This window comes from Anopheles marshallii, chromosome 2 (assembly GCF_943734725.1).
Source record: "Anopheles marshallii chromosome 2, idAnoMarsDA_429_01, whole genome shotgun sequence".
Classification (NCBI taxonomy): Eukaryota; Metazoa; Arthropoda; class Insecta; order Diptera; family Culicidae; genus Anopheles; species Anopheles marshallii.
In genome coordinates, this window is record NC_071326.1 from 3943189 (window position 1) to 4227862 (window position 284674).

General features: G+C 45.5%; 24 protein-coding genes across 29 annotated transcripts; 14 read left to right on the forward strand and 10 right to left on the reverse strand.

The window, feature by feature from the left end:
• The first annotated feature begins 8232 nt into the window (after window positions 1-8232).
• LOC128709557 (hormone-sensitive lipase) lies at window positions 8233-11994 on the forward strand. The gene is made up of 6 exons (XM_053804563.1): window positions 8233-9975; window positions 10648-10925; window positions 10997-11134; window positions 11201-11438; window positions 11689-11814; window positions 11884-11994. The coding sequence occupies exons 1-6, from the start codon at window positions 8233-8235 to the stop codon at window positions 11992-11994; spliced, it is 2634 nt and encodes an 877-aa protein (XP_053660538.1).
• A 2344-nt stretch (window positions 11995-14338) lies between these two features.
• LOC128709561 (probable N-acetyltransferase san) lies at window positions 14339-15182 on the reverse strand. The gene is made up of 2 exons (XM_053804568.1): window positions 15175-15182; window positions 14339-15047 (listed from the first exon to the last, which is right to left on the reverse strand). The coding sequence occupies exons 1-2, from the start codon at window positions 15180-15182 to the stop codon at window positions 14339-14341; spliced, it is 717 nt and encodes a 238-aa protein (XP_053660543.1).
• A 583-nt stretch (window positions 15183-15765) lies between these two features.
• On the forward strand, window positions 15766-17665 carry LOC128718981 (serine incorporator 1). Of its 4 annotated transcripts, none has more exons than XM_053812598.1 (4): window positions 15766-15801; window positions 16061-17081; window positions 17291-17456; window positions 17527-17665. In XM_053812598.1, the coding sequence occupies exons 1-4, from the start codon at window positions 15766-15768 to the stop codon at window positions 17663-17665; spliced, it is 1362 nt and encodes a 453-aa protein (XP_053668573.1). The 4 variants fall into 4 exon arrangements, with proteins under 4 accessions (XP_053668573.1, XP_053668574.1, XP_053668576.1 ...); XM_053812599.1 differs by having other exon boundaries at window positions 17300-17456; XM_053812601.1 differs by having other exon boundaries at window positions 17321-17456.
• A 489-nt stretch (window positions 17666-18154) lies between these two features.
• LOC128707837 (probable glutamate--tRNA ligase, mitochondrial) lies at window positions 18155-19904 on the reverse strand. Its single transcript, XM_053802796.1, has 3 exons — window positions 19706-19904; window positions 18461-19645; window positions 18155-18405 (listed from the first exon to the last, which is right to left on the reverse strand). Exons 1-3 carry the CDS (start codon window positions 19902-19904, stop codon window positions 18155-18157), a joined length of 1635 nt encoding a protein of 544 aa, XP_053658771.1.
• A 597-nt stretch (window positions 19905-20501) lies between these two features.
• LOC128719402 (DNA topoisomerase 3-beta) lies at window positions 20502-23586 on the forward strand. Its single transcript, XM_053813027.1, has 8 exons — window positions 20502-20592; window positions 20682-21429; window positions 21504-21632; window positions 21709-21780; window positions 21849-22443; window positions 22518-23175; window positions 23233-23360; window positions 23431-23586. The coding sequence occupies exons 1-8, from the start codon at window positions 20502-20504 to the stop codon at window positions 23584-23586; spliced, it is 2577 nt and encodes an 858-aa protein (XP_053669002.1).
• An 11248-nt stretch (window positions 23587-34834) lies between these two features.
• LOC128710209 (tyrosine-protein kinase Fer-like) lies at window positions 34835-64799 on the forward strand. Of its 2 annotated transcripts, XM_053805253.1 has the most exons (10): window positions 34835-35030; window positions 37924-38114; window positions 54980-55073; window positions 55241-55436; window positions 56193-56642; window positions 56720-56894; window positions 57205-59490; window positions 63495-63692; window positions 63779-64388; window positions 64471-64799. In XM_053805253.1, the coding sequence occupies exons 1-10, from the start codon at window positions 34835-34837 to the stop codon at window positions 64797-64799; spliced, it is 4725 nt and encodes a 1574-aa protein (XP_053661228.1). The 2 variants fall into 2 exon arrangements, with proteins under 2 accessions (XP_053661228.1, XP_053661229.1); XM_053805254.1 differs by lacking the exon at window positions 57205-59490 and having other exon boundaries at window positions 54980-55103.
• A 1787-nt stretch (window positions 64800-66586) lies between these two features.
• LOC128719572 (translation initiation factor eIF-2B subunit alpha) lies at window positions 66587-67861 on the reverse strand. Its single transcript, XM_053813198.1, has 6 exons — window positions 67837-67861; window positions 67658-67759; window positions 67340-67596; window positions 67133-67245; window positions 66802-67072; window positions 66587-66733 (listed from the first exon to the last, which is right to left on the reverse strand). Exons 1-6 carry the CDS (start codon window positions 67859-67861, stop codon window positions 66587-66589), a joined length of 915 nt encoding a protein of 304 aa, XP_053669173.1.
• A 27365-nt stretch (window positions 67862-95226) lies between these two features.
• On the forward strand, window positions 95227-97153 carry LOC128710435 (AN1-type zinc finger protein 6). The gene is made up of 4 exons (XM_053805488.1): window positions 95227-95343; window positions 95421-95729; window positions 96681-96828; window positions 96969-97153. Exons 1-4 carry the CDS (start codon window positions 95245-95247, stop codon window positions 97115-97117), a joined length of 705 nt encoding a protein of 234 aa, XP_053661463.1. The 5' UTR covers window positions 95227-95244; the 3' UTR covers window positions 97118-97153.
• Window positions 97154-104573: 7420 nt separating this feature from the next.
• Window positions 104574-108272, forward strand: LOC128715198 (DNA-directed RNA polymerase II subunit RPB2). Its single transcript, XM_053810084.1, has 3 exons — window positions 104574-104592; window positions 104690-108108; window positions 108183-108272. Exons 1-3 carry the CDS (start codon window positions 104574-104576, stop codon window positions 108270-108272), a joined length of 3528 nt encoding a protein of 1175 aa, XP_053666059.1.
• A 715-nt stretch (window positions 108273-108987) lies between these two features.
• Window positions 108988-112411, forward strand: LOC128706784 (ER membrane protein complex subunit 1). The gene is made up of 6 exons (XM_053801725.1): window positions 108988-109094; window positions 109163-110283; window positions 110418-110438; window positions 110747-111562; window positions 111631-111783; window positions 111846-112411. Exons 1-6 carry the CDS (start codon window positions 108988-108990, stop codon window positions 112409-112411), a joined length of 2784 nt encoding a protein of 927 aa, XP_053657700.1.
• A 1139-nt stretch (window positions 112412-113550) lies between these two features.
• Window positions 113551-114855, reverse strand: LOC128709566 (uncharacterized). Its single transcript, XM_053804573.1, has 3 exons — window positions 114703-114855; window positions 113700-114618; window positions 113551-113627 (listed from the first exon to the last, which is right to left on the reverse strand). The coding sequence occupies exons 1-3, from the start codon at window positions 114853-114855 to the stop codon at window positions 113551-113553; spliced, it is 1149 nt and encodes a 382-aa protein (XP_053660548.1).
• A 14562-nt stretch (window positions 114856-129417) lies between these two features.
• On the forward strand, window positions 129418-134893 carry LOC128710498 (kelch-like ECH-associated protein 1B). Its single transcript, XM_053805553.1, has 4 exons — window positions 129418-129495; window positions 131780-132541; window positions 132626-133308; window positions 133384-134893. The coding sequence occupies exons 1-4, from the start codon at window positions 129418-129420 to the stop codon at window positions 134891-134893; spliced, it is 3033 nt and encodes a 1010-aa protein (XP_053661528.1).
• A 1257-nt stretch (window positions 134894-136150) lies between these two features.
• On the reverse strand, window positions 136151-136901 carry LOC128719574 (28S ribosomal protein S11, mitochondrial). Its single transcript, XM_053813199.1, has 3 exons — window positions 136708-136901; window positions 136343-136640; window positions 136151-136258 (listed from the first exon to the last, which is right to left on the reverse strand). Exons 1-3 carry the CDS (start codon window positions 136899-136901, stop codon window positions 136151-136153), a joined length of 600 nt encoding a protein of 199 aa, XP_053669174.1.
• A 2374-nt stretch (window positions 136902-139275) lies between these two features.
• LOC128709585 (ubiquitin carboxyl-terminal hydrolase puf) lies at window positions 139276-154497 on the reverse strand. The gene is made up of 17 exons (XM_053804591.1): window positions 154455-154497; window positions 152437-154266; window positions 152297-152354; window positions 151259-152222; window positions 147044-151165; window positions 145880-146815; window positions 144273-145786; window positions 144075-144198; window positions 143796-143983; window positions 143454-143724; window positions 142523-143380; window positions 142268-142458; window positions 141223-142186; window positions 140921-141135; window positions 140713-140836; window positions 140432-140639; window positions 139276-140360 (listed from the first exon to the last, which is right to left on the reverse strand). Exons 1-17 carry the CDS (start codon window positions 154495-154497, stop codon window positions 139276-139278), a joined length of 13695 nt encoding a protein of 4564 aa, XP_053660566.1.
• A 1502-nt stretch (window positions 154498-155999) lies between these two features.
• On the forward strand, window positions 156000-159634 carry LOC128719831 (alpha-mannosidase 2). The gene is made up of 4 exons (XM_053813469.1): window positions 156000-156104; window positions 156177-158260; window positions 158333-159419; window positions 159488-159634. The coding sequence occupies exons 1-4, from the start codon at window positions 156000-156002 to the stop codon at window positions 159632-159634; spliced, it is 3423 nt and encodes a 1140-aa protein (XP_053669444.1).
• Window positions 159635-160731: 1097 nt separating this feature from the next.
• LOC128709588 (ionotropic receptor 40a) lies at window positions 160732-163363 on the forward strand. Its single transcript, XM_053804594.1, has 6 exons — window positions 160732-160804; window positions 160882-161480; window positions 161555-162308; window positions 162376-162871; window positions 162943-163199; window positions 163269-163363. The coding sequence occupies exons 1-6, from the start codon at window positions 160732-160734 to the stop codon at window positions 163361-163363; spliced, it is 2274 nt and encodes a 757-aa protein (XP_053660569.1).
• A 286-nt stretch (window positions 163364-163649) lies between these two features.
• LOC128708594 (HSPB1-associated protein 1) lies at window positions 163650-164998 on the forward strand. Its single transcript, XM_053803572.1, has 3 exons — window positions 163650-164381; window positions 164442-164552; window positions 164615-164998. Exons 1-3 carry the CDS (start codon window positions 163683-163685, stop codon window positions 164996-164998), a joined length of 1194 nt encoding a protein of 397 aa, XP_053659547.1. The 5' UTR covers window positions 163650-163682.
• Window positions 164999-166074: 1076 nt separating this feature from the next.
• Window positions 166075-168090, forward strand: LOC128708591 (cysteine protease ATG4C). Its single transcript, XM_053803570.1, has 4 exons — window positions 166075-167083; window positions 167148-167477; window positions 167543-167739; window positions 167821-168090. The coding sequence occupies exons 1-4, from the start codon at window positions 166075-166077 to the stop codon at window positions 168088-168090; spliced, it is 1806 nt and encodes a 601-aa protein (XP_053659545.1).
• A 967-nt stretch (window positions 168091-169057) lies between these two features.
• LOC128709592 (RNA helicase aquarius) lies at window positions 169058-208410 on the forward strand. Its single transcript, XM_053804597.1, has 5 exons — window positions 169058-169150; window positions 169233-170051; window positions 203954-204494; window positions 205221-207997; window positions 208069-208410. The coding sequence occupies exons 1-5, from the start codon at window positions 169058-169060 to the stop codon at window positions 208408-208410; spliced, it is 4572 nt and encodes a 1523-aa protein (XP_053660572.1).
• On the reverse strand, window positions 171285-174769 carry LOC128708593 (probable G-protein coupled receptor Mth-like 5). Its single transcript, XM_053803571.1, has 3 exons — window positions 174601-174769; window positions 172531-172658; window positions 171285-172448 (listed from the first exon to the last, which is right to left on the reverse strand). Exons 1-3 carry the CDS (start codon window positions 174767-174769, stop codon window positions 171285-171287), a joined length of 1461 nt encoding a protein of 486 aa, XP_053659546.1.
• A 250-nt stretch (window positions 208411-208660) lies between the features above and the next one.
• On the reverse strand, window positions 208661-209422 carry LOC128708008 (DNA excision repair protein ERCC-1). Its single transcript, XM_053802963.1, has one exon. The coding sequence runs from the start codon at window positions 209417-209419 to the stop codon at window positions 208661-208663; it is 759 nt and encodes a 252-aa protein (XP_053658938.1). The 5' UTR covers window positions 209420-209422.
• A 537-nt stretch (window positions 209423-209959) lies between these two features.
• On the forward strand, window positions 209960-210862 carry LOC128708246 (putative inner dynein arm light chain, axonemal). Its single transcript, XM_053803207.1, has 2 exons — window positions 209960-210679; window positions 210827-210862. The coding sequence occupies exons 1-2, from the start codon at window positions 209960-209962 to the stop codon at window positions 210860-210862; spliced, it is 756 nt and encodes a 251-aa protein (XP_053659182.1).
• Window positions 210863-211147: 285 nt separating this feature from the next.
• LOC128719503 (electron transfer flavoprotein subunit alpha, mitochondrial) lies at window positions 211148-212365 on the reverse strand. Of its 2 annotated transcripts, none has more exons than XM_053813129.1 (2): window positions 212327-212365; window positions 211148-212101 (listed from the first exon to the last, which is right to left on the reverse strand). In XM_053813129.1, exons 1-2 carry the CDS (start codon window positions 212363-212365, stop codon window positions 211148-211150), a joined length of 993 nt encoding a protein of 330 aa, XP_053669104.1. The 2 variants fall into 2 exon arrangements, with proteins under 2 accessions (XP_053669104.1, XP_053669103.1); XM_053813128.1 differs by having other exon boundaries at window positions 212321-212365.
• Window positions 212366-215390: 3025 nt separating this feature from the next.
• Window positions 215391-236277, reverse strand: LOC128718972 (alpha-mannosidase 2). Its single transcript, XM_053812589.1, has 6 exons — window positions 236081-236277; window positions 222990-223308; window positions 219510-219602; window positions 219169-219363; window positions 218299-218410; window positions 215391-218236 (listed from the first exon to the last, which is right to left on the reverse strand). Exons 1-6 carry the CDS (start codon window positions 236275-236277, stop codon window positions 215391-215393), a joined length of 3762 nt encoding a protein of 1253 aa, XP_053668564.1.
• Window positions 236278-284674: the final 48397 nt, after the last annotated feature.

Consider the following 284674-nt stretch of genomic DNA (forward strand, 5'->3'; position numbering starts at 1 on the left):
GCAAACAACACAACATGGCTTCTGCGGTAAGAACGGTGTGCGCATAAATATCGAACGATCGCTCGCAACGAAATACCCGAAGATCCGGCCCGGTACCGTACGAGGCATAAGCAAATAGATTTCTTCTTAATTTCCTCCCGAGATTCATCCGGTTTTGCCGCTGCTAGTGCCGATGCACGTGTGGCGCCATGGTGGTTTTGGGTTCCGATGTGATAGAATCAAACTTCACCGTAGTCTGGAGCTTTCTTCAACATTGTTGATGGAGCCCGTGCTTGGGCCAAAGTTTTCGGGAAGTTTGATTGGATCATTTTTCGTGTTGCGCACAGCAGGAAATCAATTGCTACTGAGTAATAAAATTCATGTTTTGTTGTGAATGAAAGTTACATTGATTTATTCTCGAAGCGATACGGTAGCAACTATATTAATGTTGGATGTTGTTAGATGAAGTTAATGTTTTAGAGCAATGTAAAAATTAAAATATATTCTTTTCAATTTGTATTCTATCGTTGAGTTATAACTTAATTTTGATTCACACATCTCCTTACGAAAGGATTATTGGGGTTTGCGACAGAGCCAAGGGAAATGTGTATCCTTCAACTATTAGTTGCATAACTTTAGGCGCAATAAATAAAATGCAGGATTATGCAAGTATGTATTCATTCATGAAAGAATTTTTAGTTATGTTTTAAATTTTGCTCTTACCAATTATTTAAAATCTTTATGAAATTGCATTAAAACAAGATTTCCACCAACTATTTTCATTTTCTCCAACTAAGCATCTTCTCTATTGACACGCCAGGTTTCATGCATTATGCACTAATTTGAATAATTGACAACGTAACTGATGATACTCTACCTGTTGAAACGTTCGATACTTCTAAAGACCCTTCGGTAACGTGCATTTCTTATCGAGGAAAACTAATAGCATTTCTAATGCCCAGATCATACCCCTTTGTGATGCATCTCAGAAGGGAACGACCCCATTGTTCACTGTAGAATGTTTAACCAACAACCTCTAACAATTCAATTTCCCATCCACCATCATGGTGGTGTGTAACCACCATCATAAGCGCCTGCTGCACCGAGGGATAAAGAGGCCAGCAACAGGATCCACTCATAAAGCGGCACAGATGCATCCCCGGACCGACACCGGACACAGCATAAATCAACAGAAAACATTGAAAACTTACCGCCTACGCCATGGTGCCGGCATGTCACAGAAAACCCTTTCCCAACCGAGCACAACGGGGATGCCTTTTGTGTCGCCTTGGTCGGAATGGAAATAATCAGCACGCAAGATGGTTTGTGTCCGACGTTGGTCAAGAGCGGAGGGTTTGGATTGTTCAATCAATTGGTAATGCCGTTCGTCCGTGTGTAGCCACACATATCACCATTTTAATGATGGTTCAATGGGCAGAACTCACCGTACCTCATGCATACGGTCTCATGGAGTGGTTACCTTCTGTAACACCGAGAACGCTCGTCTTCGCTTGACAAACGTCCAGTGTTGCATTAAAAAGCCGGTCCGCTTACACTCCCAGCATGGCCATAGATTATTCATCCGCCAAGACAGTGTTTTACGATGAAAACCACGAACCACCAGGCGTCTCCATCTGGTGGTGCGATGGAGCTGATGGTATCCTTTTTCGCTGCTATTGGCCACCAGCGCTCTGAACACGGACACGTACACTCACACACCGGCGAACCGTTGCGTAGTGCATCGGTTATGCTAAACGAGCGCCTTTATCGCACCGCGGTTCGACAATAGACAAACCGTTTTGCATATAAACACTGTAAACCGGCTGACCTTCGAAAGCTGCCCGGTAATGGGTGGCAAATCTTGTCCAGCTGATCCGTACGGACGTGACCTGTTTATGGTGGCGCGTTGGGTGGTGCAATTTGAGTGTTCAATTAAGCGTTCACGTTACGTGAGATACTAAAAAACAACCCCACCCCACCTGTGAGACACTCGCTGTGACACAATGTTTATTGGTGGGTCCTGGTGGGTAAAGTTCTGCTACAAGTTCCGTGGGCCCCTTTGTTTGCAGAGGACGTTGCCAAACACCTTGCCGCCTCCGGACACGGGAAAGTGTAATCTATCTGTACTGCCCATTAAAAGGTTATTATACCGAAGTGCAGCGTCTGGGAGGCTGACGATCCCGGTGAATAAAGCACAACCGGAGCGTGTAACTTCGCCACGGAGAAGAATCTCCTGTTGCCATGGTCAAGGCGTCGGTTTAGTCCGTGCAGGAGAAATTGACTCGTTTGCCGGGCATCTTGGGTTGCCTTGGGGCCATAAAAATCGATCCTTTTTCACTAACGCTTTTAATCGAATGATGGCGCAGGTAATAAAGTGCGCCGTTGTAAATCTGGACGGGTTCGGTTTAATTTTCGACCGGGAAGATTACAATTACGGCCCAGCAGGCATTTTACTTATGGTCTAATTTGGCTTAAAAAACATAACCTCAAAAGTTTACTGCAACTTGCCATGCTGCGTACGGCTTAATATATTTTTACCGCCAGCAAGCATGCAAAAGTCATACGCGGGCGATGGTTCCAAGAAAATCCGTCCAATTCCACAGCAGTACAAAACCGAATTTATGAAGAAGAGCCGTACCAGCAATCAAAATCTAATTTAATTCCATACGTAAACTCAATTCAATTTCTCAAAATACGCCGCGTGGCGTTTAGCGTGGTTAAACAGTTGAAAAAAACGACGGCACAATTCATGATGAGCTTTTCTTCCCAAACTCCCCAGCCTAATCCGTCATCAGGTATACCTTATAAATACCCTGCATAACAGACTCTGGTCTGACGTCTGCCTCCCTTACCAATACATTAGTGCACGTATACAAATGTGTATAATATTAATTATTCATCCAATCGACTTGCTATTGTGGAAGAATGTTGAGGCATTCCACGAATGCATGGCAATCAGGCAGTGTCTGTGAAGTTTTTCCTCCCATAATGCCCAATTCCAATCTCGACGGTAATGGATAATGTGACCAGCGATGTGATACTTCAATGCAATTCGTCCCCGTTTCATGCCAGAGCATCAGTCTCCGTCACCTTTCGAACAAATTTCGACACACTTCGCCTCTATTTGATAAACTTTCTAATTTACGCTTCGCCCTATGCTGTGCCTTATCTTCACCCCGGACCAATCTTATCACCGCCAGACTTCGATGTTCGCCGGTCGTTGTGTGACAAAATCTCTAACGAATCTGCACCCAACCGTTGAAGATGTGCTGCATCTGACGCTGATCTAACATCGGTGCAGCGATAAGCTACCACTGGAAAGGCCACACGTACACGACGGTCCAACGCTGGAAGTTTTCCGCGCCCGAAGACAAACTTTCTGCTCTTGCGAACTTGGCAACCAGGACTAACTTTGTCCGAGATTTATCCCTCCAGAAGCATCCGTTCGTAAACAGTGTACCGAATGATGGGAATTGTCCATCCCCAGCATTCCCCTTCTTACTTCTTCCAGTTGTCCAAGTTGCCGCGCCATCTTTTCAGATTACTTCTCTTCGTATGTTTGCCCGAAGATACTGCACTACCAGACGCCATGCGGGTACACGGCCATGTGTGTTAATGTTGCTGATACCTCCACACGTACCACTCCGCCAGTCTCCTGGAAGTACTCGCCGGAGGCACGCGCTTTTTGACGCTCGTAAAACGCTACCGGAGCGATAATTTGGTTTGACGTTGTATCGAGGAAGTTTACAGTCTTATCTTCACCGTCGGTTTGCATCACCAGCATACAACGACGGTATGCTCGGGGAAACCCAACACAACAATCTTCCGTACGGCCACGTACCGGCACAGAAGTTTGTTCGAGGCGGAACGTTTGGCGATGCAGCGTATTAAGGTTTTCCAATCCGGACGGCTTCCGCCGCTAAAGCATACAGGCTGCAGAAAGCATAATTATGATGCAAAGTTGTTGGCGTAATTATTAGCACTCAGTAGCATTGCATACGATTCAGTTAGACAAACAGTAAGTGCTCAGTGAAGTAATTAAGTTAATCTGTAATAAAGTTTAGTGTTTCGTTTAGTGGTTCACTAGTAACACCGTTTGAGTCGTTGATCTTGATGGGTTAAAGCTGAAGCGATCTAAAATAAGACTTGGAGTAACATGAAATATCTACAGTGGGAGATTTATTTATAAAAAGAAACAATGAAAGAAATTACTACGTAATATAGTCTATAAATTAATGTCTTGACGAATATCATATTTTCTATTGTAAAAAGACTTTACTAATTTAACTAATTACAAAACTGTACCAGTCCCATTTACATTTCAAGGAAACATCCAAAAAACGCCTTAAAGTATGCAATCGTTTATTCATATCGTAGTTTATAAGATTTCAGGATACAGTTTTATAAAATTCGACGCAATAATGGTCTGAAAGTTTGCATATCAGTTTGAAAAAATATATATTAATTAAAATGACATACATCACAAGAATACTTTAATTTCAATCTTAAACAAAATCCTGTGCTCTCTGAAACAAAATTTTCCATTTATTGAAAACCATTTTGGCAATCACCCCGGCAGTCTGGTAGTGTATTTAGTAGCGGCGCGGGTCTTCACACGACAGGACCGATCCAAAATCCCATCTGTACCAATCCCCCGTGCGCAGAATTTATTATTCCGATATGGTGAAATAAAGCTAAAGAAAGCCAAAAAATAGCAGGCCTTACACCTCTTGAGGTTGTTGTGCTGCTAAAGAAGCAGAAGAAACTCCTTCTTCCACTCAATTAAAAGCTTAATTTGCTTTGCACTACACTCACTGTTTGACTCATACATTGATTCATTCATGTGTCGATGTTCGTAGAAAATTGTAAATGTTTCTTGGAAGTTCAAAGAGCTGTAGTACAGCTTCCAGATACGTTACATCCGGTAGAAGCTATTCTTGAAGCGAGAAATTCATCAAAATTCAAACAACCCATCATAACTGCTCTTTCACAACTATTACCCATGTCATACGGGCCTAACAATTACATTCCCCAAGTACTATACTACCGTCCATTGCCTTCGAGCACGTGTAACAATGGCTTTTAGGGAAACCCTCATCATCATCATTATCTACAGGCCATGCCAAGGTACCCAGCGCTTTGTTTGATTAGAGAAAATTCTTCTACTATAAATGTTGCCCTAATCTGCAGAAAATGCTGGTACCAAGGTACTGTATGTAAATGTTACACCGGTGAAAAGCGGTACAGGGAAGCGACTGGACAATCGTTGCCCGGTGACTGCCATAAATCATACTGCTAGGCCTCTTACCCATTCTGCCAGGCAATTGCCATAAAATACATCACCATGGAATTCACGATAGAGATCACACAAAAGGTGGGAATCGTTTTCTGGCATACATTTTTCTACCGATTGGCTCGTATGCCTCGTTCCGTACGTGAAAGCATTTTGCAGCTCCTTCTACTTGGACGCATCCGAATGCCTTGAGGCACAGCACGGCAAGGCACATTTCCAGGCATTGCCCGGTGTCTGCAAACGGTTTATGGAGAGCAAAACAAATCAGTGCCCCAGCGTAGTTGGATCATGCACAAGACTGAGTTTTTGGGATGTGAAAATTCCTACCACGCAACCATTTGCGACGAGATCACTCCCCGGTGAATAGACGTTAAGGGTTCATGTTGTGCGAGAAATGCATCACAGCTGAGGAGAGGAACGAAATGCTCCACCGAATGCATGACTGACAGAGGGCTTTGATTGGCTTTGCTGGTGTTTTCTGTCTGCACCTACGAAAAAACCTTCCGTTTCGATATAATTAAAACACGCATAATGAATTATCGGGGCTCATATTCACGATAAACTCCATGAGCGGTGAAGTTTATTACGGACCCACAATCGGTTCTTTGTTCCAAAAATAAAACTCAGATTGTATCGCCACTACCTGGCGCCATCTCAATCATAACTCGAGGCTTGCGACCGTCCAGTTACGAAGGGCAGTCGTTTTGCATTGATTTTTTGTTAAATGCTATGGAAGGAGCCGAAAACGGATGTAACGTGCAAAGCAATATACAGTATTTTATTGACAAAAAGAAAATGTATCCCCAGTGCCGGTCGATGCGACCCGGCATCGGCAAAACGTGGCCGGATGAAAATCGATGACAAAGTTGGCATTGTTCGAGGACACCGGAAAACCCGTCCAAAACTTTCCCCACCGCAATGCTTTTGTTGATGCGAGGCTCCAAGGCAGGATCTGCTCGAGGAGCAAGCACATACTAAAAAAAAGAAGATGTACGCTCAAAATTCACATTAAATGGTGCGACTAGGATGGCGATAGTGAACGAGACATGCGAACTAGTCAGACCGAACAGACCACGTTTACTGGGCGGTGGGAAAGAGAGCACATTGGAGCAGAATATTTTGGGTGCCGCACAGCTGTTTTTGGAGTTTGCCCATTTGTCCACCCAAGAAACGAAAGTATTCCATAGAAAGCACGGCACACACGCGCACACACTGGAGCAACAAAAATAACACAATATCGGACGAATAATACTGCCGTAAATCACGACATAAACCAATCGCTTAAAGCTTTCGAGATTTTATTTCCAGTCTGTGTTTTTTCCCCCAACCGTTCGATGGACTGTTTAAGTCTTGGGCCGAACTTGGAATATGAACAGCTTTCCTGCTTGGAACGCTTACCTGCTGGCTGTTGCTGCGGTTTTATGGGGGATATATTTTTGGAATCTCGGACGAACCTCACTCAAAAACTATTAAAAATAATTCTTACTTACTCTCAGGTGAAGAACGGGAATGGGGTTACCCATCTGGCCTGTAATAGAGCTTGTCGTACGAAGAACTATCGCTATTATAGACAATAAATCGTTTGTGATTTCTTAAAATAACAACACGGGACGTCATAGCTTAAAGACACGAGAACACAGAATGCGGCAGTCAAAATCAATATCAGTTCTTTAATAGGATAGCATTTATCAAAAGATTGTGATGAAGGTTCCACGACAGAAATCAGTAGTCATTAACAAAATTAAGGTGGAGGCAGTTTGTAGACACCTAGATCTCAATACGAATCCTTATTCACTGTCCAAAGTTTAGTGATCCTTACTAACCTGACAATTTTTTTCTCCGAATCTTTCAACACGGTGAAATGTTATATTTTAATCAACCAATTAGAAAAGCAACCGAAGTTGGCATTTTTTAAAATAAATTATGAGATATTAAAGCACTATTTGCTTCATTTTGTACCCTAAATAAATGAATATCCTCAAACATAATTATTGAGCATAATAATCCCTTCGTTAACTTTCCGTAACGTATTTTTCAAATTGTCTCGTTGTATTTCGAACTTCGCATTTTCATTTCGAATTATCTCTCTCTCTCGCTCGTGCGCGGTTCGAACAATTTGACAGCTACTGCAGCGTGTTTGTGTTGTTGCTCTTGTTCTTGTTACCGTGGATGCAAATGAAAACATTTTCACGGCTGTCCGCTTTCTTGCTCCTTCGCTTTGTAATGTGTTTTGCTGGTGAGCGTTTGTATTTAATCGCATTCCTTAACATTAACTGTGAATAGATTCTTCCTGAAAGTGATGAAATCTGTGTAACGTCTTGTGATAGCATTAGGATTTGTGTGTTTACTGTAGATAGCTCGTTTGCTGTGATCACCGTGTCGCAATCGTAAAAAGGCAAAACCTTGAAAGAAGAACACGTTCGAAGGTGCAGTTTGGCGTGTGCATGTTCTTATCGCACCTTCATCCTTCGTGTCTCGTGAGCGTTGAGGCGGAAAACGTGACGTGTTTTGCCCACGTACATACACTGGGACCCATCGCAAGCGCGGCGCAAGGCTAGTGTTGGAATGCAAGGTGCAGTACAGGTGTTTTCGTCACTGATGCAACAGCGCTCCGTGTTCGGGGAGTTTGTGTATCCGTGTGTGTGTCAGCAGTTTAATCGAACCATCGTCATCGGGCAAGTTCCTCCACAGTAGACGGAGTCGGGGAATTGCCTTCATCCGGGTAGGCAAAGTCCAACAGCGCACTGAACCTTTAAAAAAATAATAACGGGAATGACTGACTGAATGACCCCCCAAGCAGCCGCCTCCACCACCGTCGTACTGTCGTAAAGCAACACAATAATGATAAGCCGCAGTGCGGACCGAGCCAGGAATTGTATTTGCTTTCAGTCGTGTGCCAGCCGCGTGTAGGGACAGATTACGCGCTCGTCATCCATCCATCGTCATCCACACCACACAGAATGGAGCAACAGCAGGAAGCAGATTACACCATTCCGCTGACTACGGGAGACACCACCACAACAGAGGAGCAACAGAGCTTGATGCTGTTCGATACGCTGATCGATCTGTGCCGCAACAACATCAGCTTCTTCGAGTGTGATGAAACGGAAACCGGTTTACGGCTGCATGGCGCTTTCGTTGGATTAATCGATCACATCGAGATGGCAAAACCACTCGTCCGAACGGTGCAGAGCTTCATGAACGAGTATGATTTCGATCCAACCGTGCCGGGCAATGGGTTCCGCAGCTTCCTGTCCGTCGTCGAGTGTTGCGTGAAGACGTCCCTCAAACTGGCACGTTATGTGATGGAAAATCGTAGCACGATCCTGTTCCGGAAGGCACTGTACGTGAAGGAGGTCGAAGCGTACAACCATCTGATGGCAAGTCTCTGCACCTGTCTGCAGCACGCGCAAACCCTGCGCGAATGGACCCGCGAATCGGGCGATCTGTTCCCGGACGAATCGCGCTCGGTGGAGGAACTGTTTGCCCACGGTGGCATCATCAATCAGTACTGCTTCTACGGGCGCTGTCTTGGGTTTCAGTTTTGCGATTCGATTAAACCGCTGCTGAAGTTCATATCGATCGGAATGGCTGGATTTTCCGAGGGTTACTACTCGGAGGGTGGTCGAATATCGAAAGCCACCAGCTTGATGTACACGAGCACCAAGTACATGCTCGATCCGGAACTGCGCGCTCGGAGAATCGTGAACATTTCCCAAAACTCAAACGTTGACTTCTGCAAGGCGTTTTGGTTTTTGGCCGAATCGGAGATGATGCACTCGCTGCCATCGTTCGTGGGCTTTAAGGTGAAGGTAAACCGGGTAATAACGATCCCACCGGAACCGATACAGCTGAAACTGAGCACCGGTGGAACGGAGCAACGGAACGGATCACCTTCGAGTGCAAAGGAGGACATCTTTGTGGACATCCCCATACCGAAAAGTCACGGCGGGGCGGCACCGATCAAGGCACGCCTTATATCGGCCGTCAAGCGGAAGGGCATGATCGGCGAGCGAAGCAACTCACAGCGCAGCACCATCTACCCGGCATCCCGTGGGCTACTGTTCCACTGTCACGGTGGTGGCTTCGTGGCACAGAGCTCCAAATCTCACGAATCGTACCTGCGCGAATGGGCCGTCACACTGAACGTGCCCATCCTGTCGATCGATTACAGTCTAGCACCGGAGGCTCCGTTCCCGCGCGCACTGGAGGAAGTGTTTTACGCGTACTGTTGGGCATTGCGTAACTGCGAGCTACTGGGCACGACCGGTGAACGGATTATTCTGGCCGGAGATTCAGCCGGCGCCAACCTCAATTTGGGCTGTGCGATGAAAGCGATCGAGCTTGGCATTCGGCGTCCGGATGGGATCTTTATCGCGTACTGTCCGGTACTGATCAGCTTCGTACCGAGCCCGGCACGGATGCTTTGCCTGATGGATCCGTTGCTTCCGTTCGGGTTCATGATGCGCTGTCTGAAAGCATACGCCTGTCCGAGCTTGGAAGTGTTGGAAGAAAATCGGAAACGTCACGAACAGCGGCAAGCGATCATAAATGCTGGACAGCAGATGCGCAACAACAATGTGCCTGTGATGGTGCCAACCGGTAGCGAGAGGAAGGACGAACAGGATAAAACACCAGACCGGTCCGATTCCGGAGATGATAATTCGATGTGGGAACAGCTAAACAGTGCCAACATTGTACAGGTGAGTGCTCGTGCAAAAATTCATTTCACTGTAAAGTTAAGCTCACATTACTAGACCCCATACAAATACTCCTTGTAAGATCCTCTTTTGTTAACCTTTAAGGTCAGTTGAACCACCGATAATAGCATACTAATCTCAATGAATTCTTCCTGAAGCTTTGACCTACGTTCTTTTCCTTTGCCTGATAAGTCCCTTGTTATTAAACTCCACTCTTGGGACAGAGAGGTGGAATTTGCAAGCAGCTACACCAACATAACCTCGAGCAAAGTTCCCATTATTCCCATCTTCCAGCTGATAAGTTGAGGTTGTGAAGTGTGATTGAATCATCCGAGTGTTGTAACGCCGAACGGTGCTGAATCACTTAATGTTGCTGTACATTGCTTGACGCTTTGTGACGTCAAATATCCTGCACCGGATGGGCTTAGATGGGTACGGCAATTCGATGTTATTTTTGGGTACATACCGATAGGAATAAATCAATAAATCGTCCCGCGCACTTGACAGTGATGTAACAATCCCATTTCTGTTACATCTGTTTGGATTTTGTGAGATGAAGAACGCGCCTTCCGTAATCATTTCATTATCACTCACTTGTCCTTGGCTATTGCGCCAAAAAAAACCACATTGTGCAGGATTAATGAGAATTTGCTTCACACTCGACGTTCGTTTCAGCTTCAGAATCAACATCTTAGCCCCGTAAGCGATACGGCTAGCGATACGCTGGCGCTGAAAAGTCAATCCCTCGGAAATACTATCGACATCATCAGTCCTGACGAGAGCAACACCATCACATCGCTGGAGGAAGACTCGCAGCCCATCACATTGCAGCAGGTCAATTTGAACACGGAACGGAGCAATGTGACCGTGGTGGATGATTTAGACATGGATATGCCGAGCGACATTAGCTCGGAGCAAAACACAAACCAGAACGTGTCGAACTTCATCAATAGGTTCGTTACGCGGCGGTTGTTCGGGAAGGGTTATGGAAAGGCCAATGAACAATCTCTCTACCTCTTTTTAGCTACGTCCTCGACACGACCACCAATGCCGCCGGAGAGCTGGAACCGATCCTGCGTCCGGTGTCTCGTTCGCAGTCGGAAGAAAACATCGTGCTGGATATTGGTAGGGAAGCGATTAGCGTACAGAATCTACAGGAACGGTAAGATGTGCAAAAATGACCTGATTGTTTAGCGTAGCACTAATTTCTATTATCTTTTTCTTGCAGTGTGACCACGGCAGCTAGTAACTTTGTGAGCAAGGTGTCAAACACGTTGACTAGCATAACAGCCTCGAAGCCAATCGCTGCCAGTGGCTCACAGAACGAGCTGCAGTCGAATCTAGATTCGTTGATCGCTCGCAGCCCGTCCGATGAGTTTATCTTTCACGTTCCGAAAGATTCCCACCTTTCGCCGTACTGGGCTACCGATGAAGTTTTGAGTCAATTTCCACCAACAAAGATTTTAGTACGTATCTATTCGGGTGTTTAATTCTCAAAGATACATGAATTTTATGACATCTCCGAAGAATCATGAATCTTCCGGGACCTCCGAAGATTTGTGAATGTTCTGGGATCTTCGAAGATGGAATCTTTGAAGATTTATGAATATTTTGAGAGCCGACTCATGATTTCCATGAATATTGAAGTTCCATATGACTCCACTCCCAAGATTCATTAAACGCGACTTAACTGGTTAAAAACATCTTCGCCCACAGACCGTCGTTCTGGATCCCTGTCTAGATGACTGTGTGATGTTTGCCAAAAGACTGAAGAGCTTAAACCGATCCGTTTCGCTTGATATTCTACCCGGGTTGCCACATGGCTTCTTGAATTTCGCCACTGTAAGTATGACTTTGTTTGAGTTACCGTTGAAACTTGTTAAACTTATCCCTTTGCCCACCCTTTTGTAGATCTCCAAAGAGGCACACGAAGGTTCGAAGCAGTGCGTGCAACGCATTGCCGAGCTGCTGGAAATTCCGACCACGCTAGACGATCCGGGCACCAAGCAGGGTTGCTGTTAGCGTAAATGTTGGTAACGCCGCTGCTGTTAAGAAAACATGTTCGTTTCGCAGGTAGTGGCTAGCGATAGCGTGTGTTGACTGATACCATTCTGCTCAGCCAAATTTGGAACAAACCAAGCAAAAAAAAAACAAAGCATCACAGCTCAAGAAGAGGCTCGAGATATTATCACAAGTAAACGCGGCAGAAATGCCCAAAACGTCCAGTCAGTAGCCATCGGAATCGAGTGGACCCAAAACGTAACTGTGAAGGAATACCAAGTAAATCTACACGTGAACAAACTATTAGCCGTTAAAAACAGCGTCCTTTTTGAAGCTTTTTTGTAGCGAAAAAGCAAACCGATTGGCCTTTTTGTCCCACGTTGCATTGTGTTTTACTGCGATGCGCGGCCATTATCAGTGCACCTTGTTGCATAATCAGCACCACGCTGAACCGATATTGAACCACTTTAAGCCCAAAACAGAGGCCGTCTTAATCGCGCTGAATTTATTATCTGCCTTGTCTTTGCGCTTTAAGGAAATTTTTGCTCGATATTTCGTACAAAACAAAAACGCATGCCATCTATTTGCCGCTTATTACATGGATGCGTACGATTGATATTATACAGTTGTTTTGTAGCTATAACATCACACGGTTGTAGAAGGGCATAAGTTAAAAGAACCAAAAAGAACCACCGATCCTGGTGCTTGGGTAGGTTTAAGATCAAATCTGTTCTGTATTGCATTAAGAATCTCGTTTTCGTTATTACTGCACTATTATACTACTCACCGCATGCAGAAACGAATTTCTCGATCGTTTGATCATAATTATCGTAACAAAAGCAAAGAAATAGCCCCCAAAACAAAATACTTTAACGTGTTAGGATAGAGCATAAGCATAAACCAGTACGCAAACACCCGTGTGTGCGAAAATTCACCCGTTATCTTGTTGTTACCAAGTTGAAAAAGTTAGTAATCGCATAGTACAGTATTGCAGGGCAGAATCCGCAAGAACCGAAAACACAGTCAATCATCATATCCATCATATTCGTTTCGTTTCTTCTTACACGATCATGAGAAAGCAATAGGTTTTGTTCCAAAGACTGGATTTTTCCGTGTTACCCCGTACCTTGCGTATATGAATGGATATTCACATTAAACAATCACTTTTTTGCTCTTATTAAGATAAGGAAGCGGAAAGTCGTTCAGTTCCCCTGTGTGAACATTCTACGCGCGCAATCACACAACACGCGAAGATCGTCAAGCTGCTGGAAGCTAGGAATTCTTGTGCGACCGTACGTAAAGTGATGTGTTACTATTAATCTACTACTTATAAAAAAACTTTTTTCTTCTATAAACATGATGTGCAATTCAAATATTTTCAATTTTATACCATTTCTCGGGTGTAGGAGGATCACAGAAACACAACTGTTATAAAAAAGGCAAAATGTCTCAATATAAACGGATTGTATGGAAAAGGTACCTACATTTTGTGCGAAATATATACATAAATATATTTAATGTATTTTCCTAACGGCAAAGCAGCGAATGGTTAATGCACATTGTTTTGTTAAGGGAAAAGACCGGGAGAAAAGACCTGCACCTTACCTTTCAGGATTATATCACCGAGTATTATCATGTTCGCATGAACCTCGAGAGTGTAATCGAAATAGAAGATCTATTTTTGGTATTTAATTTGGCAAACAGAAACAAACAATAGAAAAAAAGAACAAAACTATCATTCGCTACGATCGCTTACGTTATCATGATAAACTTTATTCGTCCTAGGTAAGGTTTTTAGATGTTTCGTTCACTTTGTGTTAGCGATTCCGGGCCATACAATCGCGCCGTTCGTACGTTACTATTTTCGCTTAACTATGGATGAGATGCTACAACAGAAACACAAACAATTTGGGATGGGCGGGCGGTTTATCAGACTAAGAACACATATTTCGCTCACAATATTTGCACAACTTTCAACACGAAAAAAGAATAGACAGGGTAGGGGAAACACAAAATATAATGTAACAAGACGAATGATTGGATTGGGATGCAGGGGAGGAGATGATTCGTCGATCCAGAAGCAAAGATCACCATCATAGGATGTACAATTTAACAAATAGAACGATTCCGCTATCCGGTGCAGCGGGACAACTCACCATCGGTCGACCAGCGCACGAAAGGACATTCCATTGGTGCTGCCACACACACGCACAAAATGGCTTTACAGAACGATTCTTCCCACCGACACAAATCCCATCCGTATCGTATTTGCTGTTTGCGGTGGCTAGTTGTAGGACACGGCTTTTTGTTTTGTTCTCTCTCGTAGACGGGGTCGCGCAAATGTTGCTCGAGGGCTCCCCACGGTTTATCGGTTCTTTTCCGCGGCTTGCGGCGTTTGTTGCGAGGTCGAGTTTTGAATGCTCGAATGATTGTTAACGTTCTCGTTGGCCGGTGCTTCCTGGGCAGCTTCACCGGCTCCCGGTACCTCGTGACTATCCCCATTAGCCACCTGCAGATGGTGTTCGTCCGATTCCGTGCTGTGATGATGCGAGGGATTGCTGTTCGCTGCCGCGGCCGCCACTGCTGCCTTTTTCGTAAGCGTTTTCTGCAGCACGTGTGCGTCCGCCGGTTCGATCCGTTTGTAATAGTGCTGTTTCGTTTCCACTATTTCAAACCCAAACCGTTTGTAGAACTCGATCGCTCCCTTGTTGTCTACCTTCACGTGTAGGAATATGCTGTCGAAGTTGCCATCCCGTTCGACGCAGTTCAGAATGTGCTGTACCATCACGGTGCCGATGCCAAGCCTCCGGTACGGATAGAGACAGCCGAGTGTCATGATGTACAGTCGGCGCATATTTTCCGATGTATCGATACGGGAACACACTGCACCGACCACAACATCGTTGTAGTACGCCAGCTTAGCCAGCTCGCCCGATTCTAACACGTCCAGATAGAATTTATCATTGTACGATACCGGCAGCACGACCGTGTTGATTTTCTTCAACTGCTTCAGATTGTGGTGCGTTACGTCGCCCAGTTCAATGTTGGCCCGGGCCGGAGCTTCGCGCATTAGCCTGGGAAAGTAACAAACAATCGAGTTGGATCGAAACGAATTGAGCACCCCACGATGATTGAGGTTAGATGTAGTGGAGCGGCCTGACCCAGACCGAGCAATATGCACCCCACATTTTGCGTATTTACCGAGTCATAGTAGAGCTTGCGATGGAGACCTAGCGGGCAGACGTGTGCCTCGGACGCAACAAACAATCCTGAAAGGATACGACAGTGAAGATTTAGAGCCAACAATTGGCACGAACTTTTGCCTTTTTTATTTGCTAAGAACCGATTAGCAAAAAAGCAAATTTGGGTGCTTGTCAAATCGACTGACGTTTCTGCACAATTGTCAAAACGACGTCAGAGTTGATAGCTTGTGGTTAAACGGTTGTAATTTTTTGTTACTATTCTCGTCTCCGAAAAAGGTAATTTTGAGCAAAACTATTAGCTAAAGCTTTGTTAATGACTTTTTTGTATTACAAATGCAATAGCTAAAATCTTTTTCATTACAGAAATTGAACAACTATTCGCGATTTTCATTCCGGCTGCAATTTAGCTTAACTCCTACGTAATAGCTGTCACCTCTCTTTGTTATTCTGAAGCCAACTCCGAGGCGAAATAGAGTTTGTTTGTTTGGTGCTTAAATATAACATCGTAATTTCTGCGTTCGGTGCACCTTAAACCCAAGAAAGAAGAGCCTCTATTGCATTGAAAGTGTAAAAAGATTCACGCTTCAAAATGGGAGCCGTTTTGGGACTAGTTTCAGCGGCCAATGTAAGTATGAGTAATCACGCACTGTGGAGGTACGATGCTTCCATATTGATTTTCTGTGTTTTTGCTATTGGTCCAAGGCCGAGCAGAAGCAAAAAAAAATTCTTTTTGGAAAATTGTCCTGTGCTATGACTGTCTCCGTAATTTGATTAGAGTGTCTGCGAAATGGTTGCAAAATCATCTTTGTCTGTTTCACAGACGACCAATCTGGTCGTTGTTCCAAACCATAAAAAATGTTTGTTTTTCTTACTTTGTTTTTCAGTTGGCTTGCTGCTGCACAGGAACGGCCTGTTCATTGTGTTGCTCCCTTTGCCCGTCATCGTTCAAGTCCAATTCGACCGCTACCCGTTTCATGTACGCACTCATGCTGGTCCTCGGAGCCATTGTGGGGGCTATCATGTTAGCACCGGGGTTGCAAGATTTCCTACAGAAAGTTCCATTCTGTGCAAACTCCACATCGACCGCTTCGAATATTATACCGGGTGGTGAAACTATCGATTGTAGCCATGCCGTGGGATATCTGGCCGTTTATCGTATCTGCTTCGCGCTGGTTTGCTTCTTCACCCTGTGGGCACTGATGATGATACGAGTGCGCTCGTCGAAGGATCCGCGGGCAGCTCTTCAGAATGGGTTCTGGGGTATCAAGTTTATGATCGTTATCTGCATTGCCATCGGTGCGTTCTTCATCCCGGAGACAGGTTTCGGTCCGGCCTGGATGTGGGTGGGTATGATTGGAGGGTTCGCCTTCATCTTGGTACAGCTCGTGTACATCATTGACTTTGCGCACAGCTGGGCCGAAGCTTGGGTGAGCAACTACGAGGAGGACGAATCACGCGGTTGGTTTGCTGCGCTTTGCTGTGCGACCGGCATCCAGTACGTGCTGTCATTGACCGGGGTGGTACTTTTGTTTGTGTACTACACCCAATCGGAGGATTGCGCGCTGAACAAGTTCTTCATTATATTTAATCTGATTCTTTGCTTCGGTGTGAGCATCCTCTCGATCGCACCACCCGTACAAGAACTTCAGCCAAAATCGGGTCTGCTGCAGAGCTCGATGGTGACCCTTTACACGATCTATCTGACTTGGTCCGCTATTGCTAACAATCCGGACGCTGAATGTAATCCCGGATTCTTGGGCATCATTGGGGAAAAGTCGAACAAAGTGCATTTCGATAAGACAAGCATCGTGGGACTGATCATCTGGCTGCTGTGCATCCTCTACTCGTCCATGCGCTCGGCCAGCAACGTTTCGCAGTTCTCCGATCCGGAAAAGCAAGGTAAGCGTTTAATCAAATTTTAAATTACGCTCCAAAAATTCTTCGCTTTTTCCGTCGCATCAGTTAGCTATTGCTGTTGGAACAAACTAACACCGAGCATTTCCAACTCTTCTGTCTTTTATGCTTCTTTGTGGACGTTTATGCACTACCACGTTGCCTGTGTGATACTTATCGTTATACATTGTCGTGTCGCTTAACTTAACTAATCGATCAAGATCTTACAGCTTCCCTTAGCGATGACGCAGCGAGCGGCAGCGGTTCTCGCGGTAATGAAATTCGAGACAATGAGGAGGAAGGTGTTGCTTACAGCTGGTCTCTGTTCCATGTTGTATTTATAACGGCGACACTGTACGTCATGATGACGCTTACCAACTGGTATCAGTAAGTATTATTGAAGCTGATGTTTATAATTCCTTATCTGCAGCTATTAACGCACTTCGTTCTTCCTTAGGCCAAATTCGTCACTAGATACACTCAATGCAAATGCTGCTTCCATGTGGGTAAAGATGGTTTCCAGCTGGATGTGCGTTGCACTGTACGGATGGACGATGGTCGCCCCGATGGTACTTACCGATCGTGAATTCAACTAAAATAATCAATTCGCTACGCTTCTTCCAAATTTGATTACTCAGCAAAAACTACATTTTTTTAGTAGAAAATAAGACAATTTTAGTTCTTTTTTTGTTTTGCATGGATTACACAAATGTGATATGAATAACCTTTGGGGACGACCGATGATGGTAGGAATAGGAAAGCATTAGGCACGGTGCAAAAAGTAGCAATAGGTGCGAAAAGAATGTGCAGAACAAAATGTCATCGGGCAATCTTTCAACTAACATTAATTCTATATTTGTTTTTGCAACAATTTGGTTTAAACGTTTTACATTCATCCATGTACATGGCATATGTACCGAAGCGTGTGTGTGTATGTTTGCGGAGTGTATGATACATTCATCAAAACGATGCTACAACCCGGAACAACCAGCTATGAAGCTACATGGGTGTGAACTTTAACCATCAATAAACTAGTGACTCGTTGGAAAACCAAAAAACGCCGTGTCTTATCCGCATGCTACTGTCTATTTCTGTCTTCCAGCTGCCAGCTCGATCCTTTCGACCGTTTTCTCACGGCCGAGTATTTCCATCATTTCCGGCACGGACGGACCTTCCTGCAGGCCGCTCAAACCCGATCGTAATGCTTTCATGAGCTTTTCAAATGCAAGATGGTTCCGTTCGGCAAAGGCCTTTATAAATCGGCTCAGTTCCGATTTGTTAAACTCCGGTACGTCCGCTTCGGTGGCCAAGTTCTTGGCCAGTACGGCTAAAATATCTGCAGGAAACGAAAACTCTCAGCACAATGAAGAAAGATGAGCGGATAAACTTACCTGAATCGACGATTTTATCCTTGGTAGGATTAGGCAACACCCACAGAAAGGAAAGTTTGCTTTTTACGAGATCTTGCAATGAATCTATCCGGGGCAGAGACCAATTCAACACATCCCGTACATGTTCCGGGCTAAGTTGTAGGTTTTTCACATCTTTTGCGAACTCCTTGCGTACCATTTCCGTCACCTCTCGGACGATCTGTTCGGCTGCCGCACTATCGTTTTCCAGCTTGTACCTAATTTCGGCCCGATTGAAATGCTTCAATAGTTCCGGATTCAGACGACTAGAGTTGGCGTTAATTTTCTTCAGATCAAACTGTCGTATTAGATCGGTCAACTGTGGTGCCTCGATATCGAGCAGTTCCCTCCCGAATCCACCCCCACTCTGGGTTATGTAGTTTAGTAGGGCCTGTGGAAAGACACCATTGTTTCGGTAGTGTTCCAGCTGTACGTCGCCTTGCCGTTTGCTTAGCTTCGATCCGTTCGGGTTCATTATCAGTGGCAGATGGGCGTACTGTGGCGGTCGCCAACCGAATGCATGAAACAGCTGTATGTGTTTCGGTGTCGATATCTGCCATTCGACGCCCCGCAGAACGTGCGTAATCCTCATGTAGTGATCATCGACCACGTTCGCAAAGTGGTACGTTGGATAACCGTCCGATTTGATGATCACTGGGTCTCCTTCCTGCTGTGCTATGAAATATACGATCTTACCGTATATTAGATCATTAAATTCGTCCCCCTTCGAGTGCAACCGGAAGCGAATGCAAAACTTATCATTCTTAGCTAACCGTTCCGCAATCTGGCCCGGCGTTAAATGGCGACACTTGTTATCGTACTTAGGCACCTGACGTAACCGAAGTGCTTCCTTGCGCAGCAGCTCCAACCGGCGCTCGGTACAGAAGCAATAGTAAGCTCGACCATCTTCCATGATCTTTTTCACTTCACGCTTGTAGATTTCATACCGTTGGCTTTGCGTGTACGGACCGTTTGGTCCCCCCTTGTACGGGTCTTCGTCCGGCTCGATTCCGGCCCATTTCAAATCGGTATACAGTTTCTCCGCAGCACCCTCCACGAACCGTTCCTGGTCGGTGTCTTCGATGCGCAATACGAACTTTCCACCGTGTGCTTTCGCGTAGAGATAATTGTACAATGCTGTGCGTAATCCTCCCAGGTGCATATACCCTACAAGGAGATACGTGTTTTAAAATGTCCACCTATTAACGCATATTGCACAAAGCATACCTGTTGGACTAGGTGCGAAACGCACTCGCACTTCCTGCCCATTGCTATCCTTTCCATCGTCCGGAGGTTTCGATGCCGAACCTCCGCGTGACGGTTTATCACAATAAAATCGAATACATGCTACCGACGATGTCCTAAGGGCCGAAAACAATCCTACTGGAAGACTTGTTCTCCTCCACGAACCGCGAATTACATTCATATCGATACTACACAATCATACCGTTGTCGGGTTTGCGGGATGGTGAAATAACTTGTTTTGGTTTTGCAGGTTCCCTGTCTGACAATTTGCGAAACAAACAACCAACCAAGGATAGTAATGCAAAGGTGATACAACAGCTGCTTTCGCAATCTTGAGCTACATTTGACGGTGTCCTTTATTCGTCCTTTTAGTACGTGCTAATTGACGGTTGATAATTATTTGCTGTGAAAATTTTTCATTTGATCATTTCATGGTTTCTGGTGGTAGTTATTCGAAACACAAATTTTGTATTTTTTGTCCTGGATCACACAAATGTTATTTTTCATTCGTCCCATGGCTCTGCTCGTTCGTAAAATAAACATGACGAATTGTCCCCGGGAACGTACCACCGTGTAACCAAACGCTGCCAAAACGAATGTCAAAATGTAAAAACCGAGAAAACGCCGCTTTGGACTTGTATTTATTTGTTCGCAGCATATTTGCAGTAAAAGTAAATAGGCGGCTTTCGGATAATTTAGTTATTTATTCACAAGATAGCATCCACAAACGTTGAACGTGCACTGCTTCTGCTGAAACGCATCAAACGCTACGCTCACAATGAAGGTTGCGCTAATGGTGGCCGAGAAGCCATCGCTAGCAGCATCGCTAGCGAGCATTCTAAGCAACGGGAAGTGCTCGGTGCGAAAAGGTACTACTTCTGCTGCCAGGCGTTGCCCACCCGGTGCATGAAATGTTAAACATTGGTACGATCTGTTAATTATGTTGCTCCATCCGTAGGTTCTAACGGTGCCTGCTCAGTACATGAGTGGGTAGGCCAGTTCCGTGGTGAAACAATCCGATTCAAAATGACGTCCGTGTGTGGCCACATCATGGGGTTGGACTTTGTCGGCAAATACAACTCGTGGGACCGTGTCGATCCGACTGAACTGTTCACCTGTCCGACGGAAAAGAATGAATCCACACCCAAACTACGCATGCCATACTTTCTGTCCCAGGAAGCACGCGGTTGCGACTACCTCATCCTGTGGCTCGATTGCGACAAGGAGGGTGAAAACATATGCTATGAAGTGATGGCAGCCGTATCCGACTCGATACACAATGTCCATTCGAACCGGGTGACGTATCGCGCCAAATTCTCTGCCATTACCGAAAAGGACATTAAGTACGCGATGGACAATTTGATCCATCCGAACGAGAATGAAGCGAAATCGGTCGACGCACGACAGGAACTTGATCTGCGCATCGGTTGTGCGTTTACCCGATTTCAGACCAAGTTCTTCCAGGGCAAGTACGCGGATCTGGACGCATCGCTCATATCGTACGGCCCTTGTCAAACGCCAACGCTGGGATTTTGCGTACAGCGGCACGACGAAATCCAGACGTTTAAGCCAGAAACATTCTGGTACGTGCAGGTTTCCGTTGGCGAAAGTCCAGAAATCAAGCTGGAATGGCATCGTGTCCGGGTGTTCGAAAAAGAGATAGCGTGCATATATCTGAACAAGGTTAAAGATCATAAGGAGGCCACGTAAGTAGAATAGGCATCGGAACACTGTTAAAAAGAGGGGGTTCGAATGCTTTCGTTTCTTTTTACATGGACAGCGTTGAAGCAGTAAGTTCGAAGGAACAGGTACGCGGACGTCCTCAAGCGTTAAACACCGTCGAACTGATGCGTGCAGCCAGTGCAGGCCTGGGCATTGGCCCTCACACGGCGATGCAAATTGCCGAAAAGTATGTCCCTCCAAATGAGAACTCAACAATTGGCCAAAATTATACAATTAACCTTCTATTATTTCTCCCACTTCAGATTGTACACCCGTGGATACATCAGTTACCCACGAACAGAAACCACTCAGTATCCTACAAACTTTGACCTTAAGTATGCCTTTATCCACCAATATCCTGCACATGGAACGCTTTTAACAATTTCGTTCCATCCGTTTTCAGTGGAGTCGTACGACTGTTACAACCTTCATCGGAGTTTGGTGAGGAAGCGAAAGCGATCGCCCGCGATATGACCCATCCACGCAAGGGTAACGATGCCGGTGACCATCCCCCCATAACGCCAATGAAGCTGGCCTCCCGCAACGAACTGGACGGTGATAGCTGGCGGGTGTACGATTACATCTGTCGTCACTTTCTCGGTACCATTTCGCGCGATCTCAAGTATCGCACACACACTACCAAGTTCCGGATCGGTGGGGAACTGTTTACGGCCACCACGAGCGCACTGATCGATCCCGGCTTTACCAAGGTAATGACATGGCAAGCATTTGGGAAAAACGAGCTGGTACATCAGTTTGCGGTAAACGATAAGGTGAAGATAAGCGACGTACGGTTAGTGGAAAGCCAAACCGGTCCGCCAGACTATCTGACCGAGTCGGAGCTGATTTCGCTGATGGAAAAGCATGGTATCGGGACGGATGCTTCGATTCCGGTGCATATAAATAACATCTGTCAGCGTAACTATGTGGCGATTGGAAACGGTCGTACCCTAACACCGACTAACCTTGGCATTGTGCTTGTGCACGGATACCAAAAGGTGAGTTACATGTAGGGTTCTTCACTCGATGCTAAATGTAGAGCTGATGTTAATATTAAATCTCTTGTTATAAGATCGATCCGGAGCTGGTTCTTCCAACGATGCGATCCGCCGTTGAACAGCAGCTGAATCTCATCGCCCACGGGTCCGCCGACTTCCGCTCAGTATTGAAGCATGCCGTCGAAATTTTTCGCCTCAAATTTCTATACTTTGTGCAAAACATCAGCAACATGGACATACTGTTTGAATCCACCTTTTCGTCGCTCAGTTCGTCGGGTAAATCGTTGTCGCGGTGTGGCAAATGTCGACGATACATGAAGTACATCCAATCGAAACCCGCTCGACTTCACTGTCCAACGTGCGATGAAACGTACACGCTCCCAGTGAAGGGTTCGATTCGTGTGTACCGCGAGCTTAAATGTCCGCTCGATGATTTCGAGCTCGTCGCCTGGACGAACGGTGCGATGGGCAAAGCGTTCCCGCTCTGCCCTTACTGCTACAATCATCCGCCGTTCAGGGACATGGTAAAGAACTCCGGTTGCAACAACTGTCCGCATCCAACGTGCGCCCATTCCCTCTCACTGCTGGGCGTTTCGAGCTGCATGGAATGTGAACGGGGCGTACTGGTGCTAGACTGTACGATGACTCCGAAAACGTGGCGCTTGGTGTGTAACGGTCTGTGCGATGTCATCGTCAATTGCTTCGCGGATGCGGTGAAAGTGACTGTAGAAGGTAAGCAGTAAGGCTTTCTTAAGAGTTGGTTATAAAATATATGCATCTTTCTTCCAGCCGAATCTTGCGAGGAGTGTGGCGCCCAGCAGGTGACGGCCGTATATAAACAGGAAAAGTCTCCGTTCAAGGACGAGGTAACGGAGAAAAAGGGATGCATTTTTTGCTTTGCCGACTTCATGCCACTGGTAAGGGATCGAGTGGTAGAACCGCTGGACATTGGCTGATTATTAAAACCATTTCTTTTCGTTATTAAAGGTTGAGAAGCATAAGGCGGTCGAAATGCGTCGAAATCATGCCGGTGGCCGTGGTGGACGGGGTCGAGGTTTCCGCGGCAGAGGTGGCAAAGGTGGGCGTGGACGCAACAAAGCACCGAAGGATAAGATGACACAGCTGGCAAACTATTTTGTGTAGCTTCTTTCGTAGCCTAACCATTGCCATTGAGCCGTATTCGAATACTGAACCTCCTCCGAATTGAACAACAATCAGTCGTCTGCAACGGAATTGCAACTTTCAACTACAACAAAAAACCTCGATCCTTCCGAGGTGATACACACTGATCAGTGTGTTCAGCGTATGTTTTGATTTGAAAAATCATCCATCTTTTGCAAAGCCTAGTACTGCACCAGGACAATTGAGGTGTGGTCATTACGTTTCGATTAGAAAACACACACACACACATACAATCTTATTCCGAAAAGAAATAATAAAATCTCTACAGAAAATGTTAACATTATTCGAAAGTAAAGAGATTTGCTATTGCATTTCGTTGAAATCGTTGTAGCGAGAACTAGTTGTAACGTTGTAACGAGAAATCGCAAGGTTTTGTTTTATTTTACCTGTTTGTTAAGTATTTTCACACTCAAAAGTTAACGTGTGCGCGATCCTTAATCATACTGGATTTGATATTGAACAAGCACTCTTACGATATACTATGACTATGACTATGTGTAATACTATCTAATACCACAGTGAAATCTTCAACGAAAAAGTGACGTTCAATTCAACTTAAGCAACGCGTCGAATGGTTGTCGTTTTCAACAGCTGCAAATGCCATTAGTATTCGATTGGCGTACCATTCCCACCGCTGGACAACCAAAGTTGATCGATCAACCGTGTGAGCGGATGTTTGCAGGAGAGCCGCAATAGAGAGGCAGTAAAGAAGTACGTCAACCCGAGTTCATCATCCAGCTGATGGCGAACCAGTGCTTCCGTTTCGCGACGATTCAAGTACAACCGCCTGCCATCGTAGACAACGTGTTGTTGTGACGTCGCTCCACGCACGATGTCCATCGAGACAAGAATTGGATTGGAAGTGTCACACGTAACGTTTTGTCCCGGATCGCTGGCCACCGGAGTGCAGAGAATAAATCCTTTCATCGGTAAGACCCGTTCGATTGCTCTCAGTAGCAGCCGGGTATTTACGAACACAGTTTCGTTGACGAATAACACGTACCGTGCGTTGGTTGCAACGATTCCACGATGCTGTAAACTTCCCAGCCAACTCGTAAAATCATCCACTTCAGTATGCCGGGATTTCGAATGGATGTTTACAGAACGCAACAGAAATCTATGCATCACACGATGATCCTCCCGGGCCCAGGTCCGCCGGATAGTTCGTCGCAGCGCGTTGTTTTCTTTCGACGATCGGATGATCATTGCCAGCAGTGGACCATGGTTCAAACCAGCCGAATCGGAAGACAAATCCGCTAGGTTCCGCAGTGCAGCTATCTTTTGCAACAGTTCACTATTGTCTCGGTTGACGCCATCTTCCAGCCGGTGCATTAATTGCACCGAAGCTACCAGCAGCACCGAAATCGACGTGATCACAACCACCACACAGAACAGAGTGAACTTTTCAAACCAACCCATCAGCGACAGTGAAACAGCATTGCTACGTGCGATCAGTACGAGCGATCTGTATCGACAACGCCAACGTTTCACGTTCGAATTGTAACTAAACGTTCACACGTTCACCTTCCGTGTTTGTGGATCCACGAGTGTTAGTGACATAGCAATGCGACGGTCAATAAAGATACGCGCAAAGCAAAAAAAAAGAAAATAGCATCAGCGCTTATCGCACCAAACAATGCCAATCTTCACCAATTATCCACTGATTCGTCGTCGGACACTTGTGATTAGCGATCATGTCTAGTGAATGCCGGGGCTCCTATGATAGTGCGGAGGGCTTTTCCCAGTTGGCATCTTTCGCTACTTACACATCATCAAAGCATCATTCGTAATTGTGTGTGTTGCTATGGCAACTATGCGCTTTGTGCATGATCGCATTAGAACAGGCAAAGGTGTAATCGCCCATCGCAATCTCCCATACCTGGTAAAGGCTTATCAATTTATATGTAATATAACAACAAATCTCGACTTACGCAGGGGTGGCATACAGAGAGGTGAACGCACTTTGGAAGTCATCCAAAATTTCATCTATCATGAATCAAAGCACCGACAACAACAGTGATGCATTAGGGTGTTAGCTGCCAATCGTTCCTTCCCCGGTAACTTCTCTACTCAAAAATTCATGTCGAAGCCGGGACTGTATAGAACGTATACAGTGTAGGTACTTACTTACGCCTGTGAGATATGCACTTCATCCAAAACCAGACTCTCTTGATCGCGTTCGAGACGAATATATTCTGAGGGAGTTTTGGCCTCGTATGTGTGGAAGGACATTGAAGGAGCTGTACAAGCTGTACGAGTAACTCACTATCGTACAGGTTTTGGTGGGCTGCTCATGTCATTAGAATAGCACCGGACAATTCAGCTCGTTCAGTCCTTTTAGGTCGTCCACATGGACAAACCATGTTTGTGGTAGGCCCCAAACAGGATGATTAAGTAGCTGACAACAATACTCGACCGTGAGCAGTTTAGAGAACTACTCCATCAGATGACAAATTTACCTTAATTTACCTTATAAGAGAAAACAGCACATTACATTAAAATCACGTGTTGCGGTCCTTCTTTGAAATCAAATCCGATTTACCGCCGTCGACTCGGTGAGCAACAAACGTTCTCACCAGTGAGCAATACCTTCTCTCCACAGCTGTTGATACGCAACGGACTTGCTCTAGCAACCGAGGATTCGATGTGCCTTCTCGTACTGGCAGATACACCAAAAGCAAACAATGATTTGAACGAAAGTTTAACGAACGGTGTATCACGATGATGATGCACAGTGGGCGATGGTTCAAGATTATTACCACTCATCTTAAAAGAAGGATAACTTTTAGCTTATTTTCTTTTTTCATGCTTTTATTTGTAGAGTTTTGAAGCTTTTTCAAATTATTTCGCTTAATTACATCACTTACCGTCGCAGCTGTTTAAGTTAAAATTTTTTTTTTAATTAAAGAGTATCAACAATATTTTATAATATTTGTAAGGATATTGCTATACAAATATCCTTCCTCTTCTAGCGTTTCTTGTGATAATTATTCAAAAACAATCCTTAATTTCAAAAATATATTTTTATCCCAGCATTTTCATGACCGTCACCCACTGTGTGGTTGTGTTTCGTAGTCCGACTGGTCGCCACTGCTCTGCTCTCTCTCTGGGCCGAGCATTTCATTCATTCAAAAAGCAACCGCGCGCGGACGTTGTACGTGATCGTCGCTTCTTTCTCTAAATGCCGGCGCGGCATTTCTGTCGTCCCACACACATACACAAGCGCAGGTGTGAAGCGTGAGGTGCGTTCTTTAGCTTTGTGTGCTGTACGGTAAGGCTTTCTTTTTCCCGACTTGGTGCGTACGGGCGTGTATGCGTGTGTGAGTGGGTTCGCGTGTAAATTTCCTCTTCATCCCCCTCGACGATCGGCGCTGGGGTTACGTTCACCCGTACCTGTTGTGTTTGTTTGTCTCCTATCCTTCTGCTGCAGTGCGTTACCTGAGTGTGAGATTTAAACAGGGGCGCAGCAGAAGGCAAATGGTGTTTGCACAGCCGTGTTCTATGGAAGTGCATTTTCCACACCAAACCTCCCCGTCCCCGTGGCTGTGTTGACCCCGTGCAGTGTGCTGCTGGTGCGATAAATTGCCAAAATAACCCCCCACCCAGCGCCCACTGTGATATGGGTGTGTGTTGTGCTGTGTGATCGAGCGCATGCGATACAGCGGAAGCGTTTATCACCACGTTCTTTCTTGGTGTGTGGTGGCTGAAGATCGTGTATTTCCCTCCCAAACCAGCCCGCTTTCCGCGCATCAACCTGCAGCATAAACCTGTTTCGATTTCGATAAACATTCAAAAGGTGAGTGAAATAATTTAATTTGCCTACACTGTTCCCCTCGTGACCCACGGGACCGAAACTCCGGGGGTTGTGTTGCATGCACACCAGTTTAAATCAACGCTAGAAACGTTGTTGTTTTTTTGCGACCCTTCCCTATTCCTTCTACGCGTGTTTGGGCTAGTTGTTTTCGTTGCATCGCCCATTCCGGTTTTTTTTTCAAACAAAAAAACAAACAACGACGCAACATCAACTTCCACCTTTTCGGTTTGCGAGACAAGCAGCAGCAAACCAACCAACAACAACAAAAAACACCACCCAAAACGGCGTTGATCGAAACGCAGGGAAAAAAACAACAACAGCAACCAACAAAGCAATCTCTCCTGCGCCGTCGTTTTGCTTATGAAGGAGGCTGGCCATAATACCACACATAGAAGGAGAAACCAAAATCTTGGCTCTTGGGCAGCAGCAGCAGCAGCACCAAACCAACCAAAGCAACAACAACAACAAAAAAAGACGAAGAGAACGAAATCCAGGTGAAGAAGAAAGCGCAAAACATCGGAAAACCTGTTTGGCTCCGCCGCGCCTTTTGCATGTGTGTGCGTGCGCGCGTGTGTGTGTTGTGTTGAAGAACAGAAGCACCCCCCTATGCCCCCTTCCTACATGGGGTCCCCGCCCAAACCACACGCGACGTGCTGGAACATGTTCTCGCGTCCGCTTCGGTTGTGGCTTGCACGTTTCACATTGTGTTTCCCTTTTTTTATGTACAAAAAATATAAAATCATTATGCTGCGCCTGCTTGGATCAAACAGATCAATTCTGATCGATCAATTTCTGAGCATGCTTCATGCTGTCCAACGCTCAACGGCTCAAATGAGCTTGGGAATCGGGAATTATGTTGCTATTGTATAGAAAATCATGTTTAAATGTGTCTTGACGCTGGGATTAAATGCCTTAATTTCAACACAGATCAAGTGTGATTTTTGAACGAATTACGGAGAACTTCCATACACGTATTGGAGTGTAAACATCGACGTTGTGCAGACCTCACATCTTGAATCATGAATCAATTCAAAGTTTTTGTTGATTTATACGAGCATTTTAGCGCCATCTCTTTTATTCATTTTGTCCATCTTGATCAAGTGTTTTCATAGTGCTCTTGAAGTTATTGTTTTGCTGACAATAGAAGTATATCTGCTCCACTGGATTTTGATTGTTTGAAAATCGTAACGCTTGGTACATGGTTTTGAGAATACCTACAATCTTCCAGATCATTGAGTGCACTTCGCACATTCGTTTACTCATGCGACTTCCCTTGGTCATCTTGATCGATTTGATCTCAGAGCATCCCAATGTTGGAAAAGCTAGCTAAACTTCACTCTTTCAGCGGGGTTATCAGATAAAAGCGTACGACAAGTACTTGTCAATTGTGTGAAGAATGTCTGATGAAAGTTTGAAGTCAATCGGTCTCCCAGGGATTCTGGGTACCGACTGTTGGACATTAACATAAATTACATTCACATATACACATATGCTTCAACTGTTTGGGGTATAACTTCGTATAACTACTCTTATTGGCATATTAGTTGGTATATTTTACCAGATATTTTTGGAACCTCAAGCTTCGAGTAAGTGCAATATCACATCGTACGATTTACTTGAACAAACTGACTTTAGAATATCTGATTGAGCGAACTTCAGACTTTACTTCTTCGTTAATTAATATTCTCAAAGGTTGGAAGAGCCTTCAATCGCCATTTACTGAGCTAATAATACTTTAAGCTGATTCCTTTCGTCACATCACATCAACTTTTAGAGAACCTTCAGTTGAAAATCTTTTACCAAACAGAACGGTTCACAATTATCATTAACACCCATTCCCAACCGCTTCTAACGTGGGGAAGACTCGAGGAGCACTGAAACGAATTAGAATTAGGTCCATTTTTTTCACTTTCAACGCTTGTACCCCTTGTGTCGGTTCCACCGGTTGGAGAGGAGTCGTACGAATGCGTTAGAGTATGCATTTTCTCGGGTTCGAATTTCCTCCCGGTTGAGTACCACGACCACGACGGATGCATCCAAGACCAACACGGCGCTCCAACAACACGGTCGTGTCGTTGTCATCACCATCATCATCGTCGTCGTCGTCGTCGTCGTGACGTTGGCCACCCTGTTTGGCTCAACCGGTTTTCTGTGCCTATTTGTTTTGGGGAGAGGGGAGGTGGAGGGCATCTTAAGGGAATGGTGGAGAAGGGGGCGACGACAGCAGCGAACATAACACAAACAACACACATAATAAAAATAAAATAAAAAAAAAACTACATAACAATGGACGTGGACGTGGCCACACGCGCGCGCCTGTGTGTGTGTGTGAGACGGAGTGAAAAAAGTGCAACTTTAGCACATCATCGATCCACGCACCTCGCGCGCACGAGTTTTGTGAAGTCAATCTCAGACTTCGGTGTGCCGTTGTGCGTGGAATCGGTAGAAAGTCGGCGAAGTCCGCGGGAAGGAACGGCGTCAAACGGGACGTTGAAGTGGAAGCTATTCCGCCGCGGTGTGTCTCTCCGGTCGGTCGGTCAAAAAGTTATCACACCAGCCGCCACACGTACACAGATGCAGTGCCCGGATGGCAAAACGTGATCGGTGTCATCCTGCCTGTGCTCAGTAGCAGCCGCCAGCGATCGGCCCCGTTTGGGCCGTGCGACCACAGTGTGTGCGTGCACTGTAATGCTGGAAGTAGGCTGGATGGACGCAAAAAAATCATACAAATTCACTACCAATGTGAAAGTATAGGTATTTACGCTATATTTACACACCCTATCTCTGGAAGGGTGGTGTGATAATAGCTGGACAGCGGTTTTTTTTTATTCATCCACTTTGAAACATATCGCGTTTCACTCATTTAGTTGCGTAAGTTTTTGTGTGATTTTGATCCTGTCGTACAAGCAAAATGGCCCAAATAAGAAAATTTTGCTTACGCTGGATAGAAAAAATAAAACCAGTTTCGTTATTCAAATAGATCCGATGGAGATAATTAATCTATCAAGCTTCATTAGCACAAGATGCACTACAAGATGCAGTCTTCGCATTAACGCCATCGTACCCATCGGCTGCATCCTAACGGTGCATTCTCGCTCCGCTGGTCTGCAGCTGTATGGGTGCGCTTATCGCGAAACCCTTCAACATGCTACGCGGAATCGAAACCGATTCCGCGACGATTGGTTTGAATCTACGGGCACTGATGCACATATCGACTCTGCAAGGTCTTAAAAGCTTTCCCTTATCGGGAAACGCCTGGACGTTATCGAAACCTTCGGCGACAGCTGTCCAAATGTGTAATGGTTGTGTTTGCAAGCAGAACACGCAAAACCCCTACCGGATTATCGGAACTTGATCGATCGAGGGCGGAAGGCAGGGTGACAGAATGCCCTCCGGCCGGGCTGACCATGTAAACCTGTTTCTGCTGTCAATAATTACACATGAACGCATAAAACATGATGATGGTCCCGCTCCCAGCACGATTACAATTGGCTGGTGTGTCTCTTCATTTTCTGGTCCGGGCTGTTTGTTGAAGTCGTTGTACCTCTTCTCGCACTTCTGTTTTTTTTTACCGTTCCATTCGAAAACCGGCTGGCCTGGGGATTGGGTTCGTTTGATGTGACCCGGTGGTAAGATGAGCCTGAAGCGCGTCAACAGGTAGCGTCGAGCGTCGAGTGCAAACTTTATTCCAACAAGCAGCCAATAAGCCAACCAGTGGGGGAAAGGGGAAGGGGGGGAGGGAGGGGGAGGGGGTGAGGAGTGTGTTGAGAACCTTCATCTTGACGACTCCGTTAGCACTTGACGGATTGATGACTTCTGCTTAGAAGCGGCTCCTAAGAGGAAGGCTTTCTCTAGAAGTGTGAAGCACTCTTTTGCTCACTTAACGAAAACTTCCCAAAAACTACCGTCTGTAACAAAACTATATCATATGCGCTCTGCTGGCGTGGCCAGTCCACTGAGCCGAGTTCGAGCATGATGTAGCATTCTCGTAACTCTCGCACTTACCATCGACGCAGTAGCACATGCAATGCGGACCATCAATCCTGCACCAATGAACATCAGCATGGCTTGCTATGGTCAAGCCTGTACTGGTCTCGGGTGTTTACCCCGTTTCTAGTGGGGAAACATATTTTATGGTCTGCTTTGTTTTAACGCTACGATCCGATGCAAGTGTTCAAGCACACCTTCGATCGTTCGTTGTTCCCGGCGCGGTACTGGTTAGAACTTGCAGAGCGAGATTGAATCTTGAAGTTTACTTGAGCTAAAGCGCACTCAGGGATGAACGGGCATCGTTTAAAACGGCAAAGAAGAACCGTGGAACTGGAAGTGAATCGTACCATGGTGAGACAGATAGATTTCGGACATAGAAGATAATAGTATAAAACATCTCAAAAGTTACTCTCCTCTGGTTAAACCTTACTTAGGAATGTGACATCGTGCGTAAAATCCATAGTATAAATCTCAATACTCTTGATTTTTTTTAGTTTCGAACATTAAGAAGTGACCCTTTTTATGAAGTGACTTTGTTAAGTCCGTTTTATCTAGTGTTGTGTTTAATGAAACTTTTGCGAAGAGTCATTCATATGAATTATGTATAAGTATTCATAATTCTCGAATTGGATAAGTGGAATAGAGTTTCAGATTAATTCATTCAGTTTAAAGATTCCTTCAGATTCATAAATCTGAATCTGAATTACCCAATCCTCTTTACGATCGTTTTATCGCTCTCACACGATCGTGGCCGGATACGATCTCGTTCATTCTTCCTTATTTAACAGTGCATCCGATCCGCAAAACGATCCTTGAGGATATTCTTCATTTGTAGTCGACCTGCAGAGACTTTGCGACTTTTGTCAGCATTCGTGTCTTATAAAGTTCTAAAAAGATAAATGAGGTTACTTTGCGACTTTCGACAGTATTCGTCTGTTACCCTGGAGGGTAGATGAAGTTTCGCAATTTCTCCGCGTACGAACTGCTACCTCATTCGAATCTTTTTCCGCATCCTTTCCAATGAACAACAATGATGATGGGGCAAAGTTCAGTAAAACTGAAAATAATAATAAAACAAGATGCTCTCAACAACACAAGACATAATAATGTGAAAGAACAAAACACAACTTGTTTACCACGCATAATACCCTTCAATTATTGATGCAATCCGTTCGATCCGTAAACGGACCAACGGGCAGGGAAGATGTTACAATTTATGCACGGCACAAAACCGTTCCGTGCGGGGAATTGGTGTTAACCGGTTTCCCGCCTGCGCCAGATGATGATGTATTCCATTATGATCGATAACCAGTTTGGTGATTTTGCGTGCATTGCCATTGGTGGTCGCTAATGAAGCATATCCGCCTGATCCAGTTTTGCCAAGCCATGCCACAAGTTGCAGTCGAAGATGCAAACAAAGCAGGATTGTTTTTTTTTGTTCCTACTATTTTGTGTGTTTTTGCTTCTTCATTTACACGAGGTATGTGAAGGGATCGTATTTTTGTATTGCTCTTGCTGTGAGTGTTTTTTTTAATTTGTGCGTAATGTTAGTAAAATTTGATTATACCCTTAAGCGATACTGGCTTTCTTCTTATTTTTATGTATTTTTAAAGTCTTACTTATCGATTATTATTAACTTGTAAGTGATAGCTAGTGGCTACTTTTTCGTTCTTGAATTTGAATTTATTATCGAAAATGTTCAACAAGATTCATCGCTAAAATAAAACATAGAACTCCTTTCAATTGGCACGAAAATCGTAGCGAAATGCCCTCGATATTCATCCTTCATCTACTTCCCTCGTGAACTGTGAATGGTTTTAAACGAGCGGAGATAGAGTTTCAATTGACCATGATTGATTTTAACTGACGCGCAATCGTATTTATTGCCGCTTGTTTGTTTGGCCTCCTTTGTTAGTTAAAATCGTGGTATAATTCATGCTATTAGTGTTATCAAGTTTAATTTTGTACACTTTAATGCATCGACGCTCTGTTGGCAGCTGTTGGCAGAACCTTTGCAAAAGTCACCTAAAACATAAATGTTAGCATTTGGTTGTCACTTGGCCTTGGCGATCACCGGTCTATCTGGCTGTCTAGGCTACTTGACCTGTAATAGTTCTGTCCTTCGCATTCTGAGTAGGAGATCCTTGGTGAAAATGTTATCCTTAACCAGTTGAAATGAATTTCATGCATCAGAACCTTTAGTTCCTGACGATCCTGGTTGTCTTAACCTCTACATTGAACGCAGAGGTCCTGCTAGGCCGTCTATATTTGAAGTATTTCTTCTTCATCGGCACAACAACCTCAAGAGGTCTAAGCCTGCCATTTCTGGCTTTCTTTTACTTTATTTACCCGTAGCCGAATAAGTCAGTCTTGCGATTGAGATGAGATGTTGAACCGGTCCTGTCGTATGAAGACCGACTTCTCTACCAATACTACTACTACTACACCACCGGGCCGGTCCATATTTGAAGTACCTCACAATTGTAAAACTTCTTGAGTACTAAAGAGTACTACAGAATTCGATCAATGCTTTGACATCACTTGCCTTGTTATGTTGAATTTGTAACATTTTATATGTACACATGAAATATTTTATATGTAATAGCCACAAAAGACCAACCAGTGTTATGTTGGCAATTATTTATCATTATCCTGTTTGATATATGATTTTGTTAAAGATGATTCCACTAACTTTTGCTTTCTTTGTTTCTTTTCAGATCACAATTCTTTCGTAAAATATCAATGGACGGAAATATGAAACAACTAGAGATGATTCAGTTATTCATGATTGCATAGACAAAGAAAGCTCTAAAATTGCATAAAAAGTGTTCTAATTCCTTGTGAAACAGCATTAATAACATAAGTAGAAAGCTGGCCGACCAAGCTGACGAATCCCATCTTAGACGATCTTTGTAAATCGTCTAAAATTCCATTCTAATGTGGTGATCTATTCTTGTGACGAAATTATTTACTAGTGACAAAAAGTGTGTGTTGGAAAATCCGTAGAAAGTGTAAAGTGAACACATTTATTTAAATGATTCAACTTCACCATTAAAATTATCTTTATGTTTTAATTAATTGAATCCGTACTTGTAGCAGTTTTTTTAGCATATTTCCTTATAACACAATTTGTTTTGATTATTTTGTTACCGGCGTACAGTTTAAATCTTACCAATTAAATGCAGTGCAGTTTGCATACGACTGGCGGCCATTGAATCAAACCTCCCCCCAGTTGGCAGCCGTTTGTGCGTGGCAAAGTGTTAGTGTGGTGCGGTTGATGTGCATGGTGTGACATTTGCGTGTGGCAGCAAAGCAAACGGCATACGCACCCGATCGGTCGAAACGCACCTTCCGGGGGTTTTTCCGAACAAACTTCGGTACCCCAACGGGGGCACTACCACCGTCATGGGGTTTTCGACCGCACTGCAGGGTCGGGCGGCGCATGACGCGCTGCTCAACCGGCAGGAGGCCGAGCTGAAGCTGCTCGAAACGATGAAGCGCTGCCTGGTGCAGAAGGCCAAATGCGACCGGGAGTATGCCGTGTCGCTGGCAGCGGTCACTCAGCAAGGACTCAAAATCGATCGTTCGGATGATCTGCAAGGTAAGTTTGATAAGGGTGTGTGTGAGTGTGTGTGTGTGAGCGGTTTATGAGGAATGATAAGATTGACAAGGGAGTGATTGAGTAATATACTGGGCGCCTCCATATTGTTAGATTGATTTTGTTAAATTAAGCAATATGGCAATATGGCCTTTCTACATGCTGCATATTTTTATGGCACTTTAACCAATACGAATAATGCTTATTTATGCTCGATGGCAAAATTTAACCGATGATGCTCCACATAAACAATTTAATCACGCGGAATCTGTCCATAATAGGAAAGGGATGTGACCATTATTCATTGGAATCGTTTGGCATTGATCAATCAGACATGAATTGTCCCGGAAATGGGTGCTTAACACACCATCGCCCGTACTCAATCTTCCATCTCACTACACAAGTTCCCACGTCCCAAAACTGACAACGCAGTCGCGCAGCTTTTACTAATACGCCACACACTTTCCTTCCTGCCGGTGGTGGTGGTTTATTTACTTCTCCAACGCTTACGGTCGCTCCTCAGAGTTCGCTCGACCAACCCAACCTGCCGAGGGTCTTTTCGGGTTTTATTTCGCTCTTTGTTTTTTTTTTTTTTTATAGCGACGCTTCCATCACGCACCATTGCGTGGAATTCATTTTAAACTATCATCGACACTCGCACCAGCGAAATGTGTTTCCGATGCGTGCCGCCCATGCTGTTGCGTCTTTTCGCTTACCTTTTGTGCCTGTTGAAGATGAAACCGAACGGGATGTGCAACGTGCGGGAAGCAGCTCGGCGAACGAAACCGAAATTGAGCTGAGGAAGCGTGAGGAGGAATCGTTTGTTTTGGGGTGGAAAACTTTCGATCGTTCCACATGTTTTTTTTGTGCACTCAATCTCTTTAACGGATTGAGTGTGTAACAGATTCTTCGGGTTAGAATGTTTTGCTAGCCAGGTTTGCGCTTTGTTTGCGCTTCGAACGAGGCGCAACTTTGCGAAGAGTTTCTTGTCCGTGTTTTTACCTTCTATTTAATCTTTGTTTTGCTTTGTTATGTATCTCCCCGCATTATTCCTTTCCCTTTTTGTGTGTTTAATACGTACGGCTTCATCCACGCTCGCAGACGCAGTTAGCATCAGTTATCGCTCAACGAAATTCCATGCCATTGCTTTGGGTCTTTTAGGTCCCGAGGCGCTCTGCGCCGATGATCACGTTATTTTTGGGTGTATTTTGTGCTGGTGTGCGTGCGTGCGTGTGTGTGTGTGTACGTGTAATTATAGAAATTTGCGGAAATCGAAATTACAACAGCTCCCTCTATTGGGTGGAGTTCGTTACTCGGTGGGGTGGGAGTTTGGTGTGGCTTTTCCTGTTTTATGTTTGTTTCCAATTTATAGCACAGTATTTGCTGCGTTGAATTGTTTGTTTGTTCGGAAATACATTCGAACTTGATGTTGTTCGGGAAAGATGGAATCAAACGGCGGAGATTGATAAATATAAAAACAAAACCTTTTTTAGCTGTTTTGAAATTCTGAAGCAATAAACAATTCCTTGGAATTCTTTATAAAATAACAATCAATTAATATTCTACTTTTTTTCACCAACGTTCAAACAAATGCTTGACATGAAGAAAATTAGCAAAAGGGGAAAAACCCCTAAAAAAAAACAAGATGGCGTTTGCCTCCCCAACTAAACAATTGTATCATTTGGGTTTGACTACATTGTCCGTGTTGAAGGTTTTTTTTTTTAATACAGACCCGCTGATCTGAAGCGCGTTACCTCTAACAGGGTTTTGTTTGTGAATAGTTAATGTATGCTTAACGGCCTAATCAAACGTGTTCTACGTGCACACAAAAATCGCAAACTACAGCGCCCCTCTGCCCAATTGAAGGTAAAGTCAGGGGCGCGCAACAATGTCGAATGGGGAGCATAAATTTACGCAACCTATTCAATTAAAATATGCAAAAAATAAACGAAACTTTGTTTAGTGAGGGAGTTGTTTTGATGCGTTCGACAAAGAATAAGCCTGCAAACACGTACGTTGGATCACTAACGTTGTTAGATTTTGTTAAATAATTTTACCACAATTTCGAAGCCCTAGAATAGAAAGTTTTCTGAAGTTTTTTATATTGAAAATGTATGTAAAATTGATGTTGCGTTACAATTGGTTGTCCTCAAAAATTAATCTGCTGAAGACAAAAGCGTTCCAGTCCAAAATGTCCGGTTCGGGCAATCTAGTTTTAAAATCGTGTTACGTGGAGTTCGAAGAATTTACTTGAATTTGAGCTCTATTTACTTACTTACTTATCCGGCGCTACAACCGCTTCGCGGTTTTGGCCTGCTGCAGAAGTCCTCAGAAGTTGATGCGGACGCATCAACGACATCACTCCATCTCAACTTGGGCCTACCACGCCTCCTCTGTCCCTATGAACGACCTAAAAGGACTTTACGGGCTGGGTCGTCCGGTGTCATTCTCATGACGTGACCAGCCCAACAGTGCCTGGTCTGTCTAATCCGCTGTACGGCAGTAAGTTCGCGCCACAGCTCATAGAGCTCGTCATTGTAACGGTTCCTCCATTGTCCTTCCACACACAAGGGGCCATCTCAATCCTTCTGAGCATCTTCCTCTCGCACGCGACTAAGAGGGTTTCGTCAGTTTTGGACAAAGTCCATGTCTCAGAGGCGTATGTGAGTACTGGAACTATATAGTTTCTATGCAAAGTTAGTTTGTCCAACCAAATGGGAAACCCTGTAAACTCTACCGTTTGATAGATCACATTCAAAGATCGTGCAATTGGTAATTGTTTCGAAAGTTAAACATTTTCTCGTAGTCATAGTGATCATTATAAAATGTATCAAGTAGTATTCGACTTTATCCTTCAGTAATGTGACGCATCGTACCCTTGTTGAACATTCCACAGGAAGTCACATAATGCGTGCGTGGCGAAGCTTCATGGAGGAATTGGAACATACGGCCAAACAAATTCGCACCAACGCGGAACAGCTGGAAACGGTCTGTCACGAGAAGCTGGCCAGCTTGTACCAGGAAAAGCGACGCGTCAGAAAGCAGTACCAGGAGGAACACACCAAAATAGCCACCCAGTTCAGCCATGTAAGTATGAAAACAGAGCGGAAATATTTTGCTAGTTGTCAATATTTTTTCGAAGCTGTTATTCCATTCGTGACTTAGTCAATATTGCACAGACAAACAAATTAATAATTCGTGTGCAACACATGTTGACCGTTTTATGCCACTGCGAATGATGCTCTGTCAGGTCAACATGGTTGTACTATCATGTCGAAATGGGTCTGAAGCATGCTGCGGGCGGGATCGGCAGCTTAGGTGGACGATCGATGCAGGATAAAAATTGGGTCAGTTCTAGGCCACTATGTGGCCGAACTCTGTTTGCAAACTATGACATGTTCAGAATTAACTAGTTTATTAACTTGTTTCTCTATTTCTACCACCCGCTTCTCAAACAACAGAACGTCAAATTAAACTTTCTCCTTGTGTAAACATGTTTTGTACCAGCCAAGGGATAAAATTAGAAATTCTATCGCACAGTACTGTACGATGCAGCAGGATGACTATTATCAACGCTAACATTCATTTTCCACATTGTACACAGCAATGGTTCCTACGTACACACCAGTTGACCTGGCAGTGTGTCTGTGGAAATAGGGCGTTGTGTCATTGCACAAGTATGTCCGACAAACCGAACGAACAGACCAACGACAGACGGACGACGGTCGGTCGGACTGTGGCCCCGGTGGGGTTGCGAAAATGTTGTTAAATTGTGGTAGCGTTGTCTGGTCACACACACGTACACTCACACAATGTCTCATACAGATGACTGAGCCATGTAGAACACGGCCCACTACCATCATTCTGGTGGTGGTTTAGGAAACAAAAACAAACTCGATGATACTATTGGTGTCCGTTCGCCGTTTCCTCACACATGCCAAAAGTCCAATGATTTGTTATGGATCTCGCAAACAGATTTTAATTGTCATACAAGTGCTCTAAATGGAAGTTAAGCTTTCAACACTGGCTTTTACTGAGTTTTAGCCTATTTTTGTAAACACAGATTGACACAATTCGTGTTGTTAAGTATTATTTTCAAATACAAATGATTCAACCACAGCCAATGGTTGTTTATGCACTAACGAGTTCTGGGATTTTCATTTGGGTTTGCTTGAATGCGAATCCGATTTTAGCAAAACTCCCTGATATTTAATTCCAGTAAAATTGATTGCAACCACAACATAAGCATGCAAACTTCCAAAATTCTCCGTACTTTAGTCCGACAGCAGTACCAGCGTTAATGTTTGTGATGCGAGCGTAACTGAAGAAGGTATTTTTAAATAAAATAACATGTTTACATTATAAACTTTGATCATGATATGATAATCTCGGTGATTTACCTTAATATGTGTGCAAAGTATTAACCTTCGCTACTGCAAACATAATGTACACGAAAGATGCCTTATCTGCTACAGCGACATTTGCTACTTACTCGCAGAAAATTAAACAATTTAACCCCAAATAAAGATCTGCCGCTGATACAATGTACGGTGGCGCAACGTTTTTCCGCAGCCAATTCATCTGACGTGTGGCACGCATCTTCGCCGTTGCATTGCCACCAGGTACTTCCCCGTTTTGTCGAAATCAATTGTGCACGGGGCCAAAAGTCAAGAAAGTTAGCGTTCGGTCCGCGCGATCGCCCACTTTGTGCAGTTGTGTGCACGGTGCTATCGTAGTTTGTTTGGCCTGTTTTGTTTGGCTTCGAGTTAGAACGAGCCAGCAAACGAATGCATAAATCGTACATCGTAACAGCTGCAAGTCAAACGACAGCGTCTGTTCGTCATCTTGTCGTCTAATTTAAAACAAACCACCCGCCCGTCGATGTTCATGCTATTTGGACACGAATCACGCGAAACAGGGCACGAATCAGGGAGCTAATCATCGAATCAATTAATCCAACACTGACATCGACCAGCTCGGGTGAAGTAGGGCGACTTAAGAGACACTCTGGTGGCTGGTGAAGAGTAGGTGAGTTTTAGGCTTCTTTTGCAAAGGTGAACCTTAAATGCTGTACATGAGTTGAATAAACATGTTTATTCTTCTGAGTTTCGACCACAAAAATATACTTTACCCACATGGGGGCAACTCCCACCTGACGACAACCTGCTATACGGCGAACATTATAGAGATCGTAGCGTGAAAAACTGGAAGAAAATCCTTTGACGAATGCTCAATAAATATACCAAAAACGTATGTAGGATGCCTTAGAAAGGTAATACTAGAAAGCGGTTTGATAAAACAGATATGATTTTCACCTCAAAAATGGACAAATATCTTTGCTTCCGAGAACCGATTTCTTAACACCTAAGTAAGATGATAGAACAAAATATATAGAGTTCCAAAATGTTAACTAAATTACCATAAATTGAATTGTTTTTTAGTTAAGATGCCCGTCAAATTGAAAAACTTCGATAAACTTTGGACAACATTTATGACAAAGCAAAACAAAATTGGACCATCTGTTGAACCCCTGCGGAGTGTCTCCCTGAAATCAGTGCCTTAGTTACGTTTAACTGAACACTAACTGATCGTTTGCATTGCAATTGGTCAAATTTTTAAGTTAAGTTTTCAATGCATCTTCAAAATAATAACTGATTAAAGGCAACGCTCCAAGCCAAGCCACGACGCTGCGCGTTCAAATTTATTAGCGCCAATTATAGGTCAGCCGGAGCTGTCCGCGAGGGTGGCCCCACGGTATATGGTGGTCGTGATAGTGTAGTGTTGCCGCCAGTTGCGGACGCACACCAACGCAGCGTGTGTCCGTTCGCTAGCGCCACCTTTCCCACCCTGCGGTGTCCATTTTTTTTGTAATGTTTTGCCTATGCCACCCCCTCCCGCTTGGTGGTGGACAATCGTTCATGGTTGGGGCGATTTTTTTTTTGCGTGCTTCGTCCGATATCTTAACCGGTTTGTCGAACGGGGCAAGCAAATCGAATCTTTGCTTCCTGAGAGACAAACCATCGCTCGTTTGCGCAAGACAACCGATGGAGCGCCCTGCGCACGGTTTCCCACGCCCGCCCCGGGCCAGTACGCTGCGTTGGAACATGGCCAAATTTGAAACGGAGAAAGAGACTTCACCCGTTGTATTTGTGTGACGAACATGCGACCATGCTCGTGCGTCCATGGGTGGGAGTTCAGTGAATTAAATGAACAAAATCGGCCACCACCAGCAGCTGACTGTACAAACAAACAAAAAACCGCGCCACAGGTTGGCAGGGTACGGTTTGCGTACATTGTATTGCTGCAAGACACACACACGGTTCAAAGCGGAGTAACACGTGTCAGTTTTAGTGAATGAAAATAAAAGGAAGAAAATCCGGTTCCGGTTGATGAAATTTCCCGAAAAGCAGAACGATCACCCACGGGTACGGTCCGATACGGAGGTGCTATTAGAGATCAATGTGGTGTGTTCTGTATGAGGAGGAATATTTGAAGGTTGATTGGAGTTGGAGCTATAAGTGTGAAGTTTTCCTATATTTTCACTTTTCTTCAGCACTCTCTGGTCGGAGATGTTGCTCGATGTCTCTTGATGGGCTCTTCATGACCCTTGAATAGATGATACCTTACCTTAGTACGCGGTAGTATCGGATAGTTCGCTTGGAAGCATCATCCATTGTCGGCAATGTAATGAACCGAATTACCCCCCAAAGTGGCAACATGGACTGCGTGCCACCCTTAATGTACCATCGAAACAAATAGGGCCATACTGTTATGGCACTTGCCTGATGGAAGCACTCAGAGTGCAGATACGAACATAAAAGGGCTTTTAAGCTAGGAAACATATTGGTGATCTTTATTGTATTAGGTTTGGTGGTGTAGCGATAGCGCCAAATTAGGGCACAATGGAATACATTCAAAGGCATCCACTCGAAGATGGTTGCGGAGAATGATAGAACAAATGTGTCTATTTGACGATGATCTCATCTTTTATATCTCCCCAACTGCAAAAACCCGGTATTTAGCACGAAACTACACAAACAAGTGTTGTGTTCTGCTTTCCAACCTTCAATTACACGGGATTTGCTTTAGATGAAGAAACATTGCAAGCTTTCGGATGGGCGAACCGGACCATCCTTGCCCATTTGGGCGCCGTGTACAGCAATTGCATTGATGTTGCTCCACAGCCGAACATCCACGTTCCATTGATGGCATACCGGTTGCCGTCGGTCAATGCGGTGTTCGGCCCTCATCCTCAGCCAATTTCTGGCAGTTGCAAGACGGAAGAGTTGGGGAACTGTTGGGACGACCATGACGCCCAGACGGAATGCTCCAGAACAACAATTGCCATCAATTATCGCAGAATTGATATTAATTGGATTTTAGTGGACTCGTTTGTTCGACCCGGGGACTGTTGGTTGGATCGCATTGCACTCTCGGTTGACCGAGCTGGGTACCAGACCGAGCGCTGTGATAGAATGAGGTGAGTATGGGTATTGGATCGACAATGGATCCGACACCTGGGTTTTCCAATATCCACCACAAAACCAAATAATCACAATGGACGTCCGAAAAGAAAACGAACCAATAGTTAAGTCCCCCGACCAAAAAAAAAGGAAGTTTCAAACTAGTTATGTGCATTATGAACTAGGCCAACCATCAAATAAACGTTTACAAAACGGAAAGGTTTTCCTCCAATTCCAAACGTATCTAAACACCGCTCTTCTCTCCCGTGCGCGCTTGCATTTGCGTGGTTTTATCTCGCATCTCGCGCGCCTGACAGCTGGAAAACCAGATGCTACTAAACGCCATTTGTAACTTCCAATCGGAAACCGCTCACAGGAGTGGGTCAAAATTAGAGCAGCGCCAGAAACACCGCGCCCCAGCCTTTCGTCATCGGTATCGTGGAGGATCCGAAATAGTTTCCCGCCTTGCTCCACATTTTCGCCTTGTTTTTTCTCCGATTTTCCCGCTTCAACTAGCCTAGGCCGGTGTGGTAAATCGGACCAGTCAGTGCACACAAACAGATAATGCACTTTGGAAAAGGGGTCATTAAGACGATTGGAGGGATTTGTTTCTTTTAAAGCACTCTTCAATTTCTGGGGAGGTTTTTTTTTGTCTGAAAAGATAAACTGCTCACTATCGCGTAGGGAGGCGATACAATAGTGATGCTGGGGGAAGTGTTTGTATGAAGGGCCCAGATGCTGTTTTGGTTGATCGACGCACTTATGCGTTTCTTGCCCACAATGATGAAGATGAGGTTTGATAGTCTAACTCATGGAAGGCTCATGAAAAACCACTTCAAAATTTTCTATCCTTGGGGACTAGTCATTTTAACTGATACTCTTCGTCTTAAGCACCCCAATCTTTGGGGTTAAGCAAGTTCTATCGTTGAAATACCGTAAATGTATGACTTTTTCATATTTATTTTAACCAAAAGAACCAGTTTTTCGAAAATATTCCAAGTTCTAGTGTTAAATATTTATATTAATAGAGTCAATAATTCTTGATCTCTCTATAGTTTCCGGAACAAATTCGATGGAATATATGCAAAGACATTTTCGCACGCCATCCAAAGAATCATTTTGTGCTGCTGTTACTGCTGTGACCTGCCACTGCAGCATGATTCTATTAGAGAAAAATGGACAAAAGCATGTGAAATGTTGCATTTTTTCCACACTCATACTCACCCTGTGGTCAGTGGGCCGTTGGACAGGCATCAGATAACAACGGTCAACATTAAACGGTGTAATAAAACGCTACAACAGCATGGTCACATTAATGATCGTTTAATTTCCAGCACTTAATTAAAACCAAAGCACAAACTTCAGTTTCCACGTGCCTGGCCTGTTGGGGAGCACTTTTCCGCCTCGATGACTGTGCGAAGAAGTGAGTGCCGAAAGAAAAGCGTGAAAAGTGCATACATTTCACTGGGGGGGGCGGTGTTACACGTTGTGTTAAAGTGGCTGTATCGCACCAACGACAGCACACGGTGGTTAACTGCAGTTGTGCTATGGAGGCAGCGCAAGAGCAATTGACGTTTGACGTGCCGACAGCCGACCAAGCACGAGCCAAATTAAACAAATACAGCCGCCGGTGATGATCTTTCGATTGGGATTGTGAGTTAATTGTTGATGATGGTGGAAACGTTGAAGATGTACCCCTGGGGACAGAAGGTGACGAAGGTGATTTAATAATTCGCCCCAAAACCCCGTCGGACAAATTAACCACCGACAGTGGCTTCACCGTTTACTCCACAAAATCTTCCAACCATTTCCTTCCCGTCGCCCGTCGGTAGTGGTCGGATCAATTTAGTCAATTTTATTCAATTATTCGCCTACAGAAGTGTGCGCCGCGGTGGGAAGAACCGAGGCGTTTTAAATGGAATGGGTTTTCCGCCGTCAGTGGCAAACAGTAGCGAAGGACAGGAGCAGGAAAACTGTGGGCTATCTGTCTCGCCCGGCTTTTGGCTTTTTTTACATGGCTTCCTCGTATCCACCGGGCTTAACATCTGCTTTTGACAAATTTTCCTTCCACACCAAGCCGCCAAGTCGTCAGCTGTCTACATAAATTGAGCTAAGGCAAGCAGCCACCGAGCAGCTCGTTGGATAATTCGTCTGGGAAATTGTTTTTCCTCCCTGGCGGGAGCAGCCACTCGTCGGAGATGGGGAGGGCTAATTTTTGTGAAGCCTTCACGCTGTACGATAAACAGTTTCTCACTTTTTCAACTACGCTTTACAAGGCTTGGCGTCATGCTGGGGCATGAAACGACAGCGTTAATTGATCCATGAAACAAGAATCCGCCCTCTGCAGCGGCCGACAAGCTCTGGCAAGGAGTTAATTGTAGGGTGAAGTTATTGTTATTCTACTTTAACGTAGCATAACACCCTAGTGTGTAAATATAAATTAAGCTTTTAGAGGGCGAATGTTTATGTAAATTGTGTAATCCATTATTACGTTTTGTGTGTGATATGAGCTGTTATCAAGAAGAGGCCTTTTTGTAAGGTTCTCCTTTTAATCCTACTGAATGGTGGACTCTTTTCTAGATGCTTTCTACCTTTCTCAAGATGAACTCAATTCTTTGCTAAGCTTGCTCAACTTACTCACTTGGAAGCTGGTTAATAATCAAGTTTTTTTTTTCTCGAATTCCAATCGTAAATCTTCCAGTCGTCGAAGGCGTGCTACATGAACCTTAACAAATTCTTGTTTAACCTGGAAAGGAGCCAGAAAAGACCATCATTTTACTACTCCATCACTTGATCTTGAAAGTTTGGCGAATTTGAACTTGTTTTCTGTTCCCGCTTGGTGGTCTGTCATTCTTCCATTTCCTTCACTTCAATAACTCAACTAAAGACACTCTTCTGGAGATTAATGAAGTCGTATAATCCACAGATTAATTGACGAATGTTGATGAATGTGTCAATTCGCATTTCAAAATTACTACACTTAAATATTAATGGATCTTTTCCTCCAATATCCAACTTCTGGTTGGATTTCTTCATTTCTGTTGAGTGTATCCCGAGTGGTTATGACCGCTGCTGCAATAATATTACTCTCACCAAACACCCTACACAAACCAAAAGGATTGGAAATGGAAATGCACATTCAACCTCAATACCAATGGAATTGCAGATTAGATGACCCGAATATTTCGTCCAGCAGCCGGGGGACGCTCTATTATTTCCCCGTCTCGCAAGAACCGGTCAATTGCCTTTGGGTACTCAGCCATGGTTAGGGGCAGCATCCGACGGGCTTTGATCTTCACCTTGCATCCAGCAGGATTGCGTGTGAGGCAGGTCAGTGCATCGCAAGGCGCACACTCCCTTGGAGGCACCTTGCACGATGCAAGGTTTGCCGTTTTCTTTTTTTCGCACAAACCAGTTCTGCCGTCCGTCCCGGTGCAATGTCATTCATTCGGCTGCACCGCCAACGTGATGTACCGCTACGTTCCGTACATTCACGCAGACAGGTTATGTAGGATCGGGATCGCAACGGTTGACCAGCGGCTGAGGTTGCAAGGGTTCTCCTTGTGAGCTCATTTTAATCCCAAATGTATTCCGAAGCGAAAATTCCGCACGAATGTTGTCCAAACTCCCGCGTGTGCGTGCGTAGCGCGTAGGAACATGAAAACCTGCAAGCATAGATTTATCGTTCTGTTTTTCTTCTTTTGCTAACAATTTGTTTAAATAGAGCGGGAGACTTTTCTTTTTCTACCTTACAGATGTTTTCAAGCTGCTGAGTGTAAAGAACTTAACGAAAACAGTTTCATAAGTATAACACCGGCACAGCCATTCGTACGAAGATTGAAACATGCTGTAAACTTTATACAAATACCAACATCTCCTCAGCCCCGGTGGTCGATGTTGTCACAGAATTTTATGCAAAAACTTTCCATTGTCTACCGTTTCCTAGTGGTAAAATTTCGATTCTCCACCCAGAAGGGCTGGAAATTATTCTTCCACCAGTTGGTGTTTCATTGCACGGAAGTAACCATAAAGTTAGCATTATGCGTCAACATAAAAGTAACAACCCGTCCGGTTCACCGGTGCAAACATGCTACAGTACACTCATCCAGGAAGCTTCGTACGTGTGGGGCCCTTTTTTTTCGAGTGCAACAATGTGTTCCAGTGCCCAGTGCCGAATGGTGGCGTTTCGGAATGGGAGGAACGGTGTGTGCATTAATGTGTAATGTGTTTCATTTACTGTACGAAGAAGGATATTTATTCTCAACAACGATTGAATATTTAAACAGTTGCACGCGCAAATGTTTCCATCCTGCACGATTGAACGCCAAAGTCAGGCGTCAATAACAATATTGAAGCTGCATTATTTATTGCGAGGATCAAATTGTTTGAGAAATTTCCAACAAGCAACATCAGACCACCGAATCCACTCATACAGGGCTATGCAGGAGGAAAACTTTCGCGAAAAGTGGAAATTTTCTAAAGCTTAAAAAAGTACAACTGAAACTGCACAGATGCATTTCCTGGTTTGGGGAACTCTTTGTGCTCCATGGTTGTGGCAACTGATTTATGGAGTTTGTTCCACGTATGAATTTCACCTTACAACACCTCTGGGGGCACTCGTTCATCTTCATTGTCTCTCGCTGTAGCAAACTTTCTGTTGTAATGAGCATTCTTAACTACTTATTCTACTGATCAACAATCCGCAGCTTTGACTGCCTCCCGCAATGAGTATCGTGCCAACTTGACCTGGACTCACTGATGATTCAGAACCTTTAAAACCAGTTAAACAAGCAGTTTAATGTCGGATAAAGTGATAGCAAATTCGTAATCCATTTCCTAAGCTCCACTACACCCGAATTATTAATAAGCGTTACGAGGTTGAATCATAAAAGTTTTGTAGTTTCTGAATAATGTTTCACCGAATCCGAACAACCGGGATGTACGATACGGTTTGGTGGTCGCGGTGGTTTTAACCGATGATTCACGCAGGTTGTTTGATGCTGGCAGTTTCCTCCCGGTGGCTTACTCATCGCCGCCAATTATCGGTGGTATGTAGCGGTGGCCAAATTGAAGCATGTGCAAAAGACCCACCAGTGCCACCGGACACCTTAACTTAACTTCTGCCTCGTTCTGCAATAACGCCGGATGACGCATGATGAGGTTGCTTATTATTTCGATTGTTTTCTATTGTTTGCCAAAGAAGTGAGCACATCGGGGAAATAAATTGCACAACTTTTGGTTTAATTTATTTCACGCAACAATTTGCCTTCTAACGGAGCAACTTCTATCCAAACATGTCTCGCATCTTCCCTAAAATGGGACAAAAGTGAGTGCAGCGGGGCCATGGTTTGCACTGCAGCAAAACTGCATTCCTTGTGATATGTCTCACCATCGGCCTAACCCGACAAACCGGAACCGAGCCTGCCACCACAAAAAGGGGGTTTGTGTAGCGTCCCATATGTTTGTGCATTTCTTTCCACCATGTTTCAATCGCGTGGCAAGGGACTTTTCTTTCTACAACAAATTGATTTGTTGTGCAAACGGCGGGTTTCCCCCTGCGCCGGTTTGAAGTTGTTTTCTTTCGTTCGTCCCGAATGCATTGGCATTGTGTCAGTTCGAATCACATCTAAAACATAATCCTATCTCGAAGCAACGTAATGGAAACCGTAGCTTGATTAAGACCGTCGGCGAGCTTCCGTCTTTTTCGCTTGTAACGACGATAAAATGTTGCCGTGCTTTCAGGAAATATGCGACAAGGATGCAATTTTCAGCTGAATCGAAGGAAGATAGGAAAAAAATCCGTCGGTCCCGATTTCTTCGTGTGCCAGTTTGCGAGAAAAGCTCACGCGAGATAGGATGGGAAAATGGGAATGGGAATGGTGGGATTGAAAATCGAGCTTCACCCTAGGTGTGCTGGATCCTTTCCGAAACTATTACTTGCTCCCTACAAAAACCTAGCACCAAGCAGCTAGCCCATCCATAAAACAAATCCTTCCGTTCCACCATTCCCGCCACTTCTTGGGTGCAGTGTGTTTCGTAGCACAATTTTTGTTTTGTATCCAATTTTTTTTTTTTGCTGACCATCGTCGTCGTTTTATCGGAGCTTTTATTTGCTACTAAATTTTCCTCTGCTTGTGCCGCACCCGGGCACGATTATAGCGCGAGCAGCCGGAAAATGAAAACTCAACGGCACGGAAGTGTGGAAATTGTCGCTTCTCGCTTTTGAGAAACTTCAATTCACACCACATTCGCCCTTTGGGTTTTGTTCCAGTGCGCGAGAGAGAGATCTCTCTCTCTCTCTATCGATGGTGGAAAAAGGTCCTGATAGGGTGATCCCGTCGTTTGGACAGTGAAGCAACAACTTTAATAGTTAAACTTCCACGTGAAGCACTTTTGATTGTGTTTTTCCTCCCTGGGTTGCATTTGCGTTCTTTTCGTGCGGAGAATGAAGGAAAGGAAGTTTGAATGAAAATGAAACAAGTTGGCGAACAGATTCGGTAAGTTAAGTTTGTTCCGAAACATTCGGATTGTTTTTATTATGCGCTATCAGCATTCAGTTGCGGCAGGTTAGTGACTTTTACTTACCGGCAGAAGAGGATTCATCTGGGGAAGCAGTTTGTTTTACATTACGCAAAGTTGCACAGTTGAGTAGAAGGGATGTTTTAGTACGGTTGGTTTTCGAGACAAACAATGTGAGGGCGACAAACATCGGGCGAATCTTTACAATTCGAATTCATAATCACCATTTCGATCCATCGTTCTAACTTATAGGTATATAGTTATCTTACATATGTGACCTTAGATACAATAAAAAGAAACGTTCTTTATTATCGTCCTATGCTCTATACGTGAATGAGATAAAAATACTGAAATACCAAAATACTCAATGAATGTCTTTCTTAATTTAATAATTATCCAGCAACAACCAGATTTTAAGTTTCACTAACACAGTACCAACATTGTCCACGTTGACTGATTGCCACGCCAGCAAACCGCTCCCAGATGCGCACGAAAACAAGTGCATCTCAGTGCCAAAAGCGCTCCGTGACTTCGTTTGACTTCACTGGTGCACTCGCGAAAGGAAAATCACCTTCTTTCTAGACTGAAGAAAAACCAGCGAGAGGTGTCCGCGCATGAACGTGACCGTGCGCCAGGATGCGAACACGCGAACAAACGAGCTCCACCAGCGGCAGGATGCCTTCGCTTCCGGAATAATGATCTTTCGCCCACCCCACCGTGTCGTCTGCCGGCGAGTGGCATTATCCTTGCACAGCGGGTAACCTGCTCACCGTGGGTGGAATTACGAAAGGCGGCGGTACGGCACGATGCAAGTGGTACGCGACGGGGCAAAACCGAACGAAGATTTCTTCGAACTTTTGCCAGACGTCTGGAGCAAGATGAATGACGGCGATAGAAGAAATTCCTGGCTCTCTGCGCACAATGCATTGCATCTGTACTTCCTCTTGGTTGTTGGTTGTTATCTTCTTTTTTTTGCTATTTTATGCCACCATGCCACCCACAGCATCATTTGATCAAGTGGCCGACGACGCGGTCTAATCGATTTTGCCGTCCAGAAGGACTCCCGCAGCAGACATGCGAGTTTCATTCGGCAATTCGGACGATGCACTTCCCATACCACCCCACTCGTAAGGACATTCTTCGTCTGGCGGGCACGAATGGCGGTGGTGCAATGGCGGAGCAAGTTGCATCTTCGCTTATGCTGGATGTTGATAGAAAAGCATGTTCTTGTATGTGTGACAAGTGGTGGAGCAGCAAAGAGCTAAATCATCCTTGTAATATGTTCAACTTCAACTTCAAAATGGCACCGAATTCGCGAATTGAACACGAAACCCCCCTTTATAAATCCCGCAAAACCTCACGATTTGACACAAAGAGTCAAGAATGTTACGCGAGAACAGAAAACGGCTACAAATCACTAATGACAATTGAGGTACAAAACAGCCAAGCATCCGTCTCGCCGTGTGCCAAATCGTGTTACTTTAATTATCCCACCAAAGAACCATCTATTTCCAAGCGGAGGGTAAAGTCGTCAGCTTGAAACCTTCACTCAACTGCAATCGATCGTTCTTCCCCCCTGCTTGGGCGTCATTTATCTTACCTCATACAATGTGTGGAAACGGTTAGGAAGTGTATCGATTATGGGAACACTGTCGTCCGTACGAAGTGTGGAAGGAAGTGGAATTTTAAATTCCTCATCAATCGCTGCCTCGTAACAGTTCGTGATCGATGTCTAGCAGGTATGGAAGGAGGAAGGCGTACAACGTTTTTAACACCAGTTCGATCCTCAATTTGACGATGATTGGCCGTTAAACGTTAAATGGAGAAACATTTGCAAGGGTTTCGAGTTCGAGTGGTATTGTAGAATTCATTTCCCGATTCGTTTCAAGTTGAGCTGGACAACAGTGAAGGAATCTGTTGAGTTTTGGAGAACACCCTGCATATTTGAATGATCATGTATCCAGAAATGGTTCCAACTTTACCACTTGAACTCGAAAACCCTGCAAAATCTTAAATATCTGTGGGAATTCTATTTCTGTTACAATGAAAGCTATAACATATAGTTATTCCCAAATTGCTAACGACCTACTAGAACAAGCGTGGCTTTCCTCCTGGCCTACTAGACTTGGATATTGGACCAGTCCTGTCGTGTGAAGATCGGCTCCACTACCAATATACCATCAGGGAATATATCCAGTTTCATAATAAAAAACCTCAATATGCGAGAATTGTTGAGCATCGAGTTGTGTCCATTAAAATTTGTCGCCCTACGCTAGCATTTAATGTATTTTACGTGGCATGAATGCGTATACAACGCGCAATATACCCTTCAATACAGCTGACCGGCCGATGTAGCGTGTTGGTTTTAATTGATGGTAGAATTAAATTTAATTACAACTCCCCCTGTTCCACGTATTCTATCGTAAACTTTCAATATTGTACGTAATCTTAAAAGCCCACAATCTGCTGCCCGTGTTCGGTTCATCTCCCGGTGGGAAACAAGAACATCGTATCCATAAAATATTATGCGACGTAACATGGGAGCCTAGCCTCAATGCTTATGCTAGCCGACCCGAGGACAATACGCTCGTTTAATGCACGGCAATGCACATGTACGCACAGTTAAATGCTGGTGAAACGTTTGTTAACAATCACCTTCAAGATGTGTCAGTAGAACTTCGGTCACCGAATGCTGGTGCATTATGTCACGCAGTACGTGTGCGTGTGTCTCGGTATGTGCCCTTTTTTCCTTCGGTTACATCGCTCCCCCGTACAATGGGTGCATGCAAGATGCATTCCGATGTAGGCTGCATCATTGGTTTAGCTTTAGCGATGAAAGATGAAAAACGCAAACGTGTGTGTGTGTGTGTGTGGTTGCATGGAAAACATTCCCTTCTCGGTGGCGCATCGCTCTTCTATGTCGGCCCGGCAGTGTAGATAATTATTATGCATGTTTGGTGCTTATCGCGGTGTTATGGCCGATGCATCTCCCTTGTGCATTACGCCGAGCAGAGGCTGAGAAAATGTTGCGCTGCAGGCGCGCATTCAGGCACAAAATTAAATACAACAAAACAACATTGGGGGGCGCCACCGATCGCAGCAAAACAAGATCAACCCGAAAAGATGCATTACGCGACCCAGTTTAAACCGGGCCTAACTCACATCGGACGATGCTGTGTGAACTGTAATCTGTATGTTAATGTAGCTTCTCCTTTCTACCGGTGCTCCGGAAAGCCATCCCAGATAAACCGCTGGGCCGCTGGGGAGAAAACGCACCGGCAAAACATAATCTGTGTCAGAATTGCATCCAGTGCAAGTGCATTTAAAATGTGTGTAGTTGCATGTAGTTTGTATGTTGTTGCTGTTGTTTTTTCCCCCCCCCCCCCCCCCCCCCCCCCCCGGTATTATTTCGCCTTTGTGCTTTCCGATCGGATTGTTATGCGTATTGCTGCACCGCTACTGCTGACATATTTTAGCCGGCCAGGTTCACAGCGCACCACCGGACACGCGAGGAGTGATATTTATTCTGGCCGCACTAGAACACCGGCGATGCGAAACCTCACCGATGGTGAGAAACAGGCCACACTTTTCTCTTTTGATCCACTTTTGGGTTTCGTTTTTTTTTTTTGACTTGTCTAGTGAGAGTTTTATTATGCTGTGAAAGTGATTTACACTTAAGTAAATACAATTAATTATTTTGTGAGCAATTCGTGTGTTTTTCATTTCGCACTGTAAAACGAATTAGAGCTTAACAATATTCGCAATATTACAGCATGGAAAGAATGAAATCACTGTGAGAAGCTTTTAAAGCGTAAAGAGCATTATAACATTATGGTCGGAACGGCCAAACGCGGCAGGGGAGGGGGACCCACATAACATCCCAACCGAATGGATGGAGGAGGTCACACCGAACTCCGCAGCCTTTTGTGTGCTCGCTTTGGTGTGCAGCGTAATGCAATTTGTAATCAGCTGGCAAAGAAGATTGGCTAGCTGCACCGCACGGCATCCAATTGCGGGCGCATGGCAGTGGGATTCATCGGGCTACACGCGCCTTCGCCCACAGGTGACTGTGGCGCACAGTCCCGAAACTCTTCCCGCACGAACCGGCTAATGAGCAAAAGTAATTAAAACCCGCGTCTTTGGCGCATTTCATCAGAACAACGTAATCAGCAGCAGTGATTTTATCATTTATGTAATGTTTATTGGCGTGGTTCGGGTGGTTCTATGTGCGATGGCATGGGATTTTGATATAAATTAATCGATAATAATATTTTTCTATATATCACGGTCCTGTGGAACATTTCGGTAAAGGTCTTGTACACTTGGTGCTTCAATATTCTTATATTTTGATGATAATTTTCGAGAATTGTTATAAAAAGTGATACAAACAGTTTAATACAACAACCAAAAAGTGACAAACGAAACCAACCGTACCAAACATATTTTTCACTTCTTGACACTCTAGGGCGTTACTAATGCAAAAGCTGGCAGAGTGCCAAAACATGGTAACCCCATTCTGGCACGATTGCTTTCGATAAGAGCTTTAAATATCCAACTAAAAGTTCCCCGGTAGAGTTGGGCCACAGGAAACTAAACCTGTACAGTTCGTTCAGTTATTTTAAGTGAGCGAACGAACTGCGCGTTCGTTAGATTATGTGGTCAGCAGTTCGCAAATAGTCCCCGCAGGGTGAACTATCTACATAAACAGGTCGGGTGAATTGTGCCGGTTGTAATGTGATAGCAATTATATGAGTTGAGATGCAGGTTGCCCGTAACGCCCGTAACGCAGGTTGAACGGAATGTAACGTAGATGAAGCGAACTGGAACGGCAGGTTCTAACTATATGAACGACACAAAAGAACGAAAGATCTGTACCGTTCCATCAGCTCCTCGCAAAGAACGAACTGGTTCGCTCCGCCTTCATACAAAACTAATGATTTACCCATCGCTAATCCACGGTGATCGCAGAGTTATATCCCTCTGAACAAACCGGAAAACGATATCGAAGTTTTAAAACAAAAAGATTCTTAATCAGTCGACTGCCATTGTTTCCGTAGAAAGGTTGCACTTTTCAATGTTTCAAAAAAAAAGTTCCATGAATGGAAATATCCGGGCAGTGTAATTTTGGACCGCACCAGTGCTCCAAGTTGCTCCAGCGTCGCATCATCAATCTTCGTCGCAAGTAACGTGTTGAAAAGCGCTGGCGTTGTTTCATTCCTCCAACTCTGCGCGATATCATTGAACGAATAAAAAACAAAAATCCATTTCAATCACCCGTGCATCACCCCAATGCTGTGGGCTATCGGGGTGGCTAGTGAGTACCCTCCTGCACCAGAACGTGGCGCCGATCCGGGTTGACCACAAACCGTGCTCACTTTCAAAAATTTCTATCGAACGCTTTCCCACAACTGCGATCGGTTCCGTGGTATCCTTCAAACTAGGAGGGTGGGTTGGGTGGTAGAGCAGCCCCCTCCCCCTGCAAAACTGCATTTGGAAATTGCATTCAAATGGATCCCAATCACGCACACACCAAATTGATAGTCCGGACTGTGTGTCCGTGTGTGTGTGTGTGGGCAACAAAACAAAAGCGAAAAAAAGCTCATACGCAAACCGACCATTTCCGGAACAAAGGGTAAAGGTCTGGGGGTGAATTCGGGGCAGGGAAAAGGTTAAATCAAATCTCCTTTACGTGACATCAGCACGAGGGCGAGGTTTTGCACTATGATTTATGGCACACCAGGGACAGTTTATTGTACGGCAGTACGAACCCGTAGCTGGCTGCATTGTTCGGAACGGCAAGAACCGTGCATAGAATTTGCATAAACCAGAACGATTTGAATATCGCAGAATTCGTTAGAAAAGGAACAAATGTAGACACTTTTTATAATTTAAAATGTAAGTTTCAGTAAGTTATCGTTTGAAATACGCCATGACGTTACATGTCCATCTTCTCCTCCTCCATCCTTGCAGCTCACAGAAGACGTCGCACGGAAGAAAAGCGAGTACCAGAAGCATTTAGACTACTACAAACTGCTGCGGGGTCGGTTCGAGGAACACATCAAATGTAAGTCAGTAATGCTCTATCTACGTGTGTGTGTGTGTGTGTGTTGGACACGGTCACTTGCAGGCATGCTTGACGCTGTCCTAGCGCACCGTGTCCCCGTAACACTGTTTGTTTATTGTTAAAGTTGAAATCACCTCCCCGCATTGTAAATGTTCGCTCCATTTCAGCCGGCCGGTCCGGACGGAAGCTGGACGATGTCATCGACAAGTACCAGAAGGCCTGCCGGAAGCTGCACCAAGCGCATAACGAGTACGTCCTGCTCATCACCGAGGCGGTCGAGGTGGAAAAGGACTTTCGGACGATACTGCAACCCGGGCTGCTCGAGCACCAGCAATCCCTTCAGGAAGGTTTCATTCAGGCGTGGTAAGTAATGGGCATGGACCATCCGACGGTGGTCCATTAAATGCAGACACGACCCACGCTCCTGCACGGTTGGGTAGTCGACCGGAATTAGTCAGCAAAATTATGCGCTCCTCACGCGCGCCATCGGCACACCGTCCGGCGAGACCGGCGGCATAGCCCGGGAGTAATTTGGAATGGGATTGCCTGGAATTAATTTGATTAACATCCGGTCAAAGGTGGATGATGCGGTGTGTGTGAGAGAGAGAGAACTGGAAGTCCAAAGCCCAATCGCTAAAGTCGGTGCTGTCGGTATCCCTGTCATGTTTACTTCCTGGCCACTTCCATCCACAATCCAGTCAAATCATGCAAGCAATCTAATTTATGAAAGTCATGCCGGCCTGCCGGTTAGGTCCTTGGTGGATGAGCCACGCTGTGCTTATCTCGCAAATGCTTCATCGACAATTGAAGAACTTGAATAATGTTGCTCACATTTCATCGATCGTTATGATCACGAACATGATTTGTTGGATCCTAAATTTGGTATCCCATCCGGACCACTCCCCCGTACGCAGGACTTAACTATTCAGCTACGGGCAAACAAAGTCACAGAAAGTCGGAAAAGTCCAAGGCCTCTTGAGGTTGTTGTACTGATGAAGAAGAATAAGTTTGATATCGACGAAGGATAGGATTTCACTAAACTTCCCAGAATTCCCTCGATCTCCAGTGTCCTGTCAAGACTTCTTGTTCCAATTTTCATTCCACTTCTTCCACTTCCAGGAGCAACCTGCTACAAGAGATTGCAAAGCTGAGTGACATGACGTCGGAAAAGTTCGTCGATATACAGCAGCGCATAGAGTCGAGCATAGCGGGAATCAACTCCACCGAGGAGTATCGCGAATTTACGGAGAAGCACAAAACCTCACCGACCGCACCGGTCATTTTCCAGTTCGACGAGAGCCTCGTCGAGGACAGTCTCGGTAAGCTGCAGGCAAACACGCTGACCGTGGACAACCTTACCGTGGATTGGTTGCGGGGCCGGCAAACGGAGCTCGAGGGCACGATCAAGGATCTGCAGGAGCGGCAAAACAAACTGTGCGGTGATACGAACGGTACGAATGGTGCTGCCGGCAGCAGTCCAGTTAGTACGCCCGGTACGAAACCATCCACACCCATACTGAACGGCTCGAACAGCAACGGTGCGCTAGGCAAAGATCATGCGGTTAACAAGTAAGTGGGGACGTGAAAGACAGCCCCACTACAGGGGCAATATAACTCCCATGCTAACGTTATTCCCTTCCCGACAGATCGTCCAAGGAGCTGAACACACTACGCTGCCAAGAACGGCAAACGCTCAAGCTGGTTGACATGATCCGTTCGGCGCTAAATGAAGTTGGCTGTGAGGAGCTGCCATCCGGTTGCGATGACCTGTCCGTGGAGCATCTGATCGAGAACAAAAAGTCTGTCAGCCAGGATCTTTCGGTAAGTGTGTGCCCGAATCAGGAATCGAAAATAGGTTTTTTTTTGGTAACATGCGTGAATCGTCAGCGAAAGGTGTAGCTCCCATTACTCCCATCTGTATTTTCCCATCATAATGCAACGTTTGGTAAGGGTGATGGTTTAATTTGGTGATTTTGTGTTCGATTTGGAACTAACGTGAGGCCACCCTGGTTTTCTGTTTCTCCTCCACTTCTATTCTCATCCCAACCATTCAATATCTTCACGGTTTTTCCTGTTGGTGCTTTTGATATCTACCATCTATCATCATTTTATGTGCGGGGTTAATGTTTAGGTGGACTCACTACAACATACCTCCACCGCGTTGGGTCTCTTCTCCTTGCGCACTGGTGGTGGTGGCGGCAGCGGTGGTGGTGTGATGTCGATGCTAATGGAACAACTAAGGCGCAAATCGGGGCCGCCAACCGTTTCAGGATCGAGCACCGCCGGTAAGACACCACGGTCCGGACCAACGCCGGTGCAGACCCCCAAGCCGGGCCATCGAGGAACAACGGTAACTAGCGCTGACAGTGAGCCTTTGTGTGCGACCGTTGCGTGTGTTCGTGTTGCTTCCGGGGGTGATCTTTCACGGCCCCCCTCTAACCCGCCTGCCCGGTCGGATGGGACCGATGCGGACACGTACACGGAACTCCTTCCCGACGGAAACGATTCCGACCATCGACTGTCGAACGTTTACGTCGACATGGAGGCGTGCCTGTTGCAGGCGCTCGATGTGGAACGGTCGTTTGAGTATACTAACATTAGTAGCTGCAGCCGCAAGCAATCGCTGCTCGCATCCGCAGCGCAGGATAGCTTTGGCGAACCCGAACTACCTAACCCCACTAACACGGAACAGCGCCATGCGCCGCGGTACAGACGTTTGCGCACGCAAGCTAGCAGCGAGGATAGTGAAATGCATTTGCTTAACCACCGGTACCATAGCCGGGCACCGGATGAGCACGACGACGACGATGAAGGTGGCAGTGGCACCACAGCGGATGACTTGAACGATTCCAAAAACAATCTGCTGCGGGACGAAAGTTTCGACGACAGCCACAGGCAGGAAGCGTCACCATTTCACGGCATTGTCGATTGTTCGTGGGCGCGGGGTTCTGCAGAGGAGCTGGATGCCGATGCAAACAAGTATCTCACGATGAGAAAGGAAGGATCCGTACCCACCGTTGAAGCGAGTCCGTCGAAAACGCTTGAGGATCAGTGGAAATCGTCGATTGAACGACATCTGGACAATATCGATGCGCTCAACCAGAAGCTAGACGAACACCAACGGTTGGCAGCCCGGCTGTCCGAGGAGTATGAGTACGTTCGCGTCCAAACACTACGACCCGGTGCCTCGCTACAGCAACCGAACCATTCCAACCCATCCAAACCACCGGTGACGTTCGAGAAGATGCACAGCTTCCGGGAGAAGATCAAGCGTCGAATCAAGGGATCGAAGGCGGAAGGTGATAAGGCAGATCGTTCCGTGTCTCCCGATACGCCCGATCAAGGGGAAAGCTTTTCGGGTCGATTGAGAAACCGCATCACTGCCCACCATACGCAGCGACAGTTTCGCCTCATGAAGGACACGGACTCGGCGAGCCCATCGACCGATCGGTCGCTCGCGGAACGAGTTCCAAACGGTGCGTCCTCTAACGGTCGCAAAAAGAAGAAACGTAAGGCATCGAAAGCGAACCGAACCGCACAGCAAAGACAGCAGAGCCGCCTCGGCTCGGCTGATGCACTGCAACGTCAGCAACCGTGCCATCCGCAGCAATCGGAAGATGAACTTTTGGCCGAAGAAAATCTTGGACTTTCGCCCGAGCACACTGGTCCAAAGGCTGGTGGTATATCTTTTTCGCAAACTGTCCGCGCAACCTGGCGAGAACTGATGCACTCCACCAACAAGGTGAAGGACTCTTCCCTAAATCTTACCCTCCGATCGGATAGACCAGAAGAAAAGCTCGATCTGATAGCGGATCAGGATCGGCAAGGGTTGCTCTCGATCCGGTTCACATTTTCCGACGGTGAACGAAAGCAAGAGCTAGTGGAGGGAGCACCAGATTTGAACGCCACCGGAGACTACTGCGTCCCGTTGCTTGTGTCCCGAAGCGAAGACAATAAGTTGCAAGACGTTGCGCCGGAGACATCCCAACCGGACCCGGTGGCAGCTGCAACACAACGCGGAAATAAAGCGGGACCCAATAGCTTGAAGAGTAATCTCCGAGACAAACTGACCAAGCTGGTGCACAAAAAAACCACCAGCAATTCATCACTGTCGGCAGGCCGATGGACGACGACCTCGCCGCAAGTTTGTCGTACGTGTTCCAAAAGGATTGTGCCTCGCTCGGGCGATGGGGGCGGTATGCATCCAAGTCGCACGGTGTTGGATTTTAGGAAAGAATTCCCCGATATTGACATCTGCGAAGGGGACTGCGGCGGTTGGGCAGGGGATGGCGTTAAAGGTGATGCCCAACGGTGGCCACTTTCGGAGATGATCAATCTCGAGTACGAAGATATCGATGTGCTAACGATCAAACCCCATAAATTAATCGATCCCTCCGAGGGTGGCGTCGGTGTGAGTGTGAGTATTGGTAGTCTTGTGCCGCTAGTGATTGCATGGGAATTGCATTGCTTCTTCATTTGCTAGTTGTATGTTTGTATGTTTAGTGTTGTGCTTCTTGAAGTATATTTATGTAATAGTTGTACAGTTAATATTAATTCTTTTACTTTGCATGCTTTCCTGTTACACATTGTACACTGTTATTCCTCTCTCAACACCTTGCTTTAATTAAGTTCTTTATTTATTTTTTAGTTTTATTGAACGTTTACGAATCAGTGAGCAGCCTTGTCGGTGGATACAAAGCAATAACTCATCCTTTCTCCTCACATACCATCCACCTCATCACGGCTGATGTCTGTCTTTGACCCAAATAGCGAAAGGATCACAACGCGTCGTCATTGCACTTTCCCTTTGCGGTACATCACCGCCATCGGCGAGAAATTGGTCCCGATTGCACAATTTCATCCATTCCGACAAGACACGTTATTTGTGGTCCACCACCCGATTGCACAACCATGCCAACCCTGTTAGAACGACGACGCTGTCGCGTTTTGTCGCCTTCTCGCGTTCTCACCGCCTACTTATCAACCGATCAACCAATCACTTCGAATTCGTTCCGCAGTGACCTTTCGCAGCGGTACACAATCACCACGTTGACATTCACAGATGACGGTTTTTTTTCTTCTATTTATCGCGCTCTCTTCCCAAAGCCCTTTTCACCATCGGTTTTCGATCTGAAGGGCAGGTTCAAAACATTCTCAATTTGCGATCGACGCATTTAGAATCGCCACCGTCGTCATGGCGTGGCGTGGCGGGAGTGATTGGAAAAGGGTGGGAGGGGAGTGGGAAATTGCCGCGAGACGGCAGTAAATCAGACAAACATGTGCTGGGCGCATTTGAAACAACGCGCACCGGATGAACAGAACTCCCCTATCCTGCAATGATTTAATTTTATTTTTAATATGTTTACCCGTAGAGTAAAAAAAACCAGCAGCAGAGTCTCGTCTCGACACACACACACACCAAACGCTTCAACGCGCGATGAAATCTGTGATGGAGACACAGCATCAGCGGCACGACATTAGCATGCCATCACAGTGTGCAAAACGTGTTTGATGGCAATCCCATGCGACGAACCTACAAACGTGCCGGCAGCGACTGACAAATTCTGCAAAGAAGGGCTTGGTGTTTTTTATTTAACTACCAACACATCTTCGTACGAGTGGAATGTGACGCTGTTCTTGGTGATTATCGTAATCATCACTCACAAACCATCGAAAAGCGCTCTTTACCAGCGACTAGACACACATACGCAGCGCACTGTGTGGCGAATTTTCACGATCACGTATGAAAACTCACGTTTTTTTTTTTCGTGTCGCATCCTGCCTGTGACCGACGTCTCCGTATGCTTTTTCCACCCATTGCATCGCACTTTTTTCGAAAACCACCACTTGAGATCGCGCACGATCGCCGCCCAGTAGATGGCAAGGCAGCTCTTTGTTTGACACAAAACGCTCTTTCACTCTCGCTCGATCATTTTTCCCGTCCATCCAGAGTAAAGTGGGAGTGAAAAAATGCGCTCGTTCTGTGCCCCCGGTTATGATGGTCAGTGAAAAATTAGCTACCACCATGACCAGAGGTGCGCTTATGTCGGTTGTTAGCGTAGCGCGCGGTGTGTACTAAAGTGGGGCCTGAGTTTTGAGAAGAGAAAATGCAGTCAAGGTACCTCATAGCTAAACGATTGTAAACTTTCTTTGGCTAATTGTGTAGAATGATCTGATCTGAATGATCCTGCTATCATTGAAATTACGGGGAAAAGTGACCACATAATCAGCGGGAGGCGGGTCTGTGTGCGGATTGTGTGTAAGTGTCCATTACACCCATACGGGTCAAAAGTGAGTGTCGGGTAGTGTCGGGTTGCGGAAAACAATTTCCCCGAATAAAGTATTCCCCCAAATTGCGAAAAATGAGCAGCACAGAGATCAGCACAACGGCATCGACATCGTCCTCGTACGAAACCGATAGCGTCTATCACAACTTCCTGTTCCCGCCGCGGCCACCGGTGCGCAAGAAACGCATCCGAACGCTGCTGATGGTAAACATGGTTTTTATTTTCGCATGCAGCACAAAATCACCCATTTGTGGCCGACCATGTGGTGATGCAACTTTAAACCTGCCCCTTGAAGGGATTGCTCCCACTTGACAGAACGACACACAAATCGTTACCACTTCGCATACATCAGTAAAATCCTTAACATCTTTCCCCCCCCCCCCCCCAAATGCTCCTTATTCTCAATCTCTTTTTTACTTTCGTCCTACTGCACCTCCAAAAATATGCCATTTCGTTCGCCCATAACGTTCGTCACCGATGGTCGTCAATGTGTTTGAACGGTGGAAAAATACGTCACGCGCCGGCACCGTACGTAAAACCGCTGGGATCTTATGGCTGCTTATGGCTGTACTTTTTGGGGCGCATCGTACACCGACACCCGAAACATGGTGTTCCATGGTGTTGTTGCCGTGCCGCGGTTTTGCTTCCTCTCTCTCTCTCTCACACTCGCTCTCGCTCTCTTCGGTATTGTGCGCGTGGGTGTTGGTCTTGTAGAAACTGGGCGAAGTTACTAAGGCGATGGTAAGCGGTTCCATTTGATATAAGTGTTGACGTTGGTCTTCAGCCATCATCTGTACTTCGCACAGAAGCGAAAAAGAAGCAAAAGCCGAAAATAAAATTCATCTCATGCTCATCTGCCGCGACACAAGCATACATCTTTTTTGTTTTGGGGAGTGGATGCTATAACAATTTCATATTAATCGTTTGTTATCATTTTATGAGCTTATCAGGACTTTTGATAACAATGTGATCCATGAAAATTCACTCTTTCTACTGAGGACATTGGGGAGGATGTGTGAGATAGCTTGTCAAAAGTCTGCAAACCACTTTAAAGCAACCCACTTCGGTATCCTTATGCTTTCCCCCAACTCGTCCAACAAAGAATTTACGCTTGTGTTCCGCGCTGACTGCTCCCTGTCCTTGACATTAGACATACAAGCTTTTCCAGCGTATTCTCGAATCTCGTTCCGCATTCCGCTCGCACCGTGCACCCGAGCGATTACATTAAAGATTTAAATTCAATTAAGCATTGACCCGAATTCCTTTCTGCAACCGTCACCAACAACCAACGCCATCGTACCGTTGCTTTTGAATGAAAAAACTGATGGAAAATGTTTCGATTTCGATGTCTTTAATCATGCTAGACGCAACGAAAACACTAACATCCATCATAGACGTTCGAGTATCATGTTCTGTTTGCCAACTTGGCATCGTTTTCAACAGGGGACTCGTCTCGTCTTACTGCCGTGTATGATCCGTGTATCTCAATGGCGTACATGATCATGCTAATAGGTGATTTATTTCACGATCACGATTCTTGGCGCTGACGTGACCGACGAGCTAGACGTTAATTGATGACCCTTCAGTGTCGGTCGGTTCTCCAACGTTTCATCTACATCTGCAATGGGAATAATTTCCACGATGGAAGCTTATTTTGATGCGGATATTAGGGCGAGAAAATGAGAGTTGTTGTTCGCTTGAGGCAAGGAAAAGTCTGACCAGGTCAGGAGGGGACATCCATTTTTTAATGCAATTCTAGTGTGAATTTAAACGTTTCAAGGTCTGGTGGCATGTGAGGTGGCTGAGTTGACCTTATAAGAATTTTAAGGACTCTATCGCACGGTGTCATTTCTCATGACGTGACTGAAAGCTTCTCGAACATCTTGCACTACACAGTCCTTCAGTGTTTGACAACTTGTAATTTGTAGAAGCAATTATTGCAACCTTAAAAGGGGTCACGTGTCCATTCATTCCAATGCATCTTCAGTTCGGAGCCTTCATTTTCACCGTTTGCTTTCGCTATCCACCAACAACTGCTATATCTGTATCCGTAGATAGACACCCCGGGCAAGGTCTGTTTCTCACGAATCTCATTTGTACGTAACTCTTCCACATGCAACTGCCCTCCTCACAGATGACTTTATCGACAAACCGTCCGCTGCACGAGGAAGAATGGTTCCACGGTGTGCTGCCCCGGGAGGAAGTTGTACGATTGCTGCGCAACGAGGGCGACTTCCTGGTGCGCGAAACGACCCGCAACGACGAGAGTCAAACCGTGCTAAGTGTCTGCTGGAACGGACACAAGCACTTTATCGTGCAAACGACGGCTGAGGTAAGTGTGAGCGCGAGAAGAATCAGCTCAACCACCTTTCGCTCAATCGTACCGTTTCTAACATTGGCTCACCTTTCACCTTTCAGGGTCATTATCGGTTCGAAGGGCCGGCCTTCCCGAGCATACAGGAGCTGATCGTGCATCAGTACCAGTCCGAGCTGCCAGTCACGGGACGTTCCGGGGCGGTACTGCGCAAACCCGTGCTGCGCGAACGCTGGGAACTCAGCAACGACGATGTGATTCTGCTGGACAAGATTGGCCGTGGCAATTTCGGCGATGTGTACAAGGCGAAGCTGAAATCGTCCAAAAACACGCTCGTAGCCGTTAAGACCTGCAGGATGACGCTGCCCGAGGAGCAGAAGCGCAAGTTTCTCCAGGAAGGCCGCATCCTGAAGCAGTACGATCATCCGAACATTGTCAAGCTTATCGGTATCTGTGTGCAGAAGCAACCGATCATGATCGTGATGGAGCTGGTGGCCGGCGGTTCGTTGCTAATGTTTCTGCGCAAAAACGCCTCCACGCTGGGACAGCGGCAGATGATGGGCATGTGTCGGGATGCGGCGGCCGGTATGCGCTACCTGGAATCGAAGAACTGCATCCATCGGGATCTTGCCGCCCGCAACTGTTTGATCGGGAATGAAAACATTGTAAAAATCTCCGACTTTGGAATGTCCCGCGAGGAGGAAGAGTATATAGGTAAGTGTGGAGTGGCGTCCAGCATAAATCGCGTTGAGGAGTCGAGGGGCGGTCTATGACTAACGATTGTACTCTGTTCTAGTTTCTGGCGGCATGAAACAGATCCCGATCAAATGGACCGCACCGGAAGCGTTGAACTTTGGCAAATACACATCACTTTGTGACGTCTGGTCGTACGGTATATTGGTGTGGGAAATTTTTAGCAGAGGCGATACACCGTACTCCGGCATGAGCAACTCGATGGCACGCGAACGGATAGACGAGGGCTATCGCATGCCGACACCGGAAGGTGCCCCACCCGAGATGTACCGACTTATGCTCAAGTGTTGGTCATACGAACCGGAAAGCCGACCACACTTTGATGAGATTTACAGTGTCGTTGACGCACTGTTGCTCTGCACCAAGGACTGACGGCTGGCGGACACCGGGATGAGCATAGCGAAAGCGAAGGATGTCATCGCTGGATGGCCAGCTGCCCGTGGGCTGTGGAGTGAAGGGTTGACAATGTTACAGCGATTGATTAATGCTTCGAATGGAGTTTAGCATGGGAACACTACTCCATCGGGGAAGGATGTTTCGACATGTCGACCGTCTCTCGAATATTTTCCCCATAATACTCCAGCTGATGCTTACGGCTTTTGTTCAGCTTTACATTACTATACATGGCGACGAACGATTGGCACTGGAGAGCGAGTTTGCAAACATTTAAATTGTAAGAACAAGGTGCTTTCTGTAGGGAAACGGGATTAGAACGGATGCAGTGAACGGAAAATGAAAATTGTAGGCACGTAGATAGGTGAGAGCATAACAACAAAATGACAGACAACAAAATAGGTGGAAACAGGAGACGATTATTAGGTTTAGTTCGCTGGCCGCATCTTTTCTGTGTACAGGCTCTTTGAAAGGTTGGGCTAAACGTTAGGTAGATGGTACGGTAGGTTGAGTTGAGTTTATCAAAGGAAGGATAACAACGAAACACGACGCAACACAAATAGGGTAAGGTCTTTAGAAAATGTGTAGGAAAACTGGTGTGTTTGTGGGCAGGAGAATGTGGGATGCGTATTTTAATCGAATGTATATTGTAGACGTATGCAACTGTGGTCAAAATTTAGGCAAAGGTAAGTATTTGTGTGAGGACGCGTAAATGCGTGCGGTTTGAGGTGTGAATGATCGAGTGAATGATCAGGGAAACGCCTTCGGCGGGTACACAACATGGTATGGAATGCGAGAAATGTGAGCAATGCTTGCAACGATGTGTGATAGTTGTTTAGAGATGCGAGCGAGATGATTTATAGAGCTAAAAGTGAAGCAAACCGAGGGGGGGGGGGGAGTTTTAGAGCAACAAAACTGGGTTAATTGTAGAGTGTAAACAGAAAAAAAAACAACATCTTTGGCCTGAAAAGCTGGAAGTGAGTGTGTTCCAAAAGTGCTTGTATTTATTACTCAGTACTCATTACAACCGTTTCATAGCAATAGCGTATACTAAAACACCGCACAAAACATATTAGCTTGAGCATGATATACAAATACAAATGCAAGCGCAAGATATACAAATAACTGAGATTAAGCTTCTCGTAGGAGATGAATGTTCAGAAGGACATCCACGAAATCGAGCAACAACAGCAAAAAATACTCGCAAAAGCATTTAAAGAAATGCATCCAACAGTAACAACCGAGATGGTAGGCATCATTAGGCAAAAATATCAGATACGTATATTCGTAACTGGAACGAACGGTTTCTACCAACCTTCAACTATTACTCACATCAACAAAGCACAACGTTTAGCGTGGCGTAATTTTTAAGCGCCGATCGTCACCCATATGCATGCATATTTTTCACTACGGGCACTGTGGAACACGGAAGTCACGAACTACTGACGCTATCAACTTACTTGCATAAAGACTCATTTCAGGAATATGTTACATTTAGTCGTTTCTCGAACGGTAGGCCACTTCCTTTTCTCTTTTCTCGTTAACTCATGTCTACTCACTTACCCGGTGCGTGTTTGCGCCGGCTAAGCTAAATATCGCGATATTTACATAAATTAAACGTATAAGTTAAACATTATCCTTACGTTGTTCGGATCATTATGTGAAAGAAATATTTAATCAAAGTTTTCCTACCTTCAACAAAGCCCTTTTGGCGTCCATGTATTAGCAAACCTGTGCAAAATTGTCACTCTTCTATAGAGCAATTCCTACAGATACAATTTGATTAGCTCATCACTAACAGCACTAGGTGCCAGAATGCCGAGGTCAGTAAACAGTAAAGTGATGTATCCGGGCGGTGTATAATCAACCATCGGGTGTACCTTTGCCGTATCCTTGAGATTTTTCTTGTTGTACTACAAAAGAAATGCGATGTCGAGTTAATATAAGTTCTTTTTTGCGAATCAAGCTAATAAACACATACCTTGTACTCATTCGGTAGATCCCGCTGGTTTAGTGGATACAGTCGACAGAATTTAAAACTTTCCACCAACGCGTAGAACGGTTTCTTCATCTCCCTGGCACAGATCGCCATCGTGACAGTACCGATACGATTGATAATGCCACCGCTTTCGACAACGCCTTCAGCACCGACCAGCACCATATCCACCGTTTCCATCACATACCCAATGGCCGTGTCGAGTATTAGCGTACAGTCGATTCCTGCATTTTCTAGCTCTCTCACCATTTGCTCGCTGGTAAAATAAATCGAAAATATACATCTCCATGATTGATTCGTTATTCTTTCTGCTTACCCATGATGATCTGGCGCACTGTGCGTCACAAATACGTGGAATCGTTTGTTGTTTTGAGCCGCCAGTATCAGTGCCTCTCGAACAGTTCGTGATCGTGCGTGTGTAAGAATGCGCTGTTAGAGGAATGTTAGAGGAATAAGCAAAAAAACACATCACAATCTAATTCCATTTTTCCTGTTTGCTGAACGTCTTTTATCCAACACATACGCATCCTTCGGTGATGAAAGTAATGGCCTGCTTGGCAATCACGTTCCTGCTTTCCAGCAACTTTTCCAGAAACATTTTTCCCCTATTCAGCATAATGTTTCGCACTTCGTCCATGGTGTTGTCGTCGATCTTCGCCAACGTAATGAATCGAGTGAAAAGCTCCGTCCCGGAGACGACCGATGTCATCGGTTTGTCCGTTTTACGCATAGCTCCCACAGCTGCCTGGAGAGTCGAATGAAACTCCTGCACCGTATCAACTGCAATGGATGGAAATCGGTGCACTAGCGCATATGGAATCTATAGATTGGCGAATCTTACATTTAGTTTTTTCCAGTACCATTAGAAGCGTTTTTATGGCTGCTATACCCGGAGATAAATTATCGTCCTTTTCAAGAATGCTAACAAAATGGGACGCCACATCTGAAGTATAAAGACATTCGATAAAAGTTCATGCTATTTCGATTTGGGTGAACCGGTGTTAACGCCGTTTTACTTACCAAACTGTTGGGTTTCTTCCTTCATTTTAAGATGAGCAAGGTGCAATTTCACCGTGGCAGGGCAAGTTGATCCTTTGAACGGAGAACTCAGGGCACGAAGATAATCGCAGACACCGAAAAGCGCAAAGTATCGAAATTATTGTGCAGAATGAGGCAAAATTGCCGTGCTGTTTGATTTTTGACAGCGGTTTGTATTTGTTATTATTTCGGCTGCGATTCGGCTGTGGTCGCGACGTTTCTTTGAGCATGACGTTACGGCATGCTTGCTCACATGTCCAATAGGTGACGCTACTGTGCTACGGTAACCGTTCTGATCAAAAATTACCAAGTCAATTTCACTGTGTTTCCAACGAAAATTATGTTTACATATTTGATGCGGGTGCAGAAATACGCTTGCGGATTCATCAAGAGCACCAATGAAAAGTGTATATTCAATCCAAAAGAATTTGAACAGCGAAAGAAATGAGCGTGATGGCTGCACAAACGTCACGCTGCACAAGTACGTTGACAGCCACCAAATGACACCCCATTGTTGCTTGGGAATCAGCAACAGAGGAGTTACGAGGCGTTACACTATTGCTTGGCTGGATGAGTGGCTGTCACACTGCGAGCATCGAGTTTACCCAAATTTTGACAGTGTTCGTGGACGGAAGGTTTCGTGCTCGGGTTTGCCGTGTCATCAAATAAATTGCGTTTTGGATCGTATGCTGATATCAATTCCCCATTTCCACAAACAGCAAAGGTACGTAGCATCTTGCAGGAATTGGGGTCAACGCAGCTGCACCGTCCTAAATCGTGGCCCCCGAAGAAAACTCCTCACCAGGCCATCCATTTTGTGGGTCGAATATGTATGTGAGGTAGATTTCAACATGGCGGCTGTGGCTCACGATCGAAGGCGTATACATTTTCTATTACTCAAGGACGAAACGGACGGCCTTGGTTTCACGACTTTTCGCCACTGTGGGCTGTGGAGTTACAATTGTGCAATTGGTAGCAAAACTGCGATGCTTCCAGAGCGCACCTTGAAGATATTGCAATATTGTTTGTGGTTTTGCACAACATCCTCCCGTAAGCAAGACAATTCGTCATCCTCTCTCTGTGCCCCGTTTCTATTTGATGGCTACTTCCCAGCATGGGAGCGAAAGAGCGAGAACATGACGGGCGAATGACGGTTGTGCTGCTTTATCGCATTGCGTGTTGCGGACAGTAATCGAATATGCTGGTCTTTTTGTGTGCTTTTTTCTCCTCTTATGGCCCACAAGAAAAACAACATCCACAGTTGTATGGTGTGGCAAGCCAAGTTTTCGCGATAGCTTGTTTTTTCTTTATATTTAGTATTTCAGTGCCAAACATTAACGAGTTTAGAAATCGATAACGAACAGTTAAAATTTGTGTTGCTATGGTTTTTTTTATGGCAATTGGTGGCTTGACGATTTGAGCAATAGCTGTAAAACTGTATGCCCTATATTTACTATCCTGAACCCGGGTTTGCCTTTTGTTAATTTTCTTTTCTCTCTGTTTCTCCACAGGTAATACACATCGTTTGATAGAAAGCCTGTAAGGATTCTGGCGTTTTAGAATTAAATACTGGATGCAGTCGGTATTTTATGGTTGCAACGACTTCTGCAGGTGCAAGTGATTGTGTAAAGGATTAGAATAACGCGTCGACAGAGCTTAAGCTGCCACTCATGATGATGGGGGTGCACTATTTGTTCATTGCTCATTCCGCGAGTTGCAATACAAACAAATTACCACTACACCCACACATCCACAAATTGTGCAACTGATTCTTCCTGTCTCTTGGCATCAATTTGTAAATGCTTTGTTGAAGGCAACAGTACGCGTGCGTTTAGCCCCCTCTGGTGTGCTGTGTTCGACTGTGCCCGCTTGTATATGAACTCGTTAACTGTGTACGCACTGTACTACACTACTGCTACTACTACTACTACCATCACTCATATGCTTCCTTATCGTGTAAGTGTTCGTATGCTTCTGCCGTAACGATAGAGAGAGAAACAGTGTGTCAGTGCGTGCGTCCGTGTGGTTGTATGTGTAGAGACAGTGACTGTGTTTATGAGAATGGTCGCAAAAATTACGAGTGAAAATTCCACATTCTTGTAGAAAGTGTTTTTCATTCGCTAAAAGAAAAAGGGAAATCACTCGGTGACTCACAATTCCCAATTTTCTCCAGGACTGTACATGAATTTATGGACGGGAAAACCACAGCCTGTTACAGTGTTTCTGGTTTGTGACATTTAGATGAGTACATCCGCTTTAAGAGCTATGGTTGCAAAGCAACGGAACAACCAGCCAACTCCGCAGGACTGTTAGCATCACAAGCAGTAAAAATGGATAGGAAACGTGTATGTAACCTATTAAAGTATTGGAAAACCCATGTCTTGCTTCATCGTAGGAAGCAAAACGCAGCAACGAAGAAAAATTCTGCTTGAAAGGAAAAACTCCTCGAAACAAAACGACAACAACGTGTGTATGTGTGTTCTGCTGGCGAACAGCGCTTAAGGCTGTGGTGGGACATGCGCGCCACTTGACACCGTTTTTCGTTATCTGATTTAATAGCGTTCGACGGTGAAATGCGTCCATCGTAAGGGTCGGACGATGTTGAAGCGAAACGTGGAAAAAGTCAAAATACGGAGCAGCAGCACATCATCATCCTCCAGCAGGCCATGAGAGCATAAGTTGGGTTCAATATTTATGATGGTGGTCCCTGCCTTGCCTACTCCCGAATCTGTCGTACGTGATAAAGCAACAAAACGGTAGCATTGTTTTCATACGACTGACATTCACAGCTTTCAGGTCGTAGAATCTGTTTTTCGTGTAATTGTTAGCTGTTGGCGTTGGATACTTCTGTAAAATGGATACTCCCTCAAGCGACTAGGAAGCGAGTAAATCCAACTCGGGGACAGCACCTAATCCTCACCCTTATCACATCGCTAGCTGTTGATGTGTTTGTTTGAACTCCGTGGGCCACTATGCTGCGTCATTGGCCAATGGGTTAAAACCAGGGCCGTTGGAGTGATTTATTGTACTTTAATTTCGTTGGGTTTTGAGCAAGACGCAAAAATTCGACGAATAGTCGCATAGAGGGCAGCACATTGATAAGGTTGATACTGCGAAATTGCTAGCACGTTTCAGTTGGTATCTGATTAGGTTAGGCAACAAACCAGACTGCAATTGATACCTGTGTTCCGTCTGCTGCACCTGTCATTTAGCACACATCTCGCCTACATGTGATTGCACATCGCCAATGCGCGTCGCCTCTGGTTGGGGCCTCGTCTAGATCACGTGGTAAAATCCCACTCTGCAGCACCGTCTGTTGCTGCTGAGTTTGTATGCCATCAGGTATATTGCGATTTGACAATATCTGGCCATGTAGGCAGGAGGCAAAATTGCATTAATTGGCAACGTGAATTGTTTTGTCTAATTAGAAAGATGGTACAATGTTACAGCTTGTTATAAAATTTGCTTAATGACAAAAAAGAAATACTCTCCATTACCCCGACATAAAATGTCAAACCATACGCACGTGGCCCCACGCACAACCGATGAATGGGGTTGACACGTGCAAATGAACGCGCACGGCGGGTGTGCGGATACAAATAAGCGAACTTATCTTGAAGTTCAGGAAGAAAAAATGTTGTGTTGTAAATATTCCATTTCTTCGACAATCACGTGCCATCGCTTCGTGACATATCATTGCGTAGGACAAAACCGTACACAATTAAAACCAGCAAAACAATTGTTTGGCATTACTTCTTGGGGTCTCTTTGTGAACTCTTTCAATGAACAACCACGTTTAGCATCTGTGGTTTAAGAGCATGGTTTAATTGTTTTTTTTTGCTTCTTTTGCAATGGGCGGTTTACGTTTATGCGATAAAGTCACCATCACACAAACGTGTGCACTTGTTTCGTCTTCGAACTCCTCGAACGAACAAAATTCTCCTCATCTTCGCAGTATATGCGCAGCAGATGTGGCAGAGGATCTGGCGATGAAAGAAACACGCAAAACAATGTTTCTGACATCGCACTAAAACAGGTTCTGCTTGCTTTTTCCTCCTGCCCGGCACCATCGAAACGCTTCCTAACGCGACGACGACCACCCTTGCCACACGATCAATGATCCTATGATCCTGCAACAGCGCGAAATGGGAAGATGAGAGAGAATGTGCCATACTATAATAGCCAACCTTAATCATCATGCTCCCTCGCACGTTAATCGTCGGCCACAAACACACACTCCACGCTGAAACAGGATGCGCCGCCTTCGCGAAAATGCAGTTTTTCATAAGCCTCTCGCACAATGTTTGCCTGGCGAGAGTGTGGCGAGTGTCTGCTGCGCTTTGGTTCTTGGTGCACCCGTAAGAAATCACAACGACACCGCCCGCCAAAGAAAAGCTAGCTGGATGTGGAACGAAACATAATTTGTAGCAGTAGAGCGACCCGTGAGCATATAAACGAATCCAGAAGATCCACCATCAGTCAACCGTGGAATGTATCTGTGGGCTGCACGAGGGATAACGATAGGAGGGATGAGATGTAATAAAATAATTTCACTACATCCACGTCCAAAGTTCAAGGTTTTTCCGCACACAGCAAAAAAAAAACGATAGAGATGCGGAAGATGCACAGGAAATGGAACGAACAATGCTCGAAGAGAAATTCGAGATCAGTCGAAAAGCTTTTTTGAAAAACAGTATGGAAGTTTGGAACATTTCATCATGGTTACTACAACTTCTTATCGCATGTGTGCGGTGGTTAAGATTATGTATCAAAACACAGCAAAGTCGTTGGAAGTCTAGAAAATTCTATAGGGAAGATGGCATTGATTTAAAGTCTACAAACCATACACCAATGTGTGGCAATATTCAATTCCTTGATGAAACCTTTCTTCCTGGTGCACTGATGTACCCTGACTGTACCATCAAACATTCAATATCTAACCTTGAGAGCTTTTGCTGACTCAGCAGTTTCCTGTTATTTTTCGGTTCGTTTCACGATAATCATTACTCAGTGATCAGTCTTTTCAAGATAATATGAAGAAATAAAGTTTCCTTCCTAACACATGAGATTGCTCTTCTACTGTTGTGCTGATATAATTTATCAAATTTATATATTTTTTTGTAGAAGTAAAAGAACTGGTCTAGTATTTCTCTAGTTTGGTGTGGTGCGGGGCCGGTGGTGTATTGGTAGGAGCCCCGGTCTTCACACGACAGGACCAGTTCAAAATCCCATCCGGACCAATCTCCCGTACGTAGCACTGACTATCCCGCTACGGGTAATAAAAGCCAACGAAAACCAGAAATGCCAGTCCTAGACCTCGTGAGGATGTTGTGCCGATAAAGAAGAAATAGTTTTATTGAAAAACAAATACTTGCAAATGACACAGTTGGAAGTTAGCATGGACTTTATTCGAAGAATTCGTTTTATCGTGAATATCAACGAACAAAGGCAGGGGAACATATTGAGCGGAATGCTTGTTTCAATGTTGTTCACCTAATGTTCCTTTCAAATCGTAACAGAATGTGTGTTTATCGTGTGGAAGTTTTCGAACTCTCTGCCCGTATCTACGTAGAACAGAAACTTGTGAAGTTAGTTCCCGTTGCCACGCGGTATACACGCCGCACACAAATACATCCCGCTTATGCTAAGCAATCGCACCCCTGCCCCAAGCCATTGTTAGGCGTGTGGGATTATCCATACACTCACAAATAACCTCAGAATGTGGTTTACCTCCTCTGCGTGTAAAGACGGAAAGGACGTTATTTAGACTGTGTGTGTTTTTTTTTCGTGGTTGTACAGATTCACGCATCGCGCTAACGAAAAGAATTCAACGAACTCTGAAGGTCTTTTTCATTTATTATAGCCCCCGAAAAAAAACGAGAGCTGACACACGAAGGAACCGGCACCGGACTGTCGGACTTTTTTTTATAGTTGTGCTTTTCTAACAACCGATTGATACGGAGCGGTGCGTTCGTAAGTCATAAGTAAAACAAATCCAGCACTATCAAGAAGCTGTGGCAATCGTAAGTTGTTTGTTAAGCTACGAAGGAAAGAGGTTCTCAAAATCATTCCACGCGAATACGATGCAGTCTGCCTGTCAGAATGTGCAAATGTTTGCCCACTGACGGACGTGGACGATCTTGAACCTGCCGGATAAACAAACGATGTGGTTCAGTTAATCATTAGGAACAAAAAAAAACCTAACCTGGCCCACCACCACCACCACCATTCAACGGATGCAGTGCCCACCAACTCGGACAAAGCGAAACGAACCGTCGCGGTTCGGTTCCGGGAGGTTAGGATACGACCGGGCATGAAAAAGGTGTGAATTTGCAAAATACATGTACCCGTTGCGCTGAAACGTACAACTGCGTGCAGATCGTGCAAAGCTGCGTTCTGTGCAGTGAAAGATTCATTCCCGCTTGCTTCCTTTTCCACGTTCGCCAGCTATTAGACCTTGAATTGTCACTCTTTTAGTGGTATTTAACACAGGCGAGCGTGCTTTGTTCTGGTTTCCGTTACGTCCAGGAACTGTATTTGCATTTCATCGCGTAAATTACCGCTCTCAGCAGAAGCTAACATTAAGGAGTCCATATTTGTATCTTTCGATTATTAATCCGTGTGTGGGGCCATCCAACACAAGCGAACACGAGGCACGATCCGTTCGTCGTCGACACGAAGGCAAACCGTTCCGTTTGTCACGAATCATGTGTTCAATTCATGTTTATGTATTATCTGGTTAGCTTCCGCATGCTCAAGGAACCAAAAATGTAGAATATTAGTGTTATTGTTAGCTACGTTAGTACGTTCATTCTAAACGGTACTCCAAAGTTAGCTATTAATATGCTATATTTCTCCAATTAGTTATTTGTGTAACACGATTTAGAATGTTTATTTTAAGTTCGTGTTGGTGCTTTGGACACAATTTCTATCGGATAATCGCTAGAAACCAAACCGTGGTTTGGAGGCGAAGGAAACCACCAAACGTCACACTATTTCCAAAAAGTTTACATTTGACTAAGGTCAGTGGTGGTAAAGGAGTATGTGTGTGTGTGTGTGTCCGCATGAGGAATTTCTGTTGGTTAATTAACATTCTGCTTTACAATTATTATTTTTTTATCTTATTTTGACTCTTCACAACCTCTGCTCAGTTTTGGTCTGTCTTTAATGTAATGGTTGAATTGTTAAGTTCCTCGTTGTGTATGTGGATAAACTCATTCCTGTCAAGTCTTCAAGACCTAAACTTGTTGTATCATGCCTATATTGGAGAATTTTTCGTGTAAAAGTAAACCTAAATTTGATGAGAATTTTATTCCTATTTGAGGAAGTCGAAACATTGAAGAAATTTTGGTTATTGAATGTTCAGAAGATGCTCTAATCGAAGCCTCGAGAGAACCAGCCGGTGATGAGTTCAGTTAGTTAATCATTGGCCAGTAGTTTAGGATTGTATAGGAGTACTTAAGCTTCTGTTGGAACACAAGGAATTCCCAGCTCCCGATGAGCTCAACAAGGAAAAAGATTCTGCAGCCAACTCCACGATCAACCGAAGATATTCTGAAGATATTTGTTTTACTCTAATTAAAAATTAATTTAGAGATAAAGCGTGCTGCTCTTATTTAGCTCTTTTTCCTTCTAACAATGTTCAAAATTGTCTAAATATGTTCGTTTGATTTGGTCTCTTCTTCTTTTTTTTTTAGATTCATTTACGCACCCCGATTGACATTTCTATACGGTAAGCTTGACACACCATATAAGGCAGCCTAACCGACAAGTTAAATTGAAACAATCCTAACGGACTGACCCAAATGCGGAGCTACATTCTTTTGGTGGGCCCCCAGCTATACACAGGCTCTCGTGTTGTAGAATTGTCGTTCTTATTCCGGAAGGCAAACGAAACGACTCCACGATCTCCTGCCTGCGTCGTGTGGTTTTGTGGTCTCTCGGGTGTCTAAAGCAGCTTGTTTGCTGCGCTGGTCTAACGGCTTTTGCTATGTTGAACTCGCTCTCGCCCTGGATGGCGCAAGGTCGATCGAAGGAATTTTCTTCAATATCGCGCAAACTGGACTAGGAAGACTTGCCGTCACCCCACCACACCCCACCCCGTCCAAAGCTCAGACAGAGACGGTAGCTTTTCTACACCTCACGCACGTTCCATCGTGTTGGGAGAGAGAGATGATATGTGTAAGATGGACTAGGAAAATGAATGTTTGTGGAGAAAAACAACTCGAAAACCACACACAACAGCAGAATTCAGGCCGTCTTAAATAATGCTCTATACATGGAAACACAACGACATACGTGCTGGTTGCACCACAACTCATGCTGCTCTTATCGCGGGATCCCTTCCTTCGATGATGTTCCCTTATCTGTCCCTGCACATCGCAAGAAAAACACGCATCGCGATCACGAAGGAATTGCTTCGCTCATTTTTAATGTTTTTTTTTCGGGCCATCGGGAGAGAAAATAGTGGCCATTGTAGAAGATGCAATAATTTCTAGAATGTCCATAGCCAGAGCCGAGGAGCAGCATTATTGTAGCGTAAAGGGTGGCATTACTCGCGATTACTTCTCCCTTTGCCCTATGTAAAGGCACTGAAACTGAGGTGTTGTTTGCTTGTTCACTTTGAGTTAGTATTCACGGTTGGTGTGTACACCTTCTTCTCACTTTAAGGTCATCTTGTCACCGTCGGTCTGTGTGGTGGTAGTAGTAGCCGTCCCCGTATCAATCTTCTTGCGTATTTGTTTCATTGGACCTGGATAGGGGGCAAAAAGGTAGATGAGGCAAACGCCGTACACATACCGCTGTGTGTCGCGCGGTGCTTCACAGCCATATCCCAGTCGGAACTCGTACCAATCGTCATCCCACCGTCAGCTGGTTTTTGTACAAGGGAATTCAACAAACGTCGCAGTATCCTTTGTGGAACGCGATGGCCCCGGGAACGTCGGCAGCACAGCGGACGTTACACAGAAACATCGCATAAAAAATGCAAAACTAAATAGTTCCCCGACTGTGTGTGTGCGTGTGGTGGGGGATGGGGTCGCCCGATGTGCACGTCAGGTCCGTATCCATTTGTGTACACACCCCGCCACACACCAACGAAACGCTGCCTCTGTCTATTTACGGTTCGGGCCCGCGATCCACGATCACCATTGCCCAACGCATCCGATCGCGAACCGTGGCGCGGTGTGTTATTGCGCGACGGAAGTTCGATCGGTTGGATTGCTTCTTGCGATGATCCGTCAGTTTAATCGAGAACCCCACGTCAGATTCGTTTTGTAGTCTCTTTGTTCCACAACAGCACTAGCTCGTTCCTTGTTCGATCGATCATGCCGTGCGCTGTTGTGACCATATTTGTGGCCTGCAATAACACAATACCAATAGTTTAATGTCATTAGTTGGGCTTGCGGAGTGCGTTGCACATTTTATCGTGCTTTTGATTGATGTAAATTGGTGGTCTTTGTTCGATTCAGTGCAGCTGTTCTGTTCGTCCATTCCTAACCGCTTGATACTGTTTTTTGCACTAAAAGGATTAAACGTATAAATTGCTTTGGTTCCGTTGGTGTCGGTTGCCGGTTTCATTATGCTGCATAGAAATATAGCACAAATTATTATTGTAAAGTACCTCCTGTTAAAATTTACATGCAATGAAGCTCAATAAATACCCTACAGAACACAAACTTCGACCAGTTTGACGAATTCTCGAACTTATTGTCCCGTATTGCATTGTTGTTGATGCCAGCAATACGGTCGCATGTACAATATTATCTCCAACGAATGTTAATGTGGCGGTAGAAGCATTACCGGAAGAGCGAATATCTTTCCTTGTCCTTCAAGGAAAATGTTCCCTTTTGGGGTGTGCCCACGTGTCTAACCATGACCTGCGACAAAGAAAATTAAACGTATCTGGTCCCCATTGTCGGGTGGTGTTAAGGTTTTAGTTGCTTTGCTTTCTGCAGTTGCCCTGTGCAGACAAGAAAGACACCCATCCTCTCGCGCGATGGGTTTAGGTGCCGGGGAGGTAGGTGGAAAACTTATACCGGTGAAAAACGCATAAAGAACCGTCGTTTTGTGGAGCTTTTGTAGACGGAAGCTACACTGCTCTCCTCTGTCTATCGCACTCGAACAAGGAAACTCAAGAAAAGGATCCTTCCGCGCACGTTACGACGCTCCTTTAAACGATGAAGGGAAGGGTAGCGCCGTTTTGTGTGTCCACTGCTCGCACCGCAATAGTAAGATCCTCGATTTTCATTTCCCAAAAGTAAGACAACAAAGTGCATTATCTGCTTCCACCAGCTGGTAATGAGGTGAGTCGAATAAATGAATTTCCCAAGCTTTTCACTCACTTCCCTGCCGTTGGCTCTCTGTTGTCCGCATGAACGCTGTTGTAAGGTTTCGTTTTGCAAGTGTTTTTGCTTCCGGATTGGTCGGGAGGGAAGAGGTGTCGTCTGGTTAACTCTCGGTGGACTGTATATACCCTGGCGGTTGACATGAAAATGGATGTGTGGGACGAAGATTCCTTATTCAGCTCTGCTTAACAACCAACGCGCAACAAAGGCTCTAGTGCTTGCCTTTGTGAATCACTTGAGCAACATTTTTCACTCGTTAACTGTGCGTTAGCTGCCTTCGCCGCGAGAAGTGTTATTGAGGTTTTTAGCTCACTTTAAATTCGTGTTTGCAGCTGGCGTGCAATTTGCGCGAACTGTAAAACCATTTTGAGAGGTTTTAGTTTAAAAATATAGATTCATGGTTGAGACAAAAATACGATGGACTCTTACCAATTGTTTCTCCAATTCTTCTAATGTCCTAAGCAACTGTCAACTGTCTTTATCAACTGTCTCTACGATAAGCTTGTGGAGGAAATGATTATTTCGGTTAGCAAACCCACCAAAAGAAAGATAAGCAATGATGCGTTATCGTACGGTGGGATGGTTGGATGGATGGTGGATGGTGGGATGGACGGTGGGAAGCTTAGCTTATCTTATCATCATGGGTTCACACACCGGAGAGACCCAAGTCTATCAAATCCCAATGAATCATAGCTTCTGGTAACAAGTCACGCCCTGTGCACTACAAGTTTTTGCGTTGTCTGGATTCGGAGCAGTCGTTCGTCAAGTATTCCGTTTTGTGCAATTTCATTAACTACTTCACATTTAGAAACCTTCTCGTTTAGTTGTTACATTGCTAATCTTGTCATATGAAAAGGGTTAGTTCTGAACATGCTACACGGTGCAATAATACCTATCGCGGGCTTGTGCCTTACTCTGCATTAAACAAACGGGCGGGCAGTAAAATGTGTTTTAATGTTTTAGTAGTCTCCGTTTACCCTGTGTGTGAGGTATGCCGACTGTTTCTCTCCTAAGCCTGACGAAGGCACACGCAGTTCAGTCTCACGCTGAACGCTTTATGCGTCACAACCTGTTTGTGTGTGTCGTTGATGTTGTCCGCCTGCGTATTCCCTCCGGAGCAGCAGTACGGGACCGTTTCATCTATTTTTCTTTGTTTTTATTGACTATTTTCTCTGATAAGGTGCCTCCCCCTTGTCCGCGTCGTTCGTCCCTGGGTAGGCGATTAACCGGAACTGACGCCATTTAACGGTCACAAAGCGATGAACCAACAACATTCACTGAATTCGTGATGTTGAAACGTAAGGCTTCGTCGTCGCCATGAACAAATAGAAAGGGGTACAACACAACACTGTTTGATAAAAAAAAGTAGTCTCTATAATGAATGGCCATGTGTGAGTGCGTGTTTTTATTTGATGTTCATTGCGTGTAGGACCTGCACGAGAAAAGCGAAGCATCTTTATCATTTTGGCAGGTTTTCGGTTTTGCCAACACTTATCACGCCAACATATTTTGAAGGATTGTTATCATCAAATTTATCATGCCTATCGCATGAAAGTTTTCGTTTTTTTTATTGATTGTCTTTTTTTGTTACGTTTTCGACAATTAACTACGCTTTAAAAAAATATTACTTTTTTTGCTTTATTCAATTTTAAATTCCATTTCTTTTTCATTGCTTTTTACGTAGCATCAAGTTCTTCGTGCTCTTTGTTCATTACGCACTCCGGTCAGGGATGATTATTACGCCTTTTTTATATTTGTTGCAAAATTGCGTTTCTGTGTAGCCGTTTACTTGTTGTACTTTGGTAACAGCGGCACGCGGTGTCAGCTTTAATCTTGGTACTACGCGTCGCGCCCGCTGTATATTGCATTGCAGGGCGCAACAACGCGCAGCGAACAGCAGCGCTCACTTCAAGTTTGAATGGCACCCGTATACGGGGCTTCCGAACGGTGTTTGTGTGTGTGGACGCCTGTACCGTGACGTAGTGGAAAATCAAGTTACTCTTCACCCGGAAAAGGTGAGGCCTGAAGACACTGTAGAAGAAGCAGGGGCGCCCACGCATACCTTCCTCTCAGGCCCGTTCTTCTACCATCCCGGTGGTACAATGCGGATCAGGGGCGATCAAAATAAGCAGCAACAGCAGAAGAAGAGAAGAAGAAAGCATACCGTCTGCACACAACAAACACACAAAGGTGATGGAACAAGCTTTGAACGGGGGAAATCCATACCAGTGCAAGAACGAGCACAAAGAAGATTACGCGGAGTATGAGAGAGGGAGAGAGAGCACTTTCCTGCTCTGATAAAAACACACGCTTTTTACGAGCGATCCATCCATGTGCGGTCTATCTCCTTCACTCGTATTTTACCCACGATGAGTGAGTAAAATATTTGCTGAGTAATTCTGTCTGGTGAGGAGTCGACAAAGCGAGACGGGAATACGCTACCGCGAGATGAGATAATGTAGCGGTGCGCACGGTTGTTAGAGCAGGTAGGAAGAGTGAGATCGGTCGCTCGCTCGCTCGCTCGCCAACAAAAAACCGTTCGGTTGGTTCGGAGCACTGTCGAACAGCGTAGACCGTCAGTTCGAGCCAAGTTGTGAAATCGTTCGGATCGTTCGGGAAGTGAGACCGCGCCTGTCGTTTTGCTCGTCGTTTTTGCTGTCCCCGTTGCGTTGGTCGCAGTTTTTTTTTCGGTGTGTGCTGTGCAGTGTTGCCCCTGTTCAACCTTGGATGCACTGCGGATATATAGGTGTGTGCTATAGAGCGTCGCCGCCCCGGGTCGTGCCTGCAGAGATCTTGTTTTCTTGGTGCGTGGTGCCGTCACGTAAATTGATGGTTATAAATCCCTTCCCTCTGTGCTGCAAACATGCGGAGAGGATGATCCTCTAAAAGCGCCTTTGTACGTTTCATTGGGTGTGTGTGTGTGTGTGTATGCGCGAGTGTGTGGTTGCAAGAGAATGTGTGGTTTAGGCTTAGGTGGTGGCAAGTGAAGCGCACAGCGGTACGTCTCGTCGTCATCATCGTCATTCGCTCATTCCATCAATTCCATCCATCAGTCATGTGCTTTTTTGTGTGAGTGCCGTTGTATTGGAGCAGTTCGTGGAAGGTTTTGTCATTGCACCCATCCTCGCTTTGTCCCCTTGTTTTGCTGCTGGTCAACCTGTTCGGTGTATGGTAGCATGTGTGGAGTGTGTCGGAAGGGGTGAGGTAGGGTGGGTGTAAAGGGGGAGGAAATTCACTGCCCATTGCGATGTTCTGGCAAATGTCATCTTAAGCATGCGTGTGTGCGTCCATGTGTTGCGTGAGTGTGTGATGTATGTTTGCAAGCATATGCGAATGATTGGCACGTAAATGGAAGGTATCTGATACTTCCGGGATGTGTAATTGTGTATGTGTGTGTGTGTGAGCGTACAATGGGTGAAACAGTTTTTTATTGCAATTTAACTACCCAGCCTGCTTTGATCAAGAATCAAACATTACTCCCGCATGAAAGAGTCGTTATGTTGATGTTGCAAAACAAGCCACAAAACCGTATGTGTGTAGCAAGAGTGTGTGTGTGTGTGTTGGATAAAATTATCCTACATTTTGTCGATCGGCTGTTAAACGGTTGTTTTTCTTCTTTCCCTTATTGCGCACATATAGTTCATATCCGTTTGCGCAATTCGCGCAGGGAGAGAAACCACCAGAAGAAGTCCCCCCCCCCCCCTTCTCACGTTTTTGCAGCGAGATCCAATTAAGAAAATACATTGCTCGAAAACGGAAAGATCAAGTGGGGTGTGGGCCTTCCGCGAGATATCAGGGGGAGGTGGGAGTTTTTTTTTGCCTTTTCTTTCGCCCAATATAAGCCTCGTGTCGTGTTTGGTTATGTCCCGCCCGTGCAATTGCTACTCTAGCGTATTCAATATTTTGCGTCGCAGCCCCTGCCCGAAGTTGTACCCACTGTGACGGCGGGCGCGCACACACTGTGCTGTGAGTGTGTTTGTGGTGAAACGGGGAGTTCGTCTCGCCGTCACAATGAAGTGAAACTCACCATTAAACGAGTGAGCGCGGTACATGTGTTTGTTTTGTGATCGTGTTGTGCGCGGAAGTGTGTAGTTGTAAAAATGAGTGCGGTGTGTGCCATCCCACACATCCGTGTGTTTTCGCCTAGCAAATCACCTCCCACCCCCCGCATCCATGCACGAATCCTGTCGGAAAACAAACACGCTTCTTCATGTGGAAGCAGGTTGAAAAATTGCTTCTTTTGCTGCATGGGAGTTATATCCGTTTGTTTTTTCGTGTATTCCGTTAATCCGATGAATTTTGGCGAAGCACTCGTTTAGCTCAGTGTGGGTGTATGCGTGTGTTGTGTATAATGGGAGCTATTTATTATAAGTGTACTGAGAAAAGGAAATGTCGTTAATGCAGACCCCGTCGGATGATAAAGGAATGCAAAGAAAAACGTTGAAGCTGCCAAGATCGGTTTGTGGGCGTGTGCGGTGCAAATGCTCTTCGTTCCTGTTCACGTTTGCCGCTTTTGTTTGATATTGTTTGCCTTTTTGTAAGAAAAACATTCTCGTAAATGCTAATGCTGTGTACTGGTGCAAAACGATAAAATATGCTTGCCCTTCTATACACATCCGTGAGCGAAATGACTTCTCAGTTTGCGATAAAAATAATCATCTTCAGTACGTAGAGAAAGAGAGAGAGAGAGAGAGAGAAAGATTAGCAAAATGAGTGAGAGGCAAGGCTCGGTCGTATCATGTGACAGGTCGTGCGCGGTGTGCTGGTGTGTGATGTAGGATGCAATAGACACATTCTCCAATTAACACCACCACAAAATTGTGTTATCGTCCCACCGTTGTTGGGTAAATAACGTGAGCGGCGACGTAATAGAACACAAAAATGGCATATTCATATGCCCGTGCTATTCATAAAGACGTCATCAGCTGGTAATTGTCTATCAACTCCACCCATTTGTGCGTCCTTCCATTCCCAACATCTTCGTTGCGTGTTGCTGTCTGCCGTTCAAAATTGACGTCGTTGCCATCGCAGCAGTCGCCTTGCTGCTAATCTTCCATTGCTATAGCGTCGTCTCCGCTGCTGTCATAACCCACCAATACTACCGAAAAACGGTTCGCGACCGGAACGATGCATGTGTGCGTGGTGTGTACGATGGGCGCGCGTGTGCATGTGTGTGTATTTTTATTTGTTTTGATGTGCGAACGCGCGTATGAAACAACGTCTGTGTGCTCTGCTCCTAAATGGGCTCACCAAGTCTCGTCTCCTATTGCGTGTTTTCCTTCGCAACCATATCTTTGTATTATTGACCAACGCACACGCATCCTTCGGTAGACAAACAGATTGTGAACGGGTGAAGGGAGATGTTGTAGGACCAACGGGGAGGTAATGAGTGTTGTGCCATTTTTCACAACTCCAATGCACGCGCGACGGCCCCCGTGTTGGCCTTGTGACGTAGCTTCTTTATTTTGCCATTCTTTATCACCATGTATGCGGCCCGATTACGTAGTGAGGACACGGGTGCGAGAAAGGCACGTGTCGTTTGTTTGGACTAGACCTTGCAACAAAAGGTTCAGTGTTGTGTTCTTGTGTTTTTCAAGTTGCTATTTTTCTTATTGATGTCGCTGTATAACAATCATAAAGTTATAGTAACTGTGGTAAATACTATAAACTACCTAAATGCTAGGGAACTGATTTGTGTGAGGCAATGTTATCAACCCGTAATCGATCTTCGTACGCCTACGTTGCTTGGGAAAGCAATTTCTTGCCAACAAACACACGAGCGCTTATCGTGTGTGTACTTTTTGCGCAAACGTTTGTTGTTGCTTAGATCTATGTTTAGCGTTCAACCCACACTAAGCCCCCAGAGCTGCAGTGACACACACGTCAGCCGTAAGCTAAATAATCGCGAACACGCGAGAACAACGACGAACCCAATAACTCAAGACAGCCAAGTAGTGCGTCAACGGAAGTCCCCCCCTGCTGTTGAAGGAATTTGCTAAGCGTTTTGTTTAGTATTTCTAAAACATCTAATGCACAGATATACCAACGTTTTGAAAGAATTGTAATAAATGTGGTACATATTCTGTGTTGTCTTAAGTTAATGTAATTATATTCCAAATTGGGTGTGGAGGTGTACATTAAAGATTTAGAAGCTCAGAAAAACAGTACGATATTCAATGAAAAACGATATTCAATGAGTCACGTTCTCTTATTCATCTACTCTAAACATATTCGATTCGACTTACGTGGATTTCTCCCGGGTATCTAGCGTATCTCGGAGACCGCCTGTACATGAAGATCTTGAGGAATCTTGAGAGATATACGATTCTTTTGAGAGTCGGTTTGCAAATCAAAAGACTCTTGGATGATCAGCACTAATTACTTATATGTTAAATTTGGATTGTTTTTCTAATAAGCTAATAATGACCAGCTATGATGCTTCAAGTTGACAAACCCCAAAACAAGACTCTTTAACTTGAAACATCCATTCCTGCTTGTTAAATCATTTTCGAAGAACAAATTATAACGTTGCGCAATGAAATTTACTGCCTGTGTGTTCATTTCATATTTTACTATCAAAATACCCCCCATGGGCTAGAAATTTGTATGTCACGGGAGGTCGTCTGAGTGTCCGTCGGTACAAAGTGTACTGCAGTAGTTCACAGGGGAGTTACCTCCACTGAATGTCCCGAAATCGAAACTTTCCCAATTTCAACCTAGCGAAACACCACGACCACACCACTGTGCGCTGCTTTTCATCCAATCCCCAAGCCAAGCCAGCAACCTCCCGCGGCGTGGTGGAAAATGGATCGCTACAGCTACAGAAAAGCTACAGCGTGTGCGTAGCTTCACAGCAACATCCATCACCCGAATGATCCCAACGAAATCCCGCGGGACTCAAAGAGGGAAGGGTTGTGTTGGGAAAAACGGCTTCAACGGCATATATATGTGCTCACTTTGTACTGTGTCTTCCATCCATCCACACGGCGGCTCACCTTCGCAACGTTGTTCTGCTTTGATGTTCGTTCCCTGTGCGAGTGGTGTGGTTTTTGTTTCGGTTGTTCGCGCACTGCCTTGGGGTCCTTGGCCATTTTCAATGCTATAACCTCTGGGCGAACAGGAAACGACGAGAATTATAGAATACACACGGCCCGTATACAGGCGCACGTAACGTAACGTGTAGGCCAACAACGGAGAACGTACAGCGCACATATACATACGCACTTCTGTTGTTTTTTTTTTACATACATATGTGGGTCGTTTGAATGAACATGCTACCCTGCTGCTTGCGTGTGCATGAACTCAAGAATGCCAGGAGAGGATTAACGACACATTTTAATGATTTTCCTACGCCATCAAGTTAAATCGTACCCACACACACACACACACACACACATGGTTGTAGTTGTATTGCGAAGTAGAGGAAACAGAGGGACAAACAACATGACGACAACCGCACACCAGCTGGCCATCGGCGAATAACCCGTCGTTTTGAACGGAAGCACGCTCCTAGTAGCGCAGCGGAAGGTAGCCTGAACCATCCATCCAACACCTTGTATTCGGAAGCACCACCACAAGGAGAATGGAACAACGAACGGTGTGCGCGTGTGTGTGTGTTGTTATATTGCCCCCACCGGGTGACGTACGGCACACAATCCTAGTTGCGAATTCCGATGCATTCTGGCAAAATTCAAATTCCTATGTCCTATTGTTTCTTTTTGCGGGCGTTTTTGTGTTGTAACTTTCATAAGGTTTTTGAATATTAGAAATCAGATCTAAACTTAATAATAAATTATGGTTCTTTCTTAGATAAGAGAGAAATCATCTCTTATTTAATCTTAAAGGGAATTGTGTATTTTAGTTGTGCTCACTTTTACAGGGTTTCTCAATACACATTAAAGTTAGATATTGATTTACGTGCACAGTTTAGTGACGCGTTATATATCGGTGGGTCGAAGAGTTGAAATTCAACCAACATTGGTGTCGTGTATACATCGGTGGGCTCAACACTTGAGTTATGAAACCAAATTTTCATAGGAAACTGTAAGCAAATGTTATTCAAAATAACTTTTGTTGTGTTCATTATCTATTGTTGCAATTAGGAGATTCGCTTGCGCTAATTTAGTACAGAGTGTTCATTCTAATCCCTTCTTCTCTTCGTTCTTTTCTATTCAATGCGAAACCCCTGTACAACGTTGTACGAACTGCCTTCCGCGGTGTGTTGTAGCCTTTTTTTTTGTTATCCCTTCTGGTTCCGATTTCTGAATGCGGACGATGTTTCGCATCATACACAAACGTGTCCATCGTGCGTAGTTGTGTTGTGCGGGATCATCCCTACTCATTCATCATGCGTGTGTTGTCTCCCGGGGGTGTAGGAAGAATAAATAAAGGTCTCTCCCGCCGCTGTTGCTAAAGCAGAACTACTCTCGAGTATGTATGTATCGCAAATGGTCCGCGTCCAGCCAGCACAACACAAACAAACGCATACGCACCGAGTTCATCTGTGTAGTTGAATGACCTCAAACGGTCGCCGCCACCCCATCGTCTCGGTGTTCTGCACACACACATACGCAGCACGCAGACATTACAAGAAACCGTGTGCCGCCCGTATGGGGTATTACGGTTGGGTTAGGTTCAACGGGAGAGGGCCGGCTGGTGTTGTAGCCCTTCGACTCGATCGTTTCGGGCTAGTTCCCGGTCCGTTCCGTTGCGGTGTAACTGCTGCATGGCTTGCCAAAGCTAAAGGCCTGGTGCTTTTTATCCCTTTTAACTACTGCCTTCGACTACTTTATCTGTTTCGTTCTCCATGCCGTATCCATTTTCACATCTGTTCTCTTTCGCTCTCGCGTGTCACCCGTTTCGTTGATTCGTTTTTGTTCGTTGGTTTCGGTTTTTTACGCTGTGAAGACACCAACGTGGTGTGGTAGCACGGTGCGGGGGTGGCCAAACCTACCATCAACTACTAGCATATTACCACCTGCTTCTGTCTTTCTGTCCTGGTTGCTGTTTCGCCCCATGATTCAGCTATCACAAACATGACATTCTTTCCATTTTTCGATGAAAGAGCACTGGTTGCTTCACTTTCGAAATCCGACACGCATTTTCCTCCGATTGATCTTAGCGAGGCAGAATTTCCTAACCCCTTTTGTGACACCGTGTCGTGCTGCCCATGTGTTGCCGCTTTGCATCTTTCCGTCTCGATTTATTTGGAAGTTGATGGATGTTATTTGGCGATCCGTTTTGGTTCACGTTTGAAATGGTTTTGCTTCACACAATTGGTTTATACTTCGCAGTTATATTAAATGTTTCATGCTTATACTGGCGGATTGCCACGTTCCGGTTATTGTTGGTCAAGTGCTGATGAAAAGTGATCGTAGTGAAAGATCGTAGTTTTTACATAGTTCTGTGATCGTGATTCTCGTCGATCTTTCATGCACTTTGTTTCTTTGATCTCGGTTCTACACAACATCTATGTGATCACTACCGCTTACGATCGGAGGATTCGTAGCACACAATATGGCAGAGCTGTAGAACAAAAAAGTGTCTCACGTAAATTACAGGGTTTTCGCTTTGGTTTGGTAAAGTCGCAGTCATTCCGGCCATATATCTATTCAAATAAAGCAGGTATATCGCGACAGATCTGCAATTCTTTGAGCTTAAGATTGTCAATCGAGCTCTAAACTTTCATTTGCGCTAGATTCGGCTAGTGATCACTCCAGATTACACGTCCCACGGTTCAACTTGTAACACTGCAATGAAGCTCTGACTCTGCCAGTTAATTTCGAAAACCCCTGAATATATTCCCAATACCGGAAATGCTGACTTGTAGTTTCCGCAAAGTGATCTTTCGTAGCAATGCATTGGTGCGGTTGTTATTTCATGTAACACGCTTACATTTCACGCATGAATACTTATTTCGTCATCCAGCGTGATGTGTTTGATACAGCTACTGGCTCATCTTTCATATCGATTTACTGATTGGTGTACACTAACATGATCGTCACAATCAGAAATTGTAATTGAATGATCAATTTTTGTTGTAGAATAACCCTAAATGATTGTGTGCATTGTAAAGATACTTAAAAAATAAGTTGATCTCTTCAAAATGCGATAAAACAGTAACCATCAATACAAGTTTAAACGGTGAAACTTACTAAAAATAAGTTCAAATGATGCAATCGGTCGCTTTCAACACGTGCAGAACATCAAAAAGCGCACTATTGCAGAGCCCCATCGTATTTTAAGGTTGTGATCATCAAGAAGCAGCATTATCAAAGAAACAACAACTCGCCCCTCAAGGTTATTGGCCTTGAAGTTGCTTGGTGCAGTGCATGGTGTGTAGGGCGAAACAAGAAGGAAAAATGCGATAGGTCACTTGGCGTTCACCACATTTCCATGCCTCGCCGCCGTCGCTCCCCCGGACGCTGCTCGAAAAACGCCGTGGTCAGCAAAGCACCCGTTTTGGTCGCGTTTGGTTGTCGTAGACGTAGAATTAGCCATTTGGGTGTGTTGGTAGTGTTGAAGCTTTTTTTTTAAGTATAGAAGAAACACCTCGCTCTCCGTCCGGTTTGGTGTGCGATGGTCAGAGAAATTAGAATTCCGAAGATGGTACACCACCACATCTCCCCGGGGCTGCAAAAAAAAGCCCGCTGAAGAAACAACAAAATTGGCCCTCGGAAAAGGGCACGGTACCACCTACCCCCTCCCAGAGTTCAAGGTGTTGTTTTGTGTTCGATATGGTTCCGCAGAAAAGCAGCACCAAGCGGGGGTCCGCAAGAAATGGCTTCAAAGTTCTTGCACGCGCGCGCACTGTGTGTCTTTGTGTTGTTGGGCTGCGCGCACCTTCTGCATGCACGGTGCATAGTTGCAATTTGCTTTAGCCAACGATAGGAGTGCTGTATTAGCGAGGGGCGGTGTTAAAGTGTGGGGAAGCACAGACCCAGGCTAGGTTGTAATGGCGTTCATTTATTATGCATCCGTTTTATGTGGTTGCTTGTGGGTGGTGAGGTGGGGGGAAGGGGGAGAGGAAGAGAGTTTGCGGTCGGCAAATGTATTCGGGAAACCGTGTTTTGGCTCGATGTTCTATACTTGGAGATTTTATTTTAATACACAAAGAGCTAGAGAGAGAGAGAGAAAGAGAGAGCGAGCGCTCCGCTATGCTGAGCTGAGAAAAGTTGTGCAGTGCAGTTTTATTTTTGTTATGGTCTTGCGAAGGTGGGAAGATACAAAAAGGAAACAAAAAAAAACCAACCCTATATTGATGGCAGTATCAAACGACTTTAGAGCTTGTTCTAAAAACAATCGTGCTCGGTTTGCTGTTGCATGTTGCATAACTCGCTCAAGGGAAACGATCATGTGTCCAAAAGTTTTACTATTCTAAGGGAGTAATACACACACCGGTGGAAAAAAAATGTGTGGGGGGGGGGGGGGGGGGTCAGCTTTGAGAGACATAAAATGTATTGAAAATGAAGGGACTGTCAAAAATGTTCATCTTAGGGAGACTTGTTATCTTTGAGAGATACTACCTTAGAGAGACATGACTGTATATATGAAGATTTTCATCTTTGCATCGTGCGACTCTGATCCTGAGGATAGGAGGATTTTTCGTTATCCTACGTAGGGTTACGTCGAAAATGAAGAATTGAAATTGTTCATTTATTTTCTATTTGTTCTTTTTTTTTACTTGAATCGTCTATTTAGATGATCCAAACTTTATTTCGATGACTCAAAAAAGATGAGAATAATTCAAATATTCTGATCGCGCGACCTTAACGAACATCATAATCATCTCCGAAGGCAAGGTTTCGAGATAATTGCGCTTGAATCATCCTTCAAAGCGTTGCGATGCTGCTTGGCGTTTTTCTCTTTAACATTGTTATTTTGGTATCTCATGAACTTTACATAAATTTTAGGACAAAGTAGATACTCCAAAAATTGAAAAAAGTCCTCTTTAATAAGCAACGGTGTACTATCAGAAATAAAAAGCTCAATTATGTTACGTTGTCTGATTTAAGTTAGTGACTTATCTCTTTTCTGCTATTATACTAAATTTAAAAAGCTGATTTTGGCATTAAAAATTAATCATTTTCAATTGGTGTTACACCTGTTCCATAGCTTTTGCTCTTCATTTACTGTTGTTTCCTCGCAAAAGCACGGGTTTGAGTAACAAAACAATTTCCCGGCTGACTTTCGCAACAAGAGTACTGATGCCGTCAGCTGGTGACTACCACAGAGGGGGTCGCTACTTACTACCAAAAAGAGGCAACAATACAATATACAACAAATAGACCCCACGACACGACAACAATTCCCAATCTCGGTTCACAACAAGCGGCTATTGTTAACGGCTTTTACTCTCCTTTTCTCACGTCCGTTGATGGTCGCGACACGAGAGCTTCCTCACTGGTGGACGGTCCGCTGTATCCGCTGAACAAGAAAAAGCAAAAGACAAAAGATTGTTTACACTCTCCCACACTAAAAGTAGGTTATCAGGCGGGAGTTGGGGGCTTCGGACGGGGTGCAAACTGCGTCGTCTAGAGAGTAGAGTAGCGTGAACTGTAGTAGAAAGAAGGTCGTGCGACGTCATAATAAATGTAAACAAAAAAAAGGGAATCCACCACCACCGAGATCTTTTAACGGACTTAGACTTGGTACACTGAAAATACACTTTCATTAATGAGTGGTACCTCTACAAACGAAAGTAATTCCTGCCAAGGGAAGCGTAAGGCAAAAAGAAAAGTGGTCAATATTTTGTATAAACCTAATAGAAACATTGCCGAAGAAACATAAAAATGTAGCATAAATCATCATGCTCCCAGCGGAGAAGATCTTGCTTAACGTGACGTATTTAGTTCGTTAAAAGCTTTTTAATGGGAATTCTATTGCAATTTCTGAGCGTTCTTAGCAATAGTAGACACCCCATATCCTCCAACAAAACGCCAAAATAACGCTCCCCAGACGCCGCAAATGTTTCTTTTTAATTTTTCTTCTGTTCTCTTTGAATTTTTTGTTCATTAGTATGTAGTTGTGTGTTGCTTTGCAACTCGGACCACGACGTCTGACGTATGGATCCTTCGGCCAATTCGACTTTACTTATATGCTTCTAAAATTTCACCATTTGGGCTGTCTGTCCCTCTTCTATTCCGTTTTACCACTTCATAAATTCCGCCATAGCGCTGTACCCTTGACCGCAGGCGTATATTTCCGGCATACACACGCTTTCGGGTTTGAGCCGCGCACATGCTCTTAATCCTCGGGCAAAGGCTGTATTTCATCCAAAGGCGAAGAGTAGAAGAAAAAAAAACCCGGGAGATTGCTATCGTCGATTAATGCCATACCCAAACCAGGAGAATGTGTGTATGTGTGTGTGTGTCGGTATTTGGTTTTGGCTCGTCGTAGGCCGCGTTGAATTGGGTGTCTGGTTGGAGGTTTTCCGACGTTCGGCTCCTTGCAGTTCGGTCGCTACACACGCACACCAGTGGGAAAACCATTAGACGTATTATTATGGATTATAAATCATCGACGCCAAAGGGCAAAAATAAGGAATGGTTTTCTAAGCGAGAGCATATTCTTCGGCACACACAACAACATCATTCTAGGGACCACCACCATGATCATTAATTGGTGCATTTTCACTTCCTGTCGCGGGATCTCCTATATACATGTAAAAATGTGGCTTAAATCGATTACTTTGCCAATTTTTTTTTCTTTGTGCCACGTCGTCCAGATTAGCTCCGGTGCACCATCTATCGATCCCGGGATTGATTTCACGTTTGGATTCGTCAGTCGTTTCCCCCATGAGTCACGGAAACTGTGAATGATTCATCCGCCGATATTCAATCGTCCAATGAACTGTGTTAATGTTTTGCAATGTTGCTCCACCCGTGGCCCATCAGATACGAATGAATGTGTGAGCATGGCGTGAGTCATAGTGTATGTTACAAGAATTGCCCATTACACCTATGTTTATTTTCATGCAAAATATAGCATACCTTTTTGAAATACTTGTTTGACATTTGTTTGATCCAGCTTTTTGGACGTCGATCATTCGTTAAACTAGTTGAACGTTCGTATTGTCAATTGTGGATGTATAAACTTTTTATTGCCATTAAATAGTTAAATCATTGAACCGAGAAAGCATGAAACAACAACAGCAAACAAAAATGTCGGAACTGAGAATTTAACGGTATTACGCATAGCATAGAAAACGCAAATGGCTTACGATTGAAAGCATATAGCGTGTTTGGTTGCGGAAAAAAAAGAATATGGCAATGTCTGAAAACAAATCACTTTCAACGCGTCCGAAAGAAAAAGAAAGGAATGCTCGGAGAAGAGGTGGATTATGAGTGTGTTTTTTTTATTGTTCTTCGTATTGTTAGTAACAGACGGAAGTTCCACTTTTCTGTACCAACCGACACAACCGTTTTCTTCCTTATGAATGCTCGTGCGTGCGTGAAAATGCATTATTATGAGAAAACGCACAGCATAACTGCTTCTCCTCTGGCTGTGTCTAATGCCTCTGTCTGCAGAGGAAGTGGCGTAGTAGTTGCAGTAGTAGTAGTAGTAGTAGTAGTGGTACGGTTACGTAAACGATTTCTCCCTCTGTTGATTTTGTGATGTTGTATTTCGCGGTTAGTTAGTCGGCTTTATTTATGATTTTTCCCATTTTTCTTGACGTCGTTTTTTTTTCGTTATTTTTAGCTTTGTTATAATGCTGCATAATGAAGAGTTTACTGTTTCAACTTGTTAGATCGTTTACCACATACAGTGCAATAAAGAAATGCAATGAATCCAATTAAAACAGGTTTATATTTGTTACATTAAATCATAGTTAGATAAAATTCAGTATACAAAAAAGATACCCATTTAGATTTCAACTTCTTAACTCTTAGCCTATCAAGCGTGTTTATTGATAAACAATTAAGCCCTAAAATTAGTTTGATTTGATGTAAAGCTTACAAATCTCATCCAATAGTTCTAGTATGTTTAAGAAAACTCCCAATAACCATGGTTGCAAACTATATTTTCTTTCGGTTACCGGAAGAAGGAAAAAGGTTTCCCATGATGAGGTGGTGCAATGCATGCGAAACGGAATTCAACTAATTTCCCATTCATGTGAAGGGTGCACATGGTGCATGTTAAACAATAAATTTTCTTCCTCTTTCGTTACTTTCTACTTAGTCGAACTGAACATTAGAAATATACGTACAGGAAAAGGAGGAAGCTCATTTATCTGTTTTCCATTTTAGTTCTTCCGCTATCACACGATTTGGGTATGTTGGTTCCGTTGTGTCATCGTTCGCTGTGTGTTGTTGTGAAAATGAATGTTGTAAGGAAGAAAATCAACATTTAGTATTACTATTTATTTATTGCGCAAGTATCAGCCCGTTCGAATACATTCCCATTCGTTGTTTAGCATTATTTATGTCGAAGTGAGTGATATGTTTCATAATTCAATTTTTGAATGAGAACAGTTGATAAAAGCGCTTAACAACAACGTACAATAGAATGGATGTATTGTAACTGTAACTAGAGTTGCGCACGGAATCAAAGTTCATTTAAAAACGAGCACAAGATGATAATTATGACCAAAAATGAGACACTGCAGACGCTTTTGCTCAATCTGCTCTGAAATGAGAAAAGTAGCTCAGAAAAAAATAGCGAACCCATCAAAGTAGGTTATGCGCGTATTTTTCATTCGTCCGTTTTCCTGACCTCGTTCGGTTTCGATGTTGCGGCTCTCGCGTTCCGGCGACCGTACGCTCAGCACTATTTTATCACCAACATTAGGAAACATGCATTCACCTTCTGCTTCACCTATGCTTCAACTCCCACGAGAAAACATATTTGCCTGTGTGTACGTGTATTGCATAGTAGAAATTACTTGGGAGAGGGGGATGGGTGTTACTTTGCTGAAAAAGTTTGGTCTAGTGAAGCTGTGGAACACATAGTACTTCTATATTAGCGCGTTACTTTACCAATACAATTGTAGCGAAATAAACAGTGAAAACAAAATAAACTTACATTTTCTTCCTCCTTTCTGTTTTACTCTACAGATCCATAAACAACCAATTCAACCGTGACACGACCAAACTCGAGACTTAACACTTTCGTCAATATCCCTTGGATACTTTGCGACATAAAAGTAAGTAAACGATGACAGTGCCACACCAGCACACAAACACCTACCAGCAACTTGCCAAAATTCTTGTCTAATTTCGTTTTTGTCTTGTTCAAATTGCAGACACCTTCGAAAAGAAGGCACACGCAACAGCGCCTACTACTCTAAAGGTTTGAAAAAGGTTGCCAACCAACGGCCAAAAACACGTATTACTCTCAGTTTCCACAAAGCGGAGAAGGGGTGCGCGCAAAGGAAATCCCCTCTATGTGTGCTTTAGCGAGTGATCAAGGGAGCCACCGTCGCAAACAGCTGTATTAGCTTAACGACAGCGCAAAATACGTCGCCTGGACACACGAATATCGTGCGATCTTTATTTTAAGTGCGTATTACTTTCTACTTGTTTCATTGTTGACCCACCACCACTACCGTGGCGAACTCGTTTGGTGCGGCGGCTTAAAATCGATTGATTCGAAATTCATCAGCAGTAATAACGAAGTGTGTATTGGATTGGAGAAGCCATACCTAACCAAGTGGGCTGACCTCTAGAAGTAGCAGCAAAAGCATTCTCAAATTCGAACACATTCGGTTTGGGGAGAGAATTCAATGCATGTTACATCGAAGTAACCATATTTCACATAGCGAGTGAAAAGAAATTTAAAGTGAACAAAAATTCTGATTGAAGAGCGTGTGTTCCCTCCGGTGGTCGGTGTGTGCTGTGCGTTTACTACTCCACGAGCCGTGACAACGGTGTTGAGGTCAAAATTACGCTTTAATATCGTTAGCGTTTAGACGGAGGCGTAGCTGTTAGCGGGCGCGAGAGTGTACGAGACAGTGTGAGGCCACACACAGGAACTGTACTGAAGTTACGAAAAGAGTGTGCGTGGAGAGAGAGGGCCACGAAACTGTTGGTGCGGACAGGGGAGGATGGAGCGCGAATCAAATGCAATGCAGCCGATGTGTAGATCTGGATGTGGGTTCTACGGTAATCCGGCACAGGATGGATTATGTTCAGTTTGCTATAAAGTAAGTAGTACTAAAGGGACGTGTGTGCGAACCAACATTGACAACATCCCATTTCTTCTGGTACTTGTGTTGAACAGGATTTGCTCAGAAAGAAGCAACAACCACCGGTTAGCAGTACGCCTTCCAGCAACAATGCACCTCAACAACCTGCATCTGGCCAGTCGGTAACAGCGTCCTCAATTAGTATCCGTCCCGCCGTGACGCCGCAAAGCTACACCAGCAGCATTGGTAGTAGCAGCACAACAACCACATCAGCCTCTGCATCTGCATCGGTCGCGTCGCCATCGGCGTCGTCCTGTGCCGCTTCCGCCAACAATCCGGTAGTCTCCGCTACCTATACAGCACAACCGACCGTGCACAGTGCCCTATTCTGCTCGGACAAGGACGTGAGTATTGCGAACCTGTGTCGCATAAATCTTAAATCGGTGCCAGTATATTCGTTTTACATTGCATCTAGTTTCGTTTGTCATCAAAGGACCAAAATAAATCATCCGCACAAAGTGAAGAGGTTGACGAGGATCATGATGAGGATGAATTTTATTTGGAAATTGAATTGGAAAACGAATCTGATTCATTTGTGGGAGAAGTTGTTTTAGGTAAACAGCAGATGGTGGATGACGAGGAGTATAATTTATTTTTTGTCATCGAAGCTCTTAGCGATGAAGATGCATCTCAATCAGATACTTGTTGCAATGTTTCGCTTGTTAATGAATCAACTGAGGAAGCCGGACATTCGAACGGCATGCAAGAATTTAACAATGAAGAAGCACCTGTACAGAACACGAAACCAATCGGGCCTGTGGTTAGTGGGGCGAGACTTAGAAAGCGGGTAAATTAGAAAAAACTCATTAGTTAATTTTATGATGTTTGAGGCGATTGGATTATAATTTTTCTTCAAGTTGGTTCCAAAATGGCTTACAAATGAATGTCGTTTTGATCTAATCTAAGTTTAATCCTGTGACAAGAACAAACTGTTCACACATATCATTATAATGGTGCTAAATCAGACAGCATTTGATTCCGAAGTTGAAATTGTTTTGCTATTGTTGTGTAGGTCACACTTACCTCTGGGGTAGGTTCGATCCATAGCTACAAGTAGCTTCAGTAAGTTCAACGATATCATTAGGTAGAAGGAAGCGTAAGCGACTTTGACTAATTGGTACTGCGCGTTCGGTTCGGAATGGAATCCAAGTAGTTCCAATAGGTACAAGAAAGCACGAGTGATTTAGCAACCGTCAACTAAAACAGAAGCCACATTGTTATACCATTGTTCATATCTTTGAAAAGTTTAAAAAAATTGTGACTCATGCTTATGTTTTGCTTGTTTTTATTTTCAGAAAATTAACACTGAGGACAGTGGTAGCCTTGGAGGACATAGTAATAACAGTTCCATAGCTGATAACGAAGACAAAGATGGTGATAAGGATGATGCCAAGAAGAAGAAAAACCGTTGTGCAACTTGCCGTAAGAAAGTAGGACTAACCGGTAAGTATGCGTATCTTAGTTTTTCCCTTTGAAAGGGAAAACAGAACTTTTCTTTTGCACAGCTTTTTGTTTGCATATTGCACTTACTCTTGCCGAATGTTGCCTGCAATTGCTAATTCTGGATTTTTTTTTTGGCCCAGGATTCGAGTGCCGGTGTGGTGGACTGTTCTGCGCGATACATCGATACAGCGACAAGCATGAATGCTCGTTCGATTACCGGGAACTCGGTGCTGCAGAAATTAGGCGTAATAATCCCGTCGTGGTTGGCGAAAAGATTCAGAAAATTTGAACACCCATCGTGCCATCGTATCGTAATAGTTCGTCACAAACACAGTTCAGCGGCGGCATTCATCGTGCGGCAGCGGCACTGCTCACCAACATCGTTACAGTCACACCACCACCACTATAAGCATATGCCGTCATATGTCTCGTTAAATTCGTAGCATTTTCTTCTCGATTCCGTCGTGTTTCCCACATGTGTAGTATTGGAAGCGGGGTCGGGGAGATGGAATATGGAAGAGCAAGAGGACACAGAGAAAAGGTGTGGAAATTCTTATGTAAAAGAAAACATTCCGTCAACTCCTATCTGGTGTCTCTCCATTGTTCAATGCGAAATTTGCATCCTCCGTACGCGCTACTTCCTTAGTCCGTTTGCTTGTTGCTTTGCCCTGTGTAGCGCGCTGTTCCCGAGCATATTTCATACTTGAGAATCACTGACGAGCGTAACTGGCGATCAAACTACCAGCGCAAACACGAATAAGAAAGCGAGCAACAGTCGAGCCAACCACCTGCGCAGGAAGATGATAAACACTTGTGGGCGAAGGACGCTACCGTAAACTTGCGTCTCCCGTGTGCATAGTTAACAATGTGCCCAATGGGGGGAGGAGGGAAGAAGGCTAAAAAGGAGGCATCAAATGGCGCGCCAAATTTTAGTTACTAGAAAATGGCGAAAACACCGACATTGCTGGCAAACAAAGGAAAAACCCACACAAATATGGCAAAACGATTCAGCTAGAATACAACTCATCTGAGCACGCGGGTGTGTATTTTCGTTAAGGAAAAATAATTATGAAGGTAGAATTATTTTACAAGATTACACACACACACGCGCGTATATACGGATACACAGCACAACACACAACACGCTACAACTTTACGCTCGAAAGAGTAATGAAATAAGACACAATAAACAAGCAAATACACACTGTGAAAGCTATAACGCGCACACACACCCATACACGAGCACGTACAATGCTATACGCGTGAAACACATCCATGCACTCGCGGGGTATGGTAGACTGAAAGGCGGAACGTTCAACTAGAATCACTTGCGTTGATCTAGTAGCCCTTACCTAATGGATAACCCAACTGAGCTTTACGGAGCAAAGAAAGCATACAAACAAGGATAAGGGATATAAGTGCTTATGCAAATGTTTGTCATTTGCTGCGCGCCTACCTTCAGTAGTCCTTCGCGTGTATGCGTATGTATGTGCATGTGTAAGTTGATAGTAGAACCTCCTAAACAATCAAATCCTAAAGATTTTATTTCCATTATGAATGCAAATCAATCTTAGCAACAAGTGCAAGTGTGTAGGCATAGAGTGCGTGTGCGCACACTCACACGATATCTGAAACGAATGTAGATTGGCGAAGGAGCAGGAATTGCTATGGATGATGAGGTTTTTCATACACACATTTGGTTCGTTTTCCTTTGTTATCCAATCCTTAAATCCCCCCTGGTAGTAGAAACATTATCACGCTTATTATGTTTTTCTTTTACACAAATGTATGATAGCAGTAGCAAAGTAAGTCAGTAATACACGTATTGATGATAAAGCAAATATTGGTTTGATGAGGAGAGAAAAACAATACACGTTCGATTGTTTTTTAACTCCTTTTTCTTCGCTTTTACTGTTTGTGTGAGTGTGTGTGCAAAGGGAAAATAAACAAAACACGTCTGATCAGCTTTTTTTCATTAGCAGCTAGTTAGTACTGTTATTGCGGTAAATCTCTAAATAGTCGTCTGGTTGGTGCGATCAAAGCAGTCATCAACCGTGCGTTGCATATTGAGAGTATTAAGTGGTTTTCTTCGTGAGAAAATGTAGATCTGCATGCTTTGCTGGGTCTCTTCATACTTCAGACACCCAAAAAACACTTGTTCTGAACCATTAAATTCTAGTTTTATCGATGTGTACATAGGAAGTATATATATAACGCTTTTGGTTTTCCTTTTCGCCTGATCCAATTCTGCGTTTGTGTTGGAACTGATTCGAATCAGTTGTTTTTATTCGGGGACCTTTTTTCGTTTTAAATCGTTTTATCAGCGCTTTGTTTTGTCTTTTCCGTTTTATTCGCTAGAGTTTTGCTGAAATCGAATTTCATTTTTAATGCCTTTTCTTGTTCTATACACAATTGACTACTTTTTGTCTGTTTCATCGTGTTGTTGTCTTGTTAGTCTATTTTTTTTTCATTTTCTTTCGTGTTTAAGTGCTCCGGCGTGTGGTGGCACTATCTCTTTACATTATAGCACAATTCCTTATTGTTACCTAAGCGTTGCGCGCAAATGAAATTGCTTGCGTGTTGAACTTTATCGAAATTTAAAACTTTTATTCTGTTAATTGGAGTCAGAAATGTAAAACAAAACACAATGTAAAAATATAATCAGCTCCTGTTTTCCCTTTTCCTTCTGTCGCCATCGAAGGGAATGTGTAAAAATGCAATAACCTGAAATGAAACATCATTAATTTTAATGCTTTTCTTTGCAACCACACACTCTCGAGCGTGCGAAATAAACTCCGTTCTCCGTAACGATGCAGAATATGCAAATGCATTGATTAGTCCACACGAATGGATATGCAACAATAAGTTAAAACTATTTTAAAAAACGATGTGCAGTCCACGAGAAGAATAGTGTTTCTGTATCAATATCGTGACAGTGTAGCAGAGAGCAGAGGATCGTGTAGGTCAAACCGATATAGATACACACAAACACATACACTCACAACCAGCCAGCCAATTATTAAAAAAGGATCACCACACATCTTCCAAAACAAACAAGTATAAATAAAAAGGGTAACATTTAAATGCAATTCTTCTTCTTGTGTGCGAATTGAGCCGTGTACGTGTTACGTGTGCGTGAAGTGTGTGCGTGTTGTGTAATTTGTTTATTACTTTCCTTATTTTTTTTTTGGTTCTGCTTGAACTTAGTTGTAGGGGCGTGCGGTGGATTGGCGGAAACACGAATTAGATAATGGAACAGATGAAACAAAAGGGATGAAATATGAATGGATAAGAAAAAAAAACAGAAATCTAATTCGTATATAAATATACATATACAATATAAAAATATAAAAAAGTACTATACATATTTGCATATATATATATTTTACTAACAAAAAGTGGAAAGAAAATATGAACAAAAAAACATAAAACAAAACAACAATGCTTATTACATCGGAACGAAAAGTCAACCTAAAAAGAAAACTAGAAAGAGAGAGAACAGCGTTTAAAGAAAAACTAAGCGAATAAAACTACTGAAACTTTAATTGTTTAAGTAAAATGCGACCACAACACACGTGTGTGGTGGAGGTCGTCCTAGAGCGAATGCAAGCGAATGGGAAACAAGTGGAACGCGAATGAATGAGATATATTAATGAAAAAAGAACCGAGAAAAGGGGGAAAGGAAATGCGCATACAAGCAAAGAACAGAAATATTATGATAAGAGGCAAATAGAGTTGTGTCGCTCTCCGTACATGACCACACCTTTGATAGCCACACACACACACCCTTTATCGATTGTAATATAGACTAGTAGACTTGTATCTGTAAAAACAAACGGCGCAACTAAGAAAGATACTATCCGATATAATGCTATAGCGAAAATGCGCTGATCCATCGGTAGAAAGCATCAACGTTCGACAGCGCTGATTGGAATGACGACACATCGTCAAGAACGAGTTCGGAACTAGGCCCAAATAGCGTTTAGAAGAGTGTACGAGTAAATTGTCGAACAGTAACCACTACTATTACTACTGCTATTACCACTGGCCGGTCAGAAACTTGAAAGGCTCCATGAAGCTATTGACGATCGTAATCCAGCTTCTGGCCACAGCTGCCAAAAAGAAAAGCAAACACATCATCAATTAATTCCCAATATTGTTTAAAAAGCCTTCATCCTTCTTAGTACGACAAGCGTGCATAATGTTCGAATAGTGGTAAACGTACACTCATAATGTACACCTTATCAAGAAAGGGAGAACCAGCCCGCGCAAGGTAGAGATGGCAAAGGATATGTTTTTGGGCAAATCGATTTGCTACTAACCATGCAATTTTAGTTCGGTTGAAACGAAAAGAAAAAAAAAGCTAATTGCACTACACTTGAGATTAGGTTTTTATCGAATTACACGTATGTACGTAGCTATCGAATGCGATACATGCCCTCGGTTTGCAAAGGCCACGGCACACAACGGGGAACAAGAGCGTTCTATTCGATTTAAAACATTTGATTGTAGCGCTTGGAGAGTTACTGAAAAGCAATGCGTTTTATTAGAATATTTCCTATACAAAAATATGTGGAACCGCCGATGAAGTGATAGAGCGAGCGCGTTCGGTCTCAAATCGCGATCCCCTTACGCACACTTTCGCTTGTCTATCCTGTGTGTGGAATGCAAACGGCAAGGTGTAAATTCTGTGGCGTGTTGTACAAAACGAGGTTCGGTCAGTCAGAGGAGGTTCCTTCAGAGAATACTTCATTCGGATCCATTACCGTGCGGTGTGTTTTGGGTTTGGTGAAACACACGGGACACGGGCAGACCTTCAGCCCGCTCCATTTAACCCCCGATTGTGTTTGATTTTGGTTACGTTCGGTCCTTAGCATTTAGCGTTCCATACATGCGTATGATTTATTTCGACTCTTCCTTCGTACTTTATCAAGCCGCACGAAGTATGATTGTGGAAACAGAAGCGATAGATTTTTTAGCGTTAAGGCCAACCACTAGACAAATTGATACATGTTGTGTTATTATTAGTAGAAATGCCCGTAAGAAAAATTTTACCTGATCTATATAATCGTTTCGTTTTTCATTTTATTTGTCTTTCCGCATTCACTTTCTCTTCGCACTATTGTTGTTTCATCTGTACACCGGTTTGTGGTCATTCAATTCATGGTTTATTCGTCATTTTGTCATCTCTTTTAACACTGGTAGTGTGTCTGTATTGTATTTGACTCATAGCATACCCATGTTTTGCTCTTATTTTATAGTTCTTCTGCTATTTTGGCATGGTTCTATTGTGTTCCCTGTGCACGTGGAAAGAAATTTAGCTGGTTCAATATTAGCACGCTGCTTCGTAGTTAACTATTCTGCTGCATTCGTTTTCCTCGCTTGTTTGGCATCTTGCTGTCCCATTTACTTGCCACCTTTTCTCACATCCGTATCCTTCCAGTTATCCGAGCGCGCTGTATACATACATCCATATGCATATACATATATTAATGTGTATAAAATGTAGGCTTAAGATGGAACTCCCCTTTACATACTTATTCGCAGTGAGGCAGTGTGTAATTCATCACTTTTTATTACTGTTTCGGGCGGAATGTGAAACAACCAGGGATAGTAGCATTGGCAAAAACCGGGGTCGGATGGCGTATTTTTAGACACATTAAGAAGGAACCGCCATTACGGACATGCAATTTAGAAAGAAATCAAACAGAAAACGTAAACAAAACTAATTAAAGAACAAAAACACATCTCGCTTTAGAGCTTTTGCGCGCGGTGTGAAGAAGTACATAACACTTTGCAATAGACGAAAGGAGTAAAACAAAGGTGATAAACTAGTAGAGATGATGGTACTGAATGGGTGGGTAATGTACGTCTCCATTCTTGTTTCGGTTTTTTATCCTACACGGAAAACCCCCACAAGCTCAAGTGAATAACCATTACTAAAGAGATGAATAGATTTTATGTTTTAGCACCCATGTTTGTCAGTAAGGGTGGAGCCGCCATCATACGAAAGTCCTGTAGGCATGTTGAAGCACAATGAAAGGACGCTTATGGTTTCAATACTTTTCATCAATTTTATGCAATCGATATCGGTTTGTAGTTGGCTTCCGTGTTTTCAAAACTAATAATTTGTCTGAGAGAAAGGCTTTCTAATTAAACGATGTAGCGGGAACACACCAAAAGCAGCCACGACGCGGGCCTACATTCTCCTACAGATGTGCCGGTGGTGTGACGACGGGCAATCAGTGCGTGTATATGTATCCGGCTGTAAACTGAAACCAACCAACAAACCATAACACAATCCAAAATGTTGGAATGGAAGAAAACTATCAGAGTAAAGCAACTTATTACTTCGATGCTAGCAAATTGATGTGAGTGACCACCATGCGTATAAACGTGCACATATATAAAACCCAACATATTGGGGACGCGTGTATGTAGGCCATTATCGAATGCGCTGAGAATGACTAGCGAGGACAGAAACCAACCTCTCCCCTAGTTCGCTATCCAAAACGTGATCGATGCGCGATCGCAAACTTGGGAGGTGGGTAGTTGGACGATCAGAGCGAAACACAGGGATTCAGAATACATGGGGAGGACATCCAACTAAATTGAATGTGTGTGCACACCTTATGAGAGAACAATAGAATGAGTTTGAAGCGGATGAAACACACATGAACGTGTGTATGTGTGTGTGTGTGTGGTGTAGATCGTCCATCGTGCGTGATGTTGGTGATCTAGGAACGAAGTAGAGAACTTCACACCGTGACAATGTTGTGCAACCGGTGTAGGATATACAACTTCGGAAGGGTAAAAACAACAATAAACTGTGAAAAAAAAAACGTAAATTCGTTGCTGTTTTGTTTTTTTTTTGCTGTAGTTGAGAAAACATTGAATGGTCCTGATAATCCTAAAAAAAAAAAAAATTTTTCTGGCTTCTCTTCTGGCGCAGTCGTTATCGACGGTTTTTGAGCCAAATCGGATATGCGTATCATAAAAAATAAGACTATTCCCTAAAATCTAAAAACCACTAAGCATTAATCATGATATAGCTAACTATAAGAACGCGGAAAACTCCACAATCACCTGCGTACCAAGGTGTGTTTTTAACTTAACACGAACGATATGCAGTTCGATAATTTTACTCATTGAAGTCCCCCTTCAGAAGCTCCGGAAATGGTCATGTTTATCATTTCAGATATCAAGTGGTGATCCGTAGAGAATACAACACCGTGTGCTGTCGAAAATTCGTCACGTTATTGATAGTTAACCATGATGAATTTATGTATTTCTTGCCCGCAAAATGGCTTCGACCTTGATTTGGGAATCTTGTGATATTACGTTATGTTCACATGTTCGTAACATTTATGAACTAAAACCATTGTTTGTTTGCACATGGGCAAGACAATAACTTCGCAATGATATTATAAATAAAGAAAAGCTTAATTGTTTAACAAACGGTTAGTTTGAATTTGGTTGTCATATTTGGGAAATCCAAAACAGTCACAATTTGGCTGCGTCCGTTGTTTGTTTGTGTTAAGGAAGTAATCAACCCGATTAAATAAACCAACCGATTTTGACAGAAAGCATACACAACAATCAAACGAAGAAGAAGGCATTTTTTGCCGACGCCATTAGCCAATCGTGAGGTGTAGTGAAGCGACGGGCAAAAGTAAAGTTGTGCTGTTTTTTCCGCAAACAATAGTAAATACATATACAAATAATAATCCCGATATCGTTTAACAATGTACGAAAATGAAGAAGGTAAGTTGATTGGGTGGTATTGAAGGCTGCTTTCTTCTACGCATCATCAGTACTACCACAACTGCAATTTCACAACTTTCTTTCCGCGGCCGTGTAGATCATTTCGAGGAGGAAGATCCAGAGGAGATTTCGCACGAACTGTGGCAGGAAGCATGTTGGATCGTCATAAACGCGTACTTCGACGAGAAGGGTCTCGTGCGGCAGCAGTTGGACAGCTTCGATGAGTTTATTCAAATGTCGGTACAGCGTATCGTGGAGGATTCACCGGCCATTGAGCTGACAGCCGAAGCGCAACACTCGTCCGGCGAAATTGAAAATCCTACCCGATACCTGCTAAAGTTCGACCAGATCTATCTGTCGAAACCGACGCATTGGGAAAAGGATGGTTCCCCTTCGCCGATGATGCCGAACGAGGCGCGTCTACGCAATCTGACGTACTCCGCTCCGCTGTACGTCGACATTACTAAGACGAAGCTGGTCGAGGGCCAGGACCCGGTTGAGACGCAGCATCAGAAAACGTTCATCGGCAAGATTCCGATCATGTTGCGTTCCACGTACTGCCTGCTCTCACAGCTAACAGATCGCGATTTGACTGAGCTGAACGAGTGTCCGCTCGATCCGGGCGGTTACTTCATCATCAACGGTTCGGAAAAAGTATTGATCGCTCAGGAGAAGATGGCCACTAACACGGTGTACGTGTTTAGCATGAAGGACGGCAAGTATGCGTACAAGACGGAAATCCGTTCCTGTCTGGAGCACAGCTCACGGCCTACCTCTACGCTGTGGGTGAACATGATGGCAAGAGGCGGACAGAGCATAAAAAAATCTGCCATCGGACAGCGTGTAATAGCGATCCTGCCATACGTGAAGCAGGAAATTCCGATCATGATCGTGTTCCGTGCGCTCGGGTTCGTTGCTGATCGGGACATCCTCGAGCACATCATCTACGATTTTGACGATCCGGAAATGATGGAGATGGTAAAGCCATCGTTGGATGAAGCGTTTGTTGTGCAGGAGCAAAATGTGGCACTTAATTTCATCGGAGCTCGTGGGGCGCGGCCGGGCGTTACGAAGGACAAGCGTATCAAGTACGCGAAAGAAATTCTGCAGAAGGAAATGTTGCCTCACGTTGGTGTGTCGGATTTTTGCGAAACCAAGAAAGCTTACTTCCTCGGATATATGGTGCATCGGTTGCTGCTGGCTGCGCTCGGCCGACGCGAATTGGACGATCGTGATCACTACGGTAACAAGCGGTTGGATCTGGCTGGTCCGTTGCTGGCGTTTCTGTTCCGCGGGCTGTTTAAAAACCTGATGAAGGAGGTACGGATGTACGCCCAGAAGTTCATTGATCGTGGAAAGGACTTTAACCTAGAATTGGCCATCAAGACGAAGATTATTACGGATGGTTTGCGCTATTCGTTGGCCACGGGTAATTGGGGTGACCAGAAGAAAGCGCATCAGGCTCGCGCCGGTGTGTCGCAGGTGTTGAACCGTCTGACGTTTGCCTCCACGTTGAGCCATTTGCGGCGCGTGAATTCTCCGATTGGACGTGACGGCAAATTAGCGAAACCTCGACAACTCCACAACACACTTTGGGGCATGATTTGCCCGGCCGAAACACCGGAAGGTGCTGCGGTCGGATTGGTAAAGAATCTGGCCCTTATGGCATACATTTCCGTCGGTTCACAGCCATCTCCCATTCTCGAGTTCTTGGAAGAGTGGTCGATGGAAAATTTGGAAGAAATCGCTCCGTCCGCAATTGCTGATGCGACCAAGATCTTCGTCAACGGTTGCTGGGTGGGCATTCATCGCGATCCGGAACAACTGATGGCAACCCTCAGGAAATTGCGCCGTCAGATGGATATTATCGTGTCTGAAGTGTCGATGATTCGGGACATTCGCGACCGCGAGATTCGCATCTACACAGACGCCGGTCGTATCTGTCGACCGCTACTGATCGTGGAAAATGGGTCGCTACTGTTGCGCAAAAACCACATCGACATGCTGAAGGATCGTGATTACAACAACTATGGTTGGCAGGTGCTGGTAGCGTCCGGTGTGGTAGAATACATCGACACGCTCGAGGAAGAAACGGTCATGATCGCGATGACACCGTACGATCTGAAGCAGGATAAGGAGTATGCTTACTGTACGACGTACACACACTGTGAGATTCATCCTGCTATGATATTGGGCGTTTGTGCATCGATTATTCCGTTCCCGGATCACAATCAGAGCCCGCGTAACACTTACCAGAGCGCTATGGGTAAGCAGGCGATGGGTGTCTACATCACCAACTTCCACGTGCGGATGGACACACTCGCGCACGTGCTTTACTATCCGATGAAACCGCTCGTAACGACACGCTCGATGGAGTACCTTCGGTTCCGCGAGTTGCCAGCCGGGATCAACTCGATCGTAGCCATTCTTTGCTACACTGGCTACAACCAAGAGGACAGCGTTATCCTGAACGCTTCGGCCGTAGAGCGCGGGTTCTTCCGCTCAGTGTTCTATCGATCGTACAAAGATTCCGAAAGCAAGCGCATTGGTGACCAGGAAGAACAATTCGAGAAACCCAACCGCCAGACGTGTCAGGGCATGCGGAATGCACTGTACGATAAGCTAGACGAAGATGGTATTATTGCGCCCGGGTTGCGTGTTTCCGGGGATGATGTTGTGATTGGCAAGACGATCACACTGCCCGAAACGGATGATGATCTGGACGGTACCACGAAACGGTACACCAAGCGTGATGGATCGACGTTTTTGCGAAACTCCGAAACCGGTATCGTTGATCAGGTGATGCTGACACTCAACAGCGAAGGTTACAAGTTCTGCAAGATCCGTGTGCGATCGGTACGTATCCCACAGATCGGAGATAAGTTCGCTTCACGTCACGGACAGAAAGGTACCTGCGGTATCCAGTACCGCCAGGAGGATATGCCGTTTACGTGCGAAGGCATTACGCCGGACATTATCATCAACCCACATGCCATCCCGTCGCGTATGACCATTGGGCATTTGATCGAATGCATCCAGGGAAAGTTGGGCTCGAATAAGGGTGAAATTGGTGACGCAACACCGTTCAACGATGCGGTAAACGTACAAAAGATTTCCACCTTCCTACAGGAGTACGGCTATCATCTGCGTGGCAACGAGGTGATGTACAATGGGCACACGGGGCGCAAGATTAACGCACAGGTTTTTCTCGGCCCGACCTACTACCAGCGTCTAAAGCATATGGTGGACGACAAGATACACTCGCGAGCTCGCGGTCCGGTGCAGATACTTGTACGGCAACCGATGGAAGGTCGTGCTAGAGACGGTGGATTACGTTTCGGCGAGATGGAACGCGATTGTCAAATATCCCACGGAGCGGCACAATTCTTGCGCGAACGTCTGTTCGAAGTGTCCGATCCGTACCGGATTCACGTGTGTAACTTCTGCGGGCTGATCGCGATCGCCAACCTGCGCAACAACACGTTCGAGTGCAAGGGTTGCAAAAACAAGACACAGGTAATGATGGCGTTTTGTCGAAAAATCTAAACGGTGTGGATCTAATGAGTTCATTTTTGTGTTGTATTTTGCAGATATCTCAGGTGAAACTTCCTTACGCTGCAAAACTCTTATTCCAGGAACTGATGGCAATGAACATTGCACCTCGCTTGATGGTACTGTAAAGAAAATCCCTACCGGACATAGCACGCTGATAATATCCGATCAGTTTCGGTTCAGTTGTTTGCTGCACACCGTGTATTGTGTTTTTACTTTTGTATGGAATAAAAAAGCTTTTTATTTAAGTAAACAACTTTGAGGCATTGTAGAAGAAAGATTTGAAATCATGAAACAAAATTGATAGCGGGATAGATTCCGGAACCTCTTAGGCTCTCCTATTTAACACCTTTTCCGACACGTCCTCTCAAGTTTGTACACACGCCACAAGGGAAAATTCCTTGGGCCGATGGTTGAGCATGCTAAATCATGGGATTCGTATTAGAAGTAAACGGGGAAGCTAAAAAATAGTAGTAAATACAGAACAACCATAGTAGTAAATGTATCAAATACTTCATGACAATTCATTTTTGCTGTTTAGAATGTTTTGCCCAGTTATTCAGATAATTTGAAAATCATCCGACAAATACCTACAAAAAAACCATCAGTCCCTTAAGGGATATCTCACACAATTTGTCTGGTTGGGTGCCCGGTTGACAGCTCTGGTGTCAAACTACTGTCAGCAAGAAAAGTCCAAATCAGCCGACAGGCGAAAAAATAACCAATCAACCGCGTTTGTCGTATTTGCTCGGAAGTAAATTTCACATCGTTTTGAATAAAATACAACCTCCCGTAAGGATTTTGCGGCAGGTGTTGGTAACACGGACGGGCGCGAGTTACAAAATGAGGTACAGCGCCGGAAATGTCTGGCGCCGTGGGTTAGCACTGCTGGTAGTCCTGTTATCGAGCTGCAGTGGATTATACGAGGACCAGATAGGGAAATTTGATTGGTAAGTTTCGAACTAGCTGCTGCATGCCTAATCGGTACGGCTAATTGCATTACATGGCTACATTGCAGGCGACAACAGTACGTCGGAAAGATAGTTGATGGTGCCTTCGATACCTCATCAGTTGATCGGATCATTGTTGCGACTGAGAGCAACGTGCTTGCGGCAATTAGCGCCAAAACTGGTGATATTCTCTGGCGCCAGGTGCTTGAAAATGGTCCCCGTGGCACGATAAAACTACTGCACGTCACCAGTCCCTCAGCAACTGGGGCGAGATTGAACAGAGGTAGTACTGGCTATGATGTTATTACCGTCACCGGCAGTAATCCGGCCCTAGTACGCGGATGGAACTCCAACCTGGGTACGCTGGAATGGGAATGGTCGCTGCTGCCATCGGTTGCGGAAGAGTCTGCATTGGCAGCGGTTTGGTTTGAGCACGATGGACTCCTGTATCACGTCGTGCCTGTTTGGGGATCGCATCTTGAAGTGACACCGTATCAAGCGGTTTCCGGGCAACAAGCACGCACAACAACAAGCCGCATTGCAGCTGGTTGGATTGCAAAGGACCGTTGTACGCTGGCCGGTACATTTTTCGCTTGCGGCATCAAGGAACAGATGCTCGCTTTGGATCTTGCCGCGGATGCTAGCAGCACGGTCGTGTCGAAGCCACTCGGTGCCGAAGCTATTGGACGTCCCAGAGCAGTACGTGGAGAACCGGCTGTCATCCAAAACGGACGGTACTATTCGTTGCGCTCCGATCAAAAACTTACCTTTGGGTCGAGCGATGCTGCACTGGTAGATCGTATGGTGCAAGAAGGTGAACCGATTCTTCTTCAAGGTATGATCGATCGAGCGACCAACAAGCTTACAGTCAATGCGCATAGGTTGCGTGATTTTGTGCGCTTCGAACCGATCGAATTCAGCACGGAATTTAGTGAAACGTTGGGCGATCCGGAATTGGTGGCGATTCGTTGCAAACAATCGTCCGGTGGTGGTTCATCGAGAGTCGCCACTGGACTTGCGTGCCGCGTACTACTGTCCACCGAGGATGGTGCCATCGTGCTAGTGCAGCAAGGAAAAATTAAATGGGTGCGTGAGGAAGCACTGGCCGAGGTGGAAACGGCCGATTTCCTTGACCTGACGCTTTCCGATGCCGAGGGCGCGATTGAGGAGGAACTTAACAACAAAAATGGTAAGACATTGTTTCGACGGTTCATCTTTTTCAATCAAAGCAACACACTGTTGGATGTCGAACTTTAAATGTATCTAACTCACCGTTTTTACTACTTCCCATCGTCGTTCACAACATTTGCCGGAATTGTAAAGCAGAAGAAAATGGGCTGGAATGTGAGTGCAATTGCTTTGTTGGAGTATTACTGGCCCGTTTAACAGCCAGAATATATTAGTTTCTTCAGTTCTCCCCGTGTGTGTGTGTGTGTGTGTTTTACGCTAGCATAGTAAGCCGTATTGCCATGACTATCGACTGAAATCGATCAGTAATCTTAGCTTATTTGTGTTTTCTTTTGTTTCCTTATTTCTTTCATTTCATGTAAGACATGTGTTGTTATTCTATTCGGATTGCTTATTTTTTGTTGATAATTATTCAATTTTACTGCTTTGATTAATATAATTTCTTCATTGAAACTCTCCCGCAGGGGATGTTTTTGGAGCGTTCCAGCGTCGCATCACGGCCCAATTGTCACACGTGAAAAATTTAATCCTACACGTCCTAGGCGTTGGACCGGCCCCTTCCAAAGCCCAACGAGCTGGACTAGTAAGAGATGATTTTGGTCTGCACAAGATGCTAATAGTGGTCACATCCAGCGGGAAAATATTTGGCATCGATAATGTATCGGGCAAACATCACTGGGTACGTTATCTGCCCACCTTTACCGGGTTCGGCAATGAACAGCCAATGAAACTGTTAGTTCAACGCACGTCACGCTTCTACCCATTGCCGGCCCAATGTGTCATACTTGGGCGGGAAAAGAGCGACACAAAAAAGGCACTCCTGTACGTGTTCAATCCCATCACAGGCCAACCGGTTGCCGGTGGTGGTTTAATCGAGTTGCCTTACCGCGTACAGCAGGTTGCTTTGTTGCATCAAACGGGTGCCGATTTTCTGAAAGGCATCCTGCTGCTGGACTACGACAACAAAGCACACGTGGTGCCGGAATCATTGGCAGTACATGCGCACAATTTCTATCTCTTCACCACTTACCAGCGGATGGCACAGATGCGTGGCTTTCTGGTGCAGTACCGTGCCGGAAAGCTGGAAACCCTTCCGACCTGGCAGATCGATCTGAGTGGAGCAAGCAAAAGCCAGCAAATTATCGCATGCGAAGGTAAAAGTCCTATCGAGCATGTGCACTCGCAGGGTCGCGTCATGGCCGACCGGTCGGTACTGTACAAGTACATCAATCCGAATCTCGTAGCCGTTGCTACGAACGGACCGGATAATATTCATAAATGTAAGTATAGGAACGTGTTGTAGCGGGGAATAGGGAATGTGTGACGTGTGTTTTTTTTTCTTTTGCAGACATTTTGAACGTCCATCTGGTGGACGTTGTGTCCGGTTCGATTGTGTTTTCAATGTCGCATAAGCGAATTCGTCCTCCGCTACACATGGTACATTCGGAAAACTGGTTAGTTTATTCGTACTACAACGATAAAGCACGTCGAACGGAGATCAGTAAGTATGGTTTGAAATTTGTTACTCATCCTATTGTAACACATATTTATTCCTCTTTCCAGCCTCGATCGAACTGTACGAGGGTAAAACACAAACAAACAGCACCGTCTGGAGTTCGCTCGATGCACCGCCGCTTCCGATGGTGGAACGACAATCTTACATCCTACCGATGGCGGTTGCCGCACTGAAGGAAACCATCACCGAGAAAGGCATCACCAGCAAACACATTCTGATCGGGCTCACGACCGGGGCCGTGGCCGAAATGTCCTGGGCACTGTTGGATCCACGCCGACCGGTCACCTCGCCAGAGAAGGCACGCGAAGAGGGCATCGTACCGTACATGCCGGAACTTCCGCTACCGCACGAAATTCTGATCAACTACAACCAGACGGTGGCACACATTCGCGACATACATACCGCACCGTCCGGTTTGGAGAGCACCTGTCTGGTACTGGTGCACGGACTCGATCTGTTCGTGACACGCGTTTCCCCCTCGAAAACTTTCGACCTGCTGAAGGAAGACTTTGACTACTTCCTCATCACGGTTGTGCTTGTTGTGTTAACCACCACGTCCTTCGTCGTGAAGCAACTCGCATCGAAAAAGCTCATCAAGCAGGCGTGGAAGTGATCACAACGAGCAATTGCGTAATTTATGTGTATGTGTGCGCGCGTATGTATGTTTGGCAAGGATGTGGTGGTGGCGTGTGGTGCACACCATTCGTTCGTATTGTACAACCAAAAAGACATTTAAATGCGTTTTCACTTCCAAATCACAAGTTTTGTTGATACAACGGAACCTCTATTCCTTTGCGTTAGGTAGCGGTCTAATGTTGTCGCGGGCAACATGTTGCTGGTGAAATGTGTGAATTCGGCTGTTCCTCTCCAAAAGTTGTTGCTGAACCAAACAGCTTCAGCAACCTACACGTTGATATAACGTTAGAGAATATCAACAGTGCCGGTACAAGGATGCCTTCTTCCATTGATGATATGTAATTAATATTACAAAGGATTAGTGGGAGAACTTCGAAACCATAGCAAATTATGATATTTATTCGTTTATTTCGGTGTAAAACGTTTACAAACGTACCGTTATGACCAAAAACAACGATATTTGTCGTCAAATTTTTAAATGTTCCTAGCAATTTTCATAGGTCATCTTATGTTGCCCGTAACAACAATTGACCGAGTGGTTCTGGGCCGGTCTTAGTTTCATTTACAATTAAAATATATATTATTTTACGACGGTTTTATCCGCTTAACAGGTGGGCGTGGGCAGAAATGTACATCTTTTGCCTGATCGTATATATCGTTCACCAACAATTGGCAACTATTTTAATTTTGTTTTCCTCCAGTGCACTATGTAGGTCGATTATGATAAAATTGTGTTTTAAATTTGTGGCATCCATCGGTAGCTGGGCGTGTATTTGAATTACCTTATCGTACGTTTCTTCTGTAGTTTTATTTTCTAGACCAAAATAAAGAAATGGCGGTGCATCTTCCGCCCAACGTGTGGACTGCGTAAGTCTTGTTGGTAGTTTCTTTCATGATAGCGAAAGAAATGCGGTGATGTTAAGGTGTGTAAGAACACAATACAACGACAGACATTTTTATTGCAAAACGTTGCATTATACTGCACACGCAGTCATGAACAATTTTCGTTAGCTATTATTGTTTTATTACTGTTTAGTTAACGCATGAGAACAAACAAAATATTATAACTATAACACATTAAAAAACGCAAATGGAAAAAGAAAACTATATCAATCCTTATCCTCCGTTCAAACGGGGCAGTCGTACTTCCACGCTCCGGGACGATTGTACTTCCTTGGGCGAAGGATTGACGGCTGTGAAGAACAAATGAAACGCGATTAATTTGTGGCTAGCTTCAGGTGTTGCGGTAGAAATAGGATGCTTACGAGTGGAGTAAATTCGGCGCCGCTTCGGTATTGGAAATGTTGTCGTTTCCTCACGTTGCCGTTGCAAACCACTTGGTCCAGCTACCTGTGAGCTACTGTATCCCCGCAACTCTTTACTGCTGGGTGCCACCAGTACTGAGGAGATAGAGGACAATTCGCCGCTGCTTGGTGTTACATTAAGTACCGGCAACTCATCCACATTCCGAATATCCTGCGAACTTATGTCGATCGCTACACCTCGCACCCGCTGCGATTGGAGGCCATCAAACTCGGAGTTCGTTGCACTCGGCACTACCGTGAGCTGCAATGCTGAGTTTTGCGAATTGTCAACCAGCAATTCCGAGCTGATTTCCATTGATACAGCATTGCTAGTGACAACCGCTTCATCCGAGTCTCCAGTCCGCAATTGTTGCGAGTCCGATGGGAAGGTGTCCAAATCTGTTGCATTCTGCGAACGATCTCGCGTCTGTTGTGTTTGGAGCGGTGTACGTTCAATCATCAGGTCGAAGTTGTCGAAGAATTCCTGTGGTAGTTCCATTTCGTGGTAGGTGCTCGAAATTTCCCGGTATTTCTGCCGCAGTTCATCGTACATTTCTACCAGCGTGCCATATTTTTTACAACTCAACTGATGCACCGGCAGGAACAATTTATAAATTTTCTCCAACTTTGCTTCCGTAGGCATCGGCTTACGGAGCATTTTCTTAAAGCTTTGGTGTATTTTTGATTCCTCCGTTATGATTAGACGATTTTTTCCCGCATACCGTTGGTAGTATGGGTTGTAATATTTAAAACCTACAAACAGCCGCAGGAACTGTTCATTTCTTAAAAGGCTGCCTTGAGCGTACATTGAACTAGCGTCACTAGCGTCGTTGGAGGCTGGCTTCGGTAAACATTCTACGCAGAAATAATTATATTTGGGCTGTGTGCATCAAAACAGGAACGGATTATTGAGGACTCTCGTTGATCTGATTAGTCGCTTTGCCAAATTGTTTCCAATACTTACATGCATTCTTGCTGCTGCTAGCGCTGCCCTGGACGTGATATAGAATATAAAAGGCGTGTAACCCCCACATGCACAACACCGCAGAAAACTGCCGGCGTCTTTTCCATTGTACTTGAAGTCCTTTTCTTTAATTATTCCGCTTGGCGTTTCCATATTTTCCAAAGTGAATTCTGTTTCACCTGGAGTAGGCTTTGGCGTCCTGTGACTTGTTTTGACCGGGAAAATCATTTGAATGTGACATTTCGTATTCGTACTGTACGGCGCACACTGGTAGAGGACTGGACTTGAATTATGAGTTTAGTCGCTGATCTACAGCCAATATAAATATTCAACAAACGTTCAATAGTTTCATCTGAGAAATGACAACCGATTTTTTACGTTGACTGAAAAATGCTATCAGCGAAAATTTTTCCTGCGATCCCCAGCGGTGGAGAAAAAACGATTGAAATATTACAACCCATACTACCAACGGTATGCGGGAAAAAATCGCTTTATCATAACGGAGGAATCGAAAATACTCCAAAGCTTTAAGAAAATGCTCCGTAAGCCGATGCACTGCACTGCACCTGTGGAGATTTTGAAACGGGCTCAACAACGTGCTAGCACACAGTGGACGCAGACCACTCAAACTCCGGGGTAAAAATTGGATATCGTAGGTTGTTTCTACACACATCACAGCAACATTCATAGCCAACCTCATGTTTCCCGTAACAACAATTGACCGAGTGGTTCTTGGCCGGTCTTGGTTTTATTTACAATTAGAATATATACTATTTTACGACGTTTGTATCCGCTGTATCCACCTCTTTTGCCTGAAAGCAACTATTTTAATTTTGTTTTCCTCCAGTGCACCATGCAGGTCGATTATGATAAAATTGTGTTTTAAATTTGTGGCTTCAATCGGTAGCTGGGCGTGTATTCGAATTACCTTATCGTACGTTTCTTCTGTAGTTTTATTTTCTAGACCAAAATAAAGAAATGGCGGTGCATCTTCCGCCCAACGTGTGGACTGCGTAAGTTTTGTTGGTAGTTTCTTTCCTGATGGCGAAAGAAATTCGGTGATGTTAAGGTGTGTAAGAACACAATACAACGACAGACATTTTTATTGCAAAACGTTGCATTATACTGCACACGCAGTCATGAACAATTTTCGTTAGCTATTATTGTTTAGTTAACGCATGAGAACAAACAAAATATTATAACTATAACTAAGAAAAAAACGTAAATGGAAAAAGAAAACTATATCAATCCTTATCCTCCGTTCAAACGGGGCAGTCGTACTTCCACGCTCCGGGACGATTGTACTTCCTTGGGCGAAGGATTGACGGCTGTGAAGAACAAAAGAAACGCGATTAATTTGTGGCTAGCCTCAGGTGTTGCGGTAGAAATAGGATGCTTACGAGTGGAGTAAATTCGGCGCCGCTTCGGTATTGGAAATGATGTCGTTTCCTCACGTTGCCGTTGCAAACCACTTGGTCCAGCTACCTGTGAGCTACTGTATCCCCGCAGCTCTTTACTGCTGGGTGCCACCAGTACTGAGGAGATAGAGGACAATTCGCCGCTGCTTGGTGTTACATTAAGTACCGGCAACTCATCCACATTCCGAATATCCTGCGAACTTATGTCGATCGCTACACCTCGTACCTCCTGCGATTGGAGGCCATCTAACTCGATTCCTCCGTTATGATTAGGCGATTTTTTCCCGCATACCGTTGGTAGTATGGGTTGTAATATTTCAATCGTTTTTTCTCCACCGCTGGGGATCGCAGGAGAAATTTTCGCTGATAGCATTTTTCAGTCAGCGTAAAAAATCGGTTGTCATTTCTCAGATGAAACTATTGAACGTTTGTTGAATATTTATATTGGCTGTAGATCAGCGACTAAAACTCATAATTCAAGTCCAGTCCTCTACCAGTGTGCGCCGTACAGTACGAATACGAAATGTCACATTGAAAAGATTATTCCGAGTAAAAAGAAACGAGTCACACGGCAAAGCCCATTTCAGGTGAAACAGAGTTCACTTTGGAAAATATGGAAACGCCAAGCGGAATAATTAAAGAAAAGGACTTCAAGTACAATGGAAAAGACGCCGGCAGTTTTCTGCGGTGTTGTGCATGTGGGGGTTACACGCCTTTTATATTCTATATCACGTCCAGGGCAGCGCTAGCAGCAGCAAGCATGCATGTAAGTATTGGAAACAATTTGGCAAAGCGACTAATCAGATCAACGAGAGTCCTCAATAATCCGTTCCTGTTTTGATGCACACAGCCCAAATATAATTATTTCTGCGTAGAATGTTTACCGAAGCCAGCCTCCAACGACGCTAGTGACGCTAGTTCAATGTACGCTCAAGGCAGCCTTTTAAGAAATGAACAGTTCCTGCGGCTGTTTGTAGGTTTTAAATATTACAACCCATACTACCAACGGTATGCGGGAAAAAATCGCCTAATCATAACGGAGGAATCGAAAATACACCAAAGCTTTAAGAAAATGGTCCCTAAGCCGATGCCTACGGAAGCAAAATTGAAGAAAATTTATAAATTGTTCCTGCCGGTGCATCAGTTGAGTTGTAAAAAATATGGCACGCTGGTAGAAATGTACGATGAACTGCGGCAGAAATACCGGGAAATTTCGAACACCTACCACGAAATGGAACTACCACAGGAATACTTCGATAACTTCGACCTGATGATTGAACGTACACCGCTACAAACACAACAGACGCGAGATCGTTCGCAGAATGCAACAAATTTGGACACCTTCCCATCGGACTCGCAACAATTGCGGACTGGAGACTCGGATGAAGCGGTTGTCACTAGCAATGCTGTATCAATGGAAATCAGCTCGGAATTGCTGGTTGACAATTCGCAAAACTCAGCATTGCAGCTCACGGTAGTGCCGAGTGCAACGAACTCCGAGTTTGATGGCCTCCAATCGCAGGAGGTACGAGGTGTAGCGATCGACATAAGTTCGCAGGATATTCGGAATGTGGATGAGTTGCCGGTACTTAATGTAACACCAAGCAGCGGCGAATTGTCCTCTATCTCCTCAGTACTGGTGGCACCCAGCAGTAAAGAGCTGCGGGGATACAGTAGCTCACAGGTAGCTGGACCAAGTGGTTTGCAACGGCAACGTGAGGAAACGACATCATTTCCAATACCGAAGCGGCGCCGAATTTACTCCACTCGTAAGCATCCTATTTCTACCGCAACACCTGAGGCTAGCCACAAATTAATCGCGTTTCATTTGTTCTTCACAGCCGTCAATCCTTCGCCCAAGGAAGTACAATCGTCCCGGAGCGTGGAAGTACGACTGCCCCGTTTGAACGGAGGATAAGGATTGATATAGTTTTCTTTTTCCATTTACGTTTTTTTCTTAGTTATAGTTATAATATTTTGTTTGTTCTCATGCGTTAACTAAACAGTAATAAAACAATAATAGCTAACGAAAATTGTTCATGACTGCGTGTGCAGTATAATGCAACGTTTTGCAATAAAAATGTCTGTCGTTGTATTGTGTTCTTACACACCTTAACATCACCGCATTTCTTTCGCCATCATGAAAGAAACTACCAACAAAACTTACGCAGTCCACACGTTGGGCGGAAGATGCACCGCCATTTCTTTATTTTGGTCTAGAAAATAAAACTACAGAAGAAACGTACGATAAGGTAATTCAAATACACGCCCAGCTACCGATGGATGCCACAAATTTAAAACACAATTTTATCATAATCGACCTACATAGTGCACTGGAGGAAAACAAAATTAAAATAGTTGCTTTCAGGCAAAAGAGGTGGATACAGCGGATACAAACGTCGTAAAATAGTATATATTCTAATTGTAAATAAAACCAAGACCGGCCAAGAACCACTCGGTCAATTGTTGTTACGGGAAACATGAGGTTGGCTATGAATGTTGCTGTGATGTGTGTAGAAACAACCTACGATATCCAATTTTTACCCCGGAGTTTGAGTGGTCTGCGTCCACTGTGTGCTAGCACGTTGTTGAGCCCGTTTCAAAATCTCCACAGGTGCAGTGCAGTGCATCGGCTTACGGAGCATTTTCTTAAAGCTTTGGAGTATTTTCGATTCCTCCGTTATGATAAAGCGATTTTTTCCCGCATACCGTTGGTAGTATGGGTTGTAATATTTCAATCGTTTTTTCTCCACCGCTGGGGATCGCAGGAGAAATTTTCGCTGATAGCATTTTTCAGTCAGCGTAAGAAATCGGTTGTCATTTCTCAGATGAAACTATTGAACGTTTGTTGAATATTTATATTGGCTGTAGATCAGTGACTAAAACTCATAATTCAAGTCCAGTCCTCTACCAGTGTGCGCCGTACAGTACGAATACGAAATGTCACATTGAAAAGATTATTCCGAGTAAAAAGAAACGAGTCACACGGCAAAGCCCATTTCAGGTGAAACAGAGTTCACTTTGGAAAATATGGAAACGCCAAGCGGAATAATTAAAGAAAAGGACTTCAAGTACAATGGAAAAGACGCCGGCAGTTTTCTGCGGTGTTGTGCATGTGGGGGTTACACGCTTTTTATATTCTATATCACGTCCAGGGCAGCGCTAGCAACAGCAAGCATGCATGTAAGTATTGGAAACAATTTGGCAAAGCGACTAATCAGATCAACGAGAGTCCTCAATAATCCATTCCTGTTTTGATGCACACAGCCCAAATATAATTATTTCTGCGTAGAATGTTTACCGAAGCCAGCCTCCAACGACGCTAGTGACGCTAGTTCAATGTACGCTCAAGGCAGCCTTTTAAGAAATGAACAGTTCCTGCAGCTGTTTGTAGGTTTTAAATATTACAACCCATACTACCAACGGTATGCGGGAAAAAATCGCCTAATCATAACGGAGGAATCGAAAATACACCAAAGCTTTAAGAAAATGGTCCGTAAGCCGATGCCTACGGAAGCAAAATTGAAGAAAATTTATAAATTGTTCCTGCCGGTGCATCAGTTGAGTTGTAAAAAATATGGCACGCTGGTAGAAATGTACGATGAACTGCGGCAGAAATACCGGGAAATTTCGAGCACCTACCACGAAATGGAACTACAGGAATACTTCGATAACTTCGACCTGATGATTGAACGCACACCGCTACAAACACAACAGACGCGAGATCGTTCGCAGAATGCAACAGATTTGGACACCTTCCCATCGGACTCGCAACAATTGCGGACTGGAGACTCGGATGAAGCGGTTGTCACTAGCAATGCTGTATCAATGGAAATCAGCTCGGAATTGCTGGTTGACAATTCGCAAAACTCAGCATTGCAGCTCACGGTAGTGCCGAGTGCAACGAACTCCGAGTTTGATGGCCTCCAATCGCAGCGGGTGCGAGGTGTAGCGATCGACATAAGTTCGCAGGATATTCGGAATGTGGATGAGTTGCCGGTACTTAATGTAACACCAAGCAGCGGCGAATTGTCCTCTATCTCCTCAGTACTGGTGGCACCCAGCAGTAAAGAGTTGCGGGGATACAGTAGCTCACAGGTAGCTGGACCAAGTGGTTTGCAACGGCAACGTGAGGAAACGACAACATTTCCAATACCGAAGCGGCGCCGAATTTACTCCACTCGTAAGCATCCATTTCTACCGCAACACCTGAGGCTAGCCACAAATTAATCGCGTTTCATTTGTTCTTCACAGCCGTCAATCCTTCGCCCAAGGAAGTACAATCGTCCCGGAGCGTGGAAGTACGACTGCCCCGTTTGAACGGAGGATAAGGATTGATATAGTTTTCTTTTTCCATTTACGTTTTTTTCTTAGTTATAGTTATAATATTTTGTTTGTTCTCATGCGTTAACTAAACAATAATAGCTAACGAAAATTGTTCATGACTGCGTGTGCAGTATAATGCAACGTTTTGCAATAAAAATGTCTGTCGTTGTATTGTGTTCTTACACACCTTAACATCACCGAATTTCTTTCGCCATCAGGAAAGAAACTACCAACAAAACTTACGCAGTCCACACGTTGGGCGGAAGATGCACCGCCATTTCTTTATTTTGGTCTAGAAAATAAAACTACAGAAGAAACGTACGATAAGGTAATTCAAATACACGCCCAGCTACCGATGGATGCCACAAATTTAAAACACAATTTTATCATAATCGACCTGCATGGTGCACTGGAGGAAAACAAAATTAAAATAGTTGCTTTCAGGCAAAAGAGGTGGATACAGCGGATACAAACGTCGTAAAATAGTATATATTCTAATTGTAAATAAAACCAAGACCGGCCAAGAACCACTCGGTCAATTGTTGTTACGGGAAACATGAGGTTGGCTATGAATGTTGCTGTGATGTGTGTAGAAACAACCTACGATATCCAATTTTTACCCCGGAGTTTGAGTGGTCTGCGTCCACTGTGTGCTAGCACGTTGTTAAGCCCGTTTCAAAATCTCCACAGGTGCAGTGCTTGATCACCAGTCATAAACTTGCCCAGCTGTCGCACCGATGTTAAAAAAAACCATTCCTTGATGCAGGGGTTTCAGAGATATGTGTCGTGAACATCTTTTGTTTAACATGTTTTTTACGCTATGTTTACGGCTCTAAGTTCTCCAAATTACGGTTATGAAGACAATTTAATGATTAATTATTCGTTTTTCACACTTATTTTATTGAATGAAAACGAAGTTGTTGAATCATGAATGAGTCGGTTCTATCGCACCTGTTCCAGCCCTGCAAATATTCATTGCTCTTACCTAGTACACACAAAACACCAATCCATGCACACATATTGGCCATGTGTGAGTGCAATCAGAGCTGTCACTTTTATTATTCATTATTCTTTTCTGTTGCTGTCTAGTTGTACGGTCGTTTTACGGGGCTCCAATTCTATCCTGAGTTTGAAGTGTAATCATTGCGTTAACGTAAAGTGGCCTTTCCTTATATGCCCATAACGCACTCGTGCGTGCGTCTGTTCGTGAAGTGTGTGTGTGTGTGTGGCGATTCTCTTCCCAATTCCACTGTTTGTAGGGCCACCGTACAGAGCACCCGCTGCACCAAGAACAACAGTGTTATGTGAAGCATTTAGCGAGTGCCAAAAAATGGTTGTGAAGTGATGTAGTGAGCTGTAACAGTGTGGTCAGCATACGAAGAAGCAAAAGGAATAAGTGATGGTCAATAGGTGAACCGGGTGGGAACGGGTGACGAGAGAATCGATTGTGCATTGTGCCTGTCTGCTCGTTGGTGTGATATTTCATTGTATTTCCCCGTGCCAATTGTGATTGCTTACTGCTGCCGCTGTGTGCGTGCGTGTGGACCAAGGGGAGCAGAGCTCAGGACATTCCGACGTCGGCCAGCATTCGAAGGCGATAAGAAAACGTACGTTGTACGCAACACCCTAGACCATTGTCCTTCGGGCATCTCTGTCGCATCTAATCCAGCAGTAAGTAGTTCAAATGTAGTTTATCGAGTCACCGTTTGCAGTAAATACGTTGTAAAGCAGCTCCACGTTCCCTCGCGAGTGTTATGTAAAGGCGGAAATTAAAGTCAATGCACAGCTGGTAGACTCCACTCGTAAAAGGCAGCAGGTTGCGTCTGACCGATCGAATCGCCTCAACCCGCAGTAGGCCGCGTACTGATTCTTGAAATGCATTTGTGTACTGTCATGCTGCTCACGCACGTTCCGCACTACTTGGATGTCATTTTTGCATGCGCACAAAAACAAACGGCAACGAAAAAAAGTGTGCGCGTTGCGTGCGTTATGATAAGCTGTGTGAATGAATGTGTGCGAGTGCGGGATCGTCTCATTCACGCCACACCTAACCCGAGGCGCTTTACGATTTGATCTCCGGATAGCGCACGGTGACAAACAAGCGACGACGTACTGCGAGTTCATTGTCGATTCGATTTATTCCATGCCGTGATTGTGTGCAAAATCATAAGCCTCGACAACGAGCGAGCATCATCATCCCATCGTAGGACGTTGTTTGTTACTCAGCTGTGAGCAATGAGCGACTCACCACGAGCGGGCTTTACGTAGTTGAGCAATGAATCAGCACGATTAGGTCGCACTGGTGTGTGTTGGTGCTATTCTAGTTGTTCTGGTTCTTTTTCTTCGATCGGTTACCGTTCTTGTGGTGACTGCAATACGCAGACAAGTATCGGAATACGGGGTTGCACATGTTTTTTGGGGGGGTTCCCGGTGGCACGTGTTTATTGTTATGCGTGCGCAGACTGTCTCATTGTACCACGTGCTCGACGTGATTTATTGGTGCAATGCGGGGAAGGCGGTACGGTATGATCACTCTCATTAGTAAAAAGTATCGCATTCCGCAAATTGGCATCCGTGCCCAACTGTGATCTATTGCGAATGGAGCAAAAGGAAGCATCACTGTTGAATCATTTCGTTTGCAAATTACATTGGAACCTCGAATTACGAATTCAATTCGTGCCGTAACCTGGCTAGAATGTGCATTTGCTCGTATCTCAAAGCATTTTTGCTTTGAAATTCATTGGAAAGCTATTAGCCCGTACCAACTCCCAATACGCCACCTCAACTGAAGAAAAAAACAAACTTACAAGAAGACATTTTTATTTACGAACAACAAATGCGCATTCTTAAAAAAAGAGATAATTAATGCATAGGATCTTCGCTCTTGTGGAAATAGACGTATTTCGTTAAATATCTTCAATGCACGACCTGTTGTAACTGTGTGTTTTTATGCACGAACTCCACTAAAACACCCTCAACTTCCCGATGTGTTTCTGCAACATCCCCAACATCTCCCTTATATCTCCTATAGAAATAATCTGCTCCATCAAAAGCACTTCTTCAATTATCTGTTGCTTCGAATGGACATTGTGTAACTCTTCGGTTGTCTGCTCCTGAGAAACCTCTTCAATGATATCGAGCATATCTCTCTCACCTATCTCGAGACCTATGAATTTTCTCCGAGAAAAAAAACCTTTTCTTTTTTCTGATCCTAGTAGTTATGGTTAAAATTCTCTAACAGCCGGTAGAGGTCCGATCATTAATCTATGGCATATCATTATCTTAAAACGGCGTAAAAACGAATGAAACAAGCACTCAGACGCCAGGGCCACACTAAGGTAAGGGAAATTATAGGAAGACAGTCACAAGCAAACGGAGAGCAAGTTTTGCATCTCAAAGCAAAATATCCCGCACTCACCGGTTTGTACCCCAGGGCCCTCGAGTAATGTATCTCGAGGTAATACTGTATTTCATTCACTTCATTTCGTTCAGTTTCCGAATTGGTTTTTGTGGATCTTTTCAATTTCTCCCTGTAAATACTGGCAGGAATTGCATTTAATGGATAACTGCAATTTGTCAACCACAGACCAAAGCACTGCAATGGTAGTTCAGGTTGGTCACCGTTCCCCGTACCTTATCTTATCAGCGAAAGAGACTGATTAGAAACGGCCACAGCAAGCAAACAATAAATATTTCATAGTCACCAATTTTGCATTCCCCACTGATACGCCACTGGGCCCGGGAAAGGCAACAAGATAACTTTCTCTTTCTAGAACAGTTTATTTGCACGTGCTACTTCGATCATGGTCTACTGTTTGTTGCTCAGTTGAGTTATCGCTCGCTCTCTCGCACTCTTTTTCTCGGTGGCTTGGATGTTTGATTAAAACTCGATCGTGATCGCGACCCGTCCAGAAGCATCAGCTATTGATCGATCAAACACCATTGACGGGCGAGCGAAAGATCACTCGCGCACACCCACTCATAATCTTCACCGAATCGTCAAAACGAAAGAGCAGCGCCTGGTGTAGACCTCGCGGAGTTTTTTGTGCAGGAAGGGGCTAGAAAATCTCGGCAAGTTCTACAAATAGTAGAGTCAAAGCAAGAACGCGCGTGTGGTTTCTGGTGGTGGCAGAGTGTACAATTTTGCGCAATCGGCTGTGTGTTGCGATAAGTATCAAAGACACGCGGGACGAGAGCGCTAGGCTATCTCACCCGCCTGCGGTCGCTGAGCCGCGCTCAATGTTGGCGATGACCGCGCGTGTATCGCCGTGCCGTCGTTGCGTGTGTGTAGTACGGGTGCCCCCATAAACATGCACACACATGCGCCGCCTCGGGAACCCCCCTCCCCCTTGTTGCCGTGCTGGTGCCGCTGTGTTGTCTGTTGTCAGCATGATTCGGCAGAAACCGGCAGCAAAGAGACACCCTTTCGTCGCTTCCACCCCAACACCCGCGATCTTCTCCGCGGAAGTCGTCTAACCAAACGATCGTTGCCCGGTTTTGACGATGATAGTGGGTTGTGTGCGTGGTTGGGAGATGTTGCCTTGTTCATACATTCTTGGCCCAACCGATAAAGCGGGAGCATTCTTGAAGAAATTGAAGCGCTTTTCTCTTTTTTGTTTAGCTTCATCAGTTCGGTTTACCGAACGGTGGACAAGAAGTTGTTTAAACAAAGCATCTCCAGAAAAGTAGAGAAAAAAACACGAAAGAACCATAGACATTTCCTGCAAACACACCCCCGGACTTGCTTTGGTTAGCGTAAGAAATTACTCGCTGATGGAATCGACGATTACGCACGATGACGACAGGACCTCGCACAAGAAGTTAGACATAAAACCAGCCCCCCCCCCCCTGGTGGAACGATTTCTTGCCGAATGACCGATCACCGTGACCATGAGCAGGCAAAGATGACGGAAACGGGACGGATTATCATTGGACTTGTTTGCATACGCAATCATCTTTCTGGTGACCATGGGCAGTTTGCCGACGGCGCTTGTCCCCAAAAATGCCCGCCCATCCAAACGCATCACGTGTTAACTATTAAACCATGGCGCGTTAATGTGTGGCAGTGTTTTTGCAGTAGGTAGGCAGATTGTGAATTTCAATTACTACCATCTTGTTTATACATTTACGTACAACAGTGTTGTTCTTGTTGGTGGAAGCCGTTCATTGCGTGATCAATGTTGTGTGTGTTTGAGAATTTTGTCTGTGCAAAGTTCTGGTAAAGTTTGCAAAAGAAAATAATTTAACGTGGGCTCTAGATCGGAGTCTGGAGTTCGGATCGGACCCCAGGAGTTGAATTCGGCAGTATTGTGCTTAATGAATCTTTTGAGTGGAGTCATTTATATGAATCTTTAGTGAGGATTCAGGGTGGAATCTTAGAGGAGAGGCGCATTATTACAATGAAAGAATCCACTCCGTCGCTAAAAACTTAGATACGACTCTAAATCAATCCGGCATCCGTAGTCGAGAATGAAGTCGTATCTGGAGCTAAATTTAAAATTCAATGCGAAAATTTATCCTCCAGCATTTGGCAGCATTCTTGAACCCAATACGAATAAGCCAAGCATCTCAAATGCATAGTCTATGACGGTTTGGTAAGGATAGTCCCCGAACGCGGACACACCCGCTTTTACACTTAGTTTTAGTGCAGGTTGTAGCCCAACTCGGAAGCAGAGTATTAGTTGACGGCGACGATCTCGAGATAGTAGTGGAGTTCTGCTACCTTGGTACGATCGTAACTTCGGACAACAACCTACGCAGCGTAATCCAAAAGCGCATTGTTCAGGGAAATCCTGTCTACTTCTCGGGTTCCTCAAACTCCTACGATCCAGAAGATTCCAACAGCACACATTTATACGTCCGGTAGTTCTCTACGGATACGAGTCCTGGACTATGCTGGCCGAGGACGCCAATGCGCCTCGCTATTTTCAAACGGCGGCTGCTACGTGTTTTGCGCGCAGGGCGTGTGGAGGAGAAGAATAAACCCACGAGCTCGCTGAGCTGTTTGGCGGAGCTGATATCCCGAGCTGATATAGTCAAAGCCGGAAGGATACGATGGTTGGGATGCACGTGATGAAGATGCCGGTGTCATGCCCTACCAGAAAGGTGCTGCGAGCACAGCGAGTTCTTAGGTTGGATCAGGTGGAGTCGTACATGTCGGAGATTGATTGCAACCCTCCAGCCCGAGTTTCGTGTATCTGTTAGCGGATGTCTACATGACGTGCTTAGCCATGAGCAGGCCAAGAAGAAGAAGAAGAAGACGAAGACACATAACTTCGAAATGAAATTGTATTCGAACTTATTGATCTCAGTGTAATGGGCAGATTGTCTTCCTTTAAATGACAGACAATCATTACCTCACAGTGGTAGATGTTCACTGATATCCAGCAGTAATATCATGTGTTGAGAAGTGTCATTTAAAGGAATATTAAGTGAAGAGTCATGAGTTGACTCAATTCTTCAATTCGCAAAATGTCGTATCTCGTGAAAATTCAAACCTATGGTGCAGATTCATGGATCTTCATACATTCAGAAAAAAAACACTTATTTTAAAGATGCTTTAAAGAGCTTCACGAATCGCAAATCAGCTCCAGCATCCAGCAGTAGGAAAATATAGCTTATGTAACATGAAAACAACGGCCGGAAAATTTTACCCCACATTTTCTAACACAATGTTGCTTTCCGCTGTTTTATTCATCATGACGTCCAGTGACGTCCATCGCCGAGATTTTGTTCGGGCAATCTTAGCGAACGAACGGTCCTTTCGCCCATCCGTTATTTTTAGCACACTCAGGAAGATTATCGAGCAATTATTACACCATCCGTCTATAAAGTGAGAAGAGCACACTGCTCGGACCGTTGGAAGTGTTGCGTTCCTTCACTGGGGGGCAAGCAAAAGAAAAAGGAAAAACGAGACGATAGACGGACAGACCAACCGATTATGTGAAGTTAGATTGCTAGGGGTTAGACGAATGACATACTTCACTGCAAATCACCTTTGCTACAAGAACGCTGCGCTGATGGTTCTTGCTAGCACTATTAAACACACGTTTCAAACCAGTCCAGTTCAGGCGTACGGCGGTGTAGTATTACTACAGAACCATATCTGTCACAAACGATCACAGTTGCGATCTTTTGCAACAGAAATTTAAATTCAGCATGACTTGCGTTAATAATTGGCCTCGCGGACGCGTTAGCGGGAGGATGCAAAGGAAAGGATGGTGCAATGAAGCTGCTTGAAGATAAACATTGTTCTCGCCTTTTTGTGTTGGATCTTATCGCGTACCAGTGTCCTTCAGCACATGTTCCTCTGCCTCTGGTTGTTGTTAAACTGCAGACTACGCATGTTGCAGTATGCGAATGGAAGGTGACCTAAACGACACCCAAGTGCCACAGCTTGGCCTATTTTAATCCACGTCTAACCCATATTTAATTTCATGCAATGAAATATTGCACTCGTGTAGCATCGTTCGGCACTCATCGCATACATATATCCGCTGAGCTCCGCAGTCGTGATGTGATATGTGCTAATATGTGGTCTACCTGATGGTCGTTAATACCACCGTCACCCTTCTGCCGGAGTTCCCGAGGCACAGAGCTAATTCGACAACGACTATAACGCAATTGGATCGTTTCCAACTTTATTGACGCTCGCGGAGCCGGCATGCTGATGTTTTGCACTAAGGGCAGAGAATTCTAATCGAGTCCGAACGAATTAAGCAACAGATTGCGATGAAAACGGTACGGAAATATCTCTCAACTGCAAGATGTTGCGTTATGAGATGTTTTGCTAAGACGACAAAATGGTTCAGTGTTCGTGAATATATGAAAATATTCAAGATGAAGAAGCAATACGGCCTGGGTCGTTCTTGTTGAATAAAAACAAAACAAAACTGAAGATACATGTGAAGCTCTGGTGAGATAAACCGAACTAGTGACTTAGTGACGCAATGATTCAGAATGAATGAATGATTTGAATCTTTCTAGGCTGTAGGGGATTCATTCAGATCTCCTAGAAGAGTATTTATAATTCTTTTGCAATTTAACTCATTCGCTGTAAACTGAATCATTCAAAACAATGACTATTTAACTCTTCAAGGCGAGCTTCAATACACGATTTAAATCATGAGTTAACTCGGGATTTAACTCACACAAGAATGAACTCATCGTGAGTTGAAGGTCGCCGTGAAGAGTTAAGTCCCGAGATAACTCTAGATTTAAATTATGAGTTGAAGATCGCAGATCTCCCCCCCCCCCATTGTTAAAAACTTTAGGAGTGAGTTTAAGAGTTGAATCTTTATTCTAACTCTTTGCCATGGCTATAAGTCCTGGAAAAGGAATTAATTTCCGCATCTCGAAACGGAACGTACAAACATTAACCGATTCTGTTGTTGTCCCTTCTTTATTTTCACCTTTTTCTCCTATTGGGTGTTATTGTGTCGGTGTCCTATCGTCACCGCGTTACCACCCGATCGTTATCAATCGCCGTTCAAGGGGATATTGTGATAAATGCAGCGCAAAAGCGGTATGTAACGATGATGCTACTAATTTAATTTCTCCGTCGTAATCGCGATTCGGGCACAAATCTGTATCTCAACTCTCCCGCTTTTGTTGCGGCAGTTGTGCGGGTGCGGGCGGTCCTATCAGTTGGCGGCGATTGCGATAAGCAGGAACTGGCTGAAAACAGCAGCGCGCACAGGGTGACGATGCTGATTAATGCGTACGTGCCCCAAAACTTGGCGGTTATCGTAACGAATGGATGGACCGAATGGGTTCAGTTAGATACACCCGCTTGGCCCAGCACGTTACATGTTTGCATGGTTTGTCTAAAAATTCCAGCGTGTCGGTGTTTGACAGTGTATGTGTGTGTGTGTGATAAGGATACGGAAGCCTTGGGACTTATTAAAATTTAAACTGCCAGTTTAGTTGCATTGTTGTATTCGATCGTGATTCGCTGTGCTTTTTTTGGTAAATGTGCTGCGAACGTCCTGCGAATAACTCCCACGGTGGAGTTTCTTCGCCGATGTCTGCAGATCAATGGCTTTGGCCGGTGAGTGAACGGTGCTCTCTTAGAATAATGTTATGTCAACTACAAATGTTTTGATTTTGTTCAAAATGGAATAAATGTGTCAAATTAGCCTGTTAGAAAGCGAAAAGAAATAACGTTTTTTTGAAAATAAATGTCCATTTCGCCCCGTACAGTGATCCCCCCCGTTACGGGGCACTCGGCCAATGGTCTGCAAAATGTACCTCAAAGTTCGTACCGTACTCCCACGAGTGCGATTTATCGAGAGTGTTGCACGAAGCAGAAAAAAAAGTAACGTGTGTTGTCTGCCTGATTGCGTGTTATCAGCTGGAAGTTCGTCGCTCATTAGTGGTCGCGCGAGCACAACTCCGCACCGTCATTACACTGTTGTGTAAAACAATAAACAAAATGGTATCAAGTAAAAACGCACCCTCACCAACGTTATTGCGTCGCTCGTGGCGCGGTCGCCGAGATTCCCCGATGTGTGTGCGACAATTTTTCGCAACAGTTTGAACGCAAAGCAAAAGATCGTTGTGCGTGTGCAACACCAAGGCCGAGTCGCGCGAGGGGGGTGGGGGGTTCGGAAGCGATAAGCGAAGATAAGGGAAGACAAATGTTTGGCCCTTACCTTGCTCATGCATTTAGCGAGAGCGACAGTATGGTGAGGCGGTCGAGACGAAGAAGTATGCTGATTGGTTTCCCTTCGCCCTTCGCCCATTATCATGCTGATCATCGTATATATGGCGATCGATCGATTAAGTTACGCTGATTAGTGTGAGTGACTGGACCTTTGCGGGACTGTCCGCTCTCGGTTAATTCCCGGATGCGACGTCGCGTTGGAAGGGGCCCGGTGCACGCACTTGGGAAAGGTCCGTATCAGCTAATTTTGCACTCCGTCTGATCGTCCACACGGTTCACGGCCGGTTCTTTCCCTCAATAACATGGCCTCAACTCTTTGTACGTGGAACTGCATCACTGTTCCACCATCTTCTGGAAGCTGCTATAGCGCTGGCTGATTTCTCATTCATATTCATGCATCAGAATCAATCTTCAATCCGAATGAATCGCTTTGAATCTCAATTGAGAAAATTGCTTCAAGATCTTCAAAAATATTCATAAATCTTGGCTCTGCATTTTCAAAGATTCATAAGTCTCTTTCTGGCGCTTTGAAACTTGCACAAGGATTTCCCGACACCGAGGGAGACATCCACAGTGCTTGACACTACGGCTGATGCAGAATGTAACGCAAATACAGACGCCGGGCACAGAGGTGGTGAGACGGATGCGTACGTGAGCACACACATATGTCCGCGCGCGCGTCTTCATCGCGTCACGCATGACGCAGCGTTATTTTGTGTATCACCTTCCAATCTGCCCCACCCGGAATTCGGTCACGGCGACGGTGCCATTTCGGTCCGCTTCCTAGAAATCCGGAATCCACAGACGGAAAGTTTACTGATAACATGAAACAACACACGCGGCCATGTGAGCCTCTGTCTGCTCTATTCTTTCTACCCTGTCCGTACATTTTCGGTTCGTTACGGACTTAGTCATTCGATTGTGAGCGTTTTTTTTTGGTATTCTTACCCCTGGCAGTCAATCTTAAAACTATCTGAGCTTAATCCGTTCCTTCAGCTTAGTGACTTATCTGACCTAACAAAGCCTTATTGCTGGAGCTCGTCCGTACATTGGGTCTTCCATTGTGCTGCTCCACTCGAACGCTTCTCGGTAAATTTATATGAGGATGTAAGTACAGGAAGTGAGGATTAGTGGGGACCAGCAGAACCTCAGTGCGAATTCTTGTTGTTCCCCCAGAAAGGCTATAGAATGGCCCCTGCGTTAGGTCGGGATTTGTTGACGTGGACTCTGGTGGAAGCCCTATGTTTTGGAGTTTCCGCCTCGTTTATGTCCAATCCGAGGTTTTTCGGGGTTTCCGAGGTTTGAATCCGAGGCTCGAAACCTCTAGCAAGCTTCTGCTAGATGCCATTGATGCCAATGCCATCAGCTTATGCCAGGATCCGGATTGGCTTAGAGCAGATCCACCTCCAAATCCGGAACTTCCGAGATGAGCTTCTTCAGAGCCTTGAGAACCTTGAGTGGTACCAAAGAACCTTGGGAGTTGTCCACCATTTACATACATCATAGGTAGCGCTGTTTATATCCTTCACTTACTAGAGTTCAATAACATGGGCCTTGATTCCCTATCCAATGCTTCACCGTTTTACTCAAGGTTTTTTTTTAAGAATATATTACCATCGATCATTTCTCTAATCAGTTTCTTTTGCTCTTTCTGGTATTTTTAAAGCAGCCTGCAGATTGGACACCGTACCGAATACCGCCCCCCAGCATGGAAGCGACGGCCGCTGGTTATGCCGATTGTTTCGGCAACGGCGGACCGCATCTCGTGGGCATTGGCGACAGGAACGTCGTGGTGGACGTTGGTGGACCCGGCACCTCACATCCGGCGGGCGATGGCAGCGGGCAGGCAACGATCGGTGGCGGCAACGGTGGCAACACAGCGACAACTCTCCAGTGGGTGGGCAATCCGGCGACCGGTGGCGGTGGAGGTGGTGCGACGGCGAAAGAAGATCTGGGCGATATGGCCTTCTACATGCCCAACTATTCGCGCGAAGTGCTGAAGATGATGTTTATGATGCGATCGCACCACATGCTGACGGACGTGACGCTCGAAGTCGAGCAGGAAACGTTTCACGCACACAAGGTCGTCCTGTCCGCCGCCAGTCCGTACTTTAAGGCAATGTTCACCGGCGGCCTGAAGGAATGTGAAATGACGCGCGTGAAGCTACAAGGCGTTTGTCCAACCGCCATGACGCGCATCCTGTTCTTCATGTACACCGGGCAGATACGGGTGACCGAGCTAACCGTGTGCCAGCTGCTGCCAACGGCCACTATGCTGCAAGTGCCGAATGTGATAGACGCGTGCTGTGACTTTCTCGAACGCCAGCTGGATCCGACGAACGCGATCGGTATCGCCAACTTTGCCGAACAACATGGTTGTGAGTCGCTGCGCCAAAAGGCGAACCAGTTCATCGAGCGTAACTTTACCCAAGTAAGGATGCGGTCGCGTGCGTGCGTAGGTGGAGCGACGCCGATCGGTCAATAACTAATCGATCACATTTCTCTCCCGTTGTAGATCTGTCGTGAGGAAGAATTTCTCCAACTGTCTGTGATGCAACTGATATGTCTCATCCGGAAGGATGAGCTGAACGTGCAGGGCGAGCGGGACGTGTACGATGCGGTGCTAAAATGGGTAAAGTACGACGAGGACAACCGGTATCCGAAGATGGGGAGCATCCTGTCGGCCGTGCGCTGCCAGCTGCTGACGCCCAGCTTCCTCAAGGAGCAGATGAAAAACTGTGCGGTACTGCGCCGTGCACCCGGCTGCCGCGAATATCTGGCCAAGATCTTTGAGGACCTAACGCTGCACAAGCGGCCGGCGGTACGCGAGCGGAAACCCAACACGACACGTATGATTTTCGTGGCGGGAGGATATTATAAGCATTCGCTCGACATGCTCGAGGGCTACAATGTGGACGACAAGGTGTGGCTCACGTTACCGAAGCTGACGGTGCCACGGTCTGGACTCGGGGCGGCTTTTCTCAAGGGTACGTTCTACGCGGTCGGTGGCAGGAACAACTCGCCAGGGTCATCTTACGATTCGGATTGGGTCGATCGGTACAATCCGGTCACGGAACGGTGGCGTCCGTGTTCGCCGATGTCCGTTCCACGCAATAGGGTCGGTGTGGCCGTAATGGATGAGCTGCTGTATGCGGTCGGCGGTTCGTCCGGATCGGATTATCACAATACCGTGGAGTAGTATGTATTTTCAAAATTTAAACGTGTGGCCTTGAGTTCTTGATCGTATGTTTTGTTTTTTTTGCATCTCCCTAGCTACGATCCGGAAACGGACCGATGGACACTGGTGCAACCGATGCAATCGAAGCGGCTTGGTGTGGGTGTAGCGGTTGTCAACCGATTGCTTTACGCCATCGGTGGTTTCGATGGAAAAACGCGTCTAGCCTCGGTCGAACGCTACCATCCGGAGAACAACGCTTGGACGTTGGTGCCACCCATGTGGTACGGACGTAGTGGAGCCGGTGTGGCCGCACTTCATCAGTACATTTACGTAGTCGGCGGGTTCGACGGCACAAGACAGCTGGCTTCGGTGGAACGTTACGATACGGAGCAACAGTGCTGGGATATGGTCGCCCCAGTGCGCATCGCTCGCAGCGCTCTCTCACTGACCGTGCTCGACGGCAGGCTGTACGCGATCGGCGGATACGACGGACAGGACTTTCTGACGATCGTCGAAGTGTACGATCCAGTGCGGGATGTCTGGGACGAGGGTACGCCGCTCACATCCGGTCGCAGTGGCCATGCATCCGCCGTCATCTATACGCCGTCCTGTATCTCGAGCTACATGGAAGGGTTGAACCTATGCACTGGCGAGGAAAAGCAGCGTGACTCGGGCAGTGGTGGAGCGGGGCCCCAGTTACCACCACAAGCACCACCACCACCACCGCCTCCACCGTCTTCCGGATCTTCCGGATCCGGTTCGTCCTCATCACGCCCAGTAGAAGGAACATCCGACAGTCGAATGGCTACGGGTGAGCGGGACGTCCAGCCGGAAGAACCCGACGGTGGGGAACCGTTTGCCATGGAAACCGACTCTAGTCAAGAGGAATGTGATAAAGATGTCACTGCAAGCGAGGGTGCCATCAGCAGTGTGCCTTTGGAGAGTGCTCCACCGCCGGAAATGGCGCATGTGCGGGAGAGCATGTCTTCGTTAGCAATCATGGAACATCCCGTGCACACCACCGCGGTTATACCGCCTCCAATGCGCCTCACACGCCGCATCCTTTCCTGTCGCCGGGCAAAACGAAGCTCCGGAAAGGAACGAAATCGTGCCGGTTCGTCACCGTCACAAAGCGCCAAACGAACGTCCTCATCGACGGCCCGTTACACACTGACCCTAGCACCCGTTCCATCCAGCCGAAAGCCATATGGTTCCTGCTCGGAAATGGCCGGTGTCGGTGGATGCAAGAGCAAACGGAAAGCACCGATACCGGCTGGTGGTACCACGAGCGATGATCATTGCCCATTGGTACGACTGAAAAAGCGTATAACATGTCTTGTGTCCGCTATAGTATCGCCTACCTCCTGTTCGGTCACATTGCCATTGTCAGCCGGCGGTACTACTTCGTTGCACGAAGAATCCACCGGTACGGCTACGACCGACGACATAGTGCCAACGGTGCCAGCGATAGTACTATCCACCGCGGACGATTTGAATGCCGTTAGCAGTGAGAGTTCCCGTAACTCCGTTTCGTTTAACCCGGCCGGCTGTAATTCGCCGAGCGTACCGCATCATCATCTACGATCACCGAACGCAAAGTTATGACATTTGTAATGCAAGAACACACTGTTGGTTCTCACAGCAGAAAAGTATTCCAACCATTTACCATTCTCGATGAGAAGTGGTCAACCACCCCCCGCTGAGACCAAATACCAGGAAGGCGAGAACTGTTAGCTGTCGATCTAGAATGAATCTGAGTACCAAACCTCACTTACACCAAGCGCCAAGGTGTAGATAGAAACAGGCAGGCATGTAATATTCGAGTGCGAGGAAGAGAGAGCTTTGTTTTTCTCCTTCTCCCCCTTCCTCTTCCGGCCTGTGCGAAGACATTCCTTTTGGGCACGATGACGCCCGAGATCGAGATTTATGTGCCAAGAGATATAGAGAGATCACGTTAAACGCGAGCCTTTAGTGTCACGATCAGAAATTCGCAGGCTCGGGGACTTGTTGTTTTGAGGGGTCATTGGATTTATGCTCTACTTAGGTGAAGAAAAAACTGTGTTTTTTTCGTGACGTAAACCAGACGACGACGCACTTTAGGAAAAGGGAAATCCGCAAAACAAACCAAACGGTGCATACCACACTGTGTTAGGAGCTTTTTTATTTTGACTGTTTTTGTTTGTTGTTTTGATTGTTTGGCAGTTCCTTTCCGGTTTGTCTTATACCATGTATAAGACCGGTACAATGGGAACAAAAACCATTTCGGATCAATCTCGCGTGCGACGTTCATGTTAGTGTTGTGCTTAATGAATCTTTTGAGAAGATTCATTCACATGAATCTTAAGTGAGGAGTTATCTAAATCAGGCATCGACTTCCAAAAGATTGTTACATCCTCAGGGCAGTGACGACTCAAGAGGGCCCTTAAGGCCTGGGTGTTGAGCCGATTTGGGAGGAAGAAGGTAGCTTTGAGGATTCAAAAATCTTTGCAATAGAGATTCAAATTCAGTCATTCAGTTCAAAGATTCATTCAGATTCAAAAATCTGAATCAGGTACACCCAACACTAGTTTGTTTGTATGTTTTGTAACGTCAACGTTAAGCTGTGCGCGATCGTGTTTACGGGTGTCTGTGTTCTTATACGCACACGTTTCCGGATGTTAGCTTTTCCGCCTGCCCCGGCGGGATGATGGAGCAAGTTTACGCTAGAGCTTTTAATTTTATTACTATTTTTTAAATAAACATAAAGCCCCAAAAACTGTAACGTCACATGAACAAAAGACTCGTGTTAATCATACTCCTCATGTCAACGGTGAAATTAAGATGACAATATAAGGCGAAGGGATATAACGGTGGCAGGTCGCGTTACAGCTTCCTTTGCTTTCTGGGCCGTGGTGGGTTCCAGGATACGGGTGTCGTATCCGTAATCGAAATTATGTTCAGCCCAGCCATCTCTAGCCCTTTGATAGCAGACTGAGGAAAACAGAAAATAAACGAAATTATGGTTATAGCAGCGTTGCTGAATGTTACATAAATGAAAAAAACAAAAAAATTTACCATTCGTCCCGGTCCGAGTCCTCGCACTGTCACCCGAACCGTTTTATAGCCACGTTCTATCGCCCTGGTACTTATGCTGATTGCCGTTGCCTGCGCTGCTATGTTCGTGCCTTTGCGCGTATTTTTGAAGCCTTCGATGCCGCACGACCGGATGAATTGCGGTACACCCTTGGCATCCGTAATCGAAATGATGGTATTGTTCGGTGACACGCGAATGTGACAAATCGGTATCTCGTTGAACGGCACCCCATTGAACAGTGCGGTCGGTGTGTTGGCATCGGGAAATATACTAGTCTTTCTGCAATTTTACGTTAAGTGCGCGCGTTAAGTTTCGTCTAGCGGAACCAGAAAAGGATTGAACTTACTTGTCTATCATGGAATCAATATCGATTGAACGTTCACCGATGGTGCCCTCGTCTTTGCTGGGCAGCGAGGCAAGCATTGCCTTGCGGTCCTCCACCTTGCAAAGTGCCGCTGTCTGGTGAAACGATTTCACGTTTCCGAACACCAACGGGCGCATCACCCGGGATAATACGCTAAGCTGGTTCCAGAGGGACATTTCTTCGCAAGTTTGCGATACAGCACGTGGTGAGTTTGTTGTTCTTCGCCTCAATTGTTTTGCAACACCGGTTCTCGCCCAACAGTTCGGCCACTGTTTTCACTTGTTTTGTAAGCCCATACGTAAACTCCACCTTCAGTAGTGTTGGTATCGAAGTGACGTTACGGATTCGAACTGTCATTCGCCGCACGATTTTCGAACTGTTTCAAATTTAGATTTTCAAATGTGGAAACGTTTCGAACAAGCACTTATTATTATTAGCAGCAATTATTCGCCATATCGATTTGGTATTTCTGTAATATCTATAGATTTAACACTCATCTCGCTTGTGTAAACTATTACAAGCATTGAATATGCAAATCAATTGATTTATGTCACAAACTACACGAGACTCCGACACTGACCGACTAGAGCTGATTACAGACTCCACAAATTCCTACGATCCAGAAGACTTTACACAGCCACGCGTTTCATTGCGTATGCCGCATACAGTTACGTCTGTTAGTCCCACAAACATGCTGAAACATGTTCATAGAGATCGTCGAAAACTTATCCTTGCGAACCCACCATCTTTGGTTATGCTTACCGGGAGGACATGTGGAGAAGGCGAACAAACCACGAGAGCGATATGAACTTTTGGTCGGAGCAGATGTTAGAAGACCATGGCCAGGCCGGAAGGATACGAGGCCGAACGTGTTGAAGATGTCGGACCAGGAAGGTGCTCATTAACGCCTCATTCGGCACAAGGCGTTGCTGCTCGACGACTAGCCCATTGCAATTGGCTGGATTAAGTCGGAGTCGGAGATTGGATGCCGGCGAAGGAGAGCAACCCAACACAGCGAGTTTCCTGGAGGCGGATGGGTGATCTGGTCATGTAAGCGGACCAAGTCGAAGCATTCACAAACTACTCTTCGGATGCACACTCATTACGCTACTAAAGGGTAGATTCCACACCGCATCGTACCATCGATTTACGATAATAATTTTAATAAATTGAACATAAAAGAACTTGCTGAAGATAATGATAAAGGATAAAAAAGGAAATTTTTAGACTAGCTAAGTTTTACAATAAATAAGATATCTCTCTGCACCCTTACGCCCATTGTCTGCCCATTTAAGTGGGGGCAGGTATGTTTTACTTTCTTCGTAGTGCACATGTTTTACTCTAGAGTTCGTTCCTTAGCCTGTGTCACGTCTGCCAATAAAATGTGAACGCGAAAACCAAGTAGAAACAGAGAGAGACAGAGAGAGCGAGGAAGGCGATACAATATAAGGGACAATGTTGTTTAGACCGAACTGAAGACTGGACCAGCTCAAACCAGACGAATCAATTGGCTTAAATTCTTTTTTTTAACCCACGTGTTTAGTCCACTTACAACAGCTGGCTACAACAGTGCCGCACGCACGGGCCTTCGCAATAGATCGTAGCTATTCGGTAAGTCACTGTGTGCGCACGAGCAGTTGGGAATAGAAAAGTGTTGCAATAATTGTAATGTATGTTTATGTAAGCATAAACCTTAAATTCGATTGTACGCGAATATGTGTGACGCTGCATTGCCGCGTTGCTTTTCATCAAGAGAGAAATGTTGAACATGTGTGCGATCTTCTTCGGCACTTAATATAACAGGTGTTACGAAGCATCACACTGTCCTTACACAGTGTAGCGAAAAGCGAAACCTAAGTTCTGATCCATCTTTGACCCCATTTCCTTGCAAACGCCAAGAAGAGTTCAATCGCAAAATAAGTCCAATCGACGTCCGATTGTTTAAATAATTCATCACATCTTCTATAACCTGATTACGTACACACATTAGAGCTTTGCCTATTCTTCACCGTTCTAGCCCTACGTGTAAACACTCATATCTCTCCATTGGAGAACTAGGTTCCGTCGGACACTTGCGCACCTTTATAAAAACCTGTCCCCAGTTCAAGTGATGCTTATCGTGTTTATGAATTAAGGGACCTCTCTTACTCCACTGACCGCACATAGTCGGGAGTGGAAAAAAAACCAGGGTAGTCTTTGTAATAATAATTAAGAATAAATCATAGTGCGCTCCAGAATCGCAATAACCGATAGGCGGATGAGTAAACGGAGAAAAACAAACTTAAGCATACAATTAGAAACTAAACGTTATCCCTTAAACATGATTACTTCATTCGAACGAACAGCACACGATCGGCTCTCAATTGGCCGGGCATGTGTGCGATCCTTAATTTCCTGTATGAGCAATCAGTAAATTTGCGTCTTTGCTGGCAGATAGAACCACCTTTGAAGACGTTGCTGCCCTCGCTCGTTCGTTGGTAGTGCTGCTCTCGTTACTAATCCGCTTATTCCTCTAGCACCTTCCTATTTGTTGTTTGTTTACACTTTTTTTCAAATTGTTACAGGTTTCGACAGCGAATTCTTCTCATCTTTTTCATCTGGACAGGTTTCCGGTTTAGGTGAAGAGCCTTTCCTCTGTTCAAAAGTACACTCTTCAGTTAACCCGTCGGGTTTTTGGGCAATTGGTTTCTGATGTATCTTACTAACATTTGCAAACTGCTGCGGTTGCCCAGTTGTGTTGCCGCCTTCCAATAGCTCAGTTACAGCTGCTGCTTCAGCAGCTGACGAAGCGTGACATCCGCTGTTACTACTGCTAACTACCACGACATCTGGATCACGTTGTTCCATTGCATCGGTTTGTCGCTTTCCTAGCGTTCCACTCAGCTCAGCCTTGGAGGAGATGATGGTGGATGCTGGGCCCTTCATGATCGCGTTCCTTCTCATTTCGAGACTCCGTTCATCCGTTTCATCGAGCGGCTGCTGGGTATTGGCCTCGTTCGTATTATCCCCTTCATCATCATCCAAACACTCAAATATTAGTTCAATATGGCTCTCGATGTCTTTAACTAAATTACGTAGATACTGCTCTTGTTGCTTTTGTTGTTGCTGCTGGTTCTGTTCGCTAGTTGACCCCGTTTCCATTACCGTTGGGCCAATGATTTCACCTTCAGCCACAGTAGGTTGTGCACTGGCCTTCTCACTACTTACACTGTTTTTCACGCCACGCTCCTTATCGGTGCTACCGTGCGCCGCAGTCTGAGCCGTCCCTGTCGATTCTGAGCCTGGTGCCGTGATGGCACTCGTCGACGCCGTTGGTTGAATTCGTGCTTCGCTTTCCGGACAGGGACTTTCGGTGGAGTTGGGCAGCTTTATCACACTGCCAGCACCCGAGGAAGCACCTGGTTTGTTTTGTACGGTGATTTCAATCGATGGTGGTACACTTTCCTTAAGTCGTGTAGATTTAACCATCGACCCTTCTGGCAAGGCTGTGGCGGTCACGGCTACTGTTGTCGCCTGTGCGCACTCCGTTGTTGGAGTAGCCACACCGGAAGTCTCACCAGAAGATGATGATCGAACGACCGGATGAATCGTTATGTGTGGCACAGTCACTTTTCGTTTTTTCGTAGGTATTTCTTCTGGAATAATAAACACACATATTGTACAATATTTTCCTCCAGCGTGCAAAAAAGTTCTCTAAATGTCTTACCGTCACTGTAGATTTCATCCTTAAACTTTGTCAGTACGGCATGGAGCGAATTCTGAAGGGCACCCTTCACCGTGCTCGGAATTCCGGTACGCTGACCAATGATTCGAATCGCCTGCAAGTCGCCACAAATGTCCTCCAGATTATTCTTGTCCGGCAATAGCTGACAAATGGATTCCAGCAACCGTGGCACGAAAAGACGAGATTTTATCTAAAATCAAAGTTATTGCCATTGATTAGCCTGCAGAACTTAAGTTTTTGGTTTGGATCATCTGGATGTTTACCTTTGGATAATAAATTTCGATAAAATTCGCTATTATAGGATCATTTAACGACAGTCTTTCGTCTCTCAATACGTTGTCGATGTAGTCGATTAGCAGTGGATTTTGTATGAGCATTTCAGCGTATCTGTAATTGAACAAAAAATATTTTTTTTTTAAATCGTTTTAGATACTTCTACTCGTACACGTGATTCATAGAACCGCGACTTACCGATGTGTTGTTTTATTGTTGAAAATTCCGACCCAAAACTTTGCGAAGATATTGAAGTGCAGCACTACCGCTTCTATTCCGGTCAGCAGTGAGAGGTGCACTAATGGTTCACTAAAGTGATTTGATGTCACAGCCACGCGGAACATGATGTCCAAAAACTCGTGATACGGCCGATAGAACAGTTCGAGTGCAAGATCGAAATCTTTGTCCAAACCCTACAAAAAGCACACGATATCATAACGTGAAATGCTCATCACCTTCCAGAACGCTTTGGGGGGTGTAAGAGGGTAAACAATTCCTACCTTTTCGCATATCTGTGCCTGTGGAATGTTCATCTGGATCATTGCTTTCGGTGGACGGGGTGTATTTTTTGATACTGGCGGCCAGGTCGCTTTCATGCCCCGTCGTGGAAAGTACGAACCCAGCGGTCCGATGGATGATGAGGCAGCTGTTGAGCCGGCGGCGTTGGATGACGCTGGCGTGGTGGTGTTGCTCGTGCTGTTCGCCTGATGGATAAGATGGTGCACGTGTGGTGTATGACAGCTCGTCAGCAGTGGTACCAGCACTGTCGTGATTATATCCGGCGGTGCACATTTGACCAATTCCTTCAGTACTTCCAACGCTAGGTTACGCATCTCGGGTGGGTTGAATGTATTCAGCAACGTGGCCAATCGGCGGACGGCGTCCGGCAGACCCTTCATCAAAGCTGGCTGAGGACGTTTCTTCTGCTCACGACTACTTGCGCGTAGGGTATTTATTAGTAAAATAACCTCCGTCAGCAACTCTTGCAAATCTCCAAACACATGACAAGCGGTCGCTTCGTGGTACATCGAGTGCAGTGTGTGCAGTGCATCGAAGCAAAGCGTTATACCACCGTTCAGTACAACATACAATCGATCATCATCGTTATCGACGAGAATTCGTAAGGCAGCGATTAGCGTACCCCAGGACACTCGTGCATCTAGCCCGTTCAGATAGGCTGTAAGCGTTGTTCGGCGGAAGATAGTCACATCACGCTGCTCGGCCTCACTTGCATCCGGATGGCGTTGGGCGAAGAGAGTCATCAAACGAAACAGCTCATCGACGGCCAGCGGGTATTGGGTCGGATGAGGCGTTATGTTTTTGAATGCCCATTGCAAATTCTGGTGCGCTGCTAGCTGTCTGGTAAGCAGACGGCTTTGCTGACAGCACATCCGCAACAAACCATAGTATACTGGCAACATTGCACGGTTGTACGTCACTATATCCGTATCGTCATGGTCAGCTCTAAAAGGGGAAAATAATTTGTTAGTTTTCTAGAACAAAATATCCGTCATTTTCACACGACGGTTGCCATACTATACTTACAAAATATAGTTAAATGCAATGTTCCGCGTTATATCTGGACAGTTTGCCACAAGGCTCGCATTCTCTGGACAGTCCAGCGTAGCTTGATACCAAAAAGCTAGCAATGCCTGTTTGTTGTGATGTGCCGGTACAGCCGGTTCTGATAGTCTCGGATGGAACAGATCCCACAAAGATCTTAAGTGCGGACCAACCTGGAAAAAGCACAAAACCATTAGTTATTTTACCCTTCAAATGCATTAACAAACAATGATTTACCATCAATTTTTCCGTCTTCGATACCAGACAGTACGTTAGCAGATTAAAATACGCGGTAAATTTGGTCGTACTATGCAGGTTAATATCCGTGTAATTTCTTGCCGAACGAAGTAGTAGCAGGAGCAGATTCAGTATGGTGTGTAGGATCAGCTGCGCCTCGCAGGATATTTCACGATGCTGAAACACGTGCATCGATAATTTATGGTGCGATGTGGCCCGATAGTTGTTCCGGAAGCTTTGCGAAGGCACTAAAGACACCAACAGATAGGCGGCTGCGTTTCGAACACGTGCATTGCCGTGAGCCAGCAAAAATCGTTCCACCCAGCTGTCGGCCGACTGTAGGATCCAATTGTGGACGATCTTGTTACGCGGTGCCTGTACGGCTAACCAATCTAGTGCAGACTGTGGACAGTATTCGGCCGCATCCCAGACACGCTGGAGCACGAGCTGCGAAAAGCACGGAAGCCCTGACGGTCCGCCCGAAGATTCAGTGAGAAGGGTAATTAGCTTGAAGAACGGTCCACACAGTTCTGTGTGTTTGGTGACTGCGGTAAACAGCATCGCTATGATTTGGCTAGCAAGCCGTTCATCGCATCGACACAGTGCATGGATTAGATGACGCGTTTGCTGTGGGTTTATGTTGTCCTTAATCTGCTGATACAAAAAGGGAAAACCTTTACCGCCCGCGATCGCATTGTAGTCTCGTGCGGACAAATGCAGCCGTAAGTCTGGTCCTCTCGATCGTTCCACTAGGGAAGCTACCAATGCGATCATCTTATCCAACGATGCTGGTCGTGATTTATCGACAGTTAACGCCTCATCCGATGAATTTTCTTCATTATCCGAATTCGCATCGATCTGAAAACCGTTACAGTCACACAAAAAATTACTCATACGAATCTAAACATACCGTTCGAAAAATGCTACTTACACACTCCTGTCCCTTGTGTCCAAGGTAAAAATCGGCAACGCTTCGGATCACGTTAATGCGTAGCAAGAACAGTGCTTCTTCTTCGCCCATACGAGAAAATTCGTACAGCAAGCCGAAGAACTCGGACAAATGCCTCGAATGTGCCTTCGCGCCATGCTCCATCAACATAATGAGCGATTTAATGAAACGCGTCACGCAAGATACGTTTCCGATTATTTCGTTCCCGTCAATATCGGTTTCTGCCTTTAGATACAAGCCGCAATGACTTTGTCTGTGGAAGAATGCAATAGATAAACCAATTCACTCTTCAAGACGTTCTTCTAAAACATATGTTATATCTACCGTAACCGTTGAATCACATGTATCACCAGCCGTTGGAACATCTGACGAACCATTTGATTCGGGCATTGTATTAAAACCTGAACGGGCCACCAAGGTTCCGCGGACATATGGCTGAGAAACCACTCGCAAGCTTCCTGGCTGGCGTTGAACTGTTTCGTCAACAGTTCCACCCACAGTACCATTGTTGGCTGATGATGAGGTGAATCAAAGATATGAGAAAGAAGGATGTTTAATAAACAAGCTCGGTGCACATAAGCGCGGAACAAAGCAATCACATACCTTTTCCTTTGCGTGTATAAATGTTTCGATAAAAAACGACACCGAAAGTTGTGCTGCAATGCTCGTTATGTCCGGTAGTGCCAGCAAGCTTTGAGGAATATGACCACAAATTTGCCACATGAAGCTGCAATGGAAGAGTGAACCGGTGATTATTCGAATTGCTTTAAAATGAAATGTCTTTCTCTATTTTGCCCTTACTTGAAGTACGTGTGCTCGAAGATATTTCGATCCTGCAGGAAATGTCTATTATCCTGCCAAATCCATTCTTCTAACTCCTTTGACAGTGGCCGACGCCGGAGTCGTTTGTTCGATTGGTTGATCCGATTCACCATAACCAATCCTGAACTATTGGTACTTCCACCTCCCGATCCGCTTGAGCAACCAGGCGAACTTGAAGACTGTAACACTGCATGCGACGTAACAGCACTAAAGGAAGATCCCGGCCCTCCGGGAGTAGGCCCTACGACGGCAGCCATCGGCAACGCTATGTTACCGCCGACAGTCGCCGTTAGCGCAGAAAGCGATGATATTGACGAGTAAGATGAAGGTGATGGTTCCGAGACAACACCATGCAGCATGGTCGAGGGTGACGTTGCGGATGATGTTGATCCCTGGAAACCCATGACCGACGGTGGTGCCGGTCCGGGTCCACTTAACGTACCCATGCACGATGATACCACAGAGCCTGATGCGACAGAAGATCCAGCCATAGGTACAATCAGCGGATGCAACGGAGTGGAAACGGGAATCGACGGTACAGTAACGGTTGGTGCAATAACTGCTGTGGCGGGTCCGGCCGAAGTGACGGATGCCGTCGATGCGGTTGATGCTGGTGATAATGAAGCAGTGCTGGCAAGCGATGCTATCGTTGGCGCAGGACTAACTGCTCTGGTGGATGCCACTTCAACTTCCTGCTGCTGTGATGATGTTGTTGATGGTATTCTAGCAGTGCTAGCATGCTTAGTATCTATATCACATTTACTTAGGTTATTACTTTCTTTAGCTACTTCACTAAGTTGTTGAATGAATTCTTCAGTCTCTTGATCACGTTCATTACTCGCTGGCTTTTGACCCGGAGTTACATCAAACGTAGTCGACTGACGCTCCTTCAGTAGATCAACATTTGATGAAAGCTGCTCCCGCGCTCCTGTGGAATTGCCGTTTTTGTTGGAGTCTAGTTTCTCCTGCACGGCGGCTGCTTTGCTATTATTCGAGGGAGCTTTGGCAGATTGTTGGGATGCTGCCGAAAACGATGATTGTGACACAGAAAACGCACTCGAATTAAACGCTGTAACAGCTGGATTCGATGCACATTGACCCGTCGCCGTAATTCCAGCTTTTCTGTTCGTTAATTTTCCAATGTCTTGCGACATTGTTATGGTCTCCTTTGGCGGGGAAAGTATTGGTTCTTGCTGCTTTCTACAAGCCTCTTTGTCCGCCAGGTTGGTGGATTTCATTGGATTTTTAATCGGTGACTTCACAGCACTTTTTGTAGCATTAGCAAACGATCTCTTCTCGCTATCTGGACTGTTGTTAGACACACCAGTGGATCGTTTTTCCGTAGACGTTGAAGCATGTTGTTGATCGGCTTGATCACGCTGCACATTCTTACCCTTGTTGGAACGCCACTCATAGAACAACATGTACGCTGAGTTCGTCTTTTCGAAACTAAAATCCAAATATTTTTCAGCTACCGAATCGTACGTTTTACTCTGCAAGAAGAACGAGACAATTTCAGTACCAAATAACAGTAACACAAAAAAACAAGCTCCCGCTTCCCGTTGCTAGTACGTTGGCCAACTTACCGTCATTTCTCCCCCGAAACATTCTGCCGCGATTTGCGATGGATCGAACAGTTTCACCTCGGCATCGTTAAACAGAAACCAGCGTTCCTGGTGATTCGGATCACCATCTTCATTGCGCTCCTTTATGAAGCTGTAGTAGTGCCCACCGTCAGCATTTCCCGTGTGCACTGTAACGCCTACTAGATCGTACTCATAGTTCTCATTGAAATCCTCCGATTCTTCCTCATCCATCGTCTGCTGCTGTCGCTGCAGATCACCATTACTGCTGTCGCTCAGGTTACCGTTCGCCGTATCGTTCTTCCTTTCGGCGTTGCTTTTTTCATCCGAACCAACATTCATCTCGACATCTTCATTCTCCTGCTTATCCATCGTCGTTGTAGCTCCGTTTGGTTTGTTACCGTTGCTAGCAGCATTACACTCACTGCTTGTGCTCATGATACCGGTACTGCTACTATTGCTCGTGTTGCTGCTAGCACTGCTGCTACTGTTATCATCATTAGCTCCAGCTGTACCAGCCGGGTTCGTTTCTCCCGTTGCAGAAGATTCACTCACATTTCGGGAGTGTGATCGACGCATTTGCGATTTACGCTTCTCCTCCTGGTAATGGTGGGGCATTAAGGTTTTCTCCACGTATCCCGACATGTCCAGACGCATCGGGAACGAAAAGTGCGTATTAACCTTCTCTTTCAACATCGTGACCATATTGAATGTGTACCGCATCGTGTTAAAGCACAGTATCTGTGGCAGCTTCTTAAAGCAGGCCCGTTTCTCGGCACGCACCTTCTTGCCGCACTGTGAGCAGGTGTACATGTTGTCACCCTCTAGCGTATCCTTAACAGTAACTTCGTCAAGCGATTCATGTAAATTGCGCATATCGGCCACCTGGCAACGGACGGTATAAAATTCCTCCAGCGTTCTACTCACATGTCCACAATCCTACAAAGACGAAAAAAAGATATACAATTAGAAAGCATTGCTCAGTAGGAATGCGTTGGAATTGCCGATACAAATACGGTTTGACCGAATGCTTTGTTCCAGGAACTTAGCAACAGTCAAACCGTGGTTTGGCTCGGATATTCCTTAACCACCGATAAACCGCTGCACCGCGCACCCAAAAAGGTACATTCAGCAGTTCCGGGTGTACGGGGAGGCTTAAAAACTCACTAAGGACACAACATTATTGCTGATGACGCCACAAAAGATGCGCTTGACAAGATTCTTCAGGTCCGGCGTCATCTCCTCCAGTTTCGAAACGAGATCGATGAAAAACTCGGCCATATCCTTCTGCTCGCCGGTGTTTAATGGCTGATGATCCATCTGATAAACTCGGCAAAACGATCTCGGACAGTACGCCTTCCGTTCCGACTCCATCAGATAGGCAAACATGCGCTGCAGTTCGTAGAGCGTCGCTTTGTGCTTTTGTGGTGCATCGGTTGAGATGGACAAGATAGCATCACGTGTTTGTGGTGTCATGAAGAGATGCTGAATGCATGACGCCATGTAGCAGGTGGCGCCAAGATTTGTTAACCCGACATATCCACACTCGGATCGACCTTCGTCCTGTGGCCAGTAATCCCACGGGTACGGTGAATGTGGTCCAGCTCGGTGTTGCTGCATCAGCTTTCCATGCAGCAAGAGATAATTCTTCGGTGCGTTACGGCACATCTCAACCAGTAAATCGTACGCAGCTGCCCGGGCAGCGTGGCTCTTGCACTTGGGCTTTTCACGGTCCTCCGGCGATGGCAGTTCGAACAGACAGCAAAACACACTGACCATAAATTCCTGTCCCGCTACACTGTACTTGAACACTGGATCGAATTTTAGCAAATTTGCCATTAAATTTAGCAACCCGAACAGACCATCGTCAGGACTACCATGTCGACTTTCCAGATAATCTCGTTCAAGAATGCTGCGAGCCACCTGCTGACACATCGCATCCAGTCCGATAGCATCCCGTGGCTGGAGTTCGTCGCTCGTTGAGCTGCCAGTAGTCCCTCGCAAAAGTTCCGGCGAGAGTGCATCCACCAACCGGCACAACAACCAGAAATAATCTCTACAAGCTGGACCGTATGGTTCCTTTCCTTCATCCCCCGCCGACAGCAGAGCTCCGTAGATACCGCCACCGCACGCTGCAACGTTGAGTGCCTGTGGTTTCATATTTTCAGCCAGCGGTAAAAGCGCCACCAGCTTAGACAGCAACGGCGCCATCAATTCGTAGTACGTTTGCGAATTACCTAAACACAACCGGTAGAGTGCAGCGCATGCCTCCCGTCGAACGGCTGGCTCCGGATCGTCCAATATCAAACGTTGCAACCAGTGAGAGTTGGCCTCGATTGTCCACAGCAATTGACGCACCTCCTTGCAGGAGTGTGCATAACAGACGAGCAAATTCATCGCGTAATGTATCACCTGCGGACGACCAAACATACCCGTTTTGAAGAGGTTTGGATTCACCGGCAAGGACTCCTCGTTCAAGATGGACGCAATTCGCTCGAGAGTTGGACGTGGTTCGAACAATGCCATCGTGTCGCGATTTAAGGGTGGAATCAAGATCCCACTTCCTTCCTGTTCGGTAGTTTTGAGTTCGTCCATTCCTAGCAGACACATGATGCGCAGCAACGAAGCCAAACAGTCGTGACGCCATTCGTTCAGTTCACTCTCGTCCGAACCGTCGATGGATTTTTGTAGCACACCAGACAAGAAAATGCGATATAAATGGGCCAAACCACCACACCGCATAAATTCATCGCTCCACTCGACCACACGTGATGAGCTGGCACCCGGATCGTTGAGATCGCTAGTCGACTCTGGGGTGCTTTCCTGCTTCTTCAGTTCTTCCGATCCTTGCACCTGCACCGTTCCCAACTGTCCACTACCCATGCCAAGACATTCCTGTCCAGATTCGACCGATGGTTGTGAATCTGCTGCTTGCTGATGATCATCGGGTTTAGTTGAACTGGAACCACCATCGGAATCAGGTTTATTTTCCTTGTTTTCCACACTTCCATCTGGAACGTCCCTTTCCATTATTACCGAACGATCCTCCTCACTACACAAAGGTGTTGGTTTTACCACACCTGGACCGGGAGAATTCGGCGCAAAATCCAATCGTTTTCCCTTCGGAGGTGATCGGTTGGTGCTTCCCGCAGATGCTGACTCTTGTACCACCACAGTTCCTTGCCTCGGGCTAGTTTGTTGTTGCAGTTTCAAAGACTTCGAAGAGGAGATCTTCAACTTCAGTTGATTTTTAACCGAAAGTGTCTTAGAACTCGTGCCAGCAACACCGATTGCGCCCCGATTATTAACACTCTCGGCGAACGGAATCTGCTTTACGTGCATTGCTCCGGACACACTGCCACAACAGTTGCCCACAAACTTTGATTTACACAGACTCTCCACTATGTGTAAGGCGTACATGAACTTTTGCAAGTTGTACGGGTCAAGAATTTCTTCCAGCGTGTAGCAACCGCCCAACAGAGGGTCCATATCCTTCGCCAAACCTTCTGTAATTTCATCACCACTGGATGCATTCTTGCTGCTGTCCACATCCACACGCTTTTCTTCCATTTTCTGGTGCTTTGCGGTAGCACACTTAAAGGAGAGATTTTTCAGCGTGCTGAAAAAGGATGGACATGTGGGAAGCATCGCAAGGATGTCCCACACACGGCGCGAGAGTAATTGAGCCTTGGTGTTGGGCTGACAGCGTTCCCCAGTGATACTAATTTTCATATCGCCCAATGTTTGCATCAAGCGGAACAATTGCTCAAAGTACGGTGCCTTCAGGAGCAACAAAGTCGGCAAGCAATCTTTGGAAGGCGGAGGTTGCATCGAAGGGTTTTCATTCTGCTCGCGCCTGCGACCACTGCGACCACCGAGCGACACATAGACCATTTGGTTATCCTTAAAACCCACATCGGCCAAGCTGCGCTCATCGTACTCGGACGTTATTTCCTGACCCTGCGTGATGATTCTCAATGGTCCATCGTTCAGCAGTAATCCTAGCACCGGAGCCGGACTTCCAGAGCTGTTTTGTTCTCCTCCGCTACCCGCATTGGTACCACTCGGAGATTGAGCCGTTTTAGCTTGTGGAGCACCTTGGTACTTTTCCCACCATTTCGCAATTTCCGCCTTCAAATCGGCCACCAGATCACTCGCGTGCATGTTGAGAAACGATTTATCGGGTACGCCGGCAGGTTGCAGCACGATTCTTAACGGTGGTCCAGGACCTTCCGTACGCAAGGCGCTATACGCACCAATATCTTTGCCTTCAAGTGCCCAACGACGCAAGTGGTACGCGTATCGTCGTCGGAATGTATCGAGATGGGTATTTAGCAGCATCAGCGCGCGCTGCACACACAGCAATGCATATTCTGTGGCCGGGCCGTTGTTGTCCGAATGTTGGTTTAGTTCTTCGACCGCTTGCGACAGATGGTTCATACATTGTGCCACAAACTGATGTTCATACTTAAGCTGCTTCTCCATGTAGTATGTGTTGATGTACTGAATGGCCGAAAGCGACACATCCGTATTTGTGGCTCGCAGTGCTATCTTCCACAAGTGCTCCATGCCAACATTGTCCATCTCACGATCGCGTTCATTACCATCGCCCGGTTGTCCGAAAAGCTCTTCCCGGCCGAGGGTGAAAAGTTGCTGAAACAAACCCAGCGCAACCATTGATATTCCTTCCGGTTTAAGCTCCGACAGGCGCTTCAAATACAGATGCTGGATAGCATTTAATCCGAGGGCATGAGTATCACCACCTTTCACCTGTGCCTGCAACCACGAAAACAGACAATCACTGCACTCTGGATCGTTGGCCAGACAGCTCCAAAGGCTATCCACTTGATTTAACGTCAGCCGGAAGCTTCGCGGCGACCCAACGTCGCTAAACACCGACGTTAAGAACTGCAAACGCACTTGTATCTGGGTCACATGCGAGTAGAGTGGTCCGCTCTGGCTCGTGTTATCCGTCTGTACACTAACCGCATTCATACTGTGCCGGTATGTTGACGAGTAATGTTTCAGATTGTTGAAGAAGTGAAACATCATCCGATGCTGCCTTTCCGACCACAGCACCACTTGATGCGTAGTCACCTCTCGGTATTGCTGAAACGATGCAAACAACTTTGGCAGCAGTTTCAGGCTCGTGACCACACTACGGTTTTCGGCCAAATTTTGCAAACAGCCTTCGATGAACCGCGTGCGTATGTGCTTATCCGTGTGAAAACAAAGCAAAGTACCGAGCACTTTCTCCGCTTCCAGTGCGATCGATTCACCCAGCTGACCCTGTGGCGCATTGTAGCAGAAGTGATAGTACAATGTTAGCAATAGTATAGTATAGAACTTCGTAGCCCGTTACGTTAACGTTATAATACTTACAATCTTATCGTCCTGAAGAAGATCCCACAGCAAGGTGTTGCCCGGCAGGCACACATCCGGGAATCGGTAAGGGTTCCCAATCATCATGGTACCTACGGGACCGGCAGAAGCTGCAGCAGCGGCCGTAGCTTGTAGAATATCCTTCGTCTTCGTGGACCCTCCTTTGACCATCTTTATCGCCCCATTGTTTGCACCCATTCGATGCATTCCGGGCGAATGTTGATGGGGTGAATGTTTCATCAATGCCATTCCACCAGCACCCGGACGCAAAGGTGACGGTCCTGCTACGGTACCAATAGACCGAGGCCGCGAGATGGGAAACCCTTGATGAAGTGATTCGGCACGCGCTGCTAACTGAGCCAGTTCCTCTTCGCACGGCGAATCCTCATCATCAAAATCGGCCATATTCTTTTCCGATTTGTTGCTCATCGGTGACGAACAGCTTCCATCGTGATCGGCCGCATCCGCCGCGTTCAGAAAGTTTATCAAACGGCCCTCACCCATTGCGCCCATAAAGCTGGAAACATCATCATTCAGTGCGGCGACACCAGCTGCCCCCATCAGGCTATTGCCGGCACGACCGATCATCTGCTCCCGCTCGTTCATGCCAACGATTCCAGGTCCCAGTGGGCTACCATGGTGATGGTGATGGTGATGATGATGGTGGTGCTGCTGCTGCTGTTGCTGTTGCTGCTGCTGAATATGTCGCAGCACAGATGTCTGCAGATTGTTATCGCTACAGTCGCTATCGGGAAGCATTGCAGCCAGCAGATCGCTGTCCTCCACATCTGATACACTTTCTTGCAGCTCCTGCAACTCTTTGCGTGTAAGTCCACTGATTTTGCGACGTTTTTTGCGTAACTTTTTGCGCATTAAAAACGCTTCATCCACATCGATACATTCGTCGCTGCTTGTAGCGTCCTCGTTAAAGGCGGTGATAGAACGTGTCATTAGAGGGATTCTTCTGTCAAATGAAAAAATAACTCTTATTAGTGGCTCCGTCCACAGTTATATGCTGTAATGAACGATAAAAATTACATTTTCTCTTTTATCCTTTGATGCACATCGTAAATATCTGGTTCCACCTTGATACTGTCTGTAAATTGGGATGAAAAATGTTTAGTTTAACAGCTATCTGGAAATGTGCAACACTGGCATCGGAATTAAACAATACACACCATCAGTAGTTTCATCACAACATATCTTATGGCGTGCCTGCTTGCAAGGAGGTGCTCCATTGTCGGATTCTCCCTCACGGTCTGGACCCATGCGCAGTATCGGACCGGGAGGTTTATGGATACCGGCTACAACCACCGGCGGTACCGATGGTACATCCGGATCGGAACTGTCGTCCTCAGGATGCTCATCCTCACTATTGGTACCATCCACGCTAACGCTGTTCTCAGAACTGGACGGAAGCTCGTTATAATCTCCGCGTCCCGTCGCAATATCGCTAGCAGTGGCACCGGCCGTTTTACTCATATCGATAAGCGTTTGTCGCGAACAGTCGCGCATCCAAATTAACCTAGTCAGTGCGGATGCGATGTAGATGCTTTGTTCTGTATGTTCCTTAGGATCCAGCCGGCACAGCAGCGAGTACAGATGAGTGGCCGGTTTCGGTGCGAGGTTCTTGACCAATGAAGGCAAAATATCGTATATGGTCTTGGAGCAGTGTTTTAACTGAGCCGCTTGCCACATCAGGGTAATGTGTTCCTCGGTGATTTGATTTTCGACCGCCAGAAAATTAAGAACAATATGCGACTGCTTGATTACCTCCACGTGAAGGTTCGGACCGAACAGGTGTGAGATGATCTGGTTGTCCGATAACCAATTAGCCAGCTTCAACCCGACCGCCTCCACCTCAGAGACCGTTTCCGAGGTGCAGATATCGTTGAACATATTGATGTGTGCATTAATCTGTGCCATGCCCGCCAATCGCATCGTCAGTGTGGAAGAAGTGAAATACTTAAAAGCCAACGCCAATCCTTCCGTATCGAATGTAATCTGCGTGTCGAACGGGTCCTTAATGGCGGTCCACATGAAGTCGGCCATCGATTTCGTAGCCGGCGATCGGAGATCCTGATCGGACAATCGACACATGTACTGCAGAACCTTCACGCGCAAGGGAATGAACAGCTGCACGGTTGAGCGATAGTTAATCCACAGCTTGATGTTGGAGCTCGTAGCGGTGATGGCATGGGCCGTAGAGACAGGCAATCCGGGCTGATCGAAACAATGCATCATCGCATCGAAACCGCCGTAATTGCAAAACATCGACACATTCCGCAGCAGGAAGGCCGATATCTCGCTTTCGTGTAAATCACAGAACAAATTCACCGATTGCGCCTCATGGGATGAAACATCTTCCTGGCGCGTGTGCACACTGTGCTTGTAGGCCACATACAGTGGGAAATTGAGCAGAAACACCTTCGACACCAGTATCAGCAGCTTTTCTACATCCAGTAACGTCCAGGCTTCGTCCATCGCAGGTTGATTGCTTGCTACTGTCAACTTCTGCTGTTTGTCCACGGTCTTTCCTTCATCCGCTTCAGCAAGCTTCGCGGACGACTCAAGAACATATTCGCCATCCTTTGCAGGGTGTTCTGATTTTCCAACGTCCGGTGCGACGGTTGGTGGCATACCTGTGTGTTCCTTCCTATCGCGGGCATCTTTCGTATCCTCGATCTTGGTTGCCGATGGAGTGGAATCTTTGTCGGATGCTGGCGAATCTGCGGCGATCGTACCAGTTGGGCCGGAACCTGCACTCGAAGAAGCTTGCAGCAAATTCTGTGCCAACAGCTTCCGGATGTTCTTCAGCTGACATACAGTGAAGCATAGTATAGCCTGCACAACCAGGTTGAACCGTTCGAAGTTTTTTATCTCCCGGTAGCAGCACATACACTGCCTGTTCGGCCACGTTTGGATGTAGTTAAGGACAACTTCCACCTCGCGTTTCTCCAGGAACACCGGTTGATCGGTGTCATTATTGCTGTTTAATCTGGACTCATCTAGAAACGTAAGAAAGCAAACGTAGCATAACACGTGAATTGCAGAAAACATTGCCTCGTAGAAACTGTAATAATGTGCCGCGTTGTTTGGGCACGGAAAATTATGTTGGCCACCAACACCGACAACGGGACCACGCTGTCAACGAACAGTGCCGTGAGCCAGCCAGTGGACGGCGTGCTATACTTACAAGAAACAAGAAGATTCAGAAAACCGGAGCAAACATCGCACATTTTTGCTGCCTCTTGTTTTCACCGGACGGAGGCTTGTTTCTAATGTGTTCTGTTCCTCCTACGATGGCCACCATCCGAAAGTGCGTTTGCTTGGTTTTAGTCGCCACAAATCGCGCAAATTTGCAAAAGTAATATGAACAATTTTTTCACTTCAAACCAACTCGTTCGGCAGGAGTTCTTTCACCACTTTCTTTCTTCCTATTTGTGGCTGTCATTTGCTGTCAAACTCTTGTTTCTTCCATAGCCGTTGTCTTCGTCGCCACCGCTTTGTACCGCTTGCTGCTGCTGCTGCTGCTGCTGCTGCTGCTATTCCTGCTCTCGTCCGTACCTTCTTCTTGACGACGACGACTGCGAAGATCTGTGCGTTGCAGGTAGCGCAAATCTTGCAAAACGAACGATACTTTCGCAAAGTCTACCGCAATCGATTCTCCATACACTGGCACCGATACCGATACGCAACAAAGCAGAAGAAAGATTTTATTCAAAAACGCACCGGAAAAAACATTTCTCACTCCACTTGCATGCCTTGGCGGTGGCAAGACATTTTCATTCGCACCGTTTTTTCCTACAGCCAACTCTTATTCTGCTGATAGAACTGAGGTCTTCTACGTTCTTCGTGTTAGTTCCGTGCTCATGGTGTAGTCTCTTTCACTGGTGAAGCGCTCTCTTTGTTACACCACCTTAACGGGATATTGGGAACTTCTTGGTGTTTGTTGCAATGTTTTCTTCCTGGCGTAATGTTTTTCGGCCGCTGTCAGGGAAATGTCAAAGTGGCTACAACTTTATACGTTGCGGAATTTTCAAATTTACTTTCATTTCCCAGTGCAATTTAGCTCATAAGAATTGGTAACTATTGGTCTTACAACATGATGAGATAAGATGAGTCCTTTCAACAATATATAAAAGCATTGTGTGAGTTCCATGCTGACTTCTCACTGAAAACACACACCGTGGAACAACGAAACCAAAGTTGTAGCTTCCTGCGTACACCTGCGCCGTAGTGTTGTGTTGATGCTTGCCAGAATGACGTTCGGTTGACAGTGTGAGGAAAAAAAAAAACAATTCAAACACTTCTACATTTTGTGTAAATTGACTCCCCAGTGTTTTGCAAGATTAATTTTCCCAAAATTTAAGGTGTGTTTTATGCTTTCTGTGTTTCTATTTCACTGCAAAGAACCGTGGCACCGTAAAGATCTTTGTAACATCTCGGTTCAAATGGCCAGGTTATAAAAATGTGTTTCTGAACACGATTTACAAACAATGAAAGCAATTTGCTTGTTGTTATCGCTGCAGTACTTGCAGTAGCCACCGGGTCCAAAAGTAAAAAAATAGAACCGGTCCTAATATGGTGTTTGAGATAAGGCCACTCACTGCCGAACAATCGTTAAAGCTATTGTTTGATAAGACATGGTTCATATTTTACATTCTTTCTTCCTTCATTTCAGCCGCAACTCGATACCGGTGTTTACTGGCAACGGTGAAGTTGTTGATGACGTGCCAGGATGGTTCGGATACGAAGAAAATTCGCCTTCATTCTATGTGGCGTGACCGTTTTTCTGTTCCTAATACTTTATGTCGTACTGAACTACTCAGTTGCCGATCGGACTGTAAGTATGCGTTTGATACTAAGTGACGTCGATCGTGTTTTTACTATTTGCTGCCTTCATCTGTATTTTTAGCGCGTTCAAGATATAACGTACCTGGAGAGTAAAATAAAACAACTGGAGAATGGATTGAATAAGCACCACCAGGAGTTTGGCGATATTCGCAAGCAAATTGACACGATTCGTGGCGCAGTTGATGGTGGTGATGATGCGTATGCTGACAGCAAAATACTTGATAAGGCACCGCTGCTCGGTGACCGAGAGATGATGAAGGAATCGGTCATAAATGCGAACGGCGGTGGTGCCGGAACGTGTGCACTGCGAACGGACATTATTCCCCAGCCGGATGTGCAAATGTTGAAGCTATACGAGGAGGTATCGTTTGAAAATATTGATGGTGGCGTGTGGAAGCAAGGTTGGCAGATAAAATATCATCCCAGTGAGTGGAACAGCCACCATAAGCTGCACGTGTTTGTCGTTCCGCACAGCCATAATGATCCCGGTTGGATCCAAACGTTCGATGAGTATTACGAGCGCTCGACAAAGAACATTTTCGCAAATATGCTAAGACACTTGGACGAAAATGCGGGTTTGCGGTTCATTTGGGCGGAAATAAGCTACTTCGCGCAATGGTACGATAAGCTGGCAGCGGAACAGAAAGATACGGTTAAGCGATTGGTGAAGAACCACCAGCTAGAGTTTGTTACGGGCGGATGGGTAATGCCAGATGAGGCGAATGCGCACTGGTACTCGATGCTGTTGCAGCTTACCGAAGGCCAAACGTGGCTTAAAACGCGTCTCAACGTAACACCGGTGTCAAGCTGGTCGATCGATCCATTCGGACAATCGGCCACCATGCCGTTCATTTTGAAGCAGTCGGGGTTTGAGAATCTGCTCATTCAACGCACACATTACATCGTGAAGAAGAATCTGGCTCTCAAGAAGCATCTGGAATTCCGTTGGCGCCAGCTATGGGATACGCGGGGTGATACGGATCTTTTTACGCACATGATGCCATTTTATTCGTACGATGTGCCACACACGTGTGGTCCGGATCCGAAGATATGCTGCCAGTTCGATTTCAAACGTTTGCCGAGCATGGGTCTCAGCTGCCCTTGGCACGTACCGCCCCGTCCCATCAGCGATCAGAATGTGGCCGAACGGGCCGAGCTAATAGTGGACCAGTGGCGCAAAAAGTCCGTTCTGTACCGAACCAGAAATGTGCTTATTCCGCTCGGTGATGATTTTCGTTACACCACGAGCAGTGAGTGGGAAGCTCAGCGGGTCAATTTCGAGCGACTGTTTGACTACATCAACAACGAACCGTCGCTAAATGTGGAGGCAAAGTTTGCCACACTGCAGGACTATTTCGATGCGGTACGTGCCACCAGTGGTGCAAATGGAATGGAACAGTTTCCCTCGCTGACGGGCGATTTCTTCACATATGCCGACGTTAATCAGGATTATTGGAGCGGCTATTTTACGTCACGACCGTACCACAAACGGCAGGATAGGATTTTGCTACACTACATTCGTTCTGCTGAGATGCTGCATGCTTGGAATGTGTGGGAACCGGCGAGCGATTGGAAGCCGCTAGCGGACCGGTTGGAATATGCACGGCGGCAGCTGTCACTGTTCCAGCATCACGACGGCATCACCGGCACGGCAAAGGATCACGTTATGGAGGACTACGCCCAGCGCATGTCACGTGCGATCGAAGATTGTAAATTCGTTATGCAGCAGACGGTTTATCGAATGCTTACGAAACCCTCGGTTTATCATCCGGATCCGGCCTTCAGTTACCTCTCGATCGATGATTCCCGTACGGTCAATGGATGGATGGACAATGCACGACCGACCATCATACTGGGAGAAGAGCTACCGAGCAAGCAGGTGGTTCTGCATAACTCTCTTCCGTATACACGCTCGGAAGTGGTCGAGTTTTACGTGGCCAGTCCGTTCGTGATGGTTCTGGATGCAAGTGGAGGCACGGTACCGAGTCAAATCGCACCCGTGTGGTCGTGGCACACCCGTCCGGACGGTATAAGTCAACCGCAACCTTCAAATACTAAATATAGATTATTATTCCGCGCCAACGTTCCACCGTTGGGATTGAGTGTCTACACTATCAATTCTAGAAATAGCGCAGAGGAATCACTGTAAGTATATCATGGAAAAAAATGCTGGCCTTCAGCAGCATGCGATTACCTTTGATATGTATTTTCTTCCAGTGGCGTCACGTATACGAAAGCGATCATATTGTCCAAGTCTCCGTTCACCGTTAATCTGGCCGCAGGGTATCCGGAGGATATTGACCACGCATCACCGACGGAAATGTCTTTACGGTTTGAGGACGGCGGTTCAACAAGTGCTGCTTTTACGTCGAAGGGTTTACTGAAATCGCTCACGATCGAAAATAATCAGGCGACGGTGCCGGTGCACCTAGAATTCTATCGCTACGGTATGCAACTTAGCTCGGGCAAGAGCGGTGCATACCTTTTCCATCCGGCTGGCAACGCCACTCTGCTTACCTACGAGCAACCGATCGTGCTGGTCATGAAGGGTCCGCTAGAAACGAGCATTACCGCTGGTTTACCGTTTGCCGTACATCAAACGATTCTGCGGGACGATACTGTGGAAATTCGCAACTTGGTGGATATTGGCCACCGAGACAACACGGAAATAGTGATGCGTTTGCAGACAAATATCAACAGCGGTGCTACCTTCTACACCGATCTGAATGGTATGCAGATCATCAAACGCAAACGATTCCAGAAGCTTCCGATCCAGGCAAACTACTATCCCGTCCCGTCGAGTATGTTTATCGAGGATGACTTTTACCGCTTGACGTTGCTCGGCGGACAGCCACTCGGTGGTTCGTCGCTGAGCTCCGGTGAAATGGAAATCATGCAAGATCGTCGACTTACGCGTGATGATGATCGTGGGTTGGGTCAGGGTGTTCAGGATAACATGCCAGTGATGCACCTGTTCCGGTTGGTCCTGGAGTCGCGAGAATCGTGCACCAAACCGGATCCCGATTATCCGTCCGGTTTTCTAACACTTCCAGCCCATTCACAACTACAGAGCTTACTTCATCCGCTAGATAAACTGATCTACAACGAAAACTATTGGACGGGATTGCAAAAGGAAGGTTTTGGAGCGCGTCACGAACCGTTGGAACGGGGACTCGAAGTCGTTGCCATCCGTGAGTTACCCCACGTGAACTTTGGTAGGACATCAGGAGCATCACCTATTGGGTTGATTGTTCATCGGACCAATTTCGAAGACTGCGGGTCGGAGGCAAACATGGAAGGAATGGTAAGCATTAGGAAAATTAGCTGCGCAATTACAACGCTTTACTTGCAATGGGCTCTTTTGTTTTCCAGTTGAACATCAAGAAACTTCTCACCCTTGACGATGGACACGATATTTATTCATCTCGATTGACGTTGCTGAAACCCTTGGAAATGGTTCAATCGGATGACATTAGCCTCTGTCCAATGGATGCCAAAGCGTACATAGTAAAACGATAAACTTCTTATCAGGGCAGCAAGGACGTAAGAGAGGAATTATGGGAGCAAGGTGCAGGGGCAGCAGCTGCAAGTGTATAACCTCTTCGGGTTGTTCAGGTTATTGCGGATGGACCGCTTATCCTTATTGTGCAATAGCAACGATCTATATCCGATCACGCGCATGGCTAACGAAGAATCTGAATCCTTAAAGAAATCTGCTCCGTTTCTTTATGAATTGCGATTGTTAACCTCCTTTCCATTTCCCTTCTCAAAACGAAAACCACACACGTACAAGGCGTTATTTTTGCTAAGAATATCGCAAATTTCCTTATTTATGTAGGTTTTGTTTTCCAATTATAGATGTTAAAGGGACGATCGCCAGCAAGGCGATCAGCAAGTGTAAAGAAACACACTGCAATGTGTTAAAGTTTTGGTTGCTCCGTAACTACTGGTTACGCATTTTATGTGTGTGTGTGTGTGATATATATCATAGATAATGTTTATCGGGTGTATGAAAGCATAAGTATGGATGGGCCACATGCCCATCGTTTGCACTTTATGTCGCAGACTTTATCCAGGCGGTGTTCCGAACTTAACAATCAGTACGAATCACATTCGAACCAGGATCTGTTTGAACGAAGTACTATGTATACACAAACTATGCGCTGTAGATAATTAAATAAAGCTAAATAATACCATTGTACTTTGACTATGGTACATACATTTACACAGTATGTTTATTTTGGGAATAATTTGGGAGGCACGTTGTAAGCTCGTCGACCGTCGATAGTTCGTGAAGAATTGGGAAAGCCAACTATTATCCCTTAGATAGAATCCTGGGACCATCCATGCAGTTTGAAAGCTGGCTTAATTCTTTCTGTTACATTTTCTTCTTACACCATAGTGCCCAGCGAGGATGGTTCGGTTTCATAAACATTGTCATAATTGCAAACCTCACGCGCTAGATTGATTGATGGACACGCGTACATTGTAAGCTATTTTCTTGACGCGCCATGCAGTAAATAAGTAATGCTTCTTAAATGAAAATTCTACTCAATAACCGCACATGGCCATGGTATAAAAGTTAACGGTTCCCGCATACTTCCTCGCAGTGCAAAATGTTCGTGGATAGGAAGGAAAAGTACACACTTCTCGCACTTTTACTATTACGAGCGGCATTAGTGTACGGTGGTAAGTTTCCAGGATGGCTACTGTTCGACAAAAAAAAAAAAAATTGCACACAATTTTTACCTTGTAATATCCTCCAGCTCGTAGGAATCTTATTGCTCTGAATGAACGTTCCAATCAGTCCGGCATGATAAGAGGTATCTCGGAGATGGTAAACCTGTTAGCGCCCAAATCGTTAGTGATTTTGGTACAAAACGAAACAAAAATCGATCGGCTCGACAAGCTCACCGTAATGATCCATCATCATAACATACCCACCTGTGTCTATTACGATCTGGAACAGTACTTCAGTTTAATTGAGGAAAATCTCGAACAATCGCTGGAAATTACATCACTCATATTCTGCCATCCGGAAGACATGCTGCAGGACATTACCGACCGACGGTTGGCACATCGACTAAGTTTGTTCATCTTTTATTGGGGTGCTTCGCAACTGCCGGCTACGCTGAACCATAATCTGCTAAAGGAACCCTTCCGAGTGGCCATCATTACGAACCCAAGGCGCAATATCTTTCGGATATTTTACAATCAAGCCAAACCAAACAACCGTGGAGATATGGTGAGTGTAAACTGGTTCGATGGGAACGATATGACGTTCAAGCGGGTGCCACTGCTTCCCTCACCGACGGAGGTCTACAAGAACTTTGCAGGGCGCATTTTTAACATTCCGGTCATACACGTAAGCTACCGCTTTCTTAACTATGCTGAGATGAGCATGGCAAAATGATATAATTTAATTAAACTGCCAACTAGAAACCTCCATGGCATTTCATCGTTTATGGCAACGTGAGCGCCAACGCAGCTGAAATGACGAACGGTACCAACAGTGACGACGCCGTGGGATTCGAAATGGAGCTGGAAAAGAATGTGACGGTCGAAAGTGACGATACCTATTTCACGGTGAAAGGTGGACGCGATCATAACCTGATGCAGCTGATCGCGGAGCGGATGAATTTCAGCTTTCAGTACGTGGAACCACCCGAAAAGATCCAGGGTATAGCTCTCGGGTCGGAGGACAACGCTAGCTTTTCGGGCGCCCTTGGAATGCTCCAGCGCAGGGAGGTGGAGTTATATCTAGGGGACGTTGCTGTGACCTGGGAAAGGATGAAAGCGGTCGAGTTTTCTTTCTTTACGCTGGCCGACTCGGCGGCCTTTGTAACACACGCACCGCGGAAGCTGAACGAAGCGTTAGCTCTTGTGCGTCCATTTCAGATTACGGTTTGGCCACCGGTGATCATAACTATTTTGATTTCTGGACCCATACTATACATCATTATCTCCACGCCCTATCGATGGAGGTACGGCTGTAATGGAGTTAATTCACGGCACCGGAATCGCTATCAAACGTTCCGGCAGCGCAAACCAGCCTTTTACAACATGCGTTATATCGAGGAAATGAGCTACACACGTGTCGTGGCTCGGCGAACTTTCAGGACCAACGATGGTCAGGATTATCCAAGCTTAGACCGTTGCATATGGTATACGATCAACGTGTACTTAAGGCAATGTAGGTGTCTATGGGCAAATATGAAGAACAAATGCATGGATTAATCTGTGGGGTTCTTGTGTTTTAGCGGCCAACATTCCATTCGATGGTCATCTTGCGCGGTTCTTCTCGATCTTGCTTTGGCTGTGCGCTACCTACGTACTCGGAGACGTCTATTCGGCACAGCTAACGTCCCAGCTGGCACGCCCGGCACGCGAAAGCCCTATCAATACGCTCGGACGGTTAGAAAATCGCATGACACGTGATGGGTACGAGTTGTTGGTGGAACGCCAGAGTGCATTCCATGCTGCGCTGGTAAACTCTACCGGCGTATTACAACGGCTCTATCGACTGACACGACAACGATCGGTAAACGATTCCTTTCTGGTCAAATCCGTCGAGGAAGGCATACGTGTGTTGCAGAGTGATCCGAAGTACGCTGTCTTTGGAGGTCGAGAAACGTTATATTTCAACACCAAACGGTACGGTGCTAATCGGTTTCAGCTGAGCGAGAAGCTGTACACGCGCTATTCTGCTGTGGCCGTGCAGATAGGATGTCCGTTTTTGGACAGCTTGAACGAGGTGTATGTGTGCTTTTGTGCTGGGCAGACTGTGGGGAATTTATGAAATAATCTTCCTTATACTACTTTTCCAGCATCATGCACCTGTTCGAGGCAGGCATTGTGGAGAAGATAACCATAGCAGAATACGAGCAGATGTTCGGACGCCATAAGGGAGGCATTTCGCACTCGGAAGAAACTGTGCGCTCGACGAAATCTACCAACTCTGACTGTGACACAGACGGTACCGGGAACAAACGAAAGACGGATTCGAACGATAAACTGCAGCCAATGAATTTACGCATGTTGCAAGGCGCATTTCTGGTGCTAGCATGTGGTCACATGCTTGGAGGTGAGCTCAAATCATACAACAACTGAGGAGCTTTTTTTAAGCGAATATTTTGGTGCATCAATTTTGCAGGAGTTTGTCTGTTTATTGAAAGACACATTAAAATGATCAAGAGATGTGGGGAAATAATCGACCACATTGGTGTTAAGATTGCACAGTGGAAGTGATTCGCGTAAAATCCACAACGAATTTTCGGCGGAATAGAATAGCACTATTTTTGTTTAGTCTCCAACGATATTTTTCTTCGTGAGCTTCAATGTGCTCTTCATTTCTCAAATCGAGGATCTCTGTCCGTTACAACGGAAGAAGTTCAAAAAAGGTTACATCAAACGTTTGGATTAGCTCAAGACGTTAGCTTTGGCAGCAGCAGATGATTGTGGATGACATCAGTCTGATTGTTGTGTTTTGTTTGGAAACAAGCATAGGATCGACCGCCGGTTATTCATTCGTTTCCACAAACCAAAGCCCACGAACAAGGAGTAGCCAATGGATCCGGCCAAATTGAAAGAAATAGTTTTGAACGCAAAGCAACCGTATGTGCTGCACAACGTAAATCCTCAATGGTGCTGCTTTCAACAAACATTCGACGAGTGGTGTAAATCATTCGACGATGTACACCAAGATTCCGTACCATTCGATGAATGCTCGGTGAAGGGCGGTATTTACCCACAATGGGAATCTCAACGAACGAGGAGGGAGATGAAAATGGGTGACATTTGCAGAAGAGATACGCACCATAAAACTGAACGATGGAATTCCTTCAGTTATCGTAATATCGCACTGCTACCAGAACCCTGTCGTAAGGGAATCAATTTTGCATACTTCGGGTTTCCGGAGGTTGAAGACGACATAACTTTTTGGATTGGATCGGCACAGGCCCACACTCCCTGCCACTACGATACGTATGGGTGCAACATTGTGATGCAAATTTTTGGACGCAAATCTTGGACACTGTTGCCTCCGACAGCAAAGCTAACTCCAGTGCGGGTCCCATTTGAAGAATCAAGTGTGTATTGTGAGGAAAATTTTTACAGTCCCGCATCTTACAGCCCGTTTGCGAAGGTGGAGAATGACGTGTATCATACGGTGTTGGAGCCCGGAATGGCATTGATTGTACCTCCGAAATGGTGGCACTACGTGGAAACGTTAGAGCCAGCTCTTAATTTCAACACGTGGCTTAGTTTGGTACGTAAAGAGGGTCTAGATAAGTGGTGGATTTTAAAATGGGTTTCTTTTAAACTGTAGGAAACGGATGTCGATTCTCTTATCTCGGAATGCATCACCAAGCTATTGCTTCAAGATTTGTGTGACGGGGTGGCCGACAATATTAAGAGTCATATTATAAACCCGAATGAGGTACATCCCACTGTGGCACCTTTCGAACCAACCGCAAACTAATTCTTATCTGTCTCCAACAGGACCTATTAACTTCAACAAGCAGCATGAGGCAATCGTACGATATTTTGAACTATTTGCTTGATCAAAAGCGTAACAACAAACAGCAATGTACAGAGCCAAAGCGTTATCCTAGTAACTACCTATCCAACGATGCCTTCGAAAGATTAATAGAAGAATGTAAATACTTTATTCAGCCGGTTGAAAAGCTACAGCAATGTGGATTTTTTGACATTATCAGTACCAATCATTCTCGATACGATTCATCTCAAAATGATGGTTACTTCGCAGGGTTAACCCCTGACGAAACTGAGCTAGTGGCTAGATTACGAAAGTTGGTAAACATGTCTTGTAAAAGCGATGTAGTGAAGTTAATAGAAAATGTCTTGTTGGAAAATAGAAGTTGATATAAAACTACAGTACAGTTGATATAAAACTACAGTACAGTACATATAAAACTGAGTACAGTGTTTGTAATAGTAAAATTTCCTCCTTAATTTGTTGGATCCGTTTGTTACATGTATAAATTTTTTTGTTTAAAATTGCATTTCAGGCAACTTTTACCAGTAAAGATATTTAAATTCTTTTAAAAATTGTACAAAATATAAAATACAACTTCCGCATTTCGATTTTGCAAACGGTACAAACAAAGTACAAATCATGTGAATGTTCTATCAGGGGATAGCAACCAGCGCCAATTGTGCGATCTGACTGCAGACTCCAGTTGAAAAACAAAACATGGCAGCTGTACGCGATTTGCTGCTTGTGGCAAACTCAAGCATTCCAATCTACGAATGGGAAGAAATGAAGACTTACATAAAAGCAAGATTTTTTAAACAGAATTGTTGAATCTTTCGGAATGTTGCTCCAAATTCGATCTAAAAATTTTCCCTCCGCAAGGTCACCCTGTTTTGTTGTGACGTTTATCTATTGTGACATTTTCTAACAAATGTCAACAGTGCTAAGAGAGAATGGAAACAATTTAGATGTTTTTTTGCTGTTTTTCATCGTAAACTAGAAAAACATCTACGCAAGGGAAATGTACTAAGCGTGAATTCTTTCTTCTGAAACGGAACAAGAACGAGCGTGAGCGGTTTCATCGATCGAGCTAAAGCGTAGCGCGATTTTCTGGCTGGTGGTGATACACGAAACGAATGCCAAGTGGGTGTGTGTAGTGGAGATCAGCTTTGGGGATTTTGCCAATGGTAATTTCATGGCCATTTGTTTGCATTCCGTCACCTGATAGGAAAGCAATTGTGCTTCGCTGAAGGTAGAAACGAGCCGAGCTGAGCTATCTTATTCACGCGCAGGAATAATTGAGACAAACGGTGACAAGGTTGTGAGTAAAACGGTGATTTCCTAGTTGTTTTTTTCTGTGCTTGGAGCGATTTAATTGCAAAATCACCTGCCAGTTCTACATAGTTTCACGCAATTGGATACACACAGTTTGAACGGGATAGCGAACACTCCCATCGGAAAGACGATGAACTACGACGTGCTGTTAAATCGTACCGGATTCAACAAGCTGACGATAACACCGCAGCACTTCCGGAGCGTTTCCGAAGGTGATTCGCGGCACCGTGACCAGCAGCAGATTGCTGTTCAAGGGAACGATGGAACGAAAACACCTGGAAGGAAAATTTCACTGCCACCACATGCACACCGCCATGAAACCGTTTCCGCCTCGTGCAGTCCGATGCGAGGTGGTCCCTCTTCGAACCAACCTGCAGGTGGTCCGGGTGAAGAGTTTAAGGGTAAGGTGGAGTCGAAACTGTTAACCATGTGGAACAACATGAAGTTCGGTTGGAGCTATAAAATGAAGACCAATTTTTCGAAAGAGCAACCTTTGTGGCTGCTGGGTCGATGCTATCACCAGAAAGTTACACCCGGACCATCAATGGAAAGCTCGGTAGAGCTCGGCACGTCCGGCCCGGATGGTCAGCTGATGATACTGCAGAACGTATACTTGGCCGAAGGATCCAACTCACCACCGGAGGAAACGGGTACCGACGCCATTGAGGACAGCAGTCCGGAAGCGATCATAGAGGAGGAAGGAATTGAAGCGTTCCGAAGGGATTTTATATCGCGTATTTGGATGACGTACCGGCGAGAGTTTCAAACGATGGACGATTCGAACTATACCTCCGATTGTGGCTGGGGTTGCATGATACGAAGTGGACAAATGCTGCTAGCGCAGGGTTTGGTGGCACATTTTCTTGGCCGCAGTTGGCGCTGGGACGTGTCGATGTTTACGGTATACGAGGAGAGTATACACAGGAAGGTGATCCGTTGGTTCGGAGACACGTCTTCGAAGACGAGTCCCTTCTCCATACACACGCTGGTGGCGTTGGGGAAGGAATCGGGCAAAAAGCCTGGCGATTGGTACGGCCCGGGAGCGGTAGCACATTTGTTACGGCAGGCGGTACGTTTGGCAGCACAGGAAATTACCGATTTGGATGGAGTAAACGTTTACGTTGCTCAGGATTGCGCTGGTGAGTGAGAATCGTTTCGATACGATGGAACGGAGCAGTAATCTTAACATTTTTCGGGTTTTAGTTTACATACAGGACATTCTTGACGAGTGCACGGTTTCGGCACCACCGCCTGTAGCGCCTTGGCAACAAAAGTGTATGGCGGGAAGTAGTAGAACCACAACAAACTCACCCAATGTGGCTAAGAGCGGTAATTCTCCCAGTGCAGATGTTGATGATGAAGAGCAATCCGCTCACTGGAAGTCATTAATTTTGCTTGTACCACTTCGGCTCGGTACTGATAAGCTAAATCCCATTTATAACGAATGCCTTAAGGCGATGCTAAGTTTGGACTACTGCATCGGCATTATTGGCGGAAGACCGAAGCACTCGTTGTACTTTGTTGGATATCAAGGTAAGGCTCTAAGGATATAGGCTGATTTGCAGCAGAATTTCACCGTATGATGTTTTCTTTTGTAGAGGACAAACTAATACATCTTGATCCGCACTACTGCCAAGATATGGTCGACGTGAATCAGGAAAACTTTCCAGTCGCCTCGTTTCACTGTAAATCACCGCGTAAGATGAAGCTTAGCAAAATGGATCCTAGCTGTTGCATTGGCTTTTACTGTGAAACGAAGAGGGACTTTTATAAGTTTATCGACAGCGTTAAACCGGTGAGTGTTGAGCGTTTTAAGTGTGGCTGCAGTAAAATCTTATTTATCCTGCATTTTTCGTTTGTTTTATGGTTGTTTTAGTTTTTAATTCCCGTTCATCAAAGCAATCAAGAAACAGGATTTGCGAACCCATCCGGATCATCGACCAGTTCCGTCAGCTACCCGATGTTTGTGTTTTGTCGTGGGAAAAGTAGCGAGCAGCGAGCCGATCTGCCAGGACAACAGCCTCAACATTCTCACCCGACGGCTTATCGATCACCTCCAACGGCTATACCACAGCAAATGGTCGCAGGAAACGATGACGACGATGACGAAGAAGAAGATGAGGCGATAGAGTTCGTCATTCTATAACAACACGTTCGAGCGAAAGGTACTAATGCGATTCATAAAGCTATATATGTTTAGCCGACGATTGGTGGAACCTTGTCATCAAACCGGATCAGCTGCATAACATTCATTCTGCCTGTTCTATATAGCAACATTCCACCCAGGCAATCAAATGTGTATAATATCTGTTGGATTTGGCACAACAAGAGCCACCCGGTGACCATGCATGAAACACAGGTTTCAGTTCGTCCGAAGGGCAAGAAAAGTAATGTTCTAGAGATCTAGAGAGCAAATAATGGATTACCGTAGAAAAATGTACTTATATTGTGATTGTATCGCTTAAGATGGATGGAATCGTGCAAATTGCTCCGTTGGTCAACGAGAACTACATTACTCTATGCAGACTGGTACTCCGCTTACATATTGCAAAGAAGTAAACAAATATCTGTACCATAGGTATGTTATTACATTTAGTTATGGATGATTTTATTTATTATGCAATGCATGTTTTGCGCGCTTGGTTTACTTTCGATTAGAGTTAAGAGTAATATTTTATGTTCGTACTTACTACCGATTGAGAGGTGCATGAACATATGCATACCCAAATATTGTACCGTGTAGGGATAGAAGATTTTTTACATATAAAATAAATATAAAGATTAATCGTAAAGTGGAAAACGAATGGCTTCTTCAATGTATTAATTTATAAATTTGAAAAACATTGAACAAAAATTCGGTTGACCATTTCGAGAATGTCTGCCACGCCACTGTTCGAAGGATAATCGTAGGAAACCGTGTTAACCGCCACCTACCGGGAATGGAACTAACTGCACAGCTGTCAAATAGCGAGAACGAATTTGTTTGAGCACCGTTTGTTTTGGTACGGTGTTTAGGTACGGACGCGCTTTTAAAAATCTTCTTATTCAGCCGGCCGGTTGTTCGCGATTCGAGTGAAATATTGTTTGACTTTGCGCGTTGTGTAGCGTTTAAGATGGCGCCACAAGATGAAAACCAATCGCAGGATAAACCCGTCCCAAAGGGTGCGATCACAATTTCGCAAATAAATGCAGACGAAATAACTTTCGTAAGTACACGCGGGTTTGGTTATCATCTTCAAAAAAATCGCAATACTAATGCTGGGGTTTTCACTCTCTCCCTTATCCTAGCTTGCGAACCGATTTTGGGCGCCGGATACAGCAAACGAACACGAAGCGTACAATCCTCAGATCATAGAAGATATCTATCGGAAAGAGATATGCGATACGCGTCATTCGCTGCGCCGGATCATGATGCTGGAGTTTAGCCAGTACCTGGAGAACTATCTGTGGCCTAACTTTGACGGGGAAGGTGCAAGTCATGCCCATCTTATGTCGGTAGTGGCGATGGTGAATGAAAAGTTCCGTGAAAAGGTGGAAGTGTGGAAAGTGTTCGAGAAAAATGGCGAGCTGTTTGTGAAATTTTTCCAGCGCGTGCTGGAAGCGTGCATTGAAGGGTGTCCCGTGATACCGGGTACAATGCGCGAACAGACGGCATTGCTGGTGTTTTTGAACCATTGTTTTAACAGCATGGAGGTGGAAATATGTCGGAATCAGGCGAAGCGTCTTGTTTCGTTAGCTATGTGGGCCTGTCTGCAGCCGAGGCGGCGCGAACAGGAACTGCACCAAATCCCGGAATGGCGCAAATTTTGGAAAAAGCTCCAAAAAAGGGATAAACCGGAGCTGAGAGAAAAGCTTCATTGGGAGCGTCATTTTTTGCAGAATCTAATGATCAAATTCATACGCATTCTTGAGACCATTCCGGCGGATGGTCCGGTGTGTGAGGAAACGGTGCGTTACTGTGAACGGTTCATAGAGTTTTTAATCGATCTGGAAGCGCTATTGCCGACTAGAAGATTCTTCAACACCGTCATGGACGACTGTCACGTTGTCGTACGTTGTTCCTTATCGTCGTTGGTCCGTCGCGAAGAAGGAAATCTGTTTGCTCAGGTGAGTGGAGTTTATTTATTTCTACTGTTGCATTCAATGCGAATCGTTTAAATAAGCAATAACGGCCGGAAGATTTGTTTATTCAACGTAATGTAATAGGAGGGAGGACATAAGCCTTTTCTAATATTCTGCCCAGCAGTGTGTACCAATTTTTTTAGACATTCTAGGTTTTATTGTTTTAAACAAGTGGGTTGTTGGTGCAGACAAAGAAGGAAAAAACGTAACATCAACATACTCCTTTACGGTTGGAATTGAACGTTCAATTCAATTCAATTTGCCGAATGATAAACTTGGCCATCTTTACTCGTTTGTATCGAAAAGTGGTGATTTTAATGAGACAAGCAAGATAAGCTATAGATTAGAACTTTATAATGAAAAATTTAATGATACTCATTTCATTGTAGTTGGAAGTCTATTCAGCTAGTACACAGTATTGTTAATTAAACGAGTACAACGGCAACGCCACTTATTTTACAATCCGTTTTATTTGCTAAAACCACATATTCACCTTCTGTTGCATGCAGCTAGCTCTGTTGAACCTTAAATGTATATTTTCAATGCCAAAAAAGCGGTAAGACACTGTCGGTTGTGTTGAAGTACAACTGCGCACCAATTACATTTTAAAATTAGCTTACAATTTAATGTTTTTTTTTACAAATATTTTGTTCTTCACTTACTATCTACACGGAGCAAGGTGCAAGGAGCATATCGCAAGATTATACATCTGATGAATGTTTTTCCACAGAGCAGTTTCACGTTTGCCTTCGAGCGGAAAACTGATGCTATTTGTTCGTTTTGCTGCACTTTCTGACTAATATAGCAGTGCCCAATCATATCATTGCGCGTATGAACTATGACTATATTTGCTGCTTATTGTTAGCTGTTGAAGGCTGGAATTTGGAAGCATATTCGGCCTGAGATTCTGTTCGTTTTTTCGTTCGTCCGACTCTGTAAAATCCTTTCGAATGTTTCACTTTAGTGTACAAAAACATTTGACCTGGTGCTGAGCCGATGGACGGTACAATAGATGCAATGAATATCAATGTCTTGGCGACTGGTCATTGAGAGCCTTCTGTGTGCACATAATATCAAATGGAGTTTTCCTGGTTCTGAGGATCGTGCTAACAGCTGTAGCTACCATATGTTTAGGATGAAATCGAATAATACAACACGACTGGATAGTCACCTGGATGGATCGATGCACGTCTTTTTTTTCTTTTCAAAATACTAATATTAGTAATCACCACCGTTCATGTAAGTCATCTCGTCACCCCACTCGGTCGTTTGGGGTGCTTGGTCACGGAAGCATGATTTCACAAGGAACGTTACATGCTTTTGGCGCAACACACAAATATAGAGGATGCAGGGTGCCTGCAGCGCATTGGCAATGATGTGCATGTAGAGCAACCCGTCAAAATGCAACCACGAGAGAATGAGAAACAGCCAAGCGATACTCATTGTGGCAAAGATGAGTGTGAACATAACGAAGCTACAGCGTAGCTTATGATGAATTCGTCCGTACGTGTGCATCCGATTGATGAAGCGTAACGTAGTGACGAAGAAGAAAATGTTCACTATAATAATAAACGCAATCGGGGTGAAGAACACGGCTATACCTAGCCAGCTGATATTGTCCTGCCCTTCGAAAAAGCTTTCTCTTCCGAGATGGTGAGTGGTTTCGGTGCCACTGTTGCCGGTGCTACTGCCCGGGAGATCGAGAAAGAAATGTGCAAACACTGCGATTGCTGCCATCGTGCCGGTACATCCCCAGGCATATCCCGAATACCAACAGTACTTTCGACCATCGCTAACGCGCAAGAAAACGTTACGCGTGCGGAACATCTTCCAGATGTAGTAACCCATCGCATTTAGCCAGAAGAATGCACCGAGCAGGCTGACGTAGAAGAACAGATCCGCTATGAGGAAGCTCACATGGTTGCTGAACTCGGTGAAGATGCGTACCAGATCGGCCGCCTGGCTCACGATCAGACACATCGTGATCGTTGTCACCATGTTGCCGACGAGATCGCGCAGCGTTGGCAGCACAAAGTAAATGATCGCTACTATCAGCAGAATGATCATGGCCAAACCGTGGCAAATCGGGTTGATGATCTTGCGCAACATCACGTCACTGTCGGTCCAGTGGATCTCTTGCTTCGGGGAGCACACCTTCGCTATCAAACCCTCCATCAGTTTTCCACCCTCACCGCCGCTGCCGATAGCACGATCCATACAGTAAAGCCCCTGCGCGAAGTCGTGCTGTAGCAGCGGCCCGTTAGTGTCGCCGATGTAGTCCTCATCGAGATAGCTGTCAACGCTACCCTGCTCGGTGCTGTGATGGCGCAGACTAAGGTGCCGCAGCTGACCATCCGGAAAGAGAATCAATTTGTCATAGCTCTGAAAGGTGTGGAAAAGTGAAGAATTGTAGTAAAGAAATAATATTGCATCACCGTTCGGAAATGGGGAAAGCGATACTTACGTCGTGGTATTCGTAGACGTCGAACTTCTGCTTGGTGCCACAGTCTGGCAGTCCAATGACGAAACGATAATTGTCGACCTGCACGTTCCGTTCGCCTTTCCGACCGATGAACTCTGGTTTCCACACGGCTGTAAAGAGAGGGCAAAACGGGGGTAACATGAATTTGATGAAAAATGGCCCTCTTGGACGTGGTACGTTATAAAGCCTTGTCCTCGCAATTTTGTTCTGTCACGTACGTCGTAGTGTGTCGATTCCAATTGTACAGGTGTGGAGGTCAGGTGTTCTATATATATATATATATATATATATATATTGCAGCAATCAACTCCCTGGTGACTGCACTTGAGTTGCACAATTGAATGTTGTGATGTTGTTATCTTTTTTTCTATCGTGTTGTTTGCTTCGTATCATACAATCCTCACGTCCCGGTAGGGAACCGTAAGTAGCACACCAATTTTCTTCCTTCACAGCACAGCATCTGCCCGGCGTGTAAAGGAATGGAAAGAATTTTTCTAGCTCAAAACAAGTAAAAGCGTATCGCTTTTCTTTCGTGTACGCTACACAAGTGAACTCTTGGGAGTATTCGTCCATAAAAAGGCACACAATCGCCGGTTTCGCCGGTATGTTTTCAAAACCCGGAAACGATAGTGGCACCGAAAGCAATCATGTTCCCGTTAGTGAGCAGGATGAAATGGAATTTCGATTAAGCTACCGCTTGGTATGTGATCAGGCCTTTAAAACATTACAGATTTGCTAGAGCATTTTATCCGGCAATCGGTTGCTTTAGCCAATTGGTGGCATTTGGATATGTGTCATAACAATAAGGCACAGGAGGGCCGCGATAGGCCAGAACTAGCCATTCCTTTCGACGCAGTGCGCTTGATTTTATTCCTTTTTTGTTTGAAGTATGATTGAAATCCGGGTATAAATCATACTCACATCACTAAAGCCATTATTGGCATTGGTGTTATTGATGGAAGAACGACCGATTAGGTTCATGGCACACCGATATTACGCATCTGTGTATTGCCACTCTCCGAAGATAGCGCTCTCAGACGACACAAAATCAATTGCGAAAGAAGGCGAACGAAGGCGTGGATGCTGATGATACGACGGTTGCAGGAAAAACTCCTTGATCTTTTCCAAATGGTTATTATGGTACTTGGTACTTATACCACCCAAACGTAGGTATCTATTTATTTTGTTAAACTGACGACAGAAAAAAAACACTTCTTAAGGATTATGACAAGTACCACCCCATACCCCAACAAAAGTATGAGAGAGACGACTTTCTCTTTAAGATTTTAAAACTTTAATAATGTTAAAAAAGCCTAGTCTTTTGGGAACTCATCGAATACACTACCATCAATTTCAAACATTTAAACTCCCATATCCTAATCCCTAATTCTTTCATCTCTTCTCTACGAAGAGTAGATAGAACGAAGCAAAACGGAAAGACCCTTGGCCTGTTCTTCGATGAGTTTGGGCGTATCGTTTATCGCTAACAACCGATACCGGTTCGAAACATTATTGAATTTATTTCGATTGTCGGAATGAAAGGAAAAAAAAACCTCCAAACCTCAAGCTCCACTTCGAAGTGAGGTGCTGTTATTGCATAAATACAGTTTGAGCTTCGCGTGTGATTATGGCGGCGGGGAACAACTTCGCCCACTTTTTATTCATTGCAATAAAGGTACGGTTCAATATTTTGCTTCAAAATTCGTTGAGTGCGATAGTTTGTATGCAAACAGAAACCATCGCTTAGTGGAGCGATATCACGTACCTTGTTACCAAAACCGGTAAATAACATTATGCTGTGAAACGTTATTTCAGCTTCTTGCTAATTTTACCAACGTTTTTGAATTTAAAATTGCTCGTTGTTGAAACAAACGTCGTCTTGCGAATCCCAAAATCCTCGAAAATGGTTGGGCCGGTTTTAAAAACTAATTAGTTAGCGCCATTACTGTGCGAGTTCAATCGTCGGACCCGGTTCTTTTTCCAAAACATCTGTTCTGTTCTGTGTTGTGTTGTCTGTGGAAGTGTTTCCGTAGCTTCAGTGGTACCACTTACTTGCATTGACCGTGGCGGCGACGGTACACTTTTCATCGTACATGACCTCAAACTTCTCGCAGCATTTGTTTATCCGTACCGGTGAGGTTGTCGTCGAATGGGTAAACCCAATTACGGAAAGGACGATAATTGCAACGGCGGTTCTGGTTGATGTTGGCATCTTTAGCATCTTGCGACCAAGCGGTGGGACACTAGAGACACACCCTCCCTTGTGAGGGTTATGTGAGGGAAGTTTTCTGAGATTCACGTCGTCCTCGGCGTTGTCGTTGTGTGGGAGATTATGTGTTGCTGTATTGGTCTTTTGTCACTAGCAGAGTGTTGAACAATTGCCGCCACGTCTGGTGAAGGATGATATGGTGGTATGTGGGGTAGGAACATTCAAAACGAGAACGAGTTGCATTTAGTGCTAGCTGTTGCTGCAGTGCATCGTTATTATTTGCTGCGCCGTTGCGGGTGTTGTTGTTTATTGTTTTTATAGAGACTTTGAGCTGGGCTGATCCGTTGTGGGTGTTGTTCTACAAGTAAAGAAAGTGAAACAAATCATTAGAAATTTGTACAATAATCGATAACTTTAATCTGGACACTGCTGCCCCATTTGTTAGATGAAATATGGGGATTTTTCTACCACACTTCAGAAACATTAATGTTCGTTCATAATTCACAGCAAAGATTATGGATCTCTCATTCTCATTGGACCTTTGCGAGCTCGTTACTACCACACCATGTGTATGGATCGTAGATCTTCTTTTCAGCGATCAGCTACACAGATATATGCTGGGGGAGAAAGGGGAAAAACACAGCGGACAGCTCATTAAACACATGTACCCACGAGCACATAAATTCCAAGCGCATACACAAACATATGCAGCCATAGTACACGGGATACCACACATCCCCATTTCCTATAGCAAGAAGACTGAGCCTTTTCTGCCTTTTCACCGGTTATACCGCATAATGTGTGCGCGTGCCATAGACGACCGGGGAAGAGCTTCAGACATTTCTCATTTATTTATGCTGACACTGAGACCAACTTGCAAGGCGAATGAAAAATTAAGAAGAAAAAACATGCGAAGAGAGAGAAGAAGGTTCTTTAACAGACAGCAGCTACCGGTTGCCGCTGTGCATCACGCATCACATCCACAACCCACGGCAGGATGTGTTGCTCCGTTACAACGGCAAGGCAGCAGGGGGCCGCTCGCTGCCTCTTGTGGTTTGTGGTGCGCTAAAGTAGATGGGATGGGTCGCGTGTGATGCCCGCGCAAACACACTGCCCCCAACGATCCACCTCCGTCCCACCAGGGAGATACAAATTGAGATCATTACAGAATAAGTGATTCACATTATCATCGCCATCAAAATAAGATGTGGTTTTATGGCAAAACCCCGTGAGTTGTGGGCGATTGGTGATGGTGTGGCGAAAGGATTACACACATTTAGCTTCGCGGAATCGCAGCAAGTCCCCAATATATCTCGTGCCGTTCCTCGATCTACCAATTGAAGCGAAAGGTTATCGTGATTGTTTCGCCGAATTTGCTAACGAGGATATGTTTGTAGAATATGTGGCTAACAGCATCGCCACGTTCGATCGACTCGGAATCGAAACGCGCAAATGATGGAACATCTTCTAATTGCTTGGAGCCGTTTGAATCCCAAGGAGATCCTTATTGGAGGATGCAAAATACAATTGCAGCTGTAGCTTGTACTCCTGTGTATTGATTGTAACGTTGTGTTGGATTGTGTGATGTAGCGGCTTGCGGATGCTGTTTGACTTTCGGTTGGGTTTGTTAACATTAGCCGCACGCTGACGAATGGTTTATGACACACGTTGTGTCTTTAGGTTATGCTGCTCGTTCGGTTCGCAAACACATGCTCCACAATGGCGTGATTGACGCGAATCAACGCGTCCGTGTGCGGTTTGTGCGCCTTATATAAATGAGTACCCTAGTCAACGGATCGTGGCAACCCTGGAATGGGGTTGGTTCTTGGTTGAGGACCATTCGCGTGTCCCGTTTCTATCCGTGGTTGATTTGACGTTTTGTTGGTTGCGTAGTACTCACGCTAGTAGAAGTACGCCGTGGGAGATGCTTCGGACACTTGAATATCTTAAAGGGAAAAGGAATAACTTATTTATGGCCCAGTACGGATGGAACCGTTGTAGTCCTTTCCCAAATGGCACTCCTGGAAGCTTTTGTATTGTGGTGGTATACAATTAATTATGGGTTTCATTTTTCAACGGGAAGCCCATTTCTGTAATTCGATGATAGTGCTTATCGCCCATGGGTTTCTGGTCCCTGGACACCAGAATTTGTTTATTATGCTCTTCACATCAGAAACACAACATTGTGCGACCCGTTAAAGGAAGCGATGAGAGCAAATAAAATAAAGATATAAATCGATGCAGCTCAAAAGTTATTGGGTGAGGGTGCTCACAGTACCGGCCAGTGAGTGTGCTGTTTTTTTTTTGGCAAGATATTCTTAGTTAGGTCTGTTATTTATACCACACTCCAAACATGGAATCAGTGCACCGTCAGCCCCCTTCGAAATATTGTCCCAACTCCGAACGCACATTTCAGACACCGTCCGGTCTTTGGGAACGTTGCGCTGTTGCTGGTGGCCGGCCGGTTCTCTTAATTTTCCATTTTTTATGTGTTTGTGGTCCTCCTACCAACCGCACGGTCCGGTAGCATCTTGAAGATATTTTCGCATTCCTCTTTTATCTTGCCAATATACGGGCGGCGTACTTGATGCGGTCTCCTTCGGGTTGAATGGTTTGGTGGATCCTCTTTGCGACGGAAGATGCGTACGTGATGATAAGAACGCGCCGATGTCGTCGACGATCGAAACGTGGGTCCGGCGACAATACACCAGAAGAAGGAACCGTTTGTCGACGCCTTTCGTGAACGTGGTGCGGATGTTTGGAGACGTTTAAAGCGGGTGGATGATGTGGTAAAGGACGAGAGAGAGAGTGGACAATGTTAATCGAACCTTTTTCCCAGCGGTCTTGGGGAATTCCGTCCATCCTGCGGGTCCCGGACGGTGTGTCTCATTCCCGATAAGGTACCAAAGACAAGTAGCAACTCCTGGCTGCTGCGGGAAACGAGCCCATCGATAATAAAAACAATAACGGGTTTTTGTTCACCCTCGGGTGTGTGTGTGTCGGGTTGATAATTGAACCAAAGACAGTTTTCCTAGTGATGTTTTCCATGCCCTAAAGAGTATCAGCTTGAAGCCCACACGATTGGAGCGTTTTTTTACGTAATAAGCGCAAAGCAGCATTTTAAGTCGCTCGAAGTCGATCAATATTTTTCACCCCATCTACAATTTGCTGGAACTCGTTCGTCCTTCGACCTTAGTAAATTTGAAATCAAAGTCCGTTTGATATCCTCAAATCCTTCGTCGAATGCTGTTTGGATAGGACATTTTATGTGTGTGTTGAATAAAATAAGCAGCTAATGCGAGGCAGCTCTGGAGAGCTCCGTATGAATACTAAAAGTACGTAAACCGACCGTACGATGAATAGCGCACACAGCATTAATATTCATCTCGCCATGCTTAATATGCCGCTCATCATTGATACACCACATCACCCGCATGGAAGTTGCCCAAGGTGGAGTTGCGTCTCTCCAGAGACTGAAGGCTGGAGGAGCGATGTCATCTGTCTCCTAGTAGAGCAGAAGCAACTCTCGAAGGTCATAAATTCCAGCGATATTCCATCATCTATACAGTCGGGTTTTTTTGTTAAGAACCATCCAAGCTGTCTCCGTCCAACCTCTTGCTGGTCGGAGCAGAAGTAACGCATTCTTTGGAAGTGTAAACGTTGGTGACGTTTGGTTTTCGGTGTTTTGATGAGCGACGACAGGGGAAAGCGTTGAGATTCACCATGTCATGACAAAAAAAGACATAGTTCTGCCTATGTCTAAAGGTCCTTACGGCCTTAGAATATTTCGACATTGAGCCACGTGGTGTCACGGTTCTCTCTTTCGCCTCTGTGGCTCCAGGCCCCCGGTTCAGGTCGATCCATCCTGATGAAGATTAATTGTCACCGGGTTTCCTTCACTGCCGTGTGCCACATGGGTGGGTGGAAGCATTTTGTACTATTGTTCTGGTGGGCTGTGATTATTAGTGTTCGTTTATACGGGTGTTTACTATGGCCACGCGGTTGTGCAGAAAAATGTTTCGTTTGTGGGGTGTTTTTTTCATCCCGTTCGATTAGTTTACGACGATTCTATGCATTATTAACATAAAAGTATCAGAATCATTTCAATCTGTACGTAATGCAAAGTTAGCACCCAGATCAGCTGCACCATGCGACCGGCCGGCGATCGTAAAACGTAACGACACGGAAGGTACACTCACAGCGATAGAGACATTTGCATGCAAAGAGCAGTAATGCGACCAGAATATGATAGGAAGCACCGAACTTCATAGCCTGCGGGTCGCCCTCAATAGGTAGCATAACCTACCGCGGGAATGGGATATTGTTTCCCGGCTCTTTATTAAAACGATGATTTGGTAAATGTGCTTATCGCTCCTGTTTGCCCTTGTCTACCCATAGGACAAATTTTCCTATGTGTATCCTTCGGTCCTCACCGACATCGGCTTCGATTATAGGTGGTTGTGCGCTTAAGTTGGAAGCTATTGATTTTTTTCCTGTACAGCAGCAGTGGTTTCTTTTTTTCCTGCTATCGAACTAATATTTTCGCATATTTGGCTCATTTTTTCGTTCGATTTTTTGTTGTCAAAAGTATGCCGCACGCATGCAAGTCCCGCTATAACGTGTGCGCTTTGTTGTGCTGGGTTTTGAATGAACCATTCACCGCTTTACGAGACGTTGGTTTTGATCACGTTATGGAAACCTTGTGTGCGGCAAACCACGGGTCCTGAAGATAAACAAAAAATCCCACGGTACGTAATAGCGCCTAAAAGTAGAGAGCAAAAACCACGTTTTTATTTTGATCCTGTGGATCCGGTGGAAAAGCCACTTGGGTGGCGGTGGCACTGCCGGTAGTGTGTCTGTTTTTCGCTCTCTTTCTCGGTCTTTTGCATGAACTTTCACCACGCCGGCGGAAAGCCCGTGTATATCCGTGACGGAATCTGCCAAAGTGAAGGTAGCGTAAGATGGGTGGAAATTAGATTTTGTGTTTTTGTTTCTTCCGGGAGCTTTAAGAGTGGAGCGACATTATTTTACCCTCGTTGGCATCTTTCTACAAGCTGTATTGTGCTTTAAAGGCTGTAAACAGACGATCGCAGTTAAGGCACAATTCAGAGTATTAAAAATATATTCCGTTTGTTTAAAAATACCGACCGAATACGAAATACACAGCGTGTGTGTGTGTGTTGGTGTTGAATTTCGTTCAGCACCCACATTTATTACGATGAGGCGACACATTCCATAATAGCTGCCATCAGTACAATTTATTATGCCTTTAGGTGGACGCAGCCGAAGCCGCGGTACCGCTGTGCTAGTGCGGATTTTATTCCAGTTGTGCCCGAGAGTTATGTTTCACGTGTTAGTCTCCAGGACTTCCTCGTTGCCGCAAGGGCTGGGGAGCATGCTTGGTGGTGGATGGCTGTGCATTTTTATTTGCATTCCGCATATACCAAAACAAGAGCACGAGGAAATTGGTTGTTGGGTTTGCAGCTTCCCGGCTGCGACTGTCGGTGAAATTGCTGTGCGAGATGGTTCTGTGTCTTATGAATAAGGTTATGTCACGAACTTGAAAATCCCGCCAGATTACATTACATTCCCATTCCTGCGAATCGGACAGCCCGGATGCGAATGGTCTGAAGCCTTGCCGTATTTGCACAGAGGTGCGCCAGCAGGACCATAAAAACAGGTGGATGGGTAGTGTTTTGCACAAGTAGTTTTCGTAGCGTTTTTTTTCATACGTCTTGTGAAATAAATATGTTCCAATGGTTGCAGTTTAAGTGCGTTTCCATGAATAACAATAGAATGTAGATTAGTTCGTCGAAAATGAAACGAAAATGAGTTTAAAATATGCTCCAACATTTCAAATGGAAATGGAAAAAGTACAGGCAGTATGAAATATATTAAAACATCCTTTAGAAGCAAGTCGTTGCAGATGATATCCCTTTTTACCGATGACGAGAGCCGCATTTGTAATGTGTAAGTGGCGTAACACACGTCGGCAAATAAGAGAATATTCGTTTACGATCCATTTTCGGTGTAACATTCGCACTCGCGGAAACCGGCGTTGAATAACACGAAGGACCCACATTCACCCGACAATATACACACGTGGCACAAGTGTGTATGTGTGGCGTGGCAACTTTTTGTTGTGTGGCCAACGTTTCCTGAAGCCAAGCGCACGAACGGAAATTTCGTTTCGTTTTCTTTTGCGGTATTTTGTGGGCCTGTTTTGTACTTAAACCCTGCCAAAAGCCAAACTGTGGTGAATTTCTTGGTCGAGTTTTTTTGTTTGTTATGTGTGTGTGCAAATATCGCTTGAATACCATTGGGGCTATTTTCACTAAACACATGCAGATTGTTGGTGTACGATAATTTTAATACTTTTCCTGTATATGTTTGTCTCCCATTCGGGCGGCAGTTTCCCTTGATGTGGCTTTCTTCTATTTTTATTTGCAGTATTTTGTAATGTTTGCCAACCGACGTGGGCCTGATGATATTTCTAATGTGCATTTTGAAAGCCACAAAAACGGATATTTTCACCTTATGGTAAACAGCTCGTCTCGAAACACAGTAGTGTGAAGAGGCATCAAACCATCAAGTGTATAGGAAGGAAATTCGGATCGGTCGTCGCAATTGCTCTGCCATTTAGTCGCGCACCTACAAAGGTGGATGAATATTTCCCCCTGGGAACCCTTTTAATTGATGGGGGTTTCATGTACGGCTCCTTCTTTTAATTGTAACGGTGTATGGGACGAGGACCTTTGCTAACTGACACACATTTAAATGCGAACGGTCATATAATTTCGTTTGAGAAGAAATGTCACCGAATAGGAGGTCGTCGTTGGGATTACGAACTCTCTACAACCGGTTACCGGGCTCGTTTCATGATGATGTCAACTGTAGGTAAAGATGAAAAGGAAACAAATAAGTTTATCGGATAATTCTTATAGCATTATCAAACCAAAGTCCAGTTTAGATTCTTGCTAGAAATTAGAATTCATCTGGTATTCGTGTTTACCCAGGTGGAATTTACCCATATCATCCACAGTGTGCTGAAATCATTCACATCTGTGAATTGGATTCATATATGATTTGTCCACAATTAGTAGGCCTTTAGATCTCTTGAGCTTTGTGGTGTCACTGAAGAAGAATTTGCCGCTAAAGTTAAGTGATAGAAATGTTAGTTTTTCCGGCAATGCGCTATGCTGGAATCGACGGATTATCAAAAGAATCATTCGAGCTTTGCACCAAACCCTGCCTTATGGTATGATCCGCATCATGCTTTTTGCTGCTACAGTTCTTCGAAGAACCCATTTCACAGCAACGACGCGCTTCATAGGTCGTTCAGGGCACGCTATTTTTTTGCAAATCACCAGAAAGAGGAAATCCATAAATGTTGTACATTTAAAAGTACAAGCCACGGCGTCAGCACACTTTCGGGCGGTATCGGAAGCTTGAAAATGCATCTCTCGTCAACAATGTTCGTTCCCAGCTTGCATCACACATGCTGCGGCGTTAACATTCTTCGATGGAGAAGAAGTGGAACCAGTCTAAAAGCGTTACCGGAAGTTTATTTTTTTGTTGTTGCAAGATGCAGAGAGCGAGGTTTTGTTTGGGTTTTCTCGCACTTAGCTTGAAGGCAACTGTTCTGCGGTTGTTTTCGGTTTTCCTTTTACCTTGTGATCCGGTTCCGGTGTACATAGGTATCCATTAGGCCCCCCAGATATTGTATGAAAGTATGTGGGCTGAAAGGATTTTTCCCGATCTAATAAATGTCACGTGTTTATGCTAACAACCATGGCATGCTGCGACAAACTGAGGTTGTGGTATGTATGGTAATATTGTCACCAACAATAGTGTAAACATAACGAGGCAAAGAAACGCAGCATGAGTCTCTTCAAACATATTCCGTGCAGTGGTGGGGTTTTTCTACCATGGATCACGCTTGTGCAGGGTTGACCAATCGAGATGTGTGACGCACTAAAAACACATAAAATAACAATAGATATCCAAGAATATGTTATATACAACAGGTCCAACGACGTTTTGAATGAATCATCTATTGATATTCCATAGTTCATGTTCTTTAAAGCATTTAAAGAGTATTCTTCACCACTGCACCGTGTCGTTTATGGGCGCAAATTGATAGCTGGAATCTTGAGGAGAGATCGAACGTGAATGATGCTATTCCATCGATTTGTCGCAATTGTCACAAGTCGCTAAATCGTTACTGGTAATTGATCTGCTTCTAGGACAGACATCACGTTGATGACCGAGTGCCGGTCGTGATTAATCCCCAACATTTTATGACGTCATGCACGCCTTGGTTGTACGATCGTCGATGACAAACACACACTGGGTCCAAACAGGATAAAACACATTATTTTCACCAGCAGGTGTACGAGGGTCCATCACAACAGATTCATAACTACACGGATGTTTTATACCACACTCGGTGCTTGACTTGACGGCAAAATTATCCGCGCGCAACGCGGTCACCGAGTGCATGCCGTTGCGTGTGTTTGTTTGCACTCAACCGTGCAATTCCGCCGGGTAACAAATACACACAACTTTCCGTTTCCTTCACATTGGCCACAGAGCAAACGGGGGCACACCTACGCCCTGGCGGCGTGTGTTGTTTCTTGGGTATGCTTTTTCCATTACGCTTCTTCTTGCACTCCGGATGTTGGACGAACGGAAGCTCCATCGCGGATCGCAATGGTTGATGGTTTTTCCACGTACGTTGTTTACAATGCAATTCGCATATCGTGTTTACCGATTGCCCGATCGTAATTGAATTTTTTCTTTCTGCTCACAGAGAAGGGATTTTTCATTTCCTTAAACTTTGGCACCTGATTTGATACCGTTCGCAACTGTATATCCTCTTCGTTTGCGCTAGCACAAACGCACAGACGCACACAAACACTCGGGTAAACCAGCGTGGGCTACGTTTTACCTGGACGCGCAGTCACAAACCTGGGCTCATTATGTATTTCCTTTCCAAAAACCAGATGGCAAACACACCACACACACAGTAGGCTGCCCAACATTACGGAACGAAGTGAAGAAAAAACCGGTGCTACGAGACCGAAACCCATTTCGATAGCATTCACGTCGCTGCGCTCCTTTACTCCAACGGCTTAGCACCGTTTTGCTGTGCCTTGTTTCTCACTCATTTACACACGCCGGGAAGTTACACGTCGTGGCACCACTTTTTTGGCCTTTCCGTTTCACTTCCACAGCTATTTTTTCACCACAAATCCTTTTACAAATCCATATACGGAATTTACACAAGCCCGTTTTATGAGTGCCACCAGTCACGGAATTGGCCGCGAAACCGACGGCTAAATAACTACCGCTGACTCACTTGTTTTGTGTTATTTGCTCGTGGTTGATGCGATAACTGCGTTGAAATATGAAGGCAGCACCTGAAACGCTAAAAACACACTCCGGTACCGGCAAACAAGTAGGCAACGCACAAACCACACAGCACGCGCGAGATTACAGGGGTTTTCCGGACATTTCACAAGCCTGGGGAATTGATCAAAAGTATGAAAACGTTATGTGTTGCAAAAAATAGGATTTAAAACAGTTGAACAGTTTAAAAATTGTTTCAAAATATGCTTCGTTCAGAATCAAGATAGAGCTAACGAATTTCACGTTAATTGAGATTTTGGTTAGAGTGAATGTTAATAGAAGAGCACTGACGAACCCTGTAAGCGTGTGGCGCAGCTGGCTATTTTGATCGCACAAGTATTCCACACGTGTCAGTATAAACAGAAGGCAATTCGGAGTTTGACATTGTTTATGGTGACTGGTTAGCTGCTCCATAATTATGGCAATTTAAAATAGCGGTTGAGCCTGGGCGTTCTTTTTCGTGCAATATAAAAAATATAAATTCACTTTTTGGTTCATTTAACTACTGAAGTTTGATAGCATATGAAATCGTTACCGTTAGTATTGTGATTGTTTTATTTTTTCAGAACTCATTTTTATGGAACGTTCGTAATTAAACGCAAAAAATAAATAAGGACAACTTTAATTTTACTTATTGGGCATGTTAGATAAAACATCAGTAACCATTCAATTTGAATAATGACGTGTCTAATTGTTTGAATAAAACATCGACCTTGTAGTGGCGTCGCATAAATTAATGGTTTTAATTAATGTGTTGTCTCGTATTTGCATCACTTAAACATTCAAGTACTGAAAGTTAAATCTATTTATACGGCCAACAAACAAAGTACGACGAATCGGTAATTATTGTTTATATTTGCCTAATAAGAGCATTCATCCAGGCTCCCAACAAGATAAATCTATTTCATGTTCCATTCAGCTCATTTAGTACAGAATTGCCACAGCACATCAAAGCGTTTTGAGCTTCAACAATTCTACGAAAAAAAAACACCCTACCATAAATGCTGGATTGGCGCTTACCTATTTTTCAGCTTAAATTTTACTTTCATAAGGAACTGATTTTAAATATGGTTTAATATCGTTCATCTATTTAGTAAAAATGGACTTGCGGTGAATTTGCTTAAATCTGGATTAGCTCGGTGCAATCAATCGAATCTTCATTATTACGATGATTGTATAATCTTCTTCCGCGAATGGTGCGTTAATTTTTATTGCACATGCTACACAATGGGCCATCGGGCGAGATGACTGTTTCGTCCTTGACATAGCCGGATATTGGCAGTATGGCTGCGTCATTGTTAGCTAGCGTCCTCTGGAATTGCCGACCCCGATTCCAATCCGCAATATCGATGGCAGGAAGCTTAATTTATAAGTTATTACCTGAGCAAGGTAGATTAAAAGGTTACCAGATATGGAGCCAACACCTTTCATCGCATAGCAGCACTCATTTACTCCCTGGACCTCGTTGTGATATTGGAATGCACAAAAACGAAGGCGTATTGTGCGAAAGTTTTGCTGTTTCAAAAGTTTATTACTGCAGTTCAAACTTTTCCCATTATCTAACCGGCATTTTTGGGTATTTGTGTGTAAATTCATTAACAGACTTAGGCATCACCTCAATCAGGCCACCGCACACGGTGCAGTGGGTGATTAGCAAGGCAGCAGTAGCAAAATAGATAAAGTAACGCCTGACGCAATGCAACCACTAGTTTTACTTCATATATATGTATAATGTATCTAATATAGTTACCGGGTACAGTAAAAATTCTGCAACTTCCTCAACATTACTTATCTAGCTCCTAAACGTAACCTACGCATAACAATTTGCGCGTAACTATAAGTGTTTGTCCAACCAATCGAATTGAATGTGGTAAAAAATCATCGCCACACGTTCGATGGGTTCGTTGGGAAACCGCTTGGGTGTAAAATGATGGTCTACGGACTATGTGCGTTTTACCAGGGGGACACACACACGCGTGGGGGCCTCTCCCTATCGAACGAGCTTCACAACTTCCTTCACCGCTTTCCACTGAATGAGGTCACCGATTGTAGAGGTGCCGCGAGCACTTTACCGCCAGATGGCAGGTGCCTCCACGCTGTTTGAGGGGGCCTACGTTGTTTGGGGACGCTATTTCGTAAGTTGCGCTGTTTACTTGATGATAAGATCATACTTCCCCGTATCGCGACCTGTGTGTGTGTGTGTGTGTGTGTGTGTGTGTGTGTGTGTGTGTGTGTGTGTGTGTGGATTGAGATAAAAAAAGAGTTTGTTTTAGGGTTGACGTACACCTCAACGGTATGATGGTTCATTCTAATCGACTCCCTGCCAACACCCTACCTTCATCGTGCAGATGTTCCTGTTCGTCGTCTTTCAGTTCGGCCCAGCGTGCCGGTGCCCGGAAGCAGAACACCCACCGGTTCGCCAGCTCACGCTTGATGCGCTGCCGCCAGACGATCAGTACGAAGAAGATGAGCACCCCGTGCAGACAGTTGACCGCGTCGACGATAATCCAAAACCAGGACTGGGGCACCAGACCTTCGCTCATGTGGAACGATAGTATCTCAAACACCCAGATAAGGCCGGACAGCAGGAACAGCTTCAGGTACAGCATGCACTTGTACCGGAGCGACTTCTTCCGATCCGGGCTGAGGTCGTCCCCGCTCGTATGCAGATGTACGCTCGTCCAGACGAACAGGAAAATGTTAATGCTCAGCATCACGCTCAGCGGCAGATAGACGAAGTACGACTGCTCCCGTTCGGCTGGTTTGGGGTGGGAAGAATATTGGAGGGGAAAGAGAAGAAAGCGATGAATTGGATGGAATGGGCCGGAGGACGGCTCCATTAGGGGAGACAAACTCACTCCGGAACCAGCAGGAGATCTCGCCGAGAGTCGGATACCGGCTGTGATAAATGTAAACCATGGTCGTTAACGTCACGGCAACGGTGACGGCGTAGATGTGGTTCAGGACGTACCAGGATCGTTCTCGGATCTTCCATCGGCGTGCACTATAAATTCCCGATGCCCGGATCGGCCACCGGTGGATGGGCGAAAACCGATTAATCAATGAGAAAGCAACCGGGCCGTGGTCGTCCGTAGGCCATACTTACACTGTCAATTTCCATACGTTAGCCATGACCATGTTCAGCCATGCGAAATAGCTGATGAGGAAGAAGTACATCAGGAACGCTGCCGGCGTAGAGAAGGGGAATGAAGCGGTTGTTTAGAAAAGGAAAAACAAAAACGGATGGGGCATGACATAATTGTCCTGAAGTAAAAACAATTTCCTCGCTCCCCCCCCCCCCCCCAACAGTCGCTTTTCGACGAGGACATTAACAGCAGCACGTTGCCGGTTGAGTGAAGCGTTTTTCCTCCACAACCTGCAGCCCGGTACGTATGCGCCTTATACTGGATCAGTCTGAATGGTTTTGTGACCACGGAGGCTGAAGATATCGTTGGTAGCTCTTGTGGCGGACAATACGGACAAACGCAAGGGCCCGAGTGCCTCTATCCCTTCCACCCATCATCGACCGAAGACCGTGGAATCGGGATGTTGGAATCCTTGTGACCCAAATATGCAACTGCTGGTTCTGTGGTGTTCGGCTGTTGCTGTCAATTCCAATCCCACCAACAGCACCATTGAACGCTAGGAAAATTGCAAAAGTCGTTCCGCGTGATTCGAAACATCCTTCCGGTTAGGAAGCGCTGGTGGGGGATCGTTTGCTTCCCAACGGTCACGGTTTCGGTGGAGTGGAGCGCGTTTTGGCGGTTTGCGCTTTGTACACGATTCAATTTATGTTCCCTAATCCGTCAGCATCTTTGCTGGCGTCGTAAAGCATTAGCAGCAATCGAGGAGGACAGCGAAGGCTTTAACCTTCGCAAGGAGAGACTTCCATGGTGGGCAAAGTTTTTTAATCTCAACACGACACTGCGACTGTAGTGATGCTTTCCGTTTCCTTCCCATCATTTCTTCCTTTATTTTGCTTTCCTTACAGCAAATTTCACTTTCATTTCGGCCAGTTTCTTCGGAAGAAAAAGGGAAAGCGTTCGTCACCATTGCTACACGAGTGTTGGGGGCGCCTCCGGTATTTGCTCTTGTTGCCCCGGTTCATTGGCGTTCGCATTCTCGTTAGCATGCTAATTACATTCGCTTGCTTGCGTTTTCTATAGATGGAGTTGTGAGCTTTTGTGTTTTTTTGCTGTTGCATTCTATTTTGCAATCTAATTTCACCCATCGGGAGAAGGCAACCCTGGACGGGACGCGGCACATTATTCGGTCACCGTAACCTTAACCTTGCCTGACGGTTGTCGTCGTGGCGGTGACCGGGTTCTTTGTCCGCTCTACGGTGTCCGCTGATACATATCAAGCTGTGTAGCTACCGTTGAACGTTGTAACTCTTTTGCAACGAACGACAGTGCCATAAGAAACATATTTGGTTCGTGTTGATGATGATGAAAGAGATACGATAAAAAACTTATCTCAAAGCTCTTTCTGATAACGGAAAAAGGGAATGTAAGTAAGCATTTTCCCCTGAGAACTTTTAATGGATTCCTAAAATTGTCAATTCAATTTTGAGACACCCCTGTAGAAAAAAACACGTGCTGAATTAAAGGGTTTCACAATAGATATGATACGGCAAACCCAACTTGCTGAATCGCACCAACGAATAAGATAAACTGAAACATTGATAGTGAAGCACAACACACTTTAGTGAATCGTAGTGAAGCTGTACAGGCAGTCCCCGAGATACGCGGTTCCTCTTATAGCTGAATCAATTTAAAGCAGAAAATCTAAGCAAAAAGGTGTAAAATTGGTCTAAAATAGCTTCCTTTCCAATATAAAACATTTATTTTTATTTTATTTTATTGTATTCTATCAAAAAGCAGCTTGGTTTGCTGAATAAATTAAGTGCAGAGAAGGAAGTCAATAATGTTACTTTGAAGTATAAACGATTGGACATAATCCGCTATAATAGCGTATCTCGAGGAAATTAATCCTCATAAATTTCATTGTATATCTCAACTCCTGCACCAGGTGCTATATAAACGGACGGCCGATATTCCATTGATTGAATTGTGTTTTTGCGATTCAGTACAGCGTTTTGTGTTTCATTATCAATCTTCCGGTTTGCCTTAATCGTTTGTGCAAGTCATGAAGTTAGGCACCCCATATCCTATCTAATGTAAAACCCTGTAAATGCTTCGGAAAACCCATAAGAAAAAGGCCAATGTTCGATTTTATGTTGCTAAAATTCAACCTAACCCGTGCCGGTTGCCAACCCTCACGCGATATTCAACAACCGTCGACGACTCGGGATATTCGGAAGCTACCCTTTCGATTAGTAAATCGATCATCTTTTATCGACAACCTGCCGCCGACTCGGGAATCATGCAATACGACAGTTCGCCTGTCTGTGTCCGTCTCGGTTCCGAAAGTTATTGGTGCGTTTGCAGAGAAATTGCATCGCATCCGGTCCATTATTGGTTTCACATCGATCCGCACAACACGACACGGGAAGGGAAACATCCCACGGCGATGGAACGGTAAAATCCTGGCCCAGACTCATGCCAGTGCACACGGTACGGTTGCACAACGAAGCGGAGTGCATCATGCTGCAAGCATGAACGGGCTTTCAATTAACCAAACCAAATCGATTTGGTTGATGGACCGCAAGGTAGAAAATGGGAAGCGTTCCTCGGAACAGCAGTGCAACGGGCATTTTGTTTGCGTGTGTGGTCTCTACCCTGCAGCACAACTGGGACGGGGCTTTGTTCCGGCAATGCTCACTCCTTCGAATGGTGCAATCGATTTATTGTTACCAGAGCCCGTCAAATGCGCGGACGAAACGTGTCTCGGTTGCATTTTCCACCTCATTGCCATCTACCGGTGTGCAGCCGCCGTACCTACCTATGACCGTGCAGAAGGACGTTTGCGTCAGGGACACCCAGAGCTGGACCACGCTGAGAAGGAACATGAACACTGCCAGACTGGCGACGGCGGCCGAGGTCACTTTGTCCTGCGTTTCCCGCAGATCCGGTATGATGACGTAGATGTACAGTGTGACGAGCAGGAAGAACACGGAGATCAGCATCATGATGCCCTTGCTGACGAGCATCGTGGCAATCGACTCCATGTTGGCCATATTAAAGCACACCACAAACACCGGTTGCGTGCCATCACCGTCCATGGTGTGCGCCACACAGTAGCTAGTGACCGTCGAGAGCGTCGAGGCAAGAGAACCGGCAAAGAATAAATAGATTGAGGGAGTTAGGGAAGGACAACAAAAACAGAAAAGAAAAACGAAAGCCGCCACTTCCCGCATTACCGACACGTTCGGCACTTACTCGTTGGGCTGGATCCGGAACTCTCCATCGACCAAGCTGCCCGACTCGTCCACGTACACCTCCTGCTCGATCTCGCGGTAGATCATGTAGCTGTGGGTGCAGTTGAGGTGCATTTCCGTCGTGTAATTACCATCGCTGCGGACGCACTGCTGCTGCTTACTGTCGACCACGTACGCGTTCTGGCAACACTGGTTAGCCTTCTGGTCGTGGGTTGTCACCAACTCGCCGCTCGCCACTGTGCCCAGCAGCAGGACGACTGCCGAGACGAACGTCACTACCAATGGTACCATAGTCCGTTTGCTGTCACGCGACTGCATGGCCGTATCGTCTGTCCAGCACTGCTATGATAGCCAACGGACTTTTCAAAAGTATTCTCCCTCTCCCTAGTTGTGTCGCCAATTTTCACCAAACCTTTTCGCCGAACACTTTGCACTAATTTCACTTCCCGCTTCACGAAACGACCCGCCGTGTCGTTTACTTTACGGCTAGTTAGGTTTTTTATATGTACTCCACGGTATCCTTTTTGGCCGTTCCTCTTCCCCTTCACATCCGCTTTTGAACACTTTTTTCTCCACTATGTACAATCACTGGACGTCATTTTGCACTTCCGCGTTGTGCATTCTTGCGCTCACGTTGAATGGCACAATGCATTTCCACTTTCGGTCGGTCCACGGCAGTCCTCTTCCCCTTCTCACCGCTTCTCGGAGGAAATGAGGCTCTGAAATCTGATCCAACTGCAGGCGGCCGCGGTTCGTGTGGGAAAACTGCAAAGGAAAAAAACCCCTCAAAGCAAATATATAAACGGTCACCAAACGGAACTGCAATGGTTCCGAGAGTTCTTCCTTCGCTTCCTCAATTACGGTGCCCGATGCAACAGGAGCGAGTGTTTGCTTGCATAGCACCAGCATCGTTGCGGAGTTGGATGAAGAAGTTGTGGAGTTTGTTTTTTTTTCGTTTTGTTTGTCCGTTTCTTGCTAAGACAATCTCCACACCGACCGAATGGTTTGGAAAATGGAAAACGTTCTTGGGCTGTTTTTTTCTCTCCCTGTTCACGCTCATTGCCCATTTCTTCTCATTTCCCGGACCAGTGGGGAGCAGAAGATGTTCGCTAATGTCTAAAATAGGAGCTCCACTTTATCGGAACCGTTTAAAGTGCCCACGCTGCTTGGGACTTGGTTCCGCAACACGGAGTCCGAGCCAAGTAAGACAAGTAAATCGCATCGCCAGCGTACGGTTACGGTTTGTGGGATCTTGCCGTGCGGCATCCGGGGTTAGGGAGGAGTGAAAAAATAGCACTATCACAAAAATATTGTTAATTCATTAACTCAGCCAGTGGTCCAAGGATGAAGAGCTGAGCTGCTCCATGGGTCTACTACCATGAGGTTTCGTGCCAAACAATGTATTCCGCTGATGGAAGCACGGCACGGAGTACACTGAGTGACTGAGTGGCGCCGCCGGTAGTGGATTGGCAGAACCGAAAAGGAATTTAATTATTGGTGGGTAACTATACCTGAAAACACCTTGACGCTTCGCTCACTTGCGGCCGGCGTACAGTGTGCAGTGAACGATGAACAGACGGACAAAAGTCCCGGTGGTGGTAAAAAAGCGGCGAATGATTAGCATGAAGGGAACTTTTCCATCATACCATTTGAAACTTTGCTCGTATAATGCAAAAAAAAACAACCTACACAAGAAGTTTGGAATTTCTTTTACAAATTATAACGTCAGAGGAAGCTTCAAGAAGCGCCACGAACGGGTGTTGTGCAAAATTTAATTAAACGCAAGGATTCCGTTGTTTATAACAACAAACGTATTATCATTGTTTTTTTGTGCCTTTCGTAGATTACATACGTTTCTTTGGTGTGCATGTTTGTTATCACCACTGTTGGTTGTTTACGTCTGGCAAATTATCTAATCTCGTTCTAAATAGATACAACGGGCTTTATTTGCCTGCGGAACATAGCTAGAGGTTGACATTCAATCATCTAAAGAGGGATCGTTTGGGGAATTATTATCGTTTTGAAGTTGATCAGTTATTGAAAGGACATCAAATAACTTTCAAACTTGGCCACCTTGTGCGAATGTCCGAACACACTATCCGGCGCAACGATGATACGGATAATGCTTTCGAAACCCTTTGGTAACTGGTGCGACCGGTGCCCTCGGTGTGATACGAGTCGACGGTTGTTATTTCGAGGCACCCGAACAAATCACACAAACTCTTCCGAACTCTGCCCAAGTCATCCGGTTGTCGTCCCATCTTCCTGCAGTAGTATCTGCACCTGGCCGCGTAAAGCAGAGCACGGTTCAGCTAGATAACTTTTGGCCGTGATATAACAAGAAAGTTGTCGCTTTTTCTTCATCTGTTGGAGTTCGTTGCAGAGTTTGTGTTTTTTTTCTTCTACCCCATTTCAGTACGGAGTGTCATTGAATACAAACTTACTTACGGTACGGAGTTATTGGAAGTGGTGGCGGTGCAAATGATGCAACGAAGCATACAGTCCAACAGATCTGCTTGAACTTTCTGCATCAAGGCATCACAAAAATGAAAAAAAGTGCAATCAATAATGGAGAGTTTATTCGACTGGCAATAGGAAGTTCGACACTCAAACGTACTGCGGACTGGGGACGTTCGCTAGATAGCTTTGTTAGGCCAAGACCATAATTCACCTGTCACACGGAGTATATTTTACCCTGCCCGACTTTATCTGCGTCTAGATGGGGAACTTTGCTATTTCCAACCTTGTATTCATCTGTCTTTCAACTCAATCGATCACCGACGGAGCTCACTCGAACTCTCGAGCCAAGATGTCCTTGTTGCGAGCTCTCTGGTAATGTAATTTTCCTGTGAAGCGCGGGTCTTTAATGAGCTTCACATCCTGCCTACATCAGCAACATACGCATGATAATTCTGTTTTGAAGAGCAAATTAGCCGAACTCTCGGCGGAGAATTCCTCAAGACTAATTAGCGTTTCAACGGTCGTGGGCCTTCCCGCGATTGAAGTGGATATTCAAATGCTCGAACTAAAACATAATTGGCGGCACAGCGCGAACCGAATCACCGAGGGAAAATCCCCTGTAAAAGGTACACTTTTGACCCGCTTGTGTTGTTCTTTCATTAACACAAACGATGCAAGAATGTCAATCGCTTCCGGCGCATCCACCATTCGGCAGTGTAAATAAACATGCATAATTCTGGAGCAAGGTAAGCTCACGTCTGTTTCCATAGACACTGGGAAACCCCGACAGTGCCGCCGGCGGGGAAGTACAAAGTTTGCTACGTCAGCCACACTCCCAAGCCCCGAGAGGGAGCTCTCGTCCCGGAGCATGTTTGCAAAGCCCTTTTCTTCTACGGGATCTCGGCTAATGGATCGTTAGTGTTGGTCGGGAAAAATGGTCAAATTATTGGCGTTGGCACACTCATAAAGTATGCAAAGCTCCGGTCCCCATTGTTGGACGTAAGGAAAATATGCGAAAAGATCTATCTCCACGTCCGGCCAGTCGTTCGGTATCATCTGCATAATACCCTCCCGATCGTGTATTATGTCGGGTGCGTGCGACGTGATCACGCTGCTAGGGATAATGAATTTAATTTTATCCTTCCTGGAGGACTGGAGCAGTGCGGGCAGGCAAGGGTGGCTTTGAGATCCGCTGAAAAATATGGTCTGCCAAGTCTGTCTCTGATGACTTATTTCGGTGCGACGTTCCCGGCCTTGAGCAACGGAACCATCGACAATATTTAAGCAAGGGCGAGAGCTATTTCTCGTCTCGCTTTGCAGTGCGTCAGACGGACAGGGCCAGACAAACGGGCGGCGGCACGACTGTTGGGTGGCTGAGCCGGTTATTTTTCTGTTCGTCATCCTCCAAGATGGCTTTGGAGTCACTGGAGAGTCGTCCGTGTGTGCGTCCCTGTCTTGCGTTGGATGTCAATCGTTCAAGGTCGCGCGGTGTAAGTGATTTATCGGCAAAGAAGCGTTCGGTGTACACAACAACGCACGCAGAACAAACACAAAAATAGGAACCGTCAACCGATCGGAACGGAACAAGTTTTACTCACTGCTCGAACCAATACTTTAATCGCGGCTTGCTACGATTGCCATCATTAATATTGCATTCTCCTGCACTGTGGGGTGATTCGACGTCAGCTCCACTTCTCACTAAGCGCTCTCATCGATTCACCCACCGCTGATCGCGTGCAAAAGGTGAATGTCAAGAACGAGGGTGGCTTTTGTGGGGAATTAGCCCTCGGGCGCTCGGGTTGAATTTTGTTGACGCACATACGTTGAGCGCCTAAAACAAACCGCTGTATTCGCTTGTTGCTTCATGAATCACAGAACGGAAAGCGAATCATTCCGGTTGGATGTCTTTATAAATGTGGCCAAACTTTGGGCCGCAAACTTAACGGCAACAAAAGCATTTGCCTATTCTTCGGGGCCACACACACGGCAAATGCTTGCCTGGCACAAATGTAGCCACCCATCCACCGACTTGATTGACCGGCGTGTGTTTTGTGCGGTGGAGACCGGCAGGGACGTAAACTTCCACTTCTAGAGCCCTGATAAATGACACCGCATATTGGGTTAGACACGCGTGAGCACCGCTGGGTGGGTAGCATGGCAGCCAGATGGACGATGCTCACTCCTCTTGGGGACGTGGTGGTAAAATGGCAATCGATGGAGTATGCGAAATTTTCGGACTAAAAGCAGCTTTTTTCTCTTGCTGTTTTGCACAAGCAGCTTTATAGAGGCAAGTGTGCCTTCGGAACGAGCCTTTTGCCGCCTTGGCACGTAAGCGTGTTAAAACGGATTAAGCAAAACCAAGCAAATTTATGTGGAAAACTTTTCCTTCACTTGTTGTTACGGCACACTTCCGGGGCTGGAACATGCAATGGTGGGTATTATTCTTTTAACAACGGTTTCAAACCCATGTTGCTGCTTTTTTGAACTGATAATTAAACGGCGCATCAGTTTAAAGGTTTCTATGAAAAAAAAATACACAATATAAGAGCAATATTTAGAGATCAAAGGCTTTTGAAACATTATAGCTACAACTACTGTTAAAAAAAAAACATCTCCTAAAAACCGATTCAAGTCTCGTTCTTGTTCTGTGGACGCGTTGGGACGCAATATTTTCCAACCCAATTGCTTTAGACCTATGCCCAACTAAAACCGAGGCCCTATGCTCGTTGGCGCAAAATCGTTGAAAGTTTGATGGAAATATGTTGCTGTGATAAAAACGGATCGCTATTTTCCCTTTTTGCAAGTGTAGCCTACAACCCACCGGGACGCGCACCATGCCCCATTGGCAAGAAAAGGTCCAATGTGTCTTGTTTTGAAATCGTTCCAGCAACATGAATGGGGGATAGTATTGCGTAAAACATTGTCCGTAAAATCAACTAAACCGGCCGAGTTTTGAGTCCCCCGGACCCATTGTGCAATGGTAACTTTTGGGATTGAAGCATGGTTTTATTGTTATGTTGGGTCGTAAAAATGAGCATGGAAGACAAACCGACCGACCAAAATCTCTCCCAGAAACCCGAGGTCGTCATGTGACCGTGAAAACCCGATCGGGACCAAACTACTTGGCGTCGAGCATTGGCGCCCCACCCCAGCGAACGGTGCGATAAGGAAACAACATCTCGAAAATTTGATTAAAAATGTACAGAACGTGATGGTGGACTGACCCTCGTCGTCACTCGAGTCGGATGCATCGGGTGCATCTGCAGCCGACGCCGGAAATGTGATTGCAGAAATGTGAAATTGTTTCCGGGAATTCCGGGGTGTTCCGGGGTGCCGAGATTTGTTTTGCTGCCGTTTGATTGGCGCTTTTTGCTATGCACGGTGGAGAGTTTTCTGTGTTGCAAATTAAAAAACTCCCCGAAAGGAGTTTTTGTTCCCTGTTTGGTGTGTGCTGGCCTGCACGAGTTTATCTAAGCGTATGTCCTTTTGGACAATCGCCGACATTGTGGGCGGCCATATCGATCGAAGAGAAGGAAATTATGGCGATTAGTGCAAACTTGCTAATCAATGCTTCTCGTCCTTTTAAGGATGCTCGATTCGCGTTACGTTCATATGAACACTTTTTGGCACTGGCATTTGGGTAATGTCCGGATAATCCTCCAGACACAAGGCAGACCCATACGGGGCGACAATGTTAATTGCTAGACATTGATGGTGCGCTGTGTGTTGGAGACTTTGAAGGTTTTGCGGTGCTTTGTTCGGGGATGGGGGGTTTGCGAATGATTGTTAATAGGGTGACCGACCGGTCCAGTGAGAATGTTTGCTGTACGTGTTGACACATTAACGGGTGCATTTGAACGTTCGGTTTGTATGCAGTTTTGTACGCTTGGGGACACACAGTGCACAAACAATTTTGTATCCATTACCTATTTTTATATGTTTTCTACAGCAAATATTGTTGGCCAAAATCTAGCACTCATGGTCAACCGGGAAAAAATAGGTCATGCCAGATGGCAAACAGTTTAAAGCTCTTATCATTGCTGTCACTCAGCCTGTAATCCCACTCTTCAATCTAATCCCCGGTTTTACTCTAGGTCAGGATCGCATATCTACAGACGGACAGCAGCTTTTGTGGCTTTCTTCCATTTGCTCACCAACCACTGCAACCATTTGCGCGTGTCCATGAATTGGACAGCTATCCGGGTTAATTGGTCGGCAAAGTTTCGAGCGAATTTGACCGAACGAGTCGTCGAGTCATTGCACCTTTGGAATGCAACATCGCACAAAAACTCCCTCCCCCCCCCCCCCTTTCCTCGCACCGGAGATGTCGGAATAAGCAATATTGATTTCGTCGAAGGCTATCAACGGTTGCCATCCGCCCGATGTCAAGTGCAGACTCGATGTTCAATTACGCAAAATTGAGTGTTTAATCCTCGTCGAAGGTGGGCAAAAAAACCCAACCAACGAGTAGCAAATTATTTATTGATAGGTTCAATTTACAATATGTCACAATTTCATTTTACGTTTCCGGCAATAAATCCGGCAGAATATGAAATGGAAACCGAATTCGCTTGCAACATGTCACCGACCGTGTGCTGTCGGCAGGGAGGAGCTGTTTCGGTAACAGATGTGTGTGCGGATCTCCCCTTTTGGGGAGGAAAGTTCCTCTGGACGTGATGCAAGCGACTATCGGGGGTTCGCTTTGATGTGTATCCTTCCAGTGTGCATGATAGGGTTGGCAAGATCGACCAATAAAAAAAAAAGGAGAATGGTTTAACTGAGCTCTAAAAACAGCAAACGGCCGACCACTTGTAAACGAGGGCGCGTGAATGTTCTTGACGTGTTTGGACGGTGGGTAAAGCATGGCTATGGAATATTCATCCAAAATCCCTTGCTTTCCATATTTTAAAGCCCAGGGACCGGTGCACGCGTTTGTCTTCTTAAGCCCTTTCGTTGGAAGTGTTCCGTTCGCCGACGCTGCATAAAACGTGTTACATAAATCCAATCAATGGGTTCAACTTCGGTGTTAGAGTGGTAAGCGGAGCGAACGGAAAGCATTGGTGACCAGGGACGGAATATCCTGTCCACCGGTGAACCAAACTCCTCGCCGAGTCGAGTACGTGCTGGCGTTGTTTGACGAGACATTCGAGGTGTGTGAACCGATTAAACTTTCCTAATCCTTGTAACTTAATAGCCGGCGACACAGTACGGTACTGCGTGACCTGCCACCGAAACTCTGTCTCGATGAAGGTGGCCGTATCGTTGACGGAACGTTTAATGAAAGTTTTCCCTTAATTTTCCCACGAATCGCCCGGTTCTCGTTCCGGGCGTCGAATTAATCACACGTCCTGATCAACCGCACGTGTCCACACGCGCGCCATTATTGACCGGGCGGTATCATATCTCCTGCCGGCGTGTTTACTTGCTACACTAACAAAAATAAACCTCCTGCTCGCTCCACACGGAAGCTCCACACAAAGCTTGTCTCAGCTGTGTGTTATGTGTGGAGCGTTATGAGCGCGAAGATAATCCAGTTCTAGCGTTTCGCGCGACTCCGCCTGATGACGATGATTCTGGTTCTGTTGTTTGACGCACGTTGGGCCACCACACATACCGGTGTGGTGGTGTATGAGCAGTACGCGCTGGTGACGGTGGAGCATCTGAATATGCATCAACCATCGCGGTACCGGGCCGGGCACGTTTTGCGTGTGCAACGCAGCTCATACGATCAACAGAGTGGGAAGAGTTTATCTTGCCCAAAGATAAAGCTAGAAGCTGCTGCTTTTCTTTCTTCACTGCTATTGTTGCGTGTTGTGTGTGTTCGATAAGAATGCGTTGCTGATTATGCAGTTTCTGTGCTTCGGCCACCCCTTTGTATGCCGCGAGTTCGCGAGGTTACGTTCGATTTACACTGTTAGACGTTTGTCTTCACACTTGGGACTCCAAAAAAAAAAAAAAAATCTCCATAAAATGGGTGAAAGGGCGCCATTAAGTAGAAGCGTCAGATGATAGCGACCGTTCACTTTGACAACGATTTTATTCACCGTTGTCTTGCATTGAACACTTTTTTAACAACTCGATCGACTGTACCTGCGATACGTACTTTAGCTTACACACTTCAACATTATCGGCCGCAAGTTGTGTTGGACCCTTCACTTGTTTTCCTCACACACAACAACACAAATGGGCATGGCCGATAAGCGGCAGTACGGTAGTGTTTGCGTACGAGTTCTCCGGTTGAGCGTGACGCGGGCCCGCTCGCTACCATGCGGTACAGCGGCTAGAGCAATACTACGAGCTCCAATGCGCTGGAAGCGTCAACTGAGCGTACGAAACGCCTCCAAGATTGCGTGGGGGCGAGCGCGTACTATCACCCAAGGAACAATTTTGACCCCGCGACTGCCGGTTTCACTGCCTTTCACACTGGTTGCCTCTACTTACTGAGCGGCTCTTAGTTTGACCTACTGTATCGGTTTACAATGGTAAATGAACCAAATATAATGGATCAAGCAACGTTTTTTTTCTACTGTCTATTCAAAAGATCACAGGAAACTCAACAACGGCGTTCTGTGACGGCACCGGAGCTGGATGCGTATGAGTGAGTGTGCATGAAGTGAAGTGTTGCAAGGATTAGCAGAGTGTTTTGCTATGTTAAAAGTGCTTGAAATAGGAAAGAGTTTTTAAAGTAGGCTAAATGTTGCTACTACCAACGCGTCTTAATTAAATCAATAGTCGTTCGCATCCAAGTAGCCGTTTAGAAGAGCAGCAAAAATGTGCAGTGAAATGGCAATGTGCAATGTTAATATAATTACTCAATTTTAATTGTGTTCTTATAATAAATGAAATGAAATCTCAATTGAAGCGCTAGGAAATGTGCATCGTATAATATAAAAAAAATGTTCGAGACGTGTTTCTATTTACAACAGCTGTGGTGGAAGCGCAGCCTTGGAGCGAGATAAAGAGAGCCAGGCCAGTGACCCCCCCTTCCTCGCTCCTTTCACATCCCCGTCGATGGGCCGGACAATCCTGCTGTCCGGACAATAATCCGGCACAAAACCGGACAATCTTTCGCTTCGTACCAACTTCGGAAAACTGGTTCGGTTCCGTGCTCCATTCGGGTTTCGTTCCGAACGTTCAACGTGCCTCGGTTAACCCTTGGATGAGCGTAGTGGTTTATTAGAACTTCAACACTAACTGTATGCAGCCCACAATTATCCAATGTCGTTTGCAGCTTTGTTTGATTCTTGTATTGTGTATATTTCTAGAGATGGGAAACTCTTTTTAAGGATTTAAATCCGAGTTAAAGAGTTAGAATGAAGGCTTAACTCTTATTCTCACTCTTCAAGATTTCAATAATTTTAAGAATCAACGGTAGTGGGGGGAAGGGGTTGGTGGCGTTGCTGCAGTCTTCATTCGCTAACATTTGCGGATGTTTTTCTCGCGATTAAAATCGTAAGTTAAAGGATGCCATGAATAATTCTCCCACAAGAGTTAATTCACTCCCACAAAGAGTTATAAAAAACTCTTCTTCTAAATTCGAGAAAGAACTCACGTCCTAGAAAGATTTAAATCATTCATTCATTGCGAATCATAGTGTACATCGGTAGTGTGTTCCCTTTACATACAACCAACTGGTGGTTCATTTCGTCATTGCTTCGCCTTCAAAATCACTTAAATATAGTTTGTTGACTTGACTTTAACTTGTACATTTTATGTATTACTTTGTGTCAACCGTTGCTTGTTTCCTTTTTTTTTCAAAACAATAATTGTTGAACATAAACTAAACTACGCATTGGTGGCATTTCAATCGTCGTTTGGTGGTGTTTTTTTTTGTGCAAGATATAAATAAAAATCTGTTCGATTGGAATGCTTTTAGCGCAATCACCACCACCCGCACATGGACTGACTGGGTTACGCTGCTTCCCAATTTTGTTTTCTCCTGGCCCTGCTGAGTTTCGGTCGAGTGTGGCTAGGAGATAGAGGTGTTAGTTGTTTTTTTCCACTCTCTTGCGGCACGTGAACAAGTGAACCTTTCTTCTGTCAACGTTGGTGATTGATGACTATCTGTTGATTTATTTGCTAGTGTAATCTCATGGGCCGGACCTTATTTATGCTGTAAAATGGTTCTTCATGCTGGTCTGCTTCTGGTGGATGATCATTCTTGAGCATAATTTGTACATTTTCTTGTACCAATCTACTACCTTTAAGCTTTAGAATTGCATGAAGCAATGCATAGTTTTTTTTATGCAATGGTGTAATCAGTAGCTCTCGAGGATATCACATGGTTTGACTGCATTTGCCAGTCTCAACGAGTATCAACCGGAAGAACTGCGGGTTCTTTGGATTAAACTATGAACCGAAAACCAGCAGAATTTGAACCGTCAGTGGACGAAAACTTTACTCACATTCATGTTATCTTTCTTTCCTCTACCACCGACATTGTGGCTTGCGACAGAAGGTTTGACTTAGTTCTGTGTCGTGACTGTGTGTACGACTGTGAGGATGGATAGTGGCTGCTGCTAGGTCGCTTCTTTATGCCTCAAGCCTGAAAGGAACGCCGGAGAAACCTTAAACGGAAGTGAATTTTCCTGCGATTTCCGGGGTTTTATATTGTTGTTTGCAGAGCGGGCGATGAATCTGTGCGGATCTGTTATGAGGGCTGCTGACAGGATGGTTGGAGTGCTTGCTACTTGTAGCAGCACCAGGAAGACAGATTAAAATGGATCCGAAATGGGGATGGCGGGGCAGGGAAGAGCAAATAAGCATTTGGGAAAATGTTCACTTCACGAAGACATCAGACATCAGCTAGCGTAGCACCGGGAGTTTAAGAACATTCATCTGTTTTGCCTGAATTAAAACTTTAATCCACTTCCCAAACGCCCATCTCGTTTCCCGTTTTGTGTATTATCGTTTTTTGTCGAGTGGCCACCATTACACCGCGGGGACCACCGCGAAAAACAATGTGCCCTGTCGTGGCGGTTAAATCGTCTTAAGCCACGGTGAAGATGAAGTGGTTTGGTGTTTATCGAACACTTTAAAATGCAAACTGAATTTGGGCACCGATGGTAGCCATTTGTGTTCGTGTGGCCTGTGGTAGCCGATTAATTGTGTACTCGAGATGGAATTGGGTGGAATTTGTATTGGCGGTTGGAATCAGACATTTGAGCGCCTGATGAAAATGATGAAACTCGATGCGCTCGTAATCAATATTTATTGGCGTATCTTCTTGAGCCGAATGTATCGCTTTTGTTCCGCGGTTCTGTGTTTGTTCTACTCGTCTAAGGTCTAATGGATCAACCACAGCAGCCGCCACTTAACATAGCAAGCAACAATTCGATGTGGAAGACAGTTTTGGTTCGAAATTCGTTTCTAATTGTTTGATGCTACACAAGCTCAAACTTGAAGCATGGATGCAATTTAGATAAACGTTTGAAGTGTACTTCTTATGATATTATTTATGGATGTAATGATCATTGGAGAACTAGTGGATTGAGATCTATAGATCACGATGAAGAAGTGAAATCTCGCAGCGAAGTTTAAGAGGTGCAACAGAAATACTCCAAGTCATTTATCTGTACCCCTCTGGTTCCTCTAACATTCCTCCTCAATTTCGGTCTACCTTTGATTCTTTTTTACTGCTGAATAAGACTATACGAACTTGATTGTCCGGTGTCATCCTAACACCGTAATCAGTCCTCAGAGCACGTCACTGTTATAGTTTTCCCATAGTCCTGGCAACAAATCCTTCCGAATAGCTAACTCTGGAAGGTTTCGAAGGAGGTTTTAGGCAGCTTTAGTCAGTGCCCATACCTCAGAGAACTCCATATTTCTAATTTTGAAATATTCTAGGTTATATCTCGTTATTAACATCGTTGAATGGCTTTTAACACGAAATAGTTTAAATTTTAAACAGCTTGATCAGGTACGATCATCTAGCGGTGATCATCATCACTTCGTCAAGTTCTGAGTTGAGGTACAGAACACGATCTTCACGGTTGTAACTTCCAACTCTCATATTGGTGTTCAGGCAGAAGAAACGAGTGGGGCCATCCTTCAGAAGCACAACTCTAGGGCAATGGACATTCAAAGATTTTTGCCTTCTTCTCCTCTTCATCTGATGCTCTTCGCCTTCCTCCAACACAAGTGACTCCACAGGTTTGACCAGGTTTGTCTGAGGACCAGCAGCGCTTGCGACATCATGTTGTCCGTTATCACTTTGTTAGTCTTTCCTGGTGCAAATTATTGTTAATCGTAACTGACTTTCCTGCGTTGCTTGCCATGTCCACTTCTTGTTTATGTCGCGTAGTATCTTTTATTTTTTAGAAAAATTGTGTACTTTTACCTCTATTTGTAGATAACAGAATACGGCGAGGGGAATGGTATGTTTACTTTTTAAACTCCTCACTGTTCTGGAAGAAGTCAAAGTGCGCCTTATTCCAATGATTAAGAAATAGAAATGTGCCACAGTTTTAGTCATGTGCGTCAAAATTAATCTATTATGTGTAAATGTTTTCAAAACATCAGCATGGCTGGCGCATACCGACATTTTTGTGGTTGTTGTTTTCCACCATTGCTGATAGAAAGGTTAATGTAAACGAGGTTTTAATCACGTTCGTTGTTACTGATAATATACATTTACCAGGAAGGCAATAAACAAAATAGGAGATGTTTGATTTAGTTAATGTTTGGATTGTTGTTTCTGAGAATTCACACATTTTCTTTCTAATTTCGTGAAATTCTTTTAATAGACTGTACGTAATTTACGCCATTAGCGATTGAAATGTTATCAACCAACACTGGGCTGGTTTTGGAAGGAGTGAAAGTAGCAGAGGCAAAACGGCACTGCTTCGTTGTCTTGCATGCAGTTAGAACGTTCCACGAACTAAACCGCGATATCAATGTGTGCGCATTTTTCGTATTATGTTTCGATTCGAGGTCAACCCCCTACTAACAAGCTCCTCTCGTGCGTTCTTCTTCCGTTACAGCTACTGGACATGCTGAAGTTTTACGCCCGCTTTGAGATAAACGATAAAACCGGGGATCCTCTGACTGACCACGATATGACGCAACAGCACTACGCCAAAATCAAATCCCTGCAGAAGGCCGCCTTTGCCAAGTTTCCCAATCTGCGTCTGTTTGCGCTATCGAATGTGGCGAACGTTGATACACGCGAGTCGCTCGAGAAGCACTTCGGTGCGCTCGATTGTGCCAGCCTGCGGGAAATCGCTTGCTATCTGAATCTGGTCCCGGAGAAGCTGCAGGCCCCGTTCGAGTGGCACCGGACGGATGAGACGTTCCTGCGGGAGTTGCTAATATCGCGACACGAGCGACGCGTGTCACAGCTGGAATCGTTGAACGAGATGCCCCTATATCCGACGGAGGACATCATCTGGAACGAGAACATTGTCCCGACGGAGTTCTACTCGGGTGAAGGATGTTTGGCGTTGCCGAAGCTCAACTTGCAGTTCCTAACGCTGCACGATTATCTGTTGCGTAACTTTAATCTCTTTCGGCTGGAATCGACGTGTGAGTATACTACGTTTAATTAAGTTAAGTAGTTTTTATACGTTATTTATAAGTTCCAAGAGCTTCGAGTTTACTAACGGTTGTATCGTGATTTCTGATTCCTCTATATCTATTGATTGTGACTTCTGGGGTCAATCACAGCTATTTGATTGATTAGCAATATCAGCAATACGTTAAATGTGATACAAAAAATCATCCCAACGTATATCCGTAGGGTTAGTAAGCCCTCTCCACTGTAGAATTAGTCCCTTCCAAGATAAAGTAATATCGATGTGTTCCTGAAGCTTGTTATCGAACACTACACGCACAGATTAGGATGAGATACATCATTATAATGGGCTTTGAGGTGCTTATTGCGTCCGGTTCTCCCATCATTCACTGTCCACTTTTTGCTCCGTAAGCAGACATCCATGGCAGAACATTCATTAGAGATCAGTGTTTCGTGTTTGCCCGATAGATCCCTTCTCCACTCTTTGTTTTCGTTAGATTCCTCATTTGATATGATTCGTTACCTGTAGCTTTCGTGACTTTCGTAATTGTCCCTTGTTATTTGTTGCTTCAATTTCGTCTGCTTTCATGTTAATTAAATTTGTTTCTGTTATCATGTTATCTCGTCTTGAAGTTTTGGGTTTTCGATCTTTTGTGCTCAGTAGAAACATTTATTGTCATTTTCTGTTGTTGTCTTACTAGAAGAATTGCTAAATTTGACGTTTTTACTTTCCACAGATGAAATCCGGCAGGATATTGAGGATGCCGTCAGCCGAATGTTGCCCTGGAAATCGGAAGACGGAGACGCTGTGTTTGGCGGCTGGGCCCGTATGGCGTTACCCATCCAGTCGTTCGCTGTGGTGGAAGTGTCCAAGCCACACATTGGCGAGAAGAAGCCGTCTCGCGTAAGGGCCGACGTCAGTGTTACGCTGAACGTGCGCAAGGAAGTACAGGAAGAGTGGGAAAATCTGCGCAAGCACGATGTGTGCTTTTTGGTGACGGTCCGACCAACCCAACCGATCGGTACCAAGTATGACTACCGGGAGCACTTTGTACCACAGGTCGGTTTGGTGCACGTACGTGGTTGCGAGATCGAGGGTATGCTCGACGCAAACGGACGTGTCATTGAGGACGGTATCGAGCAGCGACCGCAGTTGACCGGCGAGCAACGGACGTTCCGTGTTTGGCTCGATTCGAACCAGTATCGGTTGGACATGGACGCTACGTTGCAGGCCGGTACGGGTCAGGATGACGAAGGCAAGGAGGATGTGTACGAAGGATTTAACATCATCATGCGCCGGAAGCCGAAGGAAAACAACTTCAAGGCAGTGCTGGAAACGATCCGGCATCTGATGAACACGGAGTGCGTCGTACCACCGTGGCTGCACGATATTCTTCTCGGGTACGGTGATCCCGGTGCGGCACACTACAGTCGCATGCCGGACCAGGCCCGGGTGTTGGATTTCAATGACACCTTTCTGGATTACGTGCATGTGGCGGGCAGCTTTCCGTCGTACGAGATTGCGGCGGTGGAGCAGGAAGGAAGGTTGAGTCTTCAGCCACCGTTCCGGCTTACGTTTGAGGATGTACCGAAGGAAAGCGATACTGACGCGGATGCGGAAAAGAGTGGGGAAGAACGTGAGCTGCCGAAGCGTATCCGCGTGGAACCGTATCGCATACCGAGCCGTGGCCCGTACAAGTACAACGAGCCGAAGAAGAACGCGATCCGCTTTACGCCGACCCAGATCGAGGCGATCCGGGCGGGAATGCAGCCGGGATTAACGTTAGTGGTCGGTCCACCCGGTACGGGCAAAACGGACGTTGCCGTGCAGATTATCTCCAACCTGTACCACAACCATCCGCAGCAGCGTACACTGATCGTGACGCATTCCAATCAAGCGTTGAATCAACTGTTTGAGAAGATCATGGCGTTAGACATTGACGAGCGTCATCTGTTGCGTTTGGGTCACGGTGAGGAGTCGCTCGAAACGGAGAAGGATTACAGTCGTTACGGTCGGGTGAATTATGTGCTTTCGAAGCGCATTGATTTGCTTGGCCAGGTGCAACGGTTGCAGGAGTCGCTCGGTGTAAGCGGGGACGTGGCGTACACTTGCGAGACGGCAGGTCATTTCTATCTCTATCACGTGGTGGCTAGATGGGAGAAGTTCCTGAGCGAGTTCGAAACTGAAGGTGGCAGTAGCGCAGGTGCGGAAGGATCTCCAGCCCGCGAACGTTTCGAGCAACAGTTCCCGTTTGTGCGTTTCTTCAAGGATGCTCCACAACCGTTGTTTGGTGGTGCGAATTACGCGGAGAACATGGACATTGCGCACAGCTGCTTCCGGTACATCTCGCACATGTTCGCTGAGCTGGAGGAGTTCCGTGCGTTTGAGCTGCTGCGCAGTGGATTGGATCGTTCGAAGTACTTGCTGGTGAAGGAGGCAAAGATCATCGCCATGACGTGTACGCATGCCGCGCTCAAGCGCAAGGAGCTGGTCACTATGGGCTTCAAGTACGACAACATCCTGATGGAGGAGGCGGCTCAGATATTGGAGATAGAGACGTTCATTCCGCTTTTGCTGCAGAACCCCATGGATGGGTACAATCGGTTGAAGCGTTGGATTATGATTGGTGATCACCATCAGCTGCCACCGGTGATCAAGAACATGGCGTTCCAGAAGTACTCCAACATGGAGCAGTCGTTGTTTACACGGTTGGTGCGACTCGGCGTGCCCACGATCGATCTCGACGGACAGGGTCGTGCGCGATCTAGTATCTGCGAGCTGTACAAGTGGCGCTACAGCCGCCTCGGTGATCTGGAGCACGTGCACAAATGGCCCGAGTATTGTCGTGCCAATGCCGGTTTTGGTTTCGAGTATCAGCTGATCAACGTGGAGGACTTTAACGGTGTGGGTGAATCGGAACCGAACCCATACTTTTATCAGAATCTTGCCGAGGCGGAGTATGTGGTGGCGGTGTTTATGTACATGCGGTTGCTCGGTTACCCGGCGGAGAAGATTTCCATCCTCACCACGTACAACGGTCAAAAGCATCTTATTCGGGATGTGATTGAGTCGCGTTGTGCCTCCAATCCGATGTTTGGCAAACCGCATAAAGTGACCACCGTCGACAAGTACCAGGGTCAGCAGAATGACTATATTCTGTTGTCGCTTGTGCGTACGAAGACTATCGGTCACATTCGGGACGTGCGTCGTCTGGTGGTGGCGATGAGTCGTGCCCGTCTTGGGCTGTACATTTTCGGACGTGTGGCACTGTTTAAGAATTGTGTGGAATTGCGACCAGCGTTCCGTTTGCTTATGAATCGACCGCTCGAATTGCAGTTAAATCCGGCGGAGAAATATCCTGGGGATCGTGCACTAGTAGACGGTGGCAGCAATGTATCCGAACCGTCTTCGACCGACCAGTCATCGTTGCGGACTGTGAAAGATATGACGGAGATGGCACAGTTCGTGTACCAGCAGTACATGCAGCAGGTGAACGTAATTCGCGAAGAAATGGTACGATTTGTGGGTGATTCGATACAATTTGTGGAAAAGAACTGACGTTTGGAATATCTTTTTTGTTTCAGGAAAAAATGAAGTCACTGTTCGAAAAGCAACGCCAGGAACAGCAACAGGAAAAGATGGACGAACAGATCAAGCAGGCCGATGCGGAAGCGGAGGAAGCGGAAAAGCAACGATTGGCGGAAGCGGTGGCAAAGAAAGATTTTACACCTACACCAATTCGTAACGAAGTAGGCGATTTGGTTGAACCGATGGAAACAGCTCAGCTGGTGCGTCGGGGCAAAAAACGTGCCGCCGTAGAGGAACCGGAAACTGAGCCAGCAGCGACCGAAGAGAAGGCAACCGAGGAGGAACCGGAGAAGGATACACCGACCGAAGAACCGACGACCGAAGATAAAGAGAATTAACGATAAGAATAGTGAAAGGAAGCGGTCAACTTTTATGAAATGCCCCTCGATGTACTTTTTTTGTTTCTTTGTAGTAGTAAAGAATGATCTATGTACTAAATTCTTTTGTGTTGTGTATTTAATAAGCTAACATTTAACTGATACATTATTTTTCGAACTGCACATTCGCTCTAACTTAACACATTTTAGATTAGTACAATCACTTAATTTTACTTCGCGTTTGGTTAATAGCCACAGAGCAAAGAGGATACTATTTACGAAAGTTTTCACTAAACGTTTTGTGCAGTTTTTTCACCTTTCTTGGTCCCAATCCGGAACACATGCTTAGCTTCTCCTCGGTCGTATTGATCAGCTTCCCGAGTGTACCATAGTTCTGCAAAAGTATCATCGCGTCCGTCTGATTGACCGGTTTTATGTTAGTAAGTGCCCGTACCAGCTTCTCATGTGGATACTTCTCGGCCCGCTCCATAATCCAGTCCGGTGGTCGGTTTTCGAACAGCTTATACTTCTCCACAATCCGTCCAGCTTCATCCGCGTTCCATGCGAGCATAAGCGTCAGATCGGCGAGCAAACAGATGCGGGTCAGATGTTTCAACGCATTCTGTGGTTCTGATATATCGATCTGCACCAGCAACACACGCAGCTCGTACATTTTCCCCAGCTGCTTCAAACGCGCGTGGATGTAGTCCGGGTTTAGGTTGTGATAGCGCAGCGAAAGGAACAGGATGCATGCACTCGCACCAACCACATAGTCCGGCACGATGTCATCATATTCCCAGGGTATGAGCTGGATAGCTTTGAGCAGTGGATTACCGCGCTGCTTCGGATTTACCAGGATGCAATGGCCTTTGTTAACCTTCGCCACAACGATGGATGGTTCGGTTGTACCGGACGCTCCACTCGTGGATGGTGTCGGTACATTTGACGACGGTTTCGGTTCACTTACGGCGGATTGTTTCGGTGCCGGTGGTATCTCCAGTGACGCCAGTAGTTCATCATCATCGTCCATTGTAGCCAATTCTGTTGTGCGAGAGATATCGACCGGCAAATAGCAGTTGCAGCGTCCAACAGTTTGTTATTGTTTATATTTCTCAGTATGACAGCTCGTTTTGAAAATGTGTCGCTCGGGAGTTTTATAATCGATGTTCGGTAAAATCGATGTTTAAAATGTCGATCAACGGAAATCGGTTGCCAGGAATAAAGATTCATTAGATTTTACTCAAAAGCATGTTACACATTGAATCTTTACAAAATCCAGCCCAAATAGACAGGAACCTGAAAAAATCTCACAAACACACACGCTGAGCGAGGTGGTACCGCTTTGAAGCCTGTACAACTTGTTGAAGATGTTGATTTCGGTTGATCGTAGCAACCCGCTTTTCCACACCGAACTACCGTGTGCATGTTGGTTGCTATGGTAGACGAGTGTGACTGTTTGATTTCTTCACAATCCTTCACTTGACACTGGAGATTCGTAAGGTGTCCTCAATTTCAGGTGCAAACGAACTAGGGGGTGTTGACCGCGGTCATCGACTGGACGACACCAACGATGGGCGACCGGAATCTGGAACTGCAAACCACACTCGTTCGCTACAACAACCCCGTGCTGGTGGTGAAGCATGTTGAAAAACGAGAACCAGCGGGTGATTCGGCTCCAGCGAAGGAACAAACAGGCCGTCCTGGGTCGGGTGGTGCCGTCGTAGTAGATAGTCCGCGTGAGACGGAAGAAATTCTTAACTGCATTTTGCCACCGAAAACATGGGAAGAAGATGGTCAACTGTGGACACAAACCGTTTCCAGTACGCCTGCCACTCGTCAGGATGTGATCAATCTGCAGGAAATGTTGGACACCCGTCTGCAGCAAACGCAGGCACGCGAAACGGGCATATGTCCGGTACGGCGGGAACTCTACACACAGTGCTTCGATGAGCTGATCCGGCAGGTTACAATCAACTGTACCGAGCGCGGTCTGTTGCTGTTGCGAGTGCGGGACGAAATTGCGATGTCACTCGAGGCGTACGAAACGTTGTACTGCAGTTCGGTGTCCTTCGGCATCCGCAAGGCGCTGCAGGCCCAGGAAGGCAAGGAGAAGCTGCAGGAACAGATACAGCAGGTGGAGCACGAGAAGGAACTGCTGCTAAACTCGATCAGCGATATGAAGATTAAGGCGGACCAGGCCGAACGAAGGAATGCGGAACTGCGTGCGTCCGAGGAGAAGAAACACTCGGAAGAGATTGCCTTCCTGAAGAAAACCAATGCTCAGCTTAAGGTAAGTTTCGGTACTCCTTGTGCACCAACAGGAGTGAGCAGTTTACGCTACAGCTTCCGATACACGCTTTATTCCGTTCTGTTTTATGAAAACGAACATGTTTATTGACAATGCTTTGCCCGTGGTTGTAACACAATCTTTTCGCAGGCCCAGCTGGAAGGAATTATTGCACCGAAGAAATAGAACCCCCGGAAAGCTACACACTACAGCGCTGTGTAATAGTTTTTCACCAGCAACTCTGGGGACCACCAACAAACCGGATAGTGTTTACTTTTGAGCCCGATATATGTTATTATACTGTAGCTAAATTTTTGCGCCTATAACTAATACAACACACTGTAAAAAATCTTCCGACAAGATGAGTCACTTGTACGACACACCGAGGATACATTCGGGTTGGAAAGGAAATTCGGACCTTTTGTTGGTGTGTTCACTCTCAACAGGCCGGTTTGTTGTTTCGGTGCTTTGTTAGCACTTTTCGTTGATCTCCGGTACCACCTTGAACAGGTCGGCTACCAACCCGTAGTCAGCGACCTGGAAGATCGGTGCCTCTGGATCCTTGTTGATGGCGACGATCGTTTTCGAGTCCTTCATACCAGCCAGATGCTGGATGGCGCCGGAAATCCCGATAGCAACGTACAGCTCCGGTGCCACAATTTTACCCGTCTGTCCAATCTGCAAATCGTTTGGCACGTATCCAGCATCAACGGCAGCACGGGAAGCACCAACCGCTGCGCCCCATTTGTCCGCCAGATCATACAGCATCTTGAAGTTGTCACCCGACTTCATACCGCGTCCACCGGACACGATGATCTTCGCCGCAGTGAGCGAAGGACGGTCGGATTTGGTCAACTCTTGGCTGACGAATTCGGTCGTTTTGCTTGCAAAGTCTCCAGCTGGAGCTTTCTCGATTGCAGCCGCACTGCCGGCCGCTCCAGTCGGTTCAAAGTTAGTACCGCGCACCGTAATGACCTTTACTGGATCCTTCGATTTAACCGTCTGGATTGCATTGCCGGCGTAGATCGTGCGCACGAACGTATCGGCGGACTGTACACCGATAATATCCGACACCGGGGACACATCCAGCTTAGCGGCGATACGTGGAAGGACCGCCTTACCGAAAGCCGTCGCTCCCGCTACGATATGTGTGAATTTGAACTGCTCTTGCGTGGCCAACACGAGCGGTGTTAGTGATTCCGCCAGCAAACCTTTGTACGCATCACCTTCCGCTACCAACACCTTCTTTACGCCGTCCAGCTTAGCGGCCGCCTCCGAAACAGGACCAACTTTTGTGCCAGCAACCAGTACGGTCACATCACCGCCCAGCTTCTTCGCCGCTGTCACCGCGTTGGCCGTGATTGGGTTTAGCGTCTCATTGTTGTGTTCGGCCACGACCAGCGTGCTCTGGAAGCGCCGAAAACCCTGCCGAAAACGATTGTGTTAGGCGCGTGTTTGCGAATTATATAATTAATTTCAATTGAAAGCGGGGTCCGCTTGGTCTTCCAGCAGTGGCAAACAGCCGTTCGTTATCTCGTGTTATCATCAGTACCCGAAGGTGAAGACGGACGCGATGCGGAACACTGCTGATCGCGCAATGTTATGCAAAACGTACCTTCGGACCCTGTTTCGTTTCATTCTTACCTGAACCGATGGGCGTGCGAGCGATGAAGAGCAGCGGGCAAACATTGTGCGCTATTACTTGCGGAACCGTTCGAGCACCGTAATCAACAACAGAACAGTAAAAAAAGAATCACATACGTTTCGGATGGCGAACTTATTAAATGGAATTGTTGTCAATTGACGTCGGTCAATACCCAAGTACCGGTTTTGCTCGACACCTTTCTGCTTGACAGCTTGCTTCTTCTGGCTGTCAAACAAAGGTTCGAATGAAGGCGCCTTTACACGGTGCAAGACAAGTTTTGGGGTGATTTTGTTTTTTGCGCAATGTAGAATTTATTTAAGAAGTAACCTGGTGGCCTTCTTGATGAAGTGTAGGAATTCTTGAATGGCTCATTTACTTCGAGATTTCCAACGTCAGTTGATACTATGAACGCTAGGCAATCCTTAAAACCTTGCGAATTCAAGATGGTAGTGATGGAAAATTCGGAGCGATAACATAAACTCCAAAACGATCTGGACGGGTCAAATCTGTCAGTCAGTGGTTAAATCAGGAGTAAAATCGATAGTTAAATTATCCTCCCTTCAACTCTTTAATCGTACGAAGATGACGATCTCCGATCATAACTAATGATCACATGTACCACAAGAAATTTGAATGAAGATCGCTTAATATTGGAAGGCTCCGAACTTACCATTAGTAGTGCAATCGAGGAAGACTTTAACTAATGGAAAGCGCTGTAGATTTTCCTCTTAAATTAGTTGTATAAATATTTTAAAAGGAATTAACTGTTTGACGCTTAAGCTTAATGACTTTCTTTCCTTTTGCACTGATACGCATACATCCGGTTTGTTAAAATATCATTTAATGTTTTCCATTCTCTTGTCCCTTCATTAACTTTATTATTGGTATTCACAATCGTTTCCCGCTTAATTTGGTTTGTTAGCTTACCCAACCGGACCCGGAACCACCTGTTGGCCGGTGGCGGATCAGGAGGCGGAGAGAACAGTTAGAACAAAATGACGATCACTTCGTGTGAGTGAGTCTGAAACGAAACGTGTTTGTGTGTATGTGTGCGGATCCCTGTTTCCCTGGTCATAAACGTTACGAACATGGCCGTAATGGGGGTTGAGGTTTTTTTTTTGTCGCAACCGGGCATTTACAAACTATGGGCCTACTCCCACCTGCTACCACCATTCGGCATATTATCGTTTTAGTTCTGGTATAAACCTCTTGCCGCACCTGCCTAATTGATGCACACGTGCATATTCCTTACCTAATTTACAATATCCGCCATTTCATAAGCCTACCGGTTTGTTTGTTTTTACCATACTATCCTCTCGTCGAGGTGGAAATCATTAATGTTTTTTTGTTTGTTTGTTTTAGTAAAGAGAGTAACAACAATTGCGCTATAGTGTTTTTAAATTTGTTCTTATCCAGTTCAACAAATTTGCGGACGTAATAATGATATTATAGGAAGTGGTGCGCGCGAGGTCGACCATTATAAAACGGAACAAAGCTTCAGATTAACACACAGCTCTCTACTTACATTAGATTCAATTTAAAAACAAACAAAAACTAAACACAGCTTTCCATTGCACAAAGGGGGAGTTAACTGAAATGGAAAAACAAATTATAGGCGACAAAACAAGAAGAAAGAAAAATGGCTCCGGTACCTACACGGAGAAGGTTTGTTTGCCAATAATACTACAGTACCGCTTTTGTACAGTTTGAATGATTAGTGTAAAAGCAGCAGGAAAGGAAAATGCGCACTCATCTAACACATAATTCGAGCTGGTCACACCACCTGTATATATACTCCTTTTTTTCATGGAATGAGGAAAACAGATTAGAGAGGATTGCTTCCCATACACGTTCCCTTTCTGGCCGTATCGTATTTCACGTTGCATTGGGGGTTTAAATTGGGGAAAAAACCTGTTTGCCCACACCAGTCGATGTGGTGGAAAATGAAAAATTGGACAATAAGGATACACGCTCCAGGACGCTCTGCCTTCGGCCATAATCATTCCGGATGGCCAGCGCAGTACGAGTGCATTAATTCTAGCCATAAGCCTACGGTCGTCCCATCACTTCTCTGAATCTGTTCCATTGTACGACCCACGCACATTTCATCTATTCTATCATATTCACCTACTTTCCCTACAGTCCCTGTCCCTATCAATCTGGCCCCCTCGACTCATCCTGCTCATCCTGCTGCTTTGTTACTTTATCACCCCACGAATTCCTACTAAATTAATCCCCACCCCCCCGCTGCCCCCCAGTTGTAGTCGATAATGTTTTGATTCACTAAGTGTATGTTGTTGTCTAAACGTCTACTACCACGTGCAGTTAATAAGTGTACGATTTGTTTTGTTTCATTTGAATAACTTGCCTACTAACCGTTAAGTTTGCCCACCCACCTCCATCCACCTCATTCATGGTTGGCGCACGTACGTCGTCCCGGTTACTATCCTAAACGTTACATAAATTACACTAGACTCCCGGCTCATCGAGTGGCGAGCTGACCCTTACCGTACCTGCTTCGGGCAGGGCATTGTCTTTTTTTGTCTTCTTAAAAAGATAAACTAGCGGCCAGCGGAAAGGTGGTGGCGCGTGTGTGTGTGTGTGGTTGTGAGAGAGTAGTAATGCGTTTGAGTTTGATGTTGGCGTTGCGTGCATTCACAACTAAACGATCGCGTAAAATTAGCCATCTGTGATGGGAGGAGAAACATTGAGAGCTAAGGATTGGTGGCTCGGGTTGAGATAGAAAGTGAGTGGGATATTATGTAAGAGAGCCTTATACATCCATTGCCACATGGATGGTGTCGTCTTTGTCGTCGTGAGATTCATCCTCGCCCTTTTCTTCTTATCATCAACATCATCTACTATATCCTTCGTTACTCCTTTCGCTCACTAGAAGTTGACTACTCGAACACGAAACACAAACACACGACGATGTGGATGAGGATCGTCCCAGACGAGTTTGATTCGCAACGGGAATACCCTTACGGAAATGGAATGCTTGAAATTAGTTGTTGGCGGGAGTGTCCCCCGATAGTCGACGGTATCGGATTAGTTAATGGGTCCGGGGTCCTACTTTGCGAACGTAAGGTTGTACGTTTTGAGTTCCATTGGTTCGAGATAGATGTCGGTGAACGTGGTGATCCGTTCGCCCGGGTGTAACCCCGTCAGTGACGTTGCCTGGATCGCTTCGATCCGTAACCGTCGGAACAGTTGCAGTTCCCGCACTTCCGGCAGACGATGGTCGATCGCATTACCATCGCCACCGTCAATGATTGGGTTTTTGGATGGATTGCTGGTACTGCTGCCAGCACCACCACCACCACCACCACCACCGCTACTACTGCTGCCGTTGCCGCAGAAGTGACCGATCATCTCGTCACCTCCTATTCGGCAGCTGTACCCTTGCCGTTGCAGCACCAGCAGCGCCGAGCTGGACGGGAACAGGGGCAGGTTGCTCTCGGTGAGCGTGCGCAGATTGAGCATGTGCAGATCGCACGGGAACTGTACCCGCAGCAGGCGCACCGCTCGGTTCAGCTCCAGCTGATTGCTTTCGTCGTACCGTTCGACGATGAACAAGTTGGCCGGATAGTTCAGCCCGTTTGCCAGCGCGTTGGCAAAGATGCTAGGCAGCTGGTAGGGGTCGGCGCTGGGCTTCTGTTCCTCGTTGGTGTTTGCAGCCGGTGGGTCCGGTTGGGCCGCCGTTGGCGTATCGATCGTTTCCAGCGTCAGCCAGAACCGGTGCCGCGTCAGGCGGCTGTCGATGACCCCTTCGCCCATGCCGCGGTAGTCGTCGTACAGTGTGCGTCGATCGAGCATTACCTCGAGCTGGCCCGGTTCTAAGCTTGCCGCACCCTGCGCGTGCGTGGTCAGCAGCGTTAGGCGCATTCGATCGTCCTGGATGAACGCCCCGGAGGTGATGGGGAAGTAGTTTCCTTCCACCCCGATTGCCGCCACTTTCACCCGCTTCTGGTACTGGAACCCGTTCAGGTCGGAGTAAAACTCCGGATTTTCACTCGCCCCGTTCTCGATGTCCGTTACGAACCGCATGAACAGTTCCGTTTCGCGGTTCTTTGGCGGTGCCTCGAAGTCAATGTCGTTTTCGATGTAGATCGCGCTGTCCAGCACACTGTTCGAGTTGTAGATGCGTACCGTGTGCGCCAGGAACGGTCCATAGATGGCGGTCACATCGCTTGCCAGTGGGCCGGACGTGATAAGAATGGTCAGATCACCGTACTGCTCCAGCACGTCCTTCTCGGAGTTACGCTGTTCCGGATCGGTCTTGAAGAGATACGCACCGGAGTGGAACTGCGCGCTCTTGTACGCGGCAAACTTGATCGCGCACTGGATCTGCTTGCCCATGTGCTTCTTCGTGACCGACTTCAGGAACCCGCTCTGCTCGTCGAACAGCAGACGCATCTTGTAATTCTCCAGCTGTATGTCGCCCGGCTGTTTGCTGCGTACCTCGAACGCTTTCGTCTTCTCGTCCTGACACTCGGTACAGTACAGCGTTGCCATCTTGCCCTGGTAACCGTCCTCATCGTACGCGGCCGTGTACGTGGTCAGCGACAGGGGCGCTAGCCGTGCGACAAACATCACCTCGTACTCCTTGTCCGAGGGTACAATCTTGCGCGACGTGTACGACGTCTCCGTAATGTTCCACACCGGGTTGATCTGGATGTCGACGGTTTTGCCACCCGCGTCCAGTATCTTGACGCGTGGCGTTAGCGTACGTATCGTGACCACCTCCAGCCGTTCCTGGGCGAGCGCGTTGTACACGATAAAGTCCGTGCTACGACCCTCCGTCACGATGATGGGCGTTTTGCGCGGCAGCTTGCCGAAGTTGTCCCGCTCCAGCTCACCGATCAGGAAGCCGTGCTGCTGATCGAGCGGTTTCCGTTGCACCAGCAGCTCGATCGTCTTCTCCTGCAGCTTCACCGTGTCCTGTATGCTTTCGAACAGCCGCAGTGCGTAGTCGCGCATTACGTTCGCCTTCGACGTGCCCGTGATGGCGTCGTGGTGCTGGAAGAGCCCGAGATTACGCCGTGCCAGTATCATCTTTTCGTAGTTCTTTTCGTAAATTTTGAACGCATTCGAGCTGCTGGTTTGGCGGGCACGGTTGAACGCGATCGTAAACAAAATCTCCAGACTGCGCAGATTGTGTTCGAGCTCGCGGCTCAGGATCTTGTAGTAGGGACGGGTCGTAAAGTACCCGGACCAGTACGCTGGCCGTCCCTCGTTGAAGATGTCGGCATACACGAAGAAGTCACCCTTGAGGGTGGGGAACCGATCGTACCGTTCACGAATGGCGTTGAAGTAGTCGACCGGTGTGCCGAAGCTTATTTCCGCATTGTACTTCTGCCGATGTTCGTTGATGTAATCGATCAGCTTCTTGTAGTTGGTGTACTGCTGTTCCATTTCCTTCTCCTTGTTGTACCGGAAGTCATCGCCCACCGGGATGAGCGCCACGTTGTGGGGGAACAGTGACGCCGTGCGCGAGTACTGCTCCATCAGCAGATCGGCCTTCGCCTCAATGTTTTCCGGTGTGATAAACTGTGCCTTGATCGAATATTCCGTGTATTCCCCGGGGATTTTGCGGAAGTCGAAGTTGAGACAGATGAAGGGATGCGGTCCGCACGAGTGCTTGATCGAGTAGATGTCGAATGGCATGTTGTGCGTCAGCATCGTGTGATCCCGCGCGCTGTTCGACGCACTTTTCCAATATGGCGCCCACAGGAAGTCACCGTACCGATGGCGGGCGAACCACTGCTTCCAGGCGTAATGGATCCGCTGTATGATCGTACCCTTGAAGCCGGATGCTGCCAGCAGATACGGCACGGTACTACCGTGCCCAAACGGATCAATGCTCCAGCCCGTTTTGGGTGTTATGTTGAGGTTCGCCTTTACCCACTGGTGTCCTGCAAAGGTGTGCAACAGTGTCAGTAGTTGCGTAATGCGCCGAAAGATTACGGATTCTCACCTTCGATAAGTTGATCGACCATAGCGTACAGATGGGCATTGGCTTCATCCGTCATAACCCAACCTCCGGTCGTGATTTCCAACCGTCCCGATTGAACCAATTTCTTCAGTATCTGCAATTGAAGGGATGAGTCGCATTACATTAGCGGGAAATCTAAAAGGTTAAACTGGTAATAAGTTTTATTTGACGAAAAAAAACAGCTTTTTTAAGAGAAAAACTAAATACGTAGAAGAGCTGATATGCCAGGGGTTTGGAGTTAACAGACGAACATCATTACGTCGAAAATCCACCATATATTGAGTTGAGCGAAACGAATTTAACAGCAAGCATGTACGTGGAACGCGTCAAAGTGTGGCCTTCAAATTTATAAGAAAAATACTTTTATATCCAGTCTGGGAACAAAACGGACGCAAAGGTCGCTTGCAATAATTAAACGTCCATAAATACAATTTTCTGGAAAATGGTTCAACGCTGTTCGTTCTACGAAATGGGACTACACCGGTAGCAAGTCCGAATTTAAGATTCGTTTGCACGTTTAAAGTTCGCTTTAAGGAACGTTCGTTGCATGCAGGGGTGAGACAAGATGAAGCGATAGCGATGATTGCGAACTCGTAGATGATAGTGATTATGATAGTGGTTAAGTTAAAATTGGTCCTGTTCTCCATCATGCCTTATCGCCGCACTACTCTCATGTCGCTACAAAACTTGCTTGCTGCTGGAACGTGGTGGAACGTTTTCCGTTCAGTAGGTCACAGATTTCTAACGCCGATTAACCGAAGCACATTAAACGCTCAGCCTAAACGAAACGAAATAGCTGACGCGGCCCTCAGCGGGAACGGAGCAAGCAAAAGCGAAACTCTTTTCACCTACCCGCTGTTTGGTCGGATGTGCCTGGTCCCACCACAGCTGCAGGAAGCTAATTTCGCTCCAGATGAACGACATGTTGCTGTACTCGGGCATCTTGGTGACGGCCAGGTTGAGTATTTGGCGCGAATCGGACTGGAAGTAGTTGACGAACGTTTTCAACCAGCCGGGATCGTTGTGGGAATGGGGTACCACCACAATCTGCGTGTGTGTGAGGGAAGAAAAAATGGAGAGCAAAAAAAAAAAAACCATTAGATTGGATGGTTAACGGGCGGAAATGCTATGAAATATACATTCGTCCACGTCGAGGTGTGGACACATTGCCACCTGTTGTTTTGTTTCTTTACCTTAAGCGGTGGCCTTTTCGGGTCCTTTTGTAGCTTTTCATAGCGGGCTTCAAAATCCTTGTCCCAGTATTCTTTCGTTTTCATCCATTCGGGCTATAGAGAAGGGGGAGAAAAAATGATACAAAACGTTAAGCAGGACTTTTGAAATGGATTAATACATTTAAATTAAAGACTCTTGAGGAATGTTGATGTGGAGCTGTTCTCATAATAAGCTTGATAGTATTATCTGGTTTTAACTATAAAAAAGGACTATCCTCCTTATCGTGCTTCCTAAAATTGTGTTCAAAACTACACCAAAAGCGATGTTACGTTGGAAACATTCCCCATTATAGCATCTTCCATGCTCGTTAAGCATGGCAGGAGATAGATAGGCCAGCATGTACGTGTGAGATGAAGCACTAACCGAACCGTTGACGAGCGTACGATTGCAAATTGGCAGCTAAACGGTCACAAAACGTTTAACGCATTTAACGATCGGCCTGCCTCACCCGTTGCCACGAGGCCCATGATTTACCGATGTAATAACACTTGAACACTGTGCCGGCAATTAGCGAGGCAATCGAAATCGGGTGCGCTGCCTGCAAAGCAGCGTACTGATCGTACTGATTATTTAGATGCCGTGTAGCCTATGTTGCTGGCGTAAGGCAACCGCCCGCCCCGCCCCTACCGGCTGAAGGTCATCTCGAATGGGATGTGAATTGGGGGATGAAATGTGCTCGTGTCGTGTAAATTAAACTACCCCAAAAAAAGGAAGCAGTTACTTGTTCGCCAGCCTGCCATCCTGGCATAACTCTTGTCAGTCATTCAATTCGCTTCCCTGACTGATTCGCATGCATCCACTGGCCCCATTATGTGGGACCCATTTGAGTGAGTCAATTATCATCGTTATGTGGTAGAAGCGGAGCACTACATGATGTCGAACGATGTCATATCACATTCATGGCTTAATGGTAGTTGCAACATGAAGTGATTGAAATTTAAATTTACGATACAAAAATACATTATCCAGAAATTAATTTGATTTGTTGAAATCGGAGGAGTTCGATAAATCGGAAATGGAGTTGTAATATTTTATATACTTTATAGGAAATAATTCGTAACCTTCAGGTCGGTAGGTCACGGGTAAGGTTTTGGTGTGGTTTGTGTTCTTCAAAATTCCATCCGAGAATTGTATGTACTGTACAAATGCACACCACACACACCACAAACCAACTTCACTGGCCATGAGAACGGTAGGAACAGTGTTCGTCTCCTTTTTTTTTGGGCGGGGAGGCCAGAATCAAACCACAAAACCAACCCCACTGGACTGGCAGGGGCGCCAACACACAGCACAACGGCCAACACAATTGTGGTCGTGAAAGTTTAAACGTTGCCGGCCACCGAGTAAGCCGAGTGCGCGAACCCTATTATGGGCCCTCTGCGATGTGTATCCGTGGTTGAACGCCAACGAGTCAGTGTAGATCTGAGGTTTCGACATTCAACCGTGGATAAAAATCATCGTCGCTCCGGTCTCGGTCCTTTCTCGGTGCGCGGTGGCTGGGTCGTTTTGTTTTGCAATGTCCGTAACGTTGCGGTCACTACGTTTGTCAGACCGTTCGACGAGAGCACTCGAAAAGTGTATCCTGACAGGGGCGGAAATATAAGTCCATCTTCATCAATTATATTCATCCTAATGAATTCCTTCTACTTCAGTTCAGCATCCTGATGTTGGAAAAAAAGGAAACTTACATCATTGTCGTTATGTTCAGTTCGTTCGCTACATACCGCTAATAAACCTAACACTATCTGATATCCCGACAACTATTAAAGTATAGATGTGTCAGTATTGATAATTGAATTATAATTTTACACATCAATGTGATTCTCTTTATTGGAATACAGGCAGTCCTCGAGATAGGCGGTTCCTCTTATACGCGAATTCGGAGATACGCGGTTTTTGGAAATTTGACAGCTGAGTTAGCGAGCGATTTTTAGCAAAAAAAAATCTAAGCAAAAAGGTGTAAAATTGGTCGAAAATAGATTCCTTTGTAATATAAAACATTTGTTTTTAGTTTATTTTAATGTATTCTATCAAAAAGCAGGCTAGTTTGCTGCATAAATTAAATGCAGAGATGGAAGTCAACTATCTAATTTTGATGTATAAACGATTTTACTCCCGGATTTGACTTATGCGGAATACGCGGATTTTTCCCGGGTTATAGCGGTCCGCTATAATAGCGTATCTCGGGGACTGCCTGTACATACTAAATACAGTATATTTAGTTTTTGACTTGTCCATCTCTAATAGAACCTATAACTTCGTCGTCGTCTTTGAATTTTAAAGTCCTTATTGAAGAACATTTCCACTTTTTCACTACTATAGCTATTTTTTTAAGGTATCTACAATAAGTTCTAGTACATTTCTTGCACTGAGAACAACTTTCCATAGTGAACGGCTGAACATGTTTTTAGGGGCTCACAATAAACTGTTTGAAGTTAATGCCACCAGAATATTCAACATGAATTTAAGATTTGTGTTTAACTGCGATTTTTATGTAAGTGTATGATGTACTATACATCTTCCTTTCAAATCCACTGATATTGTTGAAGCTGTTCATCGAGGAAAATTATCGTTTTTCGATATTCGTCAAGCACTTCAGGCTACTATTTGTCTTGGTATGGAATGTTTGTCTTGTTCTGAGAGAAAATACTAAATTCTGGGAATGGATTTGTAAGATCTTGTATTAAAAAAAATCTTAACTTTGTTTTGAATCTTATGAATCTTCGAAACGTACGATAATGAGGGTTTTAAACAATCTAAAACCGCACTGGAATCGTTCCGCTGACAGCATGTTTGCAAGTGTTAGGATGTTTTCATCTTCCACGGTTGAGGCTTATCGTGCAATCTAAATCTTGCACTGTACTTTGCCACCGCTAGTACCTGGTAATCTCGCTGACAGCCGTGTTTAACACACAGGCACTTAGTGGCATAGAATGAACCGAGAAAAAAAACCCCGAGCAAAAACCCCCTCTAGATGAGATCCTTAAAACGTACGCTCTGTGCGCGCCCGATCGCTACCAGCCACCGGCGTTCGTATGATGAGCATCAGCATGATGTAGTGCCATACATATCTCATGCGACATTTCTTTCTCACCCACCATGGATACCCACGTGTGGCCCGAGTGTGTGGGATGCCATGAATATTATGCGCATATATGAATATTTTCCTCACACTCGGCGCACTCGATTGCCGCCCGCCTTTGCCGGCCACATTTGCATACAGAATTGGGTCTCGAAATGGATGGTTTGAAATGGCCGGGCCGGGCCGGGCGCACATCCACACAGGGATGATGAGCGTACCTAATAAGAAATCGAAGTGATTAAAGGACAATCTCCAATCATCTCCGCTCCACAATCAACCGTTGGGTGAAGAGAACAACTTTTGTAAAACTCGAACTCGCCGACACACGGCACAAGAGTCCGTCCAGGGGTCGACTTACCTGGAAATCGAATTTCCCATACTCGTCCACGGTGGTGATATCGGTCGATGCCTCCTCCAGCACGTTGCACTCGTCCCACCGGCTGCCAAAGCGCGGCACTTGTCCAGCATCTCCACCACCGCCGCCACCCTCGTCTGCATCGGCTCCACCACTGTCGTCCGCATCGGCCGAGTCTCCTCGCACATTATCACCTACTCGGTTGGCGATGCGCTGCTGTCGGCCACCGGCGGCGGCAGGACCGCCACCACCGATCAGGTTGCTCCGCAACCAGCTGTGCCACGAATGGTTTGCATGCGGGCCCGTATGCTGTCCGTTGGAGCTGTGTGTGAAAGAACATCGTAAAGGATATGCCACGTTAGAACAATGCGCTGGCTGGCTGGCTGGCGGGTGTGAGCATTATGGCGGGAAAAGGTTATTGTGGCCGTTGTAAAAGCGGAAGGGCTGGAAGAGAAAAAGGCAAATTGCTACCATGACCTCATCTCGTCAGTCCCGAGGTTTTTGCGGTAGAAATTGCATCCGCAGGCAAGGGTGGATGTGTTATTTCATTATTTGTCATGGTCATTTGTCGAAAAAGCCCCGGCACCTTCCACGATGGATGGTTGGGTGGATGGAGCCCACCCAACTACCCGAGATGCCAATATTCAAATTCATTCTCTCCGGCGTAATTATATGAGTGCGGTGTGTGTGTGTGGGTTGTCTCTTTGGTAGCGAGCGAGTGAACGAACAAGTAACTTCAAATGATTTGCATATTATTGGCATCACCGAAAGGGATGTACAACCTTCATGGCTGTTCCGCAGTCACTTCCGAAAACTATTCATTGGTTGGATGGTTGAAGCATCCGAATTGCAGGGTTGCTGGTTCTATGCACACAGCTCTCATCCGATCCGTTCCGGCAGAAGACCACAACAAGGACGGACGGAACTCGTACCATTTTGCTTTTCCACTCCACTGCCCCCCCCACCCTTCCGACAATGGGCAGACACAGCCAAGCGACGGTGTCGGAGAGGTCGTCGTGTGGTCGATGTATGCTCTTTTGATTGTTGTCCGTTGTCACAAAAAGCCCCATTGCTGCTGCTAGAAGCTTCCGGTTTAAAATTCATTCCACCACGGTTCTGGTTGATTGTACGCCCGGGTCGACTGTGAGTTGGTTGAGGCCTATCCCATCGGGGGCCTTATCTTTGTAATGTGGACCGAGAGTGTGTGGGGCACGCCGAAAAGACACGGACGCACCGTGTCCAAGCACTTGAAACCGTTGGAGTGCAATCGTTCTGTGAAATGAGCCACACATTTTCGTTTGGTATGGCAAGTACGCCTGAAGTTTGGAAGTGAGAATGTGAGGGCAATGCAATGAATTAATTTTCTAGTTTAACAATCATGTAGTAATTTAACTTTTAGAACATGGAGAACGTGTGTGTGTGTGCATCGATTGTGCTTGACAGTTGGCAGTAACGCCGTTCTATGATCTTGCTAAAGAGCCAAGGACATATTCGGAACTGCCAGTACCGGAGGAATTCGGATGCTCGAAGGGTTTATTAATCATGCAACTACCAGCAAGTCGCACAATCTTGACATGAGATGCGATTCGCCAAAGTTCTCCTAATGTACGCCGAGTACGCCATCCATCCACCCCAGTTCCAGTTCGGGAGATAAACTTACGCTTACCTTTACCTTAGGCAGCTAGTTTGCAGCTAGTTTAATGCCGATGGTCCTCCGTTTTTTTTTTTTTTTGGAAGGTGTTATAACGTTCGGCGAAAATTCATACTCGGAGGCCGGTCGTTATTCGGCTCCATCAATCCTGTCAACCGTGCTGAGGATCCTCGAACGGATGAAAAAGGGACGGATGAGGATAACGAGCTAGCCCGAAACTGCCGACTGCCAGTAAATAAGCAGCAACCAAAAAGAATACCCCAACAAACTTTCTTCTGGAGAAGAGCACAACGGCAAAAGACAGAAAGAGAGAGGGAAAAAGACGACAAAACACATACACACGAAGGATTGATCCTTTTTTTTCCCCGTCCCTTACCCCGACGGATAGTAATTTTTGATGACATTCCATAAAATTTCATAAACTTTCGCCCTTTTCCCTTTTTTTTATTTGCTTTCTTTTCTGCTGCCCGACTGCAGGACTTTCTCTCAAACTTTCCTTTTGCTTAGTTGTTTTGATCGAGTGTGTGTGTGTGTGTGTGTGTGTGTGTGTTAATGGTTTTTTATGTCCCGTTGTTTGAGAAGCTTGTGTGTGTCATCCAGGGCGAGCTGTTCTTGTTATGATTGTCGAGTAAATGTTGATTCGTGGGCGGGATAAGGATTATTAGGATTTATTAGTAGCGACCGGTACTGTATGGAAGATAAATTAGAACGCATTAGACGTTGGTTGGGGCTTTTTTTCCTGCTTCTAGTTTGAACAAAGTTACTACTAAAGCACTCAGCAAAGTGAGAGATTGTGTGCAATTATAACGATTTGCAGCTGAAATCGTTTCCGATTTCCTAGCCAAGTTTTTATCGTAGAAGCTCACTATCTGCTCGTCGGAAAGTTCAATCAATGCGGGAGTTGTTTTCAACATGCTGTTTATAATCTCGCGTCCGTTTGCTAAAAATGGATCGTCAAAAGAAGGGCTGATGGACTGAAATAACAGAATGCGAATCGATGCGAGCAAAATGGTCAGTCTCAATCCCCTCGACCGACCGACTATTCCTACATCCACCGTTTGTCATTTGTTGACCGAGCGCAGAAAAAAAACTGGCCAACAAAAGAAAGAAAATAACATTTTGCCTTCGAGCGTGTGACCGTGGCTGTAAACTGTACACCACGCCGAGACCATGCCGACGAACAAGCTTTCTTTATACGAAATTTTATTATGAGCGTTTAATGATGCGAAAATATATGGATCGGCTCACATCGTCAGAGGAATGTTCGTTCGTTCCACCGCGATCGCGGGTTGCGTATGGCTGCGGGGGCTTTGTTGGTACAGGGCCCGGTGTCGCAGGACATTCGATATATTCGGCAGCGAACATCGGGGGTGGGAAACGGGCTTTGGTTCATTCATTGCGTTTTGTTTTTGCTGCGAGCCTCTACTGACTGCTACTGTTGTTTGTGAATTTTATGACCATTGCTACTGCGGCCAAACCTCCCCCCCACAATGCAATTTCGTGGAACTGTTTCCAGCCGAGCACGCGACCGTTATGAATGGGCATTTTGTTTTTAGCTTTCGTGTATCGAATAATTGTGTGTTGGAGGGGGAGTTAAGAGCACGCGTCCACAGTTTTGTTTTTTTTTTAGGGTGTCCAAAGGATGAAATGGAAATAAACAAGAAACTGGACAAGATAGAGCAACAAGGTGGGTGGTGTACGAATCGCCTGAAGCACACGCAGAACCGCCGCTGCGTTACGGAAGCAGCAAAAGGAGAGATATTCGCGCGCGATGACGTACGGTCGATGTCAGGCGTAACAATAAACGGTACGCTCGAAGGTTTGCAGGCAACTTGCAAGCCGTAACAAGCTAGCTCTTTCGCTCCTTCCCATGCAGGAAAGTTCCCCAGCGCTGGTTCACATCCCATTTCACGCGCGCTGTGCCTGAATACCGTGCGGTACGCTTATATTTATTGTTGAATGATTTTTCCGATTGAACGAGAATTGGTAAATTGTGAATTTTCAATATCTTGCGGACGGGGGGAGGGAAATAAAGTGCCGAAAGTACTTCGCGCGGGTAAGGCAAACGGCCAAAGGAGCAAAGGAGTGAAGAAATGTGCGCTGTAAACGGCCCATTTGAGAGTCACAAACAACCGCGTGGTGGTGGTGGTCTGTACAGTGAACTTTACTGTATTTTGTCCATTTCCTCAATTGCATTTTTCCGCCAAGTTGCGTCCGAACCGCGCATTGTACTGCAAGTCGCACATGTTATGTATGTATTCCGCGCCAAACATCAAGCAACAACCAGGCGTCTCCATCCGCACCACGACTGACTGATGCCACGGACACGGACGCACGCTAGCTGGTGCTTGGTGCACTAGCGCGCGCGCGTATATAAAATGTCATTCCCGGTTCCCTTTATGGCCACCTGGCCCTGTCAATTGGTGCAAAAGTTTGCTCGATCGTCGAACGCGCGCATTGTGTAACGCGCTGTAGGTCGCTGGGTGGGGAGGGTGGGGGGAACTGCCTGCCCGACACATTGCGTGAATGTGACAGTGAGCGATGGCAATAAAAGGCTAAATTGTCGAAACGATTTTCGAAACGATGGCACGGATGTGTGTAGCACAATACGGGGGAACGAGGCAAATCCTCGAAGGAACGATTTAGACAAAACGTCCTTTGGTGACGTGCGCCTGTCTACATCGTGACGCTGACACGCGAATGATGGTACGATTGAGCTGATGACGGATTTTGCATCTTCGGAATAGCTGCTGCGAGTGTTCTAGTGTGTGACAGCAATAATCTTATGTTTCTGTTTTTTTTTGCATATAAACAGACGACATTAAAAAAAATATTGAAATAATTTTTGGTTGGCAAGTTGTATAATAATATAATACTTTTTCTTCCATATTAGTTCACTTTCCCGATTCGTTTGCCCAATGTTTCGCGTCTGAACCGATGTGTTATAGATAGCGGCCCTAATTGACCTCGATTCCAGTTGTCAGGTTAGGGCGATATCAACCCCGCTTAACTTATTTAACCACACCGGCAGACGGACTGTGGTGCAGAGCCAAACGGCCAAGCTTGATGTCATTAAACCACAGCTACATTAGATGAATGCCAGTGCGAAGGAACGAATTCGCACAACACCGGACACAAAGCAGACCCCGGCGGTGGCCACAGTGGAGAAAAGAGCGCCCTAATCAAATATACCACGATGCAAACAGTGGACCTGGGTCGGAAGTCACCAGAACGAAGCGAGATCACCGCTCGCTCTAATCCAATTGCTTCCCAATAAACCCAGCGCAGAGATGTGAATGTGTGCTCCGCAACGAGGGAATTGAGAGTTTGTATGTGTGGGGATGCGTGTTTTTTTTTGTGTCCCATATCCTTCCAAATTCCTCACCTAACTCGGTGGTCGTGAAGTTCCGTGTTTGCCTTTCAGTCCATTAGTGTTCTGATGGGTGATGTGCGGATCGTATAATGGACCGACGCATGGAACCGATTCCGGTACGGTGTCGAACTGGTGTGGGTATTTTTTCGTTCCACAGCCGCGTCGTTCGCATCCAGGGAACAATTGTGTTCCCGAAGCACGCTGGGGTGCAAAGAGATAGGACGCACCTTCTTCCAGGAATTGCTCCCGCATCGAACGAATTCCCCGACACAATTGTTTCCGCTCGTACGGAAATTCCCCGAGGATGGATTACGCCGCTTTGGTCATACCTTCCGCGATGGAGCCCCGATCGTCTGGCCCGCAGCAAATGGATGCGGCCGATGATGGTGACGATGATGGTACCGGATAAGTTTACCGGGTTCAATCGCAGTCCCGATAGTCTTCCCGATTGACGGTACGGTCTCTGAATCGGTATGAATCGAAATAAAGGTACCATAGACGATAGCTAAGCACTATTGGCCGTCACCGGCACCGTCACCGTCTAATCGAGGGAAGCCCTGTAGTAGAACACAATAGCCGGTCATTTGCTACGCTATCGGAAGCGAAGATTTGATGAGGAAGACTGCATTGACTGGCTCGCAACAGCATCCTGTAGGAGCGTATCAAGCGCGTTCGCTTTTAAAAAAATGACCCTTCCACAGAAAGGCTCTAGTTAAGGTGGAGTTTGCAGGTCGTAAAAAAGAAAACATCCTGCCCGAGCATGTGTGTGTGTGGGTGAGCATAACCCAATTTGTACGACAATGCAGATCCATTCCCTTAGTGCCAGTGCAGTTTTCCGAGTAGCATCACTTAGGAAAAGCCACCGCACGATTCACCAAGTTTTCCACCATTCCAGACGACACAAAGTGTGCCGATGACAGACGGCCGTCCGCTTCAGCGAAACGAAAACTCTCAACACGTGATTCGTGTGCAATCGGCGAATGCCGGGTGTCTGCTTTCTTTCCGCTTCCGGCAGGGTGAAAGATTTCCCAACGAAACCGGCAACTGGGTGTGCAGGGTTTCGGTTTTCGCATACGGGGAGAACATGGGGTTGCATAGATTCCGTACCGTCCGTTCCGGGCGTTGGAAAGGGGCCGTGAGCTGAGGGCAAAAAAAAGGGGTTGCCTTCAATTGAATTTGATGCCCGCTGTATTGTACTGCGCCGTGCTACGCTTGTTTGGTGATGAGTGTCTGCGTGTTGACAAATGCATTACCGTGGAAGGGATTATGAAAACGAGTGGAATGTACGGTACAGTACGATCACAAATTACTGTGCATCTTTATCGATTTTGAAACAGCTCACAATAGGAATTCTAAAGTTTGTCCCACCACAGAATGAACCGAAGTTTTGTATAATTATTCGACGTTGCATGTTGATCATGATCTGCCATCTCCAACGGTTTCTTGAATTATTCAAAATTTAACAAAAACAAAAAAACTCTTGCTTACAAGGAAAAATAAGTACAGCTCATAGTACATAACCCCGAGTTGATTCCACCATATAAAGACTACCAGTTTCTTCCAACGAATATTTTAATTTGAGGTGGAGATTGAAACCTTCGGCTGCAAAGCTACTATATCTCTTTTTATTTTTATATTATATCTATTCATAGGATATTATATTTATATTATATTATATAACTATCAAATATCAAATATATTATTGATTATACTGTATAAAAAATATTTCGTTAGTCACATTTTTGGACATAGGCTCCTAAATTTTTTTTTTGTTGATGAGACGTTCGTTGTCTTTTGAATTGAAATCTCCAGCTCTAAGAATGTTACCCGTTTTATGTTAAAAATGCAATTATCATATATGACTCAAGGGGACCAAAATTCATCATTCCTATTCCTATTAAATATTCCTATTTATTGAACCTTTTATCAGCAAAAGGAAGAAGGCTTCACTCGTGATGAATATCGGAGGATGTTTGAAACAGGACACATTTAGAATTTTAATTTGATAATTGAAATGTATCCGTGCTTGGAGAGATTGGCATCGTTATCTACACCTGATACGCCGCGCATTTAATTAATAGTAGCAACCTTTAAACTAACCTCAACCAGTACATTACTCAAACATACCAAAAAAAAGTGTTGTTCAACGTATCCCAAAGCTTCGCCCGGAATACAAAAACATACGTACCGTCGTACGACGGTACGCCTCACAACACAGGTTGATGGCTGATCCAAACTTTGCTTGACCGAGCATTCACATTTGGTAAACCGCAAATGAAGGAACGTTGTTCGTTGTCACCGGTAAGGAAGCCATCGTGTTCTCTCGCTGGCTTAGCATAACATTTTCCAGCAAGCCAAACCACTACCGGATGCGGATACGGCCTGGGTACGACGGATGACAAACTTCCCCCGGTCTGGCACATGGCATTGCAAAAGGATTATGGTTCCGTGTTTCTGTTGGCACATCGTTCGATGATGGTGTACCACCACCGCCAGTACCACCTATCCGTACCGTGTACCGGGAATTGAATCGGATCGAATCTGCATAATCCAGTGTAGCTAACGGATGAGTTCCTTCCCGTGACATTCGGACATGCGGTGCAGTGTTCGGTTCTGCTGCAGATTGGGTCTGGTGCAGTTCATTTTCAATCAGTAATTACATTACTACATGTCATGTCGACACACTACTACCACCACCACCACCACCACAGGCATAGAAATGTTTTCATCTTGCGCACGGTGAAGGTGAAGCGTTGGTAAGTTTCGGTAATCGACAACCAAACCAATCGCTTTACTTCCGTGATATACTGATACGGTGCGAAAAAATTAACCACTTCCAGACGTGCAGCTTGTGCTGCGCCACAGAGAAACATCAAAGCATCGGAGTGGTCCAGTCAACAGCAAAGTCACGGAACTGAGAAAAGTAGAACTTCTGTCTACGCCTTTCGCAAAACCGAGGTACGGTTGACTCGTTTCGCAAGCACACTTTATCAGCTAACCCCGAACAAAAAGTTTCCACACAAACAAACAATCCCAAGCCCAACAATTCCGTGTCTATCTTCTTGGCTGCCATTTTCCACGTCATGGTGGTGATCAGCTTTCTTTAGCTTTGCGTTCTTGCGTTTCGAACTTACGAGGCAACTCTTTGCCGAAAAAGGTTCATTTGGCAAAGAGACGATGCCGAAGTTTCAGCGAGCGAAAGTGAAATATGCTTCAGACCAGAGCGAGGTATGCCCTCGGGGTCGAAGAAGCGTTCGCAAAAAAAAAACGGTCAAACAGAAAGGGATAAGGGATGTTCGATAAGCGCAAAAAGCCAATGCCGAGATCGGGCGTATCGGGCAAAAAAGTAATTAAAATCAGAATAAACTACATCCAGGATGTTTCATTGCTTTCATTGTGACAAGAAGCGTGTAACGACGAGATGGAATTCTAATTTCAAATTATACACCGGCAGAATAAATTATGGTGTTCGGTACATGGACAAGCTAAAAAACAGAACACTGGCAGCACCGCAGCAGCTAGTTTGAAGCTAGTGAACAGAACAAACGGCAAAAAAAATCCTTTAAAACATCTTAATGTTATTGAAGTACAGACTCCAATTGATGCACCAATAAATTAAGCTTAACTTTGAAGCATTCTTCAAGCGAGCCGGCGAACAACATCTCGGCATTCCTTCCGGTCATTTGTTGCCCGTAATTGCCTATCAAACAATTTATTTATTTTTGCTTTACGAGCGAGGCCTTACCCCCACACAACAAGGACCGCGTTGTGGAACGGGGAACGAAACGAAATTGTTCCGTAAGATGCAGCACTCGCTCCAACTTTCCTTCGGCCGAAGTTGGCTTGGCAGAGGAAAGTTTGCTTACTTCGAGTGGAAACCAATCGAAAGCCAACCAACCATAACGGCCGCACATCGTGTTCCTTTTGCTCTTTAGTGCCTGCTGCAACAACTTTGTTAGGCCCAAACGGATTGAAATGGGAGGGCGCCGAAGAAAAAGAAAAGCACGATTTTCAGGGCATTTCTGAGTAAAACGGGGAATATGTTTTCCGAGGTATTTTGGCAAAAGAAAACGGGATTGAGCATGAGAGCTAATGGGGAGCTGGCTAATAGTTCAATCCAGTATACTTTACACAAGTCGACGACATCACTCAGCCACAAACTGTGGCACAGCGCTTAAGGACATTGTAGAAGATGGGGAGTGTATTCGGAAAATTGTATAAACTCCATCGGAGCATCGGCACCGGTAACATTTCTGTTGACAGTATAGCAGGAATGCCTTGTTGACACGGGAATGGATACGTAATCCCCAGAAACATAACACCCAGAATGTGACCCAAGCGGTAGGGTGAGTCGTCAAGGGTTGGATTAAGGATCAATTCGATGAAGACAAAACACTTGTTTGCTGGAGACCTGGAGTCTGATGATGGAAATGGAATGTCACTTGACGGTGACGATCATGATGCAGCTAACTTCAGATCAACTAAAGCATCGAATACGGAGGTGCTTCACTATGGGAAACCCTGCTTTTACTGTAGATTTAACAAACTCTTATGATTCAGAAGATCCCAAGCAGCATATATCAGCACAGTGATGTCTCGTACTGACGATGGAGTAGTGCGGACTATGTTTGGCAACTCTGGAGCAAGTTTGACCTGTCCATTTTGGTTACTTCTTACAGCGTCGTGCTATCTTTATTCGAATGCATTGCTAAACTCTAGCAATACGGAAGCGCTTTTGAATATTTCAATCCAAAACACAATTGTAATTTCTACATCCTCACCTTAAAGGGCGAAAATTGAAGCAATTCTGTATGCAAATTGTATAGCGTTCAGAAGCCCAGGTGATACTTATACCCTTGTTGAAGATGCAGAAAAGTACTGAGAATCGCTTTCCAGGCTAATGTTCATGTTTTCCAATGTTGCGACTTACGGGTTGATGTAATGACACATTCCACACCGCTGGAAGTGTTACAATCGGAATGCTAAATGTGTTTGGCGATGTATCTCTTTCCAGATGGATGCCACACGCCTTTAAAAAAAACACAGTTTACTACAACCTGTGCAAAGCAGTTCCTCGGAACGAAAGTTGCTGCCTGCCGGTATCGATTAGGCAGCATTAGGCACACACACATACAGATACACGTGTTCCATGCAGTACGGTGGTTGCATTTTCCGACCCGGAACCAGGTCCGGTAGCATTTTCTCACATTAAGCACCACTGGTAAAGAATGTATATACGCTGCCTACGCATTGACGTGGACACATTGTACTTAAATGTACGTAACTATTGGCTGGCGGCGGCACCATGCGGAACGGGTTGGACGTGTATTGGAGCGTGCAGCAATATTTATGCTCACTTATATCTCGCTTTATGTGATTTTTTATTGCCCTCAGATAAAGGCATGCTTTCGCACCGTTTGCCACACACTACGGTTCTAAGCAGGGGCAGGAAGGAGTATGCTGGAACACTGCCTTGAGCACAACGGCAAGAGGATAATGTATGGTTTGCCATCGCACCGACCGACTTGCTGGCTTTTTTGCCCTCTGCACGGATTCATCACCGCTGCTCTACCCCTCTCAAGAACTCAAGATCTAGCGCCACTTCCGATTCTACCGATCGATCCGAATGTGGAGGAAGTAAACGTATGCTGTTGGCCGTACCGTAGTCGGGAACGGAGCGCTGGCAGTAGCGAACCTTTGCGAACCGAAAAATATGACATTAGCAATCGCGCAAAACCCGATGGGCTCTCGATTGGTCGCTCCGTCAGCAAAAGCTGCCGGAAGACAGGAAGGAAGCGCTACCTTAATGTAGGTTAGCACTCTGCCCAACATTCGGTGCTTGGCGCGCCCGTTAATGGCACACAGACTGGTGGCACCAGCAAAGGCGGGCGAGAATTATGGGCAAAGTTCAGTGTGCCAATGTGACAATTTAGTTGAGCGCCTTTGTTTTTTTTGTTTTTGTTTTGGTCACCACCTCACCGCTCCGTCCAGTAATGGGCGTACATTTAATAATTGTTCGTTGCAGGAGTGATGGCAAACAATTTCCAAGAGCAGCAGACTGTCACAGTTTGTTTAGTGCGCGAGGTTGCGTGTTAATTTTAAGTGATTTATTTCGCGTTTTTGGTTTCCTTTTTTGGGGGCACCGTATTGTGTGTTGGTTGTGTCTTACGGCGGAAGGAAGGCGACTCCTTGTGTTGGAGTGCCACGTTGAAGTTGGTGGTTGGTGCACATTGTGGTAGAAAAATAAACCCTTTTACAATGGGTTAAACCGCACAATGAACCGTTTTCCCTCTGATGGCAACTGGAAATACTATTTTGAAAACTTAAACAAAGTTGTTTGTATTATTTAAAATTGTTTGTTGAACATTTCTTAAGTAATTTTAACAAATTACTTAGGTTTAAATGCGAAACAATCCACGATCTTCACTGTGCCTTTCTTTAGAGATTTATATCGTTTCAATAATTCTTGAACCCTGCAATCTGAAGAGGTAAAGAGTCTGCCATTGCTGGCTTTTCTGACAGGATTTTGTACCGGTCTTGTCGGGAGGAATCGGTGCCGCTACCAAGAATCTTTGGACATTTAAGATTCTCAGGGTGTTCACGCAAAATAACACTGAAGAGAGGAAGTTGACAGTTGGCGATCGGTTTCGTTAAGATTTCGTCAACTGTCGGAAGGTGAGGGGCCAGGGGCACTACATTAAATATCCTCCTTTTTCTATGCTACATCAACTGCGAGTGTCGGTAAATATTACTACGAAAGAAAATAACCCGAAATCCGCAATATCCTGGTCACGGCACCAGGAAACTTTAGAAATTCATTAATCTTCAGAAAGTCAACTCATAACTCTCCAGGAGGACAATGTATACTTTCAACCCTTAAAATTTTCAACAAAAAGCCACCATTGCTGTGAAGAAAGCTTCCTTAAAATCGTACACGCCCATCTCCATCCATCTGCATTTTCACTAATACCCATACGTGCCGCTCTTCATAACATGAGAAAACAGGCGCGGAAAGCATTGCGTTAAATTCGATCCGAGATTTATCGATAAACGTCTACCTTATTGTCACACATACAGCCCTGGCAAAGCGCACAGCTAAGCACGAAACATTTTGTCGTCGAAATTGCTAACGACAGTTGATGGCAGCCCATCGCTAGTTCCACAGCCTTTCCCAACGGTTGGGCCGTTCCGGTTTTAATGACACGATATCTCGACATGGTAATATACCATTCGAATGACCCGACGGTATTAGTTTTACTGCCTGCATTATGTATCACCCAAAACATGGCAACGTAAATGTTGAGGCACCCGGCGGCACTAAACTACGTCCCGGACCCGGTATCAGATCGTTTCCCCGCGTCCCGACACACGGGTACAAATAAACTCTTCAACTGTTCAACGCAACGCAAAATCAATTCCAAAAAGTCATACAATCTCGACTTAAGCACGAGCAGCCATAATCCCAAATTGGCTCTCATAACTCCCCCGTGTGCCCCAGTGGTGCCGTGCGGTTGAGACCAACCCATACTTGGAAGTTGGACGAGGAATCGTCAGCTTCCCCACAGCAAGTGGACGAGTCCTCCAATAAAACATAAAACTTTTGCTCCGCACAAACCCGTGGGTGGGCCGCCTCGGGTGTTCTCGTGGTGCACGAATCGCGAAGCGCAATCGTTGGATCGATTTTGGCACGCAAGTGGTTGTGGATTCGGAGATGATCGTCGTATAATAATCCATTTCGGGCAGCCTACAGGGTCCGGTGTGGCCCAAAAATTCGTACCAGCTGGTGGCAAACGGCGTGTGTAATGCTTTCTACCACGGGAAAAAGGATTCGCGGGGTTAATCTTCCGGAAATGAGCCGGCAGAGGTTTGGCGAAGCCGTTGCGATATAAATTCACCAGACCAGAAGGATGATACACAGCGTGCTATCCAAAGGGTAGTTGATGGAGGACAAACCAGAAACAAAACGAAAGAAAAGAACGGACCGTGTCTGATGGTGCGACCATAAAGTCCGCGTTTGTTGTTTGTTGTGTGTGCAGCAAACATAAATCGCTCTTGCACCACATGACTTACCGTTTCTGGTGGGCTGCACCGACTGGCACTGCGCCGGGTGCGTCCTTGCCGTCCATCCCGGTCGGGGCAGACGGGCCGGATCCAGCCGGCGACGGTTGCCCCATGGAGATGTAGTAAAGGCAGAGCAGGATCGTCACGAACGCAGACAGCAGCCCGATACACCGTGGCGATCCGCGTCGAAACAGCTTCATCGTCATATTGGTTTCTTTTTACTTTGCTCGCTCGCTTCGTTTCGCTTGCTTTTGCTTCCCCGCTTCTAATCCGACTTAGTTTCACCACTTATCACTTACACACACTCACGCACGTACGCACGTATTTAGTTGGGCGGAAAGGTTTCTGCGCGCCTCTGCCGGGTATTCCGCATTCACCACCAGAGTTCGTTCACGTTCACAGTTAGCACGCACTCACCGCACAACAGATTAAAACGCAGCACGTGAAGGAAAACGTGACACTTAACGTAATGACAAATTAAAATAAGCTAAACGAGTTGAGATCCTTTAGTTGCAACGGTGGTTGTGATGATGTCGGTGCCGGGTGTGTCGTCGTTTCTTCCTGCATTGCGGCTAGCGGTGCCTCATGTCCCGACGCGGGAGCTTGGCCGTAAGGGCTGTCAGATCTGCTTCAAGATGCAACGCGAATACAACCTCCATAGTCCGTGATTTTTGTCCCGTTTTCAATGGATGACGCACAGGGACGCGGTGTTGCCGGGCGGACTATCATTGGAACCTGCGGAAGGAAAGAAACATGCGAATAATTTAAGATTAATGCAACGCTCATTCAACGGTCCGGGTGTCGTTGTTCCGGGGCTTATTTATGTTTTCTGATTCGTCTTACGCAGCGTTGCGCCTGCCTGCAGTTATAACAACCTCTGTCAAGGTTAGGGAGTGATGCCGTTTTGTGAGTATCCCGTCGTCCAAAGGTACCCAAGAACCAGGCGAAGTAATTTGTGCATTTTGTTAGCATTCCGTTTTTTTTTTTACATACCACCACCACAAAAAAAACCTTCGGTCCGGGGGATTTGAGATTGTCAGCTTAAGCGGGTTGCCCCCTAATGACTTCGATTCATGGCGGATGGGCGGCCGTCGGGTCTATTCATGCGACGGCAACATCCTGCGGTGGTGATGCTGCTGAGCACGAACGATTCCAGCGTGGGAGCGACCCCGTCCCTGGTTGTGCGGTTGCTCCAAAGCGGATCGATTTAAGTGGCCCCCGGTGGATTAAATCCCGCGAAAAACCCCGTACGTCATGTTACAGCACAAAGAGGGGTCCCATCCCCATCGAGAAGGGTACTCGGTTCGCGTGTAGAACAGAGAACCGATCATGCTGTACCAGCAGCAGCAGCAGCAGGTTCCATAAAAATGCATAATCATGAATATATTTGTGCATCGCGTGCTGCACCAAACAGCATCAGGTTTTGGCAAACAAAGGGACCGGGAATGCTTCTGTGGGGCGGAGCGCACACTGTCCCGGGGTAAGATAAAATGGGGTTTCGACATGAGTAAACAGAGCTAAAGGATGATTTTAAATTATACATCATTTCGTTCGCTTTTTTCGTTCGCTCTCACGTACGTGATTGAAAGCGGAGAACGATCAAGCATTAAACGATATTCTAGCGTGCGTTGGAGAGAATATCAATCTATGTTATACAAATCAATATTGTCATCTCATTTCTGTGCGAAAGACGCGATAAGGTTAGATTTTCAATCAACATTTTCAAATAAACTAGCAACGAGTAACTCGATAAGCTTTTTCCCAGCCGTACTTTATCCGGTGCGACGGTGTGGAAATAAATATAATCTATGCATTTGGGTAATTCATATTCTTCAAATCGTCCCAACCGGCCTTTGCGGAATTGCATCCTATTGTGTGCACGGTACTAGCTGATCATTTGTAACGGCATGAATAAGTGTGCAGCATTCATTGATGATCACAACGCACAACGCACACATTTACCAGAACAAGGGTGTCGTTCTGATTGTTCTGATTGCGCCCTACCAATTTACCAATCAGCAATACAAAATGTTATGAATGATGTGCAAATAGACGATTGTGGGAATTATATTGTGATTAGTTTTAATATATTTTCAACAAAAAAATTGTAATTTGGCAAAATTGTGACCCTAATTTTAGGTGAAATGCTTACGCTTTAAAAACAAATAGTATAAACGCATTTGCGGTCAACAGGAAGACGAAAGTAGCGTCGTCTGAGGCTACTAAGGTTTTGTTTTTCTTCGATCTGTTTAGCGCCATCTAGAGTAAAAACGACGAAGCAGCGCACTTCAAATTGACGGGAAATACAAGATACGCCAAGAACTATGAAGATTAAGATGATTAAAACATCCTTTTTTTTTGTATTTAGCGACTCTACAATGGTTTCGAATAAAACGAATTGTTACAACCCTGAATAATCTGAAGAAAACAAAGGAATACTAATAATTGACGATTGACAAACCATATTAAAAGTACGACCTGATGCACAGCAAATGAAGCCCGTGCATTCCTACACCATATCGTTAAACTTTCGTCAATATGTTTATTGATTCGCAAATTCGATCAGTAGAGCAAACAGCAGAAAAAAACGTTACTCTGGCGCTTGCTGATTGTAACGCTGTGGGGGAGGCTAGGATAAATAGTTTAATTGAAATGATTCGGTGTATATTTTAACGCACCAAAAGCGGATCGATTGATGGGGAAACACATTGTTGCTGGCAATGTTTCGAATGTGTGGTTAATATTGCAGCTTTGTCAAGCTTGCAATGGGGCCCACGTCACGTATCGATGCCATCTTCCAACGACCTTGCTCACAGTGAACTCTGCTGAAACTTGAGTTGGGCGTGAACGTGATAAATTGATTTTTTCACACAATCAAGATAAATACGTTACAGAATGCATCGGATACACACGTACATAAAGTAACTGATAATGGCAGGTGCATAAATAAGCACATACTTTCGCAATACAGTTATTAACGCGTTCGTAAAAGCAAACATGATTAAATGAATTCATGCATAAAAGCTTGAAACATTTTATTTTTATTTTTTTACTTTAATTTAATGACATATCACGATCCAAGGATGTCCGATTACTAAATTTTATATCCTCATCATCGTTAAAGCGGGTACGGAATTCACGGAAACTGTAAACCTTTAGCAAACGAGTCAATTTTTCATACATCGGAAACACGTTGTTGGGATGTTGTGTTGATATTTGTTCGTGTGCATGATACGCATACGTACGTTCATCATCGTCCTAAACGTATCGGAACAGAACGGTGTTACGTGGCGATACAGTCGATTCCGGAATTGCGTATTTGTTTTCTGCGTATTGTTTGTATACAGCGATCGTGCAGAGATGTAACGATACCGGTTGCTGCAAGAGAACAGAACTCGAACTCGATTATCATGGCTTCCAAATAAATATGTACCAATACATGCACGCACAGCGAGGAAATTTTCCCGGCCCTTCTCGGAGCATGGTAAATATCGTCCTTGTTGCTACCCGTGCCGTTGAAGCCAATCCCACTCGAAAGGGATTACGTTATTAGATTGTTTCGTGTTGCAGAGCTGCTAGAATAATGGCACACACGTAACACACGCCGAGGGTGGGGGGGCAATGGTGGCGACCGTGTTGGGATTCTCTATAGTCTCGAATTTTCATCCATCACGTTTCAATCGGCTTTTTGTTCCACCGTCTGCCCAACGCATTGCATTCGAGCGAGCAGAGGTTGAGGTTGGGACTGAGAAGCTATTGCCACCTACTACACCTCCAACGTGCCCCGTGTGGCAAACACATCGAGTACAGACACTGATAAATCTCCCGCACCAAATTGCATCCCTCATCCCACCGGGCCGCAGAGGATTCGAGTTCCCATGAACAATTGCGTGCTAATCAGCTTCAGCTGGTTCTGAGATCTTCGCCCCGTAAGCCCCCGTTCTGACACCGAGGGACGGGATTGGTCACGCCCCCGAAAAGGGAGTGGTGGCGGTGGTGGTGGTAGTCATGATTTAAGTCTCATGCGTCTGATCAAGATGTAATTCATTAAATGAATGCATAGAAGTACCGGACATCAAGGGCGGAAAGGGTGCGGGAGAGCGTGGCGGAATGACAAAGGGTGTGCGATAGGGTCGGCAGAATTCAACCTAAATCTCTGTGTTTAACATGTTGCTTGTGGCGATGATTGTCAATTATTCATCTCCTGCTCCGTTGCGAGGTCGGATCGTTTTTGCAACTGGCCTCTGCTTCCGTCCGAGCGCACTAGAACGAGCGCTGTTGGTAACCCGAACCGGACAACAAAGGAAAAAAACAGGCAAAATGAAAAACCCTTGCTGCGTTGGAAGATGGCTGGTCAGATTTCGGTACCCCGCTTCCTGTTCTGTACTACTGAACTGAAAAGTTTAAAAAATAACACACACACACACACACACACACCCCCCAAAAGCACAATTTTCAATGTATAACGGAGGCACGTACCACGATCGTTCCACAATCGGCTTGGCTAATTAATACTAATTTTTGAACCTTTGTCCGGCGCGTTCGTTGGTTAATTAAAATTCATAAACAGTCCGGTCCCGTTTCCGGCTTCACCCGCGAATAAAGTCTCCGTACACGTTTGCTGTTGTTTTCAGCAGGAATTAAAGGATCCGGCTTCGGTTGGGTGTCCGTTTCGTGCCCGACCGGCACCGAGATCCTTCTGGTGGTTTTCTTTTTCACGGAATCACACAATAAAAACCGCCATGTTGTCCATTCACGTGGCTATTTCCGAGCACAAAACATGCGGGCGAAATGCGAAGGGAAAGAATAAGATCGTAATACGTGCCAACCAAGACGAAAAAGAAGGGCACACCAATGTGCGGAGTTTGTAAATTGTATGAAAATTTTAATTGTTATTAAATTAAATTTGTCATGGCCGTTTATCTAATGTGATAGGCTAAAGTTTCTTCATGACAGTATATTTTCACATCGAGCTAAGCAATATGTTTTTTCCAGTTTTTACCACTCATGATGATAATATTGTTTTATTAATTTTACACTTATGTTTGCAGTAAAAAATAAAAACCTTTTTGAACGGAATATTTTTGAGGTAATTACCCAAAGAGATTCTCCAATGAATTGCCCAATGTATTGTTGCTTAGAACTGTATGTTTGACAAATGCGGTTAAAGAATTTGTTGTTATTATTTAAATGTGGTTTGTGGTTTCGCTTATGATGTGATTAAGACGACGTACACTAAACAGACCCGAGAAGTAATTAAGCCGAGGAAGAATACAATTTCCCGCGTTATAAAAAGTATTACAAAATCGTACGCGTTAATGCATGATGCTAGCTTCTGCGAAGGGCTCGTTCTATTATTATTATAGTAATCCGGTTGGGAACTGCAGGAACTCGCCAAACATTGGCCAAACAGTTGTGCCTCACCCCGGTTTACTCTACATTTCCCTCCCGATCCACACGATAGATGCGCACTGCTACGTGAATTATTGCAATACCGTACTGACCGTCTGCTTAGAAGACATAGTGTTGCAGCTATTCTTATCGCACCACCTTTGCACGAGACGACGGGACTGTTCGACTGGCAGGCCGAACGAATGAAGCGTTCACCTGCGAAAAAACCCCAGAAGAGAGCGTCGTCGTGTTAGCCCGCGCGAATGCCCATCTAACCATGATTTATGCTACGCCACGGATGCGGCCCGATGCTCTAATTAAATGCCGCAAAGGTCCGGGGAGGTGACACAGTACTGGTGGCTCGGCGGTTCGATGGGATGGGTTATGGGCGAATGTCACGAAAAACCCAGGGAGGAAGCGATGGGGCGATACGAAGTTTCAGTTTAGCGAGCGTGTTGCCACGGCACGAGTGCATTTTGCAGTGCGATGAATGATGGAAAGATGCACGCTCGGTGATGATGAGGATGAAGCGTACGATAAACGATTGCTGTTTTGATTTGAGGGTTTCATCTTTTATGTGCGATAGCATTACGAGAAAATCGTGTCTTTTATTGTGCCATAAAAATGCAATCATTGCATAAATCATCATCGCTATTGTAACGAGGTAATAAAGATAGAAAGACAATGTTATAAAGATGATTTCGATAATATTGATGTGCTCTAGTTTATACTCTTTTAAAAAAATGAATTAAAGTCATTTGAAACAATTAACAAATGGAGAAAAACAGGTCTTATTTCAGCGACTTAATTTCATACAGTGATGAATACTACTTCGTCTTTGGAGACAACTTATTATGTGTTTTGTAGTATCTAATATGAAAATAATCAGGTAACTGCTTTTGAAACTTTGTTCGTACTGCAGAATCTTCCCAGGAGTGAAGAAGTTTGACATTGGGAGGCTCTTTGTGTCCGGATATACTTGATTCTTCTGGAGAAAGACCAGAGCAGACGTGGCTTTAAAGTGCAACTGAATCGTTAGATCAGCGGATATCAAGCGCAAAGAGATCGCATCGATCAACTAGGCCAAATGGTGAAGAAGTATCTGGAAAAAAATGTATATTGTTGTTAGGAAAGAAATATTCCGATGAAGCGCGTCGTTTTGGTATTCAGGGATCACAATTTATACTTTATACTAGGACTCTGGAACTAGATTTTCTTGAGGAAGATCCTCCAGTGGTTGATGATCAGCAAAAACGAAATGTTTTGTTCCAGGAAATGTGGTGATCAATTGACAGAATGTTCTCCGGAAATTGCCACATTTATCATAAAGCATCGCACAAAAACATCCTTGCCTAGACTTGGCATCCATCCAAGATGTGAGGAAATTACATGAAGGACAGCTGAAGAAGATCATTTTACCAAAAACCGAGAGCCTGCCCTCGGATGTGATCGACAGATCAGTGACCCTCCTTGTTTGCCCCATCACTATTTCCAGCTAGTCAGTAAATTTCACACATTTTCGTGGTGTATCTTTGCATAGGGCCAGTTTCTCACGCTACGAAGAAAAGCACTAGATGAAGGACAATTTGTAAAAGCACCGTAGCCCGCTTCACGATGGATTGCTTTTGACCTCTTTTCGTCAATGGGTTGCAGCAACCGATTAAATGATCTTTTGCCATGCTGCACAAAGAGATCAATTGCAGTTGGTTTTCGTTAATCGCAATCGTATTGGTTAGTTCGTTCTTCGTGTTTCTTGATCTCCATCGATTCCGCAGTTCCATTCTTCAACACTTGGCGTCCTCTTTTTGATTGCTCGGCACGTCAGACAGTGCCGGCACGTTTTCATTGGCGCAAAAAATTCCATCACCGCAAGGAATTGCGCATTTGTTAAAATGTATTCGTTTTCCACCGATTCAAACCGCTTCTCAACTTGTGCGATGGGAATGCATGCTTCCATACGGTGGGGTTTCCTATGGCAAAGTTAAATAAAATCGAATCGAACTCATCCATACACCGGGCAGCGATTGCTTTACAAACGGCGCATCACGATTGGTGCCATGCGTAGAACCCATTCAGAGTGCAATCGATGAAAATTCGTCGGCACTGCAAAGCCCCACGGTGTCTTGAGACCTACTGGCAGGCCGTGCGTGACGAGAGGAAATTGTCTTCCGTCGCTTCAGTTCAATCCGCGTCAGTCACGAAACGGTTGGGAAGCAGCAGTGAGCCAATTTCTGCGGTCGGATACGGCTACGAATGTTGGAGGGTGCCGTCTTCCGGCGAGCGATCGATTGATATTTAATTTCGTTTGCAAATGCACAAATTTTGCAGATGCGGACCAATGCTTGCACCGTTTGCGATGCAGAGACAAGTTATTATTCATTTAAGCCACTGCTAGACCGAGCCACCCGCAAGAAGAAACCCGACGACAACTTTATCCGAAGCCGGAAAATTGCATTGCATGTTCGACTGCCAGGGAAGTGTGTACGTTTCAACTGGTTCTCCGTTTTGTATCTCGGTCAGATCGATTTTCCGCGCACGACAGGATTTCGACGTTTTGAAAACGAAGTTATTCGAGGAAAGTTTGCCAGCACCGGGCCGGAATGGGATGGGTGCATCGAGGCCGGTGGATGGATTGGTAGGTATTGAGATGCATAAGGTAGCGCATAATTGCTGTTAAATCAAGCATAAGCGGCACGATCTCGATCCCACGATTAGGTGGTCGATTGTGCACTGGTGACTCGAAATTGACGCGCTCATTAAAATTTACCCACTAGCAGCGATGATATTGTCATGAGTTTCGGACAGACCTAGCTGCAGCGCTAAACGGGCGCAATGTCGGTGTACGTGCACGTGTGTACGTATTATTGATCCAGCATGAGCCGTGTGTGGGTGTGGGGAAAGTCGAAATAAACCCGGGCTAGATCTAGATCTAGATATGCTCGAGTTGAACCGATTATTTGGCATTTCTAGACCTTTCCGTTATCGTCATCGTTCGATCCAGCGCTGACACGCTAACCACGGGTTTGGGGGAAAATCGGTCGGCTTATATGCATGACAGATATGGGCCAAACGATCTGCATTGTGACCGTTGACAATGTCTAGCCGCGTCTGGAAAAGGTTTCGTGATTGCACTGCCACACACAAACGTGATTGGATTAGTGTGATGATGATTGCGGATGGTTCGGGTTGACGCAGTACTGCCCGACGTCCAATGCGTTAATCTAAACGAACAATAATTGAAAATGATTTCCAATTTTACACAACTTGCGTTTAATCGTCTTGTATGCATTAAATCAAGCATGCACATTTAAATTTATTTATTTAATTAATATCATAACACTAAACGAACTATGCTTTTCTATGGTTAATATGTTTTATTCCTAATTTTTGAGTATGCGAATAAATCATTCTGTGCTCATTTTCTTTGGTACACAGTATGCGATAATTAACATACTCTTCCTTAATTATCATGCACACAGTTTGGTAAAAGCATATATTTAGCGGAATTTTTAAGCGATTTTTACTATGAATCTATCTAACTGAAAAATCGGCTGACTTTACCTCAGGGACATTGAGTGGGATGGCAGTCCTCAGTCAAATGTTTCGATATATCAGCTCATCTGTTCCATTAACATCTTGGCATGACGAGTCGAGGCCATGGCATACCAAAAATCCTCATACGCCTCCTTCCTCTCTTGAAGTAGCAGACAACTTCCAGGAGGCATTTTATGACCTTTGCCAAAATTTCCGGAAGCCTTGGACAAAAGAACATTTCCTTTCCGCTGATTGTCAAACGTCAAATCTTCGGACGCATGACGGTCTCTCCCGTCAACGTTCCTTGGTACAGGATACAAAGTATGTGGCTAAAATGCCCGTCATTGCTATCCACAGTCAAGTAGATCTCGTCATCCATTGGGACGAAGTGACGTCTTGCTTCAATAGAATGATTTTGTTTCACCATCAACTTCAACCCACACTTTATGGATGACAATTATTGGTCAGATATGACTGGGATCGAATGACACTTTCGTAAAGCAATGTCTGTTCAATGGATCTGGACGTGGATCTTTGCTTCGCTCCGTGGTCCAAGGATGCGATAGTTACTGTAGGCAGCAAAAAACTCGCATGAAAAATCGCTAAATAATCCCTTATAATACATTTTAAAAGTGAGGCTCACTTCACATTTTGTTACAATCTTTTTAAAATTTCATGAACATTTGAGTACTTACGTACTCTCAATGACGTTTCTTTATTTTGCTAAGCATGATACATGAGCGACAGCTCCCACGAGCGAGGGACGAGAATCCAGCCATTAATCCTTTCGTCACGTATCAAATTATGCAAACAAATGTAATTCAATCCCACATGAGAATGCTGTCATATCGGTGCTGGAAAATATTTGTTTAATTAACCTAAAAAACGCGAATTGAGCGATGCCTTCAGTTGTGAAAATTAATTATACATTAGCATTCTCTATCCAGCCAAAATGAGAGTCATACCAACCAAAAAAAAACCTGCCCTGTTCCTTCGGGACACGTTATCCCATCATTACATGTTCATTATCACACCACTTCACGCCACATTCGTGGTTTTTTTTTTAGCTTCCATTTTCCCTCTGATAGCGTACGCTATAAAGCTTCCCATTATCACGTTACATCCGGTTACATCCGCAACGTATCACGCCGTTGTATCCTGTCGGTAGGTGTAATTGAATTACAGGCCCACCCGAATAACACGAAGCACCCGCACGGGCGTTGGTGCTGTGACGGAGCATTGGCGCTCCGGTAGCTAATCTGACACTCCGCTCTTTGTTACTCACCATTTGGCACACACCGGGCACCGTGGATCGGTTTTTCCCATATCCTTTGATTACCGTTTTGCTGGCGTGAGGCTCTTGGTGGCTCCAGATGTAGCGGGCGAGATGAGCGAGCCCTTCATTTCGTTTACCGGAACACACACACACATACGGAAATCATCATTGTGCAACATTACTCGCAGCGGATAAAAGTAAGAGGAACAAAAACTCCCCATATGGACGAGATGGACGAGACCAGAAATCGTTCGATGCTTCTTGGAGTCGGGATGTGGCACCGGGGCCGATGCGCTATCGATGCTGTTTGTCTTGTTGGGTGACGTTGAAACAAGAAAGGACACCGAAAAAAAAAAACACACACACACACAAACGATTTCACGTCCGAATGGGGGCGTATCAAATCAGGCCACCATGGTACCCGGGAGAAGGCTAGAGCTAGCGAGCCATCGCTTTAGTGCTATTGTTTCGATCTCTTACTTTTTTTCCGGTGAGGGTCGCGGGAAACTCGATTGCCGGATGAGAAGCGGGAAAGCTCTTTGCTAAATTGATTTTAATGGGCGATCTCGAACCACCCCTCCCACCAAAACCACCACCCGGGGGGACTGGTGACCGATGCGGGTAACAACCGGTGGCCATAGTGGGCAATAAAAGTCAGCTCAAATTTAGATTTAAACCAATTTGCGACCCCAAAAGCCAATGGCGAGACTAATGCTGCCCTCTGAGGTGTACCTTACGCGGTTGGGACGCGGACAAACATGGTAGCTCCCGGCCGGTAGTCGAATGCATTAAAACGGAACATGCAGCTGCGCACTTTGAAAAACCCAACCGACGGTGGTGGCCATTGTTTGGTCAACCAGCGCTAGCCACCAAATGACCCGAAACCGTGGATGATAGCATTGCAGTTCTGCCTTCCGCTTCGCTGCAACTCGCAAATGCACAAAAGAAAGCTCCGATTACGAATGTGACCGAACGGAGGAAAAAAGGGCCAAAATGGTTCAACGAGCTTTAGCGAGTTGTGTGTGTGTTTTTTTATGTCCACTCTTTCAACAACTTCGCATCGCAAATTTCCTCCATATTGGTGGCGCGTTGATAATTTTTTTCCTGTTTGTTTTACTCCACTAAGAGCACAAGGTTTATGGCAGGCAGGAAAATGGGGATCAAGACTGGAAAATTGGTGCAGGGATAGTAGCTAGAATTGAGCGGCTAAAGGTTACAACACACGAGGTCGATATTACTTTCACCAAAAATACGATGACCCAGGACGAGTCGTGAGGACCGAAACTTCAATTCAATTCTACGCAACGGAAGGGAAGAAAATCAAACATCAAACCCCCAGCTCGCCCCCCTCCCGCTAGATCAGAACCCCCTACCTCCCCACGTCAATCAGAACTGCCTTGAGTTCCAAGTTCTCTCCAGCTCAACCGTACCAGAACACACAAATAAAAATCAGATTAATATTGAATGGGAATCACGTACCGGTAAAGTCATGAAAACGAATCAAAATCTCGCTCGCCACTTGTGCCGCAAGTAACGATGAGGTTACTCTGCGACGGGTGTGGGCAACAACAACAACAACAACATGGCAATGTTTCCTCAGAAACGGAAGTTACCGTTGCCAGGGTTGCGGACCAGTTGAGTAAGAAATAAATTTTTATTACTTTTTAAATTCCTCCGACGCGTGCAGCCCCCGGAAGAGGTGGATGGCGATGGTGTGTTTTACACCGGGCGTCTCCATCAACAATGTATGGTGTCATCAAGCGGGTGCGCACATCTTTTGCTACCTTGGTTTTGTGTTTGGAGCTTCCTTTCCCGTCCGAAAGACACTATGTAACAATAGCTAGCGTGTCGTAAAACTGGTCGCTTTGACTTCGGGTAAAGCAGCCGTAGACCGTAGACCCACTTGGAGCTTGTATAGCGACTGCCACGCTGCCCACACGTGCACACTTTACGTCCCACAGAAACGAAAAAAAAAATGGGACAGGATTAGGGTGAAATTGTCCCGCAAGGCAGACGAGCTCCTGCTTCCTCCTGATCAATTCTAGCGACAGACGGGATATGGCACGGTGTACTTGCTTCGTGTGGTGTTTATTCCCGTTCCGACGCAGCCCCCGGTCGGCAATGGTTGGAAAAGAAACTAAAAACACCCCGATAAGAAGCGAATAAAATCGATTACCCGCGGGCCAAAGTGTGTCCTTTCTTTGCGCCGCAACCGGGCTGCGGGAGGCGCAAGAATTGATAGGAGAATAAAATTTAAGCTACCACTCGACAGCGTCCGGTCCTGGGTGGGGGGGAGGGTAAATTGTGTAAACATTGCCATCTTCTGCACCGTTCCATTGCTTTGCACCGGGCACCTTATCGCAAAGATGCCGCCGGCGACAGTTGCGCGAAACGAAGCGGTGAAGGATGTCATCAGTTGCGGTGATATTATGGCGACAGTCGCCGCATCATCATCATCATCATCATCATCGTTGTGATCCTTTTATCATTATCGTTGTCATCGGTGTGATATCGTATAACCGGTGGTACGTCTTATGGATTGTGTTTGAATCTCGCACCGCCGAGTACGCCGAGGTTTTTTGATGGCCGGGCCGCGCGACGATCGAGTCGAGTACCGCTTCCCATTCATCAACAACCCGCGTCCTTTTAGGTAGGTGGGAAACGATTTGCATAATACTATCGAATCGAGCGGTCCCGAGGACATTGGGTTTACCCGGGGCCCATTTCACCTTCATCACACGAAACTTTAGTGTGGAAATGTGGCGTGAGATAAAAAATGAATTCTCCTCCGCGTGCTACTTCTCGTTGTAACGTCCCACCAGCTTTTGGGACAACAAGCGCAACGCGCTTCTGATTGTACGGTGTAAAGGCGGCAGAGCGGGCGCATCGATCGCCTCGAGACTGCTGCCAGGACAGCCAACCGACGACAGCCGACAACGTCCATTTTGTTCGTAGCCCTGTAACAAGTTTTGCGACGTGTCTGTCGCTACACCCTTTAGTTTTCTTTCATCCCTTGAATTTTTCCCGTCCCGTCCCGGTCGAGTGCGCTCCCGATTGCGCTTCCTCGGTTTTTTTTTTTTTGTTATCATCATCCGGTTTCGCGGTGCGCTTTGTTGCCTTAATCTCTTGCCCATCTTGCCGTTGACATTTTCCTAATTGAAATCGAATTGAAAGAAATGGAGCGAAAACCTGAACGCCCACGGTGGCCAACCAGTGCCCTGCGTTCCCTGCCGGTGAAAAGTGGAAAACCGAATCGGTTACGTAAGCTTTCAACGTTCAACAATATTCGACAGGATTTTCCACCCATCTTTAGTTCCCCCTGCTTCCATTGCTTCCCGATGCGTTCCCGGTCTCAAAAGCCGGTGGCACGACAGAACGCCCGGCTTAGGAACATTTCTTCAATCGAAAGTTTTTGGTACGGGTTTTGGCACGTAGCAGCGCAACCGCGTCCCCGGACGGAAGGGCGGGGTAATCGAAGAAATTTTATTAACTTTAATGCAATGCATTACCAATGTTTGGTTTTCGGTCGATACGGTTAGTATCTGCTCCCTGCTCACTGCTTCATCGACCATCAAGCCGTCGGGCCACCGTGACAGTAAATCAATAGACGATCAGGAAATCTGAGGATGGGATAAGACCTACTGGAAAAACAAACTTTATGATGACGTTCCTATAGAAAATGTGGAAAAAATGGGTAAGCGATCATCATTTTATGTGTTATGTTAAGATGTTATCCTATTACGGATGGTAGTTAGCGGTTTGAGGTCTTGTATTACGTAAGAGGCAAGAAACAGATTGCGACATTTATGAATATAAAAAGAGTTTCAGTAATGTATTCAAGGCTCAGGCTATTGTGAACTGACATTACTGAGCAACGTACTGGTAAGCTTCGTGACTTAATTATATAATGGGGTCATCGATTCGCACTTTGAGAGACATTTTGAAGAGCCAATAATCATAAATGTTTCACTTAGTTGCAGGCATCTTGTAGTGTATTCCCTAAAATGTCAAACATTCAGATATAAGATTCTTCGAATATCAGACTCCGTTTATCTCGAGGACTTCCCTGATATTTATCCTACTAGCTTCTATCACTGTAAGACCATCTATCCATGTAAAACCTTATTGGGCTACAGACAAGATTGAAACTGATTAAAAGAAGTATAAAATTTCGGCTTCAAAACAATTGGTGCTGTGAGTTTGCAACTTTCTCCGTATTACACGGCACTACAATGCGGTCCCGTTCGTAGTGCGCTAGAGCACAGCTCTTTGCCGTAACATTAATGCTACTACTTTGGCCCCTTGTCACCACACGGGCCAAACGTCACTTCGGTGCGCAGTAGAAGATCTGGCGAATGGACGACAGCAAAACAGCAACAAAACGAAAAAAAATTCCCCTCCCGCCCCCCACCCACCGCCCCCTCCCGGTGGTCGACAGATTGCTTTTTTGTCGACGTGCATCGTTATTTTTCACGGTCGGATGTCGATGTGTAAGAGGCCGTCGAAAGACATCGGACGTGTGGCCCGTGGCGGGTCCATGTTCCGGCGCTCGCAGTGACGCAAAAAAGAAGGAATCACTCAAAATGCTCCGTGGATGGATGTTGTTTGGCGAAAATAAAACAATTTTCGTCGATCGTACTACGTCGAACGGTGCGTCCTCCTCTTTCGTCCACGTAGGCATCCCCCTGAGCAGGAGGTAGAAAATATGTTGAGATCTCCACTCACGGGGCGTGGGCGCATTTTGAAGTATGCTCGCACGTGAAAATGAAGCATCCAACAGGCCGAAGGGCTGTCATGTGTTCGGCGACAGCCTTCTCCACCATTCCTTTAATGTTCCTCTGTCCACCTAGCCGGCCGCTTTGGACGACTTCCGACACATGGTAGAGCGTACGGCATGGCGTACGTTTGACGCGCTTGTACCGAGCAAGCGCGATCAGGGATGAAGTTGGCCATGTGCATGACCGTACTTGCCCGTTGCTGTTACGAGCGGCGTCGACGCGTCTCAATGTTTGCCCGTTGAAGTAATTGTACGTGAAAGGCTTCCATTGCAACGGTATCAAAGATTCTTTTTTATCTTCATACGAGCGCTCATAAGGGAGAATTAGGATACGGAAATGTTAATAAAGTTTTGATTTTTTTTACTTCCTTTTAATAACAACAATATTACCTGCCCGAAGCGGTGCCCCGTAATTTGCCACGCGAACCAAAGTGAATGGATATAAACTTAAAATTGGTTTGGGTTTTGAGGTAACGGATAACTCTGCGTTAGTTGTCCAGGGCACTCATGTGCACACTTCAAAGAAACTCAAAGTTGAGCATTATTTAATATAATCATTTTTTCGCCCGCAAACTCATGTTTTAAATTCGTTTGGTTGTGGTTTTAAGCGGCTTATAGTTACTTGGAACATGGAAGAGAGTAATATTTCAATTTAATTAACGCATCAACCTTTCGTCTAATGTACAGTGGCTTCGGATTATCGATTCACTCCTCACCTACTGCGATCTCCACAATTACCCTCCTATCCCACGCACATCAGGTGCAGAATAATTTCAATCAAAGTTCACTCGCTTCTAGACAGGAGCAGTTTTTGCACAGACTGTTGCCGAACTGTTGGATGCACTTCTATTGCACGAGAAACCTGTTGGCGCTGAAGGAATCGCGTGGAGTGCAAATGAACGAGCATCATTGTTCGTTCCCGTGGGCTTGGCAGATAGTTCTGATAGGTGTGTTTCAAAAGGAGTTTCTTTTGTTGAGTATCTCTCGGATCGATGGATGGTTTTCGATGGTTTTGGGATGCACTGAAGTTACCCATGATGCACCGATGCTGGTTGATGAGCTGCAGTTGGTACGGTTCAAGCATGTTCCGGATGGGTCGGAAGTGTTCCGTACAGGTGTGTGCGAGTGTACGCGAGTGAAAAGCCAAACAACGGTACCGGCACAGAATTCCCTTCGAGGGCTTTCCCAATTCGTGGGAAGGGGTGTCAAAACGTTCGCCAACAATGGCGTACGCCGAGAGAACGGTTTCTTAAGGTGAGTTATTTGAGAACGAAATCTAATTATACGCCCATCGCCATTAGCACGAACATCCCTTTCACTACGGCTGCGTTCGGAGGCGAGCATATCTACAAGGGAACGCAGGCGGCAGGCGGGCAAATTTAATGTTGGTTCCAGTTTACTTTCCGACCGTAAGCTGATATTGCCGTATCGTGGGCGAATTGTTTTAGCGCCGTGTTTCAACATTTACGGCGTAATTGGATGTAGTGAAAATCCGCACTAACCAGAATTTCTGTTTCGAGAATTTCATACGAACAAGTAGGATGTAAATCGAACTGCGATCATCCCTTCGTCGTAATCGGAACAGTTGGCTTCGGCAGTACATTATTGCCATTTATACCTTCGCCCTGCCCTGCCGAAAGACATTATATTTCATTCGAGTACCAATTCAAAGTTGTGCCAAGGATTTGTTGGGGAGTTTTTTTTATACCTAATATAGATACAGGAGAGAGAGAGAGAGACAGAACTCTTCAAGAAAAAACTTGAAGAACAGACGATAACAGAACGACCAAAATAACAAAAAAAATTCTCCATGGAGGGTCTTGAAGATTTATTTTCCAAAGTTTTGGACGCCCAGGACGGCGGAGAATTGAAATGAAAATCCTATTTTACGGCAATTGGTTGATTTAATTATTCATGCAGCATTGTCGTCAATCTTGAGGGCCAGTATTACTTCTTCCATATTCCATCTACAGCACAAAACCATGTTTCCTGGGTAACGTGCAATCTGTTTTAATATAATCTTTCATCAGAGCTGTAGCAGCCAAGTTCGGCCACAGGTCAGTCAACCGGGTCCAGTATCGCTTTTCTTCGCAGTACGAATTAGTCTCCAATACATTGCTGCTGCCGACTATCCCGCGGTGCCGAGGGTTCACACTTTCTTGCGGAGTTTCTTACCGGAACCTTCCACCGCAACGTGACGATTGAACGTGACGCGGGCACTTTGCTGGCCAGTTTCATTTCACTAATTCAATTTTTCAATATCTCGAAGGTCTGCTGTGCCGTGCACCCCTGGTGAAATGTGGAAGCGCACAGAAAAATTGGTAAAAACAACGTCAGGTAAAGGTAGTTTTAAAATGCGCCATGTAAAAAACCTTTCCTCAATGTGAAATTGCATTACGCGCCCGGTACGGAGCCCTGTGTGGCGGGTACAACGATGCCAAAGAGTACCAGTGTGACATAAATAGATCGAGTTCGACAAAGACCGCAATACATTTCTTCGCAGTAATGCCGATTATTCGACGAAAAACGCCAAGAACAACCCCGATATGCCAATTTAGCCGATAGCCTTGGCGAGTGGTGTGGAAGCGAAAATATCTCCATTCACACCAACGGTGCTTTCGCTTCGGTGTGCAGCAGAATAACATTGTAATAGCAATCTTCATTTGCAATGCAACCGCCAGCAATCGTCCCCCGGGGTTGGGCAACCCCCCGGGGTGGCACTTTGTTCCAGCTTCTTCCAAAGAGCTTTCACACCGCCGCCGCTGTCTCGGTGTCGTTTATTGAAAGAAAATGCAAATGAAATGAAAATGTCATCCTTTAATTTTAGATTTTATTGCTTTTCTCTAGTCGGTGGTAAGGAAGGGGGGAAAAAACCCCACTCAGGTCGGATCACATTCGCGGTTCCCAAGATCCGAAAGAGACGTGACCGGGTTGTGCAATGTATATACAGGGTTGGAATATAAATTCTCACCCGCAGGCGACAAAATGGCTGTCGTAAAGGACTCCAACGCGTATCAGTGATCGGTCGGAATGTAGCGCAGTCGGACGGGTCTCGGATGCAACATTTACGGTATTATTATTATCGTTTTGCTTTGTTGCGATTTTACATAGAAGCCACTGAGCTCTTCATATGATTCATGGTTTCGCGAAGGGATGGCTATATTCATACTTCCCCGGCTACCAAAGGTTGAATGCCCCACAGTGTGTGGAGGACGTGCCAACATGCATCTTGTTCAAACATAAGCAATTCACTTTGCACTAGCTCTTGTCGTTGGAAGTGTGCTCGCTAATTCGATTGCACTTGTCACGTTCGATTCGATGCTGAACCGCGAGCATTTGCCTTGGAAAAGCATGTCCCGCTGCTAATAGAGCTCGCATCGAACGTTCGAACAGGACTGCCGCTAGCACGAACCCGCCTCCCCCGCCATCGATTGTGTTAGTGTGAGATAATGAAAATAAATTTTCATTTAAAAACAAATTATGTTTCCAACCCAGAGAGGTTCGGCCCTGGGACAGTTAACCTGCGAAGGCTGCAGGAGGGATTTTTTGTTTTCTCTTGGTCCCGGGAAAGTTCGTCCGGATTGTGGACGAACTTCGGGAAGATGGTTTATTCTTTCTCTGCCATCCTTAGCGCGTGTGTCTTTTACGTTGGCGGCCGGAGAGCCGGGGCATAATTACTCCCGGTTGGATGAATTATAATTAGATTTGGTCTTCCGAGATTGTCCTGTAAGCAAGGCACCATCCCATGCCAGGGGTTATCACAGCTGGAGATCTTGGCAAAGGTGGGAGTCAGTAAGGGCGAACTTTTAGCGAAAGTTTCGTACACTGTACCCACGTTGTCTGACCAACTTCCCTGCGCTAGGTAGGGTGTATGCAGCGGAAGCACTTAGCGGAAGCTTTAGACTTGATGTTCGATTTTAATTTGCACTGCAATGGATCGGACGAGTGACACGAGGCATGGCGGCAGATCGTACGAAGGACATCGGGTCGGTTGACACACCTGCTGATTCCTGAGACACTCGGCAATGTAATGTCTGCAACGAGTTTGACGTCATCGGGCGATGTTGCGGTGCAGTGGTATGTGGTGCGTTCCCCATCCCCCCGCGGTACGTGACAGGTTGGTCAGTAGCAGCAGATTGAATTTTGTAGCCGCGCGCGGCCGAGGACTCGCTTACGACTTGGCACGACAAACAAGCGGCAGCAAGATTGCTGATGATAAATATCGTCACCGGTCGGATTCTCGGTACGGCCGTCATACTGTTGTTGTTTTGAGTTGGTTTTGCGATCTGTCTGCATGCGAATCCTTCCCCGTTTGCATCCGACCGGTGACAGGGATGACGATGACGACTAGAATGCGATTTACTTTGGTCGTGTGCCAAATTGAAATTTGTTCGCTTTACGGTGGTTGTGTGTGCCCGCGGACGAAGGGCTGGCCGTTGCACATCTGCACCAAACGGGCGCGTCCTTCTTGCGAACAGAGGACGACAGCATCACAAACACGCGACAAGAAGTGTGCCAAAAGACGTGACCGCTTGTCGGAGTACGTTTGCCGTTAATTTTTTTCACAAGCCCACGATCGCAAAGATGTCCGTCAATCTGAAGGAGCGATTTCGTCTGGGTATTTAGGGACGAAAGGTCATCATAACAAAACAGGTGCATTAATGCGCTATTGGTGGAAGAGAGTGTTTGTTTGGTAATGATGTTTTTGGAGCTACAAACCCATGAAAAATATAAGCAAAAAAGAAAGGATGAGATTGCATCAGCATGAGACTGGTTATTAGCTGATAAAACTCTCTTCAGTCCAAACAAACCAAGGGGCTGTAGCGGTGAGCAGACAAACAAGCAACAGAGTAAAGAAAATACATTAAAAATCTTTCGACAGATTCGCCAAACGGTAACAAGGTCCGTAATGGTAATCCCCGTGAGCGAAAGTCAGCCACCGGATTTCTCGGTTTCGTTCGCCAGAAAAATAGGAATCAAACTAAGATACTAAAACGAGTGTCTTAAGCCTAATTGGAACGATAAGGCACAATCATGATATTGTGCTTTCTCTTAACCCGGCCCGCACTGACGCAAGAAGCAGTAAGTTGGGAGTGGTTCTACGTTTCTTTCCATGCCGAAAGCGAGAACATTTTCCGGTTGTGCCGGTACGAGCTGGCGAGCGACCGGTGTCAGAAAGAGCTCGAAGTGTGGTAACCGAAGCGGGCTGGATCCGAGCACGTCGGTAGAGGGCAAACTAATGGCGTAAGCGTATATAAGTAGATTGGGAAATCCGACGACGGCTTCCTAAACAGCTTCACTCACCTGGGCAGGAGGCGTGTGACAGCAAGGCCGGTAGGAACCGGGCCGGCCGCATGGCTATCCGACTGCCAAGACGCAACCGCAGTGGTTCATTCGATACGTCCAACGCTCATAAAAGTCATCGGGAAAGATAAATCCAGAAAGCGAACATCACACCGAAAAAGATGACACATGTTCCGTTGGTGCGTACATATTTCTTTCGCTCCCGTGCTTTGTGCCGCCCCGCCCTGCCCTGCCTCGGCTCGGCCGCCCGCTGGCCCATTTGCCGATGTTGTTGATGATGATGAGAAACAGAAGAAGTTAGCATAAGAACTAATTCGTCCGTTGACGACGACCGTCGACGCGTTTGGACGACGCTTCATGCTGCTGTCAGTTTTACGGAGGGTGTATTTGCCCCTGAGGCCGAACTGAAAGGACTGGGAGGCAGGTTCTGAGGGAGGGGGGCTGGGACAGGAAGAGTGTAGCACACTGGTAGGCCTAATGCTGCCGACCATCTAATATTAGCTGTTTTGCTATTTTTGGCTTAATGTTGTTGTTTAGTTTTCGTACACGGATGGCGCTATTTCCATCGTAAAGCGGTTCGGCATGGACGCGGCATAACGAACGAGGAGCTCTCCTCGAGGAAATGGGGAAACTTTTAACACACCTTACATATTTATCCTACGCACCACCGTAGGGAAGGTGAGATTTTTCTTCTTCAAATCAAAGACATGATTTGGCAAGAGGTTTCGTCCACAGTTTGACCTGGTTTTTTCCCCTTTGGTTAGTCTGTTTTGCAACAAGCCTGCTGGAGAGTCATGCAAGTCCAACTCTGAACGTCAGGAAATATAATTTAATCAACAGATGATATAAAAGACAAGTTAAATCATTCAATTTAGCAGATAAATTATTCGCTAATTTTTTATTTAAAGTTCAAGCTCCAGCTTCACCGAGTCCAACAATTCTGGTTACCTTTGTTGACAGCGGTGAAACAATCCAACATTTGCAATCATTTCCACGACTAGTTTGTCCGCATAACGAGCCGGAAAACTTTCTGGTTTGCTAGAGGCAAAAAAAACACACACACATTTTCTGCCATGTTAACCTTTCCCCGGGGAAAGTATCATTACCGTAGTTACAAGGTTTGGAAACATAAGGGACGGCGTCCGACGGTACCAACATAACGCGTACGGCGCAGTGGAGGAAAACATGAGCACAAACACGGCGAGAAAATGATACCACTGTTCTGCCTTTTGTTTGTTTCTTTTATTACCGACCGTTTTCCTTGCAGATACATCCGGCCGCGTGTGTTTGTTTGGTCGGTGGTTGGAAGCACGGCAACGAGCTGGCATTGTTGATGCTGCACTTCAGCGCAATGAAACACGGTAGCTCCATCTGTGCCGAGACCGTGAATATGGTACAGACTTTGAAGGGCATTTGCTTTGGGTACGGTAATTGTGGTAAGCGCGATATGCTTCCCACTGTGCACAAGGTCAGCCAGTGTGCCAAGCTTTTCCCGGTGGTTCACAGTCACCTGCTGTGTTTTTATTCACGTAACTACACTTTTGTGCTATTCATCGTGAAGCTCTCACTCGCATAATATCTTTAAACTACCAATCTTTTGCAGAACACACTTTGAAAGGTTTACCAAAAATAGTAAAAAGAATAAAGTATTATTTTTATTGGACACGATTTTTTGTCTAAGGTCCCAAGCCCCTAGGCGCAGAACATCCTAACTGGTCGTCTACGGTCATTACTGAGCAATCGGATTAAAATGGTGCTACAATTAACTCATGAAAGAAAGACGTCCGCAGTGCCTCGGTTCAGGCTAGTACCGAACCGGTGCGCTCGTCAAACGGACCCTGTCACGACGAGCGGTCAACCAAAGAGAGCACTGCACACGAAGAGCTAAACAACACACACCATAAATTCTTCACCCATCATGCTCACCACGAACATGGCACCGTTCTGGCCACCGTGCAGGTAAGTTGCAGGGTAAGTCGATGCACAGCGTTTGCCACCATACATCGGGCGGACACTAGTTAACGCAGTGCTGCTGGTGGCTGTTGTTTGGCGATTGTTTCACGTCGTCCAAACCACGTGGTGACCACCGAAGGCGAGAATATGTTGGCGACGAGTTGACTTTTGGGTTGACCCGGGAGCCCACTAGTGTGGGATATCCCAGGGCAAAACCCCAAACCATTCCCAACCGTGTTTCGGTGCAGGACAAATAATGGAGTTCGGCCATTTCGCAAGCGCTGAACGCTGAACTATAAATTATTCTACTTCATTCACACTTGGTCAGCAACGTCCGCCAAATCTTTCTTTTCTTCGGCAACGACCAAGGGCAGCAGATCAGAGGAAACAGGTGGAATGCGCACAAAATGAAAGGTTGGTGGTGAAAAAGTTAGTGACAGGGGATTCGATGGCCAACCGAATGCAACCGAAAGAAGTTGAACAAGTTTCGGGTATCCGTGCTCTGTGCGGATGTTCACAAATTTATAAAGATCTATACGCTGGCCGCGCAATGTCGCAAAGGAGGACGTCCGCAGGTGAGGTCTACCCGGCTTCAAACACACCACCTCACCACCTTCGCTTCGAGATCGTTCGGGCGAAGTTTGAGTTGCGATGTACGAAAAAGCAAAACGATGTCGTCGGTTAGCTTCGGCATCGTGGCAACAACGGGAGTCGACTTGGACCAAGGTGTCCACCTAAGGGTGAACTTGTTTTGTCACCCTGCTTCGAACATCGAACACCGGGCAATACGTGTTCGGGGGGGGGTTTTCCGCGACCGGTCCACGAAAAAAAAAGCCCAAGCCTATTGTGTTCTGAACTGTGAACCAGCCGACCAGGATAACCATTAGCGGCAGCGGACACAACGCGGTCACATTGAGTGTGTGTGGGACATTTACGCGATCGCAATTGAAATGAAAACTGACAAATGTGGAATTTTTGGCTCTGGAAGCGGCGGGAAGCAATGGGTGTGGGATGGATCAAGGATTGTGGCAGGAATTGCCCGGAAGGCAAACGTTGATCACATCCAATGTTCCAAAATTGCACCAGTGTATGCATGCGCTCTGTTGCAACCGTTGATGCTACCATTGATGTGCGCCTCGTGGCAATGATGTGATCACCATTGATAGCTATATATCGGTCCCGGATTGTGTGCTCCCCCCGGGGGCACACAGTAGCTGGGTCTCGTCGCACGTTTGGTGCTTCTCGAAGCTTTGATGAGTGCGTTGTCAACCATGTTGTGGTATGTGTGTTTGTGACGACATCGGGGCCAAAAAGGCTGAGCATGTTGATTACTCTGAAAAATTTCGGTAGCAATTTCGAGAATTTGCGACTGTTTGTGTCATTGGAACTCGTCGTTGTCTTGTTTTATCGTTGGGGAGGTTTTTTGTTTTTGCTTCTTGTTTTATGTTGTGCTGTGCGCGCTTTGCGTTTTTGTGTGTTTTGTGTACTCTCTATCGACCGTTTTTTTTTTGTTTAATGTTGCACATCCGCAACATAGGCTTTCTCGGAATACACCGTCCCGCGTGAACAAGACGAATAATGCGATTGCTTTGCTGGGTGGGGAAGACGGGTCCGGGCGTCCGTTTTGGGCAGGAAGAGACAGAAACGGCATCGAGCGCTACATTGCTGTGTAGCCCAATTTGAGTTGGTAGCAGCTTCCCAAACAAAGAAGACAAATTACCGTCAAACGGACAGATGCCGTTTCGTGGGCAAACAGGGGGCCACAGTTGGCATGATTCGTCGAAAAGAATGCAAGCAAACTGCAGCGGAATGTACGGACGAGAGCCTCGGTCTTGTTCTCATGTCACCAATAAATGCGATTCTATGAAAGAAGGGCGGAAAAAAACCCCAAAATAGCCATCCGGCAGGGACAAGCTGTTGTTTGCATTAGACAGACAGTTACGGGGAATAGTGCCATCTTTTCAGCGAGTCACCCAAGTTAGCTTAGTGCTATTTTAATCTTTAAAAGAAGGTCAGAAAAGCTTCTAAACATTTCTTCTGCTGCACAAAACTTAAATCTCCACTATTGCAAAAGAAAGTTTACAAAGTTCCTGATATTACCTGAAGTTTTGGCTTTCTTGAAGCTGTAATTACCATTCCTTGACTGTAAGATGCAAAACTATTTCGCAATATAACTATTTCCAAACAAAGGCGACCAACCCAACCAGCTTAGCGGTGACTCAAGAGAAAATTGTCTCGACAAGCACAACCGGAACATGCCTGCCGCATGTGCCGGGGCACAACTTTGCCGGCGAAGGTTGTTTCGGTTGCGGGTAAGCATTTTTAATTTGTTTCGCCGAAGAGAGTGCCCGCGCAGGAAACAAGGCTAAGCGCCAAAGCTATGCGCCCCCTGTATCGCATCCCTGTTGTCGGGTTCAGGTTTGCGTGAAGGTGCCGGTGCGTTCTCGGTGCAAATGGACAGCTTGGATTGGATGGATGGTTTCGGATGTGGACGTGATGCTATTTTCTTTCCCAAAATCATCTCGGACCTCCATTTTGAGCAAATCCTTCGAGACGACCCTCGGCGCTGGTGGACCAACTCGTTGAGGTTGGATTTTCTACGGAAAATTGTTACACTCTCCCGCCTTCTATGATCTCCCCTCGTATTGCTCGGTTTGTTCGCCCGTCACATTGGAAAGCACGACGAACTTACGCCAACGAGTAGTGCCACTTGTGGCCAAAGAAGGCGGTAAAGTACCAGGGTAAGGATTTTAATTTGCATATCATTTTCAGTCGGCCAAAAAGTCGCAACCGTTTGCCGACGGAAGCAAGTTTAAATTTCTTCTGCGAATGATGATTTCGACCCGGCACCCGGAGATGGGTTTAAGCTTTCCTCTTTGCGTCACTGTCGATGTAAGAGTTTGTAGTTTTCAAGTGGTTCCGCGTGCTACTGATCTCTTTGAATAGTATACGGTTTTTTTCTTGGTTCTTGCTAAATACTTCACGAGAAGACTTCTTCCGGCGGTAGATTATTCTCGCTCTGCTTTACTTCACGACACACTTGTGAAAGTGGACTGTATTATTTATTCGATTGTCGTTGGGACCGAGTGTGAAGCTATGATGGTGTGGTAGATGGATAAGAAAATATTATTAACAGTATCAGGACAGTCATCAATGTATAGGAGAAGAAAAGGAAAATCTTGCAAACAATGTACCTTCACACTGAGCGACAGTGTCATGAACGTCTGAATGAAAAGGGAATCGTATGAAATTTTCATTTCATCCGCTATTGTATGAACTTTACCCCTTTCAAATGTAAATCTAATGTATACTAGCGTCAGGAAAGGTAGAAAATGGAAAGAAAAGAACACACGGAGCACGATGCTCACTACCTTTGCAAACGGAGTTTGTCGAATTTTTGAAGAGATCTTGAATACCTTCCACCAAACTATACCAATAAGATTGCTCGCAATAGCACCAAAGAAGTTAAGATTGCTTTTCATAGCGATATCCCCACCAATTGGATTGAACAATGCCACTGAAAGGTGATGTCACGTGCCGTCGTACTTTCGAGGATCTTCAGGTTTTTTGCTAGATTTGACTGCAGTGAAACTTCACCGAAGGATTCCTATCCGTACGTGGAACCGTGTGCCAGCCAGTGGAGCGCCACAATTCAACTACGGGTGGAGGCGAAATAAAACCGAAAAGATTACGGCAAAAGTCGGTACCGTGCGGCACTTGCTGGAAACTGACTTTTAACTACTTCTGCCTCTGTCCGGCGGGACGGAGACAGACGAGCACTGTGCAAAATATACAAAGGGAAAAAAAGAAAACTAAAAAAAAGAGGTGAAAATAACTCCCTCGTGATGATTGATGCAAAGCAAATTTTATCATTTCGAATATTTGCCGATATGAGAATTGATTTGGGGCAAAGGGATTTTACCGGTGCGCTGCGCTTCATCGTCAAGCACATTCGGTATTCTTTTTGGGAGAGCGCCAGGATCAACGAACCTTTTCTATTCCTCGAGGGGGAGGTTAGAAGTCGTCCCTTCGAAGGACAAGTGGGACGCATATGATTGATAAATTCCGACATTCTTCAAAGCTCTCGACCGTGCTTCAATTTACGTGCGTTGCAGTGAGACAAAACGGGAGACACGGGAACAAAAAGGTAAAAATGCTCAGCTGAAGAGCTTCGGATAGAGCTGATGTTTATGGTACGCGACCCCACTTCGGTGGCATGCCGTAGATTTATGAGGAGATCCTGGAAAGCATATTTCCGTACGAATCGCTTTATCTAATAAGGCAGATCTCTTTACCGCAAAGAAAAACATGTTTGGGAATTTGTGATGGCAACGCTTGCCGTTCATTGTGGGTACGGTGGTTCCCCACTCCGAACGTACGAATCGTTGGGGGTTTGCTGGTTGGGGGGTTGCTTATTGACTCATAACTTAAGTAGGTACTTACACAAAGATGAGAAGATACTTACAGTCTATCGTCGGGAAGGAATGTTTGCTGATTGTATTTCACTCATGAATGTACATTTTTTTGTGAAACACAAACTCGTGAGGTAACTGAGTGCGTACCGTTTCCTGAACTTTGCGCTACGACAAAGAGAGATTTGCCTCCGTGCGCAAACAGCAGTAATTCTCCACCTTTCGGAGAAACATTTACAAATTAGAAAAGATACAACATGAATTACAGGACATTGAATTTCACCCCTTCGTAGGTGCTGAGGTGATTTTCTGGCGTCTCAAGATTAGTGTTGCACTACTGTGCGGTAACTTAATAATTCAGGATAATTCAGGAAGCTCAATGAATTTTCCATAAATCACACACACACACTTTCACGTGGATAAGTAATTCCACAAAATCCACACTCAGTCGTGGTCGGATGATGTGAAAATGTGGTTCACAGAAGAGTTCTATTTATCAAACCGGTTATACGACTCGTGTCGATCCAGCGAAAAGGTCAAGTGATTTAGCCAATGGTCAAACAGCGAGACTGCCACGGCAGCATCGCAAATAGGTGAATGGAACAACATATGCACCTTTGTCCGTAGTTGGCATTTGTTCCCGAAATGGCAAGTGCCCACCGTAACACCATCATCAAAGAAGCTTTGCCTGCATATACATAAATTTAATCCACACCGTACACCGCAAAACGAAATATTGCCATCGATGGACAATCGTCCGTCAGGAGTAAAATGTTGGCCGACGCTCCCACATGTGCGCCATTGTTCCATTGTGCGCCGACTAATCCTTACATCCTTCGGCGTTCCATTCAACTGCAGATTCACACCCGTCGGCGGATGGACCAACTGCCCAATGGACTTTCTCCGTTGGCCAGATGGTTCTAATTCCTGCCATAAATAAACACATTCACCGCATCTCTCCCGTGCTGAAAGTATGCATGAGATAAATGGCCGAACCTGACCGTCCCTTCATAGGGCAGCTAGCTGCGCTACCGCACCGGACGGTACAATTCTTTTGCCCGGATGAGGTACACCGAGGGTTTGCGTTTGGTAACAATATTTTAAATTCAGAGGATTAAATTTACATCGATTAATTAAAATTTTATCCGATTTGAATTTCAATTCCAACCTCGGTATTCGGGCACCGGCACCGGTTAGTGGTTTGGAGTCTCGTGGATTTGTGGTGCCTTTGTCTCGTCGCCTCGACCGGTAAATCATAAGCTACCTGCGACTGAAGCTCCACACAGATGCTGCAGGAGATTGTGTGGAATGTAAGAATTAAGCTCAACGTGAATAGCCTTTGGCACGTTTAAGTAGCAATATTCGGTACCGGAATGTTGCAAACGCTTGCTGAGAATTTTCCCATCGGACACCAACGCGGTGGAGGTGTATAGATCTTTCAATAACGACCGTACGATCCATCGCCGGAACGCTCCGGATGGAAATTCCCTTTCGATTGGGAACGTTTTACAGCAATAGTGGTAGCAAATGCTGTTGGCTTTTTTTTCGATTTAAGCCGAACCGAATAGCTGAAATGAAAAGCGAAACGAAAACAGGACGGCTGAAAGAGTTTTCCCACAGGGAAAAAGATTTTCTCGCCCTTCGCTGCTTTCCTGAATAGGACGCGTTGTTGACAGAAGCAGTCGATGGTTGATGGGGAAATGCAAAGAAGTCTATCAAAATATCTAAATATATTTACGACGAAGTAACACACAACTTCCAGGGTGCCCGGCTGCAAGGAAGTGGAACTCGATACGTCACCCTTCCTTCCTACTTCGCGCTCTTATCGCGCGAATTATGAAAAGGAAAACTTCCTTTGCAGATATCTCCATTTTTCCCCAAAACGTAAGAACGAATACTGGCGGTTTTGAAATTGAATGACGTGTTATTTTTTTACCATTCCCTTACCTTGAAGAAATGCTAAGCAGATAAAAGTAACAACATCCTGTGCCTTGCAATTGAAATGTAACGATAACATTGGTGCGTCAATTCCGAAAAAAACCCCGTTTTCCGTCACAAACAAACTCTACTTTTGTGGGATCGGGACATGATGGTGAAGTAAATATATATATAGAACACCGATTTCCAGCAATTTGTGTTTCTGATTACTTCCAATTATTGCAGTATTGCGCTGTTTGATGATGAGCTGATCGGTCGCTGATATGTAATCAGGATTAAGGAAAGTATGACGATCATTAGCTCTATTTTGGAGGTGGGTAGGTATGTATGAAAAATGACTACACCCAATATACGACTGCGACAGGGTGAGTAATATTTAAACTTTTGCATGATATCCCTGAAGAGATTTTTGTTTTCCAATTGCTCACAGCACAAGGCGGTCCCGGGAAAGTATGGTTCGTGTTGTTATTTCCCCGAAACTTTTCCACGGAGGTCGAACCAGTTTTGCATAAACTCCAATTCCTTTGCGGTAGCACGTTCGGGGCTAGATTGAAATATAACGAAAATTGATGATGATGTGCGCGGGATGGAAAATGGGAAAATCGCACCCACCCCGAACGACACAACCGATGGAAAAGTGAGCGAAATTATATTCAAAAATGAAAAGAGAAGGACTGGATGAAAAAAAAAAACGTAAACACAAATTTCCACACCGTTGTTTCGCGCTTTTTCCCCCTCAACCAGGTTTTGGGGCGTGACGAAACAAAAGTTTCAGTGTATCAACATATTCCACCCCCGGGGCGGTTTTTGGGCACGATAAGATTAGAGGAAAAACGATGCGAGCGAAACGGCCTGGAGCGGGCGAACCCTTCCGGGGTTTTTGGGGATTTTTACGTCGCAGTGAATTTCTCACCGACCGGTCAATTGGCGTGACGTGCGCGACGGGCCAAAACCGAACGCCCAGCAACGCCATCGCCCCAATTCCGCCAGGTAAACAGATTTATTTTCCAGTTAATTTATATCGTTTTTCTTCGGGAGCCGTGGAGCACACGGTTGCCAAGTCCTTCGCGCCGTAAAACACCGTCCCAGTTGGGGATAGTCGACCGGGAGTTTAGAAACGGAGAGGGTTGATGATTTTGATGGATTGATCCTTGTTTTTGTGTGCGGACGCATACAAAAAAAAAAGGTGACGACCGTCCAGACAAGACCGTGCATTCAAACAAACTCATCAGTTATTGTGACTGAAGCACGTGGAAAAGTATGCGTGTGTTTTGCTAAGTGTGAATTAAACGTGGTATGGGTGCTACCGAAAACGTCTGCACTAGTAAGGAAGTGCGAACCGCTGTTTGGCATACTGTTCGAGGAACAGGCAAACTTCAAACAATTTACGAAATTGAGAACATGTCAAAATATGTATGAAATCTCGTTATTTATTAAGCGAGGGAAACGTACAGACCATATTGCCACAAGATAATCATATGCAATCTATAAATAGTCATATTTATCAAGGGTTTATCAGGGGTCTAACGCATAGTAGGGACGGTAATGAACGATCCTACAAGCATTACCGGTTTCAGTTCAAACCTAGCTAGGAATAAACCCCAAATCTGACCCCAAAAAGTGCTGAATTTGCTGATATTAGTAATCCAAAACACATCTAGCTAAATCTTTTGGGAAGGTGAAAGGGCCAGACCAGATAGTTGGTCTATAGTTTAGAAACAGGAAATGATCATATCAAATATCAGTAAAGTTTATGCTGTTGTGCTGCTTCCATTCTTGGGGCCTGTTCTTTGTCTGTAGTTCACAAACTTTCTTGGAATTCTATTGGAACTTAAAAATGCAACCATCGCTCACGTACTTGAAGACATTTGAACAAAGACAATGCTGCATATAAAGTGACATTGTTCTACACCTGTTTCTGCATCCAAGTACTTCAACCAAATCAAATCAAATATTTCACCGTCGAGTGATAAATCACCAACCGTTTTCAATAGAGTTCTGCTCAATTACATTCCCAGCACCTGGCAAGCTTTCAATATCAGATCGGAGACATGTATACGTATGAGCGCACTGCAATGCGAAAGTACGCAAGGATCTGTGCTCGAGCACCGTGATTGAAAGGTGTCGATAGAGTGTCGTCTTTTAAGCACGGTATTTCACAACACCGTACACATTGAGTAAATTAATTCATTTCCATTTGTTACTTTCCGCATGGCAAGGGCGTAAGCGACTTCCCCATCACCTAATAGCGTTCGGCCATTCTTCTTTCGATATCGACGGTCTCATGTGTGGAACCGGTCTTAATATCATGAGAAAATGTGCGTGCGAGACAGTATAGCAGTACCGGCAGATATCGAGAATTGATGAAGCTGCAATGTTAGGTGGCCGGCAAGAATAATGAGTGCTATCGGGAGAAGAGAATTATCGTCGGCAGTTCATTGGTCTGCATAATTTGTGTGTGCTGAGTGGAAGTGAAGCTTTTCGTTTGCATAATCTGATATTGCCTATGCTTAATTTGTGGCTGAAGCAAACAGCATTGTGTCCACTGGACCCTCATGTTTTTGTAAACATAAAAAGGTTGTTAAAATAACCCACCTAAAAGGTTTCCCACATGGTGGCGGGGAAAGGTCGAACTTGTAAAAAATCATGGGATTAACTCTCTTCCTCACATTACGCTCGCTTGTCCAACTAGTCTAATATGATGATTGCATCATAGATATTAAACAACTCTGTTTTCTTTTGTAATACCTTCGAATCAAACACTGGAGTTGCCATTGACGTTTCAGCAAAATCAGTTGATTGTTTGTGTATTATTTACCATGACCTTCGCTGTCAGCTTCAAATCAGCGAAATTGTATTGTAACACTTTATGCGCACGACAGAATGGGGGCGATTTTCCCGAACGACCCAGAATGGACAGGGTACAGTGTCAATCTTCCATTGCGTCATTAGTAGTAGTAAGACATTTGTCATCATCGCTTGGCAGCCAATTAATATTCAACTTTTCTTTGGCTAACCCGGCGGTCCAGTTCCATTAGACGCTTTCATTAATCATCGGAGAGCAGCTCGTCGTTTGTCCATTAGCCACCGGGGTCCTCGAGGAGGGGTGACAAATGGACGGTTTTTGCTAATCGGTTTCGGCATTGAAAATTGTCCAACCGATCCTTTTGCTTTATCTCTTGAGACGTTGACTTTCCGTCACACACAACGCGCTTAATCGACGTAATCGTGTACATGGGAGGAAATAAATACGATAAAGTACAAAATGTCTCTTTAATTTGATGGAAACCATAATATTAAAACCATATTTTAGGATATAAGCGTCGTTGTTTTCGTTGGGAAAATAAAAAAAGTATTGAGAAATTGTGGAATATTGCTTACCTATCAAAAACATTCCGTTGAGGTTTGCTGTCATTAACGAATCTGAAATGATAAAGAAATAAATACTTTGTTATTTCCAAAATTCCATAACATGTGTTTTTTTACATTGTATCCGTGTGTTGTTAATCCACATATGCACATTTGGAATTTTGTCATGGCAAGTGAAACCATAAAACCCTTTAAATCTGTCGCTTGGCGATTAACCAAACTGCAGCGATTGAAAAATAATCCTACCCATAAGTAAAGCCCAGCAACAAAAGCAGTTTAAATGAGACGTAAATGGAATTCTGTTTTAATGATCGAAACAAAAGCGTCCCCGGTGTTTGTTGATTAAAAAATAATTTCAATCCCATTCCGAGTGGAATAGCATCGAAACATTCCACGCTGCATAGCATCGGCGTGTTGGGGGTTTGCCGGAAACATTTTCGTACGGAATTGGCACCATACTTACATTCATTGCCAGTAGCCAGTTGAATTCGTCAATTAATGTACCGAAATCAGTTGGCCGTACCGTGCAGGCCGTATTGCGCATGGGATGGAGATATGGTCGTGCAGGTGAGAAGCATGGACACCCCCCCGAAGCAGCACAAACATCTGTACGAACAATTTCAAACATGATCATTGGAATCTCGGCGTTCGCGCCCGTTATGGGGGTGGGTGGGAGAGACGATGGGTTAGGAATGGTGCGAAAAAAGGTAAGGTGTGCGCTTCCCCCCCCCCCCCCCCCCACCGCGTGCCACAGAGTTTTCATCCATAAAAATCCGGTAGCGAGCAAATCAATTCTACATTTAATTTTTCAACCCCTAAAAAGAGTACGTACGCAACAGGGGTTCGGACAAAGAGGGTGTACAGGTATTCGATTGTAAGCTTCGTAAATAAAGGATGACCCTGTGGCGCCGCTCAAACCGTGCCATGGGATCACAGACCCCAGGAAAAGTCCAGGTCGAAATAATGCTGGGATTTTTCACGAAACAAGAAAAAAGACACCACACTAATAATTAATCCGGCAAAATGTTTACGAACACGAAATGTGGCCAGAATGTAGTGTGCTTTGTTGGCAAATGAACTGCCGCTTTCCTGTGTCCGGTACACCTGTCGCGTTTTGCCCAACAGTAGAGCCGAAAGTACGTGCATTTGCAAACCGGCAATAGTTTGTGGCATTTTAGTGCGGGTACTGGATTTCCGAGCAAAGGTGTTGTGTTTTGAAATATGTATAGGGCGGCTCTGTACGACCGTGCGTCGATAAAGGGTGGGAGACAGATGGAGGAAGACAGGTCGGTCAATAGGACTTTCACTGAGTGAACAATTATCATAAATAGCTCTCCACTTCCATGCGGGGCACTGTCAGACAGGTGAGCTCCGGGGCGTTGTATGTTTTGCAATTGAATATGCTCAGGGCACGCGTGGAAATTAAACCGTGGAAATTAAACATGAAAAAAAAAACAAGAGTGTCATAGAGGCCGTGCGGAATGAACTCGGTGTGACACGCATTCTAGTATCATTGCACGGCACTTGATCTTGTGTGCCGGTGGCTAATCAACAACGTACAACGTGCATGTGTGTTGTGACACGTTTGGGAACAGAGTCACCATTATTCAAACTGTCGGCACAGTGCCATGGTGTTGCATGTAACCTTCACGATGGTGGTGGAACAGCACTGGCTGGCTGCTTCATAAAGATGGACAATATGAGAAATAAAAGCACGACTTTCAATGCGAATATTAACAGCCTGTGTGACAGGTGAGCGAAAAAACTTTGCCTAGAATTAACTACATCCACCAGGAAGTCACCAAGTGCTCGGGAAACTATCGCACACCGTAAAGCAAAAGTTTCCTCCACTAAAGAGACAGCATGCAGAAAACAGCATACTAAATCAGTTGCGAGGTAAAATCTTTTCCTCCCTTTTTGTACACCCATTCCCATACGGCATTCCGGTGCGCCAGAACAGCGCACCCAACACTCCGCCCAGATGTAATCGCTTCGTTTAGCATAATTTAAAGTAACAGCAGCAAGTGGCGCGTGATTCAGCCTGATTCAACATCATAAACATACAATCTGCTGCCGCTGCTGAATGAACAACGCGCCCCTTTTTTTCCTATTTTACTGCGAGAACCCCAAACGATGGCCACGCGGAGTTGGGTGCACTGAACCGGAGCACTTTAGTCAGCGTGACGATCAAAACACAATCTCACCGTACGCGTGGTCGAAGAATGCAACGATTCTACGCGGGTCCCACTGCGCGTATGCTGAGCGATGCGATGTTGCTTTTCCGTCACGCTTGAATGGTCCGTTGCAGCTCTGGGTCGCGATCATCGTTTGGATCCAGTAACGGCAGCGGGCGCTTCAAGCTACCTCACCAGAGGCAGATCACTGGAGGGCGTTGAAACTCTCCAGAAGATGATGCGACGCTGCATCATCGATTCAGAGATGGTTTATGCGCCGCAAAAGGGGTCCGGACGGTGAGCGTCATGTTTATTTATATAAACACATAGACAAACTGTGACGAAAGATCGCGTGGAGAAAGGCAAACCCCCAATGTTTGTCATCTAAGCATGGTTGCGAAACCGATTCCCTGCTTAAGTATACTGCTCCACTTTAGAATTGTAAACTAGTTCTGTTTGTAAACTAATGAAATCTTGGAAATGTTTCAATTTATGTTCTCATTCACTTAACGCAACTCCCCACCGGTACAACTGCTTGCGTATGTTGTGTCTTCCGCACAGACCATTGTTCGGGAGCACCGTGACCTCGGGTGGTGTAGTCTTTACGACATTCGGAAAACTAGACGACGCATTGTTTTTTTTTTCCAGCGCGCGGAACAAAAAGCGACAACATTGCACAACGACCCGGGGATTGTTTTTGTGTCTGGAAGTGCAGACTGTCTCGAAGCTGAAACTGCTGACGATGGTGAAACATAAAAAAAAAACACCTAGCCACACAACAATATTGGGGATTTATGTGACTTCGTTTCTTCATCATTCCATCGATCGATGATTTTTTGTTTTAACTTTAAACATCATGAGTAAATATGTACGACAGAACGATATCTGTTTAAATACACTTCAAGAAAAACAACAGAAATGAGGACAATCTAAGCATAGACCACTTCTTAGTCAGCTATGCAGCATTTTGCCCCCCATTCTGGATGCTAAACGCGCCTCCAGGGGCCGATGACTTTCGATTACTGAAACAGCAGCAGCATAATAACGTAGGGCAGGGACCGTACGAATGCTGTGGCAGTGTGTGGGGTCAAGTCCCCACCCTCCACCCTCGGCTTCGTTCCGTAGCGTCATATTTCTTCGGTTTTTTGATGAATGAATGATGGTATTTTCCTTTCGCAATTCATTTCCACGTGCTCGTTTTGCTGCCATTTTTTTTTGTTCTCTTCCACTGGTTTTCATCTTTAGTGTTCTGCCATTTTTTCTCTCCTGCGTCCGATGGCAATGTCAGCCATTTATGCTAAGCGATTTTATTTCATCTGCTCATCTTTATGTGCTTTTCTCGATCACTGTTGGGAACGCGTGACGGTGGGAATCGCTTTTCGGTGGTGTACGGTGTGCGGAACCGATGAATTCGATTTTCATTCTGCTTGTTTGAATGTTGGTTTTTTGTGTTGTTGCCGGTTGCGTTGTTGCGCACAGGGCAACGATGCGATCATATTTACGGTGAAACATCACACCAATCGAACGTTCATTGCACTCTGGTTGCAGTGTTCTGAGGGTGTCGTATGCAATTGGCAGTGTGTGGGGAAGGTCGGTCGTTTTGGGGAGGGGTTTTTATGAGCGCATACTGATGATACATTGATTGAGAACCGTCGTGGTAATGCTGCTTTGCTTCGGTAGAGCGTAACAGACATAAAAAAGATGTAAAAAGTAACGGAGCTAAGCACTCGAACCGATGCTGAAGCTGTCAGCTGTGCGCACTCGGTCGGTGTACATAGTATTCTATCGTTTTCTCTCTTCGGGAATTAAAAAAGTTGCGTTATGAAATAAAATATTTCCACCGGCTTTAAACTTTGCAAGGATTACGATTACCATTTAATACCATTGCATTGCAACAGCGAAATAAGAGAAAAAAATGTATAATTTTTGCACTGCTAAGTGTTGTTGTAAAAGTTCGTAACAAAGGCAATAAAAAATTGCTGTGGAGTTCATGTAAGTGGATCACTAAAGCAACACAGATATGTGGGACAAGTACACGCAAGGTTTCAGAGTTTGTTTTCCAAAGTCATTTTTATGACAATTTCAAAGGTTTGTCTAACATAAACCAAGTTGTTCTCAACTTTCCAGAAAATTATAACATTCATGCTCTTCGACGTTCGAATACTCTTGTTTTTTAGCCAATTATTCAAACGCATACATTGTATTACCTGATAGAGCGTTAAAAATTAACAATAAGGAGTAAATACAAAAAGTGGGAAAACAATAGTAAAGTAATATTTCATCATCGCAAACTTCTGTTTTTGCTGGGCAAAAAGTATTTTGATCTCCAAACCAATGAAACATAAATATTGGCTCAGGTATCCATACCATTAGACGGGTAATGGCTTGAGAAACTAGTGCACTCTAAAATAGATCCCCGAATGCTGCACTGACGTCAATGGGTTACTTCTCTCAAGTATTTGGCCCACACTATTATGACCCCACGGACGTCTCGTTGCATCTTGTGCACATTGCGAATCACCGGACACTACATCAATTTCACTCATCTTTCACCGAACCCAGCCCCGCCCCAATTGGTCCTCCAGACATGCAGCACCCTCCAAAACGGGCGATACCACAGGAAGGATTAAGACCGCCTGCAAAGCTCGCGCGTTAGTTGATTGATGAGATTATGGTGTCGGCGAAAATGCGTGTTTGCAAACCAACCGAACACACCAGCACATTTTCCCGGCGATTGCGAATAATGTATCGCTTCTCTGCCTTTCACACTGACGCAAGCAATGACCCCACGGTGATTGAGGGATTCGAGTGCAGCGCACCGGTACAAAGTTATGCGGAGTGCAGGGTTGCTGTTATTTGCCTTGAAATTGCAAATAATTGCGTTCGTGTGCAAAAATTTTGCTTTCACGGATAAAGATCAAAATTCTTCCCCCCTCCCTTTCGATGACTTTCCGGCCAAAGGAACAGAACGATACGAAGAAAAAAAAAGGCACATAATGCAATACAGGATAAATGCATAAGTTGATAGAAGCCTAGAGCAGTGGACGGCGACATCAATCTTCGGCAGCGTGCACATGCAGTACCAATCAGAAACCTGGTTGATACGGATCAAGGGATCTGTTTTTTGTTGTTGCTGCTGCTGCTGCTGCTGCTCCCAAGTTCTGTCTTATGTTTTGCATACCCAGGTGCATCATGCTAAATCGAATGGAATGGTGGTGGTGGATTTGCTTGCGGGCAGAAATTGGCCGAGCGAATTTTTGCGATCGTATCGCACATCGTCGGAAGTCAATGCACCCGAAAACTTGCATATTCCGCCATACGGCTAAACGGGTTCCCACGATACGGAAGAGAGCAACACCAAATCGGAGGGCGGGTCGACGCTAAATTATAGTAATCATCGATGAAGAACAGTGCAGCATGATTTCGCAACGCAAGATAAAGCACATCTACATCGTATGACAGGAAGGAACAAGTGATGAATTCCCGCCGGATAGCAGAGCATTCTGAGAGCAACGCTGTGGATTCATTTTGCAATTAAATTTACAATTTAATGACCTTCAAAAGAACTTCGTACCGGGCGCAAGTGTTTAGAGCTAATGAGCAGAAATTCAGTTCCATCGTCAATAGAGCCTCTTATCCAAAAACAAGCCCACAAGCAGTTTTGTGTATCATTTGCTTAATTAATGTTGTGCCCAAAGAAGTACAATACAGAACGTCACAACCTGTTGAAGGCCAACGAACTATCGCAAAATGAAGGTAAATTAAGGGACACAAACGCTCCGCTTTGTTGCTGATAGTCTTCCATTCAGTGCAAAAGGCTACGACAGAAGTTGTCTGCAACTGCAACCGCACTGCCGAGAATCTTACTACCGGCAGCGAAAGCATAAATCCACCCACCTGCATTCAGTTGCGCCCGAAAGACAAATGGTAATTTCTCCCGCTCAACTCCACACAATGAGGTTCTTGGTTCGAATGAGATATTCGCATGAAAAAAAAAGGATACCAGAAGTTCGACCCCGACACCGGCTACCGGTAAACCTTTGCCCATGGTCGACCACACGCCGTGCACGGAAGGACGATTCGTGCAAATGCCGGCTGCCCCGGATAGCACGCTCCGCACTGCCCGGGTGCACTTGAGCTCGCAGGTCGCATAATTCGAAACAGAAGAGAGCAATAGCACGTGGCATTAGCGGGGTTTGGGGAAGGGGGTATGAAGCGGCCGATAGATCTGGCGAGTCTGCTAAGATCTACCGAAACTTGCAACCTGTCCGACGGTTCCTAGAGCCGCACCACCTAAAATCCCCCCAAAACCAAAAACGGAAATCCCGAAAGGGTTACTTCTTGGGATTTCTTCGCTACGGTTGGGCGAAGCTTTTGTACACGACAGCGACGATGATGACGATGATGATGATGGCGAAGATGAGGACAATGACGCTCTTTGCTCTGGTGGTTTTTCATAATTTTGTCTCGCTGGGGTAAGCATCTTTGATATTGGCGGGAGTCAGGAGTCATGCTCCCCCCCATCGGCTGCACTTTCCTGGCGCGGGCCTGCCGGAAAACAGGTAAAGATGCTGGCAGACCGACTTCAGTATCTTTTGTTTGGTTAGGTTTCCGTTCACCGGAGCGTGTAATCCGCTTTTTGCACCACCCTGCATCGGTTATCTTACACCGGTTGAGATAATGAAAGCAGCTTAGCTTTGGTTTGGAACTTTGGAAGTATTTTAGACCGGGTATTATGGCTCTACACTTGCAAAACAATTAGTTATCAGAGACTTTGATCATTTCAGCTGAATGTATCGCAGCTCTAAATATGTTTTATGCTTTACTGCACAAGGGTAAGATTTTTATGAATATTGTTATCTCGTCTAACCAAAGTCTATCCAGAACTAAATATCCATTTTTTTGTGGGAAGACAGTGCTATTCAGTTCCATTAAAGTACTTTATTACCTTCAGTACATTCATTCATGCTTCAAAGTCCGCCATTTACAAAGCAATAGTTTAAGGTTAGATTCCACAAATAGTTCTCCAAAATGGGCAATTTAACAAACAAAGAAGTTAAGAAATATAATACTTGAAGCAATAATTTCCGTAAAAGCTTTTGTTACAGCAGTTAACATCTCAATAAATCGTGGATCTACACACTGGCAAGTAAATCATTGACCATTGCTTTGGGCAACCGAATGGCTCACTCCGCATATCAACATGTCAGCTTTACGGATTACGATTAGTGTTATGTGCTGGACAGTACGCAAAACAAGAATGCAAATAATCTCCTGGACAAATGTTTGTTTGCACTCGTCCATCCCATTCCGATGACCCCGCGCTCTCAAGTGCCGCGGCTAATCTGTGTTGCCGAGAATTTAGAACGTAAGGGTAAGGGTATCTAAAAGCAAGAAAAACCAGGCTAAATGCTTGATAGCCGGACCGTGAATACCGCAAAAGCCGCCACCCGGCGCCTATATTAGCGACCGACCGACACAATCGTTTCAGATTATTTGATTGGCAGTTAGAATCGCGTTCTCGCTCAGCTTAAACTGTTATTAATTACCACCACAGCTGCACCTGGTTACCCGGCGTAAATCCTCACAGTCCTGCTTCTGGCCTTTGCACCGGTTTTACCAAAAAAACGTTACCATACAAACATAAACTCGTCACAACTCGGAAGCTCATAATGGATAGCTCATTTTCGAACGCTCGAACGAACTCAGCGGTATCAACACTCACCGCACACTGCGCAACTGGCCGACCCGGGGAGGCAGATTAGTACAGATTAGAGCAGCAAAACTTGAATAGCAAAACAGTGGATAGTGGTTGAAGCGAATATTCGATTCAGCACGCTTTCAAACCCTTTCTTTTAAAGCTGCGTTAAAGCGACTCCGAAACGCGTGGAGCAAGGCGGAACTGCGTAATCTTTTCGGCGAACGGCATCTTATTCTGAAAGCCTGCCTCCACAAAGTCAACGACTTTTGCACTTCGTTTGTGAAAGTTGAACCGAAAATTGCGGTTTGAGCATCACAGTCCTCCCTTCTAGCAGGGGCCGTTCTTGTATTACTGGCAGTGCGTTTTTGTGCCCAGTTTTATAGCAGCAAGAACAACACAAAAAATGGTAATTCAGATAACGCCTTCCCGAATGCGGTGACCCGTGAAATGGGTGAAAGGTTTTGGCAGAAATACACACACACACACACACACACACACAAATACCAAAAGTCCTCTCTGCTACCCTTCAAGCAACACCAAGCGGACAGATGATGCGATTGGGGTGCGGATTCGGATTGCATTTATCGCCGCTTTACATATGTTCCGTAGCCTGAACGCGCGTGTGGAGAAAGGAATCAGAAAGCTCCGGGCTAAGCTGCCAACCCCCGGGTCACGGATGGGTTGCGGAAGCAAAACGCACGATAAACCGAAACTTTGGCGAAGGGTTGTAGGACGGACGCGGAACCACACGCAGGAACCTGCTCCGGCCAAACCGGTTCCGCCGGACGGAGGCCTGCATTACGGTCCAGGGGAAGGAAGCTTAATCGGGTAGCCTCTGCATGTGTGAGGGGGGTGTGAAGTTATCTCAGAATGGACTGGGCAGAATATTAAGAGCGAACCGAAGGTGAAAATATTCCGATCGGTACCGATTCGATCACAGAGCCAAGCATCTCCCAAGTGGCAAATATATGATTTAAGAGCGATGAGAAGGAGATGGCCTGTGATGCTGTTTCTTGAATACGTGTGTGTGTGTGTGTGTTGGTGTGGGCGGAAGAGGGGCGAGAACGCGGTGGAATGTGGAAACATAACAAAGATGGGTCGGTGAACTGTTTGGCCGACTGAGCAACTGTTCGGCTGCCAATGGAATGCAATATTCAATATTCTCCGCGGAAGAAACCATTTTTTGTTCTGCGAGTTCGAAACAGCAACAGCAGTCTCCCGGGAAGAAGCAGTCGGCTTCGTGTGGGCTGCAAGCGGGCAGGTAAGATTGGCGGGTTCCGTTCCATCTCCGGAGCGCGCTAATAATAGATTCCGAGAGCCTTTCGAGAAAGCACCGTGCGAAGAGGGTTCGATATCGATAAGGCTTGTTGGCAATTTGTGGCAAAGGCGCCCCAGACGTTGGCGAAATCAGGTAAGAGGCTCAGGTCGTGTGTGTGGTGCGACCACCCACCATGGAGGTCGTAATATTTGCCACTTCTTGCTTGTTACCAAACATCAACCAAACCAGCATGAAATGGAGGTGAACACGTTGGCAAAGCCGTCTTGTTTGAACATACACGCTTCTTACAAATAATCTTCAGGTCCAGGAGATACACACACACACACGGTTCCCCTACAACATTGGCATCCTCCGGTGCAAAGTGAAACATTCATGATGGTATATTTTGCTTGAAGTTAATCGAGCGTAAACCCTCAGAGCAGGGCCCCAAATCACGCTTACGAAGAAGGCCCCCCTGCTTCTTTCCCGGGCAGCCAGGTCGAGATGCAAATGATTGCCAAGAAATGCTGCAAGAAGGCGCACATAAATGCGGGTTTTTGCGGGTGTTGGGCGACGGATGGCAAGCTCGCACAAGGAAGCGGCAAGAAGTGAAAAAAAAAATCTCATCCTGTCTCACTGTCGGACCTGCTGCTGGTTCACTCGATGAAAAGATCCTTACCACTCGGTGGAGCATGCATCGAGCTATGAGCAGATAATTACGTCGTTAGCATATCCCTTTTCCTGTTCCACGTGAAAAGCTCACTGCTCTCGCTAGAGCGACTACCCCCGCAGGAAGACTTCAAGAAGTTTGGACGGACCCGGATGTGAGTATTGGGTTCTTCGGTTGGGTTGGGATGGTCGTTTGTGTGCTGTTTGTTGTGCGGCTGGTGTTGCACCGAGACCCCTGGAAGGGACCTGATTATGCCTTGAATGCCACATCATGTACAAAAAATGTTCATGTACACAAGTGGGAACATTGGTTACATTACACGTCCCTTCATGTTGCGGCAACCGGATGCCGCACGTGGCTTGCAAACCGTGTGTGTGTGTATAGGCAAAATAACAGCTTTTACTCCTCGCAATCGTTCGTGAAGTTCAAAGGAAAAAGAGATCTGACTCGGTTTTGATGTCTTTTCGCTTGCCGCACACTTAGGTGTGTCCTGGTGAAATGTGAATCTCCAGTGAACTGGATGCTTCGCCGGATGGCCTTTATGCAAAGCGGACGACCAACGATGGCAACGATGGCAAACTTACAGCCCAAACATGGTTGGGGGACTGCTCGAGAAAGATCATTTCTGTATCCTTCGAACTTTGCCGCTTTCCATCATAAAGGAATATCGTATCGTGCGGGTTTGAATGCAGACACATATTTTATGCACCCACCGTCGAGGACTGCACCAAAGCTCCAAGATCCAAGATTTCTGTCTACAGCCATTTACGGAGCGGTCTATTCTGAGAGAGGCTGGCACGTTCACACTATTCGCCATCGTGCCGGCTCCGGTTACAACAAACGCTGGCCTTATTGCACCGGCCATCTCACGCCGGTGTTCACATTTCAATGGACACCTTCTGGCCACCTGGGCGCTTACCTTACGCGTTTCGTCTTCTGGCATGTCGGTCGGTGTACGTCATTAGTAGCTTATTTATAAACACATGTGAACTGCGGCACAAACTTGCATTGGCCGTGGCGAAACATGAGACTTTGCTTTGCAGTGTGCGAGAGAGAAAAATGGCACCTTGCCCTTGTCGGTCCCATCAACACACGCAAAGTGTCACACACATCCGCACATAGTGATACTAATTAGCGAAAAGGATGCAATGATTAAAATTGCATTCACAATTTGCGCGTCATTCCGTGCATATTAATTTAAGCAAACAAAATACAGCAGAACACAACAAAACGCTATCACAAGCGCGAAACCTTTCCGGCCCGTGGGTAATCTATTAGCTTTATTTTATCTTTACGTTTTCCCCTGCCCTGCATTCTGGCCGGGTTGGTTGGCCAAATAATCGGCCCCGACAAGCTGTATCGTGCCGTGCGCACACACAAACCCCGTACGGTGGTTTCGCTGATTTGGCTAATAATTAACAAATTAGCTTTCCCATTCAGGGCTCATTGTGATCACATTGTGTGCCACGCTGCAGCGTGTGACAACGGGAGTACTATTACGCGTACATTCGCGGGACCCTACGGTGACGCTAATTATCCAACGCCATGATGGATCGGCGGATGGTCGAACGCTGACAATTATCAAACGGTCACAACACTGTGTAATGGCTTTGATGATTTTAATGAATCTATTAGTTTTGTTGTACGGCACAACATACCTTATCAGATTGTTCATAATGAGCAGATATTTATACCGGAACCGGGTAGGTTTGGTTGCATGGCTACAAATAACACCGAAGTTTTGTGCTACGGTTTGTGGTGGAATTAAGTTATAATAATTTTCGGTACATAATAAGCTAATATAATGATTTTGATGTGAGATTTCGTTGCAAAACAGAGTAAATATGAAAATTGGAGAGGGATTTATTTGTTTATAACATTTCCACAGAACTGAGGGAGTTGTGAACGACAAATTATAGACATGAAAGCTGCCATGAAGATTTTTTTAGCAACGATTTAGTTAAATATTTGGAAAATTATTATTTATTAGAAATTATTATAATAAAATATGATATTTAAATTGAACAAATATCTTGAAGAAGATAAAGTCGTCAAAATGCAAAAACGTCCATTTTTTTTTAAACTTCATATACGATATCTTCAACATCTTTATCATTATATGAAATCAAATATAAATTCTATGTGAAGGATAACTGTATCCCGCAGGCACTCTGAGCAAAAGAAGCTCAAATTATTGTGCGCGTTCATTCGATTACCATTCCAACAATCGGATGTACCATTGACAGATGCGATAATAATACGCCAGTTCTACATATCTACGCTCCTTACATACATCTTCATGACAAGATTATGTGGAACAGCATGAATAATTAGACAGGGCAAATGCTTGCCCAACTCCATACATCTCTTCTAGGAAGAGCTTCTAATTTGTCCCACCAAGCCCAATGAAAGGTGACAGTCATAATACATGGACAGAGTGTGCGCGATATTGGAAGCATTAAGATTTGCCTGCTTCGAGATGAAACTGTGAAAGGTATCCTTGCCGTCTTAGGAATGTGTGACGCCATGTAGGACAAACCTCCAACGGAGGTGGGGTGCCATCGTACAGATTCATGTAGCGAGATGAATTTGTCTGTAGCGTGGGGAAAAAAAAACAACCGAGGTGAAAATAAAGCGACCGATTCGGGTGGATTACTTGTGTCAATCGATCGATCGGTATGAACATTATACGCAAAAACATCCCCAAACCCCAGACGGCAGATGTGCAGAAATGGGACGCTTATGTTGACTCCGTTTCGCGTATAATAAAACGCTACATAATTTCGGGCGAAAGTGTCGATAAGATGGGTACGGATTGGGGTGGTGATGGCGAGATCTACAAGTTCATCTTGCGCCCGTACAGTTCTACGAAGTCGTGCCGCTGACCTCAAATGGTTGTGCTACTACCGCCATGCTCGTGAACACTCGTTATGGACAGATAATCGTTATTAAACGTGACATATCATCCGATGTGTAGGGCGGCAGACGGTCATTGAACGATGGCTCCTTCCATTTGTCCTCGTTGCTCCGAAGGATTCGATTCGTCCAACGGCGCAAAGGGGAAACCGAGGTGGTAGCTGATGGGTCGTGTGCGTCTCCACCCTAGTCGGGCACGTGATCTCCCACTCCACCCTCAAATCTCAAATGCTGTTGTTCGATATTACAGCCATATTTCACCGGTTGTTCAACGCCATTTCCCTCGTCCTAAAGGTGTCGCCCAGAAGGAGCAGAAGGCAGTGTGGCAGAAAGATTGGAATTTGATGCCTTTCTCTGCGTAATCGTTGTGCAACAGGCATAAGCATCACATGGGGATTGCAAATCGCTTCAAAGTACAGCCCCGAAACGAGATGCGTTTGGTGCTGTGGAATCAAACTGAAAGTTGGCTACGCCTAGTGGCACCGTACCGATCGTTATCGATAATCGACACCATATTGGTAATGTGAGCCTTGCGGCTACACTTGCTCCAAAACTTGACATCGCAGTAGACTTTCACAAGGGGTTCTCGAGGAGCACAAAAACAACTCCCCACACGGAAAGAACATCGCGCGGGCTCACTATGGGATGGGCAACATGGAAGCGTAACGAACGAAACCAGCTGCCACAAATTGCCGTCGATTCGTTGTTTTCGGCACATGTACGACAGCGGATTGTTCCTGATGATGTTTTCGTCAGCCCTCCGCAACGCCGGAGCACATCTCCGAGGGCGAATAATTGCTGTACTGGAAGTTATTTGTTTTCGATACGTTATCGATATTGAAATGGTTCTACGCTGAGGGAAGCAAACAAATCGAACGCTCTCCAAACATCGTCTGTGCCATGCAAAACATGTTTGTTCGGTTACCACATGTCATCATGCAGTGCATACTTTTTGTTGAAGTTTGAGGTGGTTTTTGATACAGAAGCCACAACCAACGATGTAAAAAGCAGTGATGCTATAAATATTGCTCTTGTTTGTTGCAATTTTCAGAGGTTCAATATTATACTCTTGCGTGGAATAAATGTTACAAAGTACACTAGAAGATTGATATATTACCAAACATGTCAGCGGAAGCCGTCTCCGTGCTTGAAAAGGAATCACTAACGAATTCTTTCAAGTCATCAATCGTCCTCGCAATGCGCTGTCCCCTTTCCATCTTCATCGTGTCTTCCAGTAGTTTGTACGAGCGGCAACAACTTCATCACCTTCCGTACACTTCCTCCCATCCTCATCACCGAATCGATTCACCAGTGGCAAAGAAAATGGCAAAACTGGCTGATCATTGAATGTCAATTTGTTGCCGCCGTCAACACAAATCCACAAACCTCGACACTCGCGCGCAACCGGAATAGCAAAATCTCTTATCCGACCGGTAAACAGCAAGCAGACCACGGCTGGATGACCCGAGCTCGATGTTAGTTTCTGTTGGTTTCTTTTTCGTCTCGATTGCTGCTTGCAATGCAATCAACCTTCCCTTGGTGCTCTTTCGGGTAGCTTTCCATCTGTTAACCCGAGAACACCAAAGATGACGAAAGAAATCCGTAACGTAGACCGGAATCGCCTACCGCTCCCACGTTTGAGGGCTTTAATTAGATTTCCTCTCTGTAGCTCGCTGTGAATTGAAAGCGAAGGGCGGCATCCGTTGGTTCCGTGTGCGACATGACGCCACCATCGCCATTCTACGTGTGCTGAACGTGTTATTTAATTCTTAGGTGAAGTTTGCGTTATAACTTCCATATTCTTCCTGAAGAAAGTAAGAAATTAAAGAATGGTATTTAAGATAGAAGCCTTAAGCATCAAGGATCTTATGCACAACAATCTATGGACATACTTTGAATTGATGAAGGATACAAAGTAATCGCCATTGATTGGAGATCTCATCATGGAGGTCACGATGTAATGGTTTAGCATACAAGCGGCAGGAAATCATAAGCACGTGAGTAGTGTTGAGAAAAGACTTTAACAGATCCTGACCTCCTTACATTCCTGATTAACTTTTCTCGTCCGCAATAGCTTTCGACATTTCCAAAGTGCAAGTTATTTAAGTTTAATTTCATCATCGGAGTCACGTCTTCTCACGACTCTGCTCGGCAGGTAGTACATATTACGAGCGAATAATTAGTTATGGGTGTGAAACAATCAAAACTTTCATGATTGTCTTGCGTGTCTAACAGAGTGCCGTAAGTTGGAAGGAAACTTTTACACTGAAGCCACTTAGTAAACCGGGGTACAACAGCGAAAAGGTTCGACCATTTCTCAGGATGATGAATCATATGCAATCGAGCAACGAATCAAAGCTGCACGGAAACTTTTGCAAACACGGCGCAAGAACATACAAAACGAACATATAAACACAAACCCATATCTCAATGGCAATCCTTGGCGACTCATTTTTCAACCGTCCTTGCCGGGAACGCTGCTAAAGTGCACATTGTACGAGGGACAGAGAACACACGAAAAGAAAAAAAAAAAACGATGTACAACTCCAATTTACTTCGATCTTCCATCGCCATGGGGATCATGACTCAAAAGACGCTTCCCAACGTGTCCTTCTTCCCTGTTTGCCACGGATCGAAACCAACCAAAGTGGATGGCTGTTCGCGTGGAATCGCTTTTTTTTTCTTCTCTCCTCCCCATTGCAATATGGCGGCGAGTGCAACCGAAGTTAATGGTGCTTTTCGTAAAGTTTTTTCTTGCTCAAGTTCTGACCATGGCTTTGTTTGAGGCTGGAGAAGAATTTCAAGAACCCTGCGGGGATTATCTGCGCCCTCCCCGGGCTCTGTTCGGTGCTGTTTTTTTCTGCTTTCGAAGTATTTTCTCATCCTGGCCGCGCACGTCAGCAGGCGTTTATTTTTTAGACACTTTATTCGTTCACATAAAAGCACTAGAACACTCATCTACCGCGAGCCAGAATGGTTCGCCCAGCCGGTGCTGCTAAGGAGACCGCTAGTGTTACTTGACTGGTGCTTGGCGGCGTCTCAGCGTGACGATGAGTGCGCCGGCTGTCAGCTGGACCGGGAGGTTTGTATCGTGTACGCGTGAAGCATAGAAGACAATCTTCCGTGCATATTTTTCTCCCATTGGTCTATGAGCCGCACGGCTGGAGGTCCCGCGTGATGGAGTTAGCGGCGACGGTTGAGGATTAGACTGCTGACACGTCTCGAGCACTTTCGTACTATCGTTACCAGCTGCGCTACGAGACGGGCACGGGTGGTTGTATTAGTACTGCATCCATACTGACATCGATTGAGCCGTAAAGATATTTGAACTCACTACAATCTTGGGCTGAAGGAGTTGGAGTATTCGGATTCGTCGACTTTCTTCGAGATACCGCGCGACCTGCGCGTTCAAATAAGCTTCCCTGAGCGCGGCACTTGGAGCGAAGCTCGGAAACGATGATAAATGACGAGTCATGAGCTTCCTTCCAGAAACTTTTGCCACCAAACGGGCCTAATGCCAGCGATGGGAAAAGCCGTTCCCTTGCGTGACTAGCGCCGCTGTGCCTTTGCCGTATGTACATAAATATTCTTACTGCAGCAATTCACGCCCGCCGATGCGTCTCCGGCGGTCGTGTCCCAATAGTGACAGTTGCTTAATTAAACTATCGTTTCGAAACGAATTCGCTAAGTTGCGTGGTTGCTTTTGGTTGGGCTCTGTGGCATCATACACCATCTCATTCTGCTGAAATTGTCATCGGCAAACTAGGCCTTGCGGGGGGGATGGCGGATACGATGGGAGAGTACCGCAGAAAGAGTTGACATATTTATTGCAAAGGCCCCGCTTATCGCGGCCCAATGTACCGGGATCGGACCGATCGGGGGGTTATAAATTAGAATTTTATCAAGAGCCTATTATCGATAGCACCTTTT

Coding starts and splice junctions, on each gene's coding strand:
- LOC128709557 (XM_053804563.1), top strand. CDS start 8,233: ATGGAGCAACAGCAGGAAGCAGATTACACCATTCCGCTGACTACGGGA. Junction 11,439..11,688: donor TTCCACCAACAAAGATTTTA/GTACGTATCTAT, acceptor CTTCGCCCACAG/ACCGTCGTTCTGGATCCCTG. Junction 11,815..11,883: donor GCTTCTTGAATTTCGCCACT/GTAAGTATGACT, acceptor ACCCTTTTGTAG/ATCTCCAAAGAGGCACACGA.
- LOC128718981 (XM_053812598.1), top strand. CDS start 15,766: ATGGGAGCCGTTTTGGGACTAGTTTCAGCGGCCAAT. Junction 15,802..16,060: donor GACTAGTTTCAGCGGCCAAT/GTAAGTATGAGT, acceptor TTTGTTTTTCAG/TTGGCTTGCTGCTGCACAGG. Junction 17,457..17,526: donor ACGCTTACCAACTGGTATCA/GTAAGTATTATT, acceptor GTTCTTCCTTAG/GCCAAATTCGTCACTAGATA.
- LOC128707837 (XM_053802796.1), bottom strand. CDS start 19,904: ATGAATGTAATTCGCGGTTCGTGGAGGAGAACAAGTCTTCCAGTAGGA. Junction 19,646..19,705: donor TTTCGCACCTAGTCCAACAG/GTATGCTTTGTG, acceptor ATCTCCTTGTAG/GGTATATGCACCTGGGAGGA. Junction 18,406..18,460: donor GGATAAAATCGTCGATTCAG/GTAAGTTTATCC, acceptor CGTTTCCTGCAG/ATATTTTAGCCGTACTGGCC.
- LOC128719402 (XM_053813027.1), top strand. CDS start 20,502: ATGAAGGTTGCGCTAATGGTGGCCGAGAAGCCATCGCTAGCAGCATCG. Junction 20,593..20,681: donor GAAGTGCTCGGTGCGAAAAG/GTACTACTTCTG, acceptor CTCCATCCGTAG/GTTCTAACGGTGCCTGCTCA. Junction 23,361..23,430: donor TTGCCGACTTCATGCCACTG/GTAAGGGATCGA, acceptor TCGTTATTAAAG/GTTGAGAAGCATAAGGCGGT.
- LOC128710209 (XM_053805253.1), top strand. CDS start 34,835: ATGGGGTTTTCGACCGCACTGCAGGGTCGGGCGGCGCATGACGCGCTG. Junction 35,031..37,923: donor TCGTTCGGATGATCTGCAAG/GTAAGTTTGATA, acceptor AACATTCCACAG/GAAGTCACATAATGCGTGCG. Junction 56,895..57,204: donor CTGTCAGCCAGGATCTTTCG/GTAAGTGTGTGC, acceptor GTTAATGTTTAG/GTGGACTCACTACAACATAC.
- LOC128719572 (XM_053813198.1), bottom strand. CDS start 67,861: ATGAAGGAAGAAACCCAACAGTTTG. Junction 67,597..67,657: donor GGTACTGGAAAAAACTAAAT/GTAAGATTCGCC, acceptor CATCCATTGCAG/TTGATACGGTGCAGGAGTTT. Junction 67,073..67,132: donor AGTGCGCCAGATCATCATGG/GTAAGCAGAAAG, acceptor TTATTTTACCAG/CGAGCAAATGGTGAGAGAGC.
- LOC128710435 (XM_053805488.1), top strand. CDS start 95,245: ATGGAGCGCGAATCAAATGCAATGCAGCCGATGTGTAGATCTGGATGT. Junction 95,730..96,680: donor TATTCTGCTCGGACAAGGAC/GTGAGTATTGCG, acceptor TTTTATTTTCAG/AAAATTAACACTGAGGACAG. Junction 96,829..96,968: donor TAAGAAAGTAGGACTAACCG/GTAAGTATGCGT, acceptor TTTTTGGCCCAG/GATTCGAGTGCCGGTGTGGT.
- LOC128715198 (XM_053810084.1), top strand. Junction 108,109..108,182: donor GTTGCAAAAACAAGACACAG/GTAATGATGGCG, acceptor TGTATTTTGCAG/ATATCTCAGGTGAAACTTCC.
- LOC128706784 (XM_053801725.1), top strand. CDS start 108,988: ATGAGGTACAGCGCCGGAAATGTCTGGCGCCGTGGGTTAGCACTGCTG. Junction 110,284..110,417: donor GGAACTTAACAACAAAAATG/GTAAGACATTGT, acceptor GGAATTGTAAAG/CAGAAGAAAATGGGCTGGAA. Junction 111,563..111,630: donor ACCGGATAATATTCATAAAT/GTAAGTATAGGA, acceptor TTTCTTTTGCAG/ACATTTTGAACGTCCATCTG.
- LOC128709566 (XM_053804573.1), bottom strand. CDS start 114,855: ATGGAAACGCCAAGCGGAATAATTAAAGAAAAGGACTTCAAGTACAAT. Junction 114,619..114,702: donor TAGCAGCAGCAAGAATGCAT/GTAAGTATTGGA, acceptor TGATGCACACAG/CCCAAATATAATTATTTCTG. Junction 113,628..113,699: donor GCGCCGAATTTACTCCACTC/GTAAGCATCCTA, acceptor TGTTCTTCACAG/CCGTCAATCCTTCGCCCAAG.
- LOC128710498 (XM_053805553.1), top strand. CDS start 129,418: ATGTGCTGCGAACGTCCTGCGAATAACTCCCACGGTGGAGTTTCTTCG. Junction 132,542..132,625: donor TCGAGCGTAACTTTACCCAA/GTAAGGATGCGG, acceptor CTCCCGTTGTAG/ATCTGTCGTGAGGAAGAATT. Junction 133,309..133,383: donor TATCACAATACCGTGGAGTA/GTATGTATTTTC, acceptor GCATCTCCCTAG/CTACGATCCGGAAACGGACC.
- LOC128719574 (XM_053813199.1), bottom strand. CDS start 136,901: ATGTCCCTCTGGAACCAGCTTAGCGTATTATCCCGGGTGATGCGCCCG. Junction 136,641..136,707: donor ATTGATTCCATGATAGACAA/GTAAGTTCAATC, acceptor GTAAAATTGCAG/AAAGACTAGTATATTTCCCG. Junction 136,259..136,342: donor GACTCGGACCGGGACGAATG/GTAAATTTTTTT, acceptor TGTTTTCCTCAG/TCTGCTATCAAAGGGCTAGA.
- LOC128709585 (XM_053804591.1), bottom strand. CDS start 154,497: ATGTGCGATGTTTGCTCCGGTTTTCTGAATCTTCTTGTTTCTT. Junction 143,984..144,074: donor TTATACACGCAAAGGAAAAG/GTATGTGATTGC, acceptor CCTCATCATCAG/CCAACAATGGTACTGTGGGT. Junction 143,381..143,453: donor GACACAAGGGACAGGAGTGT/GTAAGTAGCATT, acceptor AACGGTTTTCAG/ATCGATGCGAATTCGGATAA.
- LOC128719831 (XM_053813469.1), top strand. CDS start 156,000: ATGGTTCGGATACGAAGAAAATTCGCCTTCATTCTATGTGGCGTGACC. Junction 156,105..156,176: donor ACTCAGTTGCCGATCGGACT/GTAAGTATGCGT, acceptor CTGTATTTTTAG/CGCGTTCAAGATATAACGTA. Junction 158,261..158,332: donor AATAGCGCAGAGGAATCACT/GTAAGTATATCA, acceptor ATTTTCTTCCAG/TGGCGTCACGTATACGAAAG.
- LOC128709588 (XM_053804594.1), top strand. CDS start 160,732: ATGTTCGTGGATAGGAAGGAAAAGTACACACTTCTCGCACTTTTACTA. Junction 160,805..160,881: donor AGCGGCATTAGTGTACGGTG/GTAAGTTTCCAG, acceptor AATATCCTCCAG/CTCGTAGGAATCTTATTGCT. Junction 161,481..161,554: donor TTAACATTCCGGTCATACAC/GTAAGCTACCGC, acceptor ACTGCCAACTAG/AAACCTCCATGGCATTTCAT.
- LOC128708594 (XM_053803572.1), top strand. CDS start 163,683: ATGGATCCGGCCAAATTGAAAGAAATAGTTTTGAACGCAAAGCAACCG. Junction 164,382..164,441: donor TCAACACGTGGCTTAGTTTG/GTACGTAAAGAG, acceptor TTTAAACTGTAG/GAAACGGATGTCGATTCTCT. Junction 164,553..164,614: donor ATATTATAAACCCGAATGAG/GTACATCCCACT, acceptor TGTCTCCAACAG/GACCTATTAACTTCAACAAG.
- LOC128708591 (XM_053803570.1), top strand. CDS start 166,075: ATGAACTACGACGTGCTGTTAAATCGTACCGGATTCAACAAGCTGACG. Junction 167,084..167,147: donor CGTTGCTCAGGATTGCGCTG/GTGAGTGAGAAT, acceptor TTCGGGTTTTAG/TTTACATACAGGACATTCTT. Junction 167,478..167,542: donor GTACTTTGTTGGATATCAAG/GTAAGGCTCTAA, acceptor TTTCTTTTGTAG/AGGACAAACTAATACATCTT.
- LOC128709592 (XM_053804597.1), top strand. CDS start 169,058: ATGGCGCCACAAGATGAAAACCAATCGCAGGATAAACCCGTCCCAAAG. Junction 170,052..203,953: donor AAGGAAATCTGTTTGCTCAG/GTGAGTGGAGTT, acceptor CTTCCGTTACAG/CTACTGGACATGCTGAAGTT. Junction 207,998..208,068: donor ACGTAATTCGCGAAGAAATG/GTACGATTTGTG, acceptor TTTTTGTTTCAG/GAAAAAATGAAGTCACTGTT.
- LOC128708593 (XM_053803571.1), bottom strand. CDS start 174,769: ATGCTAAAGATGCCAACATCAACCAGAACCGCCGTTGCAATTATCGTC. Junction 172,659..174,600: donor CGCCGCCACGGTCAATGCAA/GTAAGTGGTACC, acceptor CTCTCTTTACAG/CCGTGTGGAAACCAGAGTTC. Junction 172,449..172,530: donor ACGTCTACGAATACCACGAC/GTAAGTATCGCT, acceptor CACACCTTTCAG/AGCTATGACAAATTGATTCT.
- LOC128708008 (XM_053802963.1), bottom strand. CDS start 209,419: ATGGACGATGATGATGAACTACTGGCGTCACTGGAGATACCACCGGCA.
- LOC128708246 (XM_053803207.1), top strand. CDS start 209,960: ATGGGCGACCGGAATCTGGAACTGCAAACCACACTCGTTCGCTACAAC. Junction 210,680..210,826: donor AAACCAATGCTCAGCTTAAG/GTAAGTTTCGGT, acceptor ATCTTTTCGCAG/GCCCAGCTGGAAGGAATTAT.
- LOC128719503 (XM_053813128.1), bottom strand. CDS start 212,365: ATGTTTGCCCGCTGCTCTTCATCGCTCGCACGCCCATCGGTTCAG. Junction 212,102..212,320: donor TCGCACGCCCATCGGTTCAG/GTAAGAATGAAA, acceptor CGTTTTCGGCAG/GGTTTTCGGCGCTTCCAGAG.
- LOC128718972 (XM_053812589.1), bottom strand. CDS start 236,277: ATGACGATGAAGCTGTTTCGACGCGGATCGCCACGGTGTATCGGGCTG. Junction 219,603..222,989: donor ATGGGAAATTCGATTTCCAG/GTAAGTCGACCC, acceptor CCTTCTCTATAG/CCCGAATGGATGAAAACGAA. Junction 219,364..219,509: donor CGAAAAGGCCACCGCTTAAG/GTAAAGAAACAA, acceptor ACACACACGCAG/ATTGTGGTGGTACCCCATTC.